Genomic DNA, 244,721 nt, shown 5'->3' with positions numbered 1-244,721 from the left:
CATGGTGGTGCAGTTGGTAGCACCATTGCCTTGCAGCAAGAAGGTCCTGGGTTCAACTTCTGGCCGGGGGTCTTTCTGCATGGAGTTTGCATGTTCTCCCTGTGCATGCGTGGGTTCCCACTGGGAACTCCAGCTCCTCCCACAGTCCAAAACATGCCTGGTAGGTTAATTGGTCTCTCTAAATTGCCCTTAAGTGTGTGAATGAGTGTGTGCATGGTTGTTTTTTTGTTGCCCTGCGATGAACTGGCGACCTGTCCAGGGTGTACGCCACCTCCCGCCCATAGAATGCTGGAGATAGGCACCAGCTTCCCTGTGACCCATTATGGAATAAGCGGTAGAAAATGACTGACTGACTGACTTTTAACGTGACTTGTGAGCATCGTCAGAACACAAATTCTAATTAACTGAATATGAATGTACAGGTCCTTCTCAAAATATTAGCATATTGTGATAAAGTTCATTATTTTCCATAATGTCATGATGAAAATTTAACATTCATATATTTTAGATTCATTGCACACTAACTGAAATATTTCAGGTATTTTATTGTCTTAATACGGATGATTTTGGCATACAGCTCATGAAAACCCAAAATTCCTATCTCACAAAATTAGCATATCATTAAAAGGGTCTCTAAACGAGCTATGAACCTAATCATCTGAATCAACGAGTTAACTCTAAACACCTGCAAAAGATTCCTGAGGCCTTTAAAACTCCCAGCCTGCTTCATCACTCAAAACCCCAATCATGGGTAAGACTGCCGACCTGACTGCTGTCCAGAAGGTCACTATTGACACCCTCAAGCAAGAGGGTAAGACAGAGAAATACATTTCTGAACAAATAGGCTGTTCCCAGAGTGCTGTATCAAGGCACCTCAGTGGGAAGTCTGTGGGAAGGAAAAAGTGTGGCAGAAAACGCTGCACAACGAGAAGAGGTGACCGGACCCTGAGGAAGATTGTGGAGAAGGGCCGATTCCAGACCTTGGGGGACCTGCGGAAGCAGTGGACTGAGTCTGGAGTAGAAACATCCAGAGCCACCGTGCACAGGCGTGTGCAGGAAATGGGCTACAGGTGCCGCATTCCCCAGGTCAAGCCACCTATGAACCAGAAACAGCAGCAGAAGCGCCTGACCTGGGCTACAGAGAAGCAGCACTGGACTGTTGCTCAGTGGTCCAAAGTACTTTTTTCGGATGAAAGCAAATTCTGCATGTCATTCGGAAATCAAGGTGCCAGAGTCTGGAGGAAGACTGGGGAGAAGGAAATGCCAAAATTCAGGCAAAATTCAAGTGGGTACTTGACAAAGTCCAGTGTCAAGTACCCACAGTCAGTGATGGTCTGGGGTGCCGTGTCAGCTGCTGGTGTTGGTCCACTGTGTTTTATCAAGGGCAGGGTCAATGCAGCTAGCTATTAGGAGATTTTGGAGCACTTCATGCTTCCATCTGCTGAAAAGCTTTATGGAGATGAAGATTTCATTTTTCAGCACGACCTGGCACCTGCTCACAGTGCCAAAACCACTGGTAAATGGTTTACTGACCATGGTATCACTGTGCTCAATTGGTCTGCCAACTCTCCTGACCTGAACCCCATAGAGAATCTGTGGGATATTGTGAAGAGAACGTTGAGAGACTCAAGACCCAACACTCTGGATGAGCTAAAGGCCGCTATCGAAGCATCCTGGGCCTCCATAAGACCTCAGCAGTGCCACAGGCTGATTGTCTCCATGCCACGCCGCATTGAAGCAGTCATTTCTGCCAAAGGATTCCCGACCAAGTATTGAGTGCATAACTGTACATGATTATTTGAAGGTTGATGTTTTTTGTATTAAAAACACTTTTCTTTTATTGGTCGGATGAAATATGCTAATTTTGTGAGATAGGAATTTTGGGTTTTCATGAGCTGTATGCCACAATCATCTGTATTAAGACAATAAAAGACCTGAAATATTTCAGTTAGTGTGCAATGAATGTAAAATATATGAATGTTACATTTTCATTATGACATTATGGAAAATAATGAACTTTATCACAATATGCTAATATTTTGAGAAGGACCTGTAGTCTCCAAACCAGTGTCCTGCATGCTATAGATGTTGCCCTGAATCAACACAATAGGATAAGAGGAATGGTTCCTTTGGCAGGTCTCTGCACAGATTAATTACATACTGACAAGATAATTCAGCTATTGTTGTCTTTATGTTCACAGCATGTTTAAACAGTCAGGTGTGATACAAAGTTCTTTCCATAGGTTTGAAATCATATGAAATCAGAAAAAAAGGTTTTATTCTTACCAATTTTTATACATATTTATATTTAAAATGTATTTATTATATGCACAAAGTTGGTGAAAAAAGCTAATTCTGATTTTGATCTTTTTATTTCTTTTTTTTTAACCATGTCCGGTCCAGCAGAGTAGCAATCAGAATTGTTGTCTGAGTGCCAAGAAAAGGCCCAATAGATTTACTTTCACCAGTGGAGCATTACAGCTAATGCTTTAAAGCTCTGCTTGATATTTATAAAAGAAACTTTATTAGAAACTGCTTTGGGATTATTTTGATTGTTATGCACACGGAGACAGAGATAAAAAGCAAAATAATAAGACGCACGAAAGAGAAGTGGAACAAAAAGGAAAACGGGAGAGACGGAGAAAGTAATGGAGGAAAGAAAGATGAAGAGAATACAAGATAACACCCTGCTTGCTTCTACACCAGCAGAAATGTTCGTATTACCAGCTTTTTTACCAAAAAGTACACGGTACTTATAAATGCGAGATGTATTTAGTGGTAAATGCAGCTCAATATAAAACATTTGTGTATCTGTTAACACCTGAATCTAAACACCTGTGGATCTGAGTGTGAGCGCCGTGTGTATACAAGGTTTCTGCAAAAAATATGCAATAGTGAGTGTGAGGAGCCACAGACCTGCCCCCCTGGACCCAGGACAGATATGGAAGAGATCCGAGCCACAGACATTCAAAGGCCCCCCAGAGCACAGGAACCCCAGGAGAACCACCGCCGGGATTACCGCAACCCCCTCAGAGAAGAGCAGGGGAGAGTTCCAGGGGAACCACCCAGCAGCCACAGTGCAGAAGCCAAAGGGAGCTGCAGCGACGAGCCCACAGGCCCCGCCGGCAGCCGTCTATGCCCGAGCAGATCCAGCCATGGACCCAGAGACCCAAGACACAGGGACATATCACTCCCCAAGCAGAGATCCAACAGAGCCCAGAGGGTCAGGCCCCAGCAAGCAGCCACTGGGAGGGAGCCAGCACACACCAAAACACCCAGCCCTCTATACCGTGAACCACAAGTACACCAGCAGGCAGAGACACCAACCACCGGCAGGTAGTGTGGCGGAGAGGAAATAGGCCCATATTTTATGGGTTTTCTTCTTGTCCAGAGTACAATTTCTATGATTCATACATTTATAAACTAATATTCAAGGTAAGTATTACTTAACCCTTTCATAATGTCTGTCAAATAATCCAACTGGCTTGCTCATATGTATAATTCAGTGTCTTAAAGAAAAAGTGTGCCTATATGTGGTAAGGGGTTTTTAAAATGTGTTCATAATCTGACCAAGAGGGAGTTTATACACCAGGAACAAGATGTGTGCTCAAACAGAACCCTATGGGTCAAAAACCCTTAGCATCCACATCAAATCTTCGACCGTTTTGTTGTTTGGCCTTTATTTCCCTGTAAGCCGGCTGTTCTTGTCTGCAAGGCATTTTATAATGTTATTTACCCAATTTGTCTATTCGTTGTTGAAATTTAAAACTGGAACGGCGCAGGAAAACGTGTAATGATTTTCGAGCCGCTTTTATTTTAAACTCAACTATAAACAGATAAATAAGAAGGGATCAAAACGTGCTCTTATTCTGACAGGTGATGGGATAGATTTTCTTACGGTGTGGCTCGCTCCCTTCCCTGTTGCTATGGAAACAGAGCCGGTCCAGGAGGAGCCTCTGGCTGGCGTTTTGTCAGCCACATGGGCTTATGGATGAGGAGCGCTGAGGAAAGTAGAGTCTCTACATTCATCTTAAATTAGATTTCGTGGAATCGAGCGCCCAAGCCGTGATTTCTCTGCGGAAGAAATATCATCTGAAGGCGGCGTGTTTTTCCTCTTCCGTGGGGAGCGGTAACTACAAGGAACACGCAATCCTCTTTTAAGTCTGCGTGGACAGGAGCCTCCGGCGGGAGGTTGTTTTTGGGCGTTCTTTTTACTGTGGGCAACATAGACTAACTCGTTACGGAACCAGTTCTCTGCCATGAAAGTGTTCTGAAGTTGCGTTCACTGGTTTCTGTTGGGCTGTCGCCTTTCAGCCGGAGGAGCAACACCCATGGAAATGATGCATCATGGAGGGAAAGCCGCTGAACTTTGAGCAACAAATTCACCTCGGAGCTGCTGGCGGCATGGGGAGCCGCGCAGATAAGGAGCTGTCAGAGCGACCCTGAGGACCCAGCCTCTCTTATTGTTTTGCTGTGGATCTTCTTACTGACTCTTTGTCAGTAAGGACCTGCCGTGGGACGGTACAGCAGGCTGTGCTGTGATGCTTCATCTCCATTCCTTTTCTGTCAGTGTCGGTGTCTCCAGCAAGATTGTCGCAGTCTCAGAATGGCTCGTTTTGAAGACGAGGCGTCCAGCCGCTTCAGAGGCAGCGGGCCCCCGGGACCGGCCAGAGGGGCCAACCGGCAGCCGGGGCCTCCAGGGGGGCAGAGGATGTACAAACAGACCATGGCCCAGAGAGCCAGGACCATGGCTATTTACAACCCCATTCCAGTCAAACAGAACTGCCTCACCGTTAACCGCTCCCTGTTTATCTTCAGCGAGGATAATATTATCCGGAAATATGCCAAAAAGATCACCGAATGGCCATATCCTTACTGTCCACACTGCAGATCACTGAGCAGACCAATCACAAAGATCTGAAGAGCCACTTACTTAGTAGCTGCATTCATTTTATAGTTAGGTTTCGTTTTATGTCTGCAGCCTTATTTAGTATAAATTATACAGGAATGGATATACCAGGTTTTGCTCCTCTTGGCTTTCTGTCACAGAAATACATCTGCTATTTAAGACTATAGAATATCGCTTCAACATTTTAATTACTCCACATAATTTTTAACGAAAAAATACCCTCAATTAATCATTATGGATCTCTCAGGATGCCAGGCTGGGTCTTGTCTTGTGTTCCAGTAATATTTCATCCTAGGAAGATGTATTTGTTTTGATTGTCTCCGATTGTTTTATCATGACACCACTAAATTTATGACGGGATATGGCTTCAGAACAAAAAGAGCTGAGGGTAAAAGTTGGTGTTTGGTCACATTTCTGTGAGTTTATTAGTCAGACACTGGTTGAGTGAACAAAGTTCCTTCGCTGCAGTTGGCGCTGTCCATGGTGCTGATTCCCTTCAACCAGCAGTTCTCAGTAGCATCCTGAAAGTGATTCACATGGGCGTGACTCACACTGACAAACAAACAAACAAACAAACAAACAAACAAACAAACAAACATAATCTGATTTTATCAGCAGGTTCCAGAATTGTACGTAGTGACTAGTTTAGAACTGACTGGAGATCTGGTTTATTTTTGTCAATGAAGGATAAGTGGATATAGACAATGTAGAAACATATGAACAACATTGTTATTTATGAATATTTAACTTACATTGTAACATGCCTTTGGAGTTGTTTTCATATATAGAGAATCCAGTGTTGGCTGCTCCACAGAATCAGAACTAGGGGAACATCCCTTGACACAGTACCATGTGTAATCACATGTCTGCTGCTACTAGGGTCTCTATGGAATTTTGGACTGGTTAAATGCAACAGGCAGCTGGACTTGGGCATTAGTTGATTTTTCTTGGTGCCAGTTATATTTGCATTTAGCTTGATGTCAGTTCAGGTGAGTAATTTAGTTCAGTATAGAGCGAGCTGTGTACCTTATTGCTGTTATGAAGCTTTGGATGGACCCACCCTTTCTTTCTCCATCATCGGTGTAGCCGAGTAAGAAACCTTATTGTCCCCAAATAACAGACCTTAAGGATAGCTGGGAATTCCTCTCTGCTATATTTGGTGTGAAGTGGTATAAAGCAGAATTCCCCACTTTACTTCTGCTTATGAATGTGACCTTTATCTATAGCATACTTGGGAGTTACAGTAGGGCAATGATCTGAAGCACAAGTCCACCTCTGAATGGAGGAAACATATAATAAAGGTTTTGGGATGACTTAGTCATAGCCCAGAATTAACTCTAATGGAGTTGCTCTGGTATGTCCTTAAGTCCTTCCAACTGGAATATCCTCCAAATGTGGCTGAATTAAAACTTTATGAAAATAGAATGGGCCAAAATTCATTAACAGTGAAATAAAACATTATTTGCCAATTTTGAGAAACGCTTGATGGCAGTTGTTGGTGCCAAGGGTGGGACGATCAGTAATTAGTTGTATAGCTTTTTCCAAACAGGGCAGGTTAAACTCAGGTTATCTTCTATATGAAACATTGTTTGCTCATTTGAAATATTTAAGGCTGACAAATAAAACAGAAGAAATCTGTAAGGGGGCAAACACTTTTTCACAGCACCATATGCCATCCACATACAGTTAATATTGCGGGTAATTCATGTTTGAACTGAGCTTCTTTTGAAATATATTGATGGTCCTTAAATGCTGAGCAAACATTTTGATATCATGTTGCATTTCAGAACTCTTAATTGACGCTGAGCTTTCACAGCAGTCTTCCAGTCAGGATCTTGAATAGCTGGAGGCCCCTGTGGCTGAAGCTCATTGGGCAGATCCTTTTCTTGTAGGGGATAGAGCTCTTGTGACAGAGCTGGTAAATTCCAAAGAGGATGTTGGGAAGGCGGTATCCAATGACACAACTGAGGTGCGGGGTGAGGAGAAAGCCATTAGTCTGTACAAAATGATGGCCATTATCTTTAAACAAGTGAATATTCTCTTCAAGTTTTTTACTGCAAAAATGCTATATATTGATCAGGCTCCTATTATACTGTGGAAGAATAGCAACTACAGTGTTTTTATCCAATAGCAATAGGTATCATGTTTCTTTTAGGAATGTATGAGGGAGTGAATACAATCTAGTGTAAGGACTCTTTATTCCTTTTTATTAAGGATGTGGGATCCTAACTATCAAGCAGCCAAATACAAACATTTTATTCAGAGATATCTCCAGGATTAATGCATCTGAATTTATAGTTTAACTTTCTGCATTAGAAATCATGGATGTGAGATTCAAGACTGACTAAAGACAATGTGGTTGGGTTGTTGGTCGTAGGGAATTGTTTAGGCATCTTTTTTCTATATATTTATTAGGTTTTTTTGATTTTGTGTTCTTCTCATATTCTGAACTACAGTGCCTGCTATTGCTTTAGTGCACACTGCATTGGGTCAGTAATATAACATTTATGAACAGCCAGAGCAGAGGTTTTCATTCTGATGCAACTTTTATCAGACAGAAGAAAACATTGACTCAGTGCCAGATGCTGCTGCCTTTCAGAGTAGATTCTAGTTAAAAGGTATCAGGGGAAGAAACACAAGCACTCCCAGTCAACACAGCTTACCTGTGTTACATAGGGATCAAATACATCTTCCTGAAGGCCTTTGCTGTGCCTTCAAACATTTATTTGATACCCTAGTTAACTAATGCTGTCGCTAAGGAGTTATCTATGTCTGCCTATATGGCTCACCCAGTTTATCATATCCTGGCAATTTACATGCAGACTCTGTGGCTCCTTAAGTCAAACACTGGGGCCAACAAGAAGATGCAGCAGATCATCTTTGTAACTCTGCTCAGTGGATATTGACTAAATACAGAAGGTGACATATAAACACTCATTGATTCCTAGTGAACTATCAGTTGCCGTAGCTCATAGTTTATCTTCACACTAATCTGTTCAAGTGGAACAAAATGGAACCATATCAGCAGCATAGATATTAAAGCCACAAGTCATAAATTATACAATACTGTGAGTTTTTGGACTGAGGGGTGTTTGTGTAAGTCCAGATCCTGAGACTGGATCTTATTGCATCATTTTGTACACCCCTATGACCTGTACTCCATCATATAAGCAACTTGGATAGCTTTCATAGCTAAAGGATATGAAATACGACTAGTGGAAAGCTTTAATGTATTCAGCATTGGTGTCAATCTAATGTTACCATAGCAGTTTGGATTCTTTTATTATAAAGATAGAAGTCATAAAGCCAGGAAACGTTGGAAAAAACTAACTAGATATTTCATGGAATGATGTTAATATATTTAGATCATAATGTCAACAATTGAATAGTTGATTTGATCTTATAGTAATGCAGCATTGGAGAGGATACTGAATAATCCAAGTATTGGTTTAAATGCAGATGATGATCACGTTTGTGGGCTTTTGTTCTGTTGGTCTGGTGACTTCTTCTGTTGTTTCTTTCTGGTATGATAGTAGCTCATATTTCTTGGTCATGTGAAACTGGTCCCTTTTATCACCAATTTATAAGCTAGCTGAAAAGTGATGTGCTATTTAAATGTTTCGTAGCTTCAGATGCAGAGAGATAATTCCTAGGGCTGTAATGTTAGTTAAATCATCATGTCACCAAATATCCTTAACACTGTCACTCCGTTTGAGTACATGATCCTGGCTACCATCATAGCAAACTGCATTGTGCTGGCCTTGGAGCAACACCTGCCAGCTTCGGACAAAACCCCATTATCAGAACGTTTGGTGAGTATCACAGCTCTTCTATTGTAGCAAGTAAATGCTTTAATTTAACTTCCAATTATTTCCGCTCATTTGTTTTGTATTTAGAGGGCATTTCATAGTAGAATGATTTAGATTTGGTTAGTCTGGTCTGCAGACCATTTACTTGTAGGCTTACAGAGATTAGACTCTCATCAGCAGCAACCCCATTCTTAGTGCTGCAGGTTAAGCTGAGCCCTGCAGAGCTGCTTCTGATCTCCCCTGAGTATCATTACATCAGGTTACCCCTGCTGTTCCCTGATCCCTCCTATAGCTTACTCGTTAACTCTGTCCATTAAATAAACTAGTGCTGTCAGCCCTTCTGTGCAATCAAAGACCTGATGATAGCAGGGGCATCACAGATTTAGCGCTGAAATGCCACTCCGCTGCCTAGATGCTTGGATGGATGGGTTAAAGGCCTGCCTGACATTAATACCACAAGGTTTCTGCTTCCATAAGGTTTTAATGTGAAACAGTTATTGCTTTACATTAACAAACAATGTTTGAGTGTGCTGTGTGGTTAGTTCTATAAAACCAGTCTTATTCTAACATTTTAAGAAGTTCCATCAGTTGATACATTTCTCTCTAAATCAATGACAAATATGCAGCATTATTTACATATTAAAAGAAACCATCTTATAGAGACAACATATTCTTAAATTCACTGATCGCAAAAATTACCAACCAAATCTTTATTTTTATTTTTTGGTGTCATTGTATCTCAGGGCTTTTGTTCATTTTTGAAGGTTCTGCCTTAACATGTAGTCAAACTCAATATCTGTCATATTATTGGTATGTTTTTAAGTGTAAGTGTACATTAAAGGAGTTACTGTAGCTAGACTAGAGTCAGAGTGTGATTGTTCAATTGTGAGCCATAGTTCTCAACAGCCTTTTCCTGTAGACTGTAATTTATTGAAATGCTGGAAGTGTGATGGTACTTTAATAAAGGACTTGGTGGTATTTTAAAGTCAAATACATCTGAAGGATTGCAAAAAAAAGTTACAAGAGATACACAGTGGCAGGTTTCCAAACTGGTTCTAATGCTAAACTGGAGCTAGCGCTCGCATAGGAACCAATTCTTCCTGTTTTCACCACTGTAGGATCAGTTCTAGCAAATAAAGAAAAACAGTTCTAGATTTGCACAAACTATTGACCAACAACATGTTGTGAGCTCCAATTTTTAGACTTCTAAGTTAGTTTTGCATTCTTTCTGCTTAAGTTAAGATACTAATAATAAAACCACTGAGTTTCATTGTTAAAGAAAGTCAGGTTATATCCAGAATAACAATTTCACTGTCTGTTATGAGGCTCTGGCCAAGTTAACGCAGATTTCTAAGTAGTGATTCCAGAACACTCTGTCTTTGCTGTGTCCATGTGGACTTGGCAAACAGAGACTTGTAGAAAAGATGATGCAGCAGCCTGATTTGTGCATGGCTGTGAAACACAACCTGGTCAGGGAAACACAACAGCAAAGGAGCTTCTTTATGGGTTTCCCCACATCGGTCTCAGACATCTGCTAAAAAAGTTACAGACTGAGAGGAAATGTAAACTATAATCTACAACTGTTTTGAGAAAATCTTTAGTGCAACACTACTTCACTAATCCTGCAGATGTTCTTCTTTTCATTCATGATATCTGTCTCAGTAGAAGTTTAGCCAAACCCTCAATATTATCCATCACATAGGGAAAATAGCAAAACCGCGCATCTAAGAGTATTTCATGTGACAGATCAACAGAAAATATTGCATGATTGTGAAGTGGAAGGACCATTTTACGCTTTTTAAAATGTTTAAAAGGTGTAATTGTATTCAGTGCCTCTGAGTCAATACTTTGCAGAACCACCTGTCACTTCACTTACATATGGGTTTGTGTCTACCAGCTTGGTGCATCTAAAGACTGAGATTCTCCCCATTCCACTCCCCAAAATAGCTCTAGCTCGGTCAGATTGGATGGAAAATATCAGTGAAAAAAAACCCCAATACATCTTGCCAACTGTTTTCAGTTGGATTTTGGTCTGAACTTTGACTGGGCTATTCTATTTAATGATTACACTTTGATTAAATGCATTCCATTGTAGCCCTGGCTGTATATCTAGGGTCATTATCCTTCTGGAAAAAGAACCTCTACCTCAACCTCAAGTCTTCTGCAGCTTCTAGAAGATGTTCTTCCAGTGTTGTCCATATATCCTTCATACATTCTCCATTCAAATTCGACCAAGTTGCCTGTCCCTGTAGCTTCCCCACAGCATGTTGCTGCCACCACCATATTTCATCTTGGGCATGGTGTATTTAGGATGATGTGCAAGCGAGTTACATTTTGGTTTCATCTGACCAGAGAGCCTTCTTCCTTATGTTTGCACATGGGTGGACCCTTACTAACAAACTGTTTTCTGTAGGCAGTTGGTTGCAATGGATTTTATTTTTTATGTGTATCAGAGTAAAGAGCTGAATACGTATGCATGTCACCAATTTACTTTTTTTATTTGTAAAAACTTAAATATAGATATTTAAATAGTATTTTTCAAAAGTTACACGATTCTGCTGAACATTTCTATATTAGTGTGAAACACCCTCATGTTATTAAATTATTATATATTGTCTGTAAAGCAAACTTGCTATCACAATGGCTTTGGACATTTCTAAAATACATTTAGTAAAGTGCTAAAATGCTGGAGCTATTCAAGCCACCATGTTGAATTTTCCTGAACAAAGCAAACGTTCTGATTAATTATGTTCTATTTAAAGTGGAAGAGAAACAGATTAGAGGATTTGGTTCTATGATAAGTTCTGGTTAACAAAGGTAAGCTTCTGTCGTTTACTAACTCCAATTTTCCTTTTTCATTACAGGACGACACAGAGCCCTACTTTATTGGAATATTTTGCTTTGAGACAGGCATCAAAATCATCGCCCTGGGCTTTGCATTTCATAAAGGCTCCTACCTACGTAATGGCTGGAATGTAATGGACTTTGTGGTGGTCCTAACAGGGTAAGTAGCACCGGCCTAATGGCTTCTACCGCTGGTAACTGACAGATCTGATGGGCAGCAGCGATTAACGTGGGGAGGGGAGCTTTACTCCGTGTATGGGTGTGTGTTGCGATTGTAATGATCGGCAAAGCTAAGCTGTTTCAGATGAAAGGCTGCTTTCTTCCGGTCTGAATAAACTGAGTCTTAATAAGGTGGTATTATCTGCATTAGATGCCCAGAGCTCCAGAGAAAATGCAGTACACACATTGCAGAAGTAATGAAGAAAACTGTGTTTTATGGAAGCCTATCTTCTATCAAACATGTAGAATTTCTTATCAAGACTGTTGTTGAGAGTTCCTGCCAGCTAATGAGTAAAAAATAGGTTTCATGTCAGTGGCTACTGGATGAAGACTGTGGTATTTTATTATTGTGCACATATTTTGACCTCAGCTGTAGAATGGAGCAACATTTTATCTAAGCCATTTTCTATTCCTGTTTTATCATACTCATAGTTATTTAGAATATCCAGTTAACCTAACATGCATGTTTTTGGACAATGGGAGGAAACCAGAGTACCCAGAGAAAACACATGCATGCACAGGAAGAACATGCAAACCGGACAGAAAGGTCCAGGCCAGGATTGGATTCCAGAACCTTCTAATTGAAACACCCCAGTATTATGCAGTATAATGAGGATGAATATTGTTATAACTATCACTACATATAGTAATATCTGCATTAATGTCCAAAATGGTATTCTTAATTGGTTCTTGTTTTTATCATTGTTTTCCCTATATTCTATGTTGCTGTAGGTAATAATTCCAATTACACATTTTAACTATTTTTACTGGGGCTGCACAATATTAGGAAAACATTATTGCTCTGATTAAACCAAAATTGTCCCACTCTTCTGTCTTATCTGTCATCACAGTGTTGTATCTCTGTGGGCTTTAGCATCTCAGCTGCTACTTTCTAAATCAGGTGTGGGCATCAAGAGTTCATCCAACAGGCCGCATTTATTACTGGCATGTATGTAGCAAATATATGATGCTATAACAACCTATCAAATATAGCAGCCTTTGTGATTTAGATTTTTCACAAATTAGTAAAAAAAACGTAATCTGTAAGTAGCAAAGCTGTCTCATGTTTTTAGTGTTGACAGCTTCCCCAGAGACAGGATGAGACAACTGTGCCAGAATAGTGCCGTGTGTGAGAAGAGACTGATAGCAGAGAAGTGCTATCTGTGGTGTTGGGGTTTGTGAGGATGGGTGATGGCAGTGACATACTGTTATAATGCAAAACGTCCCCAAACAACTGCTGGATTCAGCAGAGAACTGCTCAGCTTGTCTTAAATAATGCTTCAGATTTATTTGGACCATATTGGGCTCATAACAGGAGCCTCACCGCAATAAACAGATCAACAGGCCAATTCCCAAACACCTCATTATATCCTCTGCTCCTCCCACTGGAAATCATCTAAATCTTTGTTCCCACTAGCTGAACACAAGGAGAGGTACTCACTGGAAAATATAATAAATAAACCCACAAACATTTCTGCTATAGCCGTCTGTGAGTGTTTGCATCCACAGAAGTCTTTCCAAAGACAGATCTGCATTTTCTTTTATGTTTCTACATTAAAAAAACAAAGTTTCACAAGTCTGGAGGTCTAATTGAAATGAATGCGATATTCTTTATTCATACAATACTACAACAACAGAGAAATATCTTCCTTATGAATAAATTATGTAGGTAGCATACAGGCTTTCGATGGAGGTCATGACTGAGCCTCTTGATTCAACTCAATCCATATCTTTCGAGACGGTCTTTACTCAACAACCTTTGATCTACACTATTACAGTATGAGAGAGTGGATTGTTGTTTGGCTCACAGCAGCATACACATGTTTTCCCTGCAGATCAACCATAAACAGCTGCTGATCATCTGTCTGGCAGAATCTCATAATGTGTTGAGCTGGCTGAAGTTGTTTAAACACTAGACTGCAGACACAATTGCTGTTATTGGATGGTTCATAAAAAGTTAAGTAGTTACAATTAAGCCCAAAATTATTCACACCCTTGACAGATTTAGATTTAAAGTTATTTAAAGTTAGTTTCTGATTTTTCCCAAGAGAAAACACAATGCTCAAGGGATATCATATTTAGATAAAAAAGTGTCCTGGTGGGATTTTGAAAATCCACTAAATTTAAAACAATGACAATGGAAGTCATCCATGAGTTCTCTAAATTGCTTGTTTCCACATCTCTTCCCATGTGCAAAAACATGCATTCTGTAACCAGAAATGAATCACCTTGTCAACAACAAACAGCTGTGTTTAATGTTTTGTTATTTTTTGTTTGCTGGTGAATGGTGAAAATTTACCAATACAGGAAACACTATGGGAGCAAAACAGGACCACTCCTCATTTGGGTCCGACCTGTTTAAAACCATATTTTATCATGATAAATACAATCATCCTTCTTTGTGTTTTCTGTCCATATTCTCCTTATTTTCTGTCCCTCTTGTTAACTGCTGTTTGACAGAATGAAATACAGTATGATGTCTGTGCTGATTCACTATAGAAGGAAGTATAGAATCAAAATAAGTTTGCAAATGAGAAAAAAAAATCTAATGGTCGTAGCTGGTCAGACTGGGGCCCATACTGGGCAAATTTCAGCCATATAAAACATCTCAAACTAAAACCAAATTATCATGCTGGAAGTGAATGCTATATAAGCTGATTTGAAACCTTTAGAGTTTTGAATAAAACTGTTTAGTTTGGCTCTGTTTTCTCAGCCAAATAACATCCATGTTCTAACAAAGACATTTTGTGTGTTGAAGCTGCTGGTTGGATGAAGGTTCAGATATACCTTCTAATACTAAATGTTTCGAGAGAATTTGATCATCAAGCACATTCCACACAGGAAGTTACAAAAATGGTAATGTGCACGACTAATGGACACAACCACAGAAAGAAAAAACTATGATTTCCTTGGATGTGTCAGATAAATCTTTCATTCATTTATTGTGAGGCTTTAATAGCTTTTTCTTACCTGAATGCTTAGTAATTATTAACTTTACCAGATGTGACGTCACACCATGTGTGAGAGGGATGAAGGTGTTACACAGCTCTGCCATTATACAGGATTTGCTTTATTTCAAAGCAGAGACAAAATAATTATAGAATTCATATTTGAAACTGTCTTCAGTAGAGGTGCACTGATTGATCGGCACTGATTTCCTTAATTTTGGATCGGCCAGTACCTACATGTGAAACGATCTTATCCACTGGTCTTATCACCTTGTCTTACCTATTGTACAAGTTTTGTTTCTTCTTAAAATGTAAAACATTAAAGACTAAAAGAACTGCAATGCTCTAAACGTTTCATTTGTATTTGAGAACACTGCCTCACGTGCAGTTAAAACACGTTTATATTGTTTCACGGGTATTGTTAAATATTTTTAAATAAAATAAGATTGGAACTTTGAAGTTGTATTGTGACTTTATAACACCTGATAGTGTCAGTTATATATATATAAAAAAATGGAATTGTCAGGTCAGGCTTTTTAAAGATTGGCAATCGTTGATCGGCCAGAAAACTGCAATCGATGCACCCCTAGCAATTAGTATGATTAGCATTACTACCTCTAAACAAACATTTCTTTATTCAGTGTGTTCCCCTGACCGATAGAACTGGATTCTTGTAGAGGATGAAACATAGCAACTTTGCTGTACTTTATTCAACTTCGGGTTATTTGCTAATACTTTCTTCCTCATTTGAAAGTAACAGCCAACTTGCTTCCATAGAAAACTGTTTCCTCTCTAGAGGCTTCTTATGTATTTTGTGCTTTCTTTGAATTCATTTTTGAACACTTCACTAAAGATATTGAAAAAGATTCCTGCAGTAATAGTTTCCACTCCGAATAGTGTTATTGTCAGCAAGGTATGCTGCGTCCACTGATCACAAAAAAGTTTGCACTTTTAGTTTCTGACCTACGTTCACCTGTCAGGGCTGGCCAAGCATTAAACTAGCAGATTCCTGTCTTTTTCTTGGTGTATGTCTAATGATAAGATGGACAGAGCTTCACACTCTATCCATGTCTGTATCAGCCAACATTCCAGGTTCTGTTCCCTCAGTAATACTGGCATTATAATGACCTAATTTTGTATTGTAAAGCATAATCAGCAAAAAACTATCCAGGAATCCAAGGTTGCCCAATTACTTGCAGACTTGTACTTTTTATGAAGATGAGTCTCACCAGGCAGGGAGAACCAACTGCAGAGCATGTAGATGTTGCTTTGTTAAGAAACAACAAATAAACTGTGTTCCTGTGCAAAAAATAGTGGTCTACCGTTACTAGTATGAAACTTGGTTGTTTTATTAAGCTAAATTCTGCTCCATGGTCTAAATGACCATTTACCATAATCCGTTATGAAAATTCTTCTTTTTCCTCAGACTGAATTTAATTTAGGTTTTGTGTCCTGCAGATAACATATCAACTACTCATAACTGCTTCATATAAACCCCACATAAAAAAAATCTAAAACTTTCCTTTTAACATGGAGACATCCAGTAAAACAGCAGTTTGGCATCAGTACAAGTTACAATGAGAAATGTGAAGTTCTGACATTTAACCAGCAAAAGGTCCAAGAAAAAAGGAATACATTTTCTAAGTTGGGATATAAAAAATTAGAGGTACAATGACAGGATAGTATTTACTCATATTTTCTTGATTGATGAAACATCCAAGAATTATCTTTTATTTAAACAAAAATAAGTATTTATTGTTGGTTTACTGATTCCACAAAGCATGGATAGATATAGCAGTCTCAGTGTCCATTAATAACAACTATCAAAAAACCAAAATTAGGTATTCACATTTTCATATTTATCTGCAGTCCAGACTGTTAAGACACTGCATGTAGCCACAGAGCTTTACTGGCCTGACTGGGTCATTGGTTTGCCAGTTGTTAGTTAGGTTAGTTGTCTGTATTAATGAGTAGGACAACTGCTTTGATTTTTCCAGATCTCAGACAATACTATTGTATATAGTAGTTAAAAAGAATGCAAAATAAAAGATTGTTAGTATTTATTATTATATGCCATACATTATCCATAATGCAATATGAGGGTACCAGGGAGATTTTCCACTTGTGCTTTTGAGAATATATGTTTGTTTGTATGAGTGTATTCAGAGCTAGGGAAACTTGTGTATTGATGAAGCTTATGACAGATTTACAGAGCCTGTGAGCCAGCTGAGCTTTTCAGATTCGTGTTTGCGCACGCATGTGTGTGTGTGTGTGTGTGTGTGATGCTGGGAGCAGCCCAAACAGGCCTTTATTGAATTGGTGTTCAGCAGACTTACATGATAACCATAATTGAAGGGCTGGGCTGTGGATGGAGGCCATTACAGCAGTGGTCTGGACATCTTATCAGCACTATGCTACACTGATAGCTTCTGCAGTGTGGTCAGGGGAGGTACTTGATCCCCATGTTTATCGTAAAGAGCTGCACATTCATATACAGCCGGCACACTGAAACATGTATGAACACTCAAGTTAACAAATCACTTCTTCAAGATGCTGTCTATTTACTACATGCTGCTTGGTGACATAATTCATAGCAGTTGAGGAACAGCAATGACTCACTAAATATTATGCTTTTTTTAGATTTGACAGCTAGACCTGTTTGTATAATAGGTTGTTTGAAAATTAGCAATAAAGAACCCCTACTTTATGGGTGGAGGGACTTTTATGCCAGGATAATATTTAGTTGTGAGACTCCCACGTCCATTAGCTCATGCATAATATTATCAAGAAAACAGCTACAGCTAAACAGCAGGAACAAAATGTAGAAGCCCCGAAAACATTAAACATATCAATTACTCAATGTTAATAACTGTTAGAATATGCAATATATACCAGAAAATTATTTTTGTGGGATTTTGTAGGGTACATGATTTTTGTTATACTCTAATCATTTTGTATCATTGATGTTTGACATTATTTATGACTACATAAAAATTCCTGACATCAAGCTGTGCAGGTGTCTAACAGTGGATTATGTGTTTTAGTTCAAATTTCTTTGCAAAATATGTTTGTGTTTTTAGTTGGAAATCTTTGAACCCTGTTAAGCATATAGAAGTAAATTGATTGGCCATTGCTTGTGATTGGCCAAAGGTCACATAACTTCTGACTCAAAGTCCAATAGGTGATGGATTCCTTCTTTTGACTGATTTAAAACATAACAGACAGCTTGAGAATCTTGTTTGTTTCATTTATCACCTATGACCAGACTTGCACTAATCTTTATAATCCATTACAGCAACAACCCTTACAGACAGACAGACACACACACACACAGACAGACACAACACGATGAGGCAGGAATTGGTACTTTTATCTTAAGGCAATAGAGTTCAAGGTTTAAATATCAGCTGGGTCTTTTCCTATAAAGGAAGGTTTTCTTTAAGTTGTTTCCCCCTCAGTCACAAATCCTGAATTTTAGACTCATTAGAGATTCTACTTTGCATGTAGGAATGTATGTTTTTTAAGCGCTTGTCCTTGTGGTTGGTGTGTGTTGAACTGTCAACCAGTGTGACCCCGTTTCTTGCCCAATGATTGTGTGCTATGTTTATAACTGCATCTTAAATCAAGGTATGTTTCATGCTCTTTTATGAATGTAAACCACAATTTAAACAGTTCTGTGGTTATGTTCCTGAATGTCCAAAATGTTCTGTGTTGGAAGAAATAGAGATAAATGTTTAGTCTTTGTATGTTCACCAAATGTTGTCTTGTATTTCTGCAGTCACAGTTTTACTTTGGCACAGACTAAATGGTATGACTGTGAGAAGAGCTTATTAAGCAGGCTTGTCTGAGCAGCCTGCACAACACCCACTAAACCAAAACCTGGGACGGCTGGTACTTTTGTTAACCACAATGCCAACTGCAGAGACTCTGTAACAAAATGATCACTGGGTTAATTCTTTATCTAGACAGCAAAACCAAAAAAAAAATTGATAGCACAGTAAAACAGCATAGATCCTGTAACAATCAATGTTTTTCTGTTTCTTCTCTATAGATAAACATTCAATGTATATTGTGTTCCCTTCTTTAGCTTGACTTCAAATTTAACTACAGTATTCACTTCTGCTACTCTGAGTCTACAGCTGAGGGCAAACTGACTGATGTTTTACACTCCATTGTATCTGATTTACAGTTTATTTGCTTTATGGGCTTATCACGCAAAAATCTAAATGACTCAATGAGTATCTGAAACTTTTTTTCTATTCAGTAGTTTTTAACTTGCCATCCTTTTGCTAAAGCCATACTTTGGAGAGAGGCCACAACAAATGAAAATTATCTTATTGTACTAAAGTATCACTCTGGACAAAGGTAAAGAATGCAGAAATAAATGAAGGTGCCCTGGAATTTGGCTAATAAACTGGTGGGGTGTGACATGCTTCATTTCCACCAGCAGCAGTAGAGAAAGCAGGATTTCCACACCTCTGAGAATGTATTTTTCTGTTTTCTTTAACCGCAGCTCAATCCACTGGTGGCTCTCTACTAGGTCCTTCATTTGGTCAGATCATATTTTGTTGGGAAGTTGGCCCCAAATGCAGAGAGGAGAAGAGCAGTCTCATGACGATGAAGCATTGAGAAGTTAACAAGGCTCACAAACACCATAATATTGGCGAGAAAAAATCCAATCTGAAATAGCTGTTCAAGGTAAATTGGGGTCACAGGAAGAACAGGAAGGACAAGCAATCAGGCATGGCAGGAAGTAGACAACTGAGGAATTGATGAGAAGGTAAATAAACTGATTTAGGCACTACTTTGCTTTGATTTCTTGGTATGTGTGGGTAACATCTGGTGTGAATAGTTTTGTCCTAATAAAGTCATAGCAAGGCAGGATAACATGGGGGCACATTTGGGGAGTTTCTTTGTATGATGGGAAGAATAGGAATCATTCATATACCTGTACCAACCAAGAGCAGAAAGGTTAAGAGTTCAAAAATGAGACAGAGGTGAACAAACAAGCTTTGTGTTCCTGAATTTATGTTCCATGTGTCTGAGTCTGCTGATAAATGGCCTTAGAGCTGTCTTCATCTTCGCCTTTTCATCATCATCAGCAGACCGTCTTCTACAGGGACTAAATGATCTGTGATATGTATATCAGGGGCTTCCTGACCCTGCAGGGTTTGAGGTAGTTGTGTTGGTCTTAATTGTGAATCCCTGCATGCTTCCTTGTTACACTTTGATCTGTGAAGGGAATCACAAGCTGGGATAATGTTGGAAGACACAGCATGTAGCTGCAAAGCTTAAACTGACGTTTATTCATAGATGATTCATAGCTTATTATGCACTCATACTAACCACCACACCCAGTTTGTTGACCAGACTTTTATTTGGAATGGATATTTCCCATTTTAGCCATCTTGTCTTATTGTTCAGATGCAGACAGTGTTGAACGTAGTACAGGTCCTTCTCAAAATATTAGCATATTGTGATAAAGTTCATTATTTTCCATAATGTCATGATGAAAATTGAACATTCATATATTTTAGATTCATTGCACACTAACTGAAATATTTCAGGTCTTTTATTGTCTTAATACAGATGATTTTGGCATACAGCTCATGAAAACCCAAAATTCCTATCTCACAAAATTAGCATATCATTAAAAGGGTCTCTAAACGAGCTATGAACCTAATCATCTGAATCAACGAGTTAACTCTAAACACCTGCAAAAGATTCCTGAGGTCTTTAAAACTCCCAGCCTGGTTCATCACACAAAACCCCAATCATGGGTAAGACTGCCGACCTGACTGCTGTCCAGAAGGCCACTATTGACACCCTCAAGCAAGAGGGTAAGACACAGAAAGACATTTCTGAACGAATAGGCTGTTCCCAGAGTGCTGTATCAAGGCACCTCAGTGGGAAGTCTGTGGGAAGGAAAAAGTGTGGCAGAAAACGCTGCACAACGAGAAGAGGTGACCGGACCCTGAGGAAGATTGTGGAGAAGGGCCGATTCCAGACCTTGGGGGACCTGCGGAAGCAGTGGACTGAGTCTGGAGTAGAAACATCCAGAGCCACCGTGCACAGGCGTGTGCAGGAAATGGGCTACAGGTGCCGCATTCCCCAGGTCAAGACACTTTTGAACCAGAAACAGCGGCAGAAGCGCCTGACCTGGGCTACAGAGAAGCAGCACTGGACTGTTGCTCAGTGGTCCAAAGTACTTTTTTCGGATGAAAGCAAATTCTGCATGTCATTCAGAAATCAAGGTGCCAGAGTCTGGAGGAAGACTGGGGAGAAGGAAATGCCAAAATGCCAGAAGTCCAGTGTCAAGTACCCACAGTCAGTGATGGTCTGGGGTGCCGTGTCAGCTGCTGGTGTTGGTCCACTGTGTTTTATCAAGGGCAGGGTCAATGCAGCTAGCTATCAGGAGATTTTGGAGCACTTCATGCTTCCATCTGCTGAAAAGCTTTATGGAGATGAAGATTTCATTTTTCAGCACAACCTGGCACCTGCTCACAGTGCCAAAACCACTGGTAAATGGTTTACTGACCATGGTATCACTGTGCTCAATTGGCCTGCCAACTCTCCTGACCTGAACCCCATAGAGAATCTGTGGGATATTGTGAAGAGAACGTTGAGAGACTCAAGACCCAACACTCTGGATGAGCTAAAGGCCGCTATCGAAGCATCCTGGGCCTCCATAAGACCTCAGCAGTGCCACAGGCTGATTGCCTCCATGCCACGCCGCATTGAAGCAGTCATTTCTGCAAAAGGATTCCCGACCAAGTATTGAGTGCATAACTGTACATGATTATTTGAAGGTTGACGTTTTTTGTATTAAAAACACTTTTCTTTTATTGGTCGGATGAAATATGCTAATTTTGTGAGATAAGAATTTTGGGTTTTCATGAGCTGTATGCCAAAATCATCCGTATTAAGACAATAAAAGACCTGAAATATTTCAGTTAGTGTGCAATGAATGTAAAATATATGAATGTTCAATTTTCATCATGACTTTATGGAAAATAATGAACTTTATCACAATATGCTAATATTTTGAGAAGGACCTGTATATTGAGTGTGGTCTGTCCTTATGTTAGCTGACATCCCTTAAATAAAACCTGCCTTTGTTCTGAACCCTGTCAGAACGTATAGTATTTCTTTGCACTTATTGTACAAAATAAAAATGGTTTCACTTTTACTTTACTGCACAGTCTAAAAACAGCAAATATATTACCTTAAAATAAAGTAAATACTGCAGTGCTCTTCGTCTCTTAATATGGATTCAAAGTTATTCTGGACCAATCTAATACAGTTTCACATCAATTTATTGAGATAGAACCCCTGGGAAGGTTTACCATTGTTTCATGTTTTCTCCGTCGTGAATAAAAGCTCTCATGGTGATTCTCTGGAGTCCCAAAGTCTGAGAAGTGGCTTTTTAACCCTTTCCAGTCTGATAGGTTTTATTGATTCTTTAGATTGGGGCATGATGTGTTGCTTGACATCTTTTAGCCTACTTTATGTTGTGAGACAGGCGATGTTTAGGTTATTTCTGGTTTCTAAAGGTTGGTCAGTAATCAGTCCTGGTTGTGTTAAGTTAAACTTTCCAAAACAATTTGGCTAATTCTAATAATTAATTCAAGGTGGTCATTATATTTTCACATTGGATTCCCTTAATTAATGAAATCATCTAGTAAATGTGCTTTTGTATATTCTAAAGTTATCTTTGATACTGAAATGTGTTTGATGCTCTGAAAGATAAATATGACAAAAAAGCGAATATATAAGTAATTTGTAAGGGGGGGATACTTTTTCACAGCACTGTATATGCAGTGACATACAAACAATACTGATACATTTCATTACAATTAGATTACTACTGTCACAATGATGCAATAAACATGCATCTTGCACAAGCACAAGAAAGCTGTTGGTGGGGAAGAGTAAAGGCTTCATTCTAACAGTTTAATAGTTGGGGTCAAATTGAAATGTATGTAACTGACTTTAAATCTGTCTCCATGATTGGAATAATTCTTCTTGAGGTAGTATTTGTTTTTGAATTTGCGCTATATGAACAGATCACATGCTAACCTCAGCTTGTAACAAAAACAGAACCTGCTGTTGAGCTAAACTGTGAGCAATCACTCTCAGGCACTTGAAAAATAATTAAGATGTGATGAGAGAAAACCTAGCTGTGAATTTATTTAAACAATCCTTAATTTACTTATGCTGGATAAGCTATTTGTGGCAAATCGGTAGTGAGGTTCAGTCTTTGGCACAGCTGTGGGAGTTCTATCAAATAAAGAGAAATAACAGAGGCACAGAGGGCATGGTTGTTGTTCATAGCATCTTGATCTATGGCAGGTTTGGCCATCTACAAAGTATAAAGTCCAAAGTATTCATTCATGACTGTTAGATTAACCAACAAATATTGCATTACAAATAGTCCTTTGCAAAATTAGTATTCCTCACACTAAATGCAATTGCAATACATTTGTTTTATGTAAATGCTGTTATTGTTCAAATTTGTGCTGCTAATAAGAGCTGCACTGTGGCACCATGACACTTGTTATTTGGCCTCTTTAAATATCTTTTACATAACGGTGTGTTAGAGCATGACTGTCTGTCCTGTGTCCCGTGTTGCTTTGTGATGGAGTGGTGCCCTATCCAGTATGTACCAAGCCTCTCGCCATCAATAGACCGTTTATGGATGCTGTTAATTTAATAATCTATTGGCAGATGTAGTGTGTTACAAAGAATATCTATGAAACTATAGAATCAGATATAAAACAGCTTGCTAATTAAATGTTTACCAGCTAAAGTTGTTGCTAGTTTTAAAAACAAATGTCATATTTAAAGGGAAAAAAGATGTAATCAGCATCAGTAACTAATTAATTTATGTGTGATCATACTGACATGTGGTTGTCATGGTTATTTGAATTGTTGCTCATGTTACCTGCTTTTAAAATCTAGCTTCTGTATATTTTGTTTCATGTAGAACAGGGTTAACTTAAGCGACAAGTTCAGGGTAAACCAAGGCCAAAACAATACACATATTTCACTATCTCTTCAATAAAATGCTTCCTAAACGGTAAGTAAAAAAATGAAGGCTGTCAACAGACCTCACTTCCTAATTCAGAAAAAACAGGAAAAACCACTTTCAGGATCTAAAAATACATCAAATTTGTATGATAGAAACAAGCATTAAATGTATAAACATTAATATAATATAATGTAATCCCAGAGACATTCTCATAAGACTAATACTTCACAATAACATTATCCCACAGGACTGTTTGCTGCACACTGCAGTTTCTTTCTTGTCCTTCAAACCTGTAACACAGATTCATGATCATATGAGTTTTGTAGTTTATGTTGAGGGGAGTCTAAGGCAGAGACCATTTAAAGTACCAAAATTGAACCTCCTTTTACACTTTGAGTAAATATAAAGATACAAGACAAATTTTATCAAGTGACACATTGATAGGTAACATTTGATCTAATAGGGCAATGTTGTGGTGCTCCTGGCTCAAGCTCCCACTGATCAAGTCATGTGAATGTTCTTTTGTTTGTTGTAAAGCTTCAATGAGCTACATGTCTACTATGCTTCAACATTCACTACAGGAGAAAGTCCAGCAGCCATGACTGCAGTAACTGAGCTGTCAATGGATGCCAGAGAAACAAGAAAAATAAGAGAAATATTTTCCCTCTTACATTATTTTTCTTTGTTGACATAATTATTTTAATTAAATTACAAATATTCTTTTTATTATTAATTCACAGTTTTTGTAGTTGACCCTCAATGAACGACACTCATCAGCCTGCTTTGAGTTCTGTTCAGTTCCATCGTTTTCTGCCAGTTCTGATAGCATTTGCCAGAGGGCATGTTGCATATATCCTGTTTGCCTTGCTGCTTAATTTCTACTTTCTCTTGATTAACTGAAAGTGTTGAATTATTTTGTTGCAGGTCACACTTTACCTTTAGCATGGCTTCCATCTCTCCCCGTTTCTGCTGCATGTGACACATGTTTAGTTGTTCCTCTGCCTCCTGTGGTGACAATGGTTCATGCAATAAGCTGAGTCTTTAGGGGCAGCGCTCTTGGAATTAGGATGGCTCTGTGCTGTTTAAAACAAACCAATTGATGGTTAAGTATTGTGTCTCTGCAGAGCCACCAAAAACAATTATCTTTAGTGGATCCCAAGATGCTTGGAACTAAGTTGAAGGCCCACAGAAAGCTTTGTTTCAATGCTTCATCGCCAGTTTTTACCTGCTCACGGGCCTGAGAGGCAGACTTTGAGATTTGACAGTTCCTGGTCCAGAACCATGACACAGGGGACATTAGTCAGTCATATTCCTTTACCCAGAACAAGCCACATTAAGTTATTTTTAAAAACCGTTAGCTAAGTGTAAAAATCTGCAACATTTCTATTCATGCTGGCAGTGTTTTATTTATGAAGGGTTCTCCTGCTGTATTTAAGTCTGTGTTTAATGAAACAATGATGATTACTAATGCGTTTTTTTAAATGACAAGCTCTTAGAAGGGATTATAATATAAGCACATTAAATAGAAAAATAATAGAAAAATTATTATATTTTTCTTTAGGAATTCAATGATACATAACATGTGAGGTCTAACTGTCATGATCCGCACCCCTTTGTGTTTCTGTTTGATTGCTCTCACCTGATTTCTGTTAAGTCCGTGTTTACTGTACCCTTATTGTTGGGTTGTCTGTTTCTCCAGCTGCTTTGCTGTGACTCTTTCTTCTTTCCTTCTTTCTTTATTTGATCAGGACAGTGCACATTAATGAACAATCATATACAAATTCTACACAAATTGTAAATGTATTAGATTGTAGCAAAACTGCAAATTCTACATCTATAGCTGTTCTGTTTCTCCTGGTTCTTGGGTTTTCTTCATTTTAGTAAATGTATCCATCCACCATACGCCTGGCCACAAATTCATGCAGAAGCAACACACTTTAGAACACATGTTAGAACTGCAAAGCACTTCCAGTAAGAATGCCTTTAACTGTATATACACTGTACCTCCAAATGCAGAGCAGGAATAGCAGATAGAAAATAATAGAACAATAATATTTGAACAAACAAGAAGTCTCACTTTAACATAAACTGTAGGTATGTGTCTGAAGTATTTTGGTTAAAATGTGCTTGTTCTTCATTTATTGAGTGAAGTACATTCAGGTCGGTAGAGTACTCAGAAATTGTACTCAAGTAAGAGTAGCATTAATCCCAAGTAATACTACTTATTAGAAGTACAAAGTACAGTGCAGTAAAACCACTCCTAAAAGTACATTTTGTTTTAAAGTTAGTCAAGTTAATGTAGCTGAGTAAATCTAACTAGTTACTACCCGTCTCTGCCGAAGGTTTATTTGTGAGAAAGTGTTGTGTTCTCTCTCTTGTTGAGTGCAGGTCTCCTGGCTATTAGTTTCTAATGAGATTAGCCTCCTTTGTTTCCATGGTAACACTTTGAATGTTCTCCTCTTTGAATTCCCCTCTCTAAGCATCTTTCCATTTCTTTCTTGCTATTGCTTCTTCTGCTGTCCCTCTCTTTTGCATGGTATCCTTTGTATTATTTTCAACATGCATTATTCTCTGCCGTGCCGCTCCTGCAGTCTGCCTCTGTGCTGCTAAAACAACATAATCATGCTGTGCTGCAAAACTCACATAATCATGAATCTGTGTTACAGTGTTGAAGGAAAAGAAAAAAAACAGCACAGTGCAGCATATGGTCCTGTGGGATAATATTATTATTATGAGGTATGAGTCGTCTGAGAGAATATTAGTTATAGGTTTGCACAAGGACGAAGGAAAAGGGCTTTTACTGTCACCTATTAAGTGAAATAAATAGAACATATAGGCTTTGTTTGCAAAAAAATAAAAAAGACAGTTGTATACCCTGGTACTTTTACAACCCAGTGTTGAAGGCTAAAGAGAAGTCAAAAGACAGAATCAGGTAATAGTTAAACTCTTCGGATGAGATGTTGTGCAGAGCCTATGTGAAGGCATCGTCTGTAGAAATAATGACCAAACTGTCTGAGGTCCAAAAATGTGGGAGGCTGTCTTTGTTTATCCAGGGATTAATTGTTCTCAGCACTTCACTTTTTTCTCCACAGTGTGAAAAAACTCTCAAAGCTTCCCATAAGTGTGATGGTTTTAAACTCTGCTGATTTCATTGACAATTTCTAAATCAGCTGGGTGCTAATAGGTTGAATTACTGTGACATCACCCACCTCACCAGCTTGCCACACTAGGTAAAGCATGACATGATTCAGTGTAGCAAAATGCATAAAAACAAATAAAAACTTCATAACTTGTGATAACTGGTGCAGTCAGTAAAATCTCTTGTAAAGTTGCTCACAAGTGGATGTGTAAACAGTGTAATGAGTAATGATGCATATGTTGTTTAGTAGGGTTCCTGAGGACTGAAAAGAGTTGGAGGTTTACAGGAAGAAAAATATCTAGCGCAGGAGAGTTATTAATTAAACCAAGAAATGGTTAATAGACATAACCCTTCACACACTGGATCTCCATGGACATCAGTTTTCCAGTTCCTCCAGTTATTGTCCCCATTTAGACAAGAAATACATGTTAAAAATCCTGTTTTGCCCATTAGTCCTGTCCAAAATTAGCTTAAACAAAGCTGTTGAACGTCTGGCTTGGTTAACACATTTGATTTCATTCAAGCTCTCCCTGTAACCCAAACAAGTTTTCAGCAGCAAGACTATGTTCTCTATTATTATAGATGGGACTCTTTACGCACTTCACAATCTGACTGCATTAGGATCCAGAAGACATGGATGATAGCCCACCCCCCATGCATCACAATTATAAAAACACTGAAATACTTGTTAGGCTTGGAGGCCCAACAAGTTGTAGTTCAACCACATACAAGCAACATGTGCTAAAAGACAAGAATAACTAAAAAGATTTTGTATCACCTACTCTGAAAAAATCCCTAGTGCACATTCTGAGCTAACATAAACAGCTATTCTTATTCACATGTAAATGCATCCAAATTTCTTACCTAATCTTTAACTGTACCTTGACCTTCTTAGCAATTTGCCATTCCTGCCACATTCTTTTGCAGATCATTCATACACTATATAGCTCAAAAGTATTCGCTTACCTGTCTTGACTCACATACAAACCCTATTTACATCCCATTCTTAATCCATAGGGTTCAATATGATGCTGGTCCACCCTTGGCAGCTCTAACAGCTTCAACTCTTCTGGGAAGGCTGTCCATAAGGTTTAGGAGCTTGTTCATAGGAATTTTGGCTCTGAGTCTCTGCTCTGGTTTATCCCAAAGGTTTCCAATGGGGTTAAGGTCAGAACTGTGTGCAGGCTGGTCAAGCTCATCCACAGCAAACTCTCTCATCCATGTCTTCATGGACCTTTCTTTGTCCACTGGTGATGTTGGAAGAGGAGGAGGCCATCTCCAAACTGTTCCCACAAAGTTGGGAGCATGGAATTGTCCAAAATCTCTTATTCTGAAGCATTCAGAGTTCATTTCACTGCAACTAAGGGGTCATGCCCTGCTCCTGAAAAACAACCCCACAGCATAATCCCCCCTCCACCAAACTTTACACTTGGCACAATACAGTCAGACAAGTGCTGTTCGCCTGACAACTGCTAAACCCAGACTGGTCCATTAGATTGCCAGATGGAGAAGTGTGATTCATCACTCCAGAGAACACACCTCCACTTCTCTAGAGTCCATAGGCAGTGTGCTTTACAGCACTACATCTGACGCTTTGCACTTGGTTATGTATGGCTTGGATGCAGCTGCTCGGCCATGGAAACCAATTCTATGAAGCTCTATGCACTCTTCTTGAGCCAATCTGATGGCCACATGAAGCTTGGAGGTCTGTAGCGATTGACTCTGCAGAAAGTCGGTGACCTCTGTGCACTATGAACGTCAGCATCCGCTGCCCCCATTACATCAGTTTACATAGCCTACCACTTTGTAGCTAAGTTTTTTATAATACTGCTGAAAGTTAGTGGAACATTTAGGAGGGAGGGAATTTCATGACTGGGTTTGTTGCACTGGTGGCATCCTATCACAGTATCACGTTGGAGTTCACTGAGCTCCTGAGGGCGACCCGTTCTTTCGCTAATGTTTGTAGAAACAGTCTGAATCTGTGGTGCTGGATGTTATACATCTGAGGCCATGGAAGTGATTGGAACACCTGATTTCAATTATTTGGATGGGTGACCAAATACTTTTGGCAATATGGTGTATTTCCCCCCATGTACTGTAACTCTCATTTACTGCTCTTCTTTGGAGCAAACACCACACATTAGAAAATGTACAGTTATGGTTAAATGAGATTTTGTGGCAATGGGTGTCCAGGCATCAAATACTAGAGCTATTCTACTGGGTTTTAGTTATCTGTGACTTTGTTTTGGTCACCTTGTTGTGCATGCAAGTTGCTATGTAAGTAAAATATCTTCAAGATCAGTTGTTATATCTAAATGTTATCCATAATCTAAATAATCTGCTTCAAAATGGCTAAAATGAAAATCAGCATTAAGATTGTAATTAACTTTATAATAAAATCACCCTTTTACAGTTAGGGGGAAACTTGGGTCGATGGTCCTCTTGTCGATGGTGGCAGGATAAAATCAGTTGTTTTTATCCACCTCAGGGTGAAACTGTATACAATATTTCCTCATGTTTGTTGTGTTTTAACATTTTTCCTTTAATTTACCTAAATAATTGAAATCACAATTTTTTGTCTTAAATCTTTCCTCAACTATTAAAAGAATGATTATGTTATTGTGGTTATGGTCATTTCTTCTCAATCATTCTAATGCTGTAGCGGAGTAGGTGTAAGGACACCTGGTTGTGAACTGGACTGTTTTTTTGTGTGTGCAGGATCCTGGCCACTGTAGGGGCTGATTTTGATCTGAGGACACTGAGAGCAGTAAGAGTCTTGCGGCCCCTCAAACTTGTCTCTGGCATTCCAAGTAAGTTTTAAAATCCTTGGAATGATGACGAAGAAGATAATGACTTAAAGCTAAGAATATTCCAACTTGCCTTTTTATAATGAGACATTTCTGTAACCTTTTGTAGGAAACATTAGCATAGAGGTTCCACTCAGCATTCTCTGTATCCCACTTTTTGCTGTCAGTTGTCAGTCAGCTGCGTATCATGGCCAAAGAAGGGCATGTCCCCTGAACACCGCCCCCCCATTTTTTTAAGGAACCACTGTTTTAAAAATGGCTTTGTAAGAAATATTAGAGTTAGCATGTCCACTGATGAAATAAAAGGCCTCTTATAGACTGGCTACCGAGGTGGGTAACCAATTAAGGTAGACTACAATTCTCCATGTTACTGGGCATATTATTCATACAGATAAAATCTAACCATGCAATGTCCTTTCCCACTAACATGCAACTCCTTGCATTTCTCCTACAATGCTTTGAAACAACTTATAGACATTTAGTAGAAAAATACGTCAGTAAAAATATCGACATGTAAACCATAATATTTCTAGTTCGAATCAGCCTGTTTGCTGTGATGCATTCACCTTCAAAAACTGATCTGGGGGTCACCAGTCAAGCTGGCTAAGTAATAACTATGGCTACTTGGCTTTTAGCTGTGGAGACATTAGTGCATAAAATTGATCCGGGATGTTTTTTTAAAGCTTTAAATGTATTTTGAATCAAGATGATTTTTATATTTGTTCTTAGGTCTTCAAGTGGTGTTGAAGTCCATAATGAAAGCGATGGTACCACTGCTACAGATTGGAATGCTGCTTTTCTTCGCCATCCTTATGTTTGCCATCATCGGCCTGGACTTCTACATTGGCAAATTTCATCGAACATGCTTTAGGATTGACACAAGTAAGCAAGATCAAGACAAATAGGTTTTAGTCCTAATTCTTGACTCACTTATCAGTCTAACAGGAGAGATTTCTTTTAGCGTTCCCAAACATTAAATCTGACATTTTTTGAGCTGTAGCTTTTCCAGCTACACTATCTGTGTCATTGCACAGGATGACATGGGCATCCCTACACATTCTATGCACATAAATGAGGTACAGGTTTTCCTTCCTTTGACCACATTAGGTAGACCATAGAACCTGCAGACCAACTATATCCTAAAAGAGTTGCAGTTGTTGCCTAATGTGTGCAAATAATTTTTTTTTAAATTTCAGATCCAGTTTTTACATGCTGCCTAATTTTATACATATTTTTTATATTTTTATATAAATTCATAGTCATAATATATTGGCTGGCAGATTTGTACAGAGACATATTATTTTATATTTAGATTTAAAATATTGTATGTTTATTAATCTGGTCCACTATGAAAATGACTATACTGAAAGGACATTTTATATACACATTATGCTGTGCAAGGTGTTTTTTTGTAGCTTATTATGAGAAGTACTGTGTGTTACATGGTCCACCATCTTTAAAAAAATAATTTTTGTGTGTTTAACTGTGTGTGTGTTTGTGGTTGTAGAGGAGCAGGTGGCAGATTTCCCTTGTGGGCTTGAACCTCCAGCAAGGACCTGCGGCAACGGGACTGTCTGTGAAGAGTACTGGCTTGGACCTAACTTTGGGATCACAAACTTTGACAACATCCTTTTTGCCATTCTCACTGTTTTCCAGTGTATCACCATGGAAGGATGGGTGGACATCCTCTACAATGTGAGTCTTTTTTTTGAGGCTGGTCACATCTGGTTCTCTTATTCATTACTCTCATTGTGCTATACTTAACGTTGTTACCAATACCTGCATAGTGTCTTTGGAAATCATGAGTTTGGCTGATATATAAAGTGATAGGATGCTTTTCCCAAATAACAGAAAAACATTAGTATCACATGTTCTAAATTAGTTAATGACTGTGTCCTTCTTTACTCACTTACTGATGATGCTCAGATGCTGCAGTTTCCATTTCTCCAAACGGGGACATTTCTAAATATACAGTTAATTGTTAAAGGTGCTATAGTAAGACAGATTCCCTGATTAAATCAGACTAAACTTTTCATATTTTAGGTAATTTTAAGATTACCTAAATAATTTATATTTGCTTAATGCCAAAATAATGTACCAGATAAGTTTTTACTTTCTCATTTCTTCAAATTCAGACATTTAGGCATATTTATTTAATTTTTGGTAGAATTGCCTTTTAAACTGTTTGGCTTGGGTTAAACATTTTGCATATCCTTCCACAAGATTCTCACAGTAGTTTGATGGAATTTTGGCCCATTCCTCGTAACAGAACTTGTTTAAATGGGTCAGGTATGTTGGCTGCCTTGTTCACAAACACCCTTTTCCATCTCTGCAGACATATTCTCAATAGACTGAGATCAGGGTTTTGTATCTTCATTCCAAAACACTGAGTATGTTGTTTTTAGGCCACTTTGTAACAAATTTGGTGGTATAATTAGGGTCATTGTTGATTTGAAAGACCCATTTGCACTCAAAGTTACACTTTCCGCATGATGCCATCTTTTTTGTGAAGTACCTTAATCCCTCTTGCAGTTCAAGACCCCCACAACATAATGCTGCCACTGACATACTTCCAAATTGAGATTATATTCTCAGGTTTAAAAGCTCCTCCCTTTTCCTCTAAATGTAATAGTGGTCAGTATAACCAATCACATTCATTTTGTTTTCATCAGACTACAAGATATGTCTAAAAAATAAGGATTTTGTCTCTATGCGTTTACAAATAAAATCTGTTATTTTATACTTCTGTTGGAGTAATGGCATCTTCTTCACTGAGTGGCCTCTCAGCCCGTTTTGATACATGACTTGTTTCTCTCACTGTCAGCCAGCACCTTCATAAGGTCTGTGACTTTTGTCTTTTGCAGATTTGCAGATTCCTCACCAGAAAACCTTGCTCTCTGAGACACAGATCCCATGGCAATGCTGAACATTCCCATGCTGTCTGTCCTTGAATATCACTGTTTAAACTGATGTGGCCACTTACGTATCTGGAAATAGTACTAGACTTGTGGAGGTCCACTATTCATGTAACATACATTAAAATACATCCACAAGCCTGCCTCTATTTAACTCATATGTTGTAAAGTAACCTATCAGAAGCTTAGAAATCTTCTAATGGGTTTTCTTTAAAAAAATACTTTTACATTTTCTATAGAGTAAGTAATCTTAATGTATATAGACTTCTGAATTTAAAGGAAGTATTAAGCAAATCTCACATTATGATGATATTCACCAAATAGAAATGATGTTGGTGATCTTAAAAAGGGAGAGGTTTGGCTGAATGTTACTGAAAACAAAAGGTATGTGTAAGTTTATCTTGTTTCAGTTCTGTCTTACTAAACATACAGGTCCTTCTCAAAATATTAGCATATTGTGATAAAGTTCATTATTTTCCATAATGTAATGATGAAAATTTAACGTTAATATATTTTAGATTCATTGCACACTAACTGAAATATTTCAGGTCTTTTATTGTCTTAATACGGATGATTTTGGCATACAGCTCATGAAAACCCAAAATTCCTATCTCACAAAATTAGCATATTTCATCCGACCAATAAAAGAAAAGTGTTTTTAATACAAAAAACGTCAACCTTCAAATAATCATGTACAGTTATGCACTCAATACTTGGTCGGGAATCCTTTGGCAGAAATGACTGCTTCAATGCGGCGTGGCATGGAGGCAATCAGCCTGTGGCACTGCTGAGGTCTTATGGAGGCCCAGGATGCTTCGATAGCGGCCTTTAGCTCATCCAGAGTGTTGGGTCTTGAGTCTCTCAACGTTCTCTTCACAATATCCCACAGATTCTCTATGGGGTTCAGGTCAGGAGAGTTGGCAGGCCAATTGAGCACAGTGATACCATGGTCAGTAAACCATTTACCAGTGGTTTTGGCACTGTGAGCAGGTGCCAGGTCGTGCTGAAAAATGAAATCTTCATCTCCATAAAGCTTTTCAGCAGATGGAAGCGTGAAGTGCTCCAAAATCTCCTGATAGCTAGCTGCATTGACCCTGCCCTTGATAAAACACAGTGGACCAACACCAGCAGCTGACACGGCACCCCAGACCATCACTGACTGTGGGTACTTGACACTGGACTTCTGGCATTTTGGCATTTTCTTCTCCCCAGTCTTCCTCCAGACTCTGGCACCTTGATTTCCGAATGACATGCAGAATTTGCTTTCATCCGAAAAAAGTACTTTGGACCACTGAGCAACAGTCCAGTGCTGCTTCTCTGTAGCCCAGGTCAGGCGCTTCTGCCGCTGTTTCTGGTTCAAAAGTGGCTTGACCTGGGGAATGCGGCACCTGTAGCCCATTTCCTGCACACGCCTGTGCACGGTGGCTCTGGATGTTTCTACTCCAGACTCAGTCCACTGCTTCCGCAGGTCCCCCAAGGTCTGGAATCGGCCCTTCTCCACAATCTTCCTCAGGGTCCGGTCACCTCTTCTCGTTGTGCAGCGTTTTCTGCCACACTTTTTCCTTCCCACAGATTTCCCACCGAGGTGCCTTGATACAGCACTCTGGGAACAGCCTATTGGTTCAGAAATGTCTTTCTGTGTCTTACCCTCTTGCTTGAGGGTGTCAATAGTGGCCTTCTGGACAGCAGTCAGGTCGGCAGTCTTACCCATGATTGGGGTTTTGAGTGATGAACCAGGCTGGGAGTTTTAAAGGCCTCAGGAATCTTTTGCAGGTGTTTAGAGTTAACTCGTTGATTCAGATGATTAGGTTCATAGCTCGTTTAGAGACCCTTTTAATGATATGCTAATTTTGTGAGATAGGAATTTTGGGTTTTCATGAGCTGTATGCCACAATCATCCGTATTAAGACAATAAAAGACCTGAAATATTTCAGTTAGTGTGCAATGAATCTAAAATATATGAATGTTAAATTTTCATCATGACATTATGGAAAATAATGAACTTTATCACAATATGCTAATATTTTGAGAAGGACCTGTACATGGCTACAGTTTTCAATGAATCCAAGTCTTGGCCTTGCTGATGATGCTTTTATGCACAACAATATCTTGAACTGTTGTTGCATGTTTACTTTTTGTTTGGATAAGGCTCATTGCTAATCAGGACCATAAAATATTTCATTGAGGTTTTAGTTAATTGTGAGATATAAATAAAAATACACAAAAAGTTGTTCTATCTTTTAAGCTTAGCACTTTCCTTTAAACGTTGTAAAATTTAAGAGACTATTATTGGAGCTTTTCATAACTCTCCCCAACGCAAACATTGGAAGGGGCAGCAGCAAAAACTGTCTCTCTGTCGCCGTAAACGTCATTGGAAGTAGTGAGCAATTTATCAATTGTTTGGAAAATCCTTAATTTGTGATAGTAACAAAATACTGTGGACTGGCTATGATATTTAGTTTTTTTTCCTACAACAAGCATGTAACACAGGAGACTGTGGGAATGCTAAAATAAATGCTTGGAGCATTGATCTTATTTATATTCTCTTACATTAACATTAATTTAGTGTGGATGCTATACACTCTGAGTTTCTTTACATTAAAACTAGTTGCCCTGCCAGATTTTGTCATGATTCACATGATGAATGATCCCTATTAGGCGAAGGAGTTACCGTTCTGGTGTTCAGAATTAGTCTACAAGACACCTAAGGGCCAGGGGGCAGGATCCTTCTGTCGTTTATTGTCACCTAGATGATGTGTGACTATGCTGGCTGAGGTTGCTATTTTGGTCAAATATAGTTGGGGAGATTCTCTAGTTGAATGGAAGGGTGTCTTAATTTTGCCAGTCATGACATACTTGTTCTTAGTGGTTTGTAAAAGTATCTGTACCATTTTAATATCTTTTAATTAGGATTTTATATGATAGACCAACTAGTATTAGTGCACTATTAGATAGTTGAAGAAAAGGGATACATGGCTTGAACATTTTCTGTGAATAGAAATTTGAAAATAGAGCTGTACCGTATTCAGCCTTCTTTACTCTTTACATTACTGAAATTTAATGCTACCAACTGCCATCAGGAGTTACCTAATTGGCAAATAGAGTTCAGCTGTGTCTAATTTATTCTGAGTATAAATGCAACTGTTCTGTTTCTGGCCTCATAGGTTTGTTAGAGAAAATTACTGAACAACCAGCATCATAAAGACTAAGGAAAACAGCAGACAGGTCAGGGAAGAAATTATTGAGAAGTTTAATGTTTGAACATCTTACATAGCTCTGTTCAATTCATAATCTGAAAATGGAAGGACAGGGACAAACTTTGGGTGTGCCCATTCTTTTATTTATTGAATCATTTACTTTTGTAAAAGGAGTCAGGCTAATTTGGCGTTCTTGTATTATAAATATTGGCGCCCGAATAGGATCCTGAGGCCGCCCTCAGCGTCCACAACTCGGAACTCCCTAGTTGCTGTCCAGTCATATCTCTCAGCCTCAGTGGCCAGAAGAACACATACCTTGTTGTGCCTCCTTATCCTGGACATAGCCACACCGACCGAAGATGTGTGAACATGATTCCAACCTGGCCTGGAAGAGTCTAAAGGCTGCTCCTAACTTGTCCCCACCCCGTGCCAGAAATTCCCTGTCGGGGTACACTTCAGCCCTCAGAGCCAGGCCAGAAATCCAGTGTCTTTGCCTAAACCCAGAAGCCATGGGGTCAGCAAGCCATGAGATACTGATTATGTCACCTCTGAATTGGTCTTCACCCACACCCTGGACCTTAAAGGCCGACCAGGCCAGGTTTTCGGGGTAATCTGGCAGACTTCCAGCTTTATCCAGAACAGTTTCCCCAAAGCCCATCACAGGCACCCACAACCTTTCCCAGTCACACAGCGTGTGTTGTTATAGTATGGGTCCAAAAGTCATCAGACCTTGACATCTGATGTATTCGTCATAACTAAAGTGATGGAATGAGTCTTTCCAGTCTGATAATGCCCTGCACGCTTATGAATACAACAGTCCATTGCATGTGAAGGGTGATAAATGTAACCATTGCTTCACAACTTCCCGGAAGAACTCCATCTATCTGAGCCAGTTCAGTTACCGGTATCCCATCTAGATTGGCCTGATAAATGGTCCTCGGGAGTGCAAATGAGTTCAGAGCCCTCACCCGCTGTGAGGGTTTCAGTGGGGCCTCCGAAATCCTTTCAATCCATTGCTGGACTATAGGGATAAGATCCAGAGTCACAATGCCATGCCCCAGGCCTACCTGGACACCCAAATAATGAACCGATTCACCTGGAGGGATCATGTGGATACGCGAACCACCGATCTCCCATTTGTATCGCCCTTGTCCATATATAATCCATGGCACTTCATCGGCTAAACCCTCAACATAGTCTGCTGGCAGAGCTTCTCCAAAATCCCGAGGCTCCTACCCATTGTCTCAGTTGAACCACTCACCAGCACCAGATCGTTGGCTAACGCCAGCGTGGCAGTTGCCCGATTGTCTCAGTGTTGTCCAGATCCATCCTCCTCAAGTGTATGAATGTGGAGATCCATAGCTAGGTTCAAAAGAAGTGGGGAAATTGGGTCTCCTTGCTTCACTCCAGCCTTCATGTGAATTGGCTGCATGGGGCCATCCACACAGCTCACTCAGGTCACGCAGTCCACATATGAGTTTTTGATCAACTCAATAACGCATGTGTCAATACCGCATTCGCCCAAAGCACACAAAATGTGCTTGTGGGTGATGGAGTCAAAAACAATACAATACTTTATTTATAATCTTTATTGATAAAGCACTTTAAAAACAATGCAGTTGACCAAGGTTCTGTACAATGATAAAACTACTAAAATAAATGTATGCTTAGCAGATCTATCATAAATAAAATAATTTTAGAATAACCTATTAAAACATAAAAACAATATAAAACAAACTAATATAAATAGTTAAATTAATAAAGGGTAAAAGGATAAGAGCCAACATTTCAAACTGAGTTAAAAGCCAAGGAGAAAAAATGCCTTTGCAAAGTCCACAAACACTACTGCCAGCAGAGACCCTTCCATCCTTAAGGGCTTGGCAATCTCTGACGTCCCTAACCAAAGCAGCGATCACCATCACCTCCTCGCCATCTTTTCTTTCACCCGTTGAATCAGTGCATCACGTATACTGGGAGCTGCCAGGACAAAGGACGAACATGACGAGAACTGATAAGCCAGCGGTTTAGGGTTTGTCACCACTGGCCCCTCAGCCGCTGCTATTTGTGGGCAGTCGCCTGCCATGTCAATTTACAGGAGCCTTTTTTCACCTGTTTGGCCGTCTTGCCATTTCCCAATTTCCCTGCTATAAGCTGGTATGTGGTAATTGAATGTCTGTGCTCTTGGATGACACAGATAAGCTCCCGCACTTTGTCAACACTCCAGAGCTTCGTCCCCTTGATTTCTCCCACTGGTACCTTTTCTCATGCCCACCTGACCTCGTTCCATTTGACTGGGTGGGGGTGTCGCTTATGTTGAGAAACACCAACAGCCGTGGGGTACCGTGCTTTGTGAAAATCGCAAGCAAACTCACGAGCCAGGACCCCCTCCCCCCTTGCCACAGCCCTGCACTTAGGAGCATGACATGAGAAGGAGTGACTGTAAGTGTTATATCTCCCACACTTACGGCATTCGTACATGGCAGCGACACTCCTGTGCCGGTTTACAAGATGCTTGCCAAGTGTGACAATGCCACCCACCGGCACGCCACACAGTGGGCAGTCTGGGCACGGACCTAGCAGGAGAACCTGGACTTCTGAGAGAATGGAGGCAGATTGTTCACTCACTCCCAGAGAGTCAATAGGGCCGAAGTCCGAAGGCTACAATGACCTGTTGAGGCTGTGGTTACTGCACAACCACCTCTGACTCTACCCTCATTGTAGAGTCATTAGTGGTCAATAATTTGGTCACCACTGAGGGCTCTCCAGGGGACTGACTCGGTGAGATCCACCCGCTCTCTCGGCAACACCAATTGTCCTACTGGACCTGTGTATCCACTGACACTGACTTTCTCTGCTGGGAGATTGTCTTCATAGGGCTACTGGCTGTCGCCACTGAGCATGTTGGGACTCAAGGCAATACCCCCGTGGGCTGGTTCCAGCGCCTACTGGGGAAGTTGGTTTTCCAATTCCGAACATGTCCAACCTTAAACATGGTAGAGAATTAGGGTTAGGGCTAACCCAAGCTAGCCCAAGCTGCACTGGCACCCATTTTAAAGAGCCAGAATGATGGTCATGACTGACAATATCACTGTAACATACCATTAGGTTTGTGACCATACCACAGGGGCTGGCTGGTTAGGCATAGTCTCCTTTTGGGCAAGCTGACTTTGCCGGATACACCCGTTACTAGCTGGACCACGAGGAGGTGCATCCTTGTAACTGTTGCTCCATGGGTCTTTGGGGGCTGACTGCCCCCTGTTTTCCCCTGTTCCATGACCGAGGACCATCACCAGACCCCCAGGGTTAATGACTCCATGGTATTCCCAGTCCCTCTGGGGCAGTACTTTGAAGGAGATCTATTCCCTTCTTCACTTTGTGTAATGACTTGTATAGTGTTGGACCCCAGAATGCAGACGAGCAGGCAGCATGACGGTAAGAAAAAAAGGCTTTAATTAGCAAAAACTCACTCATAACAAGAGGCAGGAACAAAACAATAAACGGGCAGGCAAGACAGGCTCGGCATTATCCAAAAAACAAGACGTAAGCATGATTGAGACGACTAGACGTGAGCATGATCCAGAAAAATGTTTCCGCAAGGAATAAACAGGACAGGTGTGTATATATGGAATGTGAACCAGGTGAAGCAAGGAGAAAAATTAACTAGGTGCAGGTGATCCGAATAACTTAATTGACAGGAGAACACAACGTGACAGGGGCAAAACAGAACTTCAAGGATACAAACAAATAAAAATCAAATTAGAAAAACATGAAACCAAAGCATAATCAGAATCAGAATCAGAATCAGAAAAGCTTTATTGCCAAGTACGTTTTTGGACATACAAGGAATTTGTTTTGGCGTAGTCGGTGCAATACAATACAAATAAACAGTATTAACATATCTACAATATAATATAAATATATGTGCACAGTTTTAAGTGAGTGAGAGTAAATATAGAGCAGTATAAGATGCAAGAGCAATACAACAGTGCAGGTGATCATTGTGCAAGTAAAGCAGTGCAAGTAAAGCAGGAGTCCATGCTGAGCGTTAATGTAACACATAGAGTTACAAGTTACAAGTGTCCTGTCAGCAAAAAAAGGGGGGGTGTGGGGGAAAGGGAGAGTGTCAGGGTGGTTTCCGGGCTTTGTTAACCAGGCTGGTGGCAGATGGGAAAAAACTGTTCTTGTGGCGTGAGGTTTTGGTCCGGATGGACCGCAGCCTCCTGCCAGAGGGGAGAGTCTCAAAGAGTCTGTGACCGGGGTGGGAGGGATCAGCCAGAATCTTCACTGCCCGCTTCAGGGTCCTGGAGGTGTACAGTTCCTGGAGCGACAGTAGACTGCAGCCAATCACCTTCTCAGCAGACCGAATGACACGCTGCAGCCTGCCCTTATCCTTGGCTGTAGCAGCGGCGTACCAGATGGTGATGGAGGAGGTGAGGATGGACTCAATGATGGCTGTGTAGAAGTGCACCATCATAGTCTTTGGCAGTTTGAATTTCTTCAGCTGCCGCAGGAAGAACATCCTCTGCTGGGCTTTCTTGATGAGGGAGCTGATGTTTGGCTCCCACTTGAGATTCTGGGAGATGATGGTTCCCAGGAAGCGGAAAGATTCCACAGTGTCAATTGTGGAGTCACAGAGGGTGATGGGGGCAGGTGGGGCTGGGTTCTGCCTGAAGTTCACAACCATCTCCACTGTCTTTAGAGCGTTGAGCTCAAGGTTGTTCTGGCTGCACCAGTCCAACAGATGGTCCACCTCCCATCTGTACGCAGACTCATCACCATCAGAGATGAGTCCGATCAGGGTGGTGTCGTCCGCAAACTTCAGAAGCTTGACAGACTGGTGACTGGAGGTGCAGCTGTTGGTGTACAGGGAGAAGAGCAGAGGAGAGAGAACACAGCCTTGGGGGGAACCGGTGCTGATGGTCAGGGAGTCAGAGACGTGCTTCCCCAGCCTCACGCGCTGCTTCCTGTCAGACAGGAAGTCAGTGATCCACCTGCAGGTGGAGTCGGGCACACTCAGCTGGGAGAGCTTCTCCTGTAGCAGAACTGGGACGATGGTGTTGAAGGCAGAGCTGAAATCCACAAACAGGATCCTGGCGTAGGTTCCTGTGGAGTCCAGGTGCCGGAGGATGAAGTGAAGGGCTAGGTTGACTGCATCATCTACAGACCTGTTGGCTCTGTAGGCAAACTGCAGGGGGTCAAGGAGGGGGTCGGTGATGTCTTTTAGGTGTGAGAGCACAAGGCGCTCAAAGGACTTCATCACCACAGAGGTCAGGGCGACGGGTCTGAAGTCACTAAGCCCTGTGGTCCTTGGCTTCTTGGGAACAGGGACGATGGTGGAGGACTTGAAGCAGGCTGGCACATGACATGTCTCCAGTGAGGTGTTAAAAATGTCTGTGAAGACTGGAGACAGCTGATCAGCGCAGTGCTTCAGGCTGGCTGATGAGACAGAATCCGGACCAGCAGCTTTCCGGGGGTTCTGTCTCCTGAAGAGTTTGTTGACGTCCCTCTCCTGGATGGAAAGAGCCGTCCTCGGCGTGGGTAGGGGGCTGGTGGGGGGGAACTTCAGGGTGGGGGTTGGAGGTGCCAAGGCCCCTCTTGAGGTTGGAGAGATGGGGGTGGTGGATTGTGGCTGCAGCTGTTGGGGGGCGTCGTGGGAGATGGTTGCAGGACTGTCCCTTTGTCTTTCAAAGCGGCAGTAGAACTCGTTCAGGTCGTTGGCGAGGCGTCGGTCGTTGATGGAGTGGGGGGCTTTCGGCTTGTAGTTGTTGATTTGCTTGAGCCCTTTCCAGACAGACGCAGAGTCGTTGGCTGAGAACTGGTTTTGGAGCTTCTCAGAGTACAGTCGTTTGGCCTCTTTCACTGCCTTGCCAAACTTGTACTTTGCCTCTCTGTATATGTCTTTGTCCCCACTCCTGAAGGCCTTTTCCTTATCCAGTCTTAACCTTCTGAGTTTAGCTGTGAACCAGGGTTTGTCGTTGTTGTAACTCACCCTGGTGTATGATGGTACACAGCTGTCCTCACAGAAGCTGATGTAGGAAATCACAGCCTCTGTGTACTCGTCCAGACTGTTGGTAGTAGTCCTGAACACATCCCAGTCTGTACAGCCTAAACACGCCTGGAGATTCTCCACAGCCTCACTGCTCCACTTCCTTGTCGTCCTCACAACAGGTTTGCAGAGCTTTAGTTTCTGCCTGTATGCAGGAATCAGGTGGACCATGATGTGGTCGGATTGGCCCAGTGCAGCACGTGGGACGGCGTGATAAGCGTCTCTGATGGTGGTGTAACAGTGATCCAGAATGTTGTCCTCTCTGGTCGGACATTTTATAAACTGTCTGTATTTGGGGAGTTCGTGGGTGAGATTACCTTTGTTAAAGTCGCCAACGACGATAACTAAGGAGTCCGGGTTGGTCCGCTCCACACTCAGTATCTGGTCGGCGAGCATGCGCTGTGCGACCTGCACGTTAGCTTGTGGCGGGATGTAAACACCGACCAGGATGAACGAAGCGAACTCACGGGGGGAATAGAAAGGCTTACAGTTTATGATGAAGGCTTCCAGGTCTGGAGAACAGTGCTGCTGAATCACTGTCACGTCGTTGCACCAACCACTGTTGAGGTGAAAACAGATTCCTCCACCTTTCGCTTTGCCAGAGAGTTCCGTGTCTCTGTCCGCTCTGTAGAGCTGGAATCCTGCCAGCTGCAGCGCAGAGTCCGGTATTAATCCACACAGCCACGTCTCCGTGAAGCACAAAACTGCCGATGAATAAAAGTCCCTGTTTTTCCCCAACAACAGTTGTAGTTCCTCCATTTTGTTGGGAAGTGAGCGCACGTTAGAGAGAAATATTCCAGGTAACGGTGTTCGTAGTCCACGCTGGCGAAGACGTACCAGCACCCCAGCCCGTTTCCCCGCGTTTCACCGCGTGAACAAAGGTGAGCGCACCTTTGACCAGAATGTCCATAAATTCCAGAGCAGTAGGCAGAAAAGTGGGAAATAACTCCTCTGGTGTAGTAGCCCTGATGTTCATGAGTTCTTCTCTGGTGAGAGAGCTCCGGGTACCATCACAGAAGACCGTTTTAAAGCAAAAAACAAAACAAAACAATGCGCACCAACACGCCGAGGCGACCATCTGCGGCGCCATCTTGTCAGAAGCGCAATCCAAGAAAACAACTTAGCAAAACATGAATACAAAAACTAAAGCATGACCAGGAAAACAAACAGAAACATGATTCAAAAATCTAACAATAATAATAATAATAATAATAATAATAATAATAAACAGAAGAACGATTCAAAACTTCAACTGTGAAAAACATATAAAGAAAAAACCCAAAACCAAACAACCCCAAATCATAACACTTTGACATTCAGAGCACTTGGCAGAAATCCCATCGGGTCAGCGCACACCATGGGCCCTCGCAATGCTTTGTTTTAATTAAATGGTTGGACTCCCCTGGTCCGCACCAATAACACCCGTTGTCTGTCCAGTTAACACGTTTTCCTCAATGAAAATGCAGTACTGGGGGTTTCAGCGCAAAGTTGTCAATTATTTTGGGAGGAGTTGATGCAAATAAGTTATTTAACACCTGTAGTGTGATTCACTAAAACAGCAAATAATTGCGCTCATAATTTGTTGGTCATTATTTTGCGTGTCCCAAAAGCAGCCGCAATTTGGAACAGTACTGTGAGCAGTTGGCAGGTATGATCAATACTGCACCGCTGTATGTCGTCAGGTTTGACTCCATCTCCATCAGAAATGTAAAGGATGTAATATCCACGGTGGTTTGTGCACAGGTTGTGTGGAGGCTGTGTTTTGTGTGCTGTGTTCTCTCCATGCAGGGTGTGGCTGGCAGGTGCTGCTGCACAGGTGTTGCTCATCTGAGAGCAATCAGATTGGCTTATGGAGTGGAAACCCAGAAGGAGGCGTCAGCTCGTTTTCTCACTTGGGGTGGTAACAGCTAGACCTCTGCTTCTCTGCAGTCCTGCTTTCAAGCAGTTTCTCTGATCTCCTTGTTTTTCTCCCCCTGCTTTGCAGATCACCCTTCGCTGAAGGAAGTCTTGGAATCTTTCTGGTCATCGTTTTCACTCATGTCATGTCCAGAGGAGTTTGGGAACTCCAGCCCCAACAACTCAGCCCTGAGCCTCCTCTTTGCTTCCAAATCCAAGCCCAGCTTCTCAGGAGCTACCTGAGAAACATCGGTCAACCTGCCTGTCCACCCTCCAACGTTAAAACTCTCCAACCATAGTGGAGTTTCCTGGAAGAGAAGAAACTAAGCATTTCCTCCTCCGAAAACTGTTCACAGCCTGTCAGACTCAAGGCACCGTGGAGAAGAACTTATTTCCCCTGGTCTTACCAAGAACTCAACCCCTGTAAGTCAGCTTTTAAAGAACACATTTACGTTTTGTCCGTTTCCACCCAGAGTGTTTACCAGCCTCTGTCTTTCTCCTTCAGAGAGACCCCGCGTTTTTCCACCAGCTCCAGCCTTGGTTCCAGTCCAACCTTTATTCCTGTTTCTAAATAAACGGTTAAAACGCTGTCTTTGTCCTTGTGGCTGTGTATGTCAGAGTCTAAGAAAACCCCATTATGACAGAGGAGAGACAGAAACTACAACACAGCAAAGCAGAGACTGAACACAGCATCGTCAGGGGGATGGGAGGTGTGGTTGATACCTGACTCTCTGAAAGTTTTGCTTCCTCAAACAGCTCTGCAGTGAAAACAACACGCCCTCACACTCCAGTCACATTTTCCAGTCAGAAATGTATTCTTCTCTCTGTAGTGTCCTCTTCGTTGCTAAGTTAAGACTGGAGGACCTAACATGAATTTTAGCACTAACTGGTGTATTGTTGTTCAGACAGTGTGAGACCTTACGGTACAGTGAAAATGCTGACTAATCTCAAAGCAACACATCAGAGAGAGAGAAAATAAAACCTACTCAGAGTTTTTAAGCAAAGATTCACAGACTGGGGAGCCAAAGTAAGATAAGTAGGTAAATTACTACCTTTATTTTATTATGGAAACTGTGTGTTGCACCACATCAGTGGGACTGTGATGACACACACTATCAATCTCAACTCCAACAGCGAGTAGAGCAGCAGAGGTGTTGGTGCTCTGGGCAGTCCTGCACTGCCAGCGACGTGTGGTCAGGGGCTGCAGGTGAGGCGCTGCCTTACTTGTCATCATGACAAATAAAATACTAGCAATGATAAGTAAAACTCAATTTGTCCACTTGACACGTCTACAAATTAGATTTCTGTCAGATTTTTAACACTTTCATGGCGAAAATCACTGAATTTACGCATTGCCGATTTAAATACATGGCAGAAAGGCAAGGTGAGACAGTGAATATCTGTGCCTCACCACCGATGGCACTGTGTCACACATTGACTGAAGCAGGCAGTTGGTGCATGCCCCATTGCCGTCTTTCTTTATATCGCCAATATACATGCTGGATCACACATGCACTAAACTAGCTGACATTCCACTGTCTGTCTAATATATTTAATGAATGTGTGTGATATATTTACTCTTTCTAACTGGCCATAAATGCAGTGAAAATGGACAGGGTGAGGCAAAACGTACAGTGCTGCACTGAAAGGGTGCAGTGCTGAGCCCCATACGCACAGACAGCTACCAGCAGGTCACTACAAACTCTTTAGCTACACAGAGGGCAGGGGTGTTTTAACCAACACATCCTGTAACTGTACTCTTATTTAAACTGGGTCTGACTAAATGGAAGATTACTTTTCAACACTGGAAAAGGATTTTTCTAAGCTGGATTTTCAGTTGAAACAGGAGGTTTAAGAGAGAGGAAGACCAACTCTGGAGCTGAAAGATCTGCTTCAAACAAGCTTAAACCAGAGTGGTACACCCAAAAAGACTTAAAATTTGGTAGTGGCAGCATCATGCTGTACGGATGCTTCTCTTCAGCAGGGACAGGGAAACTGGTCAGAGTTTATTAAGTCAACTTCAGCTATTTTGCAAAAAAAGAACAAGCAAAAATGTGAGTCTCTGATTGTACACATCTAGTAGAAACATTCCCCAAAAATGTTTGCAGTTTTAACTGCAGCAAAAGTTGGTACTACCAAGTATTGACTCAAGGAGGCTGAATATAAATGCACACCACAACGTTTCCGATTTTTAGTTGTAAAACATTTTGAAAACCATGTATTTTCCCCTTCACAATCATGTTTAATTTGTGGTCATTTATTATATAGCACTCTACTAACATATCTTCATGTTTGTGGTTGTGACATGACAGAATGTGAAAATGTTTGAGGCAAAGACTATTTCTGCAAGGCTCTGTATGTCTGGGCCACAGGTTTCTTCAAGGGATGGGTATAATCATGTCTGTCATTAGTCTTTATGAGAATAAAATACCTCCATGCTGTTAACTCTGGTTTCTTGTTGACACTGTTGTCTTGTTTTTATTTGTGAAACTGTATGTAGGAAATATAACCTATACAATTAACCCCCAAATTATTCACACCCCTGTCATATTTCGACTTAGAATTATTTTAAATATCAAAGAATCTTGTTTCTGATTGGAAAGAAAAAATGTATTCCTCAAAAGGTAATATAATGTAATATAATATATAATGTAAAATCAGTATTAATTTATAAAATCTTATATGATTTTATTTGCATATTTGCACATTATTACAAAATGGCATGCTAATGATTATTTATAACCTCAATAATCAAGTGAAAAACCTTTTTGGCATTACAGCAATCAACCCTTTCTCCTATTTGTTGAGCAGCGTGTTTCTAAATGTATTTTGAAGATCTGTGAACAAATAGTTTTGGATTTAACTGCATAAAATATGTTTGTGTATGAAATCACACTCACAAAAATGCAGAGCTACAAATACACAAACATATTTACCTGCTTTGTAAACATATTTTAACTGTACATTTTAAAATATAATATTATGAAATAATCATGTCTAATGTGATTTCTTTAAATCAGTGAATGCCTTTATATGTGTTGCTTTAAACAGAGATCAATTATGCTGTTTTCCAGATAAAGCAGGATTGTTTTCAGTGTGAGGGAAGACCTAGCACTACCCTCACACCCACAGTGCTTGTGCCAATTTGTTTTCCAACACTTCCAATTTCTAAGTACTGTAATTACCTTGTCTGCTACACAAGGTCTTTGTTAAGCCTTGTGTTTATTTAAAGGAAAATCTGTGAGTAAAATGTACATCAGTACAGGAGTACATCATTCCTGAGATAGAAAATATTGTTCTTTGTGCGGTTTAATCAAATAAAGTCTTGTTTTTAGAAAAGAAACTTAGGCACTGCATAGTCTTCACTTTCTTTGGTACACTGACAAATTCCGTCAGCTTTAATAGCTGACATCCACAAGGTTCTTGCAGCCATGGTGAAAACCTACAATGCCCTCAAAATATGAAACTACATCCCTACAGTCCTTTTTGCAGTTTGCTTCAGCCTTTGGATGCTGTCTCCACCGATCAAAACTAAATAAATGTTTACTGATCCTTGTTGGGATTAAAAAACTTAAATAATAAAAGCTGCAAACGTAAATGATTAAGAATTGTTCTATTTCTGTGGTATTTTTTTAAGACATGCTCCACTACACCAACAAACATGTTTGAAATGACTACATTCTGTATTTAGAGAGAGACTACCACAGTTTTAGAAGACCAAATACATAATAACTATAGATAGAAAGTGGTTCTATGTGCAATAACATAAAGAAATGATTCATTTTAGCCGTGTCTTTGTGTGTATGTATTCAGGCCAATGATGCCTCAGGGTACATGTGGAACTGGCTGTACTTCATCCCGCTCATCATCATTGGATCCTTCTTCATGCTCAACCTGGTGTTGGGTGTACTCTCGGGGTGAGTACAAACTGTAAACATGACCCGAGGAGGGAGTTTTAAAGGTTCTTCTTTAAAATGCAAGCAAGCTTTGGCAAACTTTTGACCAAACAGGATCATCTTTCATTCAGGAAGCTAAAACCACATGGATTACATATTCTCTGCTTTTTCCCATCCCTGCCTGCAAGGATGACATGTGCAGATATATAGTGCAAATCATACAAACTAAATGTATTTAAATGTGTTTTACATATCTCAGTGAAAGTTACCTCTACACCATCGAATGGCCTTTTGTAAAAGGAACCCCATTTAGCAAGTCAATCCTAGCATCATTTATTGCAAGATCAGAGCTTTTGGGTTGGAACACTGTTGTTATACTCATTGTGACTGGCAAGCACTGGATGTATTTCATTCTAGATGTGTGCATAACAACATAATTATGAGAGAATATTTCAGTTGAATCTCAAAAAATATGAATACCCCATCACACTATTTGATATCAGCCTTTGATTTATGTGCTGTTGTTAAACATGATGCCACAGAAAAACAAGAAAGGCAATCATAGAGTGCAGACCTCCACCAAGGCAATAGGTTCATTGACACATGGCAGCTTCTTGCTATACTGATGATGTCTACTCTGGATGACTTCTAGCCACTACATATTAGCTGCTGACAGGGTGACAAAGCATGTGGGAATTCCAGGTTGTCGCACCATGGTCTTTATTATTGCCATGGCAATGATAAAGAATCCTTCAAAAAAATCCTGGATCCAGGTGGTGCTCCAAATCACCACCGAAATCTAATCACCTCTTCCTTGTCCTAGTACGCACATTGTCTGAAATTCCATGTAAATCCGCTGATAACTTTTTTTCAATTCAATTCAATTCAAAGTTACTTTATTGATCCCCGAGGGGAAATTAGAATTCCAGTACAACCCATCCAAACATACATCATGACACAAGACAAGAGGGGGACGGGTCATCGAGGCTTTGCTGCCCACTCACAGGTGCTGCCCTTGCTAGATGAGAAAAGAGGCCACATTAGGTAAGTAGAGGGAAAAAGAAATCACATTTCACACTTTATCCTTAGCAGGATACATTTTGAGATTGCAAAAAACCTCAGCACAAAGAAGCAACAAGTTGACAAAACAACATCATGCCAGGAACGGTGAAGGTGGTGTGAGGGGGTGCATATGTTTATCTTGAGCATGTGTGTGTGTGTGCAAGTGAGTGTGTGCAAGTAAGTACATGAAGCACTGTCCCAGAGGTCATTGTCCTTGATGGTTTGTTGTTCATCAACCGGCCAAGTTCTGAGCAGGTCCATAGATGTCCTCAGGGAAGGGAGGGGGCAGAGGGAGCAGAGCGTCATGTTTACATAACTTCCAGGAGAAGTTAAAGATAATCAGCCATCAAGGCCGTGCAGGGGAGCCAGATTCAGAAAAACAATAATTATTTGGGTTAGGCTGACTTTTAATTTTCCGTCAGCCTTGAGAGTCTTGCTGGTGCTTCTTAAAGGCGAATCCAAACAGCTGAATTCCTGGTCTTTCTGCCAGATCCGAGCGAACAACTTTCTCCCAGATTTATCCCATTTCACCCCTGAGTCCAGGAACCGCAACCTGCCTGCGATCCTGTGTAAGGATCACATCCAGTCTGCGATTCAGCTCATGTAACATCTCAGTCTGAGTGTTGATCGCTCTAAAGATCCCATCACACATGCCAGGCAGCCTTACAAACTGATGGACAGACAAAAACATAACCTCCTTGGCAGAGGTAATAACACTCCCACATCGCTTACCTATTTCAACACTGTAGCATCAACAATTTGTTCACCACATACAGTGGGGAGAACAAGTATATGATACACTGCAGATTTTGCAGGTTTTCTCACTTGCAAAACATGTAGAAGGCTTTAATTTTTATCATAGCTACTCTTCAACTGTGATTGACGGAATCGAAAACAAAAATCCAGAACGTCACATTGTGTGATTTTTAAGTAAATAATATGCATTTTATTGCATGACATAAGTATTTGATCATCTAACAACCAGTAAGAATCCCGCCTCTCACAGCCCTGTTAGTTCTTCTTTAGGAAGCCCTCCTGTTCTCCACTCATTACCTGTATTAATTGCACCTGTTTGAACTCGTTATCTGTATAAAAGACACCTGTCCACACACTCAATCAAACAAACTCCAACCTCTCCACAATGGCCAAGACCAGAGAGCTGTGTAAGGACATCAGGGCTAAAATAGTAGACCTGCACAAGGCTGGGATGAGAAGGCAACAACTGTTGGTGCCATTATAAGAAAATGGAAGAAGTTCAAGATGATTGTCAATCTCCCTTGGTCTGGGGCTCCATGCAAGATCTCACCTCGTGGGGCATCAATGATCATGAGGAAGGTGAGGGATCAGCCCAGAACTACACGGCAGGACCAAGTCAATGACCTGAAGAGAGCTGGGACCACAGTCTCAAAGAAGAACATTAGTAACACACTACGCCGCCATGAATTAAAATCCTGCAGCACACGCAAGGTCCCCCTGCTCAAGCCAACGTATGTTAAGGTCCGTCTGAAGTTTGCCACTGACCATCTGGATGATCCAGAGGAGGAATGGGAGAAGGTCATGTGGTCTGATGAGACAAAAATTGAGCTTTTTGACCTAAACTCCACTTGTCATGTTTGTAGGAAGAAGGATGAGTACAACGGCAAGAACACCATCCCTACAGGCATGGCCATTTCTTCTCAATAATGCCTGGTACTCATTTCCTGTAAATTCTGTACCATTGTCTGACCCCATACATTTAATCTTTCCATATGGAGCCACGTCCGGAATAAACTTTTCAGTAGCTTGTACTGTGTCATCCTCGTTTTTCAAACACTATACAAAAACTGCACTAGAATAATCGTCTGTAAAGGATAATGCATATCTGTGACCATCTTTGGACACTGGGTCTATAGGTCCTGCTAAATCTGTGTGAACCATTGCCAGTGGCACTTTAGCTCCTGCATCTGGCTCCCTGTTCCTTGTTTCAACAAATTTTCCCTTTGTACAGACTTCACAATATGGCATAAGGTTTACCTCTTCCTTTAATTTCCATGCCATGAACAACATTTTCAAGTTTCAACACATCTTCATAATTGCAATGTCCTAGAATGTCATGCCAACTTTGTAAGTCATAACATTTTTTTACTCAGATCCCCACATTCATTGTCCGCGGGCTGTAAGTAATAAAGTTTTTTACATACGTGAATGGGGAATTTGGTACCATGTCTGAGAAGAAAGTCATTTTCCTCTTCAAAGATTGCAGTAGCTCTGCTGGATGTGGCAACATTCACTGAGAAGATGTCGTGCAGATATGATGGGATGTACAGTGCGTTCCTCAGCACCGTTTTAAGACGTCGACCTTTGCTGTTGATCAAATACACCTCTGCTTCTCCTCACTGCTTAGCATGGAGATGAAAACATAATTCTTTAGGGATGCTTTTCTTCAATCTGTCCTTCCCTCAGTAAGGACAGACGGGTCGTGGCTGGGTCTTCCAACATGACAACGACGCAAAGCACAGAGCCAGAGCAACTAAGGAGTGGCTCCGTAAGAAGCCTCTCAAAGTCCTGGAGTGGCCTAGCCAGTCTCCAGATCTGAACCCAATTGAAAATCTTTGGAGGGAGCTGAAAGTCTGTATTGCCCAGTGACAGCCCCGAAACCTGAAGGATCTGGAGAAGATCTGTATGGAGGAGTGGTCCAAAATCCCTGCTGCAGTGTGGGCAAACCTCGTCAAGAACTAAAGGAAAAGTCTGATATCTGTAATTGCAAACAAAGGTTTCTGTACCAAATATTCAGTTTTGTTTTTCTGATGTATCAAATACTTATGTCATGCAATAAAATGTTAATTAATTACTTAAAAATCACACAATGTGATTTTTTTTTAGATTCCTTCACTCACAGTTGAAGAGTTCATATGATATAAATTAAAGACGTCTACATGCTTTGCAAGTGGGAAAACCTGCAAAATCAGCAGCATATTAATTAAGCGTTCTCCCCACTGTATACTAGCCTACCATGGAGTTTTTGGACATGCTCAGAAATCCTACCACATGAACACTGACAAGTCACGTAAACCATGCAAAGTCACCACCACTTCAGAATCAACGCAACTGTAACTCAAATGTCACAGCAGTTTCCCACTAATAACATAACACTTAATTGCACACTAAGCTCTGCAGAAACGTTAATCCCCGCAAGGATATGTTATGGTGAAAATTCAAGTGAAACTTAGAGCAACCCTTATGGTCCTAATGATCTGGCTAAAAATTATTGGACCACTGGTGGGGCACTGATAGAGCCCTGAAGTTCATTTCCAGATGGTTGCTTGATATTTCAGTTCCAGATGGTTGCTATAATTAGAAGATTTAATCAATAAATAAAGATAGATGGTACCAGTCATGATACAGCAGAACACACCTTGCAGTCAACACGCAATATTAAGAACAGCAGTGCATCAAAATTAACACACTTACTTCAAAGAAATGACAAAGGACAGGACGTGATGTTTCACAAAATCTCCTTAATTTCCTCATGATTAGTCCCCGTATAACATGTTCAAAATCCCAGCATGCACAGCCAGGAAGGAAAGAGTGTGACAGCAGCCTAAACATTTACATTCCAACAGAACTCAGAAATGTTACTGTTCTGTAGCTCTTTGACATCAAACATTTAGAACTCTCCTCCAGGGTGTACACTTTTCTTGAACTCACTAATATTTCACTGGTTCTCCCACATTTGTGGCAGAACCAGTGAAATATTGATTAGATTTCATTAAAATGTAAACTCAAAGTTTATTTCAATTGAGCAGTGGCTGACTCAATATGGTGTTTCCAGGGTGATTCTGTTCCTTCAGTAAACAGTAAAGGCAGATGACAAAAGTTCCCTAACAATTGAAGTTAAAGCCAAAGCCTTGCTAATCAATACAGCATTAAAGTCCATACAAAGATGTTAATTGGGAGTCGTTATTTTACATCACTCCTGCATGTTGTCAAAATGTCCAAGAACCTGTAGTATTTTAGTGTTTGATCATTTTGAAATGGTCATTATTTGTTAGAGGTTAAAAAAACTCATCCTGAGGGTAGGATATTCCCATTTTAGAGAAAAGAATGATTCATTGAATTTTTATCCATGCAAATAAGAAAGCTATATGTCTCTGTTGAAAGATTGTTACATAAAGCTCTTTCAACTGTGTGCCAGAAAAGTCTTGTTTCCACTCTGTCTGACAATATGTTCAAAGGACTTAAATTCTAAATATCAAATAAAATTCATACTGATTAAATATGTTGTAAGATCTGCAAATGTAGATATATCTTTTATTGACACAGTCAAATGAAAAATCCAGTGTCTAATGGACATGAACAAACCATGCATTCCATTTTAAAACCATCAAATCATTTTCTGGTTGTGATAGTAACACCTGCTGTTGTAGGCATGCTGGAGCTCTGTGTTTGAGCCATAAAGGGAATATAGCCTGTTGTCCTGAGCTTACTCAGGTTTTTTAGGCTAATATTTGCTGTATTCCTGCTGGTTACAAAACACTGAAAAATAACTGTCCAAAAAAGCAGTGTTTCACACAGAAAAGGAGGAATTCAAGTTTTTGAAAAGAATACATCAGAATAAAATTAACCGAGAAACTCCAACATACTGCCACCTTCAGCGGCGTGAATCTAGCAATGTGTGTCAGTGTCTGACTGTTGGTAGTTTACATTTATTTAAGTCCTAAGATTTCAAACTGGTTGTCAGGAGTGACCAATGCACAGTCTGTGAAACAACATCAATATTGCTTCCTATAGTTTGGGATATGCAGGGAAAGATTTAACAAACAGATTATTGCATTGCTTGAACTTTAAATCCATAACTTGCTCTGGAACAAGTTAATAAACTAGATCAAGTACTTTAAAAGCACTGCACCTTTGCTCTTCATCCATGTTGTTGATTCCACTGTTGCTTTAAAAGCAGAGATAAAAAAGCTCGTACTCGTACTCGTCGTCTTCCGCTCTATCCAGGACCGGGTCGCGGGGGCAGCAGACTCAGCAGAGACGTCCCTCTCCCCAGACACCTCCTCCAGCTCCTCCGGGGGGAGCCCAAGGCGTTCCCAGGCCAGCCGAGAGACATAGTCCCTCCAGTGTGTCCTGGGCCGTCCCCAGGGCCTCCTCCCGGTGGGACGTGCCTGGAACACCTCCCGAGGAAGGCGTCCAGGAGGCATCCGGTATAGATGCCCGAGCCACCTCAACTGGCACCTCTCGATGTGGAGGAGCAGCGGCTCTACTCCGAGCCCCTCCCGGATGGCCGAGCTCCTCACCCTATCTCTAAGGGAGTGCCCGGCCACCCTATGGAGGAAGCTCATTTCAGCCGCTTGTATCCGGGATCTCGTTCTTTCGGTTCTGACCCAAAGTTCATGGCCATAGGTGAGGGTAGGAATGTAGACCGACCGGTAAATCGAGAGCTTCGCTATTCGGCTCAGCTCTCTCTTCACCACAACGGACCGGCACAGTGCCCCCATTACTGCGGCAGCCGCACCGATCCATCTGTCGATCTCCCGCTCCATTCTTCCCTGACTCATGAACAAGACCCCGAGATACTTAAACTCCTCCACTTGAGGCAGGAGATAAAAAGCTGTAAATTAAATTAGATTTAAAAAAGAAATGGACATGTCCTAATTGTTTCTACACTGCCTGTTTAATCTTTAAAAAAAGAAGAGAAAACTGTTCCTTTTTTTCTGCACATTTTAATAATTGATTTTTATTCAGTTGCTTACTTACCATCGAGATAAAAAAACACATTTTGCTGTTCAGCTTAATCCACAGTTATTTGGTTTGAGATTTATTAACGCAAAGTGAAACTACGATGGAGATTAGGAAAGTTGATTGGTCCATCTTCCACCTTTCCATCAAACAGCTGTGTGGAAAACATCTAGTTATCTACAACTTCAAACAAATCTTTAAAATATGTATAAACTTTATGACTTGTTTTATTCTTTCTGTATTTTTGATATTCAGACACAGATTGTATATTTTACTACATCAACAGATAGAAAGACTGGATAAAAGCTTTGGAGGGCAGGTAGCCTTCATCCACCTCCTCTCCTCGTCGTTTGTGGTTCATGTCTCCTGTTCTCTCTGCAGGCGTTGTCAGAAGGTTTTACAGTGAACTGGTGAAGTGGAAGGTCACTGATGCTGTAATCTGATCTTTAGAAGGCAGGGAGCTTAGACATGCAGGTTTCAAAGGCTTCAGACCCCCCTGTCCAGATTAGAACGATGTCTAGTTAATGAAACCATTAGATTGGACTGGAACTAGAACTGAAAGAAACACAACAGTGTAGGCAAAATAACTGAAAAACTGTGGCACAATAAATTCCTCTTTCTTCTTTCTTTTCATTGTTTTGGATTGTTTTCTGCAGATCTTGTCCTCAGGACAGCAGAATCAGGCTCCCAAATACATATAGTTAAAATGCATTTCTTTAGAGCTTCTCATGATATGATTGTGACAATGTAATTTTCTCAAAATGGTATTCAAGCTCATATTAGAGTGCAAATTTAACCACAATGCAAAGATGATTGACTTTACGGGTAGCAATGTATCTGATTGCTTCCTGGTTCCCAGTAACAGAGTTTATTTGCCTTTCTCTTGAAAATGTAAAAGGCAGTATTTGTGTGTGTGTGTGTGTTTTTTAAGAATAATTAAACACCAATATTACAGCATCTGTAGCAATGTAGCAAAAGAAGCCATTGCCATTTATAGCAACTGATGTACCTAGGTAGGCAGTACTTTCAAAGTAACAGTCACATGTGCAGCACAATAAAGGTTCTCATGGCACAGCTCCTTGCCCCAGATGGCTTGTTTTCTTTCTGTGGGAAAGCAGGTAAGCAGTCCGTGTGATATAATAAAAGAAAGCATGACTCATCAGACCAGACCTTCTCTGGCCTGGTCTGATCCTCCACTATGGTAACATTCCTTTTATCGTTTCTATCCTTACATCCACTCATGTGTCACTGCCACAAACATTTTAGCCAGAATTGTTCCAGAGAAAGAAAAACATTGTGGGCTGTTTGTGAGTGAACTCAGTGTGATGTGCTCATTCTGATATGTATTTGTCAATCCAGTGTGTGATGTTAGTGAGTGAAATTTTTGCACAACTATCTTCCTAGAAAAACACACTACTGCAGCCACACATGAAGATAGTGCCCGCAAAATTAGGTTTAGACACACACACACACACACACACACACTCACACACACACACACACACACACACACATGAAGTGAGGCAGAAATCCACTGCAATGCAGGATAGAGGTTTTCCCTACAGTGTGTGGGAGACATACCAATTACAGAGCAGGGGGATGAACTGGATTGCCCTCCTTTTGTTATGTTGTCTAGCTTCCACTCTCTCTGTCTTTCTTTAATGATCTTTCTCTTAGTCTTTCTACACCTCCTTTCATCTTCTCCTTTTTCCATTTCCCCTTCTCTACCTCATCTCCTTCATATTTTATTTCCTTCTTTGTTTATTGAAACTGGAAAGGCATACCTCTTAATGTTAGTTCAGTATCATCACAAAGGTATGATTCAGTAATATGTTAATGTACAGACACTGTACAGTTAGAGTTGGAACTATTTGGTTTACTCATGCAACATTATCTATCCGTGCCTTCTGGTTTTTATTTATCTAGTTTCAGTGGGTTGCCCATTAAGGTTTTGTCACTTTTCAAACACAGATGGCTCAAGTTATAAAGGTTGCTGATGTTTCTGTTTTCTAAATCAACTTGCTTTTAAATTGAGTAGATATCCGACTGAAAGAGACACAATCTTAAAAAGTGACACCAAAACAAAGCAGAGAAAAGTCCCAACTATCACTAATCAGCTATTTGGGAATATTAATGTAATTCTTACTCATCTACACTGATGATGATGAGAGAAAGGTGGACTGAACCAAAGCTTTACATCAGCTTTTTTCAACAGCAATAAGATACAACATTCATTGTATTCTGAACTAAATTACTCACCTGAAACAAACATCACTGACAAATAAAAATCAGCGAAAACCACCTGCATGTAGCATATAACCAGCCCCAGATCATATGGAAACCTTCAAAGTTGCAGAACTGTGACAATACATGGTGCTGTGTGAAGGGATGTCCCACCACTTGTTCTCCTGTGGAGCATTCAAGTACAGCTCCTACACTGGATTGTCTATACTGTATATCAAAACAACTCCAAAAGGGATTGAAATATTTTTTCTTTTATGAAATGTCAGCACAGTCTTTATAAACATCACTGTTGACCAGTTCTAGGTGGTTTTATTGTTGTATATGTCATCTATTATTCCATGTTGTATACCGTACTCGTACTCGTCGTCTTCCGCTTTATCCGGGACCGGGTCACGGGGGCAGCAGACTCAGCAGAGACGCCCAGACGTCCCTCTCCCCAGACACCTCCTCCAGCTCCTCCGGGTGGAGCCCAAGGCGTTCCCAGGCCAGCTGAGAGACATAGTCCCTCCATCGTGTCCTGGGCCGTCTCCTGGGCCTCCTCCCGGTGGGACGTGCCTGGAACACCTCCCGAGGAAGGCGTCCAGGAGGCATCCGGTATAGATGCCCGAGCCACCTCAACTGGCTCCTCTCGATGTGAAGGAGCAGCGGCTCTACTCCGAGCCCCTCCCAGATGGCCGAACTCCTCACCCTATCTCTAAGGGAGTGCCCGGCCACCTTACGGAGGAAGCTCATTTCAGCCGCTTGTATCCGTGATCTCGTTCTTTTGGTCATGACCCAAAGTTCATGGCCATAGGTGAGGGTAGGAATGTAGACTGACCGGTAAATTGAGAGCTTTGCTTTTCGGCTCAGCTCTATCTTCACCACAACGGACCGGCATAGTGCCCCCATTACTGTGGCAGCCGCACCGATCCGTCTGTCGATCTCCCGCTCCATTTTTCCCCCATTCGTGAACAAGACCCCGAGATACTTAAACTCCTCCACTTGAGGCAGGAACTCCCCTCCAACCTGAAGAGGACAAGCCACCCTTTTCCGGTCGAGAACCATGGCCTCGGACTTGGAGGAGCTGATCTTCATCCCAGCCGCTTCACACTCGGCTGCAAACCGCCCCATCGCATGCTGTAGGTCTTGGCTAGAGGGGGCCAGCAGGACCACGTCATCTGCAAAAAGAAGAGACGAAATCCACTGGTCCCGAAACCGGACCCCCTCCGGCCCTTGGCTGCATCTAGAAATACTGTCCATAAAAGTTATGAACAGGACTGGTGACAAAGGGCAGTGCTGCCGGAGTCCAACATGCAACGGGAACAGGTCCGACTTAGTGCCGGCAATGCGAACCAAACTCCTGCTCCGCTTTACAGAGACCGGATGGCCCCTAATAAAGGGCCCCCGATTCCATACTCCTGGAGCACCCCCCACAGGGCATCACGAGGGACACAGTCAAATGCCTTCTCCAGGTCCACAAAACACATGTGAACCGGTTGGGCAAACTCCCATGAATCCTCGAGCACCCTCTAGAGGGTATAGAGCTGGTCCAGTGTTCCACGGCTGGGACGAAAACCACACTGCTCCTCCTGAAGCCGAGGTTCGACTATCGGCCAGACTCTCCTCTCCAATACCCTGGCGTAGGCCTTACCAGGGAGGCTGAGGAGTGTGATCCCCCTGTAGTTGGAACACACCCTCCGGTCCCCATTCTTATGAAGGGGGACCACCACCACCACCCCAGTCTGCCAGTCCAGAGGCACTGTCCCCGTCCGCCACGCAATGTTGAAGAGTCGTGTCATCCATGACAGCCCAACAACATCCAGAGACTTGAGGTACTCAGGGCGGATCTCTGCCACCCCCGAAGCCTTGCCACCGCGGAGCTTTTTAACCACCTCGGTGACTTCAGCCTGGGTGATGAAAGAGTCCAGCCCCGAGTCCCCAGCCTCTGTTTCCACCACAGAATGCGTGATGGCAGGATTGAGGAGATCCTCGAAGTATTCCTTCCACCGCCCGATAATGTCCTCAGCTGAGGTCAGCAGTTTCCCACCCCCACTATAAACAGTGTTGGCGAAGCACTGCTTCCCCCTCCTGAGGCACCGGACTTCGAGGCCAACCGGTAGTCCTTCTCCATGGCCTCACCGAACTCCTCCCGGGCCCGAGTTTTTGCCTCTGCCACAGCCCGGGCCGCAGCACGCTTGGCCTCACGGTACCCGTCAGCCGCCTCAGGAGTCCCACAAGCCAACCACAGCCAATAGGACTCCTTCTTCAGCTTGACAGCGTCCCTTACTGCTAGTGTCCACCACCGGGTTCGGGGATTGCCGCAGCGACAGGCACCACAGACCTTACGGCCACAGCTAATGCAGCAGCATCGACAATAGATGCGTAGAACATGGTCCACTCGGACTCTATGTCTCCAACATCCCCTGGGATCTGGTCAAAGCTCTCCCGGAGATGGGAGTTGAATATAGTCCCATATTTATTAACAAAATTAGGCCAAATCATCAGTCAGTTTTTTCTGTTCACTGTTTGAAATACTAAGACATACTGATAATAAGTTTTGTTCACTGTTGAAGTACACATATTTATACATTTTTTCTCTTGATTGAAATTTACTGAAAATGTACCAAACCATTATTTTAAACCAAGGTGACCTGTGAGTTAGGAGCACTGTTGCTTGACCTATTTCAAATCCGCCTTATGTTAATACTTGGATAGCTTTTTTCTTTCAATAAATTCACTTAAAAAATCATCACTTGAAATATGCATTACCTTTGTATGATACTAAAATCTGTTTGATGATCTGAAACATTAAAATTTGACAAAAGACCAAAAATGCAAAAAATGCCTAATACTTGGAAACCCTGAGATGACTGAAGATTAAGTTGAGATTCTACATGGTCAGGTCAAGTAGAAACAAGTGATCCCACAGGTTCGTGTGGGATTACTAGATAAAGGGAAAAAAAATGTCCACTATGTAGACATACAGAATCTATCTTGTTGTCTTACCAAGAGGCTACCAGTTCAGCTGGCAAATAGTGCGAGGACATAACTGTCTCCACTTCTTGTCTCTGTGTCAACAGCTAAAAACGTCAGGATCCAAGTTGTTTTTTTTCATGTTTCTTAAACCATGCTTGTGTCTATGTGTGTCTGCTAAAGAGAGTTTGCAAAGGAAAGGGAGCGTGTGGAGAAGAGGCAAGAGTTCCTGAAGCTTCGCCGACAGCAGCAGATTGAGAGAGAGTTAACTGGTTATTTGGAGTGGATCTGTAAAGCAGGTTGGAAACACACACACACATATCTTTACTCGATAAATATTAAATGCATTAACGTTACCTTTGAGTATGACTATTGAAAATGGCACAAAGTGTAAATATGTTGCAGAGGAGGTGATGCTGGCTGAGGAGGACAAGAACGCAGAAGAGAAATCTCTGGATGGAGCATGGTACAAACGGAAACACAATCCCAACTCTGGTGAGGGCTGTCATCAGCACAATCTGATTTGCTCCAATCAAATCAAAATACATTTAGAGTAGTAACAATGCAAAACAAAAATGCATCTAAAAATTAGAGAAAATAGCTTGGTAAACATGTGCTGATAACAAAAAAAAAAGATGTTCTTTATAGGTAAATTTGCACATGCAGAAGATTTAAGATTATGTTCTCTGTCAAAATATCAGTGACAGGTGCTCACAAACACTGTAAGATTCAATGAAGGAGTTAAAAACTAATGGGGCCAGACCAAATTACCTGAGGTTTTCTGTGTTTTGTAGTCTGGTCCCAGTGCTTTTTAGTGTCGCTCATTAAAATAATGTTTGCATATATAAATATACAGTAAAATATGTAAATAGTGTATATAGGTCTTAATCAGGGCTAAACATATACAGGTGCATCCTAAAAAATAAGACAATTCCTCTTGTCTAGCTACTTCTGAACCAGAGGCTACGTTGGAATAATCTTACCGGGACTTAGGAGAAAAAGAACTGGACTGTTGCTCACTGGTCCTAAGTCCTCTTTTCTGAAGAAAGTAAAATTTGCATTTGATTTGGAAATCAAGGTCCCAAAGTCTGGAGGAAGAGTGGAGAGGAGCAGAATCCAAGTTGCTTGATGATTTGGAGTGTCATGCCATCAACTGGTTCTGGTCCACAGTCAACCATCCGTTTACCAGGACATTTTGGAGCACTTCATGCTTCCTTCTGCTGACAAGCTTTGTAAAGATATTGATTTCATTTTCCAGCAGGAATTGGTACCGGCTCACACTGCCAAATGTACCAAAAGTAAAATAAAGGCTGGAAATATTTAACTCTATGTGCATTGAATTTAAATAATACATGACTGTAACTTTCTGAAATAAGTGACAAACAATCTTGACCTTTAAAGAGTATTAAGATTTTTTTGATGCACCTGTACATGTAGCCTCTACACTGAAATCATGGCTATTTTTCACTGGACGTTGTTGATTAAGTCTGTAGTCAAACTGGTGGCTGGTTCCACAGCAACAATGTTACATGCTGTTTCACATGCATAACAATTTCTAGATCATTGAAATATGAACAATTTAATATTTATTTTTTCTTTTTGAATGCTTCTTTTATTATTCTGATACAAAATAATACACAAAGATAAATAATGGATTTGTTATGTTTCTTTAAACTGTGGAAGGTGTCATTACAATGCAGATGTTTCTGTATAGAAAATATCTGTATTGTCTATGCAAAAACACAGGGTGAATCCTGTATAGGAGCAACCTTAAATGTTCTCTTCACTTCTTTTTTACAGCATTTTGTCATGAAATGGGAAATCCCTAAAGTATTTGTAAAATAAATAAATAGCAATGGATCATGATTAGAAGCCCAAATATAGTAAGCTGAACTACTTGTTAATAAAATGAGGTTTTTACTTCATGTTATGAGAAAAGGGACCTGCTAAAAGATTGACAAGTTTCAAAAGGCATAACAGGAAATCATCACTTTGTTCTATTCTACATTTGCAGTTCTGAAAAGGACAAAGAAGAGTAAGAATGACCTCATCAATGCAGAGGAAGGAGAGGACCATTTCACTGACATTTCATCTGTTGGTGAGGACAATAAATTAGACTCTGAATGCCAAACACAATAACAAAAATATGACTTTTGGTTGTTAAACTGGGTCACTTGGTCACTCAGTTTGTGTTAATAAACTGAAGTGACATAAAGAAAAAAATGCTAGATAACTAAACAATTTTGTAATTGAATAAACAAAACAGTCCTGTCCAGGGTGTACCCTGCCTCCCGCCCATAGACTGCTGGAGATAGGCACCAGCTCCCCCGTGACCCACTATGGAAGAAGTGGTAGAAAATGACTGACTGACTGATAAACTAAACAGTAAAAAGCATAAAAGCAATTGAAACAAACTGAACACCATAACACCAATAAATAAAAAGATCTCAGATTTGCAGTTGTTTTAGAGCAATCTGATGTGTTTATACTCTCTGTTGTGTAAAAACCCCTTCTCTGCCTTAAAGAACATTTAACTGGTCACAGAAATAAAGTATTTGTCAACTTGTTCAGCTAACATTTGAGGAGGATCTCCCTTAAACATTGCTGTTTCTATAGGAGTGAGACCATCTGTTTTCTAGGATTGTTTTTCAGGCGATGCAGAAGAAGTTTTAAACTAAAGCAGAGAATAACAGCTCTGGCAGGTTTTCTGTCTTCTTTTTCTTCTCACTCTTCACATTTTGGTAAAATTACTTATCGTTTAGTATAGGGCTGGCACAACAGCTGCACATTAAGGAGTGGTGGAGACTGTTGAATGTGACTTATTGCTTCATTAAGGAAATACATCAGTTATAAATTGTTTCCTGTGTTCATTAGAAGAATTTGTTTCTCTGTTTTTCTCAGAATTGGGCTCGATTGTATTAAAATGTAACTCTCATAATGTATTCTTGTCTAGTTCTGATTGGGCAAAACTGCGTTCAGTTTGACTTGTGAACTTTATTGCCATTTTTGTGTGTTTCATTCCTACTGCCCCCCCAGGGTCGCCGTTTGCGCGAACTAGTGTAAAGAGCAAGAATGATAGCTCGTCTTACCTGAGGAGGAAAGAGAAGAGGATTCGCTTCGCCATCCGCCACCTGGTCAAATCCCAGACGTTTTACTGGACTGTATTATGTCTTGTTGGCCTCAACACGCTGTGTGTAGCCATAGTACACTACGACCAGCCTGAGTGGCTAACTTATGCATTATGTGAGTACTGGGTAATAAATTTAATGGGGACGTTATCTTTTAGTATTACATTAGATGCTCATGACTAAACTAATCACACATTGTGAGAAGTTGTTTTAAAAAGGTAACTTTATTTATCACTGAAATCCCTTCAAACTAAAAATGAAACTCTTGTGGCTACTTTTTTTTTTTTAAAGAATCTTCAAAACTGTTAACTGTTATACTTAAGTTGTTGTGATAACCTTTTTCTATGCCCTGTACCACAAAATGTAATCATTACTGGTACTAAATAGTGATCCACCAATCAGTTAGTCAGTAATCAAAGTTTCCCTCATTCAATTCAATTCAGGTCATGTATTTAGCACCAATTCACAACACATGTCGTCTCAAGGCACTTTACAAAGTCAATTCAATTGACTAGATTTCAAGTCAGGTACATACATTCCAATTAATTTTAACTATCAACAGTGTAGTCAAGTTCAGTTTATTATTCAAATTGGTTAAAAAGTTTTTCTATCTAAGGAAACCGAGCAGATTGCATCCAGTCAGTGACTTGCAGCATTCACTCCTGCTGGATGATCATGTAGCAACAGCGGACAGTCGTTGCATTGATTTTGCAGCAATCCCTCAAACTGAACCTGCATGTTGCATCAGTGGAGAGGAAAACTCTCTTTTAACAGGAAGACACTTCTAGCAGAACCAGAAGCAGGCTCAGTGTGAGCGGCCATCTGCCACGACTGACTGGGGGTTTGAGAGAACAGAGCAGAGATTCTAAAGAACACAGAGGCACTGATCCAGGAGTACTTTCTATAGGAAAGAAAAGCAAAACAAAGCATTAATGGTTTTAGCTTCTTTAGAGGCTTCATGTAAGAGAGAAAGACAGCTAAGCAGATGAACTCTGAGCCAGATTTCAAGTCTAGAGTATGAAAGAGAGCACATACAGTTAGTCGCAGTAGACGCTCAGCCAGTAGCTATGTCTAAGAGAGACAGGGTTAAACACTGAAAGACAGGGCCAAGTGTATCATCGGTAGAAGGTGAGCATTGCGCTGTTGGCAGCAGCAGTTTGGACGATGCCCCCCTCCAGGAAGGTGTCACAGCTTAAATGCAGAGCCAGGCCAGATGTAGCTTCTAGAAAGCAAAAAAAAAAAAACAGAGAGAGAACATAAAGTTAAAAGCTGAAATAACAGCAAATAATGCAAAATTGGAGAGTAGTATGAGAATGTACCAGAGAGAATGAATGTGGTCATTATGTCCTCCAGCAGCCTAAGTCTATAGCAGCATAACTACAGAGATAGCTCAGGATAACCTAAGCCACTCTAACTATAAGCTTTATCAAAAAGGAAAGTTTTAAGCCTAGCCTTAAAAGTAGACAGGGTGTCTGCCTCACGGACTAAAACTGGGAGCTGGTTCCACAGGAGAGGAGCCTGATAACTAAAGGATCTGTCTCCCATTCTACTTCTAGAGACTCTAGGAACCACCAGTAAACCTGCAGTCTGAGAACGAAGTGCTCTGTTAGGAACATATGGACCAATCAGATCTCTGATGTATGATGGAGCTAGATCATTAAGGGCTTTATATGTGAGGAGGAGAATTTTAATTTCTATTCTGGATTTAACAGGGAGCCAATGAAGGGAAGCTAAAATAGGAGAATTATGATCTCTCTTTTTAATTTTCATCAGACCTCTTGCTGCAGCATTTTGGATCAGCTAAAGATGGTAAAGAATTATAGTAGTCCAGCCTTGAAGTAACAAATGCATGGACTAGTTTTTCAGTGTCACTCCTGGACAGGATATTTCTAATTTTGGCAATAATAACTTTTCTATATTTTTTTAACGTCAAAATATTTTGCTTTTATTTTCTAAAACAAAACAAGCGTCACATAGATGAATTCATTTGAGTTTCAGTCTTTGAAAAGAAAATCCGTGTCAGACTGAAATTAGTGTCTGATTGGTGTGTCACATATATTTTGTCTTGTATTGCAAAGGCCCATTGTTTAACATTTATGTTTATCTCCATAAATCAAACAGACTTCATAAAAAATCAGTTGAAGACATGTTAACAATTTTTCGTTAATGTTCTTTCTGGAACATGGTGTTGCACAAATCAGGCAGGAATGTTACATCTTTGTTTTGAGGATAAGTAGATAGGACAGAAATGTGCATATATATGTAACAAATCAGCTGTGTGCATGCTCAGTCTCTGTAAAGTAATCCTGAATCTCTTGAGAAACATGAGCATACCACACCAGCTCCAGGCAAATGTACACTCAACTGAAGTTTATAAATACCAGATAGGTTTAATAGTAATCTGTGTGTTTTTCCCCATTTCCATGGAAAGACCTGGCTGAGTTTGTGTTTCTGGGCTTGTTCCTGGCTGAGATGACCATGAAAATGTATGGCCTCGGACCCCAGAACTATTTCCACTCGTCTTTTAACTGTTTTGATTTTGGGGTGAGTCTTCCTGCACAACTGGGAGCTTTCTCACTGCATGTGAACATGATTTGTAACCTCAGTGACTTTCAACTAAACAATGTGTAAGCCTGCAGAATTTATGTGAATGTGTTTCTAGGTCATTATTGGGAGTATTTTTGAGGTGGTCTGGGCTGCAATCAAACCTGGTGCCTCATTTGGGATCAGCGTTCTGAGAGCACTAAGACTACTCCGGATCTTCAAAGTCACCAAGTAAGTATTGGGACTGTATGTATGTGTGTTTTAAACTGATTAGATGTTATACATATTGTGCCTTCATGTGTTTCTGTGTGTAGGTACTGGAACTCTTTGAGGAACCTGGTGGTGTCCCTGCTCAACTCTATGAAGTCTATCATCAGTCTATTGTTTCTGCTCTTCCTTTTCATTGTGGTCTTCGCTCTGCTGGGCATGCAGCTGTTTGGTGGACAGTAAGTCATTTTTTCAACACTGATGCTGTTTGTTGTGAAAACAGTTACTGTAAAGATCAGTTCCTGTGATTTTTAGATAAACCATGGTTTCATGTGGCTCCTAGGGCACTGGACTAATATTACCACTTACTACAACCCAGACACAGTTTTGTTTTAAAAATATCTTGCTTATAGCTTAATTATATTAAAACAACAACCCAACGTAGATGTGCAAGTGATCTTACCTTAAGAAGGAACGTGTGTCTTTGCCATTAGTTCCACTCAGTGATGTATGCATGCATCAGCACTACATCAATTCACCATCCTTCCGTACGTCTTTCCTGTGTACTGGAGACTTTTTTAAACATTGCTTATAATTATGTTATACAGCAAGGTTTTGGAGACATGCTGTGCTATGTCTGCACCTGTTTTGTATGTTTTCAACTGTACCAATCTTGAAGGAATGTCACTGGATGAATTATAGTTAGACTGCAACGTCAGTCTTTTTTGATTTACTGCTACATCACACAATCGAACCAAGAACCTGGCTCAATCCATGAAGTCAACCCGACATCGGTCGAAATCGGTCAAAAACACACAGTGCAGTGTGACTGTGTGGTTGGAGGCATGTACAGAGGCCCTCAGTCCTGGGGGTGACTACTGGCCCAGACTATGTACTGCATGACATCTTCTCCCATTGCCAGCTTACCTTTATTACAACCTTCTCAAATAATCCATATGGTCCTTAACTTCCTTTAAAGACATTTTGCGCAGCAAAAATTAATTATCCAATCCTTCCTCCTTTTCTTAATTTTTAAATTCAGAATCTGTTCTAACAATGTTCTAATTGAACATATTCACAGCTCAAAAGTCAGCTTACCTTTAATCACAGAATTCTGTTCAATAGTTCAATAAATCTGTTTGTACACCTTTACATTTATGCATTTGGCAGATGCTTTTATCTAAGGTGACAAATAAGTATATAACAATATAAAAGTTAACAATTAGCTACAGTGCCTTGGTGAAGTGAAATGAGAAAAATATTAATAAAAAAAGAATAAAAAAAAGGAAAAACTGAAAATGCATGTGCATATGTATCCACGCATTTTATTGCGAGGCCCCTAAAAAGTTCTGGTGCAACCAATAACCTTCAAAAGTCACATAATTAGTGAAATAAAGTCCGCTTGTGTGCAATCTCAGACCCCCCTGATCTGTGAGTATAAATACACCTTTTCTGAAAGGCCCCAGAGTCTGTAACACCACTAAGTAGGAGGCATCACACCATGGAGACCAAGGAACTCTCCAAATAAGTCAGAGACAAAGCTGTTGAGATGTACAAGTCAGGGTGGGGTTATAAAAAATCTCCAAATCATTAATGTTCCCCCCAGAGCTCCATCAACTCCATCATATTTAAATGGAAGCACATGGTACCACAACAAACCTGCTAAGAGAGAGTTGCCCTCCAGAACTCACAGACCGGACAAGGAGGGCGTTAATCAGACAGGTCAAAGGTCACCCTGGAGGAGTTGCAGAGTTCCACAGCAGAGACTGGAATATCTGTCTATAAGAGCACAATAAGCCATAAACTCCATAGAACTGGGCTTTATGAAAGAGGTGAAACAAAAAGCCCGTACTTAGTGTTAAAAATAAGAAAGCATATTTTGAGGGATTCCCCAAATGTATGGAGGAAGGTCCTCTGGTCAGATGAGACTAAAATTAAACCTTTCAGCCACCAAGGCAAAGCCTGTGATTTGAAACTGGGACAGAGGTTCACCTTCCAGCAGAATAATGGCCCAAAGCATACTACTTAGGCAACAGTCATTTAAGTGTGTTAGAATGGCCTAGTCCAAGGCCAGATCTCAATCCAATTGAGAATCTGTGGTTAGACCTGAGGATGGCTGTTCACATGCAAAAACCATCCAAAATTAAAGAGCTGGAGCACTTTAGCCTTGAGGAATGGGCAAAAATCCCAGTGGCAAGATGTGGCAAGCTCATAGAGATAAGTCTCTATGAGCTTGCCACATCTGCAGCCATCTCCTGGCAATTCCAGACTTGCAGCTGGAATTGCTGCAAAAGGTGGCACTATAAAGTACTGATTTCAGGGGCGATGAACAGTTATGCACTCTGACGTCTTCTGTTATTTTGTCCTGTTTGTTGTTTGATTCACAATAACAAAAAATGTTTTCAAAGTTTTAGGCATGTTCTGTAAATGAAATGGTGCAAACTCTCAAACAGTCCAGTTTAGATCCAGGATGTCAGGCATGGCAAAAGAGGGGGTTGAAGACTTTTGCAAGGTATTGTACGTAAAGGCAAGACCACTAGTCGGGTTCTGTCAGAGAACACAGGGTGTAGAAACACAGCGCAGACATAAAATGAAGTATAGAAGGAGGGTAGGTGATTGGGTAGTTAAAGGTTTTTTGAAGACAGAGATGCCCCTGGTATGGTAACGCTTGGTAGATCATTTCACCATCCTAGAATGACATGACTCAGTGTAGTCTAAAATGTGGGCCCCAGCTAAAATCAGCTGAGTCTTCTAGGACAGTGATGAAACTGGACACAAAGAGAGATGATCCATTCATATGAAGAGTAGGTGGTACACTGTTGTGGCAGTCTGAATCCTGTTTTTCCTCTCCCCAGGTTTAACTTTGAAGATGAAACTCCAACAACCAACTTTGACACTTTCCCAGCAGCTATTCTCACAGTGTTTCAGGTAAACACCATCCCCACCATATTTTTTCTTTTAAACCTGACTCCATTACCAGCTTTTTACTCTTTCAGATTCTAACTGGGGAGGACTGGAATGCTGTGATGTACCATGGGATAGAATCTCAGGGTGGTGTGCATGGAGGAATGTTCTCCTCTATTTATTTCATCATCCTCACTCTCTTTGGAAACTGTATCCTGCCTTGATGATCTTATTCCAATAATTTCACTCTTGTTTTTCTCATGTAGCTGTATTACACACTGAAATGTTTCTATATTGATGTAAAGAAAATATGCTGTTACTGTGAGTTGGTGTTTTTTTTTTTTCATTTCTTTAATTCTTTTTCCTGAGCATTAATAACCAGACACACTCCTCAACGTGTTCTTGGCCATCGCTGTTGATAACCTTGCAAATGCCCAGGAACTCACGAAGGTATTCTGTTTTTATTTATTAGATGTTGAGGGATGAGCTCAGATTGCATCTATTAAATCCTGTTTGTTTTTCCATTTAAATCTGATGCCCATAATGAGCATTGCCTCAATGGCTTTCAAGTACAGATTGTGTATTTTCTTTTTATTCCTACTTTCCTCAGGAGGTAAAACATATAGGGATTAAGAAAACACGTGTAATGATTTCTTTTTCTTGGTCTTTTCAAAGAAAGCCTCATTTCATATCATATCAAATCATCGTCAGTTAATACAAAGTTAATACAATGGCTTTTCTGTGTTGAAAACAAATGATCCTTTTTAAGGATGCCAATTTCTGACTGTTAAATTGTATTAAATGAAAGTAGCTTGTCGGTTCAGATTGAAATTCTGGATCATTCTGACACTCATGAGGTCTGTGTGGCCTTCTAAGTCTGGCATTGATTTAAACAATTAGGGAGAATGAAGACTGAAAAAGTTTCTATCAGTTTAGACAGAGGAATCTATATTTGCTGAATATGCACTGGGGAGATTTTATTGAATTTATGTGATGGAAATTTGACTGGGAAATACTCACCAAGAGTAGGATAATTTTTATTTATTATGTTTATTAGATTACATCTCATATCCTGAGTTTCCTGCATCTTCTTGGAATTGTGTGTTGATATTGCTGAGTGTCTAGATTAGGGGGTCCAAAGTGTAGCCCAGGGACCATTCGTGGCCCTTTTAATGATTCTTTGAGGCCCTTCACCATAATTCTAGAATGAAGCAAATCTGGCCTGCAAGCAAAGAAGGTTTAGAAGGTTTATACAGATGAACACGCTTTTAAGCATTTAAGGGGACATTTTCACAGACAGAATGTGAAATAGTTCATTTGGTATAAATTCTTTTGCAAGGCACTGTGTAGCTGCATTTATTTCTATTCTATTCTATACTATTCTATTCTATTCTATTCTATTCTATTCTATTCTATCCTATTTACTTATTTACTGATCTACTATTCAGGATGAAGAGGAGCAGGAGGAGGCCATTAGCAAAAAGCTTGCTCTTCAGAAGGCTAAAGAGGTACAGGAAGTCAGCCCCATGTTGGCTGCTAACATTTCCATCACAACGTAAGTGGGCCTCTCCTGGTTTCTGTTAAAAGTGTCTCCTTTTATTTCTAAGTACACAGAGGAAAGCAAAGGAACTCTTCTTGGCCCGAGGGACTCTTGCTAATCTGTTGCTTCACCCAAAAGACAAGTTCACTAAAGTGCCAGGCAGGATTTGAATGTCTTACCATAACATTTACCCAAAACTCTGTTTAGGTTACAAAAGGTTTTATGTGTATTTGTTTGTCTGGGTCTGTCAGGAAGTCGTACTAACCTGATAATTACACTTGAGGTCTATTTCTAGCTATTGCTTTCTTTCTCATATATTTCCCAAACCCCCAGATTTATATGTCCAACATCTTTAAATGTACATTTTTTTCAGTTTACGCAAAATTAATACAGGTTTTTTTTTTTTTACCAATTTAATAGTTCTCACACTTGTCGCCTTCTGCTTATCTGGGACTGGGTCGCAGAGGCAGCGGTCTCAGCGGTCTCAGCAGAGACACCCAGACTTCCCGCTCTCCAGACATCTCCTCCAGCTCTTCTGGGTGAAGCCCAAGGCTATCCACAGCCAGCTGGGAATCATAGCCCCCCAGCATGTCCTGGGCCTCCTATTGGTCTCCTCCTGGTGGGAAGTGCTTGAAATACCTCCAGAGGAAGGCATCCAGGGTGCATTCGAAACAATTGCCCGAGCCACTTCTGCTGAATCCTCATGTGGAGATACAGCTGCTCTACTCCGAGCCCCTACCACGTGGCTGAACTCCTCACCTTATCTCTAAGGAAGTGCCCCGCCACCCTGCAAAGTAACTTATTTCAGCCGCTTGTATCCAGTATGTCGTTCTTTTGGTCATGACCCAAAGTTCACAGTCATAGGTGAGGGTAGGAACGTAGACCGACAGCTAAATGGAAAGCTTGCCTTTCAGCTACACTCTCTCCTCACCACAACACACCAGCACAGCGTCCTTATTACTGTGACAGCCGCACCGACCCATCTGTTGCTTGATTCTCCTCTCACTCATGAACAAGACCTTGATATACTTAAACTCCTCCACTTGAGGCAGGAACTCTCCTCTGAACTCTCCTCTTTTGAAGTTGTCTATTTATTTATCTGGATACCAGGAGTAACAGTGGTGTAGGCTTTTAAATGTTCATCCTTTTAACTGCTGTTTTTCTCACTCAAGCTCCAAAGAATAAAATCCTTATATTTGCTTCCCTTTAGAAAAAACTACCCTACACCGGTGTAAGTTAAAATGCATAGAAAAGACAAGGTCTGATTCATTTAAGGATTTCACAGCTTTGTGCCTTGCTGACCAGGATCAGTCTTACGTTTGTACATATGTTGAATTGATAAAACCCATCCATCTTCAAATGTGCTGCCAGCTAATAGTATCTCAGCCTGGGTGCAGTTAGGCCTCTTCAAAACAATGTTTTATGAGACCATGCAGAGGAAGAATGGTCATATTTAAACAGGTTTTTGCAAGTAAAAGTGTGTCTGATAAACTAATGTCCAATTTTACTGCACTAATTCTTTTATACGTATATATGATCTCTAATGTGATTTTTCTCTGACAGAGTGAGAGCTTTTAAGAGCCGACCTTCATCGAAGTGTTTTGTCTCTTTCTGTTTGGCATTTTGTTTGTGCCTGCTGTGTGTTTGGCACAGTCTCACATTTAGATGTACAGCGAAGAACAATCTGAAACACAAAGCACAAGCTGCTCCCACCTGTTACACAACTTAAAGGAGCTGTTTGAGACAGTATTTTATTATTTGGTAGCACAACATGTAAGTGAAATGTGGTGATGTAGCTGATAGCAGTGGCAAATAAAGCACAACATTGGACAGCTTTCATTTGTAATGACTCAAACTCTGTATTTGTTAGATTGTATATGTTAAAGTGCTTTTGATAAAAAAAAAAGAATGAAATTTGGCTTTGATCTAAAATCTCCGGTCATTGGTACGTGAAGTTCCTCAACAAAACAGTTTTAGACGTCAATCCATGACTGGACAAATAAAACCACATGGTGCCTGTTATCTGTTTTGCTCAGGAATTATGATAAGCACATTGCTTGGAAGGAACTAAGCCTTACATTGAGATCATGGTGATGACTTACTATAAGTCTAACAGGAATTGCGTCTGTTGGACACTGTTGGAATAGGAGTCTGCTGGATCTGAATTGACTACTAGTAATGGAACCATTTTATAGAAATAAATCAATATTTGCCCATTTTAAAACATCAGATGCAAACTTATTAAATAGAAGAATTTAATAAGATAATGCCATCCAGATTCGTTGGCTGACTACGCAGTTTCTTTCTAAGGTTCTCTGGTGCAAAGATGACAACTTTTGTCACATCTCAATTAGAAAGTAGAAAACGGAGGCCATCAACCTAACAATGAAAAATGTATTTTAATTTCGTGAATCTGACTGCACTGTTTGATAGTTAGGATTAATTGGAATGTATGTAGCTGACTTGAAATCTGCATGATTCGATTGAATTGACTTTGTGAATTGGCGCTATTTAAATAAAACTAAACTGAACTGAATTTTGCTCTCTAATAGTTAACCAGGTAAAAAGAATTGGCCCAAACACCAAACCCTGAGATCCTTAATTGCTAACACAAGGAAAATTTATGATTACTATAAACTAACTGTTAACTGTCAGATCATTTTGATTTAAACCAGGCTAGTGTAATATCCCTTGATCCCTACAACAGATGGCAACCAAGATGGCTCTGCCGATGGCAGCCTCAGAGCTTTCCTCTCTCGTTTTGTGCGTGTTTTTGTGCTTTCCAGGATGTATATATAAAAAAATCCTCACTGAGAGCGAAGTGTACTGGAGTCAAATTCCTTGTTTTTATGCACAAACATGGCAATATAGCTGATTGTGACTATGATTCTGAATATATCCAAGTCTCTGTAAAAGAATATTATTGGATATTGGGGTTTGAGTGAGTAAAATGCATCTTGCCTGTTTTATTTTTTTTGATTATGTGCTATATACTGGTCATCCTATTTTTAGTTTTCAGAAATATAACCCCCTTCCTGTGCCCTTCCTTTGTGCTTTTATGTATAATTCCCTTTCCCTTTTAAAATGTCAATTTACCCCCTCTGTATTACAGTGTTGCTTCTGTTTTTATGTGTTTGTACTGTAGGAGTTATGTCTGCACCCCAGTCCATCACTACCTGAGGTAAACCCCAGCTGTCTACAAGCAAAGCGGCCTAATTATGTTGATTATGTGACTAAAACATACATAATCATCTTGTCATAGACCATGTGCTTAAATCAGAAGTGCTGTTTATTCTCATCATGCACACCATATTTCATGATTTTCTGTTCGTCCCATCTTGTTGTCCATTTAAAAGCTTCTGAAATGAGACATACATACCTTTTTTAACTGCCTTTGTACACTGCGTTCTGAACAGATTGATGTTTACTCTTTTACTGGCATATTAACATAAAATTTGAACTGTAAAATCAGGGAAACTGTTCTCAAGGGACAAACTACCAGAGAGTGCATGCATCCAGCTATTTGAGGTTACTTTAATCTGCAAATACATTAGAAATGGTTGTATATCAAAGCATGGTAATAGAGTCATGCTTGGACTTCCACCATAACGATGATATGCTCTCTCCACAGCAGACTGTGATCTATGGAAGCAGTTTTCCAATGTGCTGAAAGCTCCATTGCTCATATTGTTGGTCATTAACATTTAAACACAATTTATGTCATCACAGGATTAAAATTTATGTACTGCTCCCTTTTTACACAGTAAAGAGTCATATGGGAAATCATTATGCTCACTGTAGCATTAAAAAAGCCTAGTGTATGTCCTTTGTAGAGAAAAGAAAGCAGGAACAGAAATGAGTTCATATTGTGTCTTGCTATTTAATTTCATTGTTTCAGTGCTTGTGTATATTTTGTTTTTCCTTTACCTAGCAAGGAGCTGCAGAGGCCGGTGAAAACAATGTCTGTCTGGGAGCAGAAAGCCAGCCAGCTAAGGAGGCACAATCAGGCGAGCTGTGAAGCTTTGTATGATCCCGAGGAGTGTGTCCACCTCCCCTCAGGCCTCCACATCCGGCCAGACACGAAGACCCACCTTGACCGGCCTCTGGTTGTCGGGCATTCCGATGGGCCGTTAGTGGGCGGCCACCAGCATCACCATCACAATCCGTCCACACCAGAAGAAGCAGAGACTGTTACTGATCCATCTTCCGCTCCACCTCATTCTCATTACCCACACCGTCACCATCGCCACAGAGACAGAGGTCGGGCAAAAGTGAAAGAAGAGCCAAATGACAACGGTGACAATGGCAAAAATGGGAGGCAACACGTCCATCACAGCCACTCCAAAAACCATGAGTACAGCAGGAGACAAGAGGGGAAGACCGACAGGTCATGCAGCAAAGATGGGGGGGGGGAGTATCACCATCATAGTTCAATGGATGACAGTGCAGGTGGGGGAGCCACAAGAGAGAAAGAGCATCGGCATCATCATTCACATCGACGATCCAGAGGGGGGAATGGGACAGTGAACAGTGGAGAGAGAGGGGAGCGCAGACTCCACCACAAATATGGACGACCATCTAATAAGAATGGGGATAGGGAGAGCAAGAAGAGGAGACATTACACTCATGGGTCAAGGAGCCAGTCCAGGGCTGAAGGAGAGGAGTCCAACGAGAGAGAGGAGACCCATACTAACAGGTAAAACTATGCATGACCAGTGACACTATTTCTGAACAGTGACAAGGATGTCTTTTATGCAACTGTTGTAAGTTTAAGGAGCTGTTTTTAAGCTTAATTTACAATAGTTACACACAACATAGTCAATATAAAAAGTAGCAACTGTAATATAGACAAGGCAGGCTATAAAATGTCTTATTGGCATTTGGCACAGTCCAGATAGACAATACCAACTATCTAAATGTCAAAGCTGAAATCAAGATTTATTTGGCCAAGCATTGTGAATGGTAGCCTCAGTTTTACTATTCTTTGCTGACAAACGTTAACTATTTTCCTGCTGTAAAGCATAAAACATTTGCTTGAAGGTTCAACATGTACTTTTGTATCATGTTGGTACTTTTGTGTCATGTAGTATCGGTCAGCCCATTCTCCTCTGCCATCAACAAGACCACCAGGCACCAGCAAACATGCTACGTTCAAAGTAACCTTAATCTTCTTACCTACTCATTCTCATGCTCACTTTGAACTTCAGCAAGTTGTCTTCCCCATATGACAAACCTAAATGCATTAAATTGTTCCATGGTTTGTCCAATTCAATTCAATTCAGTTTATTTATATAGCGCCAATTCACAACACATGTTGTCTCAAGGCACTTCACAAAAGTAAGGTACATACATTCCAATTAATCCTAAACATTGAACAGTGCAGTCAGATTCAGTTATTTAATCAAATTGGATAAAAAGTTTTTCTATCTAAGGAAACCCAGCAGATTGCATCCAGTCAGTGACTTGCAGCATTCCCTCCTCCCAGATGAGCATGTAGAGACAGTGGACAGTCACTGGTGTTGACTTTGCAGCAATCCCTCATACTGAGCATGCATGTAGCGACAGTGGAGAGGAAAAACTCCCTTTTAACAGGAAGAAACCTCCAGCAGAACCAGGCTCAGTGTGAGCGGCCATCTGCCACGACTGACTGGGGGTTTGAGAGAACAGAGCAGAGACACACATAGAATACAGAAGCACTGATCCAGGAGTACTTTCTATGGGAAGGAAAAGTAAATGTTAATGAATGTAGCTCCTTTAGTCGTTTCATCTAGAAAGATAGAACAGATAAACTCTGAGCCAGTTTTCAAGGTTAGAGTCTGAAAGAGAGCACATAGAGTTAGTCACAGTAAAAGCACAGTCAATTGTCATGTCTAGGAGAGAGAAAGGGTTAAACACTGAAAAACAGGGCCAAGTGGATCATCTGTAGAAGGTGAGCATTAAGTTGTTGCCAGCAGAAGCTTGGACAATGCCCCTCTCCAGAAAGGTGTCACAGGTAGACAAAGAGTCAGGCCAGGTGTAGCTTCTAGGAAGAGAAAGTAGAGAACATAAAGTTAAAAGCTGAAATAACAGCAAAATATGCAAAATTGGAGAGTAGTGTGAGAATGTAGCGAAGAGGGTGAATGTGGTCATTATGTCTTCCAGCAGCCTAAGCCTATAGCAGCATAACTACAGAGATAGTTTCAGTTTATTTATTTATATAACGCTTATTTACAACAGTGTCGTCTCAAGGCAACCCACAAAGGGTCCTGAATGGCGCAGGGCCGCCGGGGAGGCCAGACGAAACCACCGAGTGCCAGAGCCCGGCTACCCCAGATCGGGCCACGTGTAGGGGCACTAAGTAAAATAATAAACTGATAAAGTTTGTCCATTTAGAGCCCACTGGTAGGCATTGTTATACTAAAAACCACAATGATTGGGATACCTCTCTCTGTCAGATTGATTATAACCATTGGAAAAGAGAAGGGGTTGCACAGGTAGCAGAAATGGAGGGTGTGTTTGCACCTCAACCAAAACTGACCCGGTTTAGGCTAAACCCTTATTCCATCCAACAGGGAGAAAGGCGGAGGTAAAACAAATAAGGAAGATAGCCTAAGCCAATCTAACCATAAGCTTTATCAAAAAGGAAAGTTTTAAGCCTAGCCTTAAAAGTAGAGAGGGTGTCTGCCTCACGGACTAAAACTGGGAGCTGGTTCCACAGGAGAGGAGCCTGATAACTAAAGGATCTGCCTCCTTCTACTTCTAGAGACTCTAGGAACCACCAGTAAACCTGCAGTGTGAGAACGAAGTGCTCTGTTAGGAACATATGGAACAATCAGATCTCTGATGTATGATGGAGCTAGATCATTAAGGGCTTTATATGTGAGGAGGAGAATTTTAAATTCTATTCTGTATTTAACAGGGAGCCAATGAAGGGAAGCTAAAATAGGAGAAATATGATCTCTCTTTTTAATTTTCATCAGAACTCTTGCTGCAGCATTTTGAATCAGCTGATGGCTTTTAACTGCATTTTGTGGACATCCTGATAGTGAAGAATTACAATAGTCCAGCCTTGAAGTAACAAATGCAGGTTTTTCAGCGTCACTCCTGGACAGGATATTTCTAATTTTGGCAATGTTCTGGAGGTGAAATTACGAAATCCTAGAAACCTGTTTAATATGGGATTTAAATGACATGTCCTGGTCAAAAATAACACCAAGGTTTTTTACTTTATTACCAGAGGTTAATTTAATGCCATCCATGTTAAGTGATTGACTAAGCAGTTTCTTTTTTAAAGACTTCAGGTCCAAAGACAACAACTTCTGTCTTGTATGAATTAAAAGCAAAAAATTTAAAGTCATCCAAGTTTTGATATCTTCAAGACATGCTTGTAGTCTATCTAACTGGTTGGGCTCATCAGGATTTATGAATTGAAAAGTGTAAATGCAATGTGGCTGGTGAATGTAATCTCACAATTAATTTATTAATGTATTTCTGATCCAATATAAAATGTGACAAAGAAAATAAAAATATAGCATTAAAGAAGAAAGGAAAATAAACATAATACTCTTGTAACAGGTTTGGCGACTCAGAGAGAGAATCCTTGGTCATTTCCCAGCAGCTGGGCTCTCTGGGAGCACCTGGTCAGCCAGAAGACTCGGACAACCAGAAGAATGTCAGAAGAACAGGCCAGACCTCCATCCACATTCCCCCTGTGACTATCACCTCACCTGGAGAGACCACTCTCATACAAAGTTAGTACCTTAATGGCTTCAGAACGCATATTTATTTGACTTAAAATGTTTTCTGCTTCTGTGACAGTCAGTAAATTTATGATATTTGTTCCTGTACCTTTAAAGAATAATTGCATTAGATCATGGGATAGCAGGTTGGTTTAGTTGGACCATTAACTTAACCCTGCAATTTTTTCTTAGAACAAGTCTAGAAGCCAGGAGGCAAAGCTATGTTAAGACACATGTACATTCATGATGTGGAAACCCACACTTTGTGGAATAAATGCACTCCAGACACGTTTCATTTACAAAATGGTATCTTTATCTACAAAATGCTTCAGCATACAACATTTAACTGGAGACCAGCACTCATTGTGCAGTAATATTTACATTATCTCACAAAAGTTAGAACAACCCTCACATTTTGCAAATATTTCATTATATCTTTTTATGGTAAAAACTGAAGATAGTTTGATACAATGTAAAGTAGATAGTGTACAGCTTGTATCACATAGTACATTTGCTGTCCCCTCAGAATAACTCAACACATAGCCAATAATGTCTAAACTATTGGCAACAAAGTAAGTACACCCTAAGTGAAATTGTCCAAATTGTGCCCAAATTGCCATTTTTCCCTTGCCACTGTCATGTGACTCAACTAGATACCAGGTGTGAATGGGGAGCAGGTGTGTTGAATTTATTGTTGCCTCTCTCATACTGGTTACTAGAAGTTTAACATGACACCTCATGGCAAAGGACTTTCTGATGATCTGAAAAACAGTATTTTTGCTCTACATAAAGATGGCCTAGGCTATAAGAAGGTTGCCAGCATCCTTAACTGAGCTGTAGCAAAGTGGCCAAGACCATACACTGTCTTAACAGGACAGGATCCACTCAAAACAGGCCTTGTCATGGTCCAACAAAGAATCTGAGTGCACGTGCTCAGCCTCATATCCAGAGGATGTCTTTTGAAAATAGCTGTATTATTGCTGCCAGCGTAGCTGCAGAAGTTGAAGGGTGGGGGTTTAGTGTGTCAGTGCTCAGACCACATGCTCCACACTGCATCAAATTGGCCCCATAAGGACGCCTCTTCTGAAGATGATGCATAAGAAAGCCTGCAAACAGTGTGCTGAAGACAAGCAGACTGAGGACATGGATTACTGGGACCATGCCCTGTGGTCTGATGAGAGCAATATAAACGTATTTGCTTCAGATGGTGTCAAGAGTGGGTGGTGGCAACCAAGTGAGGAGTACAAAGACAAATGTGTCTTATCTACAGTCAAGGATGGTTGAGGGAGTGTCATGGATTGGGACTACAAAAGTACTGCCTGCTGTGGTGATCTACAGTTCATTGAGGAAACCATGAGTGCAAACATGTACTATGGCATACTAAACCAGAGCAGGATCCCGTCCCTTTGGAAACTGGGCCATAGGACAGTATTCCAACAAGATAATGACCACAAATGCACCTCTCAGATGACCACTGCCTTGCTAAAGAAAGCTAAAGATATAATCAAATATTTACAAAAATATGAGGGGTGTACTCACATTAGTGAGATACAGTAAATATAAATACACATTACTAGTAGTCTTGGTCCTCTTTTTTTCTGGGTGTGTGGAGAGGACCTGTTCCGTGTTTCTGACCCTCTGTCAAAGCTTCTTCAAGAAACACTCTGCTGGCACTCTGACTCACTAATAGAAACTGAAATGATTTATGACATCTGCATGCATGGTGCTAATGTGAGCAAGTTCATCAGTATGCTGAATAAAATAAAAACTGTACCACTCGACCTGGAGCTTAAACATATATGAAATGATACAGCATTGTTGTGTGACTTTAAAAGGAGGCTTTTGCCGAAAGTGTTTCCACTCATCTCCTTTAGGCCTTTTTTCTGCGTCTCAAATTCTTAAAAACACACTGTCTGACCTCTGACCACCATAAGTGTTCCTTCAAATGAAACATTCCTCCTGACAACAAAAGAATGTATATGAAACTGAAAGGCAGTTTAATGCTACACGAACTTCATCACCATACATTTTTGTTTTGTAATGCTGCCTTTATGTTTGCAATTTTCTCAGTTTCCTTGTTGCTTTCTTTTTTTTGCTTGTCGATGAAGATAACCTTAAGACAACTTAACTTTGTCATTAGTGTATTCAGTATGTACAAGATGAGGCATCATGCATTCTGACTTTCTGTGCCTGTATATACTTGGTGAGACTTGTTCAGTACAGCATAAACAATATTAGAAGGTAAAGGGGTCTGAAGGTTGGTCAATTCATTTCATTGCCCAAACACGAGATGTTGGCCAGAAGCAACGTTTCTAATCAAACATTGTTGCTGAGATGGAAACAATTAAATTTATTTTCTTCCCAGTAGTTGGGTAGACTACTCATGATCTGGGGGGTTATGTTTGTACTGCACCCACAACAGAAAGAAAGTAACAATTTTTAATTATTTGGTGATTTATTGCAAGTCATTTTGTTCTCACAACCTTCAGCAATATCAGATCTCACATGTTTTCCTAATATCATGCAGCCCTGGTTCATTTATTATTTTTTTTGGGTGGGTACCTTTATTCAATTCCTAACTGGCAAGTGTGAATTATTACTCTGTCTTCACAGTGAACATTACTGATAACGAATCAATACCCATTAATGAGAAGAACTTCAGGAAGGATCAATGTCACTCTGGACCCAGACCCATCCTACCTTACAGTTCAATGTTCATCTTTGGACAGACCAACCCGTGAGTCACCTCTGTCTGCCTCATTCACCTATTTAAACCCTTCAACCATCTATCCATCCATCCATCCATCCATCCATCCATCCATCCATCCATCCATCCAGATCCAATTCATCTCCTGAAATATGTTATGAAATAGATCCAATCCAATAATACAGACAGAAACAAATTCAGTTGCATAAATCACATCATGCATTCATCATAGTTATAACACAATGCAATCATATTCAGTTTGTAATGCAAATTAGGGAAATTAGGATTATATCTAAGTAAGTCCAGCCAATTCCACTACTACTACACTACTTTTATATTAAATAAAAATATAGTTAATGGCAGTGATTATCTTCATTAGTGGATTTGTCAAAGAGAGAAACATAGCTAAACAGAGAAGCAATGGTACAATTTTTAGAATGAAAAAGAGAACACATACTGTTAGTTTCAAATCTATCCATCATTCCAGCAGCCATGTATAAACTACGTGTCTCATGTACACCTGAGTGAAACAGCTGTTTCTTGGTATTAAATTGCCTTTTTTTTGTGGTAGTACCTTGAATTACATAATCCAGGGGTTCTTAAACCTTTTATTAGCCAAGGCCCTTTTAAGAGAACAAAAATTAAAATACTTAATTAAAACGCTTACCAGTACTACTACTTATATATTCATAGTAGTGTTGTTTCGCTTTTGTTTTTCCTCTTTTTTCGTTATCACATATCTCAGCAACACCCACAGAATTGCTTCAGAATTACATTCTTTTTTTAACCATATAAAACAGGTTTGTCTGAAAAATAATGCCTTGTGTCTCAGTGAGATAACGTGCTGAAAAGGTCAAAACCCCAAAAATAAGTAAAACATAAAACAGTGGAATAACTACTAACATTACCATATTTGCAAATTCTTGAGAACTGTCTCAATTAGAAAATGGTCTTGGAAAAAAACTGGATTAAATTTTATTTTCCGTAAGCATAACAGTAAAACTCGAAATGTATTATATTGCTTTGAGTTTTAACTTGTGCTCCTTCCTTCTTGGACAGTTACAGAAGCAAAAAAGTCACGGAAAAAAATAAAGCTGACTGTTCCATTAGTCTCTATATATTCAAAACTATAATACACCTAAAGAAACCAAACATCTTCATAAAAAGAAAGTATTTCAGATACACCGAGAACACAGAGACAGATGTCACTGTATGTACAGTACTGTGCAAAGGTTTTAGGCAGGTGTGATAAAAAATGCTGTAAACAAAGAATGCTTTCAGAAATATAAATGATGATGGTTTACTCGTACTCGTACTCGTCGTCTTCCGCTTATCCGGGACCGGGTCGCGGGGGCAGCAGACTCAGCAGAGACACCCAGACGTCCCTCTCCCCAGACACCTCCTCCAGCTCCTCCGAGGGGAGCCCAAGGCGTTCCCAGGCCAGCCGAGAGACATAGTCTCTCCAGCACTGACTGTTGGTAGTTTACATTTATTTAAGTCCTAAGATTTCAAACTGGTTGTCAGGAGTGACCAATGCACAGTCTGTGAAACAACATCAATATTGCTTCCTACAGTTTGGGATATGCAGGGAAAGATTTAACAAACAGATTATTGCATTGCTTGAACTTTAAATCCATAACTTGCTCTGGAACAAGTTAATAAACTAGATCAAGTACTTTAAAAGCACTGAACCTTTGCTCTTCATTCATGTTGTTGATTCCACTGTTGCTTTAAAAGCAGAGATAAAAAGCTCGTACTCGTACTCGTCGTCTTCCGCTCTATCTGGGACCGGGTCGCGGGGGCAGCAGACTCAGCAGAGACGCCCAGACGTCCCTTTCCCCAGACACCTCTTCCAGCTCCTCCGGGGGGAGCCCAAGGCGTTCCCAGGCCAGCCGAGAGACATAGTCTCTCCAGCGTGTCCCGGGCCGTCCCCTGGGCCTCCTCCCGGTGGGACATGCCTGGAACACCTCCCGAGGAAGGCCTCCAGGAGGCATCCGGTATAGATGCCCGAGCCACCTCAACTGGCTCCTCTCGATGTGGAGGAGCAGCGGTATCCATGATCGTTCTTTCGGTTGTGACGCAAAGTTCATGGCCATAGGTGAAGGTAGGAACGTAGACCGACCAGTAAATTGAGAGCTTCGCTTTTCGGCTCAGCTCTCTGCCCCCATTACTGCGGCAGCCGCACCGATCCGTGTGTCGATCTCCCGCTCCATTCTTCCCTCACTCATGAACAAGACCCCGAGATACTTGAGGCAGGAACTCCCCTCCAACCTGAAGAGGATAGGCCACCCTTTTCCGATCGAGAACCATGGCCTCTGACTTGGAGAAGCTGATCTTCATCCCAGCCGCTTCACACTCGGCTGCGAACCACCCCAGCGCATGCTGTAGGTCTTGGCTAGAGGGGGCCAGCAGGACCACGTCATCTGCAAAAAGAAGAGACGAAATCCACTGGTCCCCAAACCAGGCCCCCTCTGGCCCTTGGCTGCGTCTAGAAATCCTGTCCATAAAAGTTATGAACAGGACCGGTGACAAAGGGCAGCCCTGCCGGAGTCCAACATGCATCGGGAACAGGTCCGACTTAGTGCCGGCAAAACTCCTGCTCCGCTCATACAGGGACTGGATGGCCCCTAATAAAGGGCCCCCAATTCCATACTCCTGGAGCACCCCCCACAGGGCATCACGAGGGACACAGTCAAATGCTTTCTCCAGGTCCACAAAACACATGTGAACCAGTTGGGCAAACTCCCATGAACCCTCGAGTACCCTGTAGAGGGTATAGAGCTGGTCCAGTGTTCCATGGCCGGGACGAAAACCATACTGCTCCTCCTGAAGCCGAGGTTCGACTATCGGCCAGACTCTCCTCTTCATTACCCTGGCGTAGGCCTTACCAGGGAGGCTGAGGAGTGTGATCCCCCTGTAGTTGGAACTACACCCTCCGGTCCCCATTCTTATGAAGGGGGACCACCACCCCAGTCTGCCAGTCCAGAGGCACTGTACCCAACCGCCACGCAATGTTGAAGAGGCGTGTCAACCATGACAGCCCCACAACATCCAGAGATTTGAGGTACTCAGGGCGGATCTCATCCACCCTCCAAGCCTCACCGAACTCCTCCCAGGCCCGAGTTTTTGCGTCTGCCACAGCCCGGGCCGCGGTACCCGTCAGCCACCTCAGGAGTCCCACAAGCAAACCACAGCCGATAGGACTCCTTCTTCAGCTTGACAGCATCCCTTACTGCTGGTGTCCACCACCGGGTTCTGGGATTACTGCCGCGACAGGCACCGCAGACCTTACGGCCGCAGCTACAGGCAGCAGCAATGACAATATATGCGGAGAACATGGTCCACGAGGACTCTATGTCTCCAACATCCCCCGAAATCTGGTCAAAGCTCTCCCAGAGGTGGGAGTTGAATACATCCCTGGCCGAGGGCTCCGCCAGGCGTTCCCAGCAGACCCTCGTTATGCGCTTGGGCCTGCCAAGTCTGTCTGGCTTTCTCCTCCTCCAGCGGATCCAACTCACCACCAGGTGATGATCAGTGGACAGCTCAGCCCCTCTCTTCACCCAAGTGTCCAAAACATGCAAGGTCTGATGATACGACAACAAAGTCGATCATTGACCTCCTGCCTAGGGTGTCCTGGTGCCAAGTGCACTGATGGACACCCTTATGTTTGAACATGGTGTTCATTATGGACAATCCGTGACTAGCACAGAAGTCCAATAACAAAACACCACTCGGATTCAGATCGGGGAGGCCATTCCTCCCGGTCACGCCTCTCCAGGTGTCACTGTCATTTCCCACGTGGGCGTTGAAGTCCCCCAGCAGAATAATGGAGTCCCCGGGAGGGGCACTATCCAGCAACCCCGATAGGGACACGAAGAAGGCCTTTTCCACAACTGCCTAAACTTTTTGCACAGTACTGTATATATATATATATATATATATATATTAATAAAACAATATATTTGTAAAGAACAAAGTGTGCTGCTCCTTCTCATGTCACCATTTCTCCCCAAAGTTTGATAATCACTGAGTTAAGGCAAAAGCTTTTCGGATTTAGATTTAAGGAAATCTTTCTATTTTATCAACATGTTTCTTCTGACTCAAAATATTATTAATATTTTGGAACATCTCAGCCACTTTCTCTGAATAGATGCCTATCTCATTTCCTATCAGAATCTAACTTATTAGTTGAATGATTACCATTTGAAATAGAAATCCGCAGGGATATGAATACCTTGGGGGCTTAACTTTTGTTGCGGCTGTTCGCTTTCTCTCTGTCTCTCTCCCTTTAGGGTGAGGCGGTTATGTCACTACATCGTGACCCTGCGGTATTTTGAGATGTCCATCCTGGTTGTTATCGCAATGAGCAGCATTGCTCTGGCAGCTGAGGACCCAGTCTGGACAAATGCCCCTCGCAACAATGTAAGACAGACTAAATAAGAAATTGTTCCTTTTAGTTAGTTGTGTTTTGTTGGTGGGAAGTTCACCTGAGTTAATAAAAAAATCAGTATCCTTTTTAGTATCTCCTGATCTGGTCTCCATACCACATGTCTGGTGCCTAAAATAGGCAACATGCCTTTAAAGGTTAATATGACACATCTCATTAATAAAATCCATGATATCTACATGTTCACAGCGACAGTAATTATGCACCCAGCTGGGATAATCAGCAGGAGCAGCAGCTGAGAGAAGCCATTGTTGTCAAGACATGAAAACTCAGTTCATGGGGGGTGGATTTAATGTACAAATTAGAACAAAGTAATTGAGTAGGATAACGTGTCTGAGGTGAAAAACAGAAGTAAAACACACCAGCAGAAACTGATGAGGAAGCGATTCAGGCAGAGACGAAGAGCATCGTCTCAGGCCACATCATTAGTAGATGGAAGAGAACGTTGCTGACATCAAGAAAAAGTCCAAAAGGCGATCAAGGCAATATTTTCATGAAAAAAAACATTGTACCTTTAACAGATGTGGCCTTCTAGACAGATGAGGAATAGAATTGGTTGAATGAATAAATACAGACACACACACAAGAAGAGTGTTGGATATAAAAATAGTGGCCCCAACCCCACTCCTCAGGGCCCCACTGTTCTGCATGGTTTTGGACATCTCCCTCTTTCTTGCATTTTATTCAAAGGAATACATTATTTTTCAATAAGTTCTGCACAGACCTCTTTTTCAGTTGTCAAATTAAACAAGCTGTCTTGGAGCAGGGGAAATCTAAAATAAAGGTGACAGTGTGCCCCACAGGCCAGGTTTGGGGAATACTGTTTACGATAATTCTATTTTCAATACTTTTGTCATGTGTGTATTAATAGTTCTGTAATATGGTCTTTTATTTTCAGGTGCTCAAATACCTGGACTATGCCTTTACTGGGGTTTTCACGTTTGAAATGGTGATCAAAGTAAGGCTAAACAACTCTTCCTCATTTTCCACTTTTTCAAAACAAAGATCTTTTTTTAAACAGCTGTTTTCAAAGACATAAAAGTACCTTGCAGGAGGATTCAAACCTTTTTGACCCTTTGAGCTTTTTGTTACATTAGAATAAAGATTGTGGTACATTTGAAAAGCATTTAATGTGATAAACAAAGTAGACATCATTGTGAAGTGGAAGTTAAATGACACATAATTTCTAAAATGCTTTGTATCCAGCACATTTTACTCTGATACCACCCAAAATCTAAGAATATCCCTCATCAGAAGCAATAATCACTACATGAAATACTGCATAAATGTCTATTTGGAAAAAGCTGAAAACAGTTCCATATTACAAGTAAAGTTATTTGAAACCACCTGAGTTTACTTGAATCTAACAGGCTGTTTTTTTTTCTTTTTTTTCCCAACTGTGCCTTAGATGGTGGATCTTGGACTGATTCTCCATCCTGGATCCTACTTCAGAGACCTGTGGAACATTCTGGACTTCATAGTGGTCAGTGGGGCACTGGTGGCATTTGCATTTTCGTAAGTTCAGCAACTTCTACCTTTTTGTTGTAAAATGAGGAATTGGATATTATTCTGGATTATCATATTTGGTTGACTGATCTGCTTTGTGAGATATACAGCACATAGCAAACCTCACAATAAGAAAGATGACATGGTAGAATGCAACATATCTCCTCCCAGATGTGCTCTACAACATAATCAGAAATATTTTGGACCAGTATCTGAGACAAACCATGTGCTGAATTTAAGAGGTGTGAAGGTTTTACTATCACTATCACTTCGTATTTCCAGTTTTCTGATAGTTGTGAAACTTCTCTTTTATGATAGATTTTCAGTAAACACAAAAGCTCAAGGTGATTTATTATTTTGGGGCTTGTAGCTTGTGGACAGTAGCTTGTCTAGAATATTTTGCCCAGGCAGCTGGTTATCACCAGGCTAGCATCTCATCATAGCTGTAGCATTGTGCCAGTGAGGTGATCTTCTAGCCTGTTGTTTACAGTGGCCAAAGAAGATCATTTTGATGAAAAACAACAAAGCAGGGTACTATGACCTTTTTACTGCTGACATCAACATCAGTCCTAAGCCATCCAATCACATTTATACAGTGCTAAATATGGGTATAAGACATATTGAAGGTTAGTTTCAATCAGACCACCGGTGGCCTGGGACACTTTCATCTGCATTAGTTTAGCAGTCTGGATGCAGTCTGTCTTAAGACACACTGAAGGACAACCCACTGACTTGAAGTGACTCCCCACAAGCAGTATCATTATTACCTGGATGTGAGTACCGTTAAAAAACAAGAGAGCTGTTCTACAATGAGACGCTGCTGCTGGGTGAATAAAATGATTAAACAGTTGATTTATTGCTCTTAACCAAGGATTTTGTTTTGGTAGAAAGATTTTACAAACTTGATTTTGTGACTCTGTGGATTTTAAAAGTTTGTGTTAATCATTTAACAAGAATATGATCTCTACAGTGCTGTGTTGCACATTTACTCACTTATTTACAATGGACTGTGTACTTAAGTGTGTTTTTCTGCTGTGGAGGGTTCACAGATGGACATTTTAAGTATCTATGTGCTGAAGCTGACCACTGTGGAGTCACATATAATTTATATGTATATATATATATATAATTTATTCTCCTTAAATATGTAGCTTAGCATTTGCTAAGCTACATATTTAAGCTGACCAATGTTACAGCAAATAACTTCTCAAAAATGCATCTCAGTTAAATCTCATCCATGTCAATGATTAACAGTTCAAGAGACTGAATATATCTGTGATGATTTTTTTAAATGATACTCCTTTACATTGCTTTATATCTTTTAAATAGGGCTGGGACTAAAATGTTTATTTCTATTAATTAATTACAGAAGAAATAGGGCATTAAAAAATGTATGCATGAAGCATTTTTGGCTTAACTGTAGGTCATGTAATTGGCCATACTTTCATGCTGAATAACAACTGATAAACAAAAAGTGCATCTAAAAAGCAGCTTTTAATGTTGATTCTAGGAATGTGTCCAGAATGTGTAGGATTGTAGACTGTAACCTTGTGCTCAGCCTTCCATCATGCTTGTGTTTTTAAGCTGCATCTTTGCAACAAGAGTTTCAACTGCTATGTTGTTGTTTACAGCTTTGGTTTCCTTTTGTTTCAGATGTGTATTTCTTAAATGAAACCACTTGTGCTCAACTTTTATGTACTTCATATTTTATGGACTTCTGTTAAACATGCTGCTATAGGTTCACGGTACATGGTCAAGGTCAAAATATCCCTCTTGTGTGCGTGCGTGTGTGTTTTTGTGTGTTTTTGTGTGTGTGTGTGTGTGTGTGTGCTTGTGTGCGTGTGTGTGTGTGCATCAGTTTTGACATGAACCTTTTTCCTGTTTCTGTCATGGGATCTCTTTGAAGGAGCTTCATGGGGTAATGTCTCCTCTACTTCTCTCATTGTGCCTGTCTATGTCATTATGTATGTGAGAAGGAAAACATACATAGCTAACACTGCAAAAAGAAGCAATTTCCTCATATATCGAGTCTTACACAAACAGAAACCGTTTATGCCTGACACCGATTAATACATCATTTTTGTCAGTACCTTTTAGAAGGGAGATATCATCCTCTGTGGATACCAAACAGAATTTCAAAGTAATTGGGATTTGTTTAAAAAAATGAACCTGTTGCTCAGTTTGCCCACACTCTGCCAAGGTTTGAATCATAAAGCCTTTGACTGACAAACAAACTTTACTGAGATATTAAAATATAATTACATTATCACACTGTCAAGGTTTCACCTTTTGATTTACCTTGTCTACTCTGTCTTTATGTGCTGGTGTTTATCATCTGTCTTGTAAATAATAGTTATTTTCAGAACAGTACTGCAATGTAGTCTTTGCATCAACAGTAATGTTTCTGGAAAGCACAGGCGTTTTACCACTATTTAGTAGTAATTGAAATACAAAGAAAAACCATCACTCTCTTAGAAAGAGCCTGTTTTTTAAGTGGAGTTGTGAAATAGTGCCTAACGTGCAGATAACAGCAGTAAGGACATTTTCTGTTGGAAAAATAGAGCATCTGTGCTGAAGGAGCCAAGCCAAAACTTAAAACAGGTACCATGAGAGTGATATTTGTCCACCAGCTTGGACAACTTGAACCTAAACATTCTGTAGTTGTTCGACCATTGTTTACGATCTTCACAACTTACATAATATTGCAGTTATGGGGATAATTGCAAAGGTTTCAGTTTTTCTTGTTTTGCCAGTATTCACATTTTTAGCTTGTGTTCTCATGCCACAAATCCTGTCTACTTCTCTAAACAGCAACTGAGGTAATGACTGTAAGATAGTAACTCAATACTCCACACAATCCCACTCCCAAAAAACAAACAAATCTAAACAGAAAGGCACAAACACCTTCATGTAGGATCACCAGGTGCTCGTACTCGTTGTCTTCCACCTATGCAGGACCAGGTTGGGGCAGCAGATTAAGCAGAGATCCCAGGCTTCCATCTTCCCCGACACCTCAGCTCCTCTGCAGGAAGTCAGAAGCATTCCCAGACCAACCGAGAGACTTAGGCCACGCTCACACTGCAGGTCTTAATGCCCAATTCAGATTTTTTTGTGAAATTCGATTTTTTTTGCGTGGTCGTTCACATTTCCAATTATATATGACTTGTAGCGATCTCCTGTGTGAACTGCATTCATACTACTTAAGTGTCCCGCATGCGCAGTAGACGATGCAATGACATCACATGTAGCGAGCTTGCTTTGTGTTTGCGGAAGTAAATAAATGTTGGACTGTATCTTGCGAGTTTTAAATTGTTTTCCAACCGGAGCCAGCACATTAACAACACAATATTTGAATTTGATTGAAAAGAAACTGAGCCACATCCGCCATGGTGGTTGTTTTTCTTCCTGCTTCCGCGTAGCAGGACCCGGAATAGTGACGTTTGTCGAGTTATCAATGACGTACAGGTCGGATGAATGCGACCTGGCCGTACAGACACAGGTCACATTTGAAAAGATCAGATACATTTTGGATTTAGGACAACATATCCAAGTGGCCTGGGTCACATTTGAAAAAATCGGATCTGTGTCTTTTTAGACTGTCATAAAAAGTTTGGATACAGGTTGCATGAGGGCAAAAAAATCGGATTTGGGTCACTTCAAGCTGCAGTGTGTACGTAGCCATAGTCCCTCCAGGATGTGCTGGGCCATCCCCTGGGCCTCCTCCCATTGGGACGTGCCTGAAACACCTCCCAGGGGAGGCATCCGGGAGGCATCCGAAACATATGACTGAGCTGCCTCAGCTGACTCCTCGCAATGTGTTGGAGCAGAATAGTCCGGATGGCCGAGCTCTTCACCCTATCTCTAAGGCAGTGCCCGGTCACCTGCAGAGAAGGCTCATTCCAGCCACTTATATCCGGGATCTCATTCTTTCAGTCATGACCCAAAGTTTATGCCCATAGGTGAGGGTAGGAATGTACACCAACTGGTAAATTGAGAACTTTTGGCCTTTTGGCCCCTAATAAGAGGCCCCTTCCTGGAGGGTCTGCAAGTTCAGAGGCACTGTCCCCAACCATCACACAATGTTGAAGAGGCATGTCAGCCATGACAGACCCACAACATCCAGAAACTTGAGGAACTCAGAGCAGATCTCATCCACCCCCAAAGCCTTGCCACTATTGAGCTTTTTGACCACCTCGGACATTTCAGCCTGGGTGATTAAAAAGTCCAACACTGAGTCCTCAGTCTCTACTTGCAACAGGGAGGGTGTCAAGGCAGAATTCAGGAAATCCTTGAAGTTCTTTCACCACCCGATAATGTCCCCCATTGAGGTCAGCAGCTCCTCACCCCCACCATAAACAGTGTTGGTGAAGTACTGCTTCCCTCTCCCGATGCTCCGAACTGTTTGCCAGAATTGCATCGAGGCCGACTGGTAGTCCTTCTCAAAGGACTCACCGAACTCCTCCCAGGCCCAAGTGTTTGCCTCTGCTACTGCCCAGGCCACTGCACTCTTGGCCTCACTGTACCTATCAGCTACATCCGGAGTCCAACAAGCTAACCAGAACTGATAGGACTCTTTTTTCAGCTTGACAGCATCTCTTACTGCCTATGTCCACCACCAGGTTCGGGGATTGCTGCCACAACCAGCACCACAGATCTTACGGCCACAGCTACAGGCAGCAGCATTGGCAATAGAGGTGGAGAACATTGTCCACTCATACTCTGTGTAACCACCTCCGGAATCTGGTAAAAGCTCTCTCGGAGGTGGGAGTTGAATACATCCCTGGCCATGGTCTCTGCCAGACATTCCCACCAGACAAGTGTAGTGTGAGAGTCTGAAAATACCAAGTCTGTCTGGCTTCCTCCTTTTCAAGCTGATCAAACTATCCACCATGTAGTGCAGCTCTGGCCCTCTGTTCACTTGATTGTCCAAGACATGCGGCTGATGGTCCGAAGACACGACTACAAAGTCGATCATTGACCTCCTGCTTGGGGTGTCTTGGTGCCAACACCTTTATGCTTGAACCTGGTGTTCATTATGGACAATCCATTACTGGCACAGAAGTCCAATAACAAAACACCACTCAGGTTCAGATGGGGAAGGCCTTTCTTCCCAATCAAACCCCTCCAGTTATCACTGTTGTTGGCGTTGAAGTCCCCCAGCAGAAAGACAGAATCCACATGAGGGGCACTATCTAGCACCCACGACAGGGACGCCAAGAAGGCTGGGTACTCTGCACTGCTGTTTGACGGTAGGCTGAAACAACAGACAGAGACCTCTCCCCGACTCAAAGGGGCAAGGATGCAATCCTCCCATCCACCAAGGTAAACCCCAACATGAAACGGCTGAGTTGGGATGTGATAATCAAACCCACTTCAGCCCACCGCCTCTCCCCGCAGTCCACTCCAGAGTGCAAGAGAATCCAACCTCTCTCAAGGAGCTGGGTTCCAGAGCCCACGCTGTGCATGGAGGTGAGCCTGTCTATTTATAGCCGATATCCCTCATCCTCCAGCACAAGCTCAGGCTCCTCCCCCCTAGCAGGGTGACGTCCCATGTCCCTAGAACCAGATAAACATCTGGAGATCGGGTCGTCAAGGACTCCACTTCCACAGCCGACTGATTCTCTTGTTTTACTAGTCCTGATGAAGTTTTCTGAACCAGTCTTTGTCTGACCCGTCACCCAAAGCCTGTTTGCCATGGGGCTTAAAAGTCCCTGGTAGGGCTGGACTAGATTAAAATAATTCAAACATTCTGCCTTTTGATTTGCTTTGTAGAGTTATGGATAAATGTTTGGAGACCCAAAGTGTATTGCTTCAGTGGTGTTCGATCAGATTCTATGGTCTATTCTAGTTCAATATTAAGCATTTCATAAGCTTCAAAAGCTTTTGTTGATTTATACACTGCTCAAAAAAATAAAGGGAACACTTAAACAACACAATATAACTCCAAGTAAATCACATTTCTGTGAAATCAAATTGTCCACTTAGGAAGCAACACTGATTGACAATCAGTTTTACATGTTGTACAAATGAAATAGACAACAGGGGGAAATCTTTGGCGATTAGCAAGACACACTCAATAAAGGAGTGGTTCTGGAGGTGGGGACCACAGACCACTTCTCAGTACCTATGCTTTCTGGCTGATCTTTTGCTCACTTTTGAATGTTGGTGGTGCTTTCACACTCGTGGTAGCATGAGACGGACTCTACAACCCACACAAGTGGCTCGGGTAGTGCAGCTCATCCAGGATGGCACATCAATGGGAGCTGTGGCAAGAAGGTTTGCTGTGTCTGTCAGCATAGTGTCCAGAGCCTGGAGGCGCTACCAGGAGACAGGCCAGTACACCAGGAGACGTGGAAGAGGCCGTAGGAGGGCAACGACCCAGCAGCAGGACCGCTACCTCCGCCTTTGTGCAAGGAGGAACATGAGGAGCACTGCCAGAGCCCTGCAAAATGACCTCCAGCAGGCCACAAATGTGCATGTGTCTGCACAAATGGTTAGAAACTGACTCCATGAGGATGGTATGAGGGACCGACGTCCACAAATGGGGGTTGTGCTCACAGCCCAACACCGTGCAGGACGCTTGGCATTTGCCAGAGAACACCAGGATTGGCAAATTCACCACTGGTGCCCTGTGCTCTTGACAGATGAAAGCAGGTTCACAATGAGCACATGTGACAGACGTGACAGAGTCTGAAGACACTGTGGAGAGCGATCTGCTGCCTGCAACATCCTTCAGCATGACCAGTTTGTCAATGGGTCAGTAATGGTGTGGGGTGGCACTTCTTTGGAGGGCCGCACGGCCCTCCATGGGCTCGCCAGAGGTAGCCTGACTGCCATTAGGTACCGAGATGAGATCCTCAGACCCCTTGTGAGACCATATGCTGGTGCGGTTGGTCCTGGGTTCCTCCTAATGCAGGACAATGCTAGACCTCATGTGGCTGGAGTGTGTCTGCAGTTCCTGCAAGATGAAGACATTGAAGCTATGGACTGGCCGTTCCCCAGATCTGAATCCGATTGACCACATCTGGGACATCATGTCTCGCTCCATCCACCAACGTCACGTTGCACCACAGACTGTCCAGGAGTTGGCGGATGCTTTAGTCCAGGTCTGGGAGGAGATCCTTCAGGAGACCATCCGCCATCTCATCAGGAGCATGCCCAGGCGTTGTAGGGAGGTCATACAGACACGTGGAGGTCACACACAATACTGAGCCTCAGTTTGACTTGTTTTATGAACATTACATCAAAGTTGGATCAGCATGTAGTGTGTTTTTCCACATTATGTTTTGTGTGTGACTCCAAATCTAGGCCTCCATTGGTTAATAAATTTGATTTCCATTGATGATTTTTGTGTGATTTTGTTGTCAGCACATTTAACTTTGTACAGAACAAAGTATTTAATGAGAATATTTCATTCGTTCAGATCTATGATGTGTTATTTGAGTGTTCCCTTTATTTTCTTGAGCAGTGTACATTAAGTTCATGCAATTCATGGAGTAAAGTTTTTAATGCACAACATTTCTCTCAGTCTCAAAACACTTTTGACAATATATAGTGCATGCAAACAATTTTTTTTGTTGAAATAAATATCCTTTACCTGAGAACAAGGCTGAAGTGATTTAATGCATTTCCTTAACTGTTTCCAGTGAGACTTTCTTTATCACTGTTGTTTGCTGGAGCAAATGACTGTATAAACCAAACAAAACACATTTCAGCTTAGAATTACCTCCCAATCTACATTTGACATATTTCTGTCCTGTAAGATGTTGCATATGAAGTGAAATTGCTTGTGGAGATTTGCAGTGTGTACCGTGGTGCCTGGGATGTACTCTCATCACATTGTCCATCTATTATCTTATTGTACTAAGCGGTCATGTTGCTTGGTAAGAAGTCATTTTTCCATGCCCCACCCTGTGCTACAGAGGGACTCTTCACCTGCTTGTTTATTACACGATCCCAACCCTCTAGAAACAGCTGTTTTCATCAGCATGTTACTTCACTGCAGCTCCATTTGGACTGAAACTACAACCCCATTTTCACCGTTTTCCACATTATTGTTGAAATCTCACAAACATTTTGTAAATAGGTGTATACCATTTATTTTCATAGATATTTCTATAGTATAAAATAGAACACTATAGGTACATGAAAAAAAACATATTTCCCTCCTTCCAGATTTCTTCTGGTTTTTTTTTTCTTTTTTGTCACACATATTGTTAAATATTTTAGATCATTCTTTTATCTTCTATACCGCTTATTCCATTGTAGGTCACGGGGGAACTGGTGCCTATCTCTAGCAGTCTACGGGCGAGAGGCAGTGTACAGGTGGACAGTCTATCGCAGGGTAACACAGAGACACACAGGACAAACAACTATGCACACACTCATTCACACCTAAGGGCAATTTAGAGAGACCAATTTATCTTACAGTCATGTTTTGAATTGTAGGAGTAAGCCAGAGTATCCGGTGAGAAAATATGTAAACTCCATGCAGAAAGAGCCCCGCCAGGAGTTGAACCCAGGACCTTCTTGCTGCAAGGCAACAGAGCTACCAACTCCGCCACCATGTAGCATATTTCATTTTAGATCATCAAACAAATTTTAATGTCAAAGATAATCTCAGTAAATAAAGAAATTTTAATCTCAAAGATAATCTCAGTAAATACAAAATGCATTTTCAAATGATAATTTTATTTATTAAAGGAAAACGCTATCCTAATGAACCTGGCCCAATGTGAAATCTGGATAGATATTTTCCTAATTTATAAAATCCCCACTTAAAGCAAGCAATTTGTGTTTACTTTGGTTATCTTTGTCTGATGTAAAATTTGGAGTGTGACAAAAAAGCAAAGACAACAAATCTCTAAGGTGGGAAATACTTTTTCATAAAACATAAAGGGCTATGGACATAGATATACCATAAAGCTACAGTCAAGCCCTGTAATTTAAAGCCTATCTGTATAAATTTGCATGTAGCTGCTTTTCAATTCCTTATGAAGTTGAATCATACTTAGAGAGACTGCTAGCAAAGGCCTTTTGGTTTCAGGTCATCTCCATACTGGCAATAATACATAGAGAGTCTGGTTTGAGTAAAAGCTGTCTTTCACTAACCATGCATGACTGCAAAAGCTTGTAGTGCCTGCATTTCATTTGGTTCATCTTATCTGAAAACTGCAAGGATGTAAATAAAACTGTGACTCACCTGTTGCAACAACAGCTGCAGAGCCCACACTTCTGCTTTTTGTTACTTTTTATATTTGATGTTGCAAACTGCAGAGCTGTTTCTGACTTCAGATGCTGCTGATAAATAGGTTGCTGATGTTTGTGATATCTTATATATCTATTTTGTTCTAATTATTGTTGTTTGGAGCATTCTGGGAACTCAGTTTGGTATCTGCTTTCAATTGGTTAAGTTTTGGCTGAGGCTGAAACATTTGAAGCTGTGTGCATTTACAGAACACAGTCTGAGTAGAGTAATTGCTTGTTGTAATTAAATACTTCTGATATGCATTTTGTAGTAAAAAGCTGCTTCTAAACAACATTATGCTTCTATTTGCATCTTGTCATTTTTATCACATAGTTTGATGTACTCAGCCAGTAGTCTGCTACAAAACAAATAATTAAATGTTTTGCATTTTTGTAAAAAAAAAAATGGATCTTACATAGTATTGTCATTTGATTCAAATGTGTGCTTTATTTTGTGTGTGTGAAGCATCCATAAATGTGCTGTACCTTGTTTTGCTACTGTTTCCCCCCAAGTAGATCGCAGCAAGGTCCGACCAGGTGGGGAACGCCTCTATGCCAGCCAACCCTTCATTCTGTCCCCACCATCTTAATTCTATCCCTCTCCCCAAACCTTTCCCCATAATCATACTAATGCTCAGATCAGCTCCATGAACTCAATGTAAAGCTTGTTTTCCTGGGAAACGAAGCTTTGGAGTAAAACATACCTCTGCCAACCACATTTGTTACAGCAGTTATTCTGTCAAACTGAAAAGAAATACAATTTAAGAACAGAATTTTAACAAAGAACAGTAAATATTTGAGAGGGAAACTCTCGACAGATGTCACTGAGTAATCTGCGTGCACGGATTGTAAAACAGAGCGCACAGTTTAGTAAAGTGTGAGTACGGATTGCCACCAGCTTTGTTTTTTTTTTCGTTTTTTTTTTACCTGCTGACACTTGCCGGGCTCTGTAGGTAATAGTGCAACTTTAAGCTTTTTATTGTGGCTGAACCATTTATCCTTTGACTCCTCTGGCCCTAAAATGTTTCTCCAAAAAGGCCTGCCCACTTGGGCAGCTGCAAATTTCATTCAAGTATGTAGGTGCTGATTTTGGAAAGGGGGCATCTTACTTGGTCAGCATCCGAACAGTCCGTGTTGATGTAAAACTCTCTTCACTGTGGATGGTGGCACTGGTGTTCCACTAGTCTCCTGTTCATGGCAGACTTGAACCTTGTTGGTTGCTGGGTTGTTCCTGAATATTCCAATTTCTTTATACCATTTTTCTTATTATTATTTCCTATTCTTATGAGAACTGATGAGTCCTATGAGGGTTGCTAAAGAAAGTCTATTTATGCTGCCAAAGAGAAACTACCAGCTATCATGATCACAAAGTTAATGAGCTTTGGCCTTGAGACGTTCTACAAACTTCAGCTCTGCTTTTACCCTGTGTAGATTAAAAAAAATGTAATAAACCTAAACCTTTGCACCCATTTAGTGAAATAGTTTTTCAGATGATCAGTCCACTGATAAATGTTGACAAACTGTCATCAAATAAGTTACTGTAGACAAAGTAGCTAATAAACAGTGCATGTACAGTTAGGTCCACCTGAGAAGCTCTTGATCTGAAATGTTTCCCATTGTTCTTGCATTCTTTGTTTTTTAGAAAAAACATTTTTTATTAAAACGATTTTGCCATCTTCCTCTCTTGCACAGCTGATCTGAAAACATTTCACACCCTGGCCCATTTCAAACTTATTTAAGATCATTTGTAATTTTACTTGTTTCACAGCTGACTCTAAATTTGTGAAATGTCCTTTTTAGAAGAATTAAAAAACATTAATTAACTAATTTCATTAACTGTAATTTGTTGATTAGTGCATATTTGATCTAACGGAATCTGCTGTCCACAGGGGGACTAAAGGCAAAGACATCAGCACCATCAAGTCACTGAGGGTCCTCAGAGTTCTTAGGCCTCTCAAGACCATCAAACGTCTGCCAAAACTCAAGGTTCTGAAGTGTTACTGTGTCAGGAATATGTTCTTTTGTTTATGATGAAAAATGTGGGTCAGCCAACATGTTGATCAAATTCAGCCTTTTAGACAAAAAGGCTGAATTTTGTCTAATTTTGTCTAATTTTGAAAATTACTAGTCATACTTAAGTGAAGTAAGCTAAGTGGGATTGTAGATTCTAACCCATGAAGAACAAACACTTGGGGCCCAAAGTGTGCCAAGAAAATATTCCCTGCACCATCACACCACCACCACCAGCCTGAACCGTTGATACAAGGCAGGATGGATCCATGCTTTCATGTTGTTGGTGCCATATTCTGACCCTAACATCTGAATGTCGCAGCAGAAATTGAGACTCATCAGACCAGGCAATGTTTTCCAATCTTCTATTGTCCAATTTTGGTGAGCCTGTGTGAATTGTAGCCTCGGTTTCCTGTTCTTAGCTGACTGGAGTGGCACCTGGTGTGGTGTTCTGCTGCTGTAGCCCATCCGCCTCAAGGTTCGACATGTTGTGCATTCAGAGATGCTCTTCTGCATGCCTTGGTGGTAACGAGTGGTCATTTGAGTTACTGTTGCCTTTCTATCAGCTCGAACCAGTCTGGGCATTCTCCTCTGACCTCTGGCATCCACAAGGCATTTGTGCCCACAGAACTGCAGCTCACTGGATATTTTCTCTTTTTCAGACCATTCTCTGTAAACCCTAGAGATGGTAGTGCGTGAAAATCTCAGTAGATCAGCAGTTTCTGAAATACTCAAACCAGGCTGTCTGGCACCAACAACCATGCCACGTTCAAAGTCACTTAAATCACCTTTCTTCACCATTCTGATGCTTGGTCTGAACTGCAGCAGATCGTCTTGACCATGTCTACATGCCTAAATGCATTGAGTTGCTGCCATGTGATTGGCTGATTAGAAATTTGCGTTAACGAGCAGTTGGACAGATGTACCTAATAAAGTGGCCGGTGAGTGTATGTAACAATAGTTTGTCTTCAGAAATTTCATCAATCATAACCATCTGTCGAAAATTTTCCAGAGTCATTAGTCTCTGGCCAGCCTCTTGGCACTAGATCAGTTAGAAAACTCTGACCTCTGACTTTAAGGAAAGCTATTAAAACATTCTCTCATCATTCTGTTATTTAGCAAAAAGAAATATTTTTGGTAATCTTATCTGACCTAAAACAGGAGAGGTTTGGTCTGGTTTAATGTCAGACATTGGTAAAAAAAAAACGGTGTGTGTAAATATCTGGTTTACTCTAAATCTCTTTGTGTTCCCAGTTACTGGACTGGGTCATTAACAGTCACAAGTAAGCTGTCCAGTTTTAGCTGTACTGCAGGTAAAGTTTCAGGACGATGCAGACTTTAAACATGTTTGTGTTTTCTTTCTCCTCAGGCCGTGTTTGACTGTGTGGTCAACTCTCTGAAGAATGTGCTGAACATCCTCATTGTTTACATCCTCTTCATGTTCATTTTTGCTGTTATTGCGGTTCAGCTCTTCAAGGGAAAATTCTTCTATTGCACTGATGAGTCCAAAGCCTTGGAGAAAGACTGCAAGTCAGTCAGAAACATCTAAGTGTTTTCATTTGTCAAGCCAGAAGCTATACATGTTTTAATGTTAGTGTGTATTTGCCTAATGTCTGCCACCACTTTATATCTTCCAGAGGACAATTTCTCGACTATGACAAAGACACAGTGGCAGCAATGCCCAGAGAGTGGAAAAAATATGAATTCCATTATGACAATGTTCTGTGGGCCTTCCTTACTCTCTTTACAGTCTCAACCGGGGAGGGCTGGCCAACGTAAGTGCAACTGATTTGTCTTCTTAGGTTATATTATTATATAGAGGTTGTTCATGGTCTTTACATTTAAAGTAAAATACTCTGAAGACTGTCTCTCAATGACACTTTCTCAATAAAATACATTTTCTAATATGAACATGTTGTAGTCTTTAGCCACATTTGATGTTTGAATGACTTCAACTACAAATAATGTAAATCTTTTCTAAACTGATGATATCATGAAATCAGAAAATTATCATGAGACCAACATAAAACAGGAACATCTGGTAACAGCTTGTTTTTTCACCATGAAGCTGAACGTTTTGACAGTGTACTTAATTAATCCTGCCTGAATAGAAAATCCCTCAATGGGAAAGTAGTTTTTCATGGGCCAATCTCTACTGACCTTGGTCCTGACCATTAATTAAAGAGTGAGAGATAATCTTCATCCAAAATAAGAAAAAATAGCAAAAAGGTCAAAACAGAACATTTAAATTTCCAGGAAATGTGATAGGATGTGAGCACTGGAAACAAAAGTCAAATTATTTGACTGTGCACTCAGGTTTGGCCAATAAAAATAATTCTGATTCTTTGAAAAGCTTATGGTCTCTTTCTAAAAATGATCTTGAATAATTGAAAAAGGTGCTTGACATCAGAACACCAGAAATTGTCACACAAAAATGGACTTTGGAGCTTGTACCTATATTTCCCATATGTAGTATATTAACAGCGTAATTTGTAATTTCCTCATCCTTACATGATAACCATTGTCAGAAGGTGTATTACTGTGTCTTACTTTTTTCTTTTTATACAGTGTTCTGAAGCACTCCGTTGATGCCACCTTTGAAGACCAAGGTCCCAGCCCTGGCTACCGAATAGAAATGTCCATTTTCTATGTGGTCTACTTTGTGGTCTTTCCATTTTTCTTTGTCAACATCTTTGTTGCTCTAATTATCATCACATTTCAAGAGCAGGGAGACAAGGCTTTGTCTGAATGCAGCTTGGAAAAGAATGAGGTATGTTGTGAGTTTCTCTTACACGATCATATTCGGTTTCACCAATACACACTTTTCTAACTACAAAAACTTTAAAAGGCATGAAGAGTTGCTTACAAAGAATGCACTGAAAACACTGAGGAGTAATGTGTAATGAGCATAAACTTTAAAACGTAAATGAGTTAAATTCAGATAAAAAATACAACTCAGTTTAATCCAACTATAATTTAGGGATTTGTTTAGACCCAGTCCTCCAAAATACAGCCAAATGTTCTTTTTAAGGTAACTTGAGAAAGCACATCTTGTTAAAGGCTGAAGCAAATTGCAGCAAATGCTCACTCTGATGGAATTTCCCTTTGTGGGGCATATAGGTGGGCGAGCGATCAATACCAGGACAAAGCCCCCTTAATTGGAACAGACCTTGAGCAGAAGCCAATTTAAGATGAGTAAGACCCAGTTAAACGTAAAAGGACAAGAGACTGACAAACACCAGTGTGCCAAACTTTATAGCACATGCATGCAAATCGCACCTTACTGTAATCTGTGTTTTATGCTTTAATAATTAATTAATTAATTTTATGCGTTGCAAAAATCCTAAAAAAAAAAAAGAAATGAAAAGCTTAAAATCTGCAGTTTAGCCTGAAGGTATTAAAAAGATTCTGTGCTGTGGACGTCAAACATGTTTTTTTTATCTTCCATTTTTTTTTACACTTTTATAAGCTGTACCATTTTGGGACCTAAACCAAGTCAAGGCTGTAACACCAACATCCAAAATATTCCACTTTAATGTTTGTTTTTGGAAAATATTGCATATTTAGTATTTTTTCCTTCAAAAATCTGGATTTTTTAAACACAAAAGGCCAAAACAAACACATAGAAGACTTCAAAAATATGACAAACTTTATATTTATGGATAGATCTAAAATTGTTGAAAAGATCTGAGACAGAGAAAGTGGAAAAAAAAATTTAATATTACATTTTTATTAAACTTTAAGAAAAGGTATTGTTTTGGGACCTAAAAGTAAAAAGTGTATGTTTTTGCATTAAACTCTCATTGCTCCAAAAATAACCATGCATCAAAATAAATTTTGTTATAAATTTTTGACCTAGTCAAGGCTGTAACACCCACATCCAATAAATTCTACTTTGATGTATTTTTGGAAAATATAGAATATTTAGTGTTTTTCATCTTTTAAGAAATCGTGGGGGGTTTTTTTGGACAAAAAGGAAATAAAAATATAGAAAACAATTTTGAAAACTTGAAATATTCTATATCTAGGTCTGAAGTTGTTGAGAAGTTCTGATGCAATGACAGGGAAAAAATATAAATATAAAATTTTTATTATACTTTTATGAGAGGTACATAAGGGTAAAAAGTGTATGTTTAATATAACGCCTCAAGGGTTGATAAAGGAAATCATCATTTGAAAGCTGCATTTTGTATTTACTCTTGTTACCTTTGTCTGATTTAAAAATCTGTGGGATTATCTGAAGCATTTCATTGTGACAAAAAGGCAAAAGCAGAATAAATATGTAAGGAAGTAAATGTTTCTTGATAGCACTGTGACAATCTCCATATTGGTCAGTTTAGACATTAGGTGCTGAAATCAGTGCAAACAGGGATAAAAATAATATGTCAGCAGTTGTTGTTCATACACTGAATGTTGGAGCGAACTTGTGAAAAGATCAATGAAAGGAGGATTTTTGTGCTTTGCAGAGGGCTTGTATTGACTTTGCCATAAACGCCAAACCTTTGACACGCTACATGCCAGAGGACACACAGTCCTTCCAGTACAGAATGTGGAAGTTTGTTGTCTCAGCTCCATTTGAGTACTCCATTATGATCATGATTGCTCTCAACACTGTGGTACTCATGATGAAGGTAAGATGCATATTTTTCTTAAGGTCAAGATATTGCAGGTGGGAACGAGTTCACTAAGAAAAGTGCTGATGATAATCTTTTTGTCCTGGTTTTCCAGTTTCATGGAGCTCCAGATGTTTATGAAGCGATGCTGAAGTACCTCAACATAGTGTTCACCATTCTTTTCTCTCTGGAGTGCGTCCTCAAGATCATTGCCTTTGGTCCCCTGGTGAGTGTTATTTAAAGGTTGACTCTCAAAGTATTGTGAGATAATTCGGTTCTTATAATGTTCACCCATTGTTCTTCAGAACTACCTAAAAGATGCCTGGAACGTATTTGACTTTGTGACAGTTTTGGGGAGCATCACTGACATCTTGGTGACTGAAATCAATGTAAGAGCACTGCTTCCAACAGTCTCTGTCCCGACATTACAACACTGTATCCATAAAACACTGATGTCATGATTCTGACATGGACCAGACATCTTTATCTGTGTTTGAAGCTCTGTGCAAAGCAGGCACATTAGCAAAGACAATTGTGTGACAGAAGTGCAGAGAGACTGACTGATTAAGCAGAGGAGGAAGAGGATGTTTATCTGATGATAGGAGGGATCAGTGTGAGCTGTCACAAGAATCAAAATCTTCTCACAGATAAATGAATATTTGGTCTGTGGTTGAGCACTGTCCGATCTGCTTTGTGTTGCACAGCAGTAGAGTTACTTATATTCCAAACTCTCCTCTCACTGCACTTAAACTTTTATACTAGTCTATTCATGATTAACACATGCATTTGTTGAGTAGTTTCTCTTGTGATTGTACAATATGACTGTTCTTCCCCTCTCTCCTTCTCTCTTTATTTCACTCATTCCATCTGTCCCCACCCTCCTCCCATCACCACAATGTTGTCCAATATTTGTTGTTGATTGTTGCCACCGATGTTCCCATGCTGTGAACCCAAACATCTCCAGACTACGGTGAGTGACTTTATAATGCTGCCCACTGCTCTTTGCCAGCATAGTGTTTTAGTAGATAAACAACAAGTCTATTTGTCATCAGTCACTTAAGTACTGGGTCATAAAAGTACCAGCTGGTCTTTTATGCCCACCTTGAATGTGACTTGCACTCGTCATATTGTCACATTTATGCAGACACACACACACAGACTATCAAACTGGAGTATGAGTGTGTTTTTATGTGATGATTGGAGATGAGGAGAAATCCTCACAAACCACTTCACCCCAGTTAGTTTTAATTTAGTTCAGTTCATTTCTATAGCAATAAGTTCAGGGCAACCAATGGAAGGAAGAACTCCCCTTTTACAATGAAGAAACCTGCAGCAAAACAAGGGTCAGCAATATCTTTATCAATAACTTGTGTGGACTGAAGTGGGTTTTCCTCCTTTACTGATGTGCATCTCAGTGTGACTCTCTCCAACACATATACAGACTTTCACAATCCTCCCTGTCCAGTCCAAGGTTGACATGGGATCATACAGATGCAGCTCCAGAAAACATTATGAACTTTAACCTTCTTAGCTGCTGCTCCCTACCTCCCTTCGTTTTCACTGGTAAATGTTTCATTCGGGAAAATATTCTCACAGTCAGACAGACAGACTAGATGATGCATTGAAGTGCAGCTGGGAAAACTACTACTTTAAAGGTGACCTATTATACTTCCTTTTAAACATTTGGGGTAGGTCTATGGGTTACAAAAAACATGGTAATTAAATTTTTTTGCACAAAATCATTCTCAGATAATGAGATTTAATCTCCTCAGTGAATTTTTCTTCACTCAAATGCCCCTTTTCCACTGGCTCAATTTGGCCATACTCAACTCTCAATTCTACTCGACTCGCTTTGCAAGTGTTTCCATTACTGTTTTTCTTTTTTGTTTTTTGTTTTTTTTACCATGTCCTGTCCGGCAGAGTAGCGCTCAGAATTGTTGTCTGAGTGCCAAGAAATTACCCAACAGATTTACTTTCACAAGCAGAGCATTACAGCTAATGCTTTAAAGCTCTGCTTGATATTTATAAAAGAAACTTTATTATAAACGTCTTTGGGAATATTTCAATTGTTACGGACACGGAGACTGAAATGAAAAGGAAAAAGAAGCTCAAAAAAGAGAGAGATGGGGCAAAAGGGAAAAAGGGGAGAAGAGGAAAGAGTGGAGGACAGAAAGAAGGATGCAGAGAATACAAGATTACACCCTGCTTGCTTACACACCTACATCTGTTTTTATTTTTTATTTTTTTTAACAAAATTGTACACGGTACTTAGGAATGTAAAATGTACTTAGTGAGAGGTGCAGCCCAATATACAGGTCCTTCTCAAAATATTAGCATATTGTGCTAAAGTTAATTATTTTCCATAATGTCATGATGAAAATTTAACATTCGTATATTTTAGATTCATTGCACACTAACTGAAATATTTCAGGTCTTTTATTGTCTTAATACGGATGATTTTGGCATACAGCTCATGAAAACCCAAAATTCCTATCTCACAAAATTAGCATATCATTAAAAGGGTCTCTAAACGAGCTATGAACCTAATCATCTGAATCAACGAGTTAACTCTAAACACCTGCAAAAGATTCCTGGGGCCTTGGGGGACCTGCGGAAGCAGTGGACTGAGTCTGGAGTAGAAACATCCAGAGCCACCGTGCACAGGCGTGTGCAGGAAATGGGCTACAGGTGCCGCATTCCCCAGACCTGGGCTACAGAGAAGCAGCACTGGACTGTTGCTCAGTGGTCCAAAGTACTTTTTCGGATGAAAGCAAATTCTGCATGTCATTCGGAAATCAAGGTGCCAGAGTCTGGAGGAAGACTGGGGAGAAGGAAATGCCAAAATGCCAGAAGTCCAGTGTCAAGTACCCACAGTCAGTGATGGTCTGGGGTGCCGTGTCAGCTGCTGGTGTTGGTCCACTGTGTTTTATCAAGGGCAGGGTCAATGCAGCTAGCTATCAGGAGATTTTGGAGCACTTCATGCTTCCATCTGCTGAAAAGCTTTTTGGAGATGAAGATTTCATTTTTCAGCATGACCTGGCATCTGCTCACAGAGCCAAAACCACTGGTAAATGGTTTACTGACCATGGTATCACTGTGCTCAATTGGCCTGCCAACTCTCCTGACCTGAACCCCATAGAGAATCTGTGGGATATTGTGAAGAGAACGTTGAGAGACTCAAGACCCAACACTCTGGATGAGCTAAAGGCCGCTATCGAAGCATCCTGGGCCTCCATAAGACCTCAGCAGTGCCACAGGCTGATTGCCTCCATGCCACGCCGCCTTGAAGCAGTCATTTCTGCAAAAGGATTCCCGACCAAGTATTGAGTGCATAACTGTACATGATTATTTGAAGGTTGACGTTTTTTGTATTAAAAACACTTTTCTTTTATTGGTCGAATGAAATATGCTAATTTTGTGAGATAGGAATTTTGGGTTTTCATGAGCTGTATGCCAAAATCCGTATTAAGACAATAAAAGACCTGAAATATTTCAGTTAGTGTGCAATGAATCTAAAATATATGAATGTTAAATTTTCATCATGACATTATGGAAAATAATTAACTTTATCACAATATGCTAATATTTTGAGAAGGACCTGTAGAACATCTGTGTGTCCCCTGAAACTTAACACCTGTGAGTATGAGTGTGGACGAGCTTTTGTATACAAGGTTTCTCCACAAAAATATGCAATAGCGAGTGTGAGGACCCACAGACCTGCCCCATGGTCCCTGGACAGACACTGAGGAGATCCGAGCCACAGACATTCAAAGGTCCCCCGTTGGGACTACCACAACCCCCCCTCCTCCAAAACACCCCAAAGTGGCTCAATAATATTTAGATCTGGTGACTGTGCAGGCCATGGGAGATGTTCAACTTCACTTTCATGTTCATCAAACCAATCTTTCACCAGTCTTGCTGTGTGTATTGGTGCATTGTCATCCTGATACACGGCACCGCCTTCAGAATACAATGTTTGAACCATTGGATACACATGGTCCTCAAGAATGGTTCAGTAGTCCTTGGCAGTGACGCGCCCATCTAGCACAAGTATTGGGCCAAGGGAATGTCATGATATGGCAGCCCAAACCATCACTGATCCACCCCCATGCTTCACTCTGGGCATGCAACAGTCAGGGTGGTACGCTTCTTTGGGGCTTCTCCACACCGTAACTCTCCTGGATGTGGGGAAAACAGTAAAGGTGAACTCATCAGAGAACAATACATGTTTCACATTGTCCACAGCACCAAGATTTGCACTCCTTGCACCATTGAAACCGACGTTTGGCATTGGCATGAGTGACGAAAGGTTTGGCTAAAGCAGCCCGGCCGTGTATATTGACCCTGTGGAGCTCCCGACGGACAGTTCTGGTGGAAACAGGAGAGTTGAGGTGCACATTTAATTCTGCCGTGATTTGGGCAGCCGTGGTTTTATGTTTTTTGGATTACAATGATTACGGACCAAGAGCATATATTAACGACATTAAGACATATATAAACTTTTTAACATTACCTAGCTTTGTACAGTAGTTTCTTGGTCCGTTCTTTTGGCGCTAGTGCTGCTTCTTCTTCTTCTTCTCTTCTTCTGCTGGCGGTTCGCAACAAATCCAGAGGTGCATAGCGCCACCTACTGTACATCATTGTATAACTCCACCCACTATATTCTGAGCCTGAGATCACGTGACGCCAAGTCGCTGATATAAATTCGTATTCTCAAAGAAAAGAAATCGTATTCACAAACTGTTATAGCATATTGTATTCATAAAGAATAAACCACAACTGTAAACTTGAACTTTGTGTTTGTAATTTCTTGAAGCCGTAACATTTTATTTTGTATTGTTATAAAGAAAATATACAATACCTCTTTTGGATTTTACCTATGCACAACTATTCACTAATGTGCACACATTTCCGTCTTTACATACACATTGTTTTTGACAGCGTTCTTACCCCATACATCTGCCTTTGAACATGTGTAAAGTGCGCGTAAGGTAAAACCAGTCGGTAAGATGTGTTCCTTTACTGAAAATCAAGTGGGTGGAGGTCCACTTCATTTTCCAGTCAGGGGCCGGACTCAGGTAACATTGCTAGGCGCCAGTGTAGTTATGACAGTTACACAACTTTTGAAACCGAAACATTAATTTACAGCCAAAAAACCGCTGAATGTTTTGTTTTTTGTTTTTTTTTTTGCTTTGAGACTGTTTGTTGAAGCATTAGAGACCCAAATGGAAGTATAAAAATTATCAAAAAGTGAATTTTGCATAACAGGTCCCCTTTAAATTCTGTTTCTAACTTTTGCTGGCCTGTCGTGTGCAGTATTCTCACCAGCCGTGCTCCTCACCGTTAACACAGTTTCTTATCTAAAGGGGGCATTTTATCCATGGTTGAAACTAGTATTGTTGACAACATAAAAATGAAAAGAGAAATTAACCCGATTCAGCCTCCTTTCTCCAGGTTTAATAAAACATTGTTGACAGTAACCATATTAGTGAGACTGAAAATATTTTGTTTTTCTTTACAATGAAACTCTTTGCCCCACTAATTCCTTACATATGTCCTACTATTTACATATGCGGTAAATGACCACACAACATCCAAGCAATGGCTTTGATTAGGATTGATAAACAATGGTTTTGTTGTAATGTTTAGTTCGCTGTCACTCCAAGGATCTTTGGCACAGCCATCATAATACGCACTGGGACAAAATTGTTGGTACCCCTCGGTTAATAAAAGAAAAACCCACAATGGCCATAGAAATAATTTGAATCTGAGAAAGGTAATAATGAATAAAAATTCTATGAAAATGAACAAATGAAAGTCAGACATTGCTTTTTAAACATGTTTCAACGGAATTATTTAAAAAATAAACTCATGAAAATAGGCCTGGACAAAAATGATGGTACCCCTGAAAATAATGTGAACAAAGGGACATGTTAAATCAAGGTGTGTCCATTAATTAACATCACAGGTGTCTACATCCTTGTAATCAGTCATTGGGCCTATATATAGGGCTACAGGTGGTCACTGTGCTGTTTGGTGACATGGTGTGTACCACACTCAACATGGACCAGAGGAAGCAAAGGAAAGAGTTGTCTCAGGAGATTAGAAAGAAAATTATAGACAACTATGTTAAAGGTTATAAGACCATCTCCAAGCAGCTTCATGTTCCTGTGACTACAGTTGCATAAATTATTCCATGAGATCTTATTTCCATAAGATCCATGGGACTGTAGCCAACGTCCCTGGATGTGGCCACAGGAGGAATATTGATGACATAACAAAGAGACGGATAATACGAACAGTAACACAATAACCCAGAAAAACGTCTAAAGAGATTAAAGGTGAACTTCAAGCTCAAGGAACATCAGCATCAGATCGCACCGTCCGACATTGTTCGAGGCAAAGTGGACTTAATGGGAGACGACCAAGGAGAATACCATTGTTGAAAACAAATCATAAAAAAGCCAGACTGGAATTTGCCAAACTACATTTTGACAAGCCACAAAGCTTCTGGGAGAATATCCTATGGACAGATGAAACAAAAATTGAACGTTTTGGCAAGGCACATCAGCTCTATGTTCGCACATGGAAAAATGAAGCATATGAGGAAAAGAACACTGTCCCTACAGTGAAACAGGGAGGAGGCTCCATTATGTTCTGGGGCTGCTTTGCTGCATCTGGCACAGGGTGTCTTGAATCTGTGAATGGTATTATGAAATATCAAGACTATCAAGGGATTCTAGAGAGAAATGTTCTGCCCAGTGTCAGAAAGCTTGGTCTCAGTCGCAGGTCATGGGTCTTGCAACAGGATAATGACACAGCTAAAAACACCCGAGAATGGCTGAGGAAAACATTGGACTATTCCGAAGTGGCCTTCTATGAGCCCTGACCTAAATCCTATTGAGCATCTTTGGAAGGAGCTGAAACATGCTGTCTGGCAAAGGCACCCTTCAAGGAGTGGCGCAAAATACCTGCTGAGAGGTGCAGAAGTCTCATTGACAGTTATAAGAGTCGTTTGATTGCAGCGATTGCCTCAAAAGGTTGTGCAACAAAATATTAAGTTAAGGGTACCATCATTTTTGTCCAGGCCTGTTTCATGAGTTTTTTCTTTAAATAATTCTGTTGAAGCATGTTTGAAAAGCAATGTCTGACTTTCATTTGTTCATTTTCATAGAACTTTTATTCATTATTACCTTTATCAGATTCAAGTTATTTCTGTGACCATTGTGGGTTTTTCTTTCATTAACCGAGGGGTACCAACAATTTTGTCCACGTGTGTAACCCTGACCCTTACTGCTGATCACAGATGAAGTCATAACGGCTATGAACTATTTAAACAGTCAGAAGCTAAATAGTTTTATTCTTTCTGCATACAAACTAAAAGACAGCAGAAATATTTAATTGTGACTGGAAAATGAGAATGCAGAATGGACTTCTTAAATAAAATAATCCTATGAATTGGATTTGGAATATCAGTTATATTTTAGCTATCCTTTTCTGACCTGTTATGCTTGGAGTGTATTTCTAATTCAAAATTTTGCTGTTTTTGCCTTACAGGACAGGCTGCTGAATCTGAGCTTCCTGAGGCTCTTTAGAGCCGCTCGGCTTATTAAGCTGCTGAGGCAGGGCTACACCATCCGCATCCTGCTGTGGACCTTTGTCCAGTCTTTCAAGGTGCTCTCATAAGATGGCCGGACTTTCACATCCATGTCCTGATATCACACAGTCCTAAACAATGTCATGATAAAACAAATCAAGCAGAAAAAAATTAAAGTATTTAAATGAAAGTGTGTTTTGGTTTCCTGTCGTTGCTATTAGGCCCTGCCATATGTGTGCCTGCTTATTGCCATGCTGTTCTTCATTTATGCCATCATTGGGATGCAGGTTTGTGAAGCTGCTTTGCAGCGATCAAGCGAAAAGCTATTTTCTTGTAGTTATTCTCATTGAAATGTGGAGGTCTGGTGCTCTACAACCTGATATTGTTCAAACATTGTTACCATCTCTGCTGCAGGTGTTTGGGAACATTGAACTGAATGAAGACACAGCTATCAACCACCATAACAACTTTCGCACTTTCCTCCAAGCTCTCATGCTACTGTTCAGGTATAAGCAGCTTTATCATTTATCCTCTCACAGATTATGAACAATCTTTTGTCTTCTAGACAGACGAATGAAAAATAGGCTAAAATATTAGGTTGATCAAAACTTTCTCTAACAGAATCACGGCTTTGATCATGTAGGATTCCTTTCACTGTTCTTGCTGGCTTTACCAAAGCTAGATTAATACTTTTAGATTGTGAAATAGTTTGTAAGAGTCTATTAGGTCATTTAGGCCTCAACCAATTTTTTAGAAATGTTCGAAAGTTTTCTAGAAGACAAAAACTGGACTATTGTTAAATGTTTATTCAATAGAAACAGAAAGTTGATGGATAAAGTTTAGGGATTTTATTTGTATTATCCGGAAAATGTGTGATTTATAGAAAGTTCAAAACAAAAATCATTATTAATTAATGAAAATAGGTCAATCATGTTGTTTGTTGTTTTAAGGTCAGCTTCAAATGTAACCCTTTTCTGACAAAGAAATGCTCTAACTTCTTTCACATTATATCTAAAAACACATCCAATGTAGATCCAAACCTAAAGAACTGTACATCCAAACACTGAACTTGTCCATGGGTAAACGTTTCTTATAAGGCTCAACTGAAACGTATAGAAATCCATAGTTTACTTTATTGTGAAGACCTCCTTTTTGCTTAACACAACAAGCCTTGAATTATTTGGATAGGTCTTAAACTCACCAAGTTATGAACCCTCAAACCTCAGGTCCTTTCACATCAGTGAAGTATGGGTGTCACTTTTGATATACCCCCTTTTTGTATAGTGCATGTGTATTGGAATTGAACATATATAATGGCATTATGTTAGTATTTAAATAACTATTGTCGTGACATTACTGAACTTTTTATCTTCATCAATCAACTGACCATCTAGAAATGGAAGTTTAATTCTCTATACAAAGTTTACGAGTATGCCCAAGTGCTCAAATAAATACTGGCACTATGATAAGTCTAAATATTGTAGCCTTAGAACTTTTGGAAAAAAGGTCAGACTTAGTTGTTTTCTATTTGTTTTTAAGCTTAGTAGAAAGAAAGTTTACAAATCCAAAGAAGATGAAATTAAAAAACGACAAGCCCTCCAAATTAGTTAATAAACTATTTACACCATCCAGAGACGAATTCAACACAGAAACAGTCTTTGTTTACTGATTTTGATGCTGGCTAATCCTCCGTCTTTGTCTGCCTGTTTTCTCTGTTTGTGTAAATCAGGAGTGCAACTGGAGAGGCCTGGCATGAGATCATGTTGTCATGTCTGAGTCATCGAGCTTGTGATGAGCGCTCAGGGACCAGTGGGAAAGAGTGTGGCAGTGATTTTGCCTACTTCTACTTTGTCTCCTTTATCTTCCTCTGCTCTTTCCTGGTCAGCATCTAACTGTGGTCACTTTGTCAAACAGTTCCTTTGACCATCCAGAAATAATACCATTAGTTGATTTTAAGAGTGCTTATTACTACGATTTGAGTTATTTTTCAGGTTCATTTTATTTAATACTTGTGGGTTTACAGTGATAAAAAGTTTGGTTCAGTGGAAAATAACAGATAATTGAAAAAATAAATTAAAACAATATAAAAAAAAGATAAAATATATTTTAAGCTTAAAACCTCTTTCACTCTAGATTGAAAATTGTCCATCTATTCTGGTCCTGTTTGGCCTCTCTTTCAGTATGTGGGTTTATACCATTACTTTTAAAGCAACTGCTCATATTAAAAGAAGTGTTTTCACAAGAGTTTGACCTTTTACTCTGGAAGGCCATTAAACTGTTTTATTACTGTATAAGGGTCCAAGCACAAGCATTTCCAAGCATAAGCCAGTACAGTTATTCATAAATAATCCCCTGAAGCCATCTAAGTCCCCCAACCAGCAGCTGCCACTTGCTGGTTGGGGTTCCAAGCAAGACAAATTCCCTGGGACCGCTACGGAATTTGTTTTTACAGATTTGAAAGTCAGAGCTTTCTCGCCAGCCTGACTCCAAAAATCAATATGGCTGACACAAGTATAAAAGTTAGCTAAGTTTTCATTAATGTGTGCTTTTTCACACAATTTGAATAATTTTGGAATAAACAAGAGGTAAGTATTCTTTCTCAGTTTGTATTGCCAATACCAATCATTCTGGTCACTGAACAGATCAAATTCCAGCACTTTATTGGCTTGGAACTCGGTAACCATTATGTTGTATATGATGTCATATGAAGGATTGCTTATGCCACTCCCCACTTCACACCTATTTGCTAACTAAGCTACCTGTCTTCCATGCTCTGAGGGGTAACGGGGATGGCTTTTCTCCTGGCCCATTACATTATGTAACTGATAAACTCTGTAACTCTGATGAGGTTTTAAATTACTAAAAAGAAGTTCATAGTTTGTAGCTTGATGGCTAACCACTATAAAGCTAAATGTCGGTATTTGATATTGTTTTGGATTTATTCTGTACCAACAACAATAATTAACAAAGTCACAGATTTAGCAGGGCGACTGAAATCACTGGACCTCAGAGTTGGACAGATGCAGCTTTCAGTAATCTTCTGATGATGGGATTCAGAGGATATGTTCAATACATTGCATTGACATCATTAAACATATTATTCTTGTACATGTAAGACAGAGTACAATCTTTTAGATCAGTGTTTTTCAACCCTGGTCCTCAAGGCTCCCTGTATGTTTCAGACCTTTCTCTGCTTCAACACACCTGATTCACATGATCACAGTTCAGCAAAGCCTGTTAATCAGCCATCAGTTGAAGTCAGGTGTGTGTAAACAGGGGAACATCTAAAACATGTAGGGTAGTGTGCCTTGAGAACCAGGGTTAAAAAACAATGTTCTAGATAATGCATTGCTATCATTTCAAGTCCAGATAGAGATGTTCTGTATGCAGTGATCTTCAGCGTATGTCAAAGTCATAGTGATCTACTTAATACTAATCTTCAACCATAACATTGGTTGCTGTGAGAGCTTAAAGCCCCTAAAAAATGCCAAGTAATTATCAAATGGTGAATGGTCCTAAAGAACTGTTATCAAAAAAGCTTTACCCAGTAGTCATAATTTCCCTCTTGTCAAGAAAGCTATGTGTATTTGTCTGAGACATTTGTCCATAATAGTTGTAAAAGCATAGCAACTCTACCCAGTAAACATACAGAACTGGATTACCATTGAGTTGGTCAACAGTTTTGACTGTCAGAGTCATATAAGAGATTAGCCTTTGATTGTCACATATCACATAGCATAGATGCAAAAATCGAGTCAGATCTAGAGATCTGAAGACGTTTACAAAGGCTTAATTTAACACCAAGAATTTATGGGAAATTATTTTTGATCAATATTCATAGCAATGTTTTAAATTGCTGCAACCAGAATAAAACCTGGGTGTAATTACCCCATACTGTCTGTGTTCCAGATGCTGAACCTCTTTGTGGCTGTCATAATGGATAACTTTGAGTACCTCACCAGAGACTCCTCTATCCTGGGGCCTCATCATCTTGATGAATTCATTCGAGTTTGGGCCGAGTATGACCCAGCTGCTTGGTACGTTATTGACTCTTTATGATACTCAACAAACAGTTTTCAGTGTATAAGTAGAAAGAAACACCCTAATCTCATTTCTCATCTCTATTGGTGGCTATGGAGACTAATGAAACCCTATTCCCGGTCCTCGTTCCTCATTGCATCTAATGAGCCCACTGATGCATATGATTGAAGTTGAAGGTATCCTGAACGTTATTTATGTGCTTTATCTTTTCCACAGCGGACGGATTTCCTATATGGATATGTACAATTTGTTACGCGTTATCTCACCCCCCCTTGGCTTAGGGAAGAACTGCCCTAATAGGGTAGCATACAAGGTTTGCAAATACCGGACATTTTCATCACTAGGGTGCTTTGTGTACCTCTATGCCACAAGACCTTTTAATTGAATGGCTGTGCATCAATGAAATCACCTTGACACTAGCACTCATCTCTCTAAACTGTCTGGCTTTGGTTGATAATGCCGAAGAGGAAACAAAGCTTTCATAGCTGTGGCATTGTCTCAACATGCTGCCTGCCAGCTTTCTTGTCTGTAAATTTTTAGGCATCCGAACACCATTTCAGGTGTGTAAAATTATTTTCCTCTGTGAAATCAATATTCAAATCAGTTCAAAGACCATTTAAAAAAACCTTTATTTGGGTGTTTTAAGAAGACATGTCCATAGAGACAGAACAAGTAGGGCTGGCACTGAAACCTTTGTCTCCATGCACCCTGACTGAAGTACCAGTGGAATGTCTGCAAGCATGCCAGGGAAGACATTCTCATTACAATGCTGTCATTTCTCTTCCAACCCATCAGCAACCTGCCTGTGGGGTTGACCCATTCTTCCCTCTTCTCTCCTCCTTCTTTCTTCTCTGACCAGACTCACTCTTTGCCATTCCATGTTTCCTCTCAGGAATCCTGAGTTCTACAGTGATGCATCCTTGTGCCCCGACACAGTGGCTGAGGATGGCATCCACCATACATCTCACTCGAGGAAATCTATTGACAACAGATTTCTGTTTCTCCTCTCCATTGTTCTCCTATTGATTTTTCTTCCCGATCCTTCTCTGTTTGCATTCTGTTTTTTTTTCTTTTATTCCAACCCTGTGAAGTGGCCGTATCAAGTACTCCGATATGTATCAGATGCTGCTACACATGCCCCCACCATTAGGTTTGGGAAAGAAATGTCCACCAAGAGTCGCCTACAAGGTAGACCCTGCTCTCTTTCCACGTTCTTCCCTGTGCAAAAATAGCGTTTCTCCCTGTGGCGTGCTCTGCAGTGCTCCTTGTTTGTTCATTGTTTTGCTAGTGTGCTGATACCTTTTTGGTGTAAGCCCCAATCTTATTTTCCCCATTTTTACTGTTTTGTTCAGCTACCTGCTTGTGTGAGCTAATGTCTTTCAGTAGTGGTTTATCTAAGAAAATTTCGCTATGATTTGTAATGTTTATGGAAAATATTTGCTATATTTGGTCAATATCGTATTAGATGGAACATCGTAGGGTTTGTTGTGTGTATGTGCAGATATGCTGTTTATGTGGCCTTTTTTACATTATTGTAGGAGGAATATTGTCACACTGTGTTTTCCTGTTTATGGGTCTTTCTGCTCATCCCCTCCCATTTTTTATAATGAATACTCTAAAAGATATTTAACTTAAATTTAAGGAGCCCAATTATTTCCCACTCACTGAAGGCACTGTTTGCCTTTAAATGAGCTGCCTAAACTAAAACCTTCTAAGATTTGTTTTTATTTCCTTTCTGAATTCCAGTTTATTTTTTTTCATGAATTCCATTTTCTTTATCTATGTTGTCCAGAATTTCCTGCTTTACAAGGTAAATAATGTTGTCATAAAAGATATGATTTTAAAATCCACACTACAGTTTAACAGTGCTACATTGTCTATTTTTTTGACTGTATTCCGCCTAAGTTACTTACCAATAATCATGTTTAGACTATTTTTTTGTTGTTTGCCAGCCCTCTCCTTTCCAAGATAAGCTAATTCATTATTTCTAAAATCTGATTTAACTGAAGACATGGAAGATCTTCAATAATGGCACAGAATATTGTAACTGGGAGAGAAGGGTAAACCCTGGCCCATCACGGGCCAACACAGAGACACGCAAGGCAAATAAGTCCTAAAAGCAATTTAGAGAGACCAGTTAATCTTGAAAATATATTTGTGGACTGAGGGAGGAAGTTGGAGTACCCAGAGAGATATATAAAAGCAAGGCACAAGGAGAACCTCCACGTGGAAAGCACCCAGGCCAGGATTTGGACCCAGGACATTTTTAATGCAGTGCAACCAATTCCACCATCATTCAGCTCCAAATCTAAACTTGTTTTTTTAGAAATGTAATATTGTCTAAAATCAGCTGTTCTCCGATCAGTCTCGTGTAAACATGGAAGTGGTTGTTGTTTGGACTCAGCAGTTGAAGAGTCTGAACTCTTGACACTCAACCATATTATCGCTGATCACGCTTTCTTCTCCTCCTCATAATCCGTGCCAGGTACCAGAACCTACCTTTACCCGACAAATAGATACTCTGTTAAACCCGAGCACGATTCCAAGTGTACACCCTTCTCCTCATGCTTCAAGTGTGCAGCTTGCTTTGCCCTCTCATTTCATTTCATTAAAAATTGTTTTGAACTTAACACCAGAAGGTACACACAATCTTTACCAAAATATTTACATGCCTAAAGGAGTAGACAGAAGTATAACTCACCCCTTCTCCTGCGACATTATTCCCATCACTTATTTTTCATCAAGAAACCCCCTTGATCATCATCTTAAGACAATGATACAACGAACAGTAACATAAAAGGTAATAATCATAGTAATTATAATGAGTATTATTTTGGTCTGATATTCATGTTTTTGTACCAAGTGATTGTTTTCCACTTGTTGTTTTTAACAGCTGTCTCCAATATTGCTTCAGAGTAAAACTAAGTGAAGTAATGTCTACAACCCAGTCAGTTTTAGAACACAGGAAGGTCTGATATTTTCACAAACAGACTGATGATTTAGAAGTAGCACACTGTTTTCACTGACCCTGAATTCTCATTCAAGGTGACACAGGGTCGAGAAAGTTGGGCTTTCAGACAATGTTACCAGTGCCTTTCTGCGTTGCACTGTTGCTGAAATATGAAGTAAAATGTCTGGAAATATTGACTTTGATGAGCCAGTGCATCACCTGTCCTCTAAGGGTTGGCAACATTGGGGATCTGGAGGAAATGTACTGCTTGGCAACAGGAAGAAGGCTGCCTAGTTCAACACCCAACATCTTATATCCTTTACCCTATGAATCAGAATCAGCTTTATTGACAAGTTTATACAGACAAACAAGGAATTTAACTCTGGTGAACTTTGCTCTCAATAATAAAGAATATATTTTTTAGATGTATATATAAACACAATTGACTTTACAATAGAATATAACGTAAGGTTAGTCTGAGTATGCATGATGTTGTTTTAGAACTCTGCACTGGTTCTAAAACAACTGTCTCTGTGGCGGCTGGTTTTAGCACACAGCGCTCTGCAGCGCCACCTGAAGGTAAAAGCCTAAACATTTTGTGTGCAGGGAATTTGGGGTCTGCAGAGCCTTTTTAGCTGCCCTTTTTCTGACCCTAGACCTGTATAAGTCCTGGATGGAGGGAAGGTCAGCCCTGATGAATCTCTCTGGAGATCTGATTCTTTGTTACAGTCTGGACCTGTCCTGTTTTGTGGATGAGACAAACCACACTGAGATGGATGAAGACAGGAGAGACTGAATTATAGCAGTGTAAAGGATGACCAACAGCTCCTGTGGAAAGTTGTACTTCTTGAATTGCCTCAGGAAGTACAGTCTCTGCTGGGCCTTCCAAACATTGTCTATGTGTGAGGACCATCTCAGGTCTCGAGTAATGGTGGTTCCTAGGAACCGGAAGTGGTCCACAGTAGATACAGTGTTGAGGATGGTGAGGGGGGTATGTGAAGGTGGTATTCCATGAAAGTCCACCATCATCTACACAGTCTTGAGTGGGTTAAGTTCCAGATGGTTCTGACCACACCAGTGTACCAGCCGATCCACCTCCTGTCTGTAAGAAGACTCATCACTGTCCTCGATCAGTCCAATTACAGTGGTGTCATCTGCAAACTTCAGGAGTTTCACAGATGGGTCTGCTGTGGTGCAGTCATTTGTGTAGAGGGAAAAGAGTGGGGAGAGAACATACCCCTGGGGGGCGCCAGTGCTGGTGATTCTTGTGTGGGAGAAGATGCTCCCAAGCCTCACCTGCTGCTGCCAGTCCTTCAGGAATCTGATCAACTGACAGGTGGAGGCCGGGATTTTGAGCTGTATGAGCTTCTGGTGTCTGGGTTGATGCGGTTGAAGGCTGAGCTGAAGCCCACAAAAAAGATGGTGTTGCAGGATGAAGTGTAGTCCCATGTTGATTGCATCATCTTCCGACCTGTTTGTTTGGTAGACAAACTGCAGGGGAACTAGCAGGGGGCCGGTGATGTCCTTCAGGTGCTTCAACACCATTCGCTCAAAGGATTTCATGACCACAGTCGTCAGGGTTACTGGCCTGTAGTCATTTAATTCTGTAATGGTGGGTTTCTTGGGTACTGGGTTGATGGTGGAGTGTTTGAAGCAGGAGGAAACCTCACACAGCTCCAGTGACTTGTTGAAGATCTCAGTGAAGATGTTTTGTTCAGTTTGGTTGAGGTGTGAACATCTGCTTTTCATACCTGCAGTAGAAGCCTTTCAACTGATTTGCCAGGTGAGGATTCTCCTCAGAGTTGGTGGGAAGGGCTCAGGTTTTTCAAACCATTCCGAACAGCAGTGAGAAGCTCTTCTTCAGCAACAGTGAGAAATGTAGCTTATCTTCGCTGCTTTAATCTCCTTGGTCAGTTTGTTCCTGGCCTGCTTATACAGGGCCTGGTCCCCACTGTTCTGAGTCTCTTCTTTATGTCTGCACAGCTGTCTCAGATGAGAAGTGAACCAAAGTTTATTGGTATTGTATGTGCAGAAGGTCTTGGTCTGCACACATGTCCTCACAGAAACTGGTGTGTGATGTCATCACCTCAGTAAGTTGGTTTAAATCAGTGGCTGAAGTTTTAAAAACAGTCCAATCTGTGCAGTTGAAGCAGGCCTGTAACATCTGCTGAGTCATCAGTCCACCTCTTAACAGCTCAAACCACAGGTTTGGAAGCTTTTAATTTCTGCCTATAAATTGGGAAGAGATGGATCAGAGAGTGCTCAGAAAGTCCCAAAGCAGCCCTGGAGACAGCATGATATGCATCCTTTAAAGTTGTGCAGCAGTGCTCCACAGTGTTTTTATCCCTGATGGGACACTTAATGTGCCGTCTGTATTTGGGAAGTTCATTGCAGTGGTTTGCTCTGTTAAAATCCTCAAGAACAATGATGAGAGAGTCTGGATGTTTTTTATCCATGTCTTTTATCAGCTCAACCAGCTGTTTTTCAGTATCTGAAGTGGAACCTTCAGGTGGTACGTAAGCACCAACCAGTACAAATGAGGAGAACTCCCTCGGTGAATAAAATGGTTTACAGTTTATGAGAAATGATTCCAAGTCAGGACTACATGTCTTCTTCAATACTTTGGTATCTCCACACCAACCTTTGTTCATACAAAAGCAGATTCTGCCACCTCTCTTTTTCTCCGATAAGTCCATGTTGTGGTCCGCTCGGAACAGCTTAAAGCCCGGTATCAGAAGTAAGCAGTCTGGAGTGTTCTCATTTTGCCAGGTTTCGGTAAAGCAGAGGGTGGCAGATCCGTAGAGGTCTGAGTTTTTACAGGTGAGTAGAAGCAGTTCGTCCATCTTGTTGGCCAGGGAACTCACATTTGCCAGGTGAATTGAAGGCAAGGGTGAGCGTAGTTCCTGCTGTCGGAGCATCATGTGCAAGACGGCTCGCTTCCCTCTCTGCTGTCTCTGGTGGTATGGCCCAGAGCCACTGCCCCACTGGTCAGGATCTACCTGAAACCTTCGTCAATGAATGATGGTAAAAATGGCCAAGAGAAGACTGTTTGATGTGTAGACGTTTAGACCACCGAATGGTGGCATAAAGCATCACCAAGACACAAAAACATGCAGAAAACGAGAGAGCCATGTACCGAGGCTGCCATCAGCAGGGCTGTCTTGGCTGTAAGGAATAACTCAGTGAAATGTGGTGGTGTCATTATCTTTCTGAGCACATGCTTTTCCCTGGCATGACTTGCGATATTGGTATGATGGTGGAATCTAGATTTGAACAAAGCATACATACACTAAGAAAAGAATATTCAATAGAACTTTAATTACAAGAATATGATAAATAATAAGGGTCTTCATTTTTGGTTTATGGGAGTTTTTTCAGGGGATAATAGGTCCGGGTTCCACTGTTATGGTTTTTTATTGAGTTTCCGTAGTTGGCAACATGTTCCAATCCTGATTTTCTCTCTGTTGCAGGGTGAGTGCTGCCATCCTGTCTTATTTACTGGGAATTCATCTTACATTTTGCCTGATGATAGATTAGATGAGGTTTCTAGATTTTCTCCTCCTGGGGTGACGCTATGTACTAGCAAAGGTTCCCTAACTATTTTTCTTTAGCACACAGGGAACACTGTAAATGTTCATGCAGAGGTGGTACAATCATGATGTGGTCTCTGGTGTAAAAAACAAAAACTACAGCTGGCCATGGGATCTCCTGACAAGTTAGAAAAGAATGACATTAGGTTCAAGGGAAAAAGAATACTATGACTCAACTTTATAATGGATCGGCTGAACGATGCCAAAAACTTAAAGAAGTTTAAAGATTCTAAGGCAAGCAGGAAATGCCTCAACAGGCTTTAACTGTCGTAATCAGCTTGTGTTTGAGGTTATGAGTTTGAGTTCTGTTAACTTTTCTCTGTACTCCCTTGTTCTTCATTTGCCTTATTTCAGTTAATTTGTTTGATTAATTCTGGTGCGTAAGTGTTCATTACTTCCCTGGATTTCTATGTTAGATCTTTTAGTTTGTATTTCCTTATAGGTTTGGTTCCTCCCTGTTTATGTTCTTTTGGCAGTCCCTGTCATAGTGTTACGTATGGCTCTGACCCACATGCAGAATCACGCTCAAGGGAAACGGGTACAAGTTTGAAAAAAGGTTTATTTAAGGAGAATGGATCGGTATGGTGTGCAGGAACAACTGTAAGGAAAAATGACAGGTAAGTGGCACAGTACACAAAACCGGAACTTAAATGTGAAATGTCTCTTACTATGAAAGAGTAGGCAATCCGCCAGGAGGAGAGGGATTCGGACTGGAGAAAAAGTGTATATGGAGTCAATGGTAAGTCAGATGATTTCTTAGTTACTTGGGTTAGAGCTTGGAGTGCAGGCAAAGTGTCAGCAGAGAGATGGAGGGTTGACAGGTTAGGTAGAATGGTCTCTGGAGAAACTGGGTCCAGAAGCAGCCAGCCAGGGAAGTTCCAGTGTTCGGCGTTGGGTAGGTGTGTGTGGAAGATCCTTCCTGGGGAAATCCTAGGAGCGAGGCTAGTGCGAAACGAAGCCACCAGGGCCAGCCTGGGTAACCTCCAGGTGGTTGCCAGTATAATCCTTGGAAGGTCCTTAAAAACGTAGTTAGTGTTTGAACGAAGCCACTGGGGCCCGCCTGGATAACCTCCAGGTAGTCGGCGGTTCAGTTCACTAAGAAGAACAAAGAACAAGTTAAACATTGTCGAAGGCAAAGTACCCATAAACTTAATTAATACGAGGCTGGCTGAGTAGATACCACAGAGGCTAATACTCGAGCGACGAGATGCTGGCTGCTTCCTGCTTAAGGCTTAAGTACTCCAGGACTCAATCACCGAGATGGAAAACACCTGTCTCCACCACTGCTGAGCACGAGCGCCTACAAGGAGTCAAAAAACACAGACAAAATCATACAACAGAAACTCCGGCCCCGACATAACCCCCCCCCTCAGAAATTGAAGTGGGGTCACAAATAAAAGACCGGGACCATAACCCTCCCAATTCACCAGAAACTGTCAGCCCCGTCCATGCTGACGGGCGTCAAGGATGCGACGAACAGTCCAAACCGGGTGTCCTGACCTGTCCAGGGTGGGCGGAGGGGGTTCGACCGGAAGGCAAGAACCACAGTCCATTACGGGCTTAACTTGAGATACATGGAAGGTAGGGTGTACTCGTAAAGAGGAAGGTAACCTGAGGCGAACGGCAGAGGGACCGACTAAGGACTCAGTAACGTAAGGCCCAATAAACCTAGGTGACAACTTCGTTGACATGGCCTTGAGAGGGATGTCCCGGGAAGATAACCAAACCCTTTGTCCCGGCTGATAAACAGGAGCTGGCCGTCTCTTGCGGTCAGCGATACGTTTGTTCTGGGCCGCAGTCCGATTGAGCGCCTGAACTGTTTGTCTCCACATCAGTTCACATCGGCGAACATGATGGCAAACAGAGGGTACAGCCACGTCAACCTCGTCAACTGCAAACAGAGGTGGCTTTTACCCTAATGAGGCTTCAAAGGGGGAAACTCCTGTAGCAGACGAGACCTGTGAGTTGATAGCATACTCAACCCAAGGGAGATGCTCGGCCCAGTCTAACGGGGCAGAGGAGGTCACACACCTAAGTGTGGACCGAGCTGCTGGTTGAGTCTCTCTACTTGTCCGTCAGATTGGCGATGGTCTGAAGTCAGTGATACCTTGGGTTCTAAAATAGAGCAAAACTGTCGCCAAACCTGGGAAATAAACTGGGGCCCTCGGTCAGACAGAATATCCCGTGGTATACCGTGTAAGCGAAAAATGTGCATGACCAAAAGTTTGGCAATTTGCAACACCAAGGGAAGCTTTCTAAGTGGCACTAAGTGACAAGCCTTGGAGAAACGGTCAGCAATAGACAAATAGACCGTCATACCCTTGGAAGTGGGTAGCCCAGTTACAAAATCTAAAGCTAAATGTGACCAGGGACGCATAGGGATGCTCAAAGGTTGTAGTAGACCAGCTGGGGGTTGGTTACTACTCTTGTTTCTTGAGCAAACTGTACAAGCAAGCCCCCATTCCCGGACGTCCTGGTGCAAAGATGGCCACCAGTAACGTCTGTTAATCAGGGAAATAGTGCGGCTTACCCCTGGATGTGCAGAGAACCTAGCCATGTGGAACCACAGAATAACCCTAGACCCTACCGCAGCAGGGACATACGTACAGTTAGTAGGCCTGTTACCAGGGTCAGGCTCTATCCTTAGCGCTCGGGAGACCAGTTCCTCAATCTCCCAAGACACAGATCCGATGGTCCAGGCAGGGGGCACAATAGCTTCAGGTAGCTTCTCAGAGTCATCTGGTGCAAACTGCCGGGAAAGAGCATCAGGCTTGGAGTTTTTACTCCCAGGTCTAAAAGAGATGGTTAGATTAAACCGAGAAAAATAAAGAAACCAACAGGCTTGTCTTTGGTTAAGTCTTTTAGCAGTCTGTAAAAAGCCAAGTTCTTGTGGTCGGTCCATACTAAAATAGGGTGAATGGCACCCTCTAACCAGTGTCTCCATTCCTCTAAGGCTAGCTTAATAGCAAGGAGTTCCCTGTCACCCACATCATAATTCCGCTCGGCTTGGCTCAGCCGATGCGAAAAATACCCACAAGGGTGCAGTTTGTCGTCGTTAGAGGAACTTTGTGAGAGTACTGCTCCCACCCCAGTGTCGGAGGTGTCGACTTCCAAAATGAACTGTCTGGAGGGATCTGGATGTTTTAAGATGGGTGCCTGGGTGAAGTTCTCCTGAAGAACACGGAACCCTTGATCCGCAGTGGATTTCCAAAGGAAGTGCACTTTAGTGGAAGTTAGTACAGTTAATGGTGCTGCCGTCTGGCTGTAGTTCCTGATGAAGCGGCGGTAGAAATTGGCGAAGCCGAGAAACCTCTGTAATTGTTTCCGTGAGTCCGGAACAGGCCACTCAAGCACAGCCTTAAACTTCTCTGGCTCTGCACAGAGCTGTCCACCCTCTAGAATAAAACCTAAGAAGGTTACAGAGGTCTGGTGAAATTCACATTTCTCCGCTTTCACGTACAGTTTGTTCTCTAAAAGTCTTTGTAACACCGGATGAACGTGATGCTGGTGAGTCTTCAGGTCCTTAGAATAAATCAAAATATTGTCTAGGTAGACAAACACAAAAATGTTCAAAAAATACCTGAGGACGTCATTAACAAGTGCTTGGAAGACAGCAGGGGCATTGCAGAGGCCGAAGGGCATGACTAAGTATTCAAAATGTCTGAGTGGGGTCTTAAAGCTGTCTTCCACTCATCCTCTGGCGGATCCTAACTAGGTGGTAGGCATTCCTAAGGTCAAGTTTAGTGAAAACTGTGGCCTCACGGACAGGTTCAAAAGCTGAAGAAAGTAAAGGAAGGGGAAACTTGTTCTTAACCGTAATGTTATTAAGCCCCCTATAATCAATACAGGGCCTTAAAGAACCATCCTTGTTGACAAAAAAAAAACCTGCACCTAGGGTTGATGAAGAAGGGCGGATAAGGCTGGTAGCCAGGGACTCTATATATTTCTCCATAGTCTGCTGCTCGTGTGTAGAAATGGGATACAACCTGCTGGTGGGCAGGGAAACTCCTGGAAGTAATTCAATGGCGCAATCATAGGAGGTAACGAAAGCACCTTAGCTTTGTTGAACACTTGTTTAAGATCATGGTATATCAAAGGTACCCGGGTAAGATCCGGAAATTCACTCTCTTCAACAACTGAGTCAGGGGGAATGGGAGCGACTGCAGACTGAAGACAGGTTGTGTGGCAACTGGCGGACCAGGACTCAACTCTGCCCTTAACCCAATCAAGGTGAGGATTGTGTTTACTAAGCCAAAGGAAACCCAGCACCATAGCGTGCATAGCTACAGGAAAAGCATAGAAGGAAATTAATTCTCGATGATTGCCAGATAACAAGAGGGCTATAGGTTTAGTTTGGTGAGTAATACGAGACAATTCCTGACCGTTGAGGGCTGTCACAAGACGTGGTGCTGTTAAACCCACAGTCTCGATCCCAGCTGCTTTAACTTGATCCAAGTCTATAAGATTCTGTTCACTTCCTGAATCAACCAGTGCAGAGAGATTGTAGACCTGTTGGTTAAGTTGTAACGTGGCTGGCAAACAAAATCTGAGGGATTCGGGTGAAACAGTCTGGTCCGCCGGTATGTCCCCATCTACCGACGGACCAGATCTTTTGACCGAGGAGGACAAGTAAGACAGTCGGCTACAAGATGCTCTATGGAGCCAAAATAAAAACATTGCCTAGCCTGCCAGCGCCTCTGCCTTTCCTCGCTAGTGACGCGCGCCCTACCCACCTGCATGGGTTCAGTTTCTCCTGCCAGTTCTTAGGAAGGAGGCTTGGGGTTAACAGTAGGCAAAGGCGTTGGCTGGGTCCTAACATAACTGCGTTCATTTCTGGCCTTCCTCCTCTCCCTTAACCGGCTATCTATTCTAATGGCTTTAGCAATGAAATCCTCCAATAACTCTGGCTCATCCACTAAAACAAGCTCATCCTTTAAAGTCTCACCTAGGACATGAAAAAATACAGATTTAAGGGCCCGGCTGTCCGAGCCAGATTCTGCTGCAAGGATACGAAAATCTATAGCAAATTCGGTTAGCGGTCTACCCCACTGCTTAATGGTCCATAACTTTCGACCTGAAGCCACATAATCAATACAGAAAGAAAAATTTATCCTAAACTCCTTCTCAAAATCAGAAAATGTGCAACAAACCTGGACACAACTAGGAAAACGGGACTCAGCCCATCTTAGTGCTTTTCCTGACAAAAGGCCAATAACATAAGAAATCTTAGAGTCATCATGGGGGAAAGAGTGGGGGGAACGATTGAACAATAAGGAACATTGTAACAAGAAACCCTTACAGTCACTGGTCTCACCTGAAAATTTCTCAGGACTGGGGGAAATGACGTCACGGATGAACGGAAGACGCTGGGTCTCTGAGCTGGCTGCAGTGGCCTCTAACGGCTGAGTGGGAGTCTTGTTCAAGGATAGCTGTAACATGGCGATTACCTGTTCGAGCTGTTGATTCGTCTGACGTTGCTGTTCGGTTAGAGAGCATAAGGTGGAATCGTGAGACTGGATATGGTGAGCATGATCGGAAAGAATTCTCTTGAGCGCCTCTGCTGGGTCGGGTAGGCTCGAGTATTCTGTCATAGTGTTACGTATGGCTCTGACCAACATACAGAATCACGCTCAAGGGAAACGGGTACAAGTTTGAAAAAAGGTTTATTTAAGGAGAATGGATCGGTATGAACAACTGTAAGGAAAAACGACAGGTAAGTGGCACTGTAAAAGAAACCGGAACTTAATGTGAAATGTCTCTTACTAGGAGTGAGTAGGAAATCCGCCAGGAGGAGAGGGATTCGGACTGGAGAAGAAGTGAATATGGAGTCAATGGTAAGTCCGATGATTTCTTAGTTACTTGGGTTAGAGTTTGGAGTGCAGGCGTCAGCGGAGAGGTGGAGGGTGGACAGGTTAGGTAGAATGGTCTCTGGAGAATCCGGGTCCAGAAGCAACCAGCCAGGGAAGTTCCAGAGTTCCTTCCTGGGGGAGATCCTAGGAGAGGGGCTAGTGCAAAACGAAGCCACCGGGGCCAGCCTGGGTAACCTCCAGGTAGTCGCCGGTATAATTGTTGGAAGGTCCTTGAAAACGTTGTTAGTGTTTGAACGAAGCCACTGGGGCCAGCCTGGGTAACCTCCAGGTAGTCACCAGTTCAGTTCACTAAGAAGAACAAAGAACAAGTTAAACGTTGTCTAAAGCAAAGTACACATAAATTTAATTAATACGAGGCTGGCTGAGTAGCTACCACAGAGGCTAATACTCGAGCAGCGAGATGCTGGCTGCTTCCTGCTTAAGTACTCCAGGACTCAGTCACCGAGATGGAAAACACCTGTCTCCACCACTGCTGAGCACTAGCGCTTACTAGGAGTCAAAAAACACAGACAAAAACATACAACAGAAACTCCAGCCCTGACAGTCCCATTGTTTACTCATTTCAGTTCCCTTAGATGTTTTATGTTACCCCCCTGCACTCCCTGCTCATCGGTGTTTATTGTTCACTCTCCCTCATTTGCCTTCTGTCTCTCTCCCACACCAGCTGCTCCTGATTCTCTCCTTGATTGGCTGCCTTAATTCACTTGTCCATACTCTCTGGTTTTCTGTTCTCACTACTGGTTTCTCCTGCTTGCTACCTGTTGCCATGTCCAATTGGTTCTTGCCTGTTTTCTACCCTGAGTTATTCCAGCCTCGTTATCCGCCATTATTCCAAGACCTGGAAATATTGTAAGCTCCTGTTTTCATTATTAAATATTCAAGTATATAATTATTCAACTCACCTTGCCGCTTCTTCACTCTGCTCTGGACTTTGGTCCTACACAGCTCCAACAAACCACAACATTACCTCACTGTGCCTACATAGAATTTATTGATTCTGTTTTTGTTGTTTTCTTAACTGCAGCAAAAACTGTTTTGTTTTTAACTGTATTTAAAGCGCTGTAGGTAACTAGTGTGACTGTGGTGTCTATTATTTTATATTTATTTTGCATATTTTTTATCACACCCTTTTTATCACCTGGGTTGATGGTCGTTATGTGGTAGGGGTTCATCCTATAACCGGTGGATTGCCGGTTGGAACCCCCACTCCATCTTTCTCAGTTGTTGTGTCCTTGCACAAGACACCTCACCCTCCGTGCCTGCTGATGATGGTCAGAGGGCTTGATGGCGCCTGTGTATTTTAGCCCCACTTCTGTCAGTCTGCCCCAGGACAGCGGTGGCTACACAGTAGCTTACTGCCAGTGTGTGAATGTGTGTATGTTTGGGTGGATAACTGATTCAGAGTCAGAATCAGAAAAGCTTTATTGCCAAGTACGTTTTTGGACATACAAGGAATTTGTTTTGGTGTACTCGGTGCAATACAGTACAAATTAAACAGTATAAACATATCTACAATATAATATAAATATATGTGCACAGTTTTAAGTGAGTGAGAGTAAATATAGAGCAGTATAAGATGCAAGAGCAATACAACAGTGCAGGTGATCATTGTGCAAGTATGGCAGTGCAAGTAAAGCAGGAGTCCAAGCTGAGCGTTAATGTAACGCATAGAGTTACAAGTTACAGGTGTCCTGTCAGCAAAAAAAGTGGGGGTGTGGGTGAAAGGGAGAGTGTCAGGGTGGTTTCCGGGCTTTGTTAACCAGGCTGGTGGCAGATGGGAAAAAACTGTTCTTGCGGCGTGAGGTTTTGGTCCGGATGGACCGCAGCCTCCTGCCAGAGGGGAGAGTCTCAAAGAGTCTGTGACCAGGGTGGGAGGGATCAGCCAGAATCTTCCCTGCCCGCTTCAGGGTCCTGGAGGTGTACAGTTCCTGTAGCAGCAGTGTACCAGATGGTGATGGAGGAGGTGAGGATGGACTCAATGATGGCTGTGTAGAAGTGCACCATCATAGTCTTTGGCAGGTTGAATTTCTTCAGCTGCCGCAGGAAGAACATCCTCTGCTGGGCTTTCTTGATGAGGGAGCTGATGTTTGGCTCCCACTTGAGATCCTGGGAGATGATGGTTCCCAGAAAGCGGAAAGATTCCACAGTGTCAATTGTGGAGTCACAGAGGGTGATGGGGGTAGGTGGGGCTGGGTTCTGCCTGAAGTCCACAACCATCTCCACTGTCTTTAGAGCGTTGAGCTCAAGGTTGTTCTGGCTGCACCAGTCCAACAGATGGTCCACCTCCCATCTGTACGCGGACTCGTCACCATCAGAGATGAGTCCGAACAGGGTGGTGTCGTCCGCAAACTTCAGAAGCTTGACAGACTGGTGACTGGAGGTGCAGCTGTTGGTGTACAGGGAGAAGAGCAGAGGAGAGAGAACACAGCCTTGGGGGGAACCGGTGCTGATGGTCAGGGAGTCAGAGACGTGCTTCCCCAGCCTCACGCGCTGCTTCCTGTCAGACAGGAAGTCAGTGATCCACCTGCAGGTGGAGTCGGGCACACTCAGCTGGGAGAGCTTCTCCTGGAGCAGAGCTGGGACGATGGTGTTGAAGGCAGAGCTGAAATCCACAAACAGGATCCTGGCATAGGTTCCTGTGGAGTCCAGGTGCCGGAGGATGAAGTGAAGGGCTAGGTTGACTGCATCGTCTACAGACCTGTTGGCTCTGTAGGCAAACTGCAGGGGGTCCAGGAGGGGGTCGGTGATGTCTTTTAGGTGTGAGAGCACAAGGCGCTCAAAGGACTTCATCACCACAGAGGTCAGGGCGACGGGTCTGAAGTCACTAAGCCCTGTGGTCCTTGGCTTCTTGGGGACAGGGACGATGGTGGAGGACTTGAAGCAGGCCGGCACATGACATGTCTCCAGTGAGGTGTTAAAAATGTCTGTGAAGACTGGAGACAGCTGATCAGCGCAGTGCTTCAGGCTGGCTGGTGAGACAGAATCCGGACCAGCAGCTTTCCGGGGGTTCTGTCTCCTGAAGAGTTTGTTGACGTCCCTCTCCTGGATGGAAAGAGCCGTCCTTGGCGTGGGTAGGGGGCTGGTGGGGGGGAACTTCAGGGTGGGGGTTGGAGGTGCCAAGGCCCCTCTTGAGGTTGGAGAGATGGGGGTGGTGGATTGTGGCTGCAGCTGTTGGGGGGCGTCGTGGGGGATGGTTGCAGGACTGTCCCTTTGTCTTTCAAAGCGGCAGTAGAACTCGTTCAGGTCGTTGACGAGGCGTCGGTCGTTGATGGAGTGGGGGGCTTTCGGCTTGTAGTTGTTGATTTGCTTGAGCCCTTTCCAGACAGACGCAGAGTCGTTGGCTGAGAACTGGTTTTGGAGCTTCTCAGAGTACAGTCGTTTGGCCGCTTTCACTGCCTTGCCAAACTTGTACTTTGCCTCTCTGTATATGTCTTTGTCCCCACTCCTGAAGGCCTCTTCCTTATCCAGTCTTAACCTTCTGAGTTTAGCTGTGAACCAGGGTTTGTCGTTGTTGTAACTCGCCCTGGTGCATGATGGTACACAGCTGTCCTCACAGAAGCTGATGTAGGAAGTCACAGCCTCTGTGTACTCGTCCAGACTGTTGGTAGTAGTCCTGAACACATCCCAGTCTGTACAGCCTAAACACGCCTGGAGATTCTCCACAGCCTCACTGCTCCACTTCCTTGTCGTCCTCACAACAAGTTTGCAGAGCTTTAGTTTCTGCCTGTATGCAGGAATCAGGTGGACCATGATGTGGTCGGATTGGCCCAGTGCAGCACGTGGGACGGCGTGATAAGCGTCTCTGATGGTGGTGTAACAGTGATCCAGAATATTGTCCTCTCTGGTCGGACATTTTATAAACTGTCTATATTTGGGGAGTTCGTGGGTGAGATTACCTTTGTTAAAGTCGCCAACGACGATAACTAAGGAGTCCGGGTTGGTCCACACTCAGTATCTGGACGGCGAGCATGCGCTGTGCGACCTGCACGTTAGCTTGCGGCGGGATGTAAACACCGACCAGGATGAACGAATCGAACTCACGGGGGGAATAGAAAGGCTTACAGTTTATGATGAAGGATTCCAGGTCTGGAGAACAGTGGTGCTGAATCACTGTCACGTCGTTGCACCAACCGCTGTTGAGGTAAAAACAGATTCCTCCACCTTTCGCTTTGCCGGAGAGTTCCGTGTCTCTGTCCGCTCTGTAGAGCTGGAATCCTGCCAGCTGCAGCGCAGAGTCCGGTATTAATCCACACAGCCAGGTCTCCGTGAAGCACAAAACTGCCGATGAATAAAAGTCCCTGTTTTTCCCCAACAGCAGTTGTAGTTCCTCAATTTTGTTGGAAAGTGAGCGCACGTTAGAGAGAAATATTCCAGGTAACAGTGTTCGTAGTCCACGCTGGCGAAGACGTACCAGCACCCCAGCCCGTTTCCCTCTCTTCCGGCGTTTCACCGCGTGAGCAAAGGTGAGCGCACCTTTGACTAGAATGTCCAAAAATTCCAGAGCAGTAGGCAGAAAAGTGGGAAATAACTCCTCTGGTGTAGTAGCCCTGATGTTCATGAGTTCTTCTCTGGTGAGAGAGCTCCGGGTACCATCACAGAAGACCGTTTTAAAGCAAAAAACAAAACAAAACAATGCGCACCAACACGCCGAGGCGATCATCTGCGGCGCCATCTTGTAGTGCATAGAGCTTTGGAGTCCTCGTACTTGATAAAGAGCTAGACAAGTGCAGGCCATTAATATTCATTATTTGAACAACTGACATTTATTTGACTCTGATTAATGTCTGCTTGTGTGTCTGTGTGTGTGTGTGTGTGTGTCTATGTGTGTGTGTTGGGACTGGGGGTGGGGGGGGGTTTGTGTCGGTCCCTCAGCTCTCCATCCCGCCTCATTCTCTGGTCCTCTCTGCTCTGCCACCATTAGAACATATAGATGAATGCTTTTTGTGTTCAGGGGAGCTCAACTCTTACAACGATCTTTTTTTTTTTTGCATCTAGTGATGCCATTAGTGTTGTATAAAACTACTTCTGAATCTCTCTGCTAAGGCTAGCCCAGCTTGGTGGAATGGATACTGTTTATTGGTAGCTGCCACTTTACATCTACAGCATGTTCAGTCTCTTCAACTCCTGAATTGATGATTTCTAGGATGGTAACCACAGAGTCGAGCTCCTGCAACTGTCCAGACACCTTCATGGTTATGCGTTACATGCCTTCTCTCACCTTTTTTTTGGTCAATGTTGGTCTTGCCCCAGTGCACTTCGACTTGCAAAATATTGCATAATGTAGCCAATAGCAATTAATGTGGATGTCTAGTCTGTCTGTACATGTATGTAGAGAAGACTTTTTGTGTGCTGAATTGAGTCTAAGTAAAATTGTATAATTACAAAATAATGAAAGCAAATATAACAAAATCAATCAAAAACTAATAGAAAATACTTTGTTACAGTAGCACACAGATTGATTTCTCTAAGTGGATTGGATATTTGGAGGTGGAAGTTTTATCACATCATAATGTTACTTCTGTCACCTAATTCTCTCCACAGCGACTTGTCAAAATGAACATGCCCATCGCTGATGACAACACAGTCCACTTTACCTCCACACTGATGGCTCTGATTCGTACTGCACTGGAGATCAAGCTGGCCTCAGGTCAGATGAACTCACAAATGTCCACAAAATGCACAAGTGTTTTTTTGTTTGCAAAAACTATAAAAGATAAGATGTGGGTAATCTTCCAGGCTTGTAAAAATCTAATTGAATTATGTTTAAATGGTGGAAAAGGCTAAGTATATAGTGTATATAGAGTAAATTACCTAAACCACACATGACATTTCAAGATTTTACTATATGACTGATGCAATAACCACAAAACAGTGGTGGCAATGGTTAAAATTGATCACTTCAGAATAGGGATGCACCAACAAAAATCCAGGGAGGGGTCAGGACCCGCCAAATTGTTTTAATGAACCCATGTTGGCGGTCAACAGGTCAGATAGCGAATATTGAGATTTTTTTTTTCACTCATTTAGATGCATCAAAACTTAGTCACCCACTATCAACCTACAGCATGTACTTTGATGTTGTTCTTTCAACCTATTCAAAATCAGATTAAAGTTTGGGACATATCCTATGATATGTAAAGGGGATAAGATTTAGTTTTAAAATGTTAGATTTAGAACTGTACCCCTATCAAACAGCCTGCTGTGCATGTTTTTTTAGCTGAGCAACCTTTCCCGCTGTACATTCCAAAGTTTGTACTTATTGTGGTGATTTCCAGGGATGGTGATGCAGCGATTAATGGATGCTGAGTTAAAGAAAGACATATCGACTGTTTGGCCCAGCCTCTCTCAGAAGACCATGGATCTGTTGGTGACGCCACACAAATGTAAGTATCTGTTTTATTTTTAGCTAGTGCGTTGATATCTGCATAGGCCTTCACTCCTGGCTAAGACTGATCTATGGTCTCCACAACCTCCAAGACTGACATGCAACAATTGCAGCAAATTAAGAAGCTTCATTTTAAAGTAACTATGGTGGTTGTTTCTGTGTGACAAGCTTTGATTCCTGACTGAAACCATTAAAATAGATCACTTCAGTATAAACAAGACAACAGACTAGGAATTCTGGATCAAGATCAGGATTTTAGGTAAATGTTTATTTACATGTGCCTGGAGTGTCAGTTATGAGAAAAACCTCTTAGAGGATGGTTTAGATGAAGGTATTGTTGTTAAATCTAGGAAGTTAAAAAGACAGATCTGGCTGTAGTGTTACTCTACTTTTAGAGCTGCTGGTTCTGATGATGATGATCTCTTGTAAATTATGCCCCTGACATTGATCCAAGTCATTTAAAAAACGGGCATCAGCTGATACCGACTCCCAGTCTTATTAAGTCATTAAAATCATTTCCATGTATGTAAAAACAAAAAACACATATTTTCTACATTATTCTTGTCTGTGTTCATTGTGACACAATGTATATATAATGGTGTGAATTTTTTTTATACCAATCTCCTGACTCGTATGTTTGGACAATAAGATCTTGTTGACCTTTGTAACCTCTCTGAAAACGATGGCTTCAGCTAAATATTCAACTAGAACAGCAGAACCTTATTTTAGGTTGATCAGATTAACTTTAATTTATGGGAGGTAGGAACTCAAGACGGCTGAATGCCAGAACAGAATCAAAGAGTTCTTCAAGTATTATTTTAACTGGGCTTGCATTCATGGTTAGTGCAGCTTTTTATTTTTTGTGTATTTTGTCCTCTAATAAAACTGTCTTGCACTTGAATTGTTCGGAATATGTGTCACATAAAATGTGGAAAAAATGTTTGGAAAGATTTATCGAAGTCCACCTGATAGTTAAAATTCCCCAGACATGCTACATAATACTCGAACAGGCTAGATGATACTCCATTAAAGAACTCAAAAAAATATGTTAATTTTAAAAGGGATAAAAGGGCTAATCATTAAACCTGGTTGGTAATAGGTCCATGTTTCTTGTCAATCAGCAAGTTTCAACAGTTTAAGATCTGTGGGAATGGTCTCATATTTTTCCTATTAGATTTCTTCCAGGAAATTAAGTTGTTTTTCATGAACCTGAATAATATCGAAAAATTATCAAGTCATTTTTTCCCTAAAAAGAAACTAAACATTGACTGCAATTAATGAGTCACTTTCCATGAAGCATACTTCTGTTTATGTTCAAAGCTTTTTACAAAACTGGACTTGGGTTTGCTTTGGCTGCCTTCTTGTTAAGCATTTTTCATTTCATACTGTACCTGCAAAAATTGATTCCTTTTAGTTCTGCTATAATACTTACATTCTTCCTAAAAAAATAATTTGAATTACTTACTTTGAATATAACAAAGAGCCTATTTTTTTCCTGAACCATTAGTTAAATGTCCTTGCCAAAATTAAGAGAGAAGAGCATTGAGTCTGCAGAGTTGCCTCTCTTCCTGCTCACATTATTTCTTGTCCCCTCACATCGTCAGCCAATGAGCTGACGGTAGGAAAGGTTTATGCAGCGCTGATGATCTTCGACTATTATAAGCAGAATCGAGCCAGGAGGTTGCAGTTGCAACAGATGACCATCTCTGGCACCCAGGTAAAACATCTGTACAACTTTCACACTTATTAGACACACACGTACAAACACACACACAAATGCACTGAAGCACACTCACATTAGATGCTATAATGTAAACCTGAATGCCTATGCCCTCATGTGCTTGCATAAGAAATGCAGACTGTACACCTGCATGATTTGAGAAACACAAAGAAAGAACTTGTTTCCACAGATTGGTCTTTGGGTTTTACAAAAGGAATGTGACATTTCAGCATAAAGGAATCCTGAGGTTATCTTCTAAAGTACCAGTCAAATTTGAATGACTAAAACTGGACAGAGAGTTATTAGTAAACTTGCACATCCACTCCACAGACGCATGTTTGCTTCCTTATTCACAAGGTGTCACATAGAATGTCTGAATGCATGACTCTGAAAACAATATTCTGCCCCTAGTGTCCACTCTTAGGTGGCTCAAAGGAACATTATTATTCCTGGGTCCAGAATATTATGCCTGCTGCTTCTGAATGTCCTCAGCATGTCGCCATCAATTTCTCCTCCACAGTGCAAGGTTGAGGCTCTGTTTAAGCCATTGCTGCCTCTGACTCACATGCAGGACTCAGCCAGTGTTCTTCAATCCCAGCAAAACCTAGAGTCACTCCATCAAGTGGCCAGCTCAAACTCCATCAACAACGGAGGCATGCTGTAAGTTCCAGACCTCACAGTTTCTTTATGAGAGCTTTTACCAGTTTGCCAAATTTGTATACCCATTAACACAATCAATGTGTATCTTTTATCTAAATGTGATGGAAACCTCAAATTCTTTTGGAATATATTTTGTTGATAAATTGAACATATATTATGTGTTGAAGCTCTAATAATTGCAATAAGCTGTGACTATTGTATCATGCAGTCCAGGTTATGATCCCAGATATAAGCCCATAGCTTCCTCCGGGATGGAGAGGCCCATCAAGGGGGTCCAAGCTAAACCAAAGAGAATCATATCCAAGGGCCCATCAGTGGACACACCGGAGAATGTCAATCAGGTAATGTAGAGACAAGCATGGACAGCTGCGGCGCTACTCTATCTTTATGTACAGTACATTTCAACAATGTTCTGAACTGTCAGTGAAAAGCATCAAAGTGTACTAATGGTATTTTAGGAGCAATAACCCTGATACCAAAAGTTCTGTTTTTCTTTTCTGAAGTTAACTTCACACTCTGAACATTCAATATTGGAATGATCATATGATTGTACTTATATTGAACAATCACAGGATACAAGACAATGTGGATTTAGAGAGTTAATCCTCTGTGTGCATTTAGGACCAACTAGAGTACACTAGTGTCATTTTCCTCAGTGATGATCAATGTACCTCAAATCTAACCAGTGGACAAAAACTTTTTGCATTGATACACTTGGTTAATAAACCATAAACCTTTTAAAATCTGTCTTCATACACACAGGTATATTCAGGAAAGAGAAGGTACAGCCTTTTCAGCTTCAGGTTTCTATGTATCAGAACATGATAAACATATTATCTGTTTTTAGCTAGTTGTAGAATGATCTAATTAACACAGTAAACTGTACAGTTCATTTATCATTGAATAAAGACAAATTGTGTTGTGTGAAAAGCAGAACCCACCATGATGCTGTAGTTTATAGAACCACTTTATCAGTCTCTGACAGTGTTGTGAATCACTGAACTAATATTTAGTTGTAAAAAGATCACTTCTAAGAACTGTTTCACATTTGTGCTACATGGACTCCGCCAACTTCTGGCTTCACATAGTAACTGTAGATCTTCTTTGATCACCCTGGAGCTGATTACTGGGTGGGTGTGTGTCATGTTGGCTAGTCTTTTACCCACTCCAATAGTAGTTTTCTTCCACTTCTTTGTGGTTTTGGTTTCAAATTGAAAATTATTTCAGATCATTTTACCCGAGCAACATTTCATTTTCTGCTCTTCTCTATATGTTCTTCCCTCTACACTTAACTTTTTAATCAAAGTATACTGTTCTTCTGAACAATGTCTGGATTGACTGATTTTACTCAGAGTCTCAGAAAAGAATGCACCATAACCAACATGTACAATATTTGCTACCTTCACCTCTAAACCTGGTCCATCTGCTTTCATTTTTAAACAGCATCTTTTCAATTAATGATTCTATTGCACAGAATGAGCAGCATGTGAATAATGATATTTGGATCTGTCTGTCTTCTGTTATGCTTCTACACCTTCTAGTGAAGTGGTTGCTGTATAAAACAATCATTTCTATCTAAAACAGTGGTTGATCTGGTTAATTATGTTGCAGTGCTATTATTTTAAACACAACCTTTTTTACTCAGATACTGGCAGACTGTCATACCTCTGGATATGATTTGTAAAGTGACTGCATTTTCTAAGCTGTAATGATTATTATATCCTTAAAGTTTTAAACTGGTGAAAAAGAAGTGTCGATGAATGCAGTAATGCAGAACTTGTTATCAATGTGTGTCCAGGTGTCAGTAGAGCTGATACAGATAAAGAACAGCGTCAGTAGCACAGTTTCTGTCCCTGGCTCAGGTCTGGAGAACCAGGGAAGAGCTGCTTCAATGCCTCGACTCAACGTGGAACTCCAGGTAACAGCTTATCTTCATGCTGTCTATTGCTGGGAACGTGTGTATACACTCCAAAGGTATTTAAATTTAAATTTAGAGTATTCTGTCTCATTTTTGATTAAATACAACAAACAATAGTAGCAGATTTCTTCTTCTCAGTAATTCTTTGTGTGTCTAAAACTCTGCGGATCTGATTAGTTATTCCTTTTCTCTTTTTACTAACTCAAGTTTTTGTTAATCTTTTTTTAAGTTAGATTAACTCTATTGTTCTGTGAAATAAATCCAATTATTGATGAAGTCAGCCTATCTGGGCATTAGAAGGAGACTGTTTTCTAACATTAAATTCAGGGTGAAAACTGGATATGGACCATAATCTGGGTCACTGCTTCACCCTGCTCTCCTGGTCTCCAGCTCAGCTAGTCTCACTATTATACTTTTCACCACTTTTTTAAATGTGTAATGTTTGATGTGTTTCCCTTCTGTGTAAATGTCTCTTGATACCCTACAGAAAGTGCTCTTGCCTTCTCCTTGTGTTTGTGAATGTCTGTTCCCTTTAGGCTTTAGGACTTGGCTTTTTCATGAGTGTTTAGGGAACCTCTGCCAGTTTTGCTGGGGATTAATCTGAATGAGACATTTGGGTTATGCTTCTGCAGATACACTATTTATACTGGTGTGCAAACCACACCTACCTGGTGCACTGATTCTCTCGCCAGGCAACAAATGGTGCACACCTAATGACCATCTGTGTATCGACCTTGTTTGAAATAAGACAAGATGTGAGACTGACTCACATCTGTAGGTTGAAGTCCAGACTGAAGACCACGTGACCAAATTTAATCCTCTACTACCAACTTACCCGAGATTTTTAGCACAACCCTTAATTTTTTCAAGTGAACAAAGGAGAAGAAAAAAAAACCACACATGGGTGTGATTTAAGCGACACCTTTAAATCACATCAGACGCATCAAGTTGAAGTGTGTCGAAACAGAACAGGTCCTGTATTGCTAAGAATATTAAAAATTTTAGAAAGAATTTTAGAATTTTTCGAATTCTAACATTTTTCTTAGAATTTTCCCACGGTAAGATAAAAGTTATTCACAAAGCACCTTAGGTTGTAAGAGAGCTGCTAACGTAAGGAGATATTAAGAGTAGTGAGGAGAACTTTTAGTGAGCCTAAGAGTGTCTTAAGCAAACACGATGGTGGAAAGACAGAGAGAAAGGAGAGATATTCTCTGTACAATGAATAATAGTGAATTAATAAAACGCTACCGGCTCGATCGTGCAGGGTTCCACCCCCTTAAACAGATGGGTAAATGAGCACATAATCTTCTATAACAATCATACAAATTTTAATAAGGAGATAAGATAAACTTTATCATCCCCTCTAGAAGAAAATTAAATAGTTTCAGCAGCAGGACAGGTTAAAGGTCAGCCTCTCGTAAGGTAATATTAGCAAGGACAAATAAATAATAGAAAAAAATAATGAATATCCATAAATAAACAGTGAACAAGTTACAAAAGTTATAAAAGTAAAAAAAAAAATACTACAGTTGAATTTTAATATTTACAGTATATTGCATTCAAAAGTAAACTTTTGAACAAATTTGAAAAAGTTGGAAAAGTATATAAATAAATACACACTCTAGATAAGATACAGTACAATAATCTAAACACTATATACAAAGAAGTAAGATGTAAATGAGGTGAAGAAGTGTTTGCTGTATTGTACATGATGACATCTGCAGCCATAGCCTGCATGGTGATCATCAGCACCCACATGTCTGTGGAGAAGTTCGCTTCTGTGCTGCAATCTTCTCTCTAGCTTCTGATTGCAGCAGGTACCAGAGCTTCTCACATTCCATGCTGGTGCTGAAAGCAGAGGGAACAACTCATTGATCTGCTCGGGAATGCGCTCCCAAGTCCGCCTCTTTGTTCCCTCTTTGTGATGCCGGGACCAAATCTACCTTTCAACACTCCTCTCTTCTTCTCCACCAGCAGGCTCTGCTCCTCTGTCCAGTTCGGTTTTCTCCATATTTTTTTCTCCGTTTTGTTTGGGTCGTTTTACCAACTCAGACCTCTCTAAACAAGTAGGCAGTCGCAGTTTAATGGCAGGTGAATGTCCACATTAAAATCAAATAGATGAATTAGGAAAACGACCAGCATGGGGAGTGAACATAACATGAAGCACATCAGAATAATGAGCATTTAAATAATTAATAGTTAATTAAATTTTGCTAAGTTTCATCATCATGCCTTATTTCTGAATCCAGTCTAAATTCTGTCATCAGTTAATTTCTCTCCATTGATTACTAGGACGGCATTTGTTTTTGGTTTTTTTGTAACAACCAATCACAGCTCTTAAAAGACAGTCACACCTAGCAACGGGGTCTACCACACCTCCTCACTCAGATAGGAATTTCTGTCGTCTCCTCAGAGTCGCTCTCAGCAGCGAAGTGAGTCACTCTTAAGCTAGGAGTCCTTGGCAGGAATTTTTAGGCTAAGATAGAACCTCTCTCTGAGGACTCTGAGGATCTTTGAGATTCTAGTGAATTAATTATTTACGGCTGCCTATTAATGATAAGTAAGCAACAGTTCACAAATAATTTTCATGTAGATTTACATCCTGAATTATGATATAATGCTGGATGTCATTGTTAAGATTCTCAGCAGAGAAACTGGAGGTGGTTAATCCTAATAAATAGTCTTTTTGGGGACTAATAACAGCTACCGAGACACACATGTGTATGGACGGATTATTTTTGTTATTTTTCTAACTTTTCATTCATCATCTCAGGTTTCGCAGCATGAATTTACTATGTTCTGTTTCAAACTTGATCTCAATCTAAACAAGTAGGCCACTAAACCCTATTAACATGACACATTGCATATTTCACTGCATCTGAACACACTAGCCTGCCGTAGAAGTCACAACGTTTATAAGTTGGCATGCATTGAGGATTTCCTGTTCATCCAGCTGCTGGCTGAAACATCCACAGAAATATAAGAAGCAGCTCATTCCTAAGCGATGATGATTGATTTGTGTGTTTAAAGTGCTCTCCTCGGTTTCAGTATGGAGCACTGTTGTTTGGCTTGCTTTCTGGGCAATGAAGTGTACAATAATGTGATTATACCCTGGCCAGCTACCAGCCATTGGTCTAGGGTTGTTTTCCTCCTGCTGCCTACTGAAAAGTTGATAGTGGCTCTAAATGGGTCTGGACTCAACATTCGCCGAATGGTAATTAGATTAATGGGAGAGGAAGATCTGTAGTGAAGGATTATTGAAAGGATGAAGGATATTAAGGCATGCTGACCTGCTGTCTTCGTTTTCTCACCTTTTGGAACTGAGGGCAGGAAATCCTTCAGCCAATTCAATTAATGTTGGCCTCTGGGAAACAGGCTGCTGGAGTGTGATGGGAATTCTAAAGTGCAGCCAGAGTGCACCCATAGCAATCACTCACAGCATCCCATCTTTCAGCTGATTTCTTTGTTCTTTTTCTAATTTGTGCTCAGCTTTGGTCAAATCCAGATCACACCTCTGCAATGACCTGTGCTGTTTTTTAACATGCCATTTTGTTCTGCAGTGACAGAAACTCTCTGGCCTTCACATACATGCACTGACACAAAATGTCAGATCCTTCTTTTGTGGTTCTATCACCTTTTAATGGCAGCACATTTTATTGCCCATTTTATTTTGCCGGAGATATGCAGGATGACCTATTGTAATACCTGATTTTGTTTTCTGAAGGTCAGCTTAGACGTGCAGATCAGATTGGCCATGTCTGTTTTGTACAAAGTTACGCAGTCTTTTAAAGTTAGTTAAATGTTTCAGCTTCACATTGTTTCATTCCTAAATCAAAGGTACTGGTTAGATATGCACCAGTTAACTGGTCAAACAACAGAAACATGCACTTTCCCTTAACTGTTTATTTGTACATCATTTAGTTACATGATTTTCTTTTTTCTCAGAGTCCAGAATTCAAAGAAACACAGAGGCTGGTATTAGCTTACAAAAACCTGGTTGTTATTCTCTGAGTAGTTTGGCTTGGGGGTGCCTTGTGAGTGTCCCCCAATCTTTTGAATGGGTCTTGAAGTACTGTGTTTTTCCCTCCACTCAACTTTTCTTAATGTGCCTAGTTATAGCACTCTCTTAACAGTCAACATTTTTAGCAACAACCTTTTCAGACTTACCCTCCTTGTCTAGGTTGTCTGTGACTGCTCAGCACCATCATTGTATAGATCAAAATGTGATCATAACATATGATTTTATTTTATCTGTTTTATTGTAAAAATCTTACAGTTTTTCTGAGAAACTGATTTTTGGGTTGTCGTTAGCCGTAAGCCATTGTCTTTAAAATTAATAGAAATTAATACTTAAAATATATCACTCTGTGTGTATTAAATCTATATATAACTTCCACTTTATGAATCAAATGAACTAAATAAATTGACTTTTTAATAATATTCTAATATACTGAAATTTAGTGTTGGTGCTTATTTAATTGGCTTTTTTTGAGTGTTCTGTTGAAACACGTAAAAATTATTTTATTTATAGCAATTTCTAAGATATAGTTGTGTTGGCAGACTTTGTAGAAGTGCTTGTTATTGTTCTTTGCCACTAAATCGGCCCGTGTATGGAACATCTATTTTCAGCTGTATCATATTGCTTCGTTACTGACTCTGTCTCTTTCGTGTCTGTCCCTCTCCGGCCTCACAGCAGAGACACTCTCCAGGGATGTATCTAGATGTAAGTATACACTCTCATGTGTCATTAAGTACCTCCCTGTTTATGGTACTGCATGAGCTGGCCAGAGATTTGCATCATTGAAAATTCTTAGACCTATAGAAGTAGTACCAGTACACATGTGGCTATGTCAGTGCTGGACTTGGTCAGGTGCTATCACTGCTGAAGGTTCTAATGAAAACTGAACAATGCTTTCTTAACCCTTGAGGCACCTCTTTATTTTTTTAATTTCTTTATCCTTTTGATTGCAAGGTATGTATGATAAGAGTTCTAAATTTTGTGTACACTTTTTACCTTCGGTACCAATTTGATGCTATTGACTCCCAATATAACCATAGGACATGGTTCTCTTACCTTGTTTTCTTTATGGAGACAGAGACTCCTCTCTTCTATTGGATATGTAGCAAGCACATTTATGCAGGTGCATCTTCTGTGATAATAGTTTGCAGCCTGCAGTTTGCTTGTCATTTATCTAGGATACAGCCATGAAGAGAAGACTAACTCCAGATGAGGCTATTTTAGCGGTCCTGCTGCTGCTTCCCTGAGGAGGATATTAGCAGCAGTGAGAATTCATCTGAGGGGCAGAAGGGATTGGTGGAGGAAAGGCTGCCTGGCATAGGGGGAACCCTTTAATGTTTATTTTAGGAAAATATTACATTTTCATGCTTTTTGGACAAAAATGGCATAACAACATATAAAAGATTTTAAAAAATATGAAAACTTTATATCTATGGATAGGTCTGAAGTTGTTGAAAAGATCTGATGCACTGAAAGTGAAAATAAATTAATATAACATTTTTATTACACTTTTAGAAGAGGTACCGTTTTGGGACTTAAAGGTAAAAACTGCATGTTCACTATATAGGTCCTTCAAGGGTTAAGTGTAATATGTAGAAATGTTGAAATCCAGATCTTTCATTAAAAAAAAGCCTTTATGGCACAGAAGGAAGTATCATGTACAATAATACTTTGGAGCCTGAATTGCACACAAATAACTTGTTTGGGATGTGATTCTCATTGATGCCTTTTCTTTCCTTGCTCTTTTAGTCTGTCCCTGATGCTAGCCCTATGAGGCGCTCGGCTTCTACTGTAGCTCCACAGCGGCCCCAGGAAGTTAACCTGAGGGACTACACCCTGGAAAAACCCCGTCAGGAGAGAACACACCACCACCACCGTCACTGCCACCGCCGCAGAGACCGGGACAAAGAGAAAAGACAGAGGTCTCTGGATAGCCCCCTTGGTGCTCAACCTCCAAGCTCAAATGGTCAGTCAGCAAACAGTCAGAAAGTAGAAAGTAGTTTGTTCATTTTTGAATTACTGTGTTCTACTAGTAGCATTTGTTAAACCGTAGATTGACTCATCATGTCCAGTGCAAAACAGTCGCCCTTTAGTTTTATACTTCTCTCTGAACTCTTTAGGAGTTTTTTTTTTTTTTTTTTTAACAAAAAATTATAATAGAAAAAGAGGAAACTACGAATTAGTACTAAAACGTATCAGCAAAAAATATTGAAACCACAACAATAATGAATTTAAAAAAATGTTAGTTCGATGCATTTATGTTACGCCTATTCTCAAATAATTACATCTCAACATTACGAGACAAACAGGTTGAACCCATATCTATGTTTAATGAATCTAGATTGGTCCAGGCTCAAATTAAATCAATCCAGTTGATTCCAATATTATCCAATCATGCATTCAGATTCAGATCACATGCAGTCTACCATAAGCATGTAGTGACATTGGAGCAGCTCAGTGTGAGCAGCAATCTCCCAGGAATGGCTGCATGCTGAAATGATAAAGCTGACACAGATAAGGATAGACTTAAGTCCAGTCCAATTTGCATCAATTATATCAAATTCTCCTAAAATGTTCCATTTTCCTTATTGCAATAATGTAATTATAATAATACGGATTACCACAAATATTAAAATAGTTTAACCTTACTGACTTTTCTGGCCTGATACATGAGCTGGATATATATAATTATGCACTGAAACACTCAAAACTAAAGCATCGTATGTACTTTGTTATTGTGACAACAACAATATGATCACAGTCATGAAGAATATGATCCAATTATTAAGAGTATGTAAATTCTTCCATTGATCAACTTTTATTGATCTCTTGATCTTCTCCAAAAAGATGAACGAAAATGTATGAAAGATTTGTGAGTGCATGGGCCACTTGTTCCCTTGAAAACAGAAGAAAATCCTTCTTATACTTTGTGGCAGAAATAAGGAACACAATTAAATCATTAAAAGGTGTTGGAAAAAATAAAAAACATTCACCCAATACCACTTGTTTTGACGTTGTTCGTATATTATCCTACATTAAAAAGGTAAAAGATTTAACTCTATAAAAAGTTGTTAAGAAATCAGGACCTATAGGAAACACAACTTGTCAACCTCTAATTTATTCGTCCGATTTAAAGGTGTACCCGAGGAGCCGGCATCTGAACCTGCTGCTTCCCAAGAGCGAACCCAGAAACGTGGGCGCTCCCATGAGAGGAAACACCATCACTCCTCCACAGACAAGCAACGCTACTATTCATGTGACCGCTACTGCAGCCGGGAACACTGCTGTCCCAAATCTGCAACTGCCACCGGCTCCTGCCGGGAGGAGCAGGAAACCAGCAAAAAGCAGGTAGGAGTCCCCAGCTATCAGTGGAGCTGCATGGAGTTTCTTAATGTATTTGAATACGTCAAAGCCATTAGTAACAAAAACTTTGAAATCCATTGATTATCACTACCTATCACTACTCAACATATGGATTATCCCATTGCCTAGCATCTGTTTTATTCCCTCCCATTGTCTTGGCTTACATAAACTGTATTTTCTAATTCACGTTTTCATGAGTTTTTAACAGAAAAGGACATTTTGACAGAAAGTGTCCTTTTAGAGTATGTTTCTGACTTCAGGCACTTTTAATCTTATTGCCATCAAGTCAGCACAGCCGAGATATGCCAGGAGCTTTTATCCATAGTAATAGTAAAAAACAGCCAAAAACTGAAAGTTGTTGCGGCTCAAAGCACTAACTCATTTGACAATTTTTCCATAATTTTACAGTCATAAAATCGCAATAAATTCATTTGGGCTATACGTTGGCTTCTAAAAGTATTCATACCCCTTGAACTTTTCCAACCACAAACATAAATATATTTTATTGGAATTTTATATGAGAGACCAACACAAAGTGGTATACAATTGTGAAGTGGAACGATTTCTATTTTTCTAATTTGAAAAGAACATTGTGCAAAAGTATTCAGCCCCCATGAGTCAATACTTTGTGGAACCACCTTTTGCTGCAATTATAGTTGCAAGTCTTTTAGGTTATGTCTCTACCAGGTTTGCACATCTAGTGACTGAAATGTTTGCCCATTCTTCTTTGCAAAACAGTTCAAGCTCAGATAGATTAGATGGAGAGCGTTTGTAAACAGCAGTTTTCAGATCTTGCCACAGAGAAGCACCCCCAGAGCATGATGCTGCCACCACCATATTTGACAGTGGGGATGGTGTGTTCAGAGTGATGTGCAGTGTTAGCTCTCCGCCACACATAACGTTTTGCATTTTGGCCAAAAAGTTCAATTTTGGTCTCGCCTGACCAAAGAATCTTCTTCCACGTGTTTGCCGTGTCCCCAACATGGCTTCTGGCAAACTGCTGTTGTGATTATGAATATATTATTTAGTATTTAATATTATACTTTTATATTTTATTAAATAATAATTTGGTCTGTTAAGGGTTGTCCTGTAAATACCAGCCCAATAAGGCGGTGGTAATAGGACAAAATTGAAAGGATGAGCCAAGCTCTGACATCATTGAACAGCAAAACTCTGCACACACAGAATAAATTCACACAATTTCTTAAAATACAAGAATTTATTAACTCAAAGTCAAACATATTTCAATCAACAAAGTCTTTACTATGCTAAAACAATCCAACTAAACTACTAAGCAGAATTAAAGAGACTAATGGACTATGTACAATATAAACAAGTTGATTCAAGATGATTGAAAATCTTGACCAAAAGAGTGATGCAACATTACCATGCAATGTTTATGTTTGAGAACCAAGGATTATCTTGAAGAATCTGGAAATGAAGTCAAGTTAGTCCTGGAACCAACTTAGGCAATAATTGGTACACCTACAAACCATTCACAATGCAAGATCAGATAAAACAATATTTTGATTAAACAATATTTTAAATAATGATCTGCTGAATAAAACCAGCCTTCTGGATGACCAATTCTCAACGGTATTTAATTAGCTGCCTTTATTTATTAAAATAATATTTAAAAAAATATTATTATTAAGAAAATATTTAAATAATATTTAAGGAAATATTATTTTGAATAAGAACCAAATCTTTCTGGATCAATGGGGCTTAATGGTGTTTACTTAGTTATCAAGTTTAGTAAAATAATATTTAGGGAAATATTATTTTCTAGATTGAAAACTAACAACCTTTTTGGGTAAATTATCTTTAGCTGACTCGCATGTTCTTAGCTGTTAGCAGTTGGAGCTAACAAAAGAACTTATAGCTTATCATCAGAATCAAACAAACCTTCAAAATAACATTAATAAAAGGGTCCAAATGCATAAGCGTGAACGGCGCGTTATGGCCGATCTTCTGTGTTTAAAATCACCCTTTAAATAAAGTTTGTCTTAACTTAAAAAAAAAAAAAACACAAACACAGAACACACAAACTGAGCACATGTGCTGACAGCTAATCTGCTAGCACTAAGATGGCTGTGTTTCAATACAAACAAAACCAAACTTCATAAAACTAAAATAATGTTTAGATTATTTCATTCTAAGTTACGTCTCTCTGCCCAAACCTAACCTCTTAGGTGAACCGTGCTGAGGAGAAGTTGTCCGGGTGACAAAGTTGAAGAAAGCATCCACAGTGAACAAAGGGTTAACTTGCTGCTAACCTCCGGAGCTGTGCGGTGGGGCAGCTCGTTCTGCCAGGCCGGCTGAACTGCACGTTACCGCTGTAACCACGGTGATGCGCTCGTGTTGTCCTTCCTTCACACCGGGAAAACTGCTCCACTCGGCATTGTAGAGACAGGGTCTCTGCTGGGAACTCTCTGGAACACAGTTTACTTCTGTAGACCTCAGAGAGAAAAGTCAAGCCACGCTTGCACCTTAATTACGCCGTTCATGAATGAATACCGGATACACAAAGAGACATTCATTCCTACTTAACTTAGTGCATATGATCACAAGATCGTATGACACTCTTGGATCCGGTTTGAAGAGTTATGTCTGTTTGCCAGCAAGGAGACATTAGCGCACTGTGTCCCTACGTCCAGTTCCTCTGGGGACCCGCATGGAAGAGGTTAGTCTGTTGCAAAAGCGGGTTTTATTCACACAGTAACGTTACGGGAAGTCCGCTGTTATTCCCTGTTCCTGGCTGTGCTGGAAGTAGGTTAATGTGATTTATTTTGAAAGTTCCAGAAAAGTTCTTACTGGCCTTTCATTTTGTAACGAATGGCTGGGATCCCAACATTGCAAACTGGACTTCTTATGTTTTTCTTATAACAATGGCTTTCTTCTTGCCACTCTTCCATTAAGACCATATTTGTGCAAAGCACGACTAATAGTTGTCCTGTGGACCGATTCCCCCACCTGAGCTGTGGATCTCTGCAGTTCATCCAGAGTCACCATGGGCCTCTTAGCTGCATCTCTGATCAGTGCTCTCCTTGTTCGGCCTGTAAGTTTAGATGGACGACCTTGTCTTGGGAGGTTGGTTACAGTTGGGCCATACTCTTTCCATTTCCAGATGATGGACTGAACAGAGCTCCATGAGATGTTCGAAGCTTGGGAAATCTTTTATAACCTAAGCCTGCTTAAAACTTCTCCACAACTTTATCCCTGACCTGTCTGGTGTGTTCCTGTTAGGGCTTGCGAGATAGGACCCCAGAATGCAGACGAGCAGGCAGCGTGATGGTAAGTGAAAAAAGATTTAATCAACTAAAATTCACTCACAGATGAGGCAGGAAAAAAATAGAAACAATAAACGGGCAGGCAAGACAGGCAAAAGTAGACATGGGCAGAGTGGCAAGATAGCCTTGGCATTAAACACATGAGTATGATCCAGAAGACAAGACATGGTATGAAAAATGTTTCCGCGCTGAATAACTGAACAGGAGTGTATATATGGATAGTAATCCAGCTGGAGCACGGAGACTGATTAGCTCAGAGCAGGTGTACTGGATAAAGATAATTAACAGACAGAACACAACATGACACGGGCAAAACAGAACTTCAAGGATACAAACAAACAGAAATCTAACTAGAAAAACATGAAACCAAAGCATAACCAGAAGCTCAATCCAAATACACAACTAAGCAAAACATGAATAGAAAAACTAAAGCATGACCAGGAAAACAAACAGAAGAACGATTCAAAACCTTAACTGTGAATAAAACCAACAAAAACACCCACAAATCATAACAGTTCCTTGGACTTCATGATGCTGTTTCCTTCAATATTCTCTTAACCAACCACTGAGACCGTCACAGAGCAGCTGTATTTGTACTGAGATTAGATTACACACAGGTGGACTCTATTTAGTCATTAGCAATCATAACAGCAACTTCTGAAGGCAGTAAAGTTCAGCCCTCTTTATTCAGAGTACAGGGGGCTGAACATTTTTGTACACTGCACTTCTCAGTTTTTTATTTGTAAAGAATGTTTTAATGTTGTTCATGTATAATTTCCGTTCCACTTCACAATTGTATACCACTTACTGTTGGTCTTTTACATAAAATTCCAATAAAATATATTTGGTTGTTATGTGACAATATGTGGAAAAGTTCAAGGGGTATAAATTCTTTTACAAGCCACTGTATTGTAGTGATAAGGGAGTCAACCCACCACAGTGTTCTCCTTCAATAAAATCCTAATTCTAAAGAATCAGTATTCCAAATGAATCTTCATGTAAATAAATACATATCTGTTGTTCTTTCAGTTACTTACCTGCCAGATGGTCAGAAAGAGGAGCATGCAGTGCTTTAAACACAACCAAAGATGTTGTGAACCAACCTCATCCTGTTATCTAGAATGGATTCTGTTGATTAATGTATTTCTCAGATTAGACAGACAGTGGGAGATCGGCCTGTGGTTCTTTTTGTTCCACAAGCGCCAAAAGGTCCCAGCAACGTCTGACCTTCAGCTGAATGTGAGGCATGAGGAACGTGTAGATTGTGGATAGAACGAATGATCTGAAAGATGTTATTGTCTGACGTTTTTTGCTTCTTTCTCTTCTGTCTATCTTTAGTACAGCCTCTCATGCCCTTTCACTTCTTTCCCCACTTTCTCTTTTCATCATTGTCTGTCATTCCATACAATTGGTGTTTGTTCTTTCTTTGTGCCTTCTCTGGATTCTCCATTCATATTTGTTTTCTGTCATCTTTTGCATCTCCCACCTTTTGATGTGTTTCTTTTTTTATCTTCACTTGGATGACCCTGTCCTTGTCCTCATGTCATTTCTTTTTCTTTTCCTTCACATTTTGCTCATTGTTCTATCATTTCAAATTGCTTGTTCAATTTTCACCTAGGGCAGTGGTTCGGTTAAAGGCAGCCCAGATGCATCAAGGTCAAGTTCTAGCACACCAAGCCGTGGACGCCGGCAGCTTCCACAGGTCCCACACACTCCACGACCTGGGGTGGCATACAAGACTGCATACTCCTCACAAGTGCACTTTGTATCTAGCCAGGCCTCTCAGAGCCCTGGTCGACTAAGCCGTGGCCTGTCGGAACACAACACTCTCCGTCATAGCGATTCCCACTACTTCCCCTGCCCTGTCCCTCGTATCAGCTCAGAGCCCTTTCTGGGCCATGGCCACAGTGAGGCCCTGGGCAGCCCTTACAGCAGCCTCCAGAACCAGCTGGATGTCTTCCAGGATGTGGCATCACTGTCCCCTACCCCTAGTGCTGAACAGTCACCCCGGACCTCACTGCCTCGAATGATGGGAGCCCTACATCCAACTCTTGGTGTAGACCCTCGTGTGCCTAATGGGTACCACCTAAGTTTAGGGGGCAGCACCAGCGAAGGCACTGGCAGCAGGGCACTGAGGTACAGAAGGTAGTGGGGGATGAATGGTGCTACCACGGCTTTAAAGCAACCTTTCTAATGCATTTTTGAGGCATTGTGATGGGTTTTATCAGCGTTTCTGAAGGCTTTAGTTTACATGCTCACTTTGTGTTCACTCTGTATTCTAAGTCAAAGGGTTAAGGTAAGGGTTCACATGGCATTCTAAAGCAAAATAGAAGACATTTCTCCAATAGAAAATGTCTTCCTCTGGCAGTTGTTGGTTTCTTTTTGACTTCAGTAATTTGTTGACACCTCCATATATAGAGCTTGAAACAAGATTAAAATTGGAGAGCCACTTTCTAATTTCTAATGACACCCCACAACCTGGACAGAAGAAAGAGAGTCTTAGAGTTTTAAATAAGACTTATGCAGACCAGCTGTATTTTTTAATTCAATCTTTACTGTGTCTTATTTACATGTAGCCTTTAGTGAGGAAGCTGTTTTGTTTCTCATTTGTTTCTCATGATGGCTCTTGTGCAATAGTACATAGATTGCTTTGCATTGCTGAGGAAGTGGGTTAGGGCGTGTGTAGCTAACGTTTTGATCAATGTTTTTTTTTTTTTTTTTATTGAAGCTGCATCCACCTGTCCTTCCATAGCGCAGCAATGATTACAGATTTTCTCTTTTCAACAAACTAACATGTACAAATAGTCATCTAGTCCTCCATCTATGTGATTTAGCAACAGACTCTAGTTTGGATGGGTCCACTGGGTTCTGTTTGGTTATGGAGCTGGCACTGTTCACCTGTATTCATGCAAAGTGAACTCTAGCAATTCTGTGAAAGATGTCTCTAGAAAGACAGTTTTAGAATACTAACCACAAAACACCAGCGTGTTGGCCTTTTTTGTACTTTAGTAGCCAAATTCATTCCATTGCTCTGCTTCTTCGCAAACCATCAATGATAGAAGAAATAGCACCTCAAAGCATTTCTTTTCCTTTTCCCAATATGATTTCAAAATTTTGTGAATCAGTGTGTAAGGATATTTAATCAGCTAATTAAGCAAACCATTATAAACAGACCCATTTTTATGACTAGAAATATGTTTGCTCAGCATGCATCTGTTTAGACTGTTTCTGTAGAATAGATCAACCATGTGCATTAGAAGCTCCTAACCAGCAAGCAGTGGAAACACTTCAGCTTTGGTGCATTGGAGTTGCTGGGAAATTAACAGAGGTCGTGGATAAAATGCATAGAGATTCAAAAAACTGACCTGCCAGCACAGATTTTAGCCCATTCTAATTCCTGTTTAAAAACTGCAGCATTGGAAATTATTTTAATTTCTTGACTTCCTGCCAAGAGTGGTTATTCATTTTTTTGTATTGGGAGCTGTGGACTTGTCACAGCAGTTGTATGATAGAGCAATCACTTAAAAAAAAACAATGTTGTTCTAGAGTTGACATTTTAATTGTCTTTGGCATGTTTAGTTAGCATTATAAAAAGAGTGCTCCTAGTGTTTATATCCTAGAGAAAGTGATCTTTAACTTAACTCTGATCTTTCTGCCAACATTTTCAAATCCAAAATGTTGAGCCTTCTTGTTACCTAATGAATATCCTGCTCTCTCCCACTCTCTCATTGCCTGAATGAACCGCAAACAAATCTTGAATTGTTATAGAAAATACAGTTTCTGCTTAAATAGCTTTTTCCACATCTGTTGTTCCTTTGATTTAATTTTTAGATGCTTGACTACACATGACCTAGTTGCACTTAAAATGACACGTTAATTGATTTGAATTTGAGTTGCCAACTACAGGGTCAATCAAACAGAAAAATCTTTGATTACGGTTACAAGTCAGTGTTTTTGTGAATCTCAGCTCATGGTCGATTATTGGAATATGGAACAGCTACAAAACTAATGCTATGTAACAATAAATTCCCTGTTTAATGCAATTCTTCCTCTCTGTAAACTGATTTAAGTAGTCAGCATTAAATCAACATAATACAGCACATTTAAACAATTCCTCAGCAGTGATGCCCTCCTATAACCCTTTTTTCACACCAAAGTGCAGCCTTTAATGAAATATTGTAGCTTATTGGAACTTCCAGAACATGTTTAAAGTATTTGAAGAATGTTAGCATTGCATACTGTTCTAAAGACACCATCATAATATTTAGCTGCAGAGCACTGTTACTTTTCTACCAATGTAAGAGGCACAGTTCTTAAAGCAGTTTTTCACAGCCAACAGAACAACCAGTACACTGTTTCAAACAGTTAGCTACAGTAGAAGTGTGGTTGTTTCAACAGAACAGCATGATCTGAAAGTCATGGGAAGAGGACAGAACAGCAGGTCGGAAGATCAGTTGGAAAACCTCAGACTATAACACTGTAAAACAAGCTGTGTCGCTCCTTAGTTTACAACACCACCATTCCATGATGATGTTTTAGGACATTCCCTCAGTGTCAGTTGAACAGATGAATGCTGGCTCACAGTCAGCACTACCTTTTTTCTCAAATACATGTTTCTAACAGCCTTTACAAAACAATGCATGGTAAACTGACTTAATTGTTTTCTATAAGAGGTTTATTCTGAATGATTTTCTTGTGTTGTATGCATTTGTTTGTATAACATGTAAAAACACTGATGTGTTTTAAGTGAACTGCTTACAGTTTGCCATTGTTTCAGGTCTATTTCTTACAGATTTTCTTTCCTTTGGAATGTTTCAAGACAAAGTGCCTATCCTTTTAGATTTATATACCGTGGAGAATAATGCAACATCAACTGTTTTCTAATGCATCCACATCAGAGTAGACAGTTGATTTATTTTGTATGTAGCTCTGCAGGAAAATATGTTGCAAAGAAAGCCTTATCTGCAAGCAACATTTATACCTACGGTACGCTTGAAAATCATGAATGGAAAAATTACCTTCAAAGTTTTTTTTTTTTTTTTTTTCAATTCACATTAACAATATTGTGAACATTTACTTCTTCATAAAACTATGGATTCTGATGTGAGTAAAATAGTGTGCATGTTTTGAGTGTAGATCCAGTCAAAGACCTGTACTTTTGGTAATGATGTCAGTGTGCCCCCAACAACTTGCCCCCAACAACTCCCGTCTTGTTCACAATGTAAAACCATGTAGGGATCAGCTGACGTCTGATGGGACAGCAGAATGCATGTAAGGACTCAGCATAGAGAATGAACTTGGCTTGCTCTTTTAGTGTGTTCAAGTGTGTAAACTGCTAGGCACAGGTTGCAGTATATATTTTTTGTGATATGTGGAACTTCACTCATTTACATTAATGTCCTCTAGCAAAAAATGAATGTGGTAATATCATGCCAAGGTACTTACAGTCACTGCTTTTTCAATGTTGACTTGTTACAGTAGAATACAACACAATGGCCCTATTAGCTGTGTTCAAATTATTAGTCTTTGTATGATGCATGCTTATGAGTAATATCAGCTACAGTTGAGTCTTAATAACTGATATCAGTTTGATGCAAAGAAAGATGGAAAGACAAAATGAGATGAAGAAGATGAATCCACTGGAAAGTTTGTCTGGAACAGCTGAGCTTTTTCTGGAAAATTTAGATTACAATAAGTATCAGTGGAAGTGTTTCTCAGATTGACTTTTTACAATACTTACAATTTTTTTACTAACATAAATAGGAAAACTTATTTATTGCTTATTGGCTCTGTTTCCAAAATCATGTTTTTTATGTTGGATTGTATAAAGGTGACCCACAAAAAGAAGAACTAAGTAAAAAAAAAAAAAAAGCTAAATTGCTTTTAGCAACTTTAACGAATAAAAAAATGATATGTAAACATATTCACATATATTCACAATTACTCAAGCAGGACAAGGACAGCACAAGTTACATGTCAGTAATGTACAGTATTTCTCTTAACTAACTATGTCACAATGCTAATAAAAACACAGCTGGGTAATGAAGCATAGATTCAGGCTCAGCATCAGAAAGCATGGATCCAGAATAGGCCTCAATGATCCAGATGATCAGCTAGCATTAGGGGATCAGGAAACACTGACAGACCAGCGACTTCCGATAGCTTCACAAATATAATGTAAAGTTGTGCTTTTCCTATGGTTTCCATTGTTTGTCTCTAAAATGCAGTTTTCTCTTAGAAAAATAACCATTATTTTTAGTGTTCTATATTTTACTTTTTACTTATTTGGAATGTTGATGGGCTCCAATTATATGGTGGCAAAATTCGTTTTGGGGGAAAAGCCAAAAGCTGAAACGTTTTGGATCAACAAGTTTAAAGAATCCAGGTAGATCCTTTTAAAAGTAATCTTAAAACATCCTTTTTGGATTTCTGATTATTGTATTTGTCAATCAACATTTGCACAGATAGTTCTGTATCTGTGGCAGTACTTTCTCTAATCGATTGGTATGTGTTATGGAATTTGGACACAGCTAATATGTGCACAACAATAAAACAGCCAGCAGTTTTGATGGACCTAGTCATAAAGATATGCTTTGCTAATGTGGAAATTCTGTTGTTAACTGCTGCAGCCCTCTGTAGAAGTAGCAGACCTTTGGGATTAATAAAGTATTTTTGAATTGAATTGAATATGGCAAAGTTGTGAACCACAATGTGAAAGAATGTGCAGAAAACCGTCAACTGATTTCAAAGAAAGCTCAGTGGGGGATCTGTGCTTCTTTAAGTGTTCATGTTATCTCAAACAACCCCCACAGTTTAGTCAGTGTCTGCTTTCAAATGAATGAAGAAAGTTCTCCAGTCGTCAGCATGTCCTGATGTGTATCCAACATGGAGGTTTGGAGGCCTGCGAGCTGAACCTCAGAACTGTACTCTGCACTGACTTGGACATAATAAGAAGGCTGGTTTACACTCAAAGAAAAAAATTTTATGACCCTTGATTGACAAAGGTTCTTGAAAATAGTTGGCATGTTTATTTACTTTCCATCATGGCTGTGTGCAAGATGGAAGAAATCTGCAATGGCAGACTAAATGGACTGAGGATTCTCTGAAAGACAATTTCTTTGGTGATCTGCAAGGAAAAGGAGGGTAAGGAAGGACAAGCAAAGTAGGGCTATGCAACAAAACAAACTAATTTCTCCATCCAGTCCATTCTGTAGCTTCTGATTCAGGCTTCAGCATGATTGTGACCAAATGTTTTATGAAAATGTAATGGAAAACCATGCAAACAAAAAGACTTGAAATGCATTGAGGAACAAAGTGTAAACAAGAAATATATTATTTGGGACTATAGCAACTTTATACTTTAAACATGTATGCATGCATGCACAATATTTACCCACATTAACTATGTCAAATGGAAATCCCTTAAGGGAGATGTGTTCTGTTTGGAAAATATAACATTGTTTTTTAAACGCAACATGTTTTATGTCTCAGCTATTTTCATATTGTTCTGCTGAAACAGTAATTTCCTGAACTTTGTGACCTTTGTATTGCATCAAAGTGAATGTACCTTTGTCCAAGACGGGTCACGTGGCTTACATCTATTAGATCCAAACTTTGGGGTGGTGCATATCTTTTGTGGTATACATTAGGTTTTTACAAAAATAAATCAAATAAAATACGGATCAAATGTGTACTTGTTCTGACAATTTATATGCATGGAAAAAATCTGTTTCTAGAAACACCACGTATTTATATAATTTTGAGATTTTGTACAATGGGGTATAACAATGCTCATCAATATTTAAATCAGTAAATATATGGGGGTCATCTAATGTCAATAAAATAAGACATTTTCAATTCAGGAGCAGAATTTTCTGTTTTTACGCTCAAATGTGCAGGTTTCCTTTAAAACTCTGCTGTCAAAACCCTGCTGGTATCAAAGTAAGATTTGTAGCCATCTCAAAGCAATGGAGTGGGGATTTTGGGAAATTTTGCTTTTCATAATTTTATGTCTACTGACTAAACTTAAATTCTTCAGTTGTTTCTTCATTGTGCATAAAATCAAGCTTTTTGAAAGAAACTTTTCATTACATTTAATCCAATGGATAAACAATATTGATGACATCTCCTGAGTCCTGTTAAAATGATAATACTAGCAAATACAGACAGTGTGAGTTTAAAAGTAAACAGGTCAGAGGTAACAGGAGCTAACAGATTAAGAAAAAATATGGATTAACCATACAATAAAGAATCAGGAAATCCAGGATGGCACACAAAAGCAAAAAATCTAAAATAAAAGACAGACCAGAAAACAGGAACCAAGACATCAGGAGACATGTTCTGGGAATGAACTAAGATGAAGGGAGACTCTTTTGACAAATATTCAACACGTGAATGACAATCAGCAGCAAAGGCTGTGTCTATGCATGAGTAAAGTTAACTGGACTAACAAAGAAGGAGATGTTAAAAAAATAATGTCAGCCATATTTTGGGTTTTGTATATTTATAATAATAATAATAACAAATTACATGGGTAAGCCGAGGCAGGGACATGGACATGGAGCCAGGTAGCAACAGAGATGTAAACAGAAGGAACCAGTGCAGAACAATGAAAACCAGGAAGCTAATATACTGAGGGAAGTGAAGTATGTGCCAATGAAACAGGGAGACAGGTAATCAGGGGAAACATGACACAGGTGTGGAACAAGCTGCAGGGAGGCTGAGGGGAATGTGTCTAATAAAACTAATGAACAGAGGGAAAACAGGGACAAGAGGAACTGAGCAGAAAACAAGGAAACTAGACTAAATAAAAAAACCAAGGTAAAACAGATCTATAGGAAAACACAAGAATCTATGGAGTAACAACTAACAGAAGTAATCTAATAACTTCTGGCTTTTCCTATGGTTTCCATTGCTTGTCTCTAAAATGCAGTTTTCTCTTAGACACAACATATATTTTAATATTTAAAAATAACCATTATTTTTAGTGTTCTATATTTTACTTTTTACTTATTTGGAATGTTGATGGGCTCCAATTATATGGTGACAAAATTCATTTTGGGGGAAAAGCCAAAAGCTGAAATGTTTTGGATCAACAAGTTTAAAGAATCCAGGTAGATCCTTTTAAAAGTAATCTTAAAACATCCTTTTTGGATTTTTGATTATTGTGGTATTGGTCTATCAACATTTGCACAGATAGTTCTGTATCTGTGGCAGTATTTTTTCTAATTGATTGGTATGTGTTATGGAATTTGGACACAGCTAATATGTGCACAATAAAACAGCCAGCAGTTTTGATGGACCTTAGAGACTAAATGTACATCCTTCAATCAAACGAGGTGTGAAAATTTTGACAGGTGGGCGGGACTTCCGGCGGCTGGGACATCCTAGGGCGGGACTTCCGGTGGCGGGACTTCCTGTGACGTAACCGGATATCATCATTAATCGGATGTTGTCATTAGCCGGATGTTGTCATTAACCGGATGTTGTCATTACAAGGAAGCGAATCTTTCTAATTGTATGTTTTTAGATGTTTTTTACATCTAAAAACAAAACATGTAGTTTATCCACTTTAAAGGTCACTCAGGTTAATGCAGGCACGTCACACAAAATTCTGATAAAAAGAGAGAACCTGACAGAATTGTAAATTCATTTTGTTTTAACACGGGTTATTTAGATGGATGTTTTTACATCTAAAAAACAAGGAAGACAAAAAGTAGATACAGAACCTTTCTTCCTCTGCTCAAATGTTTGAGTAATCTAATCTGCTCCAGCAACTTGTAGAGATGATCTAAAACAGAAACCAATGAACTGAAAAAATAGTTATGAGTGCTCAGTATGCTGTTTCCAAATTAGAAATGGATTCTACAGCTAAAAGACTTTGTTTGTAATCATGAGAGACTTCATTTGGTAAAATGGATGATAATTTTAGTTACCTTAAGCTTTTCTGAGTGGGCTGCCTCCACTTCCTCGCCTGATCCGGGAGGAGCCCGTGAGTGGGCTGCCTCCACTTCCTCGCCTGATCCGGGAGGAGCCCGTGAGTGGGCCGCCTCCACTACCTCGCCTGATCCAGGAGGATCCCGTGGGTGGGCTGCCTCCACAACCAGGTCCGGAACACCTTGTGGTTTTTCTTTGGGGGGTGCTCCTGGCTTTACAGCCTGACACACAGCCTGACACAGTTCCTGGAAGGTCATCCACCCTGCTTGGCCGACCTCCAGATCTCCTGCCTGGGTCCAAGCCTCTGCGGGCCCCGCCTGGGTCCAAGTCTCCGCCATGGTTCTGGCGACATCACAGACCACAGAGGACCTCGCTTCGAGGGTTCGCCTGGCCTCGCCGCCGGCCTCCGAGGACCTCGCTTTGAGGGTTCGCCTGGCCTCGCCACCGGCCTCCGAGGACCTCGCTTCGTGGGTTCGCCTGGCCTCGCCGCCGGCCTCCGAGGACCTCGCTTCGAGGGTTCGCCTGGCCTCGCCACCGGCCTCCGAGGACCTAGCTTCGTGGTTTCGCCTGGCCTCGGCGCCGGCCTCCGGACTGCCTGCATCTCTGTCGCCGCCGGTTTCGTAGACGCCTGCTGCCCTGCCTTTGGCTATTCCATGGCAGGCCTCCTGATCGTCTGCTGCCCTGTTTCTGGCTCATTAGCAGCCAAGTTGTTGGACCCTTGTTTTTTTATGTGCCCCTGGCCTCTGCATCTAGGTTTTTTGTTTTGGACTCAGGTTTCGCCCTCATTGGCTTTATTTTTGTTTTGGACTTTAACAGGTTAGCTTTAGTTACTGTTTACTGTTATTCTAGTCATCTTTTCTCCTGTTCTGCTTGGGTCTGTGTTTCTCCTTATTGGTTTATCTGTTTCACCTGCTCCCTCTGCCTCCCAGCCTCCTTGTGTCACCTGTTCCCTGTTCTTCTGATTACCTGCCCTATTGTTTCATGTCCACCTTTGTCTGTATTTAAGTTTGCCTTCGTCCTTTGTTCCACGCGGTGTCGTTATGTCTTTTCAATGTCCTCATGAGATGTCTTTTGGATTTTGTCCTTGAACTGGATAATCTTGTCACCCTGCACCTCGCCTGCATGTAAGTGGACTCGCTTTAAATTAAAGGAGTTTTCGACCACCTCTCTGCTTTTCTCCGTGCTTGTCTGCCTTTTGGTCCACCACAAAAATAGAACTATGACATCTCCAGCCATTCGATTGGGGCACGCTTCAGGTTTAATGAAAGCAAATGCTCTCTATCCACTTTCACGTGTGAATGTAAAAACATATTCTATCCCTGAAAATTCAAGGGTATGCAACCAAGATAATCTTTTCTTAGGTATCTTTCCCAAGTATGTGGTGATTGCATTACTGGATCATGACGCTTTTACAGGAACACGCAATCTCAATCCGTTTGACTTTAATCATTTTGATATGGAATATTTAGCTTTGTGTAAGGATGGCAGACAAATTCCAGCTAAAGCCTTCCAGCCCAATTTTAACCAAGGTAGTTCAGTGAGAGAGTATTACAACTTGTTTACGGCTACAGGACGACATCTACAAGATCTTCCGCTGAGTATAACACGTCAGGAATTTAATCAAGGATACTCTCTATTCACATTTAATCTTAACCCGGGTGAGGACACAGATGCTCTATCTCCAGTTTCCAGTGGGAATTTAAGACTGGAAATGCGTTTCAGAAACCCGTTGCCATATACCACCACGCTGATCATCTACGCTTGTTATGATTCTATTTTAGAGATTGATTCAAAGAGGCATGTGCTGGTGGATTATTATTAATCTAATCAGACATGAATAATCATGAAATTGAGAGCCTGATGCGTCATCTGCTGGGAGATTTGTTTTGTGGTGTATGGCCGTGTGACCAGCTGCCGCTGCTAGCTGACACATTCCCAGGGCCGGCCTACTTTATTGAGAACACACATCCTTCACACATGCCGGGGGAACACTGGTTAGCCCTGACTCTGGATGAGAATGGTCAGTCCAGTTTTTTTGACTCTTATGGATTCTCTCCGGATTTCGAGTTCTACCCGTCAAGCATCGTAACATTTTTAGAAGACAGATCCTCAAAAATATTGTATCATAATAATCAGCTTCAAAACACTCTGTCCACTGTGTGCGGTCACCATTGCATTTTTTATCTATGTCATAGAGCGTGTGGATTATCAATGCAGCAAGTGTTGTCAAAATACACCGGAGATGTGATTAAGAATGATTTAATGGTATCTAACTTTGTGAAAAAATATCAGAAATGTGTCATTAATCAAAGTTCTACATTTTATACTCACTGAACATGCTCTTTGGAGATGTTTCTGGATTGTTATGGAATTTAAAATGTCTTATTTTTTTTTTTCATTGTTTGTTTTTTCTTATGATTTAATATTTGTGTAATGATATCATATGTTAGTGTGTGAAGTAGAGAACGAAGCTAGACTTGAAAATATAATCAATAAATATTTTATTGAATAAAAGAAATAGGCTACATGTTTCATTTTCTTATAACGGTTTATGGTGAAAATGTAATCCATCGGGGTGGTAATGTCGTCTTACGAAGAGACTTTTTTGACTTCCCATCAGCATTTTTTGGATCTTTCAGCTCGGATCTCGACCAGTGGGGGGAATGAGTTATCTGTCTTCTTCTTCTTTTTCTTCTCTGCTTAACGCTGGGGAGTGTACCCCCATTTTCAATAGATGTACCCTCTGTTTTGAACCGTCTATATTCATCACGAGCATAAGGGTTAATGACTGAAGATATGAGGATGTTTACCTCTGACAAGGTATGTAGAAAGTCTGACCACCCTTGGGGTAGCCATGCTCCAGATTTTGTAAACGGAAGCATGAGATTTTTCAACAAGTCAATCATGTGGGACCCCTTTACAACATTTCCTTTATATACAAATTTACCTCACGAAGTCCAACTCTCACTTCTTTTGGATAATTTCTTCAAAATGTACTCAGCATTTTACGGTTATGCTTCGGTAGGCTTTTCAGTACATCCGTAACAACCTGATCTGTAGGGGCCTCGTCCTGCCCCGGGTTTCTCTTGGGACTGCTCATGCTCATGTTCTCATGCCATGAATAAAGTGCTCTGACAGCAGAGACTATCACCTGATAAAGAGGATTGGAGTGACACCAAACCAGGAAGTGCCTGTCAAGTCATGTTACAACGCCCAGCAAGAAGCTCACTCGGGATCTCTCTCAGTGTTGCCAGAATTGTCACCAATAATGAGAGTGCAGGAAAGTTTAAGAGACGAAGGCCGTACACAGTTTGGAGTACCTTGCTTCTCTCAACAGTGGCTGCATAAAACTGTTCAAATGCTACCCCTCTCAACGGACACTTGTCATGAGGCATGTAACACTTTTTACAGCCGTGGAAAAAACAGCCGTAAAATTCAAACGCAACTTTGACACCGTTAATCTCTGCATACCCATCCACAGAATATGAACCAATTTTCTTTTCACCCATGTTTAATGCATGTTCGATGTCAATTTTTCTGCTGTCTGAAATCCAGCCAAGCCATTGAATGGACGTGCTGGAAAACGTCTTACTACTACGCCTGTAGTCCAGAGGTGAGGGGATGGCCAAGGTTTTAGGAGGAAGGAAATTGATTACAAAAACCTTCATGCAGGCTGATGCTATTGTGACGCGTTTAAGCGGATCCACACTTGTCTCCTTAAAGAACTCATCCCTGAATTTAACACAACCTTGATAAAGAATGTCCACATCATTTTTACAATAACGAAGAGCTTCCTTCTCAAAGTCAAAGACCCCTTTGCTCGCTTCTCTGTACCAGCTGTTAAACACCTGTTGTTCTTGAAGACTCATGCGTTCTACAGCGTAGGAGGATGGAGGAGGAAAAGACCCCACATACTGGAGATGTTGTTCAGAGGAGAATAGGTGGGGAAAAAAAACCTTTGGTCTTATCACTAAAACCTAATGCTTTCGGCATCGCACTAAGCTTCATACACATGAAGGACAGACTATCAATGTATTTTAACCAGTAATCAGGGTCGGTTAAACAGAGAACTTTACTTCCCTGCATGATGAGATGAGGTTTAATGCCTAACTGCAGCATAGCTGTGATAATCAGGTAGCTGTCATATCCACGCGCGTTATGAGCTATTAAGGTAAAGCCTCTGTACATCGGTCTCCTGAAATGGAGAAGTAATTTTTGGGTGCAATTCAATCCATAAGCATGCCATTCCTCACCTTTCAGCGTTTTAACACAGACCAGATAGGGGATGTGTACACCGTTCTCGTCAATGAAGCATTCAAAATCATAAAAAAACTGTTTATCATCTAACTGATTACAGGCTTGGGTGAGGAGTAATGTAAGAGTTAACTGACGGCTAGTAAAGTTTTCCTACCTCAACAGAGGGGACAGTGCTTATGAGTAGCAGTTAAAAAGGTGTTTTTCATGTTTAGAAAATCTGACCTAAAATAACTACATATATGGGCTGCAGATTAAACTGAGCTAAACAGAAGAACAGCGGCTTCCATAAGGTTTAGGTTCTATTATGTTAAAATTTGTAAATAATACAAATTCTGAGCCAAAATGAATGGAATGTGTAATGTTACATGTAATATATTTTATAACTGTCAGTTTTTCTGTGTAGTAGGGTAGATGGGATGGGAAAGGATAACCTGGAAATTATTACGATTTTAGTTAATGAAGGTAGATTACATATGATATGTGGATGGTTTTATGAACAGAGCATTTGCTTGGGACCCCTCAGAGCTGGGAGTGTTTAGATAGGCCAAATATGAGGAAATTGTTTTTCAATATTTCTGTGTTAACAGATAGACACCCGAATGCTGACATAGTCTACTGATAAACACTTTCTTTTGAGCCGCTTCGTCACTTTGATCACTGAGCGGATCCAGGACGGGAGCCTCATCGCTGATCTCTGTAACCATTCCTCTGCCTTAATTAGATTAAATGTGTTGAAAATGTAGTACAGTTTGAGAGTAATTCCTTTAAAAGAAAGTGCTGTAAACGGTGGTGTCAGGCAGAGGGGACTCCGAGGCATCTAACCGCCAACAGGGTGCGGTAGCGTGAACACCACAAACCCATGGTGTATCTAGTGAAAAACTGAGTTACATTTGCCTTAGTTTAGTAACAGCTCTACCACAAGAACTCCAGTAACTTTATTCTAAGCAAAGAGCTTCCACTTTCCCTTTTTAACATTTAAATAAGATACTACAATTGTATATGTAAATTTCAATTACTTTATATGATTAAAGAAGAAAAATAGTACAACTCGGTGCATTCAGTGTAATCAAGTTGGAAAGGAGTCACAGGAAAAATTTACAGTTTGCCAATATCCTCTGATGAACTCAGAAAACAAAATGAATACTTTGAAAGTAAAATGAGCACTTACCTTGAGTTTACTGAGCATGTCAAAAGCAGATTATGTGAACTAGGTCAATCCTATGTCCAACCAAATGCAGATGATAATGTTTAAACCAATGACAATGTTAAAGATGGAATAGGCCCTGAAGACAGTGCTTACAATGTGTGTTCTGTTATATCAAAGTCAAAAACATGCAGTCAAGGATCCTGTATCTCTTCCAGGGCATCATTGGCACGTGTACAAGCCAAGGCTGATGCTGGAGTACGTTGCAGCACTCGAAAAGAAACATCAATTTGAAACACAGGAGAAGCTAAAGATGAAAAAGGAGGACAGATCAAAATGATTAAAACAAGAAAAGAAGCAACTTAAACTAGAGACTGAGCTAGCGACTGCAAATACAAGACTCTGGGTATTGGAAATAAATGTATAATGTGGCTCAAAACATTCTGATGGCATGAACCTCTATTAAGAAAAGCACAGCTCCAACTCTGTTCCAAAACTCAGTCCATGCCTGCAACATCCTTCAGCATGACCGGTTTGGCAGTGGGTCAGTAATGGTGTGGGGTGGCATTTCTTTGGAGGGCCGTACGGTCCTCCATGTGCTCGCCAGAGGTAGTCTGACTGCCATTAGGTACCGAGATGAGATCCTCAGACCCCTTGTGAGACCATATGCTGGTGCGGTTGGCCCTGGGTTCCTCCTAATGCAGGACAATGCTAGACCTCATGTGGCTGGAGTGTGTCAGCAGTTCCTGCAAGATGAAGACATTGAAGCTATGGAATGGCCCGCCCGTTCCTCAGACCTGAATCCAATTGAGCAAATCTGGGACATCATATCTCGCTCCATCCACCAACGTCACGTTGCACCACAGACTGTCCAGGAATTGGCGGATGCTTTAGTCCAGGTCTGGGAGGAGATCCCTCAGGAGACCATCCACCGTCTCATCAGGAGCATGCCCAGGCGTTGTAGGGAGGTCATACAGGCACGTGGAGGTCACACACAATACTGAGCCTCATTTTGACTTGTTTTAAGGACATTACATCAAAGTTGGATCAGCCTGTAATGTGTTTTTCCACTTTAATTTTGTGTGTGACTCCAAATCCAGGCCTCCATTGGTTAATAAATTTGATTTCCATTAATGATTTTTGTGTGATTTTGTTGTCTGCACATTCAACTTTATACAGAACAAAGTATTCAATGAGAATATTTCATTCATTCAGATCTAGGATGTGTTATTTGAGTCTTCCCTTTATTTTTTGGAGCAGTGTATTTGCTCCGGAACAACATATCGATAACATCAGTGCGCCTTACACAATCTCTGAGCAACCACATGTCCGGCCTATACAAAAGCCAGTAATTGAAAGAACTGACATGCCAAAAAGGCATGTGCCCAAATAACTATTCATCAAAGTCAAAACACAAGTACGCAACAGCAGCCAGAAATACAAATGGAGCATCAAACCAGCATTATTGACATTATGCAAAGGCAAAATGGCATCACTATCATATTTGTTCAGCATAATCAGAGCTCTGTCTTGTCACCAAGAAACATACCTGTTTTGATGGCAATCCTCTTCAATACAAGTTTATAAGAGCATTTGAGAATGGCCTGGGGTCCAAAACATCCACCTGGAGTAACTGTTAACATTTTCCAGAACAATACACCAGGTGGCAGCCTAGATATCTTGGTCCCAACATTTCAGAATTGGCTTTCTGAACGTATTGGAAACAAAAAACTACACATGCCAATATGGCTAAAATTAACAGCTGGTCAGCCATTAAAGTGAGACCATTAAATCAATGTGAGCATTTTCCCTGTTTCTAAAGGGATGCTAAAACTTAACAAAATATATTACACAAGTAAAAGAACTAGACTTGCCATGAACAATCCGGAGCAGAATCCTGAAGCAGGCCTATAAAATGAGAGAAAGATGGAGAAATATGGCCTGTGACTTGCAGGAAAAAAATGGGTCAGAGAGCAGTATTTACTGATCCTGTCACTTTTATTAAAGTTGCATCTGATCCATTGTTTGGCAATATCCTGGACATACAACAACTCAACTCAAAAAACACCAACAGCAACTTCACAAAACAGAGGCAAAGATGGAACAGTTTTACCACAAATGTTACTGCAGTGAATGACTGTATATCAGGAAATAAGATGAAGTCCTTCAAAGCCCACAGGTGTCCGTACTGCCTCCTTAGTAATCATGCAATTGCCAATTGTTTTAAGTTCAAAGAGAAGCCCTATAAAGATAAAGTGAACTTTATTAAGGAAAAGGTATAGGTTTCGGTTTAAAATTGGGACATATCATCCAAGAATGCAGAGATTGTTCTGTATGTCATCAAGGGCATCATAGTATCCTGCATATTGACCAGGAAGGTGCAGGAGCATTCTCCAGACGTCCACAGCCACCTCTGAGTACAACCTTCACAATGACTCAAATCTGTGGTCATATTGGGGCTGGTGATGATCACTCAGTCCTTTCTATCATTGCTGTCCAAGTCAGGTCTCCAGAAACTAACACAACTGTGCAGAATTACACATTTTGGATCTGGGCAGCACAGTCACATGATCCACAGAAATTCTGGCCAGAAAACAAATGGAATTGCAAAAGAACAAGTATTCAACTGTGAACAATAGGACATAAAGACATTGAGTAAACATCATCTCTGGACTCTCTGGAAGTAGCAGCACTTGAAAAAATATTTTATTTAACTTCCAGATGTTATGACAAACAATTATGCCTGATTCAAAGTATAAAGTTCCACAAGAGAACATTGACAAGTGTGATAAGACAAGTACTGGCAGGACATTGACAAGAACCTGCAAAGCATCAAGCTCCATAACATAGATGTCAATGTAGATTTGCTAATTGGCACAGATGCACCAAAGTAAGGCTGTGGGTACTGATAAACAGTCAGGACGAAGGCCCATATGCAGTTTGGACCTGAGCTGGAAGGGTCATCAATGGTCCACTTCGGAGTGAAAGGAACAAGACAGGCTGCATGGCTGTCACTGTTGAACAATTGGAAACTATATTGATTAAACAATGCTATCATTACTTTAATGACAAAACATCACAAGTCAGACTGAAATGTCCAGAGAAGATGTCAAGTTTCCGAATATTATGACAAATACAGCACAATGAACTGATGGATATTATTGTATTGGCTTACTGAAAATTCCATCTTCCCACTGAATCACTGTATTGCAAAGAAATATTTACAAAGCTTCAAAAGAAAGTTTGACAAGAACAGCACCAATGTCCTAAAATACATCTGCAATGAAGCAAAGACGTTTCATACCTTTGTTGGTAACAGTGCCCATCATCAGAGAAGCTACACTAGCGGACCAGTGGAGATGTATGAGTTCTAAACACAATCCAGCAGATGAGGCATCAAAAGGGCAGAGAGCAGAGTATTTCTTGGGGAATAGCAGATGGATTAGTGGCCCTGAGTTCCTGTTTGAGTCCAAAGAAAATGGCCTAAGCTGGATGTAAAGTATGACGCAGTTCCTGTTGATGATTTTGAAATAGAAAGGATGTGATGATCAAAGCTGTTGTCGAGGAGACCAAAAGCCCTGTCAGTTTTTTCATCTCCTACTTCTCATCCTGGGTGAAGCTGAAAACATCCGTAGCTTGGTTTTTAAAGTTTACAAAACTCCTTATATTGTTGTCTCAGAAAATTTCAGGGGAAGATGTAAACACCAAAGAGCATAGGTGGCACAAAAATGCAGCAGTTTAAGTCCATACTAAAAGAACAACATATGACATCTAGTAATCTGGCTAAATCAGAATATTTGATTTTTCAGGTTTGAAGTTGACATCTGGAGCCAATAAGACAGTCTCACTGTCACTAAAGACAGTCATCTGTACAGACTTGATCCAGAGGTTGACAACGGGGTCCTCAGAGTGGGTGAACATCTTAAAAGAGCAGCATTACCATCAGAAACTAACCATCCTGTCATCCTGTGTAAGCACGTCCATGTGGCGATATTATTTCTGCATTATATTCACAATCTGCATGGTCATCCGGAAAAAAACAAAAAAAACTCTTCTGCCAGAAAAATCCTGTCACCTGCTTAAATGTTCCGTTTTTTTGGACAGGTCTTTGAAAGCAGCATAGTAACAATGTTGTCGGTGAGCTGCATCCCATTTACAGCTACAAGTGGGTGACATCCAGCCAGTATTTTGAATAGTCGGTTTCAAATTGAACTTGTTTTTAACTTCTGTTACAGTAATAGTTTCCTAAACATCATTAGACATGAGAAGACCTACGTGGTCAACACCGACTGATGTGACTCTCCTTGTGGCGGATCTGTGAGGACTACGCGGTTTAAAAGTAAGTGAACGACAGTTTCATATCTGTTTCTGTCTTGTTAACCTTTTAACACTTAAGTGGAGTACCGCTGTAGGAATAGTCACTGTGCTGTACTTACAAAGAGCTCCTTTGTTTACCTTTGGTGATGGTAGGCCTCGGGTTATGACTTGGTCCAGTTAGTTAGGAAGAAATGTCGAGAAAGCTTTAATGATGGAAGTAATTATCTTGTCACCCCATGTAAATGTTACAGTAATGTTAACAGTGTTCAGTTAACCCAACAAGCTAGACGGATGAAAATAGTTGTTTTTGCTGAGCTAGCTGTGCTATGCTAACTACCAACACATTTTAGCTAAGAGTACAGAGCTTCGTATATCAGGGTCATGAAAGTAACTAACATTGGGGCCAAACTGTGTCCTTAAACATAGCTTTTGTTTTTAGATAATACTTATTTTTGCTTTTCGATTTGACGTTAGTTTTGTCAGAGCCGCTCTTGCAGCTACTGCCTGATCCAGGGTTGCCAGATCTGACAGTTTCCAGGCCAAACAGCATAAAACCCGCCCGCCTCAATAAAAATCCGCCCAAATCTCAACACCTTTTTAACATCGTAATAAAGAATGCGGCGCCATGTTCTATAAAGCCTATGTAGCGAAAAGCAGCCCAAATTTTAGCAACCAGCCCGAAGCTATTTTCTCCAACCAAACGTGTTCAAAAGAAACTTAATTAGGGGGAAACCCGCCCATTCTGGCAACACTGCCTGATTTATTGACGTTGCCCTGTTTGCATTAATATTACCACCACGACTTCTGTGTCAATGCTTGGTCACAGACATGCAGATACCGAGCCGACCGGACTACGTGTCTGTCCACTTCACTGGACAACAGAGAAGGAGCTACAACAATAACAAGCAGTGGAGGAGGCAGTCCTGCTGGAGGGTAAGTAGGTTTCTGTGTCCCCCCCAAACCTGTCAAGGACCCTTTTCTTTCTTTAAGCATTTTGATACACATTGTAGCTTATTGGAAGAAAACAATTACACACTATTGTAAGTGGGAAAAACCTAAGGTCACTCAAAGCCTCAAAACAACTTTGAATGGTCGCTAAATTCTCATGTTGAATATCATCAAAGGTGAAGGTTTACTGAGGGCCAAAACTGTCCTAAATTGTTCTTTGAAAGTCAGAGATATTCACAGTATAATTCCATCTATAAACATGGAGGCACCATTGTAGAGTCAAGGACACGTGTCTGTCTGGACTTCATGTACTTCTTTTAACATGCAGTGATTCAAGCTCACACTTTAAATCAAGTCAAGTTTATTTATATATCGCTTTTCAGCAACAAGGCACTCAAAGCGCTGTACATGAGGAAAAACATTACAATGATACAGAGAAAAACAAATCAAATGACATTAATAATCCTTGGGAGTTTACTGGTAAGAGCTGGTTCTAATCCAATCTTTCTAATAGAGATTATTAGCTCATTAAGTCCTCTGTGGTAAGGAATTTTTCTTGTGCTTGAAGAAAAATGATAATATTAATCTTTGAGGTCGCTGGTATGACCAGCATCAACACAGCATCCGTCGGCATCACTTCACATCAACATGAACTAATAACAGTTTTTATGGGTATTTTGCTTTTTTAATAAGCATCTAAAGCTAAAAGGCTAAAAGACTGTATGCAACATTTTTCTCCCCAGCTGAATGAACATGAGAGATTCAATCAAAGGGGGAAATGATCTCGTACTCGTCGTCTTCCGCTTTATTCGGGACCGGGTCGCGGGGGCAGCAGACTCAGCAGAGACGCCCAGACGTCCCTCTCCCCAGACACCTCTTCCAGCTCCTCCGGGGGGAGCCCAAGGCGTTCCCAGGCCAGCCGAGAGACATAGTCCCTCCAGCGTGTCCTGGGCCGTCCCCTGGGCCTCCTTCCAGTGGGACGTGCCTGGAACACCTCCCGAGGAAGGTGTCCAGGAGGCATCCGGTATAGATGCCCGAGCCACCTCAACTGGCTCCTCTCGATGTGGAGGAGCAGCGGCTCTACTCCGAGCCCCTCCCGGATGGCCGAGCTCCTCACCCTATCACTAAGGGAGTGCCCGGCCACCCTACGGAGGAAGCTTATTTCAGGCGCTTGTATCCGGGATCTCATTCTTTCGGTCATGACTCAAAGTTCATGGCCATAGGTAAGGGTAGGAACGTAGACCGACCGGTAAATCGAGAGCTTTGCTTTTCAGCTCAGCTCTCTCTTCACCACAACGGACCGGCACAGCGCCCCCATTACTGTGGCAGCCGCACCCATCCGTCTGTCGATCTCCCGCTCCATTCTTCCCTTACTCGTGAACAAGACCCCGAGATACTTAAACTCCTCCACTTGAGGCAGGAACTCCCCTCCAACCTGAAGAGGACAAACCACCCTTTTCCGGTCGAGAATCATGGCCTCGGACTTGGAGGAGCTGATCCTCATCCCAGCCGCTTCACACTCGGCTGCGAACCGCCCCGCTGCATGCTGTAGGTCTTGGCTAGAGGGGGCCAGCAGGACCACGTCATCTGCAAAAAGAAGAGACGAAATCCTTTGGTCCCCAAACCAGACCCCTCTGGCCCTTGGTTGCGTCTAGAAATCCTGTCCATAAAAGTTATGAACAGGACCGGTGACAAAGGGCAGCCCTGCTGGAGTCCAACATACACCGAGAACAGGTCCGACTTAGTGCCGGCAATGTGAACCAAACTCCTGCTCCGCTCGTACAGGGACCGGATGGCCCCTAGTAAAGAGCCACTGATTCCATACTCCTGGAGCACCCCCCACAGGGCATCACGAGGGACACAGTCGAATGCTTTCTCCAGGTCCACAAAACACATGTGTTGGGCAAACTCCCATGAACCCTCGAGTACCCTGTAGAAGGTATAGAGCTGGTCCAGTATCCCACGGCCGGGACGAAAACCACACTGCTACTCCTGAAGCCGGGGTTCGACTATCGGCCGGACTCTCCTCTCCAATACCCTGGCGTAGGCCTTACCAGGGAGGCTGAGGAGTGTGATCCCCCTGTAGTTGGAACACACCCTCCGGTCACCCTTCTTATGAAGGGGGACCACCACCCCAGTATGCCAATCCAAAGGCACTGTCCCCGTCCGCCACGCAATGTTGAAGAGGCGTGTCAACCATGACAGCCCCACAACATCCAAAGACTTGAGGTACTCAGGGTGGCTCTCATCCAACCCCGAAGCCTTGAAACCGCGGAGCTTTTTAACCACCTCGGTGACTTCCGCCTGGGTGATGAAAGAGTCCAGCCCCGAGTCCCCAGCCTCTGTTTCCACCAGGGAATGCGTGATGGCAGGATTGAGGAGATCCTCGAAGTACTCCTTCCACCGCCCGATAATGTCCCCAGTCGAGGTCAGCAGCTCCCCACCCCCACTGTAAACAGTGTTGGTGAAGCACTGCTTCCCCCTCCTGAGGCGCCGGACGGTTTGCCAGAATCGCTTCGAGGCCAACCGGTAGTCCTTCTCCCTGGCCTCACCGAACTCCTCCCAGGTCCGAGTTTTTACCTCTGCCACAGCCCGGGCCGCGGCACGCTTGGCCCCACGGTACCCGTCAGCCGCCTCAGGAGTCCCACAAGCCAACCACAGCCGATAGGACTCCTTCTTCAGCTTGACAGCGTCCCTTACTGCCGGTGTCCACCACCGGGTTCGGGGATTGCCGCCGCGACAGGCACCGCAGACCTTACGGCCGCAGCTACGGGCAGCAGCATCGACAATAGATGTGGAGAACATGGTCCACTCGGACTCTATGTCTCCAACATCCCCCGGGAACTGGTCGAAGCTCCCCCGGAGGAGGGAGTTGAATACATCCCTGGCTGAGGGCTCTGCCAGACGTTCCCAGCAGACCCTCACTATGTGCTTGGGCCTGCCAAGTCTGTCCGGCTTTCTCCTCCTCCAGTGGATCCAACTCACCACCAGGTGGTGATCAGTGGACAGTTCAGCCCCTCTCTTCACCCAAGTGTCCAAAACATGCGGCCGAAGGTCTGATGATACGACAACAAAGTCGATCATCGACCTCCTGCCTAGGGTGTCCTGGTGCCAAGTGCACTGATGGACACCCTTATGTTTGAACATGGTGTTCATTATGGACAATCCGTGACTAGCACACAAGTCCAATAACAAACACCGCTTGGATTCAGATCGGGGAGGCCATTCCTCCCGATCACACCTCTCCAGGTGTCACTGTCATTCCCGACGTGGGCGTTGAAGTCCCCCAGCAGAATAATAAAGTCCCCGGAGGGGCACTATCCAGCACCCCGGACAGGGACGCCAAGAAGGCCGGGTATTCCGCACTACCACTCGGCCCGTATGCCGAAATGATAGTCAGAGACCTCTCCCCAACCCGAAGGCGCAGAGATGCGACCCTCTCATCCACTGGGGTAAACCCCAACACGAGACGGCTGAGCTGGGGGGCAACAAGCAAACCCACACCAGCCCGCCGCCTCTCCCCGTGGGCTACTCCAGAGTAGAACAGAGTCCAACCCCTCTCAAGGAGATGGGTTCCAGAGCCCACGCTGTGCGTGGAGGCGAGCCCGACTATTTCTAGTCGATATCTCTCGACCTCCCGCACAATCTCAGGCTCCTTCCCCCCCAGCGAGGTGACATTCCATGTCCCTAGAGCCAGCCTAAGCATCCGGGGATCGGGCCGCCGAGGTCTCCACCTTCGTCCGCCACCCAATCCTCTTTGCACCGGTCCCTCATGGTTCCCCCTGCAGGTGGTGGGCCTACTGGGGGATGGTCTCGCGTCTCTCGTTCGGGCTTGGCCCAGCCGGGTCCCGCGTGGAGCAACCCGGCCACCAGGCGCTCTCCGACGAGTCCCGACCCCAGGCCTGGTTCCAGGGTGGGACCCCGGCTCCGCCGTACCGGGCGACGTCACGTGCCTCGATTCTGTAGTCGTCATGAGGGATTCTCGAACCGCTCTTTGTCTGACCCGTCACCTAGAGCCTGTTTGCCATGGGAGACCCTACCAGGGGCATTTAAGCCCCAGACAACATGGCCTCTAGGATCAAGGGGGAAATGATCTGTTTATTATTAAAACCTTATTATCACATACAGCCATATCAGAACATATTTCTGTCTCTGTTTAGGTATTGTTTATGTTCTACCTTGCTTAATTGTTATACAGTAGTGGCTGGAAATGTTTAGTTTTCTATTCAGGAACAGCGCATATTAAACTATTAACCATATTGAGTCTTACTGAAAATCTATACTGTTCTTCATCTTTCCCTTCCTGTGTGCCTTCAGAAATGGAAGCAACTGTCCAGGCTACAGCGCAGTCTTGCCCTGTTCACACTCATACTGCTTTTCATTTGTGGAATGGCTTCCTACCCCACTGTTGCCAAACACCTCAGAGGTAGCTTTCCCGTATGTTAACAGAATAACCTTTTGCTTTTGAGTCCCTGGTTGGTTGTCAGTGCTGTCGGGGAGCTGTTTTTGCTGCATGCTTACTGAATGATAAGTTGGTCTTATGTGCCTGGCCACATTTATTTTAATATTTCATAATCCATGGAGTAAATACTGCCTGTTGTGTTGTTTGTTGTCAAGGCTTTACAGAGAGAGAGCAGGACGCAGAGAGAAGCATCCTTCTGAGACCCTTTAGACCTCATGTGCTTCCTGAGCCAGTCAAACAGGGCCAACATCCGCTGCCTGAACAGCTCTCTCAGGTTAGATATCTGGCTTAGAATCACCACAAGCAGGATATCTGTTCCAAAGGAAATTACAGAATTTCACAGGAGCACTAAAGCAAAATAAAATCATCTTATCTATAGTAAGATAACCAGTGAGGCACACGATATACAGACTCAGACAAAACCTGTAGCAACTTTTGTGAAAATGTTTCAAAACCTTACGGTTTTTTTTCTTATTGCAGCAGCAAACACTTAGAAACAATAATGAACAGAAACATTTAGGGATAAATTTATTCTTTAGGAAATTCACCTTTTTTAATAAATTCACCGGTAGCAAAATTGAGGAGGGTTCATGTTTAGGCACGAATACGATTCTAGGGCCCTATGAAAACCACTTTATTATTTTCCAAATTTCATTGTATTTCTTCCTAAATTCCACGTGTTCCATTCTTTTTTCCTGAATAAGTGTGAGGGAGCGAGAGAAAACTAATTCAGCAAATCAATAGCCAAACAGTTTCACCTTTTCACTTATTCAGCTTTTACAAATATGACAAAGTTGTGCAGCTCAGCAGAATGTTGAGTGCTTTTCCAAGGTATTTAAAAGTATTTCCCCATCAACCCATCCTAACCCTATTTTTATGGAGAGCCGAGACAACCCCTCCCTAATCATGTAACGACAGGTACAGGGGCTGCAGTGGCCAAAAGACTTCAGAAACTGCTATATGTCTATCCCATATTCACCTATATCATCAAATTCTGTCAGACTCTGCATTTTATAGTGGATTCCTGTTTGTTAAATTCTGCAGTTCTGTCCGCATTGTCTGCAACATGGAAATCATAGAACCCTATGATTCAGATAGGCTCTGATGTGATTAAACGTCATACACCGCTGCACACCGCTAATGATGAAGAGCTCACAACCTTTTATTTTAAAAAAGAAATGGAGAATAAATACTTCAGACAATCAATAAATAAAATAATGCTTAAACAATCTGTACACAAACAACTAAGCTTACTCAAAAATAAATGAGTCTAAGGTCTTTCAATCAGTATGCAGAACTGAATCCTGCCATTCTTCTTCTACATTCTTTTACACTCCTGTGGCTGCCATCTACTGTTCTTGTTTGGCACCCACTAGCTGCCCTGCATCATGTTGACAGATGTTTCCATGACAGTGGCTGTCCATGTAACACATGTTGGAGCTATCCCACCTGTTTTCAGTAATTGGCTTTATTTTGGTTTATTTTTGGTTTAGAGTGTGGAGATCTTTGTGTCCTAAGCACTCTATAGCCCAAAAGCCCTGGTTCTCAACGACGGTCAACCATTGCAAACACTTTGCCAATAAACTGCTATGAACTTTATAATCTGGTTTGCCTTGTCGAAGGGTGAGGGCAACCAAAAGTAGGTTATTAGTTAACCTTTGACATTTCTCGGTCAGTTCACAGTCGTCCATTTATGGGTCTCAATGAATTGAAAAATAGATTTTATTCCCCCACATCTTGTGCAACTGGTAAAAGTCCATTTAAATGAGCATTAAATTAAATTAAAGCATTAAATTACGAATAATTAACAGACTAATATGTTTGTCTTTACAGCAAATGGCTCCCGTTTGGGTTGGATGAGCATGTAGCAGTTCAACCTATGTGGATTTATCTGCTTTTCTTTAGGAGATATTAGGTTTTCTAAAGGAAAGATGGAATCTGTTGATAGTTGTTGTTGTGTCATTATTTGACAGAGGAAATTATCCAATAAGAGAGGACCTCCCATCCTTCAGAACCGTCTTCAGAATAAAGGAAACGCATCTAATATCCTGTCTGAAGACAAGGCAGCTGACGTGAGGATGGAGGGAGAGGAGGACAGAGTCATCAGGTAAGAGTTGGAAGTACAGCAACTCATTCCAGATGTTTGAGGTTCATACCACATTGTCTCCATGTACCCTTTGATAATATGCAAACAACACATTTTACTTACCATGTTTAAATATCAGTGAAATCACCTGAATGTAGAAATGAATGTTTCTTTTTTTAATTAATGGTGACTTTCAGCTGGCGTGGTGCAGTGATCGACACTGATCAGGCCACTGACGGCAACAAAGATGGAGAAAACAAGGAGGATTCACCTCACCTCAAACATTCACAGGATTCAGGTAATTGTAGGTTTTACCCTTTCCTGTGTCGATACATGCATGTGTTTTTCCTCATGTTTTTAGGACCTTTCCTAGAGATAAAAAAAAAAAAGACTTTATAATGTAGTTAAAACATGTTTTTGAATCAGTCTGCAAAGTTGTCTGCACCAATAAACTGTGGGCCGTGTGTTCCAGAAACAAGCCGGATAGAGGCAGTGCGGGAAGCTTTCAGACATGCCTGGAAGGGTTATAGAGACTATGCCTGGGGCCGTGACGAGCTCAGGCCCATCTCCAGGTCCTACAGCGAGTGGTTCGGTCTCGGTCTCACACTGATTGATGCCCTGGATACCATGTGGATCCTTGGGCTCAAGCAAGGTATACTGATGTTTAGAACATCTATCTGTAAACAACTGGACTTCCTTACTGCTGCACCACAAATCTACAGGGGTTGGACAATGAAACTGAAACACCTGTCATTTTAGTGTGGGAGGTTTCATGGCTAAATTGGACCAGTCTGGTAGCCAGTCTTCATTGATTGCACATTGCACCAGTAAGAGCAGAGTGTGAAGGTTCAATTAGCAGGGTAAGAGCACAGTTTTGTTCAAAATATTGAAATGCACACAACATTATGGGTGACATACCAGAGTTCAAAAGAGGACAAATTGTTGGTGCATGTCTTGCTGGCGCATCTGTGACCAAGACAGCAAGTATTTGTGATGTATCAAGAGTCACGGTATCCAGGGTAATGTCAGAATACCACCAAGAAGGACGAACCACATCCAACAGGATTAACTGTAGACGCAAGAGGAAGCTGTCTGAAAGGGATGTTCAGGTGCTAACCCGGATTGTATCCAAAAAACATAAAACCACGGCTGCCCAAATCACGGCAGTATTAAATGTGCACCTCAACTCTCCTGTTTCCACCAGAACTGTCCATCGGGAGCTCCACAGGGTCAATATACACGGCCGGGCTGCTATAGCCAAACCTTTGGTCACTCATGCTAATGCCAAACGTCGGTTTCAATGGTGCAAGGAGCGCAAATCTTGGGCTGTGGACAATGTGAAACATGTATTGTTCTCTGATGAGTCCACCTTTACTGTTTTCCCCACATCCAGGAGAGTTACGGTGTGGAGAAGCCCCAAAGAAGCGTACCACCCAGACTGTTGCATGCCCAGAGTGAAGCATGGGGGTGGATCAGTGATGGTTTGGGCTGCCATATCTTGGCATTCCCTTGGCCCAATACTTGTACTAGATGGGCGTGTCACTGCCAAGGACTACCGAACCATTCTTGAGGACCATGTGCATCCAATGGTTGAAACATTGTATCCTGAAGGTGGTGCCGTGTATCAGGATGACAATGCACCAATACACACAGCAAGACTGGTGAAAGATTGGTTTGATGAACATGAAAGTGAAGTTGAACATCTCCCATGGCCTGCACAGTCACCAGATCTAAATATTATTGAGCCACTTTGGGGTGTTTTGGAGGAGCGAGTCAGGAAATGTTTTCCTCCACCAGTATCACGTAGTGACCTGGCCACTATCCTGCAAGAAGAATGGCTTAAAATCCCTCTGACCACTGTGCAGGACTTGTATATGTCATTCCCAAGACGAATTGACGCTGTATTGGCCGCAAAAGGAGGCCCTACACCATACTAATAAATTATTGTGGTCTAAAACCAGGTGTTTCAGTTTCATTGTCCAACCCCTGTATCTGTTAATGTGTTTTAGCTTCTCATTTTTGAAAACTTGCTTTTTAAACTTTAGGAAAATACAGATAATAAACTTAGTTGGGAAAATGTGAGAGGGAATGTCATCCATGGAACCCTTTCAAACTGCTTCTGTGGACTTTCAGAGTTTGAAGAAGCCAGGCGATGGGTTGCAACAGAGCTCACCTTCAACAAAAATGTTGATGTTAATCTGTTTGAAAGTACCATACGCATCCTGGGAGGCCTGCTGAGCACCTACCATCTGACCGGAGACAGCCTGTTCCTGGACAAAGCTGTGAGTCCCCATGTCTACAGGTCCTTCTCAAAATATTAGCATATTGTGATAAAGTTCATTATTTTCCATAATGTCATGATGAAAATTTAACATTCATATATTTTAGATTCATTGCACACTAACTGAAATATTTCAGGTCTTTTATTGTCTTAATACGGATGATTTTGGCATACAGCTCATGAAAACCCAAAATTCCTATCTCACAAAATTAGCATATCATTAAAAGGGTCTCTAAACGAGCTATGAACCTAATCATCTGAATCTACGAGTTAACTCTAAACACCTGCAAAAGACTCCTGAGGCCTTTAAAACTCCCAGCCTGGTTCATCACTCAAAACCCCAATCATGGGTAAGACTGCCGACCTGACTGCTGTCCAGAAGGCCACTATTGACACCCTCAAGCAAGAGGGTAAGACAGAGAAAGACATTTCTGAACGAATAGGCTGTTCCCAGAGTGCTGTATCAAGGCACCTCAGTGGGAAGTCTGTGGGAAGGAAAAAGTGTGGCAGAAAACGCTGCACAACAAGAAGAGGTGACCGGACCCTGAGGAAGATTGTGGAGAAGGGCCGATTCCAGACCTTGGGGGACCTGCGGAAGCAGTGGACTGAGTCTGGAGTAGAAACATCCTAGAGCCACCGTGCACAGGCGTGTGCAGGAAATGGGCTACAGGTGCCGCATTCCCCAGGTCAAGCCACTTTTGAACCAGAAACAGCGGCAGAAGCGCCTGACCTGGGCTACAGAGAAGCAGCACTGGACTGTTGCTCAGTGGTCCAAAGTACTTTTTTCGGATGAAAGCAAATTCTGCATGTCATTCGGAAATCAAGGTGCCAGAGTCTGGAGGAAGACTGGGGAGAAGGAAATGCCAAAATGCCAGAAGTCCAGTGTCAAGTACCCACAGTCAGTGATGGTCTGGGGTGCCGTGTCAGCTGCTGGTGTTGGTCCACTGTGTTTTATCAAGGGCAGGGTCAATGCAGCTAGCTATCAGGAGATTTTGGAGCACTTCATGCTTCCATCTGCTGAAAAGCTTTATGGAGATGAAGATTTCATTTTTCAGCACGACCTGGCACCTGCTCACAGTGCCAAAACCACTGGTAAATGGTTTATTGACCATGGTATCACTGTGCTCAATTGGCCTGCCAACTCTCCTGACCTGAACCCCATAGAGAATCTGTGGGATATTGTGAAGAGAACGTTGAGAGACTCAAGACTCCAACACTCTGGATGAGCTAAAGGCCGCTATCGAAGCATCCTGGGCCTCCATAAGACCTCAGCAGTGCCACAGGCTGATTGCCTCCATGCCACGCCGCATTGAAGCAGTCATTTCTGCCAAAGGATTCCCGACCAAGTATTGAGTGCATAACTGTACTATGATTATTTGAAGGTTGACGTTTTTTGTATTAAAAACAGTTTTCTTTTATTGGTCGGATGAAATATGCTAATTTTGTGAGATAGGAATTTTGGGTTTTCATGAGCTGTATGCCAAAATCATCCGTATTAAGACAATAAAAGACCTGAAATATTTCAGTTAGTGTGCAATGAATCTAAAATATATGAATGTTACATTTTCATCATGACATTATGGAAAATAATGAACTTTATCACAATATGCTAATATTTTGAGAAGGACCTGTACAAGTCACAGTGATGAAGATGGCAGCGATCTGTCCATTTCTTCCATTTTTAGTTTCAGATCAAAGTACTCCCAACCACTGTTTCAAGCATCACACAGTGAGCACATTTCTGCTTAAAACATGTTGAATTGAATTTTCTCATTTAACTGAAATTAGCTGATCTTAGCTCATAAGTAAGAGTTGTGGTTTGGAAATGAAGCTGGCTGATACATAGTTAGCTAAAGCTAGAAAAAGCGGAAACTCTTCTTATCCCCAAAATATCCACTAGTTGACCCTGATATTTTTGGTGAGTTTGTCCCTCAGCTGCATTCAACTGCTACTCTTCTTCCACAGAAAGACATTGGCTCCAGGCTGATGCCAGCCTTTAACACACAGTCCAAGATTCCCTACTCTGATGTAAACATCGGTAAAGGCACAGCCCACCCCCCTCGCTGGACCTCTGACAGCACTGTAGCTGAAGTTACAAGCATTCAGCTGGAGTTCAGGGAGCTCAGCCGGCTCACCCAGGAACCTCAGTACCAGGTAACTAACACTCTCCTCTGCCTGCTTCAACACACACGTGTCATTATGCTGTTCAGATATTTACCATTAAACAGCAGCGGATTGTAACTTTTAACTTCTATACACATAAAATCCAAAAATGGATTTTTTTTTTTTTTTTTACTTAAGTAATATAAGTCGATTGTGTTACTCATTAGGCTTATGGCGTGGATAATCATGAAAAATGTAACGCACATCAAACCAGAATTTCAGAACCTAACCATGTTTGTACAGCAGGGAACACATGCACTAAACCTGTCACCTTTTCTCAGTAAATTTACTTCTAATGAAGCCATCAGCATGAAATTAACATCAGATCATACGCAGATAATCAACAGATGTGAAGTAATCAAATCAGAACAAAATAGTCCTTAAATTATGGGCTGTTGGTTGAAAAGGTGGAAGAAAACAGGGAATAAGTATTCAAATCTTTAAGGTTCTGGGAGATTCTTCTGGCTGTTGTCATTGTTTTCCATCCTCAGATGTCCTCATCAATCTCCTGATGCTTTAGTATCTTGGTCCATAAGATCTAAAATATGAGGTTTCATACAGCTTGTTAAATGTATTATTGGGAAAGACAGTTTGAAAGCATAGAGCTTCAAACGTATTAGTAATGTTAGTCCGATCCATCCTTTGCAAATATAATAATATGATATTGCTTCGTTTTCTTCATGTGTTCAATACTTATTCCACATAATCTATGAGCTAAATTGTTGTGGTTTCTTTATATTTACTCGAGCTGTTTGGTGTGAATTTCATCTAGACAGTTCCAAAGAAATGTGTCTTTACCTCAGATTGTTTCTGATTAGTGGCAGCTATGTGTATCAAAGCATAGACTTCCAAGAACTGCTGGCATTTACTTCAAACCAGTGGCCTGTTTTCTGGAGCCAAGATAACTTCACATTCCAAATCCCATGTTTAGTTCTGAAAGTGTACCACAACTCAGATGATACGGTCCACGACTGTCACAGCAATGTCTAAAGTTTAATTCGCCTGACCTCTCTATAGGCTGCAGTAGCTGAGGTCATGAACCAGGTTCACAAGCTGGACGGCAAGCTGGATGGTCTTGTGCCTATGTTCATCAACACTAACAGTGGACAGTTCAGCCATCAGGGCATCTACACACTGGGAGCCAGAGCAGACAGCTACTATGAATACCTGCTGAAGCAATGGATCCAAGGGGGCAAGAAGGAGAACCAGTGAGTGAAAACATCAGTCTGTCAGGAATTCATTTAGATAATGTGGTTGACTCAGTGAATTCAGTTACTAAAATAAATACAATTTCAATAGTATTTGAATTTATTGAATCTGACTATATATATATATATATGTTTAATTCAATTCAATTCAGTTTTATTTATTTAGGGGCAATTCATGACACATGTCGTCTCAAGGTACTTTATATAGTCAGTTCCACCGAATCATACAGATTTCAGGTACAAACATCCCAATTAATCCTAACTATCAAACAGTGCAGTCACATTAGTTTATTATTCAAATTGGTTAAAACATTTTCTATCTAAGGAAACACAACAGATTGCATCGAGTCAGTGACCCGCAGCATTCCCTCCTCCTGGATGAGCATGTAGAGACACAGTAGACATTGACTGTGCAGCAATCCCTCATTCTAAGAATGAATGTAGCATCAGTGAAGAGGAAAAACTCCCTTTTAACAGGAAGAAACCTCCAGCAGAACCAGACACAGTGTGAGCGGCCATCTGCCACAACTGACTGGGGGTTTGACCGAACAGAGCAGAGACACAAAAAGAACACAGAGGCACTGATCCAGGTGTACTTTCTAATGGAAAGAAAGGTGAAACATTAATGGTTGTAGTTCCTTTAGAGGCTTCATCTAGGAGAGAAAGACAGCTAAGCAGATAAACTCTGAGCCAATTTTCAAGTCTAGAGTATGAAAGAGGGAACATACAGTTAGTCACAGTAGAAGTTCAGTCAGTAGCTATGTCTAGGAGAGAGAAAGGGTTAAACACTGAAAGACAGGGCAAAGTGTGTCTGTATAAAGTATATAATCTGTATAAAGTGAGCATCAAGTTGTTGGCAGCAGCAGCTTAGCTGATGTCCTCCTCCAGGAATGTGGCACAACTAAACACAGAGCCAGGTCAGATGTAGCTTCTAGACAACATAGAGTTAAAGGCTGAAATAACAGCAAACAATGCAAAATTGGAGAGTAGTATGAGAATGTACCAGAGAGAATGAAAGTGGTCATTATGTCCTCCAGCAGCCTAAGCCTATAGCAGCATAACTACAGAGATAGCTCAGGATAACCTAAGCCACTCTAACTATAAGCTTTATCAAAAAGGAAAGTTTTAAGCCTAGCCTTAAAAGTAGACAGGGTGTCTGCCTCACGGACTAAAACTGGGAGCTGGTTCCACAGGAGAGGAGCCTGATAACTAAAGGATCTGCCTCCCATTCTACTTCTAGAGACTCTAGGAACCACCAGTAAACCTGCAGTCTGAGAACAAAGTGCTCTGTTAGGAACATATGGACCAATCAGATCTCTGATGTATGATGGAGCTAGATCATTAAGGGCTTTATATGTGAGGAGGAGAATTTAAAATTCTATTCTGGATTTAACAGGGAGCCAATGAAGAGAAGCTAAAATAGGAGAATTATGATCTCTCTTTTTAATTTTCATCAGAACTCTTGCTGCAGCATTTTGAATCAGCTGAAGGCTTTTAACTGCATTTTGTGGACATCCTGATAGTAAAGAATTACAATAGTCCAGCCTTGAAGTAACAAATGCATGGACTAGTTTTTCAGTGTCACTCCTAGACAGGATATTTCTAATTCTGGCAATGTTCTGGAGGTGAAATTATTATGGGATTTAAATGACATGTCCTGGTCAGAAATAACAATAAGGTTTTTTTTACTTTATTACCAGAGATCAATTTAATGTAGTTTATTTGTTATCAGATTACATTCTTAACTAAGCTTCATAAACAAGAGGCACCCAGTTGTTCGACTGATTATTATACTGCTGTTACTGAGTACTTCTTCTTTGGTCCTGGTGATCTTCAGGTTTTTGGAAGACTATCTGCAGGCCATCGAGGGTGTAAAGAAGAACTTGCTGCAGAAGTCTTCACCAAATGGCCTTGTATTTGTTGGGGAGCTTTCACATGGACAGTTCAGTCCTAAAATGGTAACAGTTAACTGCTTTTATTATTACTATGGAGAATCTGGCAATGCAGTATAACTGAGTACATCTTGTTGCTGACAAAGACATATCGTGCACTAAATAAAATGAACATCGATTTTTTTTTTTTTTTTACAAGGGAACAATTTCTTTTTTAGGCTTATTTCACTGAAGTTTGGTTAAAATAGGATAGGTTACATTGAGTAACCAAGCACGGTTACATCAATGTGACTATCAAGGTCCACTGACCCTGATAGGTCATCAGAGGTTCTTTACAGCATTTGGAGAAGCTGCCTGAAGGGAAGCAGTGTTCCATCATTAGACCTACAGGTAGAACAGCTAAGCAGAAGATACTCTGCCTATAGTCTACCCTAGTTTCATCCTCAAAGATCCTCTAGTGTAAAGCACTAGGCACTGCCGATCAGAATTGTATCTCTTCAGTAGGTTTACAGTTCAATTAAATAGTACAATTAAATATAGGTAGATGTTTTTTTTTTTTACTTTTCCAAGTTAAGTGTATGGACAATTCCTGCTGCTTTTACCTGTTCTGTGGTCACTAACCAGAACTGTCTGTGATTTCTTTTCTGTTAAGGATCATCTTGTGTGTTTCCTGCCCGGCACTTTGGCCCTTGGTGCTCACAACGGACTGCCGGCTGATCACATGGATTTGGCCAAGGAGCTGATGCAGACCTGCTACCAGATGTACGTCCAAATGGAGACTGGCCTCAGTCCTGAGATCGTTCACTTCATTATGCACCAGGACAGCACCAGAGACATTGATGTGAAGGTATAACATAACATTTCGGCATCCTTTTCTATTGGTCATATTATATTCTGAGAAACAGAATTTTAGATTTCATTACCTGCAAGGCATTACCATCATAATTAATAAAAATAAATGCTTAAAATATATCACTGTGTGTTATTCATGTATAAAAACTTTATGAATTGAGTTACTGAAATAAAATAACTGTTTGATGACTCTTCACTTGTCAGATTTGTCATTTCAACACTTTGCTATCAGCTATGAGGTGTCAGTGAACCTAAAAGACGATTAAAGAAGAAAGGAGTAAATTAGATTCAAACTGAAGGCAAATCAAACAATTCTGCAGATATTACAGAGAGAAAATCAAGAATGATTTCATGCCTCTGTTTTTTGCTTTTAACCTGTCTTTTTTTCAAGTCCATGTCCTGTTTTTCTCTCTCTGAAAGCCTGCTGACAGACACAACCTTCTTCGACCAGAAACTGTGGAGAGTCTCTTCTATTTGTACAGGTTCACAAAGGATCCCAAATACCAGGACTGGGGCTGGGAGATTCTGCAGAATTTTAACAAGTACACCAAGGTTAGTATGATGAAATGAAAATCAAATGGGACTAAGTATCATTTCAAACGGGCTAGAGTCAGACCAAGTCATATGTGACAGGGTTTGACGTCCCTGATAGGAAGAAGTTGTCATGAGTTGCAGCGTAAGGAATGGCACTTAAAGACAGCATCTCATGAAGAGAGTGGGAAAAAAAATACTTGGCCAGCAAAAGGGAGTTTAATGTAACCCTGGAGATCCAAAGAGCAGTTATTTCTAAATGATCTTTATGTTAAACACCAACTATAGCTCTAAATGGGTCAGTCTTAGAGGGAGAATTTTGCAGATGCTTGTTTCAGTAAAGAAGAAGAGAATGTTTTGCTCCTCTGTGTGGCTCCAACTTCCCCTCTAGGTATCTTCATTCAGTCTAGTTTATACTCTCACAACTCCAAACAAGTAACTTTAAAACAGTTAATTGTTGATGATGCATTCAATGACGTAGCTTTGTAAAGTGCTTTGAGACGACGTCCTGTTAATTGGCGCTATATAAATTAAATTAAATTGAATTTATCATAAGCCCCAGGCTCTATGGCTCCCTCATGCATAAAAACATGCTGATAGATAAATGAAGCGTAACACACTCATCATTTAACGAAAAGGTTGTTACAGTAACAGGCAGAGAAAACTGTTTCCAGCCTGTTTTGATCTTTTTAAACATGTTATTTCCAGGTCAGAAGTGTGAGGCTGTAAGCCACCTCCCCTACAGAAATCACAGACAACAGCTGAAAGCCTAAAGTATTAACCAGTCTCATCTCAATAGACACCTGTTTAACAGGATGAAGCATTACCTTCAGCCTTACCTATTTACAATTTCTTTTTCTTTATGTTCCCTGTCAGGATGAGTTCTTATTGTTTTAGTCCACTCTGTTTATAACTTAACACCAGAATATACACATTATGTTGTTAAATGCTTTAGTGCCTTCCATCCATTAGCTGAAACCTTCTGTAACTAGTGTCAATCTGTTTATCGGCCCTCAGGTTTCCTCTGGTGGCTACACGTCCATCAACAACGTGCGCGATCCGGATTATCCAAGTCCCAGAGACAAGATGGAGAGCTTCTTCCTGGGTGAAACCCTGAAATATTTGTACCTGCTCTTCTCCGAGAACCTCGACCTTATCAGCCTTGACAAGTACGTCTTCAACACTGAGGCTCACCCGCTGCCCATATGGCCTTCCACTGAGTGATAGTCACTGTGACACAGAACACTTCTCAGGGTTGGTTTGACATCAGAAACATCTCTGTCTGTGTGAGCAGAACAGTGACCCTGAAAACAGGCTCCTTCATACAGTTGACACATTGTAGGAATTTAAAAGTCATATTCATGGCTGAGCCGTTTTTATTTATTGACTGGAGATCCACAGGTCCAGATGCTAAATAAATGAGAAATCCAATTGCTCTGTTGATCTATGAGGTTGCTGGAGCTGCTTGGTCAAGTTTTGCAACATCCACTTTTTGTTTCTAAGAAGGTTTTTAGACCTTCATCTGTTGTTATGAAATGAAACCAGTATCATCTTTGCAGTTGTGAATGACTGCAGACTCGTCTCCACATTCCATCAGAACAGAAACCAACCATACAACCTGCCTCTGGGTTTCGCTCAGAATAACAGCAAGCAGCTCTCATCCTGAGTAACTTCATTAGACTGAGGTATTTTTCAGACGCCCCCTGAAAAAAATCAGCCCAGAGCTTCCTGACGGGGCGGGGCACACAGTCGTGCAGCATTCATGTCTTCCAGGAAATGTGGCTGTTCAACACCACAAACACGTTTTATTGGAAGATTGTGAAGTTTAAAATCAATATTTAATAGAAAATACAGAATATTTCACTGTACTTGAGCCAATGGATTTTTTTTTTTTTTAATTAAAGAGCAATGCAAGTAATACAACATAAATACTGTGAAGACATGTATAAACAGCATTTAATTCCTTATATTTTCCTGATATCAGTGACAAGTAGCATCAAGTAGGTCCAGATGCTAAATAAATGAGAAATCAAATCGGTCTGTTGAAAAGTATTTGTATTTGGTAAGGCTGTGGGTCACTTCACCCTTTTTGCTCTTTGGACCCCCATTTCCTCCCCACCTAATACCATTTCATACCATTCCATGAACTATTTCTATTTTCTATCCATGTAATTGAATTACAGGATCCGTACGGAACGTTCTGCAACCGACCGCTTCTTTTCGGATTTAAAAGTTATGTAGAAAACAAGTTTAGCTGTAAAAGTACAAAATGGCCAAGATGGTTTTGTTTAGCAGCCAGTGGCTTGGTTGACCTCTTCTATAAATTGTTGCCCTGTTTATTACAGACAGGACAAATTTAGATGAATTTACTTCAGTGGTTTGTGGATGAGCCAAACAAAGGAGTCTTATTTACTGTATGAGAAGGATGATACTGCTGCAGATAAAATATTATCAGAGTAGCCAGCTGCTCCTGGTACGTCTGCCTTGCTGTGGATGGCTTGTTATAACACTTCCATTATGACTGAATTCAGATGCATTAAAACAGCATAAAGTGGTTCAGCAAATAAAAGGGATCTCAGACACTTTGCACAATACAGAGCGAGCAGTTCTGGCTGGTGTTGCACAGTGCAAACATTCCTCAGAGTCTTTGCCAAACCCCTTGGACCTCCTGTCCTTTTTTGTTTCTTTCCCATTCACATGAATGCAGCATCTGTCACTATCACTATCATGGTCATTTTCCAGCTGTAACAAGCCACCCTGAGTAAGCCAACAAACTCGAGCTAAAACTTGCCTGAGGGCAAAGTGGAAACGGTTCGGGATATTTGTGTATATTTTGCAGAGTAAGAGTACATGTGTCATTTTATTATCAGAGAAAATGTGATCTATGAAGTTAAAATAATATATTGATTTCTTGTGAATATTTCAAATTTGACTGACTTAAGGTAATTGTTTAAGTTTAGTAGTGATCTTTGTGGATTTCTTTTAGTTTTGGTGTTCTTGAAGTTATTCATATGCAGGGAAGAGGAGTGGTCTACATGCTCCTTCTGACCTAAACAACAGTTGGAATTTCGACTGGGGCCAAACTCTTCTGAACTTCATGTGTTTTTCTTCTGTGTTGTTCTCACATGTGCCTTTAATCTTGCCTCAGACAACATTCAGTTCATTCAAACTGTTTTTACATGTGCTTATGTAGCTCACTCTCGTCACTGTGGTCATTGTGATGCCCATTGACTATTTTTTTCCTTTAGAATAGTGATATAAACAGTGATGATTGTCCTCAAATCATTCTAAGGTTTACATGATGTTAATCCTGCCTACAAGAACTCAGACCTTTCCCTGAATGATGTGTTTCAGCAGAGTTCTTGAGCCAAAGATGTGCTGAAAATGTATTGAAATCTTCATTTAGATTTTTATTTTTATTTGAGATTTAAATGATGAAAAGCCATTATTCTCTTCAAAAGTGCCACTTGGGGAAAAATCTATTTTTTAGCATTTTTGATAATGATTTCACCAGAAGGTTTTCTATTTCAGCTAGAGCCAGATCTCACAGTGCTTGAGATGGAGCGGTCACTACGTCCACACTGCACAGAAGTGGCTTTGCTGTGGAAATATTTGCTGTGACCCTTGGCAGATCTTAGGCAGAGTTGACTCCAAGTACGAACGCCAGCCATACTGTGCCAAAGTCTTGAGCGCCTCCTTTTTTTCCATGTTTATAAGGAAAATCAGAAATTAGGTGCAAGATGTGTAAACATAAAGTTCTATAAGTAGGGCACAAAAAAAGTGAAATGGCCATAACTTTTTCTAGCCCTCAGACTGCAGCACTGTAACGATTGGTAGAAGTAAACCTTCTACCTTATGTTGTAGGAGAAGGAGTCCAGGCCTGTAATTATCTAAAGGTTTCCTTAGAAATGATTTCTGAGTAATAATGTCAGGGTTAGCATTGGCTAAAATATCTCCTGTTTGGTTTAACTACCATTCTTTTTGAACCCAGTCTCACCTTTCACTGACAAGCTTGTAATACATTTTCTTCCTAATAAAAACCTTAGGTACATGTTGGCTGTGTTTGGCTCCGGTTCTTGTCAAGAAGACTCCGCAGTCTGGGCGGCACATACTTAAAGTAATAACTTCAAGTGTGTTGAAAGTACTGAGACTGTTTTTCACACTCATTAATTTATGGGCTGATAAACATTTAATAAGTCTGAATGTTCTGTAAAAAACAAAATTCCCTTTAAATATTTCCAAGCATAAGCTGTTATTGTATTGCCATACATGCTGGAGTTTTTTTTTACTCTTGAATAAAATATTCATATGAAACAGATTTTGAGGTCATTGTGTGTCAATCATTGACTCATTAACTGATTTGTCTTTATTTGTATTCAACCTTTTACCCTGATGCCCCCAAATAAAATCCACTGCAAAGCATCAGGTTTGTTAGAAATGATTGGCCCTTACTAGTATGTTTCAGGGCCTTCTGAAATGTCCAGCTCAATGGTCTGGTAAAGCAGTGTCATTAAGACCTTGGTAGGCCAAAGGTTCAGGCAATCATGGACCTACATGTAAAATATTGCATGACTCATTTCTGAACAGTAAAGAAGGTTAGGTGTTTATTTTCTCCTAACAGCAGGTCATATCGGCATACCATGTGTGCTTTGATTGTGTGAAACGTAACAGCAGTGCAGGGGGAAAACATTGAACACTGGGTGGTTTGAATTAAACAAAATCTGCTTTATTTCTCAGCCGTATGCATTTATTAGCAAAACTACATCACAATGCATCAGCTGGAAAACATTTTAATAACAGCAAATGATAAATATGAGATAATCTCCACTTGATCTGTCTCTTCAGTTAAGGTGTTCCTACTGCAGGAAATGTTTACTGCGTTAAAGCATCAGTGGAGGGAAGAAGCTAAAAATCTTAATATAGAATCGAACCAGATGTCTTTAATTTATGATTCATTTGATTCAAATGCTAAGGGGAAAGAAGATTGTGCAAGACAGATGCTTTAAATGCTCTTTTTTTTTTTGTAATCTGTTGAATTCCTTGAACAACTGAGAAAATGTCAGATGAACTTCTTTGATTTTTGTAATCTAGTCCGTTCCATCTTCACCCACTGTGCAATGAGCTCTGCTTCAGTCTTTCTGGCAGTGATGACCGACGCTGGATCAGCCTGATTAGATCCTCTGCAGAAGAGGGAAAAAAAACATTTGGTCTCATGTTGTACATTTAAAGGACAAAAAAACAAGGCTTGGGATAACGGAGGAGCCGACAGCCTGTACCTCAGGTCCAGGTGGTGAGCCCCTCCTGAAATGTTTAGCGCTACCAGCGATGAGCTCAGGGACTTGCGCACCTGAACATTGGAGAGTTGGTTAAATCTTTTGTGAGGGTTCACTGAAGGTTTGCTGTTTGAGTCATATACTCACCCCTCCATTGGCCCATGGGTCCAGGTCCCCGTTGGAGAAAATGATGTTGCTCGCTGTAGAGAGGGCTGCACACAAGAGTTCATTAAAAGATACAGTACTGCAACCCCACACCAGTAGTTACAGGGGGTGTGGGGGGGTCCAGGAGTATTTGAAACTTACCTTCACCCCAGAACTGGACTTTAAGCCAGCCTGGTCTTGGAACCACAGCCCAGCGCTTGGAGCAGTAGACCTCACGGTCCTTCTCAGTGAAGGCCATCGGAGGAAACATGTCCGTCACATTGTTAGTCTCAAAACACAGCTCGACCTCTGTGCATGCCTGCAGATTCACAAAAGCAGGAAGTGGGTCTTTTCGGAGATAAGGCAATGAGATATTTCCAACACTGTTAACTTATTGTGACAGAAGCAGGCTTGTCAATGTTAGATCAGTGTGTTCACTGAATGCACAGACATCTGCCCTTTATTTGTCTTCATAAACTGTAGTATTATTGTGGTCTGTGTGGGAACATCGGGCCACTCCAAGCACACAGAACAAGATGTGTAAACTTCACCAGTTTTCCTTTTAAAACAGGGTTGCTACAAGTTTCCCTAAACATCAACATTCTATATTATTCCAGACCTATACTCTAGAGCTCTCAGTCCAGTCTTTGACAATTTAAAAATATATTTTTTTTAAACTCGATGGATGAATGTAAAAAATAAATGCAACACAAACATTCCAGAAAATAACTTTTTTTAACCCTTATTTTTTACATACTTATCCAGATCTGGAAAATTATTTCCATACTCGTCCTGACTTTTCCAGACTGCAGAGGAACCAAATTCTTTAGATAAATTTCCTACTTTCCTTTTTCAGACATCCAGTTAATTTGTATGCTAGAATTTGACTTCTGCGGGTCATACCAATTAGTAGTCACTGGACTTCACTGCATTATTTCACGCCTGTGATCCAACTTGGATGTATGTGAATGACTGGCTAGTTAAACAGAATGGTCACTGAATCAATTCACACCACACTCTGCTACACTGAGCTGCACAGGAAAGCCACACATCTGGCCAACATCGAAGTAAAGCAATTGGTTCCACATCTCCTACTTCTGATATTTCCCCACCAACCCCAGAGTTTGGTTCAATGGTGCCCTGCTGGGTCAGTGGACTCTGGTGTACCTGGTAGTCCCAGGCCAGGCTGTCAAAGCCCTGTCCACATCCAGTAGGATCAGCACACTCCACATAGAGATTGTACAGGTCAAAACAAGTCAGGAGTCCGGTCGAGTTGTACACGATCCCTGCAGGTTGGAATGCATCAGTTAGTAAACATGTAGCTCTGTCAGACACTGCATTATGATACTCATTTGCATTTTTATTTCATTTCACTTGTTTTTTTGTGCTCTAAATCTTTTCGTGTAAACTGTTAAACTTCGATAAGTAGACTATTACTTGAACTACTGAAACCTTTACCCATTTTATACAGCAGTGTAATGTTTACAGCCACTAAGAGCCACTGTCTGCTCGGTTTTTCCACAAGATGCTCTGCACACAAAGCTGACCACTACCCTCTAGTGTCTGCACACTAGAACTACATCTGAGGGTTTTTTCTAAACTGTACCAAAGTGCTGTATTTACAGTAAAGTGTCTGACAAGATGATGCACCCTTTGACCCATCAGCACCTGTTTCAGGGTAAAGCTTTGACCACACAACTGTCCAGTTGGGAGCTGATTTGTGTTACCGGACCTGCAGCGTCTCGGAGGTTGGCGAGCAGATCCGGTCCTCTCAGCATGGTTCCACAGGCCACCTGAAAGGAAAGCTCACAGTTTCACACAGACTCACAGCAGCTTCAGATGAAACGCAACATAAAATCTGACATCAGTTTTTCAAACTCACTGACTATTTCAGAAATACGAGACAAAGTAAGTAGGGACTGCTTTGCAGCAAATCTTGGACCAAAACTCTTAACATATATTTCACAGAAGAGTTCAGCAGCCATAAAATGCATAAAAACTTCAATCTATAATCTTCATACATTATGTATTAAAAACAAGCAGAAACATTTTCAAAGCACAATGAAGCTGGCAATCCTTCCTCTCTATTTGTGTGTGGAAATTATTTGAACTGATTACAAGATTGAGAGCTTGTTACTGTTGCATTTTAAAATAAACTTTAATTTTGAAAGCCTAAAATGATTCTGTAAAACCAGACCGATGTTCTAAGGAAAGAATTTCACAGCCATAATAAATGAATGAATGAACATAATGAAGATAACAGACTGGCTTCTTAAGCTCCATGTTTTATTTGCATGTCATTTTTTACTATCATTTCCAGAATAACAGACATTTCTCCCCCATAAAAGCAGGATGTTCTCCTTACACCTTACCTTGACGGGGTTGGCAGGCATGTTGCCAATGAAGTGAGTGCTGTAAGGATAGTCCAGCATGGCCATCAGAGTGAAGGCGTTCCTCAGCAGGCCATATAGCTGATGGATGTCCCGAGGAGACGATGGAGGCTTACAGAGAGCAACCTCTGATTGGATACGACTGTAATCTGGCACCAGCAGAACAACACGTCTTTATTCCAAATAATGAGTTTTTAACAAAACTTCTAATAGTGTTTGTTTTCTCAACATATGAAAACCTTTCTGTGAACTTCAGGAAGTTCCCAATCGCAGAGCTTTACCTTGGCGTTCAGCTAATTGTTTTAACTGATGGAAAGCTCCTCTTACAGCATCTCTGCATTCAGGGCTGATGTTCTCAAAATCCTGTGAAGGATTAAAAAAAAAACATACTGCAATTTATGGGCACAGATCCTAGTTTTCCATGAACAGATGTTCAGTTCCTGGAAATAAACTCTTTAAAAGACAAGTTAAAAAATGACATTGGGTTAAAAAAAAAAAGCTTTTTTAAACAACCTGCTGTTATGTATACATTTATCAGTCTGCCTAATCTAACAACACACAACTCATCACATTCATTCATTCAGACAAAATATATACTTCTCAAACAACCAAAGCAGAGAGAGATCCTGCTGTCTGACAGCATGGGATAAATTTCCATTGTTATGCTGATAATACTCAGCTCTATTCATCCATAAATCCTGATGACTACTATAAGTCAAAAAAACTTGGATGACTTATAAGTTGTCGTCTTTGGACCAGAATCTTTGAAAAAGAACCAGCTTAGTCAATCAATTAATGTGGATGGCATTAAATTGACCTCTAATAATAAAGTAAAGAACCCTGGAGTCATTTTTGACCAGGACATGTCATTTAAATCTCATATTAAACAGGTTTCTAGGATTTCCTTCTTTCATCTCCGGAACATTGCCAAAATTAGAAACATCCTGTCCAGAAGTGACGCTGAAAAACTAGTCCATGCATTTGTTACTTCAAGGCTGGACTATTGTAATCCAACCGTGATGCTGTATCACTAAACTGAATTAAATTGTAACCCTAGTGACATCAACAGCAAACTGCACCCAGACCCTGACAAAGTTAATCATGTGGTGACTTACAGCTGTAACGTCTCTGAAAAACTGTCTGGAGTCTCCGAGACCAGCGGTCGACAGGATGGGGGCACTGGCTGCTAGGGCGCCGGCCACAATATTCGGATACTTGAGTCTCATGTAGACGGACAACATTCCACCATAACTGCAGGAACACAGATGAGAGGGAAAGAGGAGTACATTTGATAAACTATGGTGCCCTGCAAAAGTATTAGCCCCCCTTAAGCTTTATCATATTTTGTTACTGAAAAGTGTGGCATGCATGTGTATTCAGAACCCCTGACTGAAGACGGCAAGTCTTACACACTACCAGGGTCAGTCTGGATGAAGAGTGTCTGTTTCACAGTGGGGAAGGAGTGTTCAGGGTAATGTGGTGTTGGCTTCCACCCAGCTGTTTAAATGTAGCGGGCAAAACCTCTCATCCAATCAGAGCACCTTCTTCAAGATGTTTGCTCCCTACTTAGCTTGAGGCAAAGTGAAAATGGAGCATCTTTTTACGTCTTCTTGCCACTGATATGTGAACCATACAACCAACAGCTGTTCTGTTGACAGATTCACCCACCTGAGGTGTGGATCTCTGCAGCTCCTCCAGCATTTCTATTGATCCAATGGCTGCTTCTCTAATTAAAGCTCTACTTGCTCAGCCTGTCAGCTTAGGTGGACAGCCATGTCATGGTAGTTCTGCAAGATGTTCTGACCTAACCTGTCTGCTGTGCTCCTTGGTCTTCATGAGGCTGTTTGTTCTCTAACAAACCTCTGAGGCCAGAATCTGAATATCTCATTTATACACAGATTAAATTACACACGAATCAGCTCAATTTACTAATTGGGCAATTTTTGAAGCTAGCTGGTTGCACTGAGTTCATTTAGAGGTATCATAGTGAAGGGATTGAAATTCAAACGTTTTTCTGATTTTTATTGTAGGCCTTTTGAAAACCATGTGTCACTATTCATTCCCTTCACGCTTCTACACCACTTTGTGTTAGTTTATTAGAAAAAAATCCCAACAAAATACACTGAGGTTTGTGGAAGTAACGTAACAAAATATGACAAAGGTTCCAGGGGTAATGAATATATTTGCAGAGCACTTTAAGATTCTTTTCTTTAGAAAATCAGGCATGATTTAGGACAACAAACTGACAAATAACCAGGTTAATGGGACACTGTTAAATACAGGAGTGAAAACCTAACAAACTATTATTCAGAGACAAGCTTATCAAACACTTGATCTTTAAGAAGTTACTCACTGACTTTCTTTCTACCATGACAGTATGATACCAAGAGAAAAACAGGACGTCCACTGCCGCCCTAAACAGTTACCAAAAACTTCTATAGCTTATAGCAGGGGTCTCCACCTGCAGTCCTGAAGAGCCACTGTTCTAAAACTTTTAGATGGGTCCCTGCTCCATAACACCTGAATCAAATGAATGACTTCCTCAGCATGTCATCATGGTCAGTAGAGGCCAGTCACTGGGATCAGGTGTGCTGGATCACGCACTGGTCTGAAATTGCAGGACGGTGGTTCTAAAGGGCTGGAGAGGAGATCCCTGGCTTACAGATCAGTCCTATGTTAGGTTAACCACATAAGTGAGCAGACATCTCTGTAGATCAGGGGTGGCCAACACCAGCCGTCACGGGCCAATGTCCTGAATGCTTTAGATGTTCCACAGGTTCATTACATGGTTTCACAGAACTTGATTACAAGCTGAAGAGGTAATTCAGTTGTGTCAAAGCAGAGAAACACCTAAAGCATGCAGGACACTGGCATCTGAAGGTTTTAGTTTCCCACCCCCACTGTAGATCTTACCTGCCACCAAACACAATAACAGGACAGTCTGTGGCTGCTAGCTGCTCTTTCAGCTCACTGATCATGATGGCGTAGTCAGCCAGGGCCTGCTCCACTGTCAGCAGGCCCACCTGAGGAATGTTGAAGGACTCCTTGCCAAATGGCAGAGACTGACCATAGTACCTCTGAAAAACACAAGGGAATGAGCATGAGAGAATTATTTTAAGAAATAGGTGAGTCAGACAGAAGGAGGATTAGTTCAGTTTTGGTCCCATTTTCTGAAAATGTGTCTTAAAATAATTCCTCTTTTATTGCAGGATCTGAGTCTCAGTCTGCAGCAGACTGAGAAGTTTTTAAAAAAAATCCAGTCATTAGCTTGGACATTTGTTCAGTGTGGAAGAATAACGTCAAGCTCAGAAATAACTGGTATGACCAAAAAGCCAGATAGCACTGTGGTTCCTCTAATAGTAATAATTACACATGGTCATCTCCAGTAACACTTCAGAACCTTGGAGAATACAGAGAGGGATCTTCTCCCCAGCTCTCTACATCATCCAGAATCATGGGTCGTCTCTTATTCTCGCTCCTCTCTAGCTTAGCACACAAGTTTTCTACAGAATTTAAGACTGATGACTGTTTTCACCTTGGAAGAAGGTGGATTTTGTTTCTGGTGAACAATTTCTGTGTTGATTTGGTCCAATGTTTTGGAACATTGTCGTAATGAAAGAGCTAATGACGACCCGATTTCAGTTTACTGGTAGAATCCTCAGTAGGTGGAGGTGATAGGAGATATTCCTTGTACAGCAGACCCTGACGGAGTTAGATATTCCAGGAATTTGGACGGGTTGCATTTCCTTCCACTCTCCCATAAAGAGAGATATGAATTAAAATACTCAGTTTAACCCCAAAGTTTAACAGTTCAGCTGAGGTTGTTTGTGGGTTTTAATGTGGGCTTTATTATAAAAATGTTATTACTGCCAAACAGTAATATGTTTGGACTGGATTGTGTGAATTAAAAATAAAGCATTTATGATAAATAATTTGGTTCTAAATGGAAAATATTTTATTGTGAAATGTCAATTCTTAAAATTAAGAGCCCCAATTAAACCACTTTGTTTTATACATTTAAATGAAACTTTTCCATTTACTTTAATGTTCAGTCTGTGGGTCATTTGGTTTGTTTTATTAGGCTCTTCATTATTTGCTGTATTTTAGTCTGAAATATCAAAATGTCTTCTTGTGTTTCTTGGTTTCTTTTTGTATCACTACCTGATTTTCCTAAGTTAAGTGATAGCTGGTTTTATGCCTGCTGTTGTTTTGCATTTAAGTTTATAATGTTTCATGGTTGAAAATAACATTTTTAGGAAAACAGGAAGAACAAGAAACATCTCACAGGTGATGTCCAGTTGAAGTCCCCAAACTCAGCGTTTTACATTTGTAATGGTAGGATAGGTAAGGATTGTTTCTAACATTACTCCTTAACAATTGGATGACATGGAGACAGCACCTAATGTTCATTATGAAGATTTGCTGACCTTTTAACATCTATATTACTGTATGTTGTGGCAGAAATAATAGTAATTGTGACACCAGGACTTTTGTCTAAAAAGAACTAAGTAAACATACTCAAATTAGTAGTTTGGTTAAACTGATTACCTTCTTAACCACAACCTTGAAAAGAAAGAAAACTAATGTAGGGTTTTCTCTTTTATAGCCTAACCAGCTTTTCTTACCGAGGTTAGGGTCTGCATGTGTGAACCAAACTCTCTTGCATAGTTTGACTGAGGACCATTTGACAAACTGAGTCAAAGTTAAGTCCCAACCCCGGTACCGAGGAAAGAACTGTCATGGACATGTGTGGTATCCACAGAAGTGTTAGATTCTTGGTCAAAAGCTGATATAAACCATTTCTACGAACACCAAACAGAGTTCAAACGACAAGCAGTTGAATCAGAAAGTAAATCAACTCTGCAAAATGGCATCAAGCGCAAAACTCTGTCTCAGCTGTTTCCCACACAGCTTCTACACAAACAACCAGCATATCTGCAGACAGTGGAGATCTTAAGAGATTCCCAAAACATCACAACTTTCACAATCCACCCAGGATTTACTAAACCAGCAGAGAACGATGACCAGAATTAACATAATTAATAGCCTAATGATTATTTAAAATAGAGTATGTAATTTCTGAGAAAAACTCCATAAAATGTGGGTGTGTTATTTCTGTTGCATGCTTCACACAAGCCCCTTGAGTCTTAAGAGGATAAACATCTATTTCCCCTTTTTTGTCATCACTTGATCTAGAAAATCCCCACAGCCTGGCTGGTAATAATACATCAGTGGCTCTATTTTCTTACATGTTCAGCAAAAATGACCAGTGCCTGCTGCTGAGCTGCCAGCTCTATGATAAACCCAGTGTTCAGAGCAAACTCCCAGACATCGCCCTCATTTCCAGTGTAGAAGAAGATGGGACCATAGCCTTTCTTCCAGTACTGATCTAGAGGAGAGAAGAAGAGTTCCCTGTAAATCGTTTCCTGTTCGGTTTATTCCATTTCTCACAGGAAACTGCCTGCACCTGTGATCAGGTATCTCTGGCTGAACGTTTCATTGCCCATGCTGTTGAAGTTGAAGTGATCCACAGTCTGAGTGAAGTACTTCTCAGTGAACTGGGGATCTGATGGACCAGGAGGTTTTCTGGCGGCCTGTGAGCAAGAGTGACATGGACAGCAAATATTAGTTAGAACATGCCCCCAAAGGGCAAACATTCACAAATATTAAAAGCATCTTAGCTGAAGGCTACACACAATAATAGACAGTTTTATATCTCGATACGTTAACATCACACTGGTCCAAACACCAAAACCCACTGAGAAAGCGGTCAGATTTGAGACAGAGCTGTGATTTCCGAAGTCATTAAACAGCACACAGTGTGACGTTACCGTGAAATATTACCTTAAAGTATGTGTGTGTGAGGCCATAAAGAACATCGGAAAACAGAGCTACTGTCACTGTGAAAAGGATCGAAGCAGCTCTCATGTTCAGCGATTAAAGTTACTCAAACTCACACCGCTTTTAATTTGACTTTCGCCCTGTAACGCGCCTGCTCCAAACACTCCTGTCATATGACCTCTGTCACGTGACTGACGATACTCTCCGGTGCATTCAGGTGAAGCTCGGCCAGACTGGCATCCAGCAGTAAACCGTTGATGGAAGGAGAAGGGGAATGCATTCAACATATAACAACATTAGCCATTATTATTATTATTATTATTATTATATTTAATATTATTTACATTTGTCGTTTGTTTTTGTTGATTGTAAATTAAGTGACTTACAGCTACAATTGCATAAAATAAAACTATTACAAAGACTATCAAGAGACATTTTTCATTTCCGAAATGATCTAAATGACTTGTGGTTGTGGCAAAATACTGTAAACTATAGTTTGTTTTATTATTTACCAGATCACTGCCTATCTGGTAGTCTAATTTAATGAGCAGAGTGGTAATGTCTGTTTGAAGATGTTCTGCAAGCATTCCAGCGTTATCCAAAACCAGTCTTCAGAGGGGTTTTTCCTGGTACAACACATCTGAATCAAATGATTGATTCATTACCAGGGTTCTGCAGAACTTAATTCAATTATGTCAGAAGAGGGATACTTCTAAACCATGCAAGACGGCCACTGACTGAAACTGCTCATCTTGGCAGTAAGCATTAGAGCACCCAACCAGATACAACATAGAACCTACAGGGGTTGGACAATGAAACTGAAACACCTGTCATTTTAGTGTGGGAGGTTTCATGGCTGAATTGGACCAGCCTGGTAGCCAGTCTTCATTGATTGCACATTGCACCAGTAAGAGCACAGTGTGAAGGTTCAATTATCAGGTTAAGAGCACAGTTTTGTTCAAAATATTGAAATGCACACAACATTATGGGTGACATACCAGAGTTCAAAAGAGGACAAATTGTTGGTGCACGTCTTGCTGGCGCATCTGTGACCAAGACAGCAAGTCTTTGTGATGTATCAAGAGCCACGGTATCCATGGTAACGTCAGCATACCACCAAGAAGGACGAACCACATCCAACAGGATTAACTGTGGACGCAAGAGGAAGCTGTCTGAAAGGCATGTTCGGGTGCTAACCCGGATTGTATCCAAAAAACATAAAACCACGGCTGCCCAAATCACGGCAGAATTAAATGTGCACCTCAACTCTCCTGTTTCCACCAGAACTGTCCGTCAGGAGCTCCACAGGGTCAATATACACGGCAGGGCTGCTATAGCCAAACCTTTGGTCACTCATGCTAATGCCAAACGTTGGTTTCAATGGTGCAAGGAGCGCAAATCTTGGGCTGTGGACAATGTGAAACATGTATTGTTCTCTGATGAGTCCACCTAAACTGTTTTCCCCACATCCAGGAGAGTTACGGTGTGGAGAAGCCCCAAAGAAGCGTACCACCCAGACTGTTGCATGCCCAGAGTGAAGCATGGGGGTGGATCAGTGATGGTTTGGGCTGCCATATCATGGCATTCCCTTGGCCCAATACTTGTGCTAGATGGGCGCGTCACTGCCAAGGACTACCGAACCATTCTTGAGGACCATGTACATCCAATGGTTCAAACATTGTATCCTGAAGGCGGTGCCGTGTATCAGGATCACAATGCACCAATACACACAGCAAGACTGGTGAAAGATTGGTTTGATGAACATGAAAGTGAAGTTGAACATCTCCCATGGCCTGCACAGTCACCAGATCTAAATATTATTGAGCCACTTTGGGGTGTTTTGGAGGAGCGAGTCAGGAAACGTTTTCCTCCACCAGTATCACGTAGTGACCTGGCCACTATCCTGCAAGAAGAATGACTTAAAATCCCTCTGGCCACTGTGCAGGACTTGTATATGTCATTCCCAAGACAAATTTATGCTGTATTGGCCGCAAAAGGAGGCCCTACAGCATACTAATAGATTATTGAGGTCTAAAACCAGGTGTTTCAGTTTCATTGTCCAACCCCTGTACAGGTCCTTCTCAAAATATTAGCATATTGTGATAAAGTTAATTATTTTCCATAATGTCATGATGAAAATTTAACATTCATATATTTTAGATTCATTGCACACTAACTGAAATATTTCAGGTCTTTTATTGTCTTAATACGGATGATTTTGGCATACAGCTCATGAAAACCCAAAATTCCTATCTCACAAAATTAGCATATTTCATCCGACCAATAAAAGAAAAGTGTTTTTAACACAAAAAACGTCAACCTTCAAATAATCATGTACAGTTATGCACTCAATACTTGGTCGGGAATCCTTTTGCAGAAATGACTGCTTCAATGCGGCGTGGCATGGAGGCAATCAGCCTGTGGCACTGCTGAGGTCTTATGGAGGCCCAGGATGCTTCAATAGCGGCCTTTAGCTCATCCAGAGTGTTGAGTCTTGAGTCTCTCAACGTTCTCTTCACAATATCCCACAGATTCTCTATGGGGTTCAGGTCAGGAGAGTGAAGTCAGCAGATGGAAGCATGAAGTGCTCCAAAATCTCCTGATAGCTAGCTGCATTGACCCTGCCCTTGATAAAACACAGTGGACCAACACCAGCAGCTGACACGGCACCCCAGACCATCACTGACTGTGGGTACTTGACACTGGACTTCTGGCATTTTGGCATTTCCTTCTCCCCAGTCTTCCTCCAGACTCTGGCACCTTGATTTCCGAATGACATGCAGAATTTGCTTTCATCCGAAAAAAGTACTTTGGACCACTGAGCAACAGTCCAGTGCTGCTTCTCTGTAGCCCAGGTCAGGTGCTTCTGCCGCTGTTTCTGGTTCAAAAGTGGCTTGACCTGGGGAATGCGGCACCTGTAGCCCATTTCCTGCACACGCCTGTGCACGGTGGCTCTGGATGTTTCTACTCCAGACTCAGTCCACTGCTTCCGCGGGTCCTCCAAGGTCTGGAATCGGCCCTTCTCCACAATCTTCCTCAGGGTCCGGTCACCTCTTTTCGTTGTTCAGCGTTTTCTGCCACACTTTTTCCTTCCCACAGACTTCCCACTGAGGTGCCTTGATACAGCACTCTGGGAACAGCCTATTCGTTCAGAAATGTCTTTCTGTGTCTTACCCTCTTGCTTGAGGGTGTCAATAGTGGCCTTCTGGACAGCAGTCAGGTCGGCAGTCTTACCCATGATTGGGGTTTTGAGTGATGAACCAGGCTGGGAGTTTTAAAGGCCTCAGGAATCTTTTGCAGGTGTTTAGAGTTAACTCGTTGATTCAGATGATTAGGTTCATAGCTCGTTTAGAGACCCTTTTAATGATATGCTAATTTTGTGAGATAGGAATTTTGGGTTTTCATGAGCTGTATGCCAAAATCATCCGTATTAAGACAATAAAAGACCTGAAATATTTCAGTTAGTGTGCAATGAATCTAAAATATATGAATGTTCAATTTTCATCATGACATTATGGAAGATAATGAACTTTATCACAATATGCTAATATTTTGAGAAGGACTTGTATATTTAGTTTTACCATTGATACCTATTCTCTTTTCAGAACCTTAAAGCCAGTGGAGATCCCTGGTGACTTAGTTTAGTACAACAGGCCATTTACAATTAGGTTAAAAGAACTAGCTGAATTATTTTTAGAAGAAAACAAAAATCCAGTTGTATTTGATCCATTCTTTTCAAGTTAGATATTTCGTACCAAAGATTGTTTGTGGATTCTCAAAGCGTGGGCAGGAGGAGGTAAGCCAGGACAAAGGAGCTGTGGATGACGACCATGGATTTAGTGAGTTCGGAAAGTAAGCAGTGAGCTAAGGCAATCCAGGACAAGAGAAGAGATGTCAACCTGGAAGTACAGACAGGCAAGGGAAAAAGTTAAGAGCAAATCTGATCCCAACAAGGACAAAACAGAGAATTAGATCACAGAGGGCTTGTTTACCAACTACATGGACCATCAGGTGGAGAATGGTGGTCTGGCCGCTCCTTAAAAGCAGTGGCAGATGAGGAGATTGCACCCAGGTGTGTTGCTTGCAGCAAGAGCTACTCAGCCACAGCCTTCTATAGAAGTGAAAGGAAGAACTCACCCAAACACACCAGAATTATAACATTTAATCTGATACCCCTAAATAAAATCAACTTCAAACTATTTCCTCCAGAAGTCACATATTTAGTTTGTCCACCTGTTAGTAATTTAATATCAGTATATTGCAGCTGTTCTGTGAAGGCCTCAGAGGTTTGTTAGAGAACATTAGAAAAAAAACAGCATCATGAAGGAACTAAGGAACAAAGCAGACAGGTCAGAGAGAAAGTTGTGGAGAAGCTTAAATCAGGGTTAGGCTAGGAAATAATAGTAATAATAAGTTTTGAATGTTTCATGCCATGCAAAAATGGAAAAAGCACTGCAGAACTTCAAACCAACCAAGACATGACCATCCACCAAAACTGACAGGCTAGACAAGTGGAACATTAATCAGAGAAGCGCTCATGAAGCCCATTGCATCCCTAGAGATAATGCAGACTTTAATGGGGACAGACAGAGAAGTTGGTCAGAGTTGATGACCGAGGGAGAGAGCTAAACGTAGGACAGTCATGGAAAATAACTGACAGTAGAGAGTTAAAACCTTGGCGAGGATGACCTCAAAAGATTCTCCCGTCTGAGCCATGAATCTCTAAAACTCTGCTAGAACCACCAGGGCTCTCTTTCTAAGGTGTCACTTTATCTCAGCATTTGGACTTATGATATTGTTGAACGTTGAGCTGACCCACAGAAAACACAAATGACAAGATGGTCCCAGAGCTGTTCGAAGGTTACCAAAAGCTGCAGTGGAATCACTCTGATGCAAAAATTGGACTGATCAGGCCACAAAACGTTTTGGCATTCGTCCAGAGTCCTATGTTTATGTTTCTAAGCACAATAAAACTTTGACAAAAACACATCTAAATCAATAAGTTCAATAATGAATTAATAATTCAGAGTGTAAATAAAATATTGCTTGTTCATTGTGTTTCTGTTTTCTTTAAAAAAATTTATATTCTGCAGCCCTGTTTTACAGAAGAATATGAATACCCAGCTGAGCGGCTTGGCATTTTCTTGGGAATTCTCTGTAGTGGGCGGAGCCTTTTCAGTTATGGTGACATGCATAGACTAAAGGGCTCTGCCAGTGCAACAGGTTGACCCAGCTAAGAAAGTCCTGAAAAAGACACATTAGTTTTCTTGTGGCTGTTCGTGTGTTTGCCAGGGTTAAGTTTACGACTCCATTCTGGGAAGTACACTCATTTTCTCTCCTGACTTCCTCCTCAGAAACAATCCTTTTATTGTGAGCTCAAAGGTGTGTTTGAGTCTTCTGAGATTTCCTGGCAAGTCTGTGATGTAAACTCACACAGTAATTAAGACCACTTTTAATTTAGTGACTCTGTATAAATAGCACAAAATGTTTATTAACCCTAAAGGACAAGACAAATGTTCATACAGATCTGTTGCAGAACTGTCATGGCTGCTCAAGTCTACCAGTAGTTAGAGTTTAAAATGGAACTTATTGTGCTCACCAGTGTGCTCACTATGGTGTGCATGTGTTACATAAGGCAGGTGAATTACACCGTTGATGTGTGTCCCTCGGTCATATCTGGGGAATGTGGATGGGAGACTTCCTTGTTGCAGCTGGGTGGAGACTAATTATGAGGCCAGCTTCTTTTCCTCACGCTTGCATGTGAGCACAGTGTTGTGCACAGCAGGCACGGAGGGAGACACCAGAACCGAAAGAAGGATCATCAGGAGTGAACGGTGAGAGTATGAAAATGTGGGAGATTCGTGGTATGTTTGAGACTTTTTATCCTGTGTGAACTGAGATGAATGGATGCTCTGCTGACAATATATGAGTTCCTAGGAAATACAAAACGTGGTATTCCAGGAAAAACAAGGAATTTATTGGTTCAAATGAATACCAACAGGGTCTGACTGGCTTCCCTTGTTTTGCTCCATTTTATTGTTTTCATTTTTAATTTTTATTTTGGAAACTTGAAGATAGTAGAATGCTGGTGAATGTTCGAGCCTTGCTTTGCTCCTCTTCGTCACATGACGAAGTGCTCTGTTCGTGAACAATGATAATTAATAATAATAAAAAATAAAAAAGCCTCAGTTTCAATGTAAATAGAAATGTAGACCTACTTGGTGTAGATTCTCATGCATCCAGAGCATAGGAAGGCCAGGTTGTCTTGGTATCATTTAATTTCCCTTTGGGATTAATTACGTGGTTTTTTTTCTCATTGAATTGAAATGAATTTAATTAAATCAAACTGAACTGAATTAGGTGGGCCACTGACTCATATGACTTTAACAGTCTTGTTAGTTTAATTGTGCTAAACCAACTTGGAAACCTGAAACTCCTGATTCGACCTTCTGAATGACAGATGGAACCTGTTTCTAGGGTATGAACAGTGAATGAGACCAGAAAAACCAGCTTGGTTAAGTTTCCAGTGTTTAATATAAAATGGAAAAACTTTGTTTAGGGGTAAAAGAAAAGTGGTAATAAATTTGACTTTTAAATTTGTGTTAAATGTAAGTTACCTTCTGGATACCAGATTGTGAAAATCATTTAAAAGCCAAGAAGTACATTGATGTGCATTAATGTGTGTGTTTGTGTGCTCCAGTCTCTGCTGCTCAGAATGCTTTACACCGAGTTACTGCGGCTCTGGAATGAGTCTGTGCAGGCAATGGATGCTAGGGACTGGGAAGGAGCTCTGGCAAAGCTCAAGCAGATCAGTGAACCGACTTCTCGCACACATTTTAACGCCTCCTTGGCTCACCTGGCACTGGGCCAGCTGGACATGGCTATGAGGGTTTGTATCAACAGCTTTTCACAAGTTTTACATACATTGTCATTCAAAAAATACAATATTGCATGTTTCAGGAGAACGTGATCTATAGACTACACACAGCAAAGGATTAGTGAGGCGCAGTAGATGATAGCAACTGATCAGTACCTGACACTGTGTAGGAAAGTGAAGCTGCCAACATGTTGCAGGCAGCGTCGAGTACTTAGAAATACAACCCAGACAAGTACATATCATTTGTCATCGGCAATATTAAAAGATATGAAACATAAGAGACACACGACTGATAGGGAAAACAACAGTAGTTGATAAAAACTATATATGCTATATCGGGATACAAGATGTTTCTCATGTTCTACATTGTTGATACATCTTACATCTCTTGTAAGAAAGCGAACGGTAGTTTGCTGGATAACAAACATTTATTAGCCAAACAATCAATGAGCATAGCACAGATAGTGTTACTCAACAACCTAAAAGCTATGCTGTGACATAGAATATGCCCCATTGAATCTGGTAGACATCATATGGAAAGGTGAAAGGAAATTAAAAGAAGTCTAAACTAATGTGTTTTGTTCCATCTATTATGTCTAGGCGTTAGACCTCACCATTGCTAAGGATGAGCGGCTTGCTGTTGCCTTCTTCCAGAGAGCGGCCGTGATGATGCAGATTGACAGGTAGGTCTCTTCAGACTTTGAAAACAGCATCTGTATGGCTGGCTTCATTACTGCATATGATGTCAGGATGACAGAAACTAAACCAAGACATTTACAGTAACACAACTTCCTGAACTGAATGGCTTTTAACTTTATTCCTTGTTAAGAGCAATTACATTTAGCCTGAAAGAAAACTTACACTCATCACTCAATAACAGGACACACCAGCAGCAGATTAATTTAATAATCTGCTACTGCTTTAGTGATGGCTTTCTATTTATATATTTGCCAGCTTGAGCTTGCTTCTTTTCACGATTGTAATTGATTATTTGATTCCTGATCCATTCATTTTACATTAACCTGCACATCTGGCTCAGAAAAACTAAGTTGACTTGCAGAGTTATTTGTGTCTTGCTGAAGAATTAATTCGGCTGAGCTTTTTCACATTTTATAATGTTATGACCACAGACTTCAGTGTTTTTATTTGCATTTTATGTGATAAGACTAACACAAAGTAGATCATAAATATTATTAATGTTTTTCTTTTTTTTTTTACTAATGAAATATGAGAGTATATGTATTGAGACCCCTGAGTCAATACAAATTTTTTTGCCCATAATCTTTGCAAAAACGTTCAAGCTAAGTCAAACTGGATGAAGAGCATAGGAGAATATCAATTTTCAAGTCTTACCACATATCTGTAGGATGTAGCTCTGGATATAATATACATTGATCCAAATGATTCCATTGGCTGGATATTTAGGATGTGTTTAGGATTCTGCTGGTCGTTGTTAGGTTGATCAGAGTACCCTCTTGCACAAGTCTGCTGTGTCCTCTGATGGCTTGAGGCAACCTGCCAGTAAGATTTTTCAAGTCTTTCTTTCAATAGTAACTTTCTAGTCTCTCTTTTAACCCTAACCCAGTTCATACTTGTCAACAAATCCTCCCATCTGAGCTGTGAATCTCTGCATCTGCTCCAGAGTTACTGTGGGCCTCTTGGCTTCCCAGAATAATGCCCCTCTAGCCCAGACAGTAAGTTTAGGTGGTAGGCCATATCTTGGTAGGTCTGTAGTTGGTTGATCTTTTCTCCGTTTTCAGAGGGTGCATTAAAAAGAGCTCTGTGACGTGTCTGAAGCTTGGAATATTGTTTAATAACCTAACCCTCCTTTAAACTTCAGAACAACTTCTCTGACCTGTTTGCTGTGTGAGTAAAGGAGGTGAATATATAACACACATGTTCTACATTTTTTTTGAATAAGAAAAAAATGCATTTTCCATACTTAAACTCCTAATAAGATAAATTGAAGTAGTTGATGTAGTGTGACTGAATGTAGAAAAGTTCAAGGTGAATTATTTCAAGCCACTGTAGTCTGCTTCACAGTACAGACTACAGTGTCAACTGCCAGGGTTACAGGGTTCCCCAGCCAGGTGTGGTCTGTTTATATCAGATAACAATCCTTCATCCATTCCTCTGTGTCTGTACTCAGCTTCATTGGTGTCTGTCCAGGTTGGAGGAGGCTCTGTCAGACTGTATCTGGGCGCAGAAGCACATGAGAGGGAATGCTGTCATTGACTACAGACAGCTGGGACTGAGATACAAACTCTACAGTTGGCAGGTTTGAAAATCAGCCTCACATGTTTCTATCTCTACAGGGACTTTGCATTGACTTCCATTCATTTTCAATTCATTTCTATGGCCTAACCTCTACCTAAATACTTGAATTGCGCCGCTCAAGGTGGCAGCAGGTTGGAGTAGCTCTGTTACTTTTCATTCTGATTGATTCTGATTGATACAAACCAGCAAGATGGCGCCGACGATGGCAGCCTCTGAGCTTCGCTCTCTCTTTCATTTTGTATTTTGTGTGTTTTTATTGTATTTTGTGTGTTTTTATGTTTTTCGAGCCACATTACTGTGGTCTCATTCAGCAGAGAGGAACTTCTCAACATCAGAGAGTCATCTCTTGGTTTTTTTTTTACCATCTTTCATCAATCCGAGCTTCACTGAGCTTCTGGCAAGCGGAGTTGCGGCTCTCTATGGGATCCTGCGCTGAAAGCGTCGGAGGGGAAACCGTGCTGGTAAAGCTCCACAAAAGAGGACTTCGTACACCACTGCCTTCAGCCCATCTGGGAAATGTCCGCTCTCTCAACAACAAGATGGACGAGCTGCTTCTTCTCACCTGTAAAAACACGGACCTCCGTGGATCAGTGGTTCTCTGCTTCACCGAGACATGGCTGAGTGAAAACATCCCGGACCGAGAACTGCTGATGCCGGACTTCCAGCTGCTCAGAGCGGATCGCAGCGTGGAGCTATCGGGGAAGAAGCGAGGAGGCAGAATCTGCTTTTATATAAATGAAGGTTGATGCAGAGACGTAAAAGTGCTGGAAAAAACATCTAGTCCTGATCTGGAGTCATTTTCCATAAACTGTAAACCGTTTTATTCACCGAGAGAGTTTTCCTCGTTTATAATAATTGCCTCATATTTTCCACTGCATGGCTGAACTTCTGCTGCTGAAAAACATCTTGCTGAGATGATTACAGACGTGGAGAAAAAATACACGAACTCTTTCATCATAATACTGGGAGATTTTAACAGAGCAAACCTCTCCCATGAACTCCCCAAATACAGACAGCATATTAAGTGTCCCACCAGAGACAAAAACACACTGGACCATTGTTACACAGCTTTAAAGGACTCATATCATGCTGTTACCAGGGCTACTCTGGGTTTTTCAGATCATTATCTAATCCTCCTCATCCCAACCTACAGACAGAGACTAAGAGCTTCCAAACCCAAGGTTCACACTGTTAAGAAGTGGACTGAGGAATCAAAGCAGACGCTACAGGCCTGCTTTGAATGCACAGACTGGACTGTTTTTGAAACTTCAGCCACTGACTTAAACCAACTAACTGATGTGGTGACATCATACATCAGTTTCTGTGAGGACATGTGTGTGCAGACCAAGACCTTCTGCACCTTTGGGAACAATAAGCCATGGTTTACTCCACACCTCAGGAATCTGCGCAGGGAAAAGGAAGAAGCTCACAGCAGTGGAGATTGGGCGCGGTACAGGCAGGCCAGGAACAGACTAACAAAGGAGATCAAAACAGCTAAGAGAAGCTACAGTGAGAAGCTGAAGAACATCCTTTCTACTGGTGACACTTCAGCTGTATGGACTGGTCTGAGAAACCTGACTGCCTACAAGAGCCCCTCCACCCATCCTGAACAGAGTCGTCTCCTGGCCAACCGTCTGAATGGCTTCTACTGCAGACATGACAAGAAGCCGTTCACACCTCAAATCATCATCTCCTCCACATCCCATTCAGGAACAAGTTCTTCCCATAAAGCTACCAACCCCCTACCTTCAGATCCTCTGCCTGCACTAAAGATCTCCGAGGAAGATGTAAATAAGCTCTTTCAGCGCATGAAAACAAAGAAAGCTGGAGGACCTGATAACGTCTCCCCATCATGCCTGAAAGCCTGCGCACATCAACTTGCTCCGATCTTCACAAGGATCTTCAACAAGTCACTGGAGAAATGTGAGGTCCCCTCCTGCCTCAAACGATCCACCATCATCCCGGTTCCCAAGAAACCCACCATCCTAGGATTAAATGACTACAGGCCTGTAGCCCTGACATCTGTGGTCATGAAGTCCTTTGAGCGGCTGGTGTTGAAGCACCTGAAAGACATCACAGGCCTCCTGCTGGACCCCCTGCAGTTTGCTTACCGAGCAAACAGGTCGGCAGATGATGCTGTTAACATAGGTCTACACTTCATCCTGCAACACCTCGACCACCCAGGGACGTACGCCAGGATCCTGTTTGTAGACTTCAGCTCCACCTTCAACACCATCATACCAGACATCCTCCACCAGAAGCTCATACAGCTCAACGTCCCAGCCTCCACCTGTCAGTGGATCAACAGCTTCCTGACAGACCGACAGCAACAAGTGAGACTGGGGAGCATCTTCTCCCGCACCAGATCAATAAGTACTGGTGACCCCCAGAGGTGTGTTCTATCCCCACTCCTCTTCTCTCTGTACACAAATCACTGCACCTCATTGGACTCGTCCACCACTGCCTTCAGCCCATCTGGCAAATGTCTGCTCTCTAAGTAACAAAATGGACGAGCTGCTTCTTCTCACCTGTAAAAACACGGACAGTCCAGACTGCAACGAATAATCAGGACTGACCTTCCCTCTATCCAGGACTTGGGTCAGGAAAAGAGCTGCTAAAATCTCAGCCCCTTGTTTAGAGACACACCCTGCACATAAACTGTTTAGAGTTTTACCTTCAGGCCGTCACTACAGAGCACTGTTTACTAAAACCAGCCGCCACAGAGACAGTTTCTTCCTCCAGGCTGTTTCTCTGTTGAACATTTAACAGAGTACCAAACAACAGCATGCAGATGTTGCAAATGCACCTTTGTATATATGTATATTTAAGGACATAAAGATATATACAGAGAGCAAAGTGTACCGGAGTCAAATTCCTTGTTTGTATGTACGAACTTGGCAATAAAGCTGATTCTGATTCTTTTTTGGGAGCTCTTCCTCTTGTGGTGGATACAGTTTTTTGGACGACTGTCCTCTCCAGTGTCGGATGCTGCGCAGCTGGGAGGATTTTTCCTAAATTGCTTTTGTGGCAATTTCAGGCCACAAAAGCAATTTCTGGTGATTTTAACCATACTTCACTCTCTGCTACACTGATAAAAATAGACGCTGTCAGAACATGTCGCTCCTGTCTTTATTGTATCACCGACCAGAACAGCAGTTACACCTTTTTGCAGAGCCACCAGGGGGCAGTATAGTTCTTCGTATTAACACTCATTGTACAAATTACTGCTTAATGTTTTTTCCTTTAGTTTTCAACACCCCCACTTAATTGTTACAATAGTTTTAAGACACCTGGGAGTAACGAAGTAATAAACTTAATTTAAACACTTACAGAAATAATTTTAGCCCCTTATATTTCTTTATCACTGTTTTTCTATGTTTAACAGAAAATACTACCCATTTTATGTCACAACTTAGCAGAACATTGTATAACAGAGTTATATTGGATGAAGTCCAATCTCTCTTCTAAGATACTCAAACTTCTGTCTTGCAAGTGACTTTGTCAGAATATCTGTCTTCATATCATCTGTTGGACAATATTGCAACTTAATCTCACCATTCTGCACACATGAGCTAGTAATAATATATATAATATAATACAATATATAATGAGCTACAACAACATTTAATTTCTCTTTGGGATTAATAAAGTATTTTTGAATTGAATTGAATATTTGACACTCACGAATATAATGATAGTGAATGTCTATGTGCTTGGTTCTTGAATGGTCCACTGGATTCTTCGCTATTGCGATGGGTCCTTGATTGTCCTCCAGAATCATTTTAGGTATAATGTTCGTACTGAGATCACTCAGTAACCTTCTCAGCCAAGGAGCCTCTTGAGCTCCCTGACTGAGAGCAACATACTGAGCTTCTGCTGTTGAGAATGCAACTGTTGTTTGTTTCTTGCTTAGCCAGCTCACTGCCCCTCCACTCAATAGAAATATGTTGCCTGTTGTTGAACGGCGGTCATCCTGATCTCCAGCCCAGTCATTATCAGAGAAGCCAACCAAATTTTTATTTCCTGAACAGTCATACTTAAGAGCAAGGTTTGCGGTGCCCTTTAAGTACCGAAGAATTCTCTTCACTGCTGTCAGATGTGCGGCATTTGGATTTGCATTAAACTTTGACACAGTGCTCACTGCTTGTGCTATGTCTGGCCTTATTGTCATTGCAGCATACAGCACACTTCCTACCATGGACTGGTAAATACTTGGACTCACAGGATTACTAACACCATTATCTTTTTTCAGCTTGACACTGATGTCAGCAGGGGGTTTGCTTTATCCATCCCATACTTGTGAAGAATGGTTTCAATGTACTGTTTCTGATGAAGAAAGATGCAGTTTTTCTGCTTTGTCTTGAACAACAGAGATGCAGAATATATAAGAGGCCTCACCCATGTCCTTCATTTTGTAGTGCTCCAGAAGAGCTAGTTTTAACTCATGCATGCTTTCAGCTGACTGTAATCAGCACCAGATAATCCACATTCACCGCCATTATCTCCAGCACCTGCGAACTTCACACAAAAACACAAGGATCTGAGGTGCTCTGTTAGATCCTTCATGAAGTTTGTGAACTCCTTGTTCCAACAACGTGGAGACTTGTTTTAGTCCATAGATCGATTTCTTCAGCTTGCACACAAGATGTTCCTGACCTGGTTTGATATATCCCTCTGGTTGTTCCATGTCAATTTCTTCATCAAGATGTCCATTTAGGAAGGCAGCGACAACATCCATTTGATGTGCATGGAGGTTATTCTGGATTGCAAAGGACAGTAATGTACAAACTGAGCTAAAACGTACAACAGGTGAAAATGTTTCATCGTAGTCAGCACCATACAGCAGTGAAAAACCTTTGGCAACCAGTCTGCATTTGTATCTTTCCACTTCTCCATCACTTTGATGCTTGACTTTGAACACCCATCTTGACCCTACAACCTCTCTGTCCTTTGGTAACTCCACTAAGTCCCACGTCTCATTTTCTAGCAGTGACTCATATTCCAAATCTGCTGCTTCTTCCCATTCTTTTTCATTTGGCCTCCTTAATGCTTCTTTCAGTGTGCTTGGTTCTGTTACACAGCACACATTAGCAGAATGATCAACAGTCACCATGTCTGCAAACTCATCATATCCATATCTCTTTGGAGCCCTTCTGATTCTGTTTCCATTTTTAACAGCATTATCGACAGTGACATCATTAGCTGTTGTTTCCTTTTCTTCTATGAAGGTGACCCCCTCTTTCTCTGAACAGGAAACATTCACCTCCTGTTTCCAGTCAAAGTTTGACTCACTGAAGATGACATCCTTTCGAATCAGAGTTCTCCTCTTCTCTTCATCAAACAGATGATAGCCCTTTGCATTGTTTGCATATCCCACAAAATCTAAGCTTTACAGCTTTCTTGTCTAGTTTTCGTCTTTCTGCATCTGGAACATGTGCATAAGCCACACAACCAAACACTCTTAAGTGGCTCATGTCAGTTTTTTTTCCCACACCATATTTGGTAGGGTGTCTCTTTCTTAAGAGCAAATGTGGGCAGCCTGTTCTGTATGTAGGCAGCGGTTGCTACAGCTTCAGCCCAGTACATCTTTGGTAAGTTAGCATGTAAGAACCTGGTTCTAGCTGCTTCAACCAGTGTCCTATTTTTACTTTCTACAACACCATTTTGCTGTGGTGAATGAGGTACAGTCATCTCATGGTGGATCCCTTGAGCCTTCAAATATTGTTGAAACTCACTTGAAATGTATTCCCCACCATTATTGGTGGGGAATACATTTCAACGCGACATGTCGCTCCTATCTTTATTGTATCACCGACTTGAACAGCAGTTACACCTTTTTGCAGAGCCACCAGGGGGCAGTATAGTTCTTCTTATTAACACTCATTGTACAAATTACTGCTAGATGTTTTTTCCTTTAGTTTTCAACATACACTTCCAATGTTTCAACAGTTTGTCTGCTGCTCTACAAGAGAAAACAAAACTTTGGATTTGTTTTATGCAAATGTCAAGGACTCAAACATCTCTACAGCAAGACCTCCTCTAGGCAAATCAGATCACAATCTTGTTTTTCTCTGCTCAAAATATAAGCCCCTTGTTCAGAGGCAACCTGTAATAAAGAGAACTGTGAGACAATGGTCACAGGAAGCTGAAGAAGCCCTGCAAGGTTGCTTTGAGGCTACAGACTGGGACGCACTGTGGAAGCCATATGGAGAGGACATCAATACCATGACTGAGTTTCTAACTGAGTAAGTAAAATAAAAGTAATATAAACCTCTGTGTGGATAACATCAACCCCACCAGAACCGTGAGATGCTTCCCCAATAACAAACCTTGGATCGCCAGTGACCTGAAGGACCTGCTTAACAAGAAAAAAAGAGCCTTCAGAGAGGGAGACAGAGAATTATTGAGGAGTTTACAGAAGCAACTTAAAGTCAAGATAAGAGACAGCAAGGAGGTGTATAAGAAGAAGCTGGAGAGCAAGCTCCAGCAAAACAATATCAGAGATGTGTGGACAGGAATGAAGAAGATCACAGGTTTCAAGCAGAAGGAAGATCAGACCGATGGAGGTCTGGACAGAAACAAGCTCAGAATCCTCCTCTCCTGCTCACAGCCAAACAGACATCCCACCCTCCTCAGACCCAAAGCTTTTCTGTCACACCTCAAATGTTTTATTTTCCACCTCAGCCATGGACTCTTCTGCTTCTACATATTTGCCTTCAACTAAATCAAAAGATGCTGATGCTCCCTTTGCTTCCCCCTTCCATCTGTATGTCTCAAGAAGTCAGGTGACGATGCAACTGGAGAGACTGAATCGGAATAAGGCTGCAGGTCCAGATGGTGTCAGCCCTAGAGTCCTGAAGGCCTGTGCAGAGCAGCTCTGTGGGATTCTTCTTAGCCTGGCCCAGAAGAAGGTTCCGGTGTTGTGGAAGACCTCCTGTCTTGTTCCGGTACCAAAGAAAACTCACCCATCAGTCCTCAATGACTATAGACCTGTTGCCCTGACATCTCACATCATGAAGGTCCTAGAGAGACTCCTGTTGGCCCACCTGAGTAAGCAAACAGTAAACTATCAGGACCCCCTTCAGTTTTCTTATCGCTGTGGAGTTGGAGTTGAAGATGCCACCATACACCTGCTTCAAAAAACCCACTGTCATCTGGACAAAGCCAGCAGCACTGTGAGGATCATGTTCTTTGATTTCTCCAGTGCATTTAATACAATTCAACCTGATTTGCTTTGTCAGAAACTCCAGAAGACTCAGGTGGAGGCCTCAACAATCTCCTGGATCAAAGACTACCTGACAAACAGATCACAGTTTGTGAGACTGAAGGGTTGTGAGTCTAACCAGGTAGTCAGGAGCACCACAGGGGACTGTACTCTCACCATTCCTTTTCACTCTGTACACCTCAGACTTCCAGTACAAGACAGACTCCTGTCATCTGCAGAAATACTCGAATGATTCTGCAGCCGTGGGGTGGATCAGAGATGGACAAGAAGCTGAGTTCAGGAAGGTGGTGGACCACTTTGTGGCATGGTGTGGAACCAATCATCTCATTTTGAATGTGACTAAAACAAAGGAGATGATTTTAGATTTTAAGAGAAACAGGAATAAGTCAAAAACTATTTCTATCATGGGAGAAGAGGTGGAGGTGGTGGAGGAGTATAAATACCTCGGTGTTCACCTGGACAACAGACTAGAGTGGAGATGCAACTGTGAAGCCATCTACAAGAAGGGACAGAGCAGACTGTACTTCTTGAGGAAGCTTAGGTCCTTTGGTGTTTGCAGCAAGATGCTGCATATCTTCTATAAGTCTGTTGTGGAGAGTGTGATCTCTTCTGCCATCATCTGCTGGGGAAGCAGCATCAGAGCCAGGGACTTACAAATGCTCAACAAGCTGATAAAGAAGGCTGGCTCTGTTCTGGGGACTCCTCTGGAACCTCTGGAGATCATTGTGCAAAGAAGGATTCTTCATAAAATGAAGAACATTATAGAGAACCCTGAACATCCTCTTCATCAGACTGTTGTACAACAACAGAGTGTCTTCAGTCAGAGGCTTCTTCAGATCTGCTGTAAGACGGAGCGCTACAGGAGGTCCTTCCTGCCCACAGCCATCAGCATCTACGACAGCTCTTTGAAGAAACCTGCATGATATGAGCTACAACAACATTTTCATTTCCCTTCAAAATGAGATGATTGTTTCCACACCATGCCACAAAGCGGTCCACCACCTTCCTTCTTGACCATCTCTGATCCACCCCATGACTGCAGAATCATCCAAGTATTTCAGCAGATGACAGGAGTCTGTCTTGTACTGGAAGTCTGAGGTGTACAGAGTGAAATGGAATGGTGAGAGTACAGTCCCCTGTGGTGCTCCTGTGCTGCTGACTACCTGGTTAGATTCACAACCCTTCAGTCTCACAAACTGTGGTCTGTTTGTCAGGTAGTCTTTGATCCAGGAGATTGTTGAGGCCCCCACCTGAGTCTTCTGGAGTTTCTGACAAAGCAAATCAGGTTGAATTGTGTTAAATGCACTGGAGAAATCAAAGAAAATGATCCTCACAGTGCTGCTGGCTTGGCTAAGCAAACTGAAGGGAGTCCTGATGGTTTACCGTTTGCTTACTCAGGTGGGCCAACAGGAGTCTCTCTAGGACCTTCATGATGTGAGATGTCAGGGCAACAGGTCTATAGTCATTGAGGACTGATGGATGAGTTTTCTTTGGTACCGGAACAAGACAGGAGGTCTTCCACAACACCGAAACCTTCTTCCTGGCCAGGCTAAGGTTGAAGAGGTGCTGCAGAATCCCACAGAGCTGCTCTGCACAGCCCTTCAGGACTCTAGGGCTGACATGATTTGGACCTGCAGCCTTATTCTGGTTCGGTCTCTCCAGTTGAATCTTCACCTGACTTCTTGAGACACACAGGTGGAAGGGGGAAGCAAAGGAAGCATCAGCATCTTCTGATATGGTTGAAGGCAAACATGTAGAAGCAGAAGGGTCTAGGGCTGAGGTGGAAGATAAAAAATTTGAGGTGTTACTGGACAGCTGTGGGTCCTATGGGTCAAAAGAGGGTGGAATGTCTGTTTGGCTGTGAGCAGGAGAGGAGGATGCGAAGCTTGTTTCTGAACTGCACCTATTGAAGAATGTGTTCAGTTCATTGGCTCTGTCCAAACCTCCAACGGTCTGATCTTCCTTCTGCTTGAAGCCTGTGATCTTCTTCATCCCTGTCCACACATCTCTGATATTGTTTTGCTGGAGCTTGCTCTCCAGCTTCTTCTTGTACACCTCCTTGCTGTCTCTTATCTTGACTTTAAGTTGCTTCTGTAAACTCCTCAATAATTCTCTGTCTCCCTCTCTGAAGGCTCTTTTTTTCTTGTTAAGCAGGTCCTTCAGGTCACTGGTGATCCAAGGTTTGTTATTGGGGAAGCATCTCACGGTTCTGGTGGGGTTGATGTTATCCACACAGAAGTTTATATAGTTGGTTACACACTCAGTCATGGCATTGATGTCCTCTCCATGTGGCTGGCACAGTGCGTCCCAGTCTGTAGCCTCAAAGCAACCTTGCAGAGCTTCTTCAGCTTACTGTGACCATTTTCTCACAGTCCTCTTTATTACAGGTTGCCTCTGAACAAGGGGCTTATATTTCGAGCAGAGAAAAACAAGATTGTGATCTGATTTGCCTAGAGGAGGTCTTGCTGTAGAGATGTATGAGTCCTTGACATTTGCATAAAACAAATCCAATGTTTTGTTTTCTCTGGTAGAGCAGCTGACAAACTGTTGAAACTTTAAACGTTGGAAGTGTAGCAGAGAGTGAAGCATGGTTAATATCACCAGAAATTGCCACAAAAGCATTGGGGTTTTGTGTCTGTAGCTTAGCAACAACTGAGCTGATGGCATCACATGCAGTGTCGGCAACAGCGGAAGGTGGAACGTAAACTGTTGCCAAAATAACACTGGTGAACACTCTGGGTAAATAATATGGACGAAAACTTACTGCTAACAGTTCAATATCTGGACTGCAGAAATGACACTTCACAGTTACATGTCCTGGATTACACCATCTGTTGTTCACAAGTACTGCCAGTCCACCTCCTTTACATTTGCCACTCCTCTTTAAATCTCTGTCTGCCCAGCAGAGAGACGCTGGAGTCGGGGATATGATCCTGCATCCATGTCTCAGTAAACCACATAATACTGCATGCCCGGTACTCTGACTCTGGCCTCACATTTTGAAGGTCTTGGGAGAAGACAGACAGCATACACATATTTTACATGGTTCAGGTAATGCATTCTGGAACTACCCATAGACAATGCAACAGTGTGTCCCTGCAATCAGTATTTGTCCTAATTAAATCACCTGTTTTTAGTAGTAAGAACACAGATTGTGCAATTCATTATCAGATGTTCCTCTCTTAGCACTGGGGCTGATAGTGATAAGCTCCACTGGGCAGTAAAGACCTCCTGGTATGTTAAGAGTATGTTTTCTATGGTGTGTGTTGTGTTGTGTTGTGTTGTCTGCTATGCTAAACAGCTTGGGCAACACTCCCAAGATTTTATGTCAGAATTCTTGGAGGTTGTGCCAATCATCCCAGTGGATGAGAGATAAACCTGGCACTCCAATAACTGGACTATTGTTTAAGCCGTTGGTCAGCAGTCCTCCCACATTCCTGTGAATCAGGTGTGGAGTTGGTGCCTTCGGGCAAAAGCAGAGGCAACCTCACATGCACACAGAAAAAGCTCCAGTTTCAAACAGGAGTCTACTTATGAGCAAAGTCCTTACTTCGAACAATGACATTTGAGTGTGGAATAGTACATAATGATCATACTAGATAAGTCCTGTTTAGGTAAAATCATTAATCCAGCTGTCTTCATGGATGCTGGAAAATGCAAGTTGCTTTTGCAATAAAAGTGTTTGCAGAACAGATTTCCCTGTGGGGTTGGAACTGCTTTGCATAGATGTTTTTGTTCCAAAACCACAAAGTGAATTTAGCAGGAAAGAAATATTAGTAGAGTAATCACATCATTGATATTTGCTGCTGTACATTATGCTGAACACCACAGACTAGAAGAATAAATATGTATTTAAATGATGGTACTGAAATTTGTTATTGTAATTTTTCCCACAGGTATTATATAATGCAGCAGCTGTGTATTGTCGGATGGGCCAATGGCAGCAAGCCATGGACGTCCTGCTGTCAGCCACTCAGGCGAGAGGACAAGGACGAGGGGGAAATATTGAGGTGGCTTTGAACAGCATTGAAGTGAGTTTTATTTCAGACTGAGGCATGAAACATACTATTGAAACTTTCGTGGGGGAAATTTTCATTGTCAGTCTCACTGAAGCAACATGACCTACATATGTTACCTAAAAGTGAACAATGAGGATTGGTTTCTCTTGTGAGAAAAAAGTGTACAAACTAATGACTCATTGGCTGGGTTTGATTAAACCTTGCTGAGAGACTGTTTGTCACATAGCAGCAATGATAAGGAAATACACCTAACATGGTATGTAGCATAGCTCTAGGGTTAAAGCCCCATCAGATCATAATCAGCAGCAACAGGTAGAATTAAAAAGAGCTGCTGGCAACATTCTGGAATCAGGATTAGATGTCATTTTTGAATACAAATGTAAACATGAGAGATGCTAAGATGTGAGCTACATGTGATACACTGATGTACATATCCAGTAAAGCTGCCTACAGTGGAGAGAATGTTTCAAATATTTTATGAAAAGCTTGTTTTTTACAAACCGGAGCCGTTTTACAACAGCTGTTCAATCTGTCAGCAGAAGGTTACCAAACCAGAATTCATTATTATTATAAATAACAATAATAATACATTTGCCAGCACTAATATGTGATTCACTGCAGATAAATGAGGAAATTGCTTTCCTCGATCCTTTTACTTCCACATTCACTGTGCAGAGAAAAACAGCACAGCTTACTTTTGTTGCTCATACTGTGTGGCTACATCCCATCCTAAAACTAGGGCCCTGAAAATCTTTCACATATGTTACAGCCCAGCATCATCAACATGGAAATTTGGTGTTTTGACATTTTGGCAATATGTGTCAAAATATGTCAAAATGAAAATCTGTGTCATTTGGCTCCATCTATACTCTATACTAATTCCAAGGCTCTGGGAATCTATTCTCAGTCAGTTTGTAGTGGTACAAAGCAGCTTCAACAACCAATGTTTGACTAGCTTTGCAGTCTATTCAAATATTTCATTACTTCTGTTTTCGTTCTTTTCAAAGATTCAGAAGTCTGATGTACTTTTAAATAAATTCATCATAAATTATTAGAAGTGGCTGCGGCAGAGTTCCGATTTACAACTGACAGAGAGTCTATGGTGGTAGCAAAGCATTAGGGGCATGGCAGGGAAGCCTTCCAACCTAATAGAATGGTTTTCTAAATAAAATGTAAATAAAAACTGAAAAATTTGTTATAAAAGCTGATACTCCTTTTTCTATCAGAAACAAACTTCTCACTTGAATTGAAATGATTTAAAAACTGACTCTGCCAGGGGTATGAATAATTTTGGACTTAACTGTAGGCCTAAATAACTGTGCTTTGTATGTTATGATTTTACATACTGATGTAAGAACACATCTTTGTGCTTTTGAAACCAGAGGAGGGAGGTCCTGAATCCTCTGCTGGTACCAGAGGGGTTGGTGTTTCGTCCCAGGAAACAGGAAATTGAGCAACTGCAGCAAAAAGACTTCCTGGGGAAAGCAAAGGTGATGTGTCCCTTAGGGGAATGTTAGATATACACAATCTGTCATCAGAATAGATGCATCAGTCCCATTTCATTCTGCAAACCTGTTATTGTGCTTTTCTGGATTCAAGGCATGGGAACAAGTTGTGTCTTTGTAAGAACAAAAAGCCAAAAGATCCAACTGAATATTAGTTCTTTGTCAAACTGTCTGGCATGTTTGGACAGAACTCTGACTCATTCCTTGAATTTTTCTACTTGAATAAATCACATCAGCTGATTGCATCAAGTCATTTATTTTGCTGCCAAGCCTGGGCAAGCATTTGGCAACAGTGAAAAGGAACAACTCCCTTTTAACAGGAATACATTTCAGCAGATCCGAGCTTAGTATGAGTGGCCATCTGCCAAACAGAAGCTACAAAGAATGACTTTAGTGAGAAAAACTGAGTGTACCCAGTCAATGACAGCAGTTGATTTATTGGGAAACACTGCAGAACAGAGAGGTGCTGAACTAGTGGTACTATATGTGGGATGAAAAAGATATAGTACATATTGAACATCGAGCTACAGGACTAAATATGAATGAAAAATCATCCAAAGTACCCTAAAGGTCCAAATATCAATCTGACTGTCTGGAAGGTAAATATAAATAATAAATGGCTCCAAACTTTCTGTTTTCACAGTACTTTAGAAGTACTGTGAATACCTAAGAATATTACAATAAAAGCAAGTTCAGTAGACACTTGAAACCAACTGACTGGGTCTTCTCAGGGGTGAAAGGTTTCACAGCACATGTTCCCCACAGAAATGTATTCTGTATTTAATGACTATTAAGTAGTGAAATGATTTCACAGTTATGAAAATATCAGATAATTAGAAATGAGATTTTAATCAAGTTCGAATACTTGGACACTCATTGAGTATTTTAACTGTTTGATGCTGTGATCAACAGGTGATTTCTTCTATGTTTCCTAATGATGATTTTGGAGGCTTTGAACCTCTGAGACACCAGGTAAATCTTTAAATCAGAAGACACTTCAGTCAGTCAGTCAGTCAGTCAGTCAATGGTGTAACTCTGCTTTCTACACAGAAACCTGGTTTCTATGAACCCAAGACAGATGAAGCTCAGTACGTTTTCCCATCATCCTGCAGAAATATTAATCTGAGCTGTGAGGGTAATACCTCTTCAGAACCAAATAACATCATAAAGCAATCGTGTGTGTGTGTGTGTGTGTCTTATATGTTAGGGTGTCCCGATACATGCGTGTGCGAGCTCCTTACATGGCTTGGGGCCCAGGACAGCTGACTGTGCCCGGAGGGGCCAAGGTGTTTTTATTTGGAGAGGAGGACAGAAATGGAATGATAAATGTCATACATGATGGACAGGTAAAGACAAACCTGTAAGGGTCTCTGGAGGTAGTTTTTATTTGTCCCTAGAGAAACCCCTCGTTTCTCTACTCAATTCAGTTCTACTGGTCCTTCTCAAAATATTAGCATATTGTGATAAAGTTCATTATTTTCCATAATGTAATGATGAAAATTTAACATTCATATATTTTAGATTCATTGCACACTAACTGAAATATTTCAGGTCTTTTATTGTCTTAATACGGATGATTGTGGCATACAGCTCATGAAAACCCAAAATTCCTATCTCACAAAATTAGCATATTTCATCCGACCAATAAAAGAAAAGTGTTTTTAATACAAAAAACGTCAACCTTCAAATAATCATGTACAGTTATGCACTCAATACTTGGTTGGGAATCCTTTTGCAGAAATGACTGCTTCAATGCGGCGTGGCATGGAGGCAATCAGCCTGTGGCACTGCTGAGGTCTTATGGAGGCCCAGGATGCTTCGATAGCGGCCTTTAGCTCATCCAGAGTGTTGGGTCTTGAGTCTCTCAACGTTCTCTTCACAATATCCCACAGATTCTCTATGGGGTTCAGGTGAGGAGAGTTGGCAGGCCAATTGAGCACAGTGATACCATGGTCAGTAAACCATTTACCAGTGGTTTTGGCACTGTGAGCAGGTGCCAGGTCGTGCTGAAAAATGAAATCTTCATCTCCATAAAGCTTTTCAGCAGATGGAAGCATGAAGTGCTCCAAAATCTCCTGATAGCTAGCTGCATTGACCCTGCCCTTGATAAAACACAGTGGACCAACACCAGCAGCTGACACGGCACCCCAGACCATCACTGACTGTGGGTACTTGACACTGGACTTCTGGCATTGTGGCATTTCCTTCTCCCCAGTCTTCCTCCAGACTCTGGCACCTTGATTTCTGAATGACATGCAGAATTTGCTTTCATCCGAAAAAAGTACTTTGGACCACTGAGCAACAGTCCAGTGCTGCTTCTCTGTAGCCCAGGTCAGGCGCTTCTGCCGCTGTTTCTGGTTCAAAAGTGGCTTGACCTGGGGAATGCGGCAGCACCTGTAGCCCATTTCCTGCACACGCCTGTGCACGGTGGCTCTGGATGTTTCTACTCCAGACTCAGTCCACTGCTTCCGCAGGTCCCCCAAGGTCTGGAATCGGCCCTTCTCCACAATCTTCCTCAGGGTCCGGTCACCTCTTCTCGTTGTGCAGCGTTTTCTGCCACACTGTTTCCTTCCCACAGACTTCCCACTGAGGTGCCTTGATACAGCACTCTGGGAACAGCCTATTCGTTCAGAAATGTCTTTCTGTGTCTTACCCTCTTGCTTGAGGGTGTCAATAGTGGCCTTCTGGACAGCAGTCAGGTCGGCAGTCTTACCCATGATTGGGGTTTTGAGTGATGAACCAGGCTGGGAGTTTTAAAGGCCTCAGGAATCTTTTGCAGGTGTTTAGAGTTAACTCGTTGATTCAGATGATTAGGTTCATAGCTCGTTTAGAGACCCTTTTAATGATATGCTAATTTTGTGAGATAGGAATTTTGGGTTTTCATGAGCTGTATGCCAAAATCATCCGTATTAAGACAATAAAAGACCTGAAATATTTCAGTTAGTGTGCAATGAATCTAAAATATATGAATGTTAAATTTTCATCATGACATTATGGAAAATAATGAACTTTATCACAATATGCTAATATTTTGAGAAGGACCTGTATATGGTTTGTTTATATATGGCAAAACAATTATTGTCTAAAGGAACTTAAAAATGCTCAGTGCATACTGATGACTGCTTTTTCAAGTCTTCAAGAGGACACATGCATCAATCTGCTCAGCAAATATAAGAAGGGTTTGATCTGTGTAATGCCGATAAAGATTTTTACACTGATTAGTGAATATAGAATAAATAATTCTGGACATGCCTCTTTTAATGAAATGTAAATAAAAACGTAAATGGATTTTTCAACATACATACTTATTTGACATAGTTTCATTAAAATAACTTAAGTCTAAATCTGCCAAGACTGTGAAAAATTCTGGGCTTAAATGCACTCTGATCATTCAGGGCAGTTCTGATCTTGGCTCTTGTGGTTTCAGAGAGGACTCCTGCCAGTGTCACTTCTCGAACCTGCAGATTTCAAGAAATCCAAGAACAAAAAGGAGAATGTAAAGTTTGTCCGTCTTATAGATGTTTCTATAATGCTCTGACCATCACATTTCATGCTCCTTAACCAGAATCTAGTGTAGACCTTTCATGTTTTCAAATATTGTCCATAGCAGCACTGGAATGGTTTAACAGATCCAGATTTTCTGATGAGAGATGAATCTGATGCAATTCAATAAGTCTAATCTTGTTTCACCTATCTTGGTTTCTTCAACAGCTCTTTCCCAGTGGGATCCCTCTCCCACCAGAACTCAAGCCACCGAGCCGCCCACAGACAGAACCAATCTCGCCAGCTCCTCCTCGAGGTAAAACTCACACTCCTGCTGGTCTTAAACTCCAAAATTTCAGTAAAGACTTTAATTTCTCAGTTGGGTGAGAACTTGGAGTTTGAAAAGACAGAACAGACACACAAAAACACAGATGCTCTCTATTAAAGAAAGGGAAACAAAGCAGCAGTAGTATTAGCAGCGATAGATCTTTTCATGACTTAATCCAGAAGAAAGACACAGCAAATTGTGTCCTCTTGAGCAGTGGTTCCCACCCAATCTTTCTTGACTTGTGTACCCCTTGAGCTATTTTCATTCAGTTTTCCCCAAAGATTTGGGGGTGACAGGTTTGACAGAAGGCATGTATATATATATATACAGGGGTTGGACAATGAAACTGAAACACCTGTCATTTTAGTGTGGGAGGTTTCATAGCTAAATTGGACCAGCCTGGTAGCCAGTCTTCATTGATTGCACATTGCACCAGTAAGAGCAGAGTGTGAAGGTTCAATTAGCAGGGTAAGAGCACAGTTTTGCTCAAAATATTGAAATGCACACAACATTATGGGTGACATACCAGAGTTCAAAAGAGGACAAAATGTTGGTGCACGTCTTGCTGGCGCATCTGTGACCAAGACAGCAAGTTTTTGTGATGTATCAAGAGCCACGGTATCCAGGGTAATGTCAGCATACCACCAAGAAGGACGAACCACATCCAACAGGATTAACTGTGGACGCAAGAGGAAGCTGACTGAAAGGGATGTTCGGGTGCTAACCCAGATTGTATCCAAAAAACATAAAACCACGGCTGCCCAGATCACGGCAGAATTAAATGTGCACCTCAACTCTCCTGTTTCCACCAGAACTGTCCGCCGGGAGCTCTGTGATGTATCAAGAGCCACGGTATCCAGGGTAATGTCAGCATACAACTCTCCTGTTTCCACAAGAACTGTCCGTCGGGAGCTCCACAGGGTCAATATACACGGCCGGGCTGCTATAGCCAAACCTTTGGTCACTCATGCCAATGCCAAACGTCGGTTTCAATGGTGCAAGGAGCGCAAATCTGGGGCTGTGGACAATGTGAAACATGTATTGTTCTCTGATGAGTCCACCTTTACTGTTTTCCCCACATCCGGGAGAATTACAGTGTGGAGAAGCCCCAAAGAAGCGTACCACCCAGACTGTTGCATGCCCAGAGTGAAACATGGGGGTGGATCAGTGATGGTTTGGGCTGCCATATCATGGCATTCCCTTGGCCCAATACTTGTGCTAGATGGGCGCGTGCGTCACTGCCAAGGACTACCGAACCATTCTTGAGGACCATGTGCATCCAATGGTTCAAACATTGTATCCTGAAAGCGGTGCCGTGTATCAGGATGACAATGCACCAATACACACAACAAGACTGGTGAAAGATTGGTTTGATGAACATGAAAGTGAAGTTGAACATCTCCCATGGCCTGCACAGTCACCAGATCTAAATATTATTGAGCCACTTTGGGGTGTTTTGGAGGAGCAAGTCAGGAAACGTTTTCCTCCACCAGTATCACGTAGTGACCTGGCCACTATCCTGCAAGAAGAATGGCTTAAAATCCCTCTGACCACTGTGCAGGACTTGTATATGTCATTCCCAAGACAAATTGACGCTGTATTGGCCACAAAAGGAGGCCCTACACCATACTAATAAATTATTGAGGTCTAAAACCAGGTGTTTCAGTTTCATTGTCCAACCCCTGTATATATATATATATATATATATATATATATACAGTACAGACCAAAAGTTTGGACACACCTTCTCATTCAAAGAGTTTTCTTTATTTTCATGACTATGAATATTGTAGCTTCACACTGAAGGCATCAAAACTATGAATTAACACGTGGAATTATATACTGAACAAAAAAGTGTGAAACAACTGAAAATATTTCTTATATTCTAAGTTCTTCAAAGTAGCCACCTTTTGCTTTGATTACTGCTCCACACACTCTTGGCATTCTGTTGATGAGCTTCAAGAGGTAGTCACCTGAAATGGTTTTCACTTCACAGGTGTGCCCTGTCAGGTTTGGTAAGTGGGATTTCAAGCCTTATAAATGGGGTTGGGACCATCAGTTGTGTTGTGCAGGAGGTAGATACAGTATATACAGATGATAGTCCTACTGAATAGACTGTTAGAATGTGATTACTGAATTTGATTACTGCTCCACACACTCTTGGCATTCTGTTGATGAGCTTCAAGAGGTAGTCACCTGAAATGGTTTTCCAACAGTCTTGAAGGAGTTCCCAGAGATGCTTAGCACTTGTTGGCCCTTTTGCCTTCACTCTGTGGTCCAGCTCACCCCAAACCATCTCGATTGGTTTCAGGTCCGGTGACTGTGGAGGCCAGGTCATCTGGCGCAGCACCCCATCACTCTCCTTCTTGGTCAAATAGCCCTTACACAGCCTGGAGGTGTGTTTGGGGTCATTGTCCTGTTGAAAAATAAATGATGGTCCAACTAAACTCAAACCGGATGGAATAGCATGCCGCTGCAAGATGCTGTGGTAGCCATGCTGGTTCAGTATGCCTTCAATTTTGAATAAATCCCCAACAGTGTCACCAGCAAAGCACCCTCACACCATCACACCTCCTCCTCCATGCTTCACGGTGGGAACCAGGCATCTAGAGTCCATCCGTTCACCTCTTCTGCGCCGCACAAAGACACGGTGGTTGGAACCAAAGATCTCAAACTTGGACTCATCAGACCAAAGCACAGATTTCCACTGGTCTAATGTCCATTCCTTGTGTTCTTTAGCCCAAACAAGTCTCTTCTGCTTGTTGCCTGTCCTCAGCAGTGGTTTCCTAGCAGCTATTTTACCACGAAGGCCTGATTCACACAGTCTCCTCTTAACAGTTGTTCTGGAGATGTGTCTGCTGCTAGAACTCTGTGTGGCATTGACCTGTTCTCTAATCTGAGCTGCTGTTAACCTGCGATTTCTGAGGCTGGTGACTCGGATGAACTTGTCGTCCGCAGCAGAGGTGACTCTTGGTCCTCCTTTCCTGGGACGGTCCTCATGTGAGCCAGTTTCTTTGTAGCGCTTGATGGTTTTTGCGACTGCACTTGGGGACACTTTCAAAGTTTTCCCAATTGTTCGGACTGACTGACCTTCATTTCTTAAAGTAATGATGGCCACTCGTTTTTCTTTACTTAGCTGCTTTTTTCTTGCCATAATACAAATTCTAACAGTCTATTCAGTAGGACTATCATCTGTATGTACTGTATCCACCTCCTGCACAACACAACTGATGGTCCCAACCCCATTTATAAGGCTTGAAATCCCACTTATTAAACCTGTCAGGGCACACCTGTGAAGTGAAAACCATTTCAGGTTTTCTACCTCTTGAAGCTCATCAACAGAATACCAAGAGTGTGTGGAGCAGTAATCAAAGCAAAAGGTGGCTACTTTGAAGAACCTAGAATATAAGACATATTTTCAGTAGTTTCACACTTTTTTGTTCAGTATATAATTCCACATGTGTTAATTCATAGTTTTGGTGTCTTCAGTGTGAAGCTACAATGTTAATAGTCATGAAAATAAAGAAAACTCTTTGAATGAGGTGTGTCCAAACTTTTGGTCTTTTGGTCTGTACAGTGTATATACAGTGTATATATATATATATATATATATATATATATATATATATATATATATATATATATATATATATATATATATATATATATGCTAATATTTTGAGAAGGACCTGTAGTCTTTCCCACCTGTAGTTGTTTTATTTTGTGTTTTTTGCGATTTTGGTTGATAAAAGCTTGGTGTATTTTGCACCTGGGTCCTAATAAAGCATCACATATCCAATAATTATCTCTGCAAACTGATGATATTTAACTGTCATCTTGGAAATAAAATATTGAATGTTTCCACCTACCCCCTGCAACATGCTCACGTAGGGGTAAGAGTACCCCTAATCCAGCACTTTAAAAAAACAACACATGACCACAGAAGAACAAATAAAAGACATTAAATCAAATTAACTAAAAGGATAAAACCAGGCAAAGCATAAAATACAAAAATGATAACTTAGAAACACAAAACAGGGGTAAGAAGAGCCGCTGAATTAAAGGGATAAAGTCAACATAGACAATAAAATTGAGTATTATTAACATATTTGGTATTTCATAGACCAGAACAAAGAGATAAGATTCAAGAAGTGATGTAAAAACAGAAATAGAAGAGGCATGTCTAATTTGTAGTGGTAGGACATTCCACATCTTCGACGCTGCAGTTGAACATGCATGGTCCTCCTAAGCTTCCACTCAGTCTTTGCTCATTCAAAAGCAGCTGATCTTCTGACCTGAGAGAACAGGTGGGTGTATAAGGGTGGAGCAGATGATGAAGCAAGACCAAGAAGGGGTTTAAAAACAAATACAAGGCATTTAAAATGAATCCTAAAATGTATGGATAATGGAAAGAGGCTAAAAGTACCATAAAGTAGTAGTGCACAGCTTAGACACTGTGCTATGTTTTGGTTATGCAAGAGTAATGGCTGATGAAGAAAGTTCCATGTTTTTGATACTTGTCTAAGAGTTGCTTCCTGAGGGTGGAACCTACAAATACAATGCTTTACATTTTGTTTATTGTAATATCCATACGTAAAATATCTGCTGTCAGACTAATTTTAGTCACTTTGTTTTCCCTGCAGTGAGACTATCCACAGATACCCCAGCTCCATCCCACAATATTTCCACCCACACACCGCCACCAGCCTCAGGGCCCCCCAGATACACAGCCAACGCAATGAGCAACCAGGTAACACTCACGCGCACACACACACTCACATGTACCAATGACTTTGCTTTCTTTCACTTTTTATGTCTGATCTAAGAATAGATGGATTATTGCTGACTTGAGAAGAGCTTGCTTTCTCAGAGAATCTTAGGCAAAGGAATATTGATATGTCCTAATTATGTCACAAGAACATTCAGTAAAGCAGGAGATGCTACAAATAAATATAATTTTTCTGTCTGTGACCCGAATGGAGTTAATTTTTTCAGTGTCTTTCTTATTTGATAACCTGATTACTTATTTAATCGATAAAAAAAAGAAACTAGTATTTGAAAAATCTGTACAGTGTTACAGGTCACAGCTGAATCAGTTTCTGAGGAGATCACAAGTGTTTGTGGTCAGAGAGGAAATCTGTGGAGCCTCTTTGTTACCTTTGTTGTTGTTGTAGGCACTATATTACTAGAAGAATGAATAAAGAAGGCTACTATGCATTCTAGAGTCAAGTGTTTTAAGCTAAACATGATGCAAATGGGTTCAGTCTTTAAGCAGAACAAGTAAACCAATCAAACAAAGACAGAAAAATGTAGAATTCTCTGAAAATCAAAATATTTCCAAACAAAGCAAAGCTTACGATTTACTCGCCTGTCTACGCTCTGACCCTCTCTTATGGTCATGAGATATGGAAAATGACCAAAAGAACAAGATCCCCAATACAAGGGGCTGAAATGAGCTTCCTCCGTAGGGTGGCTAACTCTGCCTTAGAGACAGGGTGACAAGTTCCGACATCCGGGTGGAACTCAAAGTAGAGCCACTGCTCTTCTGAATCAAAAGGAGTCAGTTGAGGTGGTTTTGGGATCTGATTATGATGCCTTCTGGGGGCCTCCTTTTTAAGGTTTTCTGGGCACATCCCACTGGGCCTTTTCTCGGGCATCTATACCGGATGCCTCCTGGACGCCTTCCTCGGGAGGTGTTCCAGGCACGTCCCACCGGGAGGAGGCCCAGGGGACGGCCCAGGACACGCTGGAGAGACTATGTCTCTCGGCTGGCCTGGGAACACCTTGGGCTCCCCCCGGAGGAGCTGGAGGAGGTGTCTGGGGAGAGGGACGTCTGGGCGTCTCTGCTGAGTCTGCTGCCCCGCGACCCGACCCTGGATAAAGCGGAAGACGACAACATCGACGACGACGATCCCACTGGGTGGAACCCCTGGGAAAGACCCAGAACTTGTTGGAAGGACTATATATCCTGTCTGGTCTGGGAATGCCTTGGGATGAGAATGAGGTGGAGGATGTCGCTGGGGAAAGCTCGGGATCCCTCCTGGACCTGTTGCCCTCACGACCCGATCTCGGATAAGTGGAAGACAATGAATGGATGAATAAATGTTCTTGTATTATTCTTTTTCATTATTTATGTTTATTTTGCTTTTATGCATGATTTTTGTGTCCGATTATTTTTTATTTTATATTATTAGTAGAAAATGAATGCCAAAAAAGGAGCCCGTTACAGCACTGTTTTTTTTTATTTGTTATCGTGATCTTTTCTAAACAAACATTTTTCACAAAAACAAAAGTTCAAAGTTTGTCTGAAACTCATTTAGCAGAATCTAAACTTACTAGTAACTAAAACTCTGATAATCCCTGAAGTTGATTTAAAAGACACGAGCTAATGCAGAGAGACAGGTTGGACAGCTTGTGGCCACTTCATATTGGACCAACCGTGTTTGGTTTTTGTAGCTGAAATTCTCAGTGAGAATGCATTAGAAAACTATCAGATTAAAATTGAACAGAATAATTTAGTTTTATATGTTTTTGTTCTGTTCCTCTAAGCAGACTGGTTCTGATCAGGGAGCAGAGGCAGGATCTGTGGTGGTGAAGGTCCACTACACCTACAACATAGCTCTGTCTGTCCCACTGGACACACCATACCATGAACTGAAGGAACAAATTGCAGAGAAAGTGGGTCATCCAGCATCTCAGCTGCGGCTCAGGTACAAACATTCTTCACATCCAAACTCCTTTACTTCATTATAGCAGCTGGAAAAATAAGGGTTTCTGGACAATTGTTGTTTCAGAGACTTTATATATCTTATCTTAATTATTTTCCCTCATCTTGTTGTTTGTCCACAGTTTTTCTTGCACTTCATAGCTTCTCCTTTTCTCCTCTCTTTCCCTCCCATCAGACATAAACAGCATGGGTCCCGAGTGCTGAAGCCTCTGCCCGAAGAGATGGAGCTGAATCACATTGTGCAGGAAGTGGCTGAGGTTGGCAGAGTCACCCTGTGGTGCCAGGTAAGACATGCAGGGGGTCTTATAGTTTATATCCGTGTCAGGGTCGAAGTTCAGGTGGACTGTGAAAATGTTTCTGAAATATTTATTAATTTATAACAAAATGTGAACACTTAAAAAGAATATGTTCATAAGTATTTACACCCTTCAGTACGACACATTATCAAACTTAGGCACATCTGATTTCCACTGATTATCCTGCAGATGTTTCTACAAACTGGGTTGGGACCCCTTCAAGTTCTCACAGATAACAGGGTAAATCAAAGCAGAAACCAAGCAATCAAGTAAAATAATTTATTTTAGGCTTCTGAGATTGGATCGTATCAAAGCACAGGTCTGGGGAAGGATACTTAAAACATTTTGGCAGCTTTGAATGCCCTAAAAAGCACTGTGATCTCCATTATTTGTGCTAGAACAACTAAGACCCTCTCTAGATTTGCCTGCCTGACCAAAATCATGGAAAACTGGACTTGATCAAAGAAGGGACTTAGAGACCAATGGTCACTTAGACAGGGTTTTAGTGTTAACTTCTAGAAGAACCATCCAGAAGGTTGGTGGAGTCCTCAGAGCGAACCATTCCACACCAAAAGCTCCTTAAGCCTGCTTTAATTGTACCTGAAATATCCTTAGAGGATTGGCGGACCAGGAGTAACAAGATTCTCCAAAATAGAACCATTTGATCTAAAATACCACACCGTGAAACACGGTGATGGCAGCATCATGCTGTAGCAAGCTTCTAGAGACATACCCAAGAATCAGGCAGGTTTTTATGTTAAAGGGGTTCAACAAAATATTAAGCCACTTATTATGTTTAAATGTTTACATTTTTATAAAATTACCAAACTGTCTGAGGACCTGTTTTCACTCTGCCATTATGGACTGTTTTATGTAGATTTATGTAGAAAACTATATTCCAATAACTTTTAAAGAAGGTCTGTAACATAAAGAAATGTGGAAAACGTGAAGGGGTGCAACACTAGCTGGCCCTGTAATCTGTTGAAAACATGATTTTCTAATGGGAATAAAAAAATCAGGGCAGTTATTTTTTTAATTCTTGGATTTTTTATCTCAGTAAAACAAATGAATTCTCAAATTTTTTAAACATGTGTACCATCTTTAACCAATTATTCAACATAATACTTGCCACTGATTATCTAGTGCAATCCAATCCAATTTTCTGTCTCTGTACCTAGAGGGAAGACCCACTGGGAAACCATAACATTCTCTACCAGATGGTGGCGCTGTATGACTATGATGCCCAGGGCCCGGAGGATTTAGAATTCAGTGAAGGAGATACCATTGATGTCCTGAGTGAAGGTGGGACCCTGCAGGTTAATGCCACATTGAGAAAACCCTGTGGAATCAAGTTGAATCCTGTTTTTGTGTATTTTTATGCTGTTTCCTCTTCAGTATTCACCATTAGTGTGTTTCTTTTCATCCTTCCATGTAGTCAACGAGGAATGGCTGGAGGGACACTGTGCAGGGAATATCGGCATCTTCCCATGTTGCTTCGCCTACAGGGAAAACGACAGCCTCATTCAGGACTCAGAGTACTGAAAGCAGAAGTGGGTCGTTGCAGTCATCTCTTAATAAACCAGTGCATCTGTTAAAGGCCTTACAGACAACAAAACACCATGTACTGGTTTCATGTTGATTTAAATTATTTATGCCTAACATTGTATTACTTCCAACTGCCACTGCCTCTGTAATCCCTGGAGTTAACAATGAACCTCTACATCTTTAAACTCAGTCTACTTAGCTTGTCAGGAGGAAACATATATACTATATATACTCTGGAAAGCAGACAGACCCCACATATCTGTGCCTGCTCCATGAACCCTGAGGGAAAATACATTATTCTCATATCAATGATCATGAAGAGTATGTTTATATTAAAGTAAAACTAAAATCACTATACATTTTATCTCAGTTTTTTGCTATATGAACCATAACTGTAAAGTATTTAGATGTTTGTCTTTTTCTGAAAAAATGAAACATGTCTGATATACTTTACTGTGTCTCTTCTAAAATGTAAACATTCTAGTCTGTTGCACTCTTACTGAACATTACTTTGTGAATTATAATCAAATTAATTATACATACAAATAAGGCTTAGATGGCTGTAATGAAGGAAGAAGAAAGCCAACTTGCAATTTTTCTCACTAGAAAGTCTGTGGTGGGAGCCTAAGATTAGGGTGATGGCTTGGAGCTCTTCACAAAGGATAAATTATCAAAATACTAGTGGGAACATGCATAAGGCTGTTCAGCAATTATAAGAAGGGTTTGATTGCTGTAATGCCAGTAAAGTTTTTTCCATTGATTTTTGACATGCCATATGTAAATAAAAATAGATATGTTGTGTGTTTCAAATGTGACTCACCTTTACAGTTTTGAGAGATGCCGTTCTCATTTCTTGTCAATAACACATTGAGTTTCTTTCACAAGAACTTAGGGGCTGAACCCAACTCTTGAAAAATAGCCCCACATAAATCTCCCTTCCCCATACACGATGCAATGCACACAATGCAGCCTGGAATCTTTGCTCACTACCATGCTGGAGCTCCTGAGTGTGATCTCTTCTTTCACCACTGTCTTCATGCCTAGGTGCTGCATTTTATACACCTGTTTGCCATAGTGGTGATTGGTACACACAAATTCAATTACTCAGAGGGGGTATTTAATACTTTTGGGCATATTGTGAATATATGTGTGTACAGGTACAGTCAAGCCAAAATTACTCGTAGTCCTGGCAGATATGGATTTCATTCAACCAAGAAGATTGTTTCTGTGAGGAATTGGCATCATTCAAAAGATGACACAACAATGTAAAATGAGTTTCAGTTTTGGAAAATGTCTGTTCTTTTTAACATTTTGTTAAAAAATGACATGTTGAAAAACCCTCCTTAATGATTATGGGCAAATATTATTTTTGGTGTTACACCAGTTGAACCCTTCTGACAATTGCTAAAAAGCTTTTTGCATTTTTCCACTGGTATTAACATGGGTTTTCTTTGATGATGAGCTCCAAGTCTTTGAGGTTGGAAAGCCTCTTTACCTTGTGTTGCCTCTTGTGTTGCTTTCTCCACAGATTCACTTGCGGATTCAATTATGGACTCTAGCTGGGCCTCTACAAAATGTTAATATACTTTAATATTACACATAACCATTTCTCATCCCCTAAATTTGGGGTTGAAATTATATTTCATCCCTACCTTGTGCCTATTTCAATGGTTGTTTGGTTAGAATGGTTCTTAGAAAAGCATCAAAGTGGGAAAACTGGTTTGAGATGATGGAAAAGCAACAGTAGCTCAAATACTCAGTCATTAGGCTTAAAAAGAGAAATTTAGGCTACAGTTCACACTGGCTCACCAAAACTGACAACGGATTGGAAAAAACCTCTCTGGTCCTGCCTTGTGTTAGTGATTCAGGCTGGTGGTGGTGGTATAATGGTGTGAAGACTATTTTCTTGACACACGGGGCTTTAATACCAGTTGAAGAATTGAGACTGTTCTGAAAATGGGGTCCGACCAAATACTAAGTAAATTGCACCTAATAAATTTGGGGTGGATGTATATTCCATCCTTACCTTGTGACTATTTGAATTAAGTCTCTACATGTCAGCATGAACATCAATGATGGGAATAACGGCGTTAAAATAAATGATGTTTCTACGGCATTACTTTTTTTAGTAATCAAACGATTTACTTTTTCCATCGTTACAACAGCGTACCATTACCGACAATTAAATGGGGTGAGTTATAAACTAAAGCTGCTCATTGAAGCTCTTATCAGCTGTTGTGGCTCAAAGCCAGAGGAGCTAAGGTTTTTTTCTTTTTGGTGAAGGGAGGAGTGAGGGGTGAGATAATTGCATAAGTGATGATGATTGGCTAAGGTAGAGTAAGTTTTCATGGTAAGCCAATCAGAGGCAGTGTTCAGTTTAAACACAAACCACAAACATACACAGCAGCCCTGCTCAGGCAAACTAGCAGATGTAAGCTGCTACAGTGCTGGGTCTGAAGGGAAAGACTGCGTTTTCAAATTGGAAGTACAGACACTACTTTATTCTCCTTGAGGTAAAAGGCAAGAACATACATGTGAAGTAAATATTAAAAGTTCGGTGTAAGTACTTGTATATGTAATTCCACTTTATGCAACTGGCTTGTGAAACCCTAGAAAAAAATCTAAATTCATAGAGATATTTAAACTTAAAGTTACGCAGTAGTTACTTTCCCAGTTAACTAGTTACTTTTACAGTGGAGTAACTCAGTTACTAACTCAGTTACTTTTTGGCAGAAGTAACTAGTAAATATAACTAATTACTTTTTTTAAGTAACATGCCCAACACTGATGATCATTACATGCAACACCTCCCTCGTGCAGGAGAAGTTTTCTTGTTATGTCATTAACATCCTGCAAAGAAAATGTCAGGTGCTTTTAGCTGCCATCACAAATGTTAGATATAAAAAAACTGCTGGTCAGAGTTGCTGAGAGCTCCACCTAAAAGGCTTACGAAACAGAGGCCTCTAATTACTGCACTTCTTTCCTGAGGCAACAGAATCAGCGCCCACGCTCTCCTGCCACAGCCGCAGGTAGAGGGGCAGAATTCAGTGGGAGTTGCATTACCTCCATGGACTGAGGTAAAGCCGCCTGTTAAAAGAAGATTCTGTCCATAAAGAGACAAGTACGTTTAGATCTCCTGAAAGACACCCTGATATAAGCCACACCAAGCATTGTATGTTTTAGGCATGTAAAGCAAAACTCAAATTTAGATATGACTGTTTTGCTTTTCTTATGAATAAAAGAAAACTGATTGAATAAAGGCACAAATGAAACACCAGTATAATTTTCGTCTGTGCTGTGTATCCAGAGAGGTCCGCCTGGGTTTTTAGATAGCCATGTTTTTACTAATGGCAATTTTACAATCAAATATATCCTGCTGCATTTTGTTAGAATTTGAGTGAGTTGGATGGTACAAAATGTGGTTAGAATTGACATAATTTTGACTGAACTGGGTTCTATGTAAGTAAACCTATTTATCCTTAAAAGTGCCTAAAATTATATGTGTTAATTGGTCTTATATGAATAAACTGTATTGAAATTGAAATGAGTTCATGGAGTTCATTTATTATGTATGTATTAATAAAAAGAAAAGACGTTGATGGGAAATACCTCAAAGATTTAGAAAAAGAGTTGCTGAAGCAAGGTACAGAAGAGAGGTGGTGATCAGTGAGGTAGAAGGGCACATGGCGTTCAAGTTGTGGATGAGATTACAGTCTTGTTTCCAGTGCTGATTGACAACCACAGCCTAACCAGCAGATTTTAAATTGGAGGAAGGTTTGACGAAGTTTTGGAGAGGCCATAATGGTGCCAGTGGTCATTGGTGCTCTTGAAGTAACCCCCAAACTAGGAGAGTGGTTACGGCAGCTTCAAGGAACAACCTCCGAGATCTCTGACCAAAAGAGTGCAGTCTTATGGCCAGCGAAGTTACTGTGCAGAACCTTCCAGCTTACAGGCCTCTGGTAGAGAACCCGAGTTTGAAGTGGAACTAACAGACTGAACAGGGCAAGTGGAAAGTTTTTTTGTGTTGATATTATAATACATTATCTCTGTGGTAAAGCCCATGCAGTTGTTTTTAAAGCAAGAATAAACTGTAACTGTAATTTAATGGCTTTTTTTACAGCTTTTATGCTAATTGTTAGATGCTGCCGACATCTCGCTGAGACTAACTTATCATAAGGACCTTTACTAGCTTAACAACATATCATGTCTATTCCACATGCATTTTATCATTATTCAGTGCTTATCACTAGTCTCTTTGTAAAAGACATTTTTTTCCTCAATAATTGCATTTTTTATTTTATACCAGCTTATGTAAACAGTTGCATAACTAGGAAGATTTAAGTCAGAGGGGGAGAGGATTAATGTCTCCAGATAAAATGACTCACCCAATTCACTTAATTTGTAACTCAACCCGTGCATGACCCCATTTCGTTTAGTTATCTCTTTAAAAGCATTTCGTTTACTGTCCCTGGAAGGGGTTTTAACTGGTCTAGACATTTATGGCTTAGGTTTTATAGGGTATGGTTTTCACTCTACATCCACTGAAGAAGTCCAAACGTAATTAACTCCTGGGGAAACTGTACCACTGACTTCGCACATTATAACCAAGGATTTAAGCGATAACATAACATAAGATTGGATTGCTGGTTTCATCATTTTTAGAAGGTTATTTTACATATTTCTATATTACATTGTAGAAATGAAAACATTAAATTGTCAAACATCCTTTGTTTGCAAATATATCAGATTTTGTGAGACTTGTGGTGATTCACATGGTTGATCCTTCTCCATTATAACTGAAGGTCTGAGAAGATTTCAGCAAGCAGGTTCAAAATTTGAACTTTCAGGCACACGATTATCACTTGCTTCTACAGGGGTTGGACAATGAAACTGAAACACCTGGTTTTAGACCACAATCATTTATTAGTATGGTGTAGGGTCTCCTTTTGCGGCCAATACAGCGTCAATTCGTCTTGGGAATGACATATACAAGTCCTGCACAGTGGTCAGAGGGATTTTAAGCCATTCTTCTTGCAGGATAGTGGCCAGGTCACTACGTGATACTGGTGGAGGAAAACGTTTCCTGACTCGCTCCTCCAAAACACCCCAAAGTGGCTCAATAATATTTAGATCTGGTGACTGTGCAGGCCATGGGAGATGTTCAACTTCACTTTCATGTTCATCAAACCAATCTTTCACCAGTCTTGCTGTGTGTATTGGTGCATTGTCATCCTGATACACGGCACCGCCTTCAGGATACAATGTTTGTACCATTGGATGCACATGATCCTCAAGAATGGTTCAGTAGTCCTTGGCAGTGACGCGCCCATCTAGCACAAGTATTGGGCCAAGGGAATGCCATGATATGGCAGCCCAAACCATCACTGATCCACCCCCATGCTTCACTCTGGGCATGCAACAGTCTGGGTGGTACGCTTCTTTGGGGCTTCTCCACACCGTAACTCTCCTGGATGTGGGGAAAACAGTAAAGGTGGACTCATCAGAGAACAATACATGTTTCACATTGTCCACAGCCCAAGATTTGCGCTCCTTGCACCATTGAAACCAACGTTTGGCATTGGCATGAGTGACCAAAGGTTTGGCTATAGCAGCCCGGCCGTGTATATTGACCCTGTGGAGCTCCTGACGGACAGTTCTGGTGGAAACAGGAGAGTTGAGGTGCACATTTAATTCTGCCATGATTTGGGCAGCCGTGGTTTTATGTTTTTTGGATACAATCCAGGTTAGCACCTGAACATCCCTTTCAGACAGCTTCCTCTTGCGTCCACAGTTAATCCTGTTGGATGTGGTTCGTCCTTCTTGGTGGTATGCTGACATTACCCTGGATACCGTGGCTCTTGATACATCACAAAGACTTGCTGTCTTGGTCACAGATGCGCCAGCAAGACGTGCACCAACAATTTGTCCTCTTTTGAACTCTGGTATGTCACCCATAATGTTGTGTGCATTTCAATATTTTGAGCAAAACTGTGCTCTTACCCTGCTAATTGAACCTTCACACTCTGCTCTTACTGGTGCAATGTGCAATCAATGAAGACTGGCTACCAGGCTGGTCCAATTCAGCCATGAAACCTCCCACACTAAAATGACAGATGTTTCAGTTTCATTGTCCAACCCCTGTATATATATGCTTCCAATAGGTAAAATTATCAGACAGCATATGATAAATTCTTACTGTTACGCTGATGATACTCAGTTTTACTTATCCATAAATCCTGATGAGCCCAACCAGTTAGATAGACTACAAGCATGTCTTGAAGACATAAAAAGTTGGATGACTCTACATTTTCTGCTTCTAAATTCAGTCAAGACAGAAGTTGTCGTCTTTGGACCGGAGTCTTTAAAAAAGAAACTGCTTAGTCAATCACTTAACCTGGATGGCATTAAATTGACCTCTGGTAATAAAGTAAAAAACCTCTGTGTTAACTTTGACTAGGACATGTCATTTAAATCCCATATTAAACAGGTTTCTAGGATTTCCTTCTTTCACCTCCAGAACATTTCCAAAATTAGAAATATCCTGTCCAGGAGTGACGCTGAAAAACTAGTCCATGCATTTGTTACTTCAAGGCTGGACTATTTTAATTCTTTACTATCAGGATGTCCACAAAATGCAGTTAAAAGCCTTCAGCTGATTCAAAATGCTGCAGCAAGAGTTCTGATGAAAATTAAAAAGAGAGATCATATTTATCCTATTTTAGCTTCCCTTCATTGGCTCCCTGTTAAATCCAGAATAGAATTTTAAATTCTCCTCCTCACATATAAAGCCCTTAATGATCTAGCTCCATCATACATCAGAGATCTGATTGGTCCATATGTTCCTAACAGAGCACTTTGTTCTCAGACTGCAGGTTTACTGGTGGTTCCTAGAGTCTCCAGAAGTAGAATAGGAGGCAGATCCTTTAGTTATCAGGCTCCTCTCCTGTGGAACCTGCTCCCAGTTTTAGTTCGTGAGGCAGACACCCTGTCTACTTTTAAGGCTAGGCTTAAAACTTTTATTTTTGATAAAGCTTATAGTTAGAGTGGCTTAGTTTATCCTGAGCTATCTCTGTAGTTATGCTGCTATAGGCTTAGGCTGCTGGAGGACATAATGACCACTTTGACTCTCTTCGCTACATTCTTACACTACTCTCCAATATTGCATTATTTGCTGTTATTTCAGTTTTTAACTTTATGTTCTCTCTCTTTTCTCTTTCTAGAAGCTACACCTGGTCTGACTCTGTGTCTACCTGTGATATCGTCCTGGAGGAGGACATTGTCGAAGCTTCTGCTGGCAACAACTTAATGCTCACCTTCTACCAATGATCCACATGGCCCTGTCTTTCAGTGTTTAACCCTTTCTCTCTCCTAGACATGGTGATTGACTGAGCTTTTACTGTAACTAATTATATGTACTCTTTCAGACTCTAATCTTGAAAACTGGCTCAGAATTTATCTGTTCTTTATTTCTAGATGAAACAAACAAAAACAAAAAGCAATGATTGCTGCAAACTTTTGTTTTTAAAGAGGTGACCATTCCTAACACAGGAAAACACAGAGAAGGCCAATCAGTGAGATGTCAGATGAAAATGATTATGCCAAAGAGTTTTCTTTGTTCAGGTTCAGCATAGTTCATTAATACTCAAAGGTAGATCTGCTTTACAGTGTAATAAGAATGAAGTCAATTTTCTCTACATCTTCTTCAATTCAATAACAGCAGCAGGAACAAAGCTGTTTTTCTATGGCTGTATAACAAATGGGGGTCATTTTTTTAAATGGAAAAAAAACTATTTGTTGTACCTGATGTACAGGGATAGAAGAGACTATGGCTCACCAAACAGACTAAATGACCATTTACCTATTTTATTTAAGGCATTTCTCTCCTTTAAGATGAGGGTCCAATCCATGACATGACTGAGAAAGATAAAAAAGATTCAATAAAAGCATAATAAAACATTGTCATCCCTGTTTCTGTGTTTGCCTGCACCGTTTCTGTCTGCCTGCTGCTCATCTCTGTGCTGAAGCTATTCTGATGATTGCTTTCACCTGCTAATCACGCCTCACCCACTCCACCTGTTCACCTGGCTTTATGAGCTGCTCTCTAAAGGTTTGGCTATAGCAGCCCGGCCGTGTATATTGACCCTGTGGAGCTCCCGACGGACAGTTCTGGTGGAAACAGGAGAGTTGAGGTGCACATTTAATTCTGCCGTGATTTGGGCAGCCGTGGTTTTATGTTTTTTGGATACAATCCAGGTTAGCACCCGAACATCCCTTTCAGACAGCTTCCTCTTGCGTCCACAGTTAATCCTGTTGGATGTGGTTCGTCCTTCTTGGTGGTATGCTGACATTACCCTGGATACCGTGGCTCTTGATACATCACAAAGACTTGCTGTCTTGGTCACAGATGCGCCAGCAAGACGTGCACCAACAATTTGTCCTCTTTTGAACTCTGGTATGTCACCCATAATGTTGTGTGCATTTCAATATTTTGAGCAAAACTGTGCTCTTACCCTGCTAATTGAACCTTCACACTCTGCTCTTACTGGTGCAATGTGCAATCAATGAAGACTGGCTACCAGGCTTGTCCAATTTAGCCATGAAACCTCCCACACTAAATGACAGGTGTTTCAGTTTCATTGTCCAACCCCTGTAAATTGATCTGTTGTGTCTGGCTGAAATTTTGTGTCCTCTGTACAAACTGTTACATTCTGTCTACTGCTTTGCTTTAGCAAGGTTACAGATTGCACCAAGGTCTGGCATCCTACTCCCTATAGTGGTCTACCAGTTCAGCACAGTTTGCGTTATGCTCTCAACCAACATGCACAAAATCTGAATCACTGAGGGCCAGATATTCCATATGGATCATCATTCTCATCTGTAAATGGATGTATTGGATTCAGGCCATGATCTATTCCCCAGTAACTCTACATCTGTTCTCACATTATCATAGCATTTGGAGCTCCACTATGTCTCCAGCTATAGCTATCTGTGCTCTCTTCCTTGTCTTCATGGGGTCTTGTATAATACCCCTTATAATAGAATTAATTCTCCTCTGACAGCGAGCCCAAGATCAACACCTGAATCAGTGATGGCTTGGGTAGCAAAGTACCTCAGTACCCTGGTCAAGGCAGATACCCTTATGTCAGTTTTAAAAAAGTCATCCTCAGAATGAGTTTGTCAACCTTATCTGGAAATTTACTTACTTTCCACTTATGTTTAAAGAACGAAATACCATTACTGCAAAGTTTGCCACTTCAGAACATCTCCCCGCTGACATCCTACTGACTGAAAAGAACCAACATGTTCATTTTCCACTTGTATTTGCCCTGCAGGCATTGTCTCGTGTTATCATCTGCTGGTGAAGAAACTCATTTTCATTTTTTTTTTTTTCCCCCAAAACTAACATTCCAATCATTACCGGTATTTCATCTCACCTCCTGCATAAAATATACAGGTCCTTCTCAAAATATTAGCATATTGTGATAAAGTTAATTATTTTCCATAATGTCATGATGAAAATTTAACATTCATATATTTTAGATTCATTGCACACTAACTGAAATATTTCAGGTCTTTTATTGTCTTAATACGGATGATTTTGGCATACAGCTCATGAAAACCCAAAATTTCTATCTCACAAAATTAGCATATTTCATCCGACCAATAAAAGAAAAGTGTTTTTAATACAAAAAACGTCAACCTTCAAATAATCATGTACAGTTATGCACTCAATACTTGGTCGGGAATCCTTTTGCAGAAATGACTGCTTCAATGCGGCGTGGCATGGAGGCAATCAGCCTGTGGCACTGCTGAGGTCTTATGGAGGCCCAGGATGCTTCGATAGCGGCCTTTAGCTCATCCAGAGTGTTGGATCTTGAGTCTCTCAACGTTCTCTTCACAATATCCCACAGATTCTCTATGGGGTTCAGGTCAGGAGAGTTGGCAGGCCAATTGAGCACAGTGATACCATGGTCAGTAAACCATTTACCAGTGGTTTTGGCACTGTGAGCAGGTGCCAGGTCGTGCTGAAAAATGAAATCTTCTTCTCCATAAAGCTTTTCAGCAGATGGAAGCAGGAAGTGCTCCAAAATCTCCTGATAGTTAGCTGCATTGACCCTGCCCTTGATAAAACACAGTGGACCAACACCAGCAGCTGACACGGCACCCCAGACCATCACTGACTGTGGGTACTTGACACTGGACTTCTGGCATTTTGGCATTTCCTTCTCCCCAGTCTTCCTCCAGACTCTGGCACCTTGATTTCCGAATGACATGCAGAATTTGCTTTCATCCGTAAAAAGTACTTTGGACCACTGAGCAACAGTCCAGTGCTGCTTCTCTGTAGCCCAGGTAAGGCGCTTCTGCCTCTGTTTTTGGTTCAAAAGTGGCCCTTCTCCACAATCTTCCTCAGGGTCTGGTCACCTCTTCTCGTTGTGCAGCGTTTTCTGCCACACTTTTTCCTTCCCACAGACTTCCCACTGAGGTGCCTTGATACAGCACTCTGTGAACAGCCTATTCGTTCAGAAATTTCTTTCTGTGTCTTACCCTCTTGCTTGAGGGTGTCAATAGTGGCCTTCTGGACAGCAGTCAGGTCGGCAGTCTTACCCATGATTGGGGTTTTGAGTGATGAACCAAGCTGGGAGTTTTAAAGGCCTCAGGAATCTTTTGCAGGTGTTTAGAGTTAACTCGTTGATTCAGATGATTAGGTTCATAGCTCGTTTAGAGACCCTGTTAATGATATGCTAATTTTGTGAGATAGGAATTTTGGGTTTTCATGAGCTGTATGCCAAAATCATCCGTATTAAGACAATAAAAGACCTGAAATATTTCAGTTAGTGTGCAATGAATCTAAAATATATGAATGTTAAATTTTCATCATGACATTATGGAAAATAATGAACTTTATCACAATATGCTAATATTTTGAGAAGGACCTGTATACCTAGTTATCACCCTATCACCACTTGGCAGCTTGAGGTTTAAATGAATCTTTCAAAGTTCCCAACATATTTCTTTTGAATGGAAATGTTAGTAGTTTTCTTTTTTTTTGGAAAAGCCCAACCAGAGTCCCGATTTGAGACTGACTGAGCTAAGGGTTGGTGTGACGGCATTGAGACCTTCCAACCTCAAAGAGTTTTTACGCTAACCTCCGAAGTCAAATTGTCAAAATACAAGTGAAAGCCAGCAAAAGCTTCTCAGCAATTATGAGAAGGATTTGATTTTTTTAATTCAAATAAACATTGTTCCATTGATTATTGATAAGGGTATACATCAATTTTAACATGCTAGGACATTCCAGTGTTTTTTTTTGTTTTGTTTTGTTTATCAGAATAGAGCCCAGAAGAATGAATATAATGAAGCAAACGAGATGTCCTAAAATTTAACTGTGTGGCACCCATTTATGTGAGAGGTACATTATAGAAACCCCTATGCCAGCCCAAAAGGTTCTGTCTGCCAGATAAGATTGAAACCATTCCAGAGCTGCCCCTTTTATTCCCACACACTGCCCCATGTGAAACAAGGATATTGGGCTCAAAAGTATCAAATACAGCAGTCAAATCTTAAGGCATGAGGCTAAGGGGAGTCAAACACTTCAAGCAGTGATGTTTTAGTGCTGTGACAAGTTTTAAATCAAGATGGAAACTCATCAAGCAAAACATTTCTAACTAATACAATTTATAATTTCCATTCTTTTTAAAGCAATAGCTAATTTGTATCCTTTAGCTAAAGTCATAGATTGCAGAGAGGTTATGAAGGATGAAAATTGTTATTCAACAAAGATATCATTAAAGAGATACAAAATAATTCAGTATCATCTAAATATCATGGCACAGTGAAAAAAAGCTAAATCAGTAAATATTAAAAATTAGGGCAACAGTGACATCAAGAAACTGGACGTTTCCCCAAAACTGAGGAAGCCAATACTGAAAAAGCTGCAGGTACTGATTTTATTCTAACTAATTCAGTTAGAAAATATTTCATTTTTCATCATTACAGTGACCATCCAACTCTGCAAAAAATGGCTTCAGTTTAAGAAAGTTAAAGTTATGGAATGGCCTAGCCATTTATAAGCAGGAAGTGTTTGCGTCTCTACTGTTGACGTGTGAACGGAGATTGTAATTAAAACACTGTTATCTAGATGTCTTAACAGAAACAGAATGGATCGTTTTCAGTGGATCATTTTTGTGTAAACAAGACCTCAGAGTGAAAGACGACATCCAGAGAAGACCATGGGCAGCAAGACAAAGCACTCTAGATAAGTACAGGAGAGCGAGGGAAGCCATGGGGCAGTATCAAGCTGAAGGGTACAAGCTACAGGAAGTGTGAGTGTAAGCTAACGCTACCTAATGCTAGTGAGCTGTAATAGTCATACACACAATAAGCCCAGCATACATTGAACCAGACTAAAATGAACAATTGTTTGGTGAAGAGTGAAGTCCTGTGAAGGTTGAGTTGTAGAAATAATAACCAGAGCCTCTGTCAGATAGGTCTGCCTGCAACCTAGAGTACCAACTCCCCAGTAACAGAGCGGAGGAAGTCACAGACAGGGTAGATACAACAACTATAATGCCTTCACCTTAACTCTACACGTGGCACTGGACCAACTGGTTTACAAAAGCAAAGGATTCTTCATAAAATGAACATTATGGAGAACCCTGAGCATCCTCTTCATGAGACTGTCCTACAACAACAGTGTCTTCAGTCAGAGGCTTCTTCAGATCTGCTGTAAGACGGAGCACTACAGGAGATCCTTCCTGCCCACAGTCATCAGCATCTACAATGTCTCTCTGAAGAAACCTTCATAATATGAGCTATAACAACATTTAATTTCCCTTTGGGATGAATAAAGTAGTTTTGAATTGAACTCAATTGAATATGTGGGTTTACAGTTTATTGCTATGTATGCTGGATGTTCAGGAGATAAGAAAACATAAAATAGGATTAGCACAGAGTTTAAAAAATTGTTCATTGTGTACTTCTTTTCTGCTGTACAGTCTAAGAAACCATTTCAAGCAGTTTAACCTTCTGCCCTCAAGGAGGCACTGTTGGTCATTCAAAACTTAACAGCTTCTCATAAGCAACTGCGTTTTCATCAAAACAAAAGAC

The 244,721-nt window shown here is 41.1% G+C and overlaps 4 protein-coding genes across 10 annotated transcripts; 3 read left to right on the top strand and 1 right to left on the bottom strand.

Moving 5' to 3' along the window:
- The first annotated feature begins 4,606 nt into the window (after positions 1–4,606).
- cacna1ba (calcium channel, voltage-dependent, N type, alpha 1B subunit, a) lies at positions 4,607–155,298 on the top strand. Its single transcript, XM_047380421.1, has 51 exons — positions 4,607–4,866; positions 8,616–8,721; positions 11,583–11,722; positions 29,618–29,709; positions 30,436–30,588; positions 31,214–31,401; positions 47,574–47,677; positions 59,819–59,934; positions 60,041–60,130; positions 61,650–61,733; positions 62,672–62,878; positions 65,195–65,307; positions 65,426–65,538; positions 65,622–65,753; positions 68,370–68,442; positions 68,511–68,628; positions 68,801–68,868; positions 69,867–69,973; positions 73,104–73,139; positions 73,890–74,654; positions 77,513–77,688; positions 80,290–80,413; positions 84,676–84,805; positions 85,729–85,788; positions 86,239–86,345; positions 88,243–88,254; positions 96,099–96,119; positions 97,472–97,568; positions 98,962–99,122; positions 99,230–99,367; positions 100,161–100,362; positions 102,059–102,223; positions 102,321–102,431; positions 102,511–102,594; positions 103,170–103,175; positions 109,763–109,879; positions 110,024–110,089; positions 110,217–110,308; positions 111,532–111,682; positions 113,712–113,839; positions 114,060–114,156; positions 131,795–131,900; positions 132,529–132,636; positions 134,243–134,355; positions 134,879–135,018; positions 135,227–135,359; positions 136,817–136,936; positions 141,630–141,659; positions 142,704–142,920; positions 144,091–144,302; positions 149,226–155,298. Exons 1-51 carry the CDS (start codon positions 4,607–4,609, stop codon positions 149,754–149,756), a joined length of 7,020 nt encoding a protein of 2,339 aa, XP_047236377.1. The 3' UTR covers positions 149,757–155,298.
- Positions 155,299–166,950: 11,652 nt separating this feature from the next.
- man1b1b (mannosidase, alpha, class 1B, member 1b) lies at positions 166,951–188,002 on the top strand. Of its 5 annotated transcripts, none has more exons than XM_047381926.1 (15): positions 166,963–167,109; positions 167,180–167,283; positions 168,088–168,194; positions 172,527–172,635; positions 172,827–172,945; positions 174,645–174,778; positions 174,955–175,055; positions 175,230–175,409; positions 176,891–177,039; positions 179,004–179,192; positions 180,219–180,409; positions 182,247–182,367; positions 182,954–183,148; positions 183,574–183,705; positions 184,702–188,002. In XM_047381926.1, the coding sequence occupies exons 3-15, from the start codon at positions 168,090–168,092 to the stop codon at positions 184,906–184,908; spliced, it is 1,932 nt and encodes a 643-aa protein (XP_047237882.1). In that variant the 5' UTR covers positions 166,963–167,109; positions 167,180–167,283; positions 168,088–168,089; the 3' UTR covers positions 184,909–188,002. The 5 variants fall into 5 exon arrangements, with proteins under 5 accessions (XP_047237884.1, XP_047237883.1, XP_047237880.1 ...); XM_047381925.1 differs by having other exon boundaries at positions 166,975–167,081; XM_047381928.1 differs by having other exon boundaries at positions 166,951–167,283; positions 183,636–183,705; positions 184,702–184,838.
- Positions 188,003–188,388: 386 nt separating this feature from the next.
- On the bottom strand, positions 188,389–201,414 carry dpp7 (dipeptidyl-peptidase 7). Of its 2 annotated transcripts, XM_047381231.1 has the most exons (14): positions 201,325–201,414; positions 201,088–201,231; positions 196,959–197,085; positions 196,741–196,880; positions 194,405–194,568; positions 192,607–192,742; positions 191,773–191,854; positions 191,474–191,640; positions 190,834–190,894; positions 190,269–190,387; positions 189,264–189,420; positions 189,105–189,169; positions 188,961–189,031; positions 188,389–188,864 (listed from the first exon to the last, which is right to left on the bottom strand). In XM_047381231.1, the coding sequence occupies exons 3-14, from the start codon at positions 196,996–196,998 to the stop codon at positions 188,744–188,746; spliced, it is 1,323 nt and encodes a 440-aa protein (XP_047237187.1). In that variant the 5' UTR covers positions 196,999–197,085; positions 201,088–201,231; positions 201,325–201,414; the 3' UTR covers positions 188,389–188,743. The 2 variants fall into 2 exon arrangements, with proteins under 2 accessions (XP_047237187.1, XP_047237186.1); XM_047381230.1 differs by lacking the exons at positions 201,088–201,231; positions 201,325–201,414 and adding an exon at positions 197,336–197,497.
- A 1,592-nt stretch (positions 201,415–203,006) lies between these two features.
- On the top strand, positions 203,007–235,158 carry noxa1 (NADPH oxidase activator 1). 2 transcript variants are annotated; one of them, XM_047381228.1, is made up of 16 exons: positions 203,007–203,166; positions 204,033–204,221; positions 204,810–204,892; positions 206,379–206,487; positions 217,608–217,742; positions 219,113–219,220; positions 220,148–220,207; positions 220,286–220,323; positions 220,443–220,581; positions 222,663–222,731; positions 222,947–223,034; positions 227,690–227,796; positions 229,596–229,756; positions 229,949–230,057; positions 231,248–231,371; positions 231,505–235,158. In XM_047381228.1, the coding sequence occupies exons 2-16, from the start codon at positions 204,048–204,050 to the stop codon at positions 231,609–231,611; spliced, it is 1,611 nt and encodes a 536-aa protein (XP_047237184.1). In that variant the 5' UTR covers positions 203,007–203,166; positions 204,033–204,047; the 3' UTR covers positions 231,612–235,158. The 2 variants fall into 2 exon arrangements, with proteins under 2 accessions (XP_047237184.1, XP_047237185.1); XM_047381229.1 differs by having other exon boundaries at positions 203,010–203,166; positions 229,599–229,756.
- Positions 235,159–244,721: the final 9,563 nt, after the last annotated feature.

Source organism: Girardinichthys multiradiatus, chromosome 12, assembly GCF_021462225.1.
Source record: "Girardinichthys multiradiatus isolate DD_20200921_A chromosome 12, DD_fGirMul_XY1, whole genome shotgun sequence".
NCBI classification, from domain to species: Eukaryota; Metazoa; Chordata; class Actinopteri; order Cyprinodontiformes; family Goodeidae; genus Girardinichthys; species Girardinichthys multiradiatus.
This window is presented reverse-complemented; position numbering and strand designations above follow the sequence as displayed.

What these genes read in the sequence shown, in the direction of transcription:
- dpp7 (XM_047381230.1), bottom strand. Translation starts at nt 197,419, where the DNA reads ATGAGAGCTGCTTCGATCCTTTTCACAGTGACAGTAGCTCTGTTTTCC. An exon ending in TGGTCATTTTTGCTGAACAT is followed by an intron (nt 194,569 to 196,740) that starts GTAAGAAAATAG and finishes TGTGTTTTTCAG; the next exon opens with AGGTACTATGGTCAGTCTCT. An exon ending in ACCCATGGGCCAATGGAGGG is followed by an intron (nt 189,032 to 189,104) that starts GTGAGTATATGA and finishes TCCAATGTTCAG; the next exon opens with GTGCGCAAGTCCCTGAGCTC.
- man1b1b (XM_047381924.1), top strand. Translation starts at nt 168,090, where the DNA reads ATGCAGATACCGAGCCGACCGGACTACGTGTCTGTCCACTTCACTGGA. An exon ending in GGAGGCAGTCCTGCTGGAGG is followed by an intron (nt 168,195 to 172,526) that starts GTAAGTAGGTTT and finishes GTGTGCCTTCAG; the next exon opens with AAATGGAAGCAACTGTCCAG. An exon ending in GGGGGCAAGAAGGAGAACCA is followed by an intron (nt 180,410 to 182,246) that starts GTGAGTGAAAAC and finishes GGTGATCTTCAG; the next exon opens with GTTTTTGGAAGACTATCTGC.
- cacna1ba (XM_047380421.1), top strand. Translation starts at nt 4,607, where the DNA reads ATGGCTCGTTTTGAAGACGAGGCGTCCAGCCGCTTCAGAGGCAGCGGG. An exon ending in AAAAAGATCACCGAATGGCC is followed by an intron (nt 4,867 to 8,615) that starts ATATCCTTACTG and finishes TAACACTGTCAC; the next exon opens with TCCGTTTGAGTACATGATCC. An exon ending in ATGCCCAGGAACTCACGAAG is followed by an intron (nt 68,869 to 69,866) that starts GTATTCTGTTTT and finishes TCTACTATTCAG; the next exon opens with GATGAAGAGGAGCAGGAGGA.
- noxa1 (XM_047381228.1), top strand. Translation starts at nt 204,048, where the DNA reads ATGCTTTACACCGAGTTACTGCGGCTCTGGAATGAGTCTGTGCAGGCA. An exon ending in AGCTGGACATGGCTATGAGG is followed by an intron (nt 204,222 to 204,809) that starts GTTTGTATCAAC and finishes TATTATGTCTAG; the next exon opens with GCGTTAGACCTCACCATTGC. An exon ending in GCATCTCAGCTGCGGCTCAG is followed by an intron (nt 229,757 to 229,948) that starts GTACAAACATTC and finishes CCCTCCCATCAG; the next exon opens with ACATAAACAGCATGGGTCCC.